This window comes from Triplophysa rosa, linkage group LG8 (assembly GCF_024868665.1).
Source record: "Triplophysa rosa linkage group LG8, Trosa_1v2, whole genome shotgun sequence".
NCBI classification, from domain to species: Eukaryota; Metazoa; Chordata; class Actinopteri; order Cypriniformes; family Nemacheilidae; genus Triplophysa; species Triplophysa rosa.
Genome location: NC_079897.1, coordinates 21,800,134 through 22,084,387, shown reverse-complemented (window position 1 = coordinate 22,084,387; position 284,254 = coordinate 21,800,134). Strand labels below are relative to the sequence as shown.

At 38.6% G+C, this 284,254-nt stretch overlaps 15 protein-coding genes and 2 long non-coding RNA genes across 40 annotated transcripts; 9 read left to right on the top strand and 8 right to left on the bottom strand.

Annotated features, from left to right (window-relative positions):
• Nucleotides 1–2,256: 2,256 nt before the first annotated feature.
• On the bottom strand, nucleotides 2,257–5,631 carry ctsk (cathepsin K). 2 transcript variants are annotated; one of them, XM_057340669.1, is made up of 8 exons: nucleotides 5,478–5,629; nucleotides 4,920–5,060; nucleotides 4,272–4,394; nucleotides 3,826–3,978; nucleotides 3,451–3,669; nucleotides 3,193–3,358; nucleotides 2,934–3,042; nucleotides 2,257–2,855 (listed from the first exon to the last, which is right to left on the bottom strand). In XM_057340669.1, the coding sequence occupies exons 2-8, from the start codon at nucleotides 5,052–5,054 to the stop codon at nucleotides 2,756–2,758; spliced, it is 1,005 nt and encodes a 334-aa protein (XP_057196652.1). In that variant the 5' UTR covers nucleotides 5,055–5,060; nucleotides 5,478–5,629; the 3' UTR covers nucleotides 2,257–2,755. The 2 variants fall into 2 exon arrangements, with proteins under 2 accessions (XP_057196652.1, XP_057196653.1); XM_057340670.1 differs by lacking the exon at nucleotides 4,272–4,394 and having other exon boundaries at nucleotides 5,478–5,631.
• A 10,786-nt stretch (nucleotides 5,632–16,417) lies between these two features.
• On the top strand, nucleotides 16,418–29,321 carry lingo4b (leucine rich repeat and Ig domain containing 4b). Of its 2 annotated transcripts, none has more exons than XM_057339336.1 (3): nucleotides 16,418–16,734; nucleotides 25,453–25,568; nucleotides 25,819–29,321. In XM_057339336.1, the coding sequence occupies exon 3, from the start codon at nucleotides 25,831–25,833 to the stop codon at nucleotides 27,646–27,648; it is 1,818 nt and encodes a 605-aa protein (XP_057195319.1). In that variant the 5' UTR covers nucleotides 16,418–16,734; nucleotides 25,453–25,568; nucleotides 25,819–25,830; the 3' UTR covers nucleotides 27,649–29,321. The 2 variants fall into 2 exon arrangements, with proteins under 2 accessions (XP_057195319.1, XP_057195320.1); XM_057339337.1 differs by lacking the exon at nucleotides 16,418–16,734 and adding an exon at nucleotides 24,176–24,302.
• A 2,902-nt stretch (nucleotides 29,322–32,223) lies between these two features.
• si:ch211-113g11.6 (uncharacterized protein LOC559008 homolog) lies at nucleotides 32,224–44,821 on the top strand. Its single transcript, XM_057339335.1, has 14 exons — nucleotides 32,224–32,456; nucleotides 34,157–34,296; nucleotides 34,567–34,629; nucleotides 35,591–35,686; nucleotides 36,252–36,348; nucleotides 37,211–37,318; nucleotides 37,909–38,048; nucleotides 38,141–38,316; nucleotides 38,450–38,558; nucleotides 40,079–40,280; nucleotides 40,356–40,471; nucleotides 40,748–40,908; nucleotides 41,025–41,080; nucleotides 42,144–44,821. Exons 1-14 carry the CDS (start codon nucleotides 32,378–32,380, stop codon nucleotides 42,488–42,490), a joined length of 1,890 nt encoding a protein of 629 aa, XP_057195318.1. The 5' UTR covers nucleotides 32,224–32,377; the 3' UTR covers nucleotides 42,491–44,821.
• Nucleotides 44,822–46,329: 1,508 nt separating this feature from the next.
• On the top strand, nucleotides 46,330–51,461 carry tlr18 (toll-like receptor 18). The gene is made up of 4 exons (XM_057339334.1): nucleotides 46,330–46,870; nucleotides 48,166–49,139; nucleotides 49,253–50,426; nucleotides 50,603–51,461. Exons 2-4 carry the CDS (start codon nucleotides 48,172–48,174, stop codon nucleotides 50,954–50,956), a joined length of 2,496 nt encoding a protein of 831 aa, XP_057195317.1. The 5' UTR covers nucleotides 46,330–46,870; nucleotides 48,166–48,171; the 3' UTR covers nucleotides 50,957–51,461.
• Nucleotides 51,462–51,531: 70 nt separating this feature from the next.
• Nucleotides 51,532–53,918, top strand: s100a1 (S100 calcium binding protein A1). The gene is made up of 3 exons (XM_057339341.1): nucleotides 51,532–52,627; nucleotides 53,456–53,624; nucleotides 53,703–53,918. The coding sequence occupies exons 2-3, from the start codon at nucleotides 53,484–53,486 to the stop codon at nucleotides 53,850–53,852; spliced, it is 291 nt and encodes a 96-aa protein (XP_057195324.1). The 5' UTR covers nucleotides 51,532–52,627; nucleotides 53,456–53,483; the 3' UTR covers nucleotides 53,853–53,918.
• A 413-nt stretch (nucleotides 53,919–54,331) lies between these two features.
• mettl25b (methyltransferase like 25B) lies at nucleotides 54,332–58,651 on the bottom strand. Of its 2 annotated transcripts, XM_057339338.1 has the most exons (8): nucleotides 58,401–58,651; nucleotides 58,048–58,166; nucleotides 56,725–56,941; nucleotides 56,553–56,615; nucleotides 56,338–56,472; nucleotides 55,233–56,104; nucleotides 54,661–54,845; nucleotides 54,332–54,445 (listed from the first exon to the last, which is right to left on the bottom strand). In XM_057339338.1, the coding sequence occupies exons 1-8, from the start codon at nucleotides 58,500–58,502 to the stop codon at nucleotides 54,351–54,353; spliced, it is 1,788 nt and encodes a 595-aa protein (XP_057195321.1). In that variant the 5' UTR covers nucleotides 58,503–58,651; the 3' UTR covers nucleotides 54,332–54,350. The 2 variants fall into 2 exon arrangements, with proteins under 2 accessions (XP_057195321.1, XP_057195323.1); XM_057339340.1 differs by lacking the exon at nucleotides 58,401–58,651 and having other exon boundaries at nucleotides 58,038–58,121.
• A 445-nt stretch (nucleotides 58,652–59,096) lies between these two features.
• isg20l2 (interferon stimulated exonuclease gene 20-like 2) lies at nucleotides 59,097–64,179 on the top strand. Its single transcript, XM_057339913.1, has 4 exons — nucleotides 59,097–59,181; nucleotides 59,657–60,367; nucleotides 61,216–61,416; nucleotides 62,223–64,179. The coding sequence occupies exons 2-4, from the start codon at nucleotides 59,777–59,779 to the stop codon at nucleotides 62,331–62,333; spliced, it is 903 nt and encodes a 300-aa protein (XP_057195896.1). The 5' UTR covers nucleotides 59,097–59,181; nucleotides 59,657–59,776; the 3' UTR covers nucleotides 62,334–64,179.
• Nucleotides 64,180–65,119: 940 nt separating this feature from the next.
• bcan (brevican) lies at nucleotides 65,120–86,833 on the top strand. Of its 6 annotated transcripts, none has more exons than XM_057340608.1 (14): nucleotides 65,120–65,413; nucleotides 72,361–72,443; nucleotides 72,809–73,189; nucleotides 73,294–73,468; nucleotides 73,581–73,708; nucleotides 75,030–75,323; nucleotides 76,187–77,047; nucleotides 78,514–79,482; nucleotides 80,862–80,969; nucleotides 82,647–82,805; nucleotides 83,291–83,373; nucleotides 83,558–83,702; nucleotides 83,779–83,964; nucleotides 84,518–86,830. In XM_057340608.1, the coding sequence occupies exons 2-14, from the start codon at nucleotides 72,368–72,370 to the stop codon at nucleotides 84,640–84,642; spliced, it is 3,690 nt and encodes a 1,229-aa protein (XP_057196591.1). In that variant the 5' UTR covers nucleotides 65,120–65,413; nucleotides 72,361–72,367; the 3' UTR covers nucleotides 84,643–86,830. The 6 variants fall into 6 exon arrangements, with proteins under 6 accessions (XP_057196591.1, XP_057196590.1, XP_057196588.1 ...); XM_057340607.1 differs by having other exon boundaries at nucleotides 78,511–79,482; nucleotides 83,782–83,964; XM_057340605.1 differs by having other exon boundaries at nucleotides 78,511–79,482.
• Nucleotides 86,834–86,965: 132 nt separating this feature from the next.
• hapln2 (hyaluronan and proteoglycan link protein 2) lies at nucleotides 86,966–89,667 on the bottom strand. 4 transcript variants are annotated; one of them, XM_057340613.1, is made up of 6 exons: nucleotides 89,444–89,667; nucleotides 89,004–89,363; nucleotides 88,644–88,760; nucleotides 88,239–88,421; nucleotides 87,171–87,444; nucleotides 86,966–87,077 (listed from the first exon to the last, which is right to left on the bottom strand). In XM_057340613.1, exons 1-6 carry the CDS (start codon nucleotides 89,532–89,534, stop codon nucleotides 87,071–87,073), a joined length of 1,032 nt encoding a protein of 343 aa, XP_057196596.1. In that variant the 5' UTR covers nucleotides 89,535–89,667; the 3' UTR covers nucleotides 86,966–87,070. The 4 variants fall into 4 exon arrangements, with proteins under 4 accessions (XP_057196596.1, XP_057196595.1, XP_057196598.1 ...); XM_057340612.1 differs by having other exon boundaries at nucleotides 87,171–87,471; nucleotides 89,444–89,551; XM_057340615.1 differs by having other exon boundaries at nucleotides 87,171–87,423; nucleotides 89,444–89,551.
• A 9,675-nt stretch (nucleotides 89,668–99,342) lies between these two features.
• Nucleotides 99,343–104,896, top strand: rhbg (Rh family B glycoprotein). The gene is made up of 10 exons (XM_057340565.1): nucleotides 99,343–99,640; nucleotides 100,741–100,927; nucleotides 101,243–101,393; nucleotides 101,752–101,899; nucleotides 102,025–102,191; nucleotides 102,432–102,569; nucleotides 102,680–102,813; nucleotides 103,043–103,164; nucleotides 103,297–103,370; nucleotides 103,467–104,896. The coding sequence occupies exons 1-10, from the start codon at nucleotides 99,454–99,456 to the stop codon at nucleotides 103,542–103,544; spliced, it is 1,386 nt and encodes a 461-aa protein (XP_057196548.1). The 5' UTR covers nucleotides 99,343–99,453; the 3' UTR covers nucleotides 103,545–104,896.
• Nucleotides 104,897–122,435: 17,539 nt separating this feature from the next.
• Nucleotides 122,436–135,459, bottom strand: LOC130558396 (uncharacterized). 2 transcript variants are annotated; one of them, XR_008963425.1, is made up of 5 exons: nucleotides 135,223–135,459; nucleotides 133,745–133,794; nucleotides 131,203–131,490; nucleotides 125,969–126,187; nucleotides 122,436–123,849 (listed from the first exon to the last, which is right to left on the bottom strand). It is a non-coding gene; the product is annotated as an uncharacterized LOC130558396 (long non-coding RNA). The 2 variants fall into 2 exon arrangements; XR_008963424.1 differs by having other exon boundaries at nucleotides 125,969–126,184; nucleotides 135,223–135,452.
• Nucleotides 135,460–148,119: 12,660 nt separating this feature from the next.
• Nucleotides 148,120–205,435, top strand: mef2d (myocyte enhancer factor 2d). 10 transcript variants are annotated; one of them, XM_057339192.1, is made up of 13 exons: nucleotides 148,120–148,365; nucleotides 171,302–171,717; nucleotides 175,824–176,027; nucleotides 184,260–184,394; nucleotides 187,912–188,113; nucleotides 189,186–189,242; nucleotides 191,693–191,871; nucleotides 192,571–192,600; nucleotides 194,083–194,197; nucleotides 194,480–194,684; nucleotides 197,096–197,164; nucleotides 200,354–200,404; nucleotides 201,235–205,435. In XM_057339192.1, the coding sequence occupies exons 2-13, from the start codon at nucleotides 171,664–171,666 to the stop codon at nucleotides 201,605–201,607; spliced, it is 1,674 nt and encodes a 557-aa protein (XP_057195175.1). In that variant the 5' UTR covers nucleotides 148,120–148,365; nucleotides 171,302–171,663; the 3' UTR covers nucleotides 201,608–205,435. The 10 variants fall into 10 exon arrangements, with proteins under 10 accessions (XP_057195175.1, XP_057195182.1, XP_057195181.1 ...); XM_057339193.1 differs by lacking the exon at nucleotides 184,260–184,394 and adding an exon at nucleotides 184,034–184,168 and having other exon boundaries at nucleotides 148,123–148,365; nucleotides 192,571–192,591; XM_057339190.1 differs by lacking the exon at nucleotides 184,260–184,394 and adding an exon at nucleotides 184,034–184,168 and having other exon boundaries at nucleotides 148,123–148,365.
• Nucleotides 205,436–208,510: 3,075 nt separating this feature from the next.
• On the bottom strand, nucleotides 208,511–217,345 carry nes (nestin). Its single transcript, XM_057341095.1, has 4 exons — nucleotides 216,108–217,345; nucleotides 215,815–215,939; nucleotides 214,145–214,218; nucleotides 208,511–212,957 (listed from the first exon to the last, which is right to left on the bottom strand). Exons 1-4 carry the CDS (start codon nucleotides 216,918–216,920, stop codon nucleotides 208,885–208,887), a joined length of 5,085 nt encoding a protein of 1,694 aa, XP_057197078.1. The 5' UTR covers nucleotides 216,921–217,345; the 3' UTR covers nucleotides 208,511–208,884.
• Nucleotides 217,346–218,736: 1,391 nt separating this feature from the next.
• Nucleotides 218,737–221,230, top strand: LOC130557979 (uncharacterized). Of its 2 annotated transcripts, none has more exons than XR_008963373.1 (6): nucleotides 218,737–219,031; nucleotides 219,294–219,350; nucleotides 219,502–219,606; nucleotides 220,094–220,267; nucleotides 220,363–220,514; nucleotides 221,137–221,230. It is a non-coding gene; the product is annotated as an uncharacterized LOC130557979 (long non-coding RNA). The 2 variants fall into 2 exon arrangements; XR_008963372.1 differs by having other exon boundaries at nucleotides 219,965–220,267.
• Nucleotides 221,231–221,899: 669 nt separating this feature from the next.
• Nucleotides 221,900–224,628, bottom strand: gpatch4 (G patch domain containing 4). The gene is made up of 8 exons (XM_057340150.1): nucleotides 224,538–224,628; nucleotides 224,303–224,403; nucleotides 224,047–224,120; nucleotides 223,880–223,972; nucleotides 223,670–223,780; nucleotides 223,410–223,519; nucleotides 223,184–223,234; nucleotides 221,900–223,040 (listed from the first exon to the last, which is right to left on the bottom strand). Exons 2-8 carry the CDS (start codon nucleotides 224,379–224,381, stop codon nucleotides 222,191–222,193), a joined length of 1,368 nt encoding a protein of 455 aa, XP_057196133.1. The 5' UTR covers nucleotides 224,382–224,403; nucleotides 224,538–224,628; the 3' UTR covers nucleotides 221,900–222,190.
• A 619-nt stretch (nucleotides 224,629–225,247) lies between these two features.
• On the bottom strand, nucleotides 225,248–240,184 carry gon4lb (gon-4 like b). Of its 2 annotated transcripts, none has more exons than XM_057340378.1 (31): nucleotides 240,083–240,184; nucleotides 239,055–239,299; nucleotides 238,869–238,967; nucleotides 238,248–238,477; nucleotides 238,014–238,088; nucleotides 237,787–237,837; nucleotides 237,637–237,687; nucleotides 237,452–237,550; nucleotides 237,249–237,359; nucleotides 236,985–237,161; nucleotides 236,533–236,752; nucleotides 235,782–235,883; nucleotides 235,618–235,658; nucleotides 234,838–234,950; nucleotides 233,172–233,373; nucleotides 232,103–232,189; nucleotides 231,635–231,809; nucleotides 231,397–231,547; nucleotides 230,823–230,970; nucleotides 230,583–230,699; nucleotides 228,723–230,507; nucleotides 228,241–228,535; nucleotides 227,981–228,144; nucleotides 227,707–227,904; nucleotides 227,434–227,577; nucleotides 226,889–227,200; nucleotides 226,689–226,799; nucleotides 226,437–226,611; nucleotides 226,093–226,354; nucleotides 225,882–225,984; nucleotides 225,248–225,790 (listed from the first exon to the last, which is right to left on the bottom strand). In XM_057340378.1, the coding sequence occupies exons 2-31, from the start codon at nucleotides 239,284–239,286 to the stop codon at nucleotides 225,677–225,679; spliced, it is 6,144 nt and encodes a 2,047-aa protein (XP_057196361.1). In that variant the 5' UTR covers nucleotides 239,287–239,299; nucleotides 240,083–240,184; the 3' UTR covers nucleotides 225,248–225,676. The 2 variants fall into 2 exon arrangements, with proteins under 2 accessions (XP_057196361.1, XP_057196362.1); XM_057340379.1 differs by having other exon boundaries at nucleotides 226,689–226,796.
• Nucleotides 240,185–243,128: 2,944 nt separating this feature from the next.
• Nucleotides 243,129–280,552, bottom strand: npr1b (natriuretic peptide receptor 1b). Its single transcript, XM_057341139.1, is given in 22 exon segments — nucleotides 243,129–244,689; nucleotides 245,419–245,517; nucleotides 246,055–246,229; nucleotides 247,023–247,091; nucleotides 247,183–247,306; nucleotides 247,395–247,541; nucleotides 247,866–248,034; nucleotides 251,277–251,432; nucleotides 251,548–251,707; nucleotides 251,844–251,915; nucleotides 252,500–252,604; nucleotides 252,734–252,811; nucleotides 252,920–252,994; nucleotides 253,089–253,209; nucleotides 253,329–253,413; nucleotides 253,498–253,633; nucleotides 254,989–255,083; nucleotides 260,158–260,293; nucleotides 263,110–263,223; nucleotides 265,592–265,779; nucleotides 278,400–279,195; nucleotides 280,354–280,552. Coding segments are annotated over 21 exon segments (3,213 nt in total). The 5' UTR covers nucleotides 279,160–279,195; nucleotides 280,354–280,552; the 3' UTR covers nucleotides 243,129–244,540.
• Nucleotides 280,553–284,254: the final 3,702 nt, after the last annotated feature.

The following is a 284,254-nucleotide window of genomic DNA, read 5'->3' as shown; positions in this document are numbered from 1 at the left end:
AATTAGAATATTACATAAGATCAATAAAAAAAGGATATTTTAAACAGAAATGTCAGGCTTCTGAAAAGTTTGTTCATTTCTATGCACTCAATATTTGGTTTGGCCTCCTTTTGCATGAATTACTGCATCAATGCGGCGTGGCATGGAGGCAATCAGCCTGTGGCACTGCTCAGGTGTAATGGAAGCCCAGGTTGCTTTGATAGCGTGCCTTCAGGTCATCTGCATTGTTGGGTCTGGTGTCTCTCATCTTCCTCTTGATAATAACCCATAGATTCTCTATGGGGTTCAGGTCAGGCGGGTTTGCTGGCCAATCAAGCACAGTAACCCCATGGTCATTGAAGCAGCTTTTGGTACCTTTGGCAATGTGAGCAGGTGCCAAGTCCTGCTAGAAAATGAAATCAGCATCTCCATAAAGCTTGTCAGCAGAAGGAAGCATGAAGTGCTCTAAAATTTCCTAGTAGATGGCTGCGTTGACTGTGGACTTCAGAAAACACACGATGGCCTGACAAGCAAACAATTCATGGTAATAAATCATTTTAAACCCGAAACATTTCTGTACTACACATAAATTGTAAAGTATTGAATCAGTTGCAAAATGTAAACCAATAGCCATTGCTTGGTTTTATTTCTAATGTCTATTATCTTAACAGCAAGCACATATCTTATAACACCTTTGATCTGTAAATGTTGGTAGATGTCTGTCTGGCTTTCAGTGTACAAAGGCAACAGAATGCATTGCCTTAGATGCACATGATGGCATTTTAAAATGACATTTTTCAACACTTAAATGACAAATTGGTTAATGTTACATCCATAGGCAATAGAAAAACCTTTTTCTAAAGTTAATTTCAGCTGAATTAGTTTAAAGTGTTCAGATATGTACACTGTAAAACTTTGCTGTAGTTTTGCAGCAGGGTTGCCAGTAACTTACTGTAGATTTAATTTACAATTCTGTTTTAAACATAAACTTACCTGGTTCTTATATTTTCTTTCATAAAACAAGACTAAATGTCTCAGGTCACTTTTCTTGTTTTGTAAATGTATCGTAATTTAAGAAGTTTGAAATAGTTTTACTAGAAAACAAAACAAAAATGCTTAGGAAGAATGTCATTTTTGCAGTGTAATGCCAGTAATGAGACCAGTCTCTTCTTGCTCATTTTGATTAAAGTAAAGTGTAACTCAAACTAAAAACAGTACTAATAGGAAAATCTTAAGTAGTAATCAAATCTACAGTAAGTTACTGGCAAACCTGCTGCAAAATTACAGCAAAGTTTTACAGTGCTCATAACATTTTTGTAAATTCCGAGAATGTAACAATGTATTGTTGTAACAATGTATGGAATTAGGATAAGCCAAATGTAATTACTGTGTGTCGGAATCATCTGTTGAAAAAGCCCATACTGGCACATCACATTTTGCTCATATAGAGGTAAACTGTGAAATCATCCTGACAGTATACAAACAAGCACATTCTATGCCGAACTGAAAGTGTAATGTTTATCATGAACCATTTATTTTAGCTTGAGAGCATGTTTTTATTTATGGTCAATATCTGCATAGTATTAATTTATGTCCTGGAATGCTTTTTTGAGAGGCTGGTGAACAACCAGTCATTGTTTACAAGTATTAAAACCTCTTTTTTATTATTATAATGAATGTTTTATACGATTTTCAAAACCTCTGTACACAACATGCATGCATCTTACATAGAAACATTTGTCAGTGAGGAAGTGGTTCAGTTTGTCATAAGATTTTTTGTGACATTTGTGGTCATCATTTTTGCTAACACTACACAGGCTTTAGGCGTGTGTGTGCACAAATTAGGCGCAGTATGACACCACAAAAAATCAATCCACCATAACTGGTCCCATTGTGTGGATAGTTGTGGAGACAACTGTGCCTGTGCCTGTGTGTTTTATGAAGCATTTATTATTAAATGAATGCTTGATATGAGAAACTTAAATTAGGAACTATATTATTTTGTGAAATATATAAAACTTTTCTCTACCTTCAGATGTGAAATGAGGCCCTCACACTGAAACATACTTTTCGATGATTCACAACAAAGCAAAGGCTTTCAGAGATACACTTGTGCACGTTTGGCTCTGACAGTCTTTGCGTTGTCTTTGCGAGTTCTTTTCTTGGCTTCTAGTGGTTTTAGCCCTTCCCTAAATAAGGGTGCCGACACAATCTCTGCCATCTCAGCAAACTGCGACCAAAAATGCATAACCAAGAACAAGTTACAACAAAGTTTTATTCAAAAAACTTTATTTTGTATAGTGTTTCTGTACAGAGGATGGTACTGACATGAATGAATGAATTAGGGTGGTCATTACAGAAAGGATTAATGATGTCTTATGACAGTAATTTATAAAAGTTATTGTAAGGTACTATTACTGTATACCCAGGTAAAGTAAACTAATTTAGAAATCAAAACATCATAAACAAGTGTGTCAGAAAACAGATCCCACCAGGGGCATTAGAAAATAATAAAAAGTTTAAACACGGTACAAAAATCAAAACCACTTTAGGGACATCAAATATTGCACAAAAGAGCTGCTACAGCAGTGTTTGATGGGAAAATATGCATTAGAAAAATGAATCAATCATATTTTAAAGAATGTTTAAATTTGACCCAACAATGATGTGATGTTAGAGCGCATTAATAACAGTGTCTGGGTCCCTTGTGGCGTTTCTCGGTAGCAGACAGATTTGGTCCCTTGTGAGTTCCTTACTTCCTGTTGCCATCCATTTTTCACATGATCGGGAAACTCGCCAGGCTGGCAATGCCACAGGCATTGTTACGGTTACGAGCCATCAGGACATAGCCCTTCTTTCCCCACTCCTCACCCCAACTTCAAGAGTAGGAAAACAGATGAGTTAGTAGGCGACTATTGTTGATTTGATTCTATTAAGAACCAGCAAAATCTCACCTGTTCTTTACAATCCAGTACTTTTTGCCTTTTGGTGTGGCTCCGTAACCAACAGCGAGCACTGCATGGTTGACATCAACTTTTTCACAGTTGGGATCATAGTACACACCTACAGAAATCAGTTTTTAGAGAGAGAGTACAACAGTACAACATCATGACTGAGATAACCTATAGGATAACGCACATAAACACAATTTAAACACAATACATTGATATATGTAGAAAAGTAAAACAACAGTTGCTGTAGAGTTGTTAGTACCGCTTTTGTAGTACAGGAAGGTGGACTGCATGGCATCTATGCCCACTGACACAGGTCCCGCCTTTGCCACAGCAGCAGCCAGTGCCCTCTCATTACCCTGAGGAATCTCTTTATATCCCTTACAGTCAGCTGCCTTTCCTGACACGTTGTAGGCACACTGCTGATCCTGCAGGGGGCAGTAGCGAGAGTGAACAATTCTTTCTTTCTTTAGGACTGGACATTTGCCAATGTAAACATAAAGCTGACTTTTATCATTACCATTCCAACGTAAGGATAGCTCTCCTCTGAATCAATGCCGTTGTTGTCTCTGACATATTTGAATGCGTTTGTCATATATCCTCCACCACAGCCATCATTTTCAGTCACACAGTCCACCAGGTTCTGAGGACTAAGGTCCATTAGTTTGCCTTTGGTCTTCTTCAGCTGACCTTCCAAAGCTCCTACAGAGCTAAAGGCCCAACAGGAGCCACATGAACCCTGAAGATGCAAGAAAAAAATACATGTCTTTATTTCACCGCTAGATGGCGCCCGAGTACATATATTGAAGGTAATCGTTACATTAAACCAATATAGGGTTAATATATGGTAGAACATTTTTTTTATAAAATCTTAAACTATGTCTGGTTTGCTCACTTGATTCTTGACAGATGTGACATAGCCCAGTTTACGGTAGTCAATGGATTTGGGCAACCTCTCCACGGTGTCATCAGGCACATATGTGTTTGTGGGGTCCCGGTACATGGGCATTTGCAGTCCCATTACTTTCTCCGCCACTTCCTCTAGTGTCTGTTGAGAGATAAACGTTGGGGAAGTCTTGACTGTTACCCAAAATATATAAACATGCCACTATACAGGTTTATTGTTCATGCTGTCACATGTGTAGCCTGCAAACAGGTTTGTCAAGCAAATATAAAGTCAAAAAAACATAATGCGTAGTTGTGATTTCTGACACCTGCACACGTTTTAAACTGGTCAAACAGCTACAGTTTTTTCTGAAACTCATTATGAACTTTTTCTGTTTTTTAAAGTTGAGCATTTTAAAGCATTCAGATATTAGCAGGTTGAGTTTTAGTACTAACCATATCTCCAAAGTGATTCATGCCCAGATTATAGCTATGAATTCCCAGTTCATATTCTTTGTTATGTGCTTCGATAAATAGCATGTTTTTCTCCCAAATGGATTGACGGATAGACTCTTCATCCTGTCACACACAAACACACACACACACACACACACACACACACACACACACACACACACACACACACACACACACACACATAGTGAGTAATACTGAATGAGGAATGGGATAACTGTAAAGCATACAGTCACATACCCAAGACAGTGCAGTAATTCTGACTGTTTTGGCCGGTGGTCACGCACATTAAACCTTAAGGGCGATCAGAGGTTGAAAGTCCATTAGGCATTAATGGCACAAACAAGGGGCTATCAATACTCATGCTCTGATATAACATAACAAAATGATAAAGAAAGCATTTTTCTCTCATTTTGAATTGGGTTCTGCATGTGAAACACTGCCCATTAGAAAGGGAACCAGTTAATGCACCGAAATGCCAATCAAAATTGTCAGAATAAATAAATAATAAGATCAGATTTTTTCTTTTCAGCAAGAGGCTGGTACAAGAGTTTCACCAATAAGGATCAAAGCATTTACATTTACCAAGGCCTATAAAAACAAAATGGACTTTGTAGGCTGTTAACTTACCAGACCATTGTACTCTCTCCTGTATGTGATTTTCCAGCTCTCCCATGCTTCATCCAATGAAACATCACTCAGAGTGTGAGCTACACCACACAACACCATCACCACCAGCAGAGGTATGCCACCAAATTTATACATTATGCCCTGAAAAACAGACATGCCCCCAGAGGTTTTATACTATACGCCATATAACCACCAGTGGTCGTGCAACATAGTTTTTACTGCAACCCACGCGCAAACGAATAAGTAGCCTATTTTTCAGAGAGACGGAAGAAAGTTTCTCTCCTAGGCTATATTAAAAATATATCATTTTTATACTGTTTAACTTTTTAAGTTTTGTTTACGTTAAACAGAAAGCGAAAGTGATGGCACAGACGACTAAATTTAAAACAATAATCATAGTTTGTTTCATGTCTTAAGAGCGTTGAAATAAAACATTACATCCTGCTACAATGCACATTGATTATAAGCAACACGAACTATTTTGGAAAATAAATCCTATTTTTTTATCTCTGCTTTTTTCTTTCGTCCTTGCTCTAGGACGACGAGGTATGAGGTTACCTGGGTTTGATGGTTTCTAAAAGTTCTGTTGCAAGGGTCCAGATCCAGGTTTGAAACTTCTTCGGATGACGATCCGTTTTATGTGTCCGTTTTAAGGAAGTTCCTCCTAAAAGAAAAAAAAAACGGGAAGAAACGATGCGCATATGGGATTGCTTAAACTCCGAGTGATGATGTCAGGTGTCAGGTTACAACATAATGCATTCTATTTATAATGCAGAATAGCCTATTCTCTCTTATCTGAACTACTGTATGTTATTATCTATATTAGGCCTGACTATAATTTATAACTTGATTTTAGATATTATAACTCTGAAAAGTAAAAGAAAAATAAATGCAGGTTTTATTTTTTATACACAACAACTCGTCGCCTTGAAATCAAAAGGTCATATCTGCATTCTAAGCAGTTTTGAGATACAAGGTTTCAAAGTTTTTGCATTCCATTTGGCTCTGTAGTTAAAACCTTCTAAAAAGATGCCAAAAATGTACACAAGTAAAGAAAAAAATTCAGAGAATAAGAACATGTGAACAACTAAATTTTGTCAAAAAATGACAGATAGTAATTCAAAGGCTACAAAAGACAACTTTCAAAACAAAACAAAAAAAACTTTCCCACTACCTCCAATTTAATGAATCTCTAGGCTGGTTAGTCTGCAATTTCTTTAAAATATGTAGGCTGCATGTAAATCAATACATGAAGTATTATGTATTTTGTTCATTTTCTCTTTATAGGCATTAGAGTCTATGACATTCAGTAAGTAATTTTCCAGTCAGCTCACAATGTATTCAAGTCACGCTTTAAATTGTTGATATAGTAAGTTGGTCACGTTGGTTTTTAGCTAGTCGTAAATTATGCTGATTTGAATAACAGATGGTAAACCAGAGTTTTTTCAGATCAGTAAAAAGTTTTCTTTACACTTTTACACCAAAGCAAACACAAAGCTTTGTATCCTGCAAACATGAGATACTGTCACGAGATGTCTTATCACCTTTTAGTCACAGACTAAACTACAAGTCATTAGATTAAACCTATAGATTTCGCTTGCTGGGAAGAAAATCTTACTTTTTGAGCTGAACATCAGACTCTGTTGGCCTAGTTCATTTTTCATAAAATCTTCCCCTTATTAGTCAACAACTTAAGTTCCATGTGTAATGTATTAGTGTATTGTATGAGGTCTGTAGCATATGCATGCAGTCAGCACTTAAAGGATATAAATGTAGGCCTATGTTAAGAAAAGTCCCCTAGCGTTAGTTGTTCATGCTATGTGCAGATTACTCACAAACATACAAGCATGTCTATAAATATCATAAGCTAAAAGCAGCACAAACAGCTGATATGATGACAAAAGCATGCAGACTATATTTTTTGAGCATATTCACATATTCCGCTTTCAGATTAATCAATCAAATCAAGCCATTAGTTTTAGATTAGTTTAATTTGTGCACTTTGTGAGATACTCATTTGTATATCGTTCAGTTATCCACCAATTATCACCACCAGTGCTAAATAAACACTAAACTACACTAAACACCATAACCACATAAATGATTCTGTAGTGTAGCAGAACAGTTGCGTTGCTTTCTGTCACGACTCTGCTTTATCTTGTCATGGATTTCTTGGTCTGGAGGCAGAGTCGTGGCAAAGCCTTATGTTTTATGTGAGAAAGCCATGTGTTGTTTCTGTTTTTTACTTCTCATGTGTTTTCTCGTGTCTTGTCATTGGCCCCCGCCCCTCTCGTTTCCTGTATTGCTTCCCTGCCGTGTCTTATGTTTCTCACCTGCCCCTCGTTATCTTCCTTTGTTTGTCACCCTTTAAAAAGCCCTCATGTTTCATTGTACTGTGTTTGGTGATTGTATGTACTGGTATCGTTCTTAGTCTCGTGTATGTCCCGAGTTTTGGTGTGTACCGTGAGTTCCGTGTTCCTTGTATTATTCGTGTGCTCCCCTTACCTAGTTGCTTATTTGATTAGCCTGCCTTGACATTGTGTCGTGTTTGTTTTGTTGATTTCTTGCCCCATCGAGGGAAGTGTTTCGTTCTAGTTTTGCATTTCAGTTTGTTCTCATTTTGACACCCCCTTGTGGGTATTTCCTTTGTGTTCATTGTTTAAATAAAGTTTTTGTTTAACCCCTTAATTCCCTGCTGCCTGCAATTGGGTTCTTCTCCGCACAGCCCTCCGTGATTCGTGACAGCTTTCTGGCATTAATTTGTTATCTTAACACATTAACCTGTAAAACCTGCAAGGTATAGGATTGACGAAGTTTCATTAAGCATTTCTAATAATACACAATAGCTTTTTTATGCTTTGGTAAAACTTTGAACTTTTTAGTGGCTCGCAGGCTTTAGTGCCTGGCAGTCTTTTTAATCATTTCATCCAGCGTCCATATCCTTAATGGAATAGAAATAATACAGACAATATACAGATACTTAAATATCTGCAATATCTGTCAGTAACACAATAATAATGTATGACCTATATTTTAAATGACTCAACATTTACTCAACCCCCCCTTACTCAGTCCTGTTAGATTCCAGCTCAACATCTGTTTCCTGTAACTTTACATACCAGTCTAACCACACTGGAGAAACCCAGAATCCTTTGCTACATTCACATGTTTTGATCTCATGACTATCACGAGACTTTTGATTCAAAGTTTTTTTCCTCACAATGTAGTGTTCAGGAGAATCACAGACCCATGTATCAAACTTACCTTTTGATAAACACAATATGGCTTATCAGTTACCAGTCAAAGGTTTATACACACTACTCATTTTAAACATGACTATTTTATACATTTTAAAATAAAATTAAACTCATTAAAATATGAAATAATATAAATAGATTTATGCAGATTGGTCCTGAGAGTCGTGCAATGCATTTGGATAAGGATTGCTTAATAGTTTTAATGAATAATATCGATTATACTGCAGAAAACACAAATGCTACAGCAGAGAGACTCATTCATAAATCCCAGCACAGGCTTGCTGTGTTCCCTGTGCCATCACCATTTGTGAACAGATGTCCTCATGCTGGGGATTAAAGATCATACAAAGGGGCTGGCAGACTATATATTGCTGTATGTGACAAACAGTCTTTGAAGAGTAAGAGGACATTTACGATTTTAAAACTGTGCCATCTGCCACGTGCACAGGGATCTGAGGGTTTGTGAGGGTACATTTTGACCAACACAAATCAGTGTGCAGCGTGTTTCACTATAAGTCAAGATCACTACAACATTTGATGGGCAGGCCCAGGATGATTGTTTTTTATGGATACACAGAAAAACAGAGTAATGTTCTGCTGGCAATGATGTCGAAGATTTGTCTTCATGCAACAAGAGATATAAACATAATTTTACAATCCTTTAACAGCAAACAGCATTATGATTTTGTTTACAACGCAGAAGAAAAACTAAAGCAAATAATCCTAAATCCTGGCTGAACACCAATACAGCTCTGCTGAGTTAATCTTAAAAGGCATAAAATACACAGAATGAGAAATAAGTCATTAATAAATAAATAAATTATATTGATGAATGAGCCAGCCTTTTCTGATCTAAGCAACGGGTAATTGTAAGCAATAGTGGGATTATGTTTGTTACTATATTTACTGTAACATGTTAGATACTTCATGTGATCTAAATCATTTAACGGGATAGTTAACACAAATATGAAAATGCAGTCATCATTTACTCCTTCTCTTGTCATTCCAAACCTGTATGACTTTCTAGCTTCTGCAGAACACAAAAGAAGATATTTTGAAGAACGGTGGTAACCAAATAACATTGGTGGCCAACTGGCCATTGACTTCCATTGTATGGACACAAAACCACCGAGAAATGTCTCAAAACATCTTCGTTTGTGTTTCACAGGGAAAAGAGTCATATACAGGTTTTGACAGGTGGGCAAAGAAATTATGTCCATTTTTTCCCCCCATTTTTAAATGATCCCTTTAAGGTCTATAAATTGCACAAATCAAAGAATGGGGTGATAATGTAGATTACAATATATCCTGATTGATTTACTTTACTTTTTTTTAGAAAAATACTATTCAGAAAATGTGTTATAATACAGGGCTTTGTTTCCCAAAAGCATCGTAACCTTAAATTAATCTTAGAACCATTGTCTTCAATCAATGTATGGCTTACGATACTTTTTTGGAAACGCAGCCCAGTTAACATGATAAGCTTCACGCAGTCGTTGAATAAGCAACAGCACTGTTTATCTAAAACAAAAGTTCTTGAGTAAATTCTTGCAGTTTAAATGAAAGATGTCAATACGCAAGTAGCCTACCACTCACAGTAAATTAGACCCAATAACATAAGAAGACAAAGGGTTTGGGAAAATCACTTTCATGAAGTTTAAAGAACTTGTCACTAAATGAGGATAAATGTGAATGTTTCCTTTATTAGAAACTTTGCGCTCAATTCCTTACTCCATTTGAAATGTTTTCCCTCTAGTGGCCAGATTTAATTAAATTCCTACAGGCAGAGGGTGTCACTGTTCTCCCAAATCACCAATGTATGCCACTTCAATGCACATAATCTCTCTTTTCACTTAACATTCACTTACTCCATCCCTACATCCATGCATTGTAATATAAGTAGGAATCTATTACTGTGTGTAAATACATCTTCTGTACTCATAAGTAAACAGCCAACTGCTTGTGAACAAATGTTTACAGTGTTAATGCTAGGAACAGTCTGATTAATTGCTGTTGTGTGATGTCAGTTGTAAAGCCAAGAATCATAAACAAAATGTCAGAGCTCCAGATTCATGAAAAAATGTTTGCTATACAATCTGTTTGAACAAGAGATGCGTTGACTCTAGTTATATAAAGTTGTTTCTCTACAGATGGTGAACTCATGTGAAGTTCATGTGTTATAACATAAAGGTGAGTGGCCACAATTCCTAACATCTAGGCTATTATAAAACCAAGCTAGTTTAGTTCAGTGATTCCCCAGAGAATCCAGACTCTGGTGGACAGCGTGGAGGTTTCTTGCCTTTCCTGCATCTCTAGGAGTAAAAATGTAAAAATGATTTTCAAAACCAACATTCCAAGTTTTTCCTTTTCCACAAAATATAATCAGTCCGGGGTTTTTGAACTTAAAAAAACAGTCACATCATTAAGGTAATCTTTTTGTATCACAGACAGACCTAATTAAACAGGTGCTTTATGATAGCCTATGTTTTGTAGCACCTACAAACCACTCGTCTCACTATAAGTCAACCATCTGCTGTTTTTCCTAAATCTGCAGATTTGACCAAAGCCTCGCAAATATCTATCATGTGCCCTCACGCCACACTGAGGTGTTGTACTGGACAAACTGCAGCTGCGCTTCTGCTGAATGGGACAGTAAACAACGATGCGCTCTATTAAAAGCTTGCGTCTAACTCGCATCGGAAAGGACATGTGCATCTGAAAGTTAGACGAGTGCCCGAGGACAGCCAACCTAAATTAAGACTGCAATTATCCTACTAGACCCTGGAGGAATGTGTCGTAGACAGAAGGAATTAACGATGGAGCAAAACGATTAAAACATTCGGGTCTTGTCTCAAGACAGGCACGTCGTTTTACTCAGCACCGCGTTTTAGGACGTGTGCATAAGGGAGGAATTTCCAATCGAGATGGACAAAGATTTGGAGTGCTGTGGCATCGCTGGCTTACGGAGATTTTAAGGGAAGAAAAGCGGGTGAGTTCCTCTTTTCGTTGCCGTTATACTTACACAAGTTACTCATCGTGGCGTTTAGATTTCACACTCGTGTCTAAAGTCCAATATTTGACTGTGACGTCAATTTTTTGTTTAAACCTACATTTTGTTTTTACCTCAACAACTGGCATAAAAGTGTGCGACGCGTATATATTTCAATGCTTATTTAAACGAGCCCTTTCCTTTTCTCGCTGTCTTTCGTTATCGGCGCTTTAAATGATCGATTCATGTGTAAGATCTACAATTTAACATTATGTCAAATTAACCGGATAAGGATCAAAAAGTCCTGGTATCATAACTTAATTTCCTTTGTTTGCTTAAGACCGTCTTTTAAGTGGAAGTCATTAATCTGCGCAAGGTCTCCTAATGAAGATTCAAAGAGAGTCCTGCCCCGCAAGTGATGTGCGGCATAGCACATTCTCCTCGCGCTGGGGCCGGTCCAGATGAGCACTTTAATCAGAAGGGTTGTGGTGATGCACAACACGGCTCGATTTATCACAGGTTGATGGGGCGGATCGGTAAAAGCACTTACTTGATCACTGGGTGTGTAGTGCATGGTCACTCTATCAACATTCTCATCGTGCTCTCATATGTGTCTTGTGATTTATGAGTCATATAGTGTCATTTTTAGCAGGGCTTTACAATCACTGAACACGGTGCAAATACCCTGGTGTGATAAGTTTCGCCTTTTTATAAATTGGTCTGAGATGGGACTAAAAAGGATTTGTTACCCTCGTAAGTCTGCCTCACGCTGTGAGCAACATCCTGGTTCTTTGTGTAATCCTCCTGCCCTAAAACAGAACTATTTAGGACTGCCTAGATGCTAAACTATCCAGGGCACCATATGACCCCGCTAATGGGTGTCCTGTAATACAGCACACAGCCTGGGTGTCACTGGTGATGATTTCCCCAAAGATCAGGCCCATCATTTAAAAGCAAGAGACAGACAGCACTGCTCGTGCAAGAATGTTTCATTCAGCGGGATCTCTGACCCTGGATAGAGGGCAATCTGTCTGGGCTAACCTCAATTGATGGATTACAATTCATATTCAGTCCAATAGACATGGGTGTAGAGGGTTGTGTGCGTTTGATAGATGGGCTTAAAGCTTAATGTTCACGTTTGATACGTCTCCACAAACACACTAAACGGTCGATGGATCATTTGACTCACAGCTGATTTATACAATTCCAGTACACATTACTGTACTTGTCTAGTAGTTTGACTGCTAGAATACAGAACTAACAAAACCAAGATCATAGGTTTGGAGATCAAATGTATGCAAATGCATAGGTGTACATTCCCATCACTGGAGTCTGAAAAGGCTTTTTGATTAACTCAATTCCGCCCTCATGTCTATCAAATGTCTGATACGATGTAAATGCAAATAGTCAGTGTTCATAGCCCATTGTCCATGTACCTGCAAGACCTCAAAGTAACAATGAACTTGAGCCCATGTAATGACCCAATTACATTAATGCATTCAGTTTAGCCTGCGGTAACCACACTTCTCTGTCCTTGAAAAGTCACTGTTGAAGTCAGATCAAAGATTAAAACTCTTAAAACTCTTACCTACTGATATGTTATACAGTATGCATATATATAGGCCTACGTGTCTGAATATATATCATACATGAATCTTCCTTTTCCCCCTTTTTGCATCTCATTCTCTGCAGTGCGTACAGTACACAATGTACATGCAGCGACAAAAGTGACAAGCACAAAGCAGAATTATCATAATCTGTCCTTCAGACTGTTGTGATCTAAACCCTGATGTGACCTCTCTCAGCTGCTCCACATAATCACGAGAAACAGAGGCATAAACAATTACAGTTTTTCTGTTTATGCAAAATATACACACAAATCCAAAGTATATACAAATAGACATAAACAATATACATAATCAGCTACAGTACACAAAGAGGAACACTATTTATTATTCAGAAAACACCTGCTACTGACAAACTTGTAAATCTGTGGAATGAATTGAAAAGGATAGTTCACCCAAAAATGAAAATGTGTCCATGATTTACTCACCCTAATGTCATTTCAAACTTTGGATGATTTTCTTCTGTGGAACACAAAAGAAGATATTTTGAGAAATGTCACAGTGGTTTTGTGGAAGTCAATGGGGACCAATGCTGGTTGGTTAACAACATTCTTAAAAATATCTTCTTTTGTTTTCTGCAGAAGATAGAAGGTAATGCCGGTTTGTAACGGCACGAGGGTGTTTAAATGATAAAATAATTTTTAAAGGGGTCATATGGCGCAAATACGTGTTTTTCTGTGTCTTTGGCGTGTTATCAGTTGCCCACGCATGTATTAGACACGTAAAATTGCTAAAATTAAAGTGTCAGAACAGAAGATGCATTCTTAAAAGCGAATGCTCACCCAGACCTGCCTGAAACGCCTCGTGTAACCACACCCCCACAAATCTACGTCAGTTCCTGGTATGATTTGACTAAGACCGCCCAAACGTATACGCAAGTAAGGTGGGCGTACCTGTCAGTACAATTGCTTTGGAACGTATTCGACCAATCACTGCGCACTGATTAACTGGCCAATCACAGCAGACCTTGCTTTTCAGAGCCATGAGCTTTGTTAATAATCTGCGCGTTTCAGAGAGGCGGATCAAAGAGGAGATACAAATATGCACAGTGTGTGGAAAATACATCATTTTTGAACCTTAAATCGTGTATACACACTGCATTACATCTAAAACAAACTATTATATTCATTTTAGCCGTGTCATATGACCCCTTTAAGTGAACTGTCCCTTTAAAAGTGCCAAATGGAATTAAGAGTACTACAATTAACTTACTGTAAACATATTTTTTTTGCACAACAGTGCTTATCCATTTTTGTACAGCCATTCATTTCTTCCATAGGGATTCCGATTTTTACTGCGGGTTCTGCAGATTCCACAGGGCCATACTTATAACCTAAAACTGAAAGTTTCTGTTTATGCCATATAAATATTCAAAAGAAGAAAGCTCATTTTTACCACATATTAAAAATGCAAAAATGTTATCTCTCTTTCTCTACCACAAGGGAACACACAACTACACAAAAACAAAGCAAAAAAAATACACATTTACACAACCCACCACACACTGTATTGCAGCCTGGAGTGTACACTGATGTTTACAATACAAACTGCTCTGGTAATCTTGTTTGTTACAACCCTCCAGCCACCCCTGTCAGACGGAGTCTCTTTATCTTCCTCTCCCAGTCATTTAGACAACAGCAGCTAAATCGGTCACACTTCAACATGGGTTAAGACTATAAATGCAGGTATTATATGCTACACATGCAGGCACACAGCAGATGTATTTGCACTCTGTCCTTACGGCCTGCTGCAAAGACAAATTAGAAAAGAAAAAGGAGAAACGTCTGTTCTTTGCTCGGCATAAACTGTTGTAAATTCACTGTGGACTTCAAGTAAAACAGAATTAAGCTGAGCATCTGTTCTTTGCGATGCAAGTGTGCACTTATTTTTTCTTATTAATTTCTCTCTGACATTCTCTCAATCGCTTGCTTTTTATTGTTCTGTTCCCTTGGCAAGCCCGAAGGAAACAGATACCCCATGTCTTACAGATCCGCCATCTTTCCCTTTGCTAAACAACACCTGTTTTGGAAAGCTTTTGATACTCATTCACATGGTTGCATTCTGTGATGGGGTGGAAGCAGAGCTGAGGCCAAGAGCCATAAACCGCCTTTCCTCACTCTGTTGCAACTGTTGTCGTGAAGAATTAATCCGAAGAATTCTAATTGGGGATTGGAGAGCAACTCTGTGTTGTCACCCCGATAGGACAAGAATAGCACAGAGGAGAAAATCCCAGACAGGTGGGCACATTCCCTGTCCGCACGCAGAAGTCAAAGGTCAGGTTAACTATGCAGGTCAGAGATGTCACCGAAGGGGAGCTGAAACTTTAAACACTGTTAGTGTAAGAAAAGCAATAAAGGATAAAAATAAAATCTGTGGTGAGTTAACAGGCTTTTGTGTGAAATATCCTGTAGCCTAAAGCTAAAGATTAATACACATATTCCAAAAGCTCTATGTATCTGCAGGGCATGTCCCTCCTATGACCTTTACACACTAGAATACATAAAGTTAAAGCTCAATCATTTTTTTCACTGTTATAAACTCATCTCAGGGTGAAGTCAAGTGTAAATTGGAGTCAATCTACAGAGGCTTTAAGTGTTGCGGTTTACTGATGCAGTCAGGGCAACAGCGGCATTGTGTCTGTGAAGCAGAGAAAGGGCTTCAGCTCTGGCAGAGGTCCATGTTATTTACTGTAACCAGGGGCGCAAAAATGGGGTATGCAGTATATGCGGTGCATAGGGGCGCCGCACAAGTGGGGGCGCCATTGTGCCAAAATATTATTTAACATTTTTTTAAATAAAACGTTATAAAAAATATAACGAAAAAGTCATTATCTAAAACGTTTTAGTTTCACTTTTGTCTAGCATTTTAAACGAGTTCAATAAATATATAATTTATTTAATCAAGTTATTATGTCAACCAATCACTCTTTCACAGTCAAATGACCAAATGGATCGAGCAAAGAAACTTCCCAAAGCGCAGAACAGAACATGAAAANAATCATAAACAAAATGTCAGAGCTCCAGATTCATGAAAAAATGTTTGCTATACAATCTGTTTGAACAAGAGATGCGTTGACTCTAGTTATATAAAGTTGTTTCTCTACAGATGGTGAACTCATGTGAAGTTCATGTGTTATAACATAAAGGTGAGTGGCCACAATTCCTAACATCTAGGCTATTATAAAACCAAGCTAGTTTAGTTCAGTGATTCCCCAGAGAATCCAGACTCTGGTGGACAGCGTGGAGGTTTCTTGCCTTTCCTGCATCTCTAGGAGTAAAAATGTAAAAATGATTTTCAAAACCAACATTCCAAGTTTTTCCTTTTCCACAAAATATAATCAGTCCGGGGTTTTTGAACTTAAAAAAACAGTCACATCATTAAGGTAATCTTTTTGTATCACAGACAGACCTAATTAAACAGGTGCTTTATGATAGCCTATGTTTTGTAGCACCTACAAACCACTCGTCTCACTATAAGTCAACCATCTGCTGTTTTTCCTAAATCTGCAGATTTGACCAAAGCCTCGCAAATATCTATCATGTGCCCTCACGCCACACTGAGGTGTTGTACTGGACAAACTGCAGCTGCGCTTCTGCTGAATGGGACAGTAAACAACGATGCGCTCTATTAAAAGCTTGCGTCTAACTCGCATCGGAAAGGACATGTGCATCTGAAAGTTAGACGAGTGCCCGAGGACAGCCAACCTAAATTAAGACTGCAATTATCCTACTAGACCCTGGAGGAATGTGTCGTAGACAGAAGGAATTAACGATGGAGCAAAACGATTAAAACATTCGGGTCTTGTCTCAAGACAGGCACGTCGTTTTACTCAGCACCGCGTTTTAGGACGTGTGCATAAGGGAGGAATTTCCAATCGAGATGGACAAAGATTTGGAGTGCTGTGGCATCGCTGGCTTACGGAGATTTTAAGGGAAGAAAAGCGGGTGAGTTCCTCTTTTCGTTGCCGTTATACTTACACAAGTTACTCATCGTGGCGTTTAGATTTCACACTCGTGTCTAAAGTCCAATATTTGACTGTGACGTCAATTTTTTGTTTAAACCTACATTTTGTTTTTACCTCAACAACTGGCATAAAAGTGTGCGACGCGTATATATTTCAATGCTTATTTAAACGAGCCCTTTCCTTTTCTCGCTGTCTTTCGTTATCGGCGCTTTAAATGATCGATTCATGTGTAAGATCTACAATTTAACATTATGTCAAATTAACCGGATAAGGATCAAAAAGTCCTGGTATCATAACTTAATTTCCTTTGTTTGCTTAAGACCGTCTTTTAAGTGGAAGTCATTAATCTGCGCAAGGTCTCCTAATGAAGATTCAAAGAGAGTCCTGCCCCGCAAGTGATGTGCGGCATAGCACATTCTCCTCGCGCTGGGGCCGGTCCAGATGAGCACTTTAATCAGAAGGGTTGTGGTGATGCACAACACGGCTCGATTTATCACAGGTTGATGGGGCGGATCGGTAAAAGCACTTACTTGATCACTGGGTGTGTAGTGCATGGTCACTCTATCAACATTCTCATCGTGCTCTCATATGTGTCTTGTGATTTATGAGTCATATAGTGTCATTTTTAGCAGGGCTTTACAATCACTGAACACGGTGCAAATACCCTGGTGTGATAAGTTTCGCCTTTTTATAAATTGGTCTGAGATGGGACTAAAAAGGATTTGTTACCCTCGTAAGTCTGCCTCACGCTGTGAGCAACATCCTGGTTCTTTGTGTAATCCTCCTGCCCTAAAACAGAACTATTTAGGACTGCCTAGATGCTAAACTATCCAGGGCACCATATGACCCCGCTAATGGGTGTCCTGTAATACAGCACACAGCCTGGGTGTCACTGGTGATGATTTCCCCAAAGATCAGGCCCATCATTTAAAAGCAAGAGACAGACAGCACTGCTCGTGCAAGAATGTTTCATTCAGCGGGATCTCTGACCCTGGATAGAGGGCAATCTGTCTGGGCTAACCTCAATTGATGGATTACAATTCATATTCAGTCCAATAGACATGGGTGTAGAGGGTTGTGTGCGTTTGATAGATGGGCTTAAAGCTTAATGTTCACGTTTGATACGTCTCCACAAACACACTAAACGGTCGATGGATCATTTGACTCACAGCTGATTTATACAATTCCAGTACACATTACTGTACTTGTCTAGTAGTTTGACTGCTAGAATACAGAACTAACAAAACCAAGATCATAGGTTTGGAGATCAAATGTATGCAAATGCATAGGTGTACATTCCCATCACTGGAGTCTGAAAAGGCTTTTTGATTAACTCAATTCCGCCCTCATGTCTATCAAATGTCTGATACGATGTAAATGCAAATAGTCAGTGTTCATAGCCCATTGTCCATGTACCTGCAAGACCTCAAAGTAACAATGAACTTGAGCCCATGTAATGACCCAATTACATTAATGCATTCAGTTTAGCCTGCGGTAACCACACTTCTCTGTCCTTGAAAAGTCACTGTTGAAGTCAGATCAAAGATTAAAACTCTTAAAACTCTTACCTACTGATATGTTATACAGTATGCATATATATAGGCCTACGTGTCTGAATATATATCATACATGAATCTTCCTTTTCCCCCTTTTTGCATCTCATTCTCTGCAGTGCGTACAGTACACAATGTACATGCAGCGACAAAAGTGACAAGCACAAAGCAGAATTATCATAATCTGTCCTTCAGACTGTTGTGATCTAAACCCTGATGTGACCTCTCTCAGCTGCTCCACATAATCACGAGAAACAGAGGCATAAACAATTACAGTTTTTCTGTTTATGCAAAATATACACACAAATCCAAAGTATATACAAATAGACATAAACAATATACATAATCAGCTACAGTACACAAAGAGGAACACTATTTATTATTCAGAAAACACCTGCTACTGACAAACTTGTAAATCTGTGGAATGAATTGAAAAGGATAGTTCACCCAAAAATGAAAATGTGTCCATGATTTACTCACCCTAATGTCATTTCAAACTTTGGATGATTTTCTTCTGTGGAACACAAAAGAAGATATTTTGAGAAATGTCACAGTGGTTTTGTGGAAGTCAATGGGGACCAATGCTGGTTGGTTAACAACATTCTTAAAAATATCTTCTTTTGTTTTCTGCAGAAGATAGAAGGTAATGCCGGTTTGTAACGGCACGAGGGTGTTTAAATGATAAAATAATTTTTAAAGGGGTCATATGGCGCAAATACGTGTTTTTCTGTGTCTTTGGCGTGTTATCAGTTGCCCACGCATGTATTAGACACGTAAAATTGCTAAAATTAAAGTGTCAGAACAGAAGATGCATTCTTAAAAGCGAATGCTCACCCAGACCTGCCTGAAACGCCTCGTGTAACCACACCCCCACAAATCTACGTCAGTTCCTGGTATGATTTGACTAAGACCGCCCAAACGTATACGCAAGTAAGGTGGGCGTACCTGTCAGTACAATTGCTTTGGAACGTATTCGACCAATCACTGCGCACTGATTAACTGGCCAATCACAGCAGACCTTGCTTTTCAGAGCCATGAGCTTTGTTAATAATCTGCGCGTTTCAGAGAGGCGGATCAAAGAGGAGATACAAATATGCACAGTGTGTGGAAAATACATCATTTTTGAACCTTAAATCGTGTATACACACTGCATTACATCTAAAACAAACTATTATATTCATTTTAGCCGTGTCATATGACCCCTTTAAGTGAACTGTCCCTTTAAAAGTGCCAAATGGAATTAAGAGTACTACAATTAACTTACTGTAAACATATTTTTTTTGCACAACAGTGCTTATCCATTTTTGTACAGCCATTCATTTCTTCCATAGGGATTCCGATTTTTACTGCGGGTTCTGCAGATTCCACAGGGCCATACTTATAACCTAAAACTGAAAGTTTCTGTTTATGCCATATAAATATTCAAAAGAAGAAAGCTCATTTTTACCACATATTAAAAATGCAAAAATGTTATCTCTCTTTCTCTACCACAAGGGAACACACAACTACACAAAAACAAAGCAAAAAAAATACACATTTACACAACCCACCACACACTGTATTGCAGCCTGGAGTGTACACTGATGTTTACAATACAAACTGCTCTGGTAATCTTGTTTGTTACAACCCTCCAGCCACCCCTGTCAGACGGAGTCTCTTTATCTTCCTCTCCCAGTCATTTAGACAACAGCAGCTAAATCGGTCACACTTCAACATGGGTTAAGACTATAAATGCAGGTATTATATGCTACACATGCAGGCACACAGCAGATGTATTTGCACTCTGTCCTTACGGCCTGCTGCAAAGACAAATTAGAAAAGAAAAAGGAGAAACGTCTGTTCTTTGCTCGGCATAAACTGTTGTAAATTCACTGTGGACTTCAAGTAAAACAGAATTAAGCTGAGCATCTGTTCTTTGCGATGCAAGTGTGCACTTATTTTTTCTTATTAATTTCTCTCTGACATTCTCTCAATCGCTTGCTTTTTATTGTTCTGTTCCCTTGGCAAGCCCGAAGGAAACAGATACCCCATGTCTTACAGATCCGCCATCTTTCCCTTTGCTAAACAACACCTGTTTTGGAAAGCTTTTGATACTCATTCACATGGTTGCATTCTGTGATGGGGTGGAAGCAGAGCTGAGGCCAAGAGCCATAAACCGCCTTTCCTCACTCTGTTGCAACTGTTGTCGTGAAGAATTAATCCGAAGAATTCTAATTGGGGATTGGAGAGCAACTCTGTGTTGTCACCCCGATAGGACAAGAATAGCACAGAGGAGAAAATCCCAGACAGGTGGGCACATTCCCTGTCCGCACGCAGAAGTCAAAGGTCAGGTTAACTATGCAGGTCAGAGATGTCACCGAAGGGGAGCTGAAACTTTAAACACTGTTAGTGTAAGAAAAGCAATAAAGGATAAAAATAAAATCTGTGGTGAGTTAACAGGCTTTTGTGTGAAATATCCTGTAGCCTAAAGCTAAAGATTAATACACATATTCCAAAAGCTCTATGTATCTGCAGGGCATGTCCCTCCTATGACCTTTACACACTAGAATACATAAAGTTAAAGCTCAATCATTTTTTTCACTGTTATAAACTCATCTCAGGGTGAAGTCAAGTGTAAATTGGAGTCAATCTACAGAGGCTTTAAGTGTTGCGGTTTACTGATGCAGTCAGGGCAACAGCGGCATTGTGTCTGTGAAGCAGAGAAAGGGCTTCAGCTCTGGCAGAGGTCCATGTTATTTACTGTAACCAGGGGCGCAAAAATGGGGTATGCAGTATATGCGGTGCATAGGGGCGCCGCACAAGTGGGGGCGCCATTGTGCCAAAATATTATTTAACATTTTTTTAAATAAAACGTTATAAAAATATAACGAAAAAGTCATTGTCTTCTGCAAACAGCGCGCAGCACAGAGCGCCGGAGATATTGCGTGTGGACACTGAAACAGCGCAATGATTGACAGGATGACAGAGACAAGAGCGCAAAAGAACGTTAGTTAATAAAAAATAATTTGAGCTTTCAATGTAAGTGAGTTTGTCTTTGTTTTACTTTAATGATGTTTTCATAAAATGTGAACCACTAACTAAAAATGCTTAAAGCAAGGGGAAAATCCAAAGATTTTTTATTTATTTGCCTTATAATATCTGTTATCCATCTTATTTCGTTTTTTCAATAATATTTGAATTATAAATGCACAGTAAAGGTATGTTTAACATAGGCAAATTTTATTGTTGTGTTTTTATTAAATATTAATGAACCACAAACTAAGCATTCGTTTTAAAGTAGGCCTAAGTGGGAAAAGAACAAAAAAATACAACGCGAGTATATCATGTGATACGTCTTATTCGTCTTATTCTGATAATAATAAATAATGTTAATAATACTTTTTGTTGAAGGAAAGGGAATAATCTATATATAACTTTAAAGATCAAAATAAGTTTATTTCCTCATCAGCACATCTCTAATGGGCTACAACTCGATTGTTACTTATATTTGGGATATTTAAAGAAGTTTTATTATTTAAAACTTGACAAGTTTTTTTGTTAAAGGTTTTAAATGTCAAAATTCTAGACTACATAAGTGAAACTCACTTTTCAAAGAATACAATAAATAGCCTTATTTGAAGTCTTAGAGGCTGTGTCCACCGAGGCGTTTACGCCTGCGGCCGGCGTTTTTTCAATTGTTTCCTATGGAAACGCCGCGCTTTAAAAAAAAAAGCCATCAGCTGACGGTTTTTTTCCGCGCTCTGCGCTGGTGCGATGCGTTTTTTTCACGCTCAGCGCCGGCGTTCGACCGATCGCCCTGAGTTGAAAAATGCTCAACTTTGGGCAGAACGCTGCGCCTGCAGCGGGCGTTTTCAGCCGAGCTCCTGCCGTTTTCAGCCGCGTAAATGCTCGGTGGACACAGCCCCTTATTTGGTTATTATAAGCAAAAGATCAATTTAAAAACTGTTTAGCCCGATTAATCAAAAAAACAATCGTCCAATTATACGGTTATTAAAATAATCGTTAGTTTCTGCCCTAATTTATTGTGTATGTCAAGCTTTATGTACTTTTACTACTTTTTGCTCCTTTGTTTCATTATTTTTCAGATTGTTATTTATCTTTTCAGAATTGTGTATCTGTTACATTGTGAAGCAGTTGGAAAAGTGTTTCTGTAAAAGGAAACCTTTATGCTTCTGTTATAGATGCAAATCTGATTGTCACCTTCACATGATGTAAAATAGAATGACTCCAAAGGTAATATACAACTTGTCTGCAGATTTTTTATTTGTTGTGTGTTTTCTATATTGGGGTGGCCGATGGGGGGCGCCAATACTGATCTCGCATACCCCTCAGAAAATGTGCAGTTGCGCCCCTGACTGTAACCTAATGAAGCCTGTCCAACCCTAATGAGTTTTGATTGTTGATGTGAAAGTATGAAAGTGAGGCACAATAACAGTTTGCACTGAATTACTGAGTGTGTGTGTGTGTGCGTGTGTGTGTGTGCGTGTGTGCGTGTGTGTGTGTGTGTGTGTGTGTGTGTTCAGCTTGGTGAGGGTACAGAATGTGATGACATTGCATCAGATCATCAAGGACGTGGACTGTGTTTGGCAGAGTATTGGTTTGTCAGATAAAAGCATTGCCAAAGCTAGTATGTAGACTGGTTGATGGTTATGCAAAAGTTTTACCATGAGGCATCTTTGCTAGGGGCCAAATATTTGCTAGTCAGCAAGCCGACTGTGTCAATAAAAACGTGAGATTTAAAATTGATACTTTTAAATGCATACTGAAAAGATAATATTGAAATATTGAGTTTAAGGATTTGTTTGTCTTTCTTCAAAGCTACAGAAATAAATCTGAATTGAACTTGAATTAAAACTTTCCCTTCCAATCAATGAGCTTAGTTGTCAGATGGCAAGAATGCCTGTAATGTAAAACAACAAACACACACACACACACGCACGCACGCACGCACGCACGCACGCACGCACGCACGCACGCACGCACGCACGCACACACACACACACACACACAGGCTTTGGTTGACTATCCCCGTGGGGACAGTCCATAGGCGTAATGTTTTTATACTGTACAAACTGTATATTCTATCCCCTATCCCCTAACCCTATCCCTAAACCTAAAGATCATAGAACACTTTTTTGCATTTTTAGATTTGTAAAAAATATTGTTCTGTACAATTTATTAGCTTTTTTGCCCCTGGGGACCTCAATTTTGGTCCCCACGGTGACACGAGTCCCCATGTGTTGGTGTGTATTCAGGTTTAGGTCCCCACCGGGATATACAAACATGAACGCAACACACACACACCACCACACACACACAACACACCACACACACGCACACAACACCCAGTTTGTACAGTACAAACTGTATATTCTATCCCTATCCCTAACCCTATCCTAACCTAAAATCATAGAAAACTTTTTTGCATATACAAACATGAACGCAGCAGCACACACACACACACACACACACACACACACACACACACACACACACACACACACACGCGCACACACGCGCACACACGCACACACACACACACACACGCACACACACACGCACACACACACGCGCGCACACACGCACACACACACACACACTCAGTAATTCAGTGCAAACTGTTACACACAGAGAGAGAGAGAGAGAGTGGAAGAGAGCGTGAGCTTTGTCCAGTACACCTGCTGGACTACATCTTTCACAAGTCTGCAGTAAGAGATTAACACCTTTAAATTGTGTAAATCAGGCGCTCTGCTGTGTGGAAAACCAATATGGTGTCAAAACGGCCACCCAAGGATTGATTCAATCTCCTTTTGCTAGGACAGCATTATGAGCCAGCTTATTTGGGCAGTATAAGGCCTTTGTGTGGAGACAGATGACAACACTGCACTTGAAGAAGGGAGTCAACATCTTTTCGAGTGGTTTCAAGTTGAGAGTTTTTAAAAAAGAAGCTTTGTTAAACATTGGAGATGTGAGGAACCAAGACAAGACAGCACAGGTTTGCTATGTTTTGGTAACTTGAATATATATATAGTTTAAAGAAAGTAAACTGTGGTAGAAAGTTTGAAGATTGCAGAGTTGGATATGGTGTAAGTCATAGGATTTTGCCCCCATTTTATTTATCAGTCAGAAATATTTTAATATTTGAAACCAAAATGTAATTAAACAGTGCTTTATTAAGATATGTTTCTTTCACTTTATATATGTTATAGAAAATAGTTTGTGATAGAGATGTGTGGACTAAATAGACAATGAACTAATATACAAGTAATATGTAAATAATCTAATATTTGGTATAGAATATTATCAATGTTAAAGCATTTTGCCTTGTTTGTATCTCAGGTCAAACTAAGGCAAACTATGTGTTATACTTCATGGAAAGCCATTTAAACCTGCATTCTAAAAAATACTGTTTTAGCTGCATGGGTAAAATACGGACAAACCCAACCTCTGGTTTAAATTAATCTAGAAAATGTCCATATTTTACATAACCCAGGGTTGAAACAACCCAGTATTTTTAGAGTGTGTGATTTAAACAAATATATTGTATTTCAAAGTTATTTTATATTTTAAATTATTTAAGGTTTTTTGCTGCATTGCTAGTATTATAGTGCATGTTGAAAATACAGTATATTTCAGAACCAGTTTCTATCTGCTGTGATGTCATTTTGCTCAACTCATAAAACCAAAGCAGAGTCTACGTCTGTTTGTTTGCTGGTTTGGCAAAAATCTGTGTTTTTGACATCTCCACCTGCAATCTGTGACACTTTAGGATTAAGCTTGGCTGTAGTGAAAGTGCTCTGCACACCTTTCCTCTCACATCAGACTCTATAGAGCTGTACATGCAATGGAGTGGAGGGACTGTTTTACTACATTACAGTATGTAGCTGCTACATGTCTCATCATCTTTATTCACCCAATTGAGTGCACATTCAGCCAACATTATGTATTTGAAAATACTTACTTCTGCAGTCTTATACCCCAGCAGTTGCGTGGGAACAGTTGTCTCATCAGTAATGGATGGAAAAACTGTACTTCATTCAGTTGTGTATGGGCCAGTCTGGAGTCATTCTGTGTAAATGTAGATTAAATTAGATTATTAGCACAAATAAAGACTCATCATTTTTCCCTTTTTTCCCTTTTCTCAGGGTATGGGCCTTTGGAAGTATGATGTCTAATTGTGACTTCAGCGAACAATGAGCCCAGCGTAAAACCCAACCTGAAAGTATCTGGTTATGAGAACTGGCAATACAAAAGTCCCTTGGTAAGCTTACAGCGTTTAAACAACTCTTGTTTACTGTTAAAGTAAAAAAATACTGTTGCCATTGTGGTACTTTTATGTATTTTTGGCTCTTGTTTTATAAAATGCTTGCAAAATGATAAATGTGTCTAAATGTGCCAAATATGAACGTTAGTTATATCGATATTATGATATTATTTCTTCTGGCAATAATAATGTTACATTAATATTTTATATTCATATTTCATACTTCATATTTCTGTATTTTTTCCAGGAAGGAGGTAAGATGCTCATGGAACAGTGTGGCATGTGGGGTGGATGGACAGTCCTGCTGTTGTGGTCCTTAAACCTTTCAGCAGCCGACTTCACCTGTCCGCAGAAATGCGTTTGTTACCCTGACACGCTGGAGGTCAATTGCTCCTCAAAACAACTGACAGGTGTTCCCGATGGCCTGCCTAATAACGTAAAACGTCTAGACCTTTCTGGAAACCAACTGAAAACGATAGCCAGGCGGCAGTTCTCCGGCTTGTCAAAGTTGGAGGACCTGAACCTGAGTGAGAACATAATATCTATGATTGAGGTGGAAGCGTTTCAGGGACTAAAGAATCTAAGATACTTGAGAATTAAGAACAACCGTCTCAAGATCCTCCCAGTCGGGGTCTTCTCTGGCCTCACCAACCTTCGCCGTCTAGATATCAGTGAGAATGAGATCCTAGTGTTTTTGGATTTCACCTTCAGGGACATGGTTAACTTACAACAGCTTGATGCTGGAGAGAACGACCTGGTGTTCATCTCACAACGGGCGTTTGTTGGGTTGCAGGCCCTGAAAGAGCTTAACGTGGACCGTAGCAATCTGACCTCTATCCCCACAGAGGCTCTCTCCCAACTGCAGTGCCTGACCAAACTGCGCCTGCGCAAACTGACCATCGGTGTCCTACCTAATAACGCCTTTCGTGGGCTGAACCAGCTTCGTACCCTGCAGATCCTTCACTGGCCTTCTCTCGAGACGCTCAACAGTAACAGCCTGGTGGGCCTCAACCTTACAACTTTAACTTTGACCAACTGCAATCTCAGCGCTGTACCCTATGCTTCCCTTCGCCATCTGGTCTATTTGCAATACCTGGACCTGTCCTACAACCCCATCATCTCCATACAGAGTAACCTGCTGGGGGAGCTTGTCCGACTGCAAGAGTTGCACCTGGTAGGTGGGAACCTTCTACGCATCGAACCAGGTGCCTTCAGGGGTCTGGTCCACTTTCGCCTGCTCAACGTGTCTTCTAACCGTCTGTCTACCCTGGAAGAAAGTGTCTTCCACTCTGTGGGCATCTTGCAAACATTACGGCTTGACCGAAACCCATTGACTTGTGACTGCAGGCTACTCTGGGTGGTGCGCCGTAGGCGGCGGCTGGACTTCGATGGTCGCCAACCCACCTGTTCGGTTCCTAATCAGGTGTACAGGAAGGCAATCAGAGACTTTTCAGAAGCCGAACTCCCGGTTATATTTGTGTGCAGACAGGCACAGATTTTGAACCGACAGCTGCAGGATGCAAGCGTGGTGGAAGGCACGAACGTACAGTTTGAGTGCAAAGCAGATGGCTATCCATCACCTTCGGTAACCTGGCTGTCAGCCCAGCAGACTGTGCTTAGCTCTGTCGGGAGAATACGAGCGCTCGCTAATGGGAGCCTTGAGGTGCGGTACGCTCAAGTACAAGACAGCGGAACGTATCTGTGTACCGCAGCTAATGCAGCCGGTAACGACAGCATCACCGTGAGCCTTCAAGTGGAAGGTCTTCCGCAAAACCGCACGGCGTCGTATTTCTCAGACGTGAGATGGACGGAAACTTCATTACCTCCCTCCACCAACTCCTCCGCGCGAGCATCGAGCCGTTATCCCTTCGATGCGAAAACCCTTATCATCGCCACCACCATGGGCTTTCTGTCTTTTCTCAGCTCCGTGGCAATTTGTTTCGTGTTTATGTTCTTCTGGAGTCAGAGCAAAGGTCAGATCAAACACACTGCCACTATAGACTTTGTGCCACGGTCGTCCATGGCTGGAGGTGGAGATGGTGGAGATACAGGAAGGTTTACAATGAAGCTGATTTGACCTGCAAACAGCAGAAACAATTAAGGCGTCGATACTGGAGGCTAGAACGTGTAACTCTCAAAGTAGGGCAAGTGCTCATTTATGTCACAGCTTTGCCAGCTTATGGGAAAAAAGTGCAATGCCTTATGATACCACATTTTACAAGCTTTATAGATGTGATAAGACATAGTTATGGTACTTCTCTTTATTTTAGAAGTACAGCCAAGTAGCCATTATATCAAAGCAAACGTAAGCAGGTAGTATTGAGCAACGCCACAGCACAGAGTCTGATACACAACAGCAGCCCTGCATAGAGAAGAGCAATAGTTAACAGATGTTGAGTGCTTGTATGCAAGCGTGGCTACATAAAACCTGTATTATCACATATCTTATTAGTTTCTTTAAAAACAGCAGTAGTTTTTATTTTATTTGTTTGAAATATTGGCAAATGTAAATGAAGTGTATGAAGCATAGTTATTTGAATCAAATTTGGCCATTAAATAACTACTGGATGTTACTGTTGTGTGCCCTCTGCTTTTGTCAATGCTTATTTTTTAGGCTCACGGCTCTTAGTATAATGAATAAAATCACTTTCTTTATGAGGGTTCTGGCAAAGTTAGCCTTTTGAGATGCTGTATTTCATTTCTCTGCCAAATTTAACCAGCATGATGCAGCTGATTGCAGTGTCAATGCAGCTATAGCTATTGTTGCATTGCTGTACAACCACAGTTAAAACACAAAATAAATGAATAAATGTATGTTAGCTAAAACATGAACACAGCTTTTACTGAAATTATTTATAACTGTAAATAAATAGCAACGGTAATTTTAAATGTATTATACTGTATTTGGCTGGAGATATTGTACATTACTGCTAAGGTTGTAATTCTTATTGTTTAGATTATAGTTTAGATTATAGATTATAGTATAATGCATTTTTGACTATGTTTTTTTATATATAAATATAACACTAAGTAAGGTTACATGCCAGTGACTCACACGCCGTGTCTCTTTGGCTCTGCACAAATGTCACTAACACAAATTACAACACGTGCATATTTACCTTATATGCTTCGCTATATATGTAATGTACATAAATTATATTTATACATTTTTATGTTTTTGCTAATGCATTTGTATATTCTAACAATTTGCATTGGGTCATTAAAGATCTGTTCAAAAACCCCATCTTACCTGCCTATTTTTATGTAAAGTATGTCATTTGAAACCGTATTAAAAATTCAAGATAATTTTTGGGTCCTGGGTTCGAATTTCTCCTTAAATCAAAGCAAAGGAGGTAGACTGTAATTTCTAAGGACACTGTGATCATACTCCTCTGTTACTCTAGACTCTAGAGTCTAGAGTGTCTGCAGTATAGCCCGTAACCTCCATCTGTTTCATCAATGCAGCACCTACTGTATAACCTTGAGTGGCTGCGGCTTCTCGTCACCTCATCTGCCTGCGAAGAGTAAATGACATGCTGTAAGTAATGATCAGAAATCTTATAGAAGTGTACATCAGTCACTGTCTTGTATGCCTGTTAAACAGAAAAATAAATCATTCTGTCCTGCTGCCTCTCTGATAAGCTTTGTGTATGATTTAACATAATATATGCCATTTTGTCTCATAATAATGTAAGATGGATATGTCTGAGGTATATTTCGTTGTGCTGGCGACTGATTATTATCAGAGACTACAGGAAGAGACAGTAATGTTTTAGGCTGGCTGCAGTTCTGTTGTCAAGCTCTTTTAGCTTAAACTTGTGCACAGAGTGTAGAAGATTTTATACCCAAAAATAATCCCTTATATGTATAAACTTATTCTACCATTATCAGAATCAGAAGGTATTTGAAGTATTTGAATTATTTTCTGGGGAGTTTAAAATCAAATTCAGGCTGTTCCTCTTGTTCTGACATGTGTTTATAACTACAGTAAATTAGGCTGTAAGAGAATAGACCCCTTCTTCCTATGGTAATTAATAATAGTGGCATGTACATGAGAAGACCTGTATTTAAGCTATAGGCTGAATGAAGAGAAGTCAGTTGGTCTGCAGAGAAACTCAGCTTTGTATCTATGATATTAAAGTCTGTCTTTTGGCAATGGAACCCACAGTTTTGAGAGTGATTCTTCAGAGCATTAGAAATAATCACAACAACAAACTCAACCAAATTACAACACAAATGAAACAAAACTATATCACTCACTGGGAAACCCAAACAAAACAACAAAGTAAAATGCAATGTTATTTGGCCCTAAAGAGAGAATACAGTATGGCAGACTATCTGTACAAAGTTACAGATGAAAAACTAAGAGCCTCGTTGACAAGATACAGACTCAGTGGACATAAACTCACTATAGAGACGGGCAGACACAGACCAACATGACTGCCACAGGACCAGATCAGACTGTGTCCACACTGTCATCTCAACAGAATTGAGACGGAACTCCACTTCCTAACAGAATGCACAAAATACACGGATACGGACAATGTTTTATGGAAAAATCAAGTCCATACATCAGACGTTTGAAAGTCTGTCAAAAGATGAGAAACTGCCGTGTCTGTTAGGAGAACACAAGGACTGCTGTGTCATAGCTGCACAATATGTGTCACATCAAAAGAGAAAAAAATGAATCTGTCCTGACCTGATTTTTCCAATATATGTTCATAACATTATATTATTATATCCCTTTATTCTGCTACTTAAATGTATATTTTGCTTTTGTAAATCTTTGTTTAAACTATACTCTATTTCTGTTTTTTATATATTTACATATATTATTAACCACTTTAATGTTGCTCTACATCCATCACACTTTATTTCATTTTATTTTATTACTATATCTTTCTTTTCGTTTGTATGCATACTTGCACTATTTGTACGCAGCCCAGCTGCAAATGCTTTGGCAATACAAATGTAGGCCTACATTTTGTCATGCCAATAAAGCACACTTAAATTGAAATTGAGAGAGAGAAAGAGAGAGAGAGAGAGAGAGAGAGAGAGAGAGAGAGAGAGGGGGAGAAAGAGAGAAAGAGAGAGAGGGAGGGAGGGAGGGAGGGAGGGAGGGAATCCTTTCCACTGTTGCCCAGAATAACCCAGAAAAAGAGATGATAATCACGTGTATGACCAGTGGTTTAAACCCTTCAGGATTACCTCTAGATGTCTCAATCTGTTATATAGGTCTGTCTGGCTACAGACATGCTGTGGCCATGAAAGGAAAATTATATCATTTGAAATCAAATAAAATGGCTTTTATCTCTATAATAAAGAAACATGGCAGACAGCTAAAGTACTGGTAGGTTTTAGGATAAACACTGATCATTCATTTCACACATGACCGAACATATTAGAAAATAATGCAGATACTGTTTACAACTACATTCCCATCACCCAGTTAAGTTGTGATTAAGAACTGTCTATGTCTTTAGATTTCGCTGTTATTTACATGTACGTAGGAATGTTTATGCCGTCACTTTAACCAGAAGAGAGAGTACGCCACAAGGTGGCGCTAAAGGCAAATTGAAGACAATAGCCTGTACCCACATCTCACTGATAAATAAAAATATTGTGGGGTAGCCATGCATCAGTGAAAACATAATTTCAAGATACCACTATAAAATGTACAGCATTCCATAATGCCAAGTCATTTTGAAGAAACAACGAAGAAGCCTTAAATAAAGCATCTTTTCAGACGCACTAAATTGTTTATTGATTACTAGGTCAGTCTACGCTTTTATTTTTTATATTTAAACGATTAATTGTGTCTTATTTCTTTGATAGTCTTATACCACCATTATGGCCAGCAATATAACATCTAATAGTGTGGCGGTGAGTTCTGACAGTTGTTACAAAACCACCCACCTTATCATATTTTTTTCTATTATCTATCTTTAACACAGAATTTAAGAACAAAGGAGGGTTTCATCAGATATTACAAGAAAAGCAGAATCCCCTGACTGAAGTCAGGGAAAAACAGAGATGACACCTGTGGTTTTGCCCACCTTATATGCCAGTATTTCCCAGTCTTGGAGTTCCCCCAGGCCCCAGTCCTGCACATTTTGGATGTCTCCCTATCTAACTCACCTGATTCAATCCATTAACCCGTTAGTGGGGAGTCTATCAGAAATATGTCAGAATGAAGACATCTCAAATGTGCAGTAGGCTATTGGAAGCTTTATGAACACGATGGGAAAACACTGTCAAAAGGAGATAATGTAAATTTGTATAGCAGGTAAGAAAAACACTATGTGGGTAGAAAAGTCAAATTTACAAATGAGTCCAGATAATAACTACCTCATCTGTTCCTAATTTGTAATTTTAAAAAAATGTTAAGATTAGCTCCCTGTCTGCTTGTAAAGGCAAAAGCAATAGGCCTACTGCGTAAAAACAGTGTATTTATAGCGTGTGCGTGTCCACAAACTGAACTCTGTTAGACGAAAACCAATATGCATTGAATAACAACGTATAGGCTACTACAATCCGTAACAGAAAGGCTATATTGCAAACACGACACTTAGCTAAATCTGTGATTGACAGTATGGGAATGCGGTTGTGAGCGCATGTCTGCTTTCCTTTCTCTTTTGGGGGGAGTGACGAAAAAGCAATTACCCCACAGAGTCTCATAGAGGTCTGAGAGACAGGCGGAGCCCGCACTTCTGCAAAACAAGAGCTGTCAGTATTTAAAAAGAAAAGAGTTTTTCAGCGTGAGGGACTAATCAAAGCATTAGGCATTGCAACCATCATTGATCAGCATGAATTTATTAATACTAGCGACTCTTTTTTCAATGGTTTCGGCCGAAAAATCACCTCGGCTGAAATTCGCCGTTGTGGGTAAGACTTTTTTCTTTAATATTACACCAGGCTTGCCATTAGAAGGGCAGAAATAGCTATTATTATTTCTTTCTCGGAAAAAAAACTGCTGCGTAATAAGAATTGCATTTTCTAGGTTAGGCTGTGGAAACAGAAAAAAAGGCATGAAATCAAACAGCATTTTTTTTTAATAGAGGTAGGCCAAGAGGTTCCGTTTATTGTTTTACGTTGTTGCATTTAGACAAGACAAAAACAGAAAACGGCTGAGCCTCATATTCACGTCATGACTTCACATCATGCCGTGTATGTGATATAAATCATAATTTATGGTGCAGTCTCGATGCCTTGATAGTCCTACATGTAAATTAATCTTCATACTGCTATAAAACTACTAAGAAATACTGATATATGGCATCACACGCACGCTTATTAACAACATTGCGTAAAGAAAACGTTGCGTAGAACGCTGGTGTTTCCACAGATGCGAACGCATCTATATTAAATAAACTGAAGGTTTACATGAGGATGCTGAAATGGTTGAGTAGCCATAGTAACAGCTCAAGATGTGTTAGTGCGGTATCGATTAGTAAATGAGAACCTGCGGTGTTCGAACAATGTTGAAATATACAGTAGTAAACAAGCTCATTCAGCGCTCGCTTGTTTTATCGCTGAGTGAGTATATATTCTTTCAATTCCTCTTATCTAAACGTGTGAACGCATTAAATGACAAGTTTGAAGCCGTTGTTTATAAAGCGAATTCGTTTATAAAGCGAATTCGTATAGAATGCGCATCATGTGGTTTCGCTGTAGAAAAAGCATAGAGCGCAATCTACAGAGCTGCAATGCAGGTGCACGAGCTAACTGGAATGATGGCACTGCAGCAACGGATGCATTTCCAAGATACAAGGCAAGGCAGAACACGCGATCCCGAAAAACCCACACACTTTTGCAAAAGCCTGAATGGCCCATGGAAAATTCCACGAAACCCACCACTGCTGTTTATTCCAAGCACGTACACACCTTTCACAGTCTTCTGTTTCAGCCAATGGGGATCATGAAATTCACGACAGAAAGAAATGTTTGAAAACATCAATTTGTTAACACGGTTATACTCTTAGTGACGTGATATGAGAATCATTCGCAAACGGTTGATTGAGTGGGAGCTAAATGTGTGGTTTGGGTGTAATAAAACGCCTTCCAGTCATGAGCGCCTGCTTGAGCACCATGGATAACGACATTTCTGGAATCATCCATTTCGCGCACGTCCTCCCACAATCACGATAGGAGAGGGGAGACCAATCTAACGCACTATGGTCCACTGTGTTATGAAAAGCGACAAGTTGATATGCAAATAGAACCGGATCAAACTAGTCAGAAGGCGTATTTCGACCTCTTTCAAACCGTCCTCCGGAAAACTAAATTACTGATAGAGAGGAAATCTTTGGCGGAGCAAACAAACACCTGTTGCAACGTCTTAGTTTTAAAGAACACTCGCGAAAGTTCTGTTTGAGTGTAAATCGTTTTATTGTTTGTAGAGTGGAGAGCATTACCACTCCACAACCACATTTGAATATTTCAGCAATACAGGTCAGAATGTTAATGCGCACTAATATGGTGGGAGCAAACGCACGCTATCCAAATGAAAAATGTGCGACTTTGTATATAAACGTCAAGTACGTTGTCTATACACTGCATGTTTGTGGATTATTTTATCTTTTTAGAGGCTCCTCGGTTTCGCTTTCTGAAACCGGAGAACTACACGTCGGTTTACCACCAAGAGGGAACCGAAGTTTTGTTTGTGGGGGGCCAAGAGGTCATCTATAAACTCATCTTCAGTGATAAAGGAGTGCATGATACCCAGGTAGGGGGTGACACCGTAACCCAGAGCCAAAGCAGTACTCTCACTGATCTAAGTCCTGACCTAGATAGCTGGTACAGTAACAAAAAGTGTGCTGTTATTTATGGAACAGAAGCATACATTACAAAATCCCTGAAATGATACTGTAGCATTGCAAATAGCCATTACATTAAATGCCCTGTTTTCATAATGAAATAACACTAATAAACAACACTAATGTATTTACTGACATATTAAATAGTGTGCACAACAAGTAATTGTTTCTGCACACAGATCCCCGTGGTGACGGATGAGACTACAAAAAAGACATGTGTTTCAAAATCAGCTGTACGGAAGGTAAGACATAATCCGAATTTAAGTATTCATTACATACCTCAAGGAACATTACATTTTCAAACAGTTCTATTAAAACAATGTAAATAGTAAAACAATATACGTTTTACAGTTCACTGTCTTCATAGTGTAAGTGCTATTTTTAAAGTCCCAGTGAAATAAAAAATTACAATGCCAATTTTTTCATGAAATATTGCAGCGTTTGTTGTAAATAGTTTATCAATGTGGGTCGTTCTCTTTTTAAAAACCGTGTGCCCTCATAATCTTTAGTTAAAATCTTAAAATGCACCTCTGTCCTGTAATGCCTATCCATCTTAGATGACTTAGCCTATGTTAGACGGCTTGGGCCGAGCATCCGTTAACTCCTCCCCTTCAACTTTCAGTCTGCTGCCAGTTCCATTTCAAAATGCAACGGCTGTTTTTATACATCCAATCAAATCGCAGAGAAAGACGAATGCCAGGCCCACTATTTTGCTCATTCAAAATTCCATTTCAATCGGAAATGCGTCAAAATACGGAAGTAAAAACAATCTCAACTTCTGGTTCACGGGGACTTTAAAGGTGTAGAAAAAATCATCTTGCAAACGCACACTGTGAGATTCGATTTACTAACAGATCTACTTTCGATATCGTTTTAGTGAGATTAAAATTAATCCTGAATTTTGTGTGTTTTTTCTCTTCATTTTGTGAGCTAGAGCCTAGCTGTCCTGGTTCTGATTTTACAGAAATAGTCATTCATGATGAGATCATCACTCACACTTGACTGAATGAGGCTATTTTTTAAGGGTAATGCCAAAGACAGAAGTCAACTAATGAGTGATGGGCAAAATAAAGATGGTGGTTGAGTGCTTGCATCATTATAATCCAAAATATAATCAATAGTCATTAAGTCATTTAGTATGGGAACAATACGAAATCTTTTTTTAAGTGTGACCTAATACTTTGTTGCTCCATTTTTCTATAGCACGAGTGTGATAACTTCATCACTGTACTTGAGAAGGTCGGTGACTCTTTTATTGCTTGTGGGACAAGAGCAGGTTCACCTAAATGTTGGCACCTGGTAAGAAGCTTATTTGTAATCATATATGTGTGCATCAGTCCTTATAGAGGTGTTTTACTTTTTAACCCAGTGTAACAAACGTGTAAAAGACACAATGTTGCACACACAGCTTGGTAAATGTAGCAATTGCAGTTTAAATTAAAATCACTTGATACAGAAAGACACAATAGGTGATAGTTATTTCTTCCAAGCAGATTATACATTTTAATGTTTTGTTAATTTGTCTGTTTAAAAAGTGAGAGCTCATCTATATTCAACCACTCCTACTTCACAAATTTTCATAACCTTGTGTGCCTGGAATGGCTGTGATTTATAACCAAACTATACATCTCTTCACCAATGGGATTAGATGCAGGCAGAACTGAAAGCCGTTAAATTAAATTGAGCTTTGATGATGGACACATTAGAGATGGGAACATTTTCAATTGTCTAACAGTTTCAGCACCTCCTATTCAGGTCTGTCTATGTGCTACAAAGTGATGGGCTTTCTAAAGGTGCTGCGTCTGTTGTTTTCTTATAAAACGTCTGAGAAGTACCGAATAATCTCATCATCTCTCTCACCCAGGTAAATGGCAGCGAATTGAAAGATATGCAAGAGGAAATATCAGCACATGATATCTTGGCACCTTTCCCCTCTCAGCGTACCATCAGCCTGTCAGCAGGTAGAGCGAGAGAGAGAATGAAAGATGGAGAAAGAGGGGCTACTTTTATTTAAATTTTCCATCCATTCATTTAGATCTTTTCATTGTTGTATTGCATTTGGCATTTGCCAAGTATAGGCCTATACTTAGTACTGCTATATGATTTATTGAATTCTATTCTCATAATGGCATAAATGCCCTGTCTATGAAAACAGAAATCTTTTGGAGGATAACTATACTGAAATGAGTCTCTGACAGAAAAGTTTAAGGATCTAAATTCAGCTCTAATAATGACCAAAACATTGAAAAACTAAAGTCAGCAAAGAAATAATGTTGCCAAGGTTTCAATCTTAAAAAAGACAAGAACTTTCATAAGACCTTTAGTAAAGTAAGCATTCAAGAGTACATTAGTTTGTGAACATACTTTGTGTCAATGGAAATGTAAAATATATCCAGTATCCAAAATAAACAGCAAGCCCTGTAGAATATAATAAAGAGAGCTTTCGCCTCTTCGTCTTTCTAAATGTCAGATACAAAATTAAGTATTATATGTCACGTGTGGCTAGCATAGCAGAGCTAAAAGGTCAACTCTGATCCTGAGAGAAGTTTTTGTCGAAACAATCTGTCTATCAGTCAGTCAGTGAGAAGTAGAGATCTTTCCATTTCCATTTCCAGATGTAAAGCAGACGGTTTAAATTCTCCTAATTCTCCTTAAGTGCATGTAATTGTTTTTGTTTGTGATTGCAAAAAACGTCAAGCAAACATTCTTTATATTAAATTTGAACCAAAGTTTGTATAAACTCCAATGGAATCTTTGATTGACAGGACAATCGTACAGGTTTGGCTGATAAATAGACTTATCTCGTTCTATCCTATTTTTCAGATGGGAATCTGTACTCTGCTCTGTCAGCAGCCACAGGACAGGCTGGATCAATCCGCCGCACCTATGGATCCAAAAAGCTGCTGAAGACAGAGACTAAATGGTTACAAAGTGAGTGGGCAGAGTCATTATCAATAAAGCACTAATGGTTTCCAAAATTTCCCGCTGGACTGAGCTAATGGAAAATATTGGCAAACAGTAATACATTATTTGTTTGCATTTGAAAATTGAAAACAAGTTGTCAGATTTCTGGCTCTTTTTCTCAGGAGAAATATGTGAGATGCAGGAGACTGCAAAAGTTTCCCTTTGCAGATTCTATCTGTGATTTCTTTCTAGTGGGTAGAGGCAACTTAGTGACCAAAAGTAAAAAAAAAAGTGTATAAATGATTGGCACCAAATGGAATTGGAAAAATAATGGCAGTTTTCCAAAACACTCTACCTGTCTTCAATGGTTTGGTCAACCATATAATTCTACCTAAAGCTCAAAATTCAAACAGACAAGCAACACTGAAAATGCCACAGAGCCACAGTGTTTCCATTTTTTGCTTTGCATGGATTACTTAGCTTGGATAGGAAAGGGTATTTTCACATCAAAACAAAATGACACACACATCAGCTTTACCATTAAGGACCAAAAATGATGCCTTTAAATAATGCACAAATCGATAAAAAAGCAATAAAATGTTCTCTCAATCTCTTAGATCCCCAGTTTGCAGGAGCCGCTGTGATGCCGTACCATGACAAAATCAAAGAGGAGATCTATTTCTTCTTTAGTGAGGTCAACACTCCAGCGAGCCAAGATGAAGAACCATACAGAGCTCGGATAGGACGAGTGTGCATGGTAACAACCTTTTTCTTTTAACAATTCCTGGTTCATAAAAGGTGCCAGAAGGAGTCAAGGTATCTGATAACCCTTTGTGTGTCTCTGATAAGGTGGATGAGGGAGGGCTTACAAATCTGCTGCCCAACTCCTGGACCACGTTCATGAAGGCTCGTGTGATGTGCGGGAAAAAAGGAACTCCTGTACAGTACAACAACATCAAGCAGGCGTTTGTTCTGACCTCTCACCATCGTACTGGAGTGATGTACGGTCTCTTCTCCAATGCCTGGTAGGTCGAAGTCAGACACATTTAACTTCAAGCTGTTGGAAAATAGACGCTCTGCATCTTTATAAAAACATGTTTGTACTAAAGAATGTCAGTTTTCAGTCAAAGTATTTTTCATGTTTTTGTCTTTCTACAGGAACACCACAGTAGTGTGCGCATACTCCATCGAGGACATTGACAAAGCTTTTTCCACATCTAAACTGAAGGGATACAACACATCTTTGGCTTCCCCGCGTCCTGGAACGGTAGAATGAACATCTACAGTATAAAGTATTATCTCACAGTTAAAGCGGATGTAACACACGCAGTTTCTGGCAATATTAATCTTGACATTTACATTTAGTCATTTAGCAGACGCTTTTATCCAAAGCGACTTAAAAGTTGGGTAAACAATGGAAGCAATTGGGTCAACATTAGGAAAACAAAAAGCATAAGTGCAATAAAACATGTCTCACAAAGCCTACTACAGTGTACAGAGCTAAGTTTATTTATTTATTTTATTATTTTTATTTTTTTATATATACTGTAGATAGAGTAGAAAAGATATAGAAGTCAGAAATGATCGGTCAGGTGCTGACTGAAAAGATGTGTTTTCTTGAGTACCTATAGTATTGCATACTTCGTATCTTCGAAGAGTCTTTAGTTTGATCACATTGATAAAAGACAGATACAGCTGTACGATTATTTCCGAAAACAGACGAGCCCTGAACGTGTGCAGGGGGGTGGAACTAAAGCACGAGCACACAATACATCATCCCATTATCCCTGCATAACTGCTGATTCCTCACTGATTCCTTCTTCGCAAACGAAGGAGCACATTGATGGGCGTGCTCTTTCTCTCCCTCTCCATGGTTGACGCCTGGGCGTTCTCTTTCATCTCGCTCTCGCTGATTGACGCGTGGGCGTCCTTTTCCGAGAGAATTGTCCAAAAAGGGACTAAGAAAAGTTGTTACAAAATGGAATTTCATGTTAGAAAAAACTCTCAGAAACCTATACGAACATTGGGGGAGTGTATCCAGCAGAGAAATACTGCGTGATACGTCCGACTCGTTTTTTGACAAGTTGTCAAGCATGAGAAGACAGCACGTTTAACATTGTAAAGAAGTCAGAATGCATGAAACACCGTTGCACAACCCCTTTAAAGGGGTCATAAGGCACGAATACGTGTTTTTCTGTGTCTTTGGTGTGTTGCCCATGCATGTATTAGACACGTAAAATTGCAAAAATGTAAGTGTCGGAACAAAAGACGCATTCTATCAAAAAAAGCGAATGCTCAGCCAGACCTGCCTGAAACGCCTCGTGTAACCACACCCCCACAAATCCACGTCAGTTTGTGGTATGAGTTGACTAAGACCGCCCAAATGTATACGCAAGTAAGGTGGACGTACCTGTCAGTACAACTGCTTTGGAACCTGATATTCCAAATATGGTAAGAGGCGTTACATTTCCGTCACACGCTTGCAGTTTTCGACCAATCGAAACTGGTTAAATGGCCAATCATAGCACACCTCGCTTTTCAGAGCGAGGAGCTTTGTAAAAAATCTGCACGTTTCAGAGAGGCGGGACAAAGAGGAGATACAAACATGCACGGTATGTGGTAAATACAGCGTTTTTTAACCTTAAATTTGTAGACACATTGCATTACATCTAAAACAAACTATTATATTCGTTTTAGCCATGTCATATGACCCCTTTAAAAAGAATAAACCTTTACCTCAATCCTTAATTTTGGTGTCCACCTTTTTGTCCCTTTTATCCTATTTAGTGTGCTTTCAAGAATAACACAGGGGCTCATAACCAGAAGATCCTGACTGTGATCCGGGACCACCCTGAGATTGATGACATGATCAAGCCAGTCGGAGAGGCTCCCCTGGACCTGCCGGTTGAAGACCATTTCACTCATATTGTGGCCGACACAGTCCTGGCTGTCAATGATGAGCACTATAGTGTCATTTATCTGGGCACAGGTAATGTCAAATAAAGGAAAGAGTGCACCAAGATTTCTTTGTCAATACAATATTAATTATTTACCTCTATTACAGAAACTGGTAAAATCCTGAAGGTTTTACATACCATTGAAGGAGCGTTTATCATTGCACAGTACTCATTATTCAACGATGATAGTCCCGTCACCAACATGGCCATTGACTCCCAAAAGGTAAAAACTTTTTTTAAATCCCCACATTAAAGAAGCTAACAGAGAGGAAAAAAGTGCAGTTTGGGCCTGCAGTGGTAGAACACATTCCCCACTGTAATCTCTTTTTGTGCCTTTTATTATATTTAGCTTCGAACCATGTTTACTCTCTCTCACACCACTATTTTTACTCTACTTTGTGGTGAGAGAGAGATTCAAAGATTGTTCACACAGATATATAAAATGACCTCTGATTGGAAACAGATGGGAATCTTTCACCTCTGTTCTGTTTTGTGCCAGGGTCATCTGTATGTTGGCACCGAGCTGGAAGTACAGCGCCTCCCCCTGGCTGACTGTGGTCGATACGGTGTCAGTTGTAGGGAATGCATTCTTTCACGTGACCCGTATTGTGCGTGGGATATGGTGAAGAAAAAGTGTACTGCTATCCCAGCAGAAAGCGGGTACATATTTGATCATAAACATATGAAATAATCAAGAATGCCAGTTGGGCATATTACGGATTAGCCAATCAAATGAATAATGTTCTTATTATTATATCCATCCTTTTTGCAAACAGGAACCTTGTTCAAACTCTTGAACACTCCAATGCCTCAGTTTGTGGAGATGTTAAAGGTAGGTTGCTCAAAAATGCACAAATAGAGTACTTTTTCTTTCCTTCCTTCTTTCTTTCTTTTTTATATCCAAACTATTTATAGAACTTTTTGCAAATAGTTGTTTTCTTCCCACGTAAAGGTCCACTGTGTAATTTTTTGGAATATCTATTGACAGAAATGCAATATAATATGCATAACTACGTGTTCAGAGGTGTATAAAGACCTTACCTTATGTTTTTATTACCTTGGAATGAGCTGTTTCTTTCTACACACACCGTGTGTCCCCTTACATTGAATTCGACATGTTGTTTCTGTTCTGTAGCTCAGTGGTCAGAGCATGGCGTTAGCAACGCCAAGGTCATGGGTGCGATCCCAGGGATTGCACATACTTAGAAACAAATGTATAGTATAATGCAATGCTTTGGATAAAAGCGTCTGCCAAATGCATAAATGTAATGTTTCTACAGTAGCCCTAAACGGACAAACTGCTCTACGGAGAGTGTTTTGTAAATAATTTATCTTCTTTGGCAAAGAAGCGAAAACGTGATGACATCTTGTCCTGTGTCAGCCCCCGCAGTGTTTTGAAAGGGGGGGTGAGCTGTTGGTTACAATACGCAACCTCACCACTAGATGACGCTAAATTTCATACACTGGACCTTTAAAACCCAGACTTGCATTGGATCTACGCATCAATTACTCATTATTTACAATGTCATTTACTCACTGTCATGATGTTCTACGCATGCATGTCTATTCTGCAGAACACAAAAGGAGACATTTGACATATTGATGCTTCTCTGTTGTCATATAGTGAAAGTAAATGGTGACTGAGGCTGTCAGTCACTAACAACTAACTTTGTATTCCATGGTACTAGTACAGCGTGGAACAATGTGAGGGAATAAATGATGACAGAATATTTGTTTGTGGGCGAACTATCCTTTTTAAACTCAAACAAACCAAAATTGAACCAAATCATGCTGTGGCCCTGTAGTAAGCTTATTGCTGAAAATGTCAGAAATACATTTATTTTCACAAGTTTTTTGACTCACACTAAAATATTTCCTCTCACCCTGCTGCACAGCTCCAAAGGCACGTAGCACCGTCCCCAAAGAAGTGTTAGTGGACAAAGACGGACCAGTCTTGCTGCCGTGCCCCGTGCGTTCCTATCATGCCAAATACCGCTGGGAAAAAGACAACTGCATCAAGCAATACCCCTGCACCATCTCTGGCTCTTCCTGCGTGCTGGCACCCACCCCAGACCTGCCCCTGAAGGAGGGTGTGTTCCGCTGCATGGCGGTGGAGAGCGGTCTCCAACAGGAGGTGGTCTCCTACAAGCTGGTGTTCAACGGTGGGTCTCTCTCCACCTCGCTAGCATCCACCCTGGGCTCAACTGTGCTGCTGGCTGCTGCGGCACACTGGCTCCTGTAGTTGGGAAGGAAACCAGATGAGTGGAAGTTTTGTGCTAAGGTCAGCAAAGCATGCACCTAGGCCTGTCTAAACTGCAGGGGAGAAGCTGTTCTCTGTATAAACTGTGTTTCTTATTTGGAGCTACCACACGTTTCTAGTTTTTGTTCGAAAGGCCGAGAAAATGCCTGAAGTTGTCTCATCTTGCAAAATGTTTTATCATACAGTTCCAAACTAAAGTGTTATGTATACATGAACTTACGTAAGTGATATTTCATGCCATCTGCCTGAAAGCAAACACTATATATTCAAATATCTAATACATCTGTACTGCATCGTACATGCTTGCAAAATGTTTGTGCCATCATTCAGATGTTTCAGAGGACCGCACTGCTAACCAGCTCTCAGACATGGATTATCATATCTTTTTTCTGAAACATACTTATTGTGAGTATTCAGAATTGCCAAGTTACTTATATCTGTTAAAAATTGAAGTGTTGTTGAAACGTAAATGTGCCATTCAATATATTTTTCATTGTGTGCCATACGGACAGTTCTAAAGCCTTAAAACAAGGATGAGTCTTTTATAGCTGTAAGAGTCTCATCCTAAGCACAACTCGCAAACTGAGCAGAAGCTTCAGAACCTGCTGAACATTCGGTTTTCTGACCTGACAAACAATGTTATTTCAGCGTGACTTTAGGAGAAAATAGAGCTTTTTAAAGCTTCTATAGCAAGCCTAAAGACAGAAAGATGGTTTGGAATGCATCATAATTATAAATGTAAATTTCGAATTCAATTCCATAACAAAACTGGAGGCAGAAAAACAGATTGAACCCCTTTTGCTTGGTAGGTTGACAAAATGTACAGCATCATCAGAGAGTTTAATGGTCCGTCACTGTGTTTAACAAATAGATATGGACACTATTGCATCCTTGATGTTTGTATTTTTCATGAATCGTTCAGACCAAACGTATACACTATTCATTATGTATTATTTAGTGGTCAAATACTCTTGAATAGATTTGACAGATGTGATTAAGTTGTTTTGTAGTTGCAGTGAAAAGCAGCTTGTGTCTATTGTTATAACGTTCTTTTAATTCTAATGCTCTACATATGCTGTTCTTCACCATTGCTGCCTATTTCTGATGGATCTAAATAATCATCCTGCATTGAGGTGTTCAGACTGTAAATCTGTCCCCGTTTGACTTCACGTCATTCAATTTCATCATCAACGGCTTTCGATAAAACTTCATGATAGTTATCGTACTCGCATTACAATTTCCACACAGACATAATTTATATATACAATATACTCATAAAAGAACTAGCACAGTTCTAATGGTCACCTCTAACACCCCCACCACAAATGTTCTGTTTTTTTCTTCTTCTCTCAAAGCAACTGACCCCAAATGCCAATTCTGTATTTAACCTTGTTCTTTCCTCACAGTATTTTGGGAGAAGAAATGGAATCAGTGCAATGAAAAACCGATCACTAATTAACCAGAAGTGCATTGTGTTTACAGTGGTGACTTTAATTGTTTATTTGTAGTTGTTTATGTAGCCGTGTTTGTTTACTGCAGTTTCATTGCTTTGTACATCTATGTGGATCTCTGGGTCGATGTTTGGACGTTATAATCAAAAGTGTCATAAATGAAAGCCATGTAAATAGTCCAGGGACTGCAACATCGCTGTATCTTGTTACTGCATTAGCTACTGATGCTAGCTCATGCTAACCTTCTGTTTGCATGCTGAATGTCAGCTCTGTCGCCCTCTCTGTGTACTTGTATCTTTGTCTCTTGGCCTAACGTGCTACATTGCACTAAACGCAGGAAAAGTTGTAGTGCCAAACTGATGTTGTCTCATTTTGTTAGAGAGCTTTTCTAACTTTTCAACTGTGCTTCGTTGCCAAACATTTACCTTTTCTGACAAACATACTGTATGTGGAACCTAGATACACAGACACATGCACATACTCCAAATCACTTTTGTTGAGGTAAATGACCTTCGGTATATAACATTAAGTTGTGTAGATCACAAAAGTTTAGTTTCTATTAGTTTATTAGAGTTTTACTCTGTAACTGGTGTTGTAGGCTCATTTAAGATCATTTTAAATAAGTTTGAATTGCTGTCATTAGCTATTTTTTTGCCCAGTGAAGTGTTTTCTGTGTAGATACATGCAGCAGTTTACAGCTCAATGTGTCTAGTGTAGGTCTACACCTAATGATTTATATGGTTACCAAAAATAGAACCCTTTTTTCTAAAGGGATTGATGACCTTGTACAATACAGTAATATACAATTACATGAACTGTTTCCCTGAAAATGTGCATTACAATAAAAGTAAAAATACTCTCCTGTATCTGGTCTTCCTTGTTATTGTGAAGTGTTAAAATGACAGTGTGATCGATTCAGCACCAGTTATTAAACTTAAGCTGAACGCTAGCCATGTGACAGTTGGCCAGTTTCTGCCATCCCTGATCCAGAGAATAATCAGTTAATGTAAATCATTTTCTCTCGGTACCAGTGCCTCTCTTGCTAATGCTAATAAAGCAAATCACTTCAATGCTTGTTTTGAGACCAGCCTTGCCAAAGCCATTAAGTCTTTATATCCTCAAGTTCTCCAACCTCAAGAAATTCCTACTTAAGGAGATCTTAAGCAATACTGCAGAAACATTTTACAATATCTCAGCATCTTTTTCTAGCATCTATTTACAGCATAGCCTATAGCAAATGTCCCATTGCCAAGAAGTTCAATAGTGTCAGTATACAAGATTTTTTAAGGCAAGCCTGAGCCAGCCTTTCTAAAGTATTGCCACCCTTAATCAGCACAGATCTTTAGGATGATTACTGTACAGTTATGTGGAAGTAACACTCCAAATATGTATCAAAATACAAATCAAAGTGTGGCTTTCTAGAAAGTTAAATTAGCTACAATGCAAGCACGTCACATATGTATCGCATTGGGTCCGAACGGCGGAACAATTCATAAACGCAAGAACCATGAAATCTAATGGCCGCTGTTTCGACCTGCTGATAGGTAACAGCAGGAGAAGGCTTGCATGCCTTTTTAAACTTAAGTTGTAAAGAAAATATAAAGTTTAAAAAATAAGTAAAAGTTTATAAACAAAAAAGTATAGGCCTATCACTTGTCTGCAACTTGCAAGTGCTATGGAGGACAGTCCCGAGTAATGTTAAACATACCCACGCACGCATATTGTACACTTATCATCAGTATCATCAACACTTAAGCCATTTCTGTCTTTGTGCTCTAATTCGTGTGCATGCAATTTATTGCTTTTATCAGCTCTGTCTGCAGCCTCACATCAACGCACGTACACCTGGCTCCGCCTTCACACAATGACGCTGTATCGGGGAGGGGGCGTGGCCAGCTCGAAATGCATTCTCAAGTCCACATTGAATTTGCAACACTCGGCGCGCTGTGTAATGAAACTGCAATCCCAAATGTTCAACCCGTGAATGTTAATGCATTTAGGGAAAAAAACATTTGAATGATCATTTTGCAACAGTTTTGCTTGGCTATCTTAAACACATATACTCAATCCGGGGAATGCATTTTAATTTTAATTTTGCAACTTAAAGAGCGTTAAAATATGCATTTCAAAATACATATTAAAAGTAGTGTAGGAACGGACAAATGTCAATTGTGTTATTGAATTTTCATTTGCACCTAATGTTGCACATATGTTATTTTAAATGTATATTTAAAGAAATAAATGCATTGTCATTTTACATACTGCATTGCCATTTTGCAAATTGCATTTCAATTTGATAATTGCTACCAATATGCTTCCACACCCTCGAGCACAGAGCGTCTTGGCTTAAAAGAGTGTCAAAGGACCTGCTGATTCTCGTTCATCGTTCATTTCGTTCGTGAGTGAACGAAAGGACCCGCTGATTCTCGTTCGTGAACGACATGAACGAGACTCACTCGTGTCTCGTTCATGTCTTCTCACTCGTGAACGAAAGATGCAGGTCTCTTGTTCAACAAGTACAGAAACGGACACAATGTAAAGATCCTTACGAAAATAATAAAATAATGCAAGCTGATGGTTAAATCAATGTAACAAAGACAAATTAACAGTATTATTATAGTATTAGTATAGTATTATAGAAATGGTCACTGAACGAATCAGTGAACGAATCTTTTTGGTGAACGAACTGAAAAAGAACGAATCACTCAAATGAATCATAACTCCCGGAGACTTGGAGACTTCAGTAAGAAAATTCCAGGAACCTGATACTATGGAACGTGACTAACGTCTTCAATAAACCGGAATGCACAACTCTCTGAATGTTTTTGTGGACTCTCAGCTAGTATTCTTTGTGGGTATCCCGACCACTCGTTCAACACAGTCTAAAAACTTCTTTATAGTTCGTACAGAGGTAAGCGGACTTTATTACAGTTATCAATAGGCATTGTATCCGTGTTATTTCGGCAAGCAGTATTTATAAAGCAATCTTTTGGTCCTATATTGCAAACGGTAAAAATGGATAGTCTGTCACTAAGATTCACCAATGTTTGTATGTGTGTTTGCCTTGCAGACGTCACACTAAAGTTTAGAGGCTCGCGTGTACTAACACAAATAAAACAACTTTCATAAACACTGCTTTGCTCTCTCGTTTGTGATTTTACAAGGAGGAGGATCGCTGTTGGATGCTGGCCACCTGCCACAATTTTTGCTTTAGTATAATAATATTTATTTTGACTCCACATAACGGCGAATAATAAAATGTTTGCATACACACACAAGAACAGATAATCGTTTACTGCTGAAGGAACATAATGCTTATATCTTGTACTTCTGCAAATACGAATAAAGTTATATTTAAAAAATCTAAAGAGAAACGTAAGGGGGCACATCAAGGATGTTCCTTGTTCCATAAATTCATAAATGACATAAAGAGTGTACTAATAAACGATATCAACAAAATGTTTAAATATGTAATTTACGAGTACTACTTGAAAATCTTGCAGGTTTTGTAGGTACCTTTGTTAGGGCTAGTTAATTATCAGCATGGGTGCATGCTTTTTCAATAAATGTTTTTTATTAAATATATACATTTATTTATTTACTCATATTCAATAAACCTTTTACAGATTTGTATAAAAATTAGCCTACTAATAGTTCCCTTTGAATATGACCGTTTTTATTTGGATTCATAAAAAACAACAGTAGTAATACAGAGCACTTGAAAAAAATGTGAAGCTTTATCACATTCCATTGACATGCTTCGTAGACCCATGGTTAATTATTAATGTTATTTTAAACCTTGTGAATTGAAACTTGATTAGCAAAATATGCTATTGATTTGGAAATAATATTTATTCTGGGGTTATAAAGTAGGATTTGGTCACAATCACCTGTGCCTATAGCAACCAAGCCCGTAAAGGGATAATTGGGGGCAATGTGTTATATTACTTATATATTAGTGTTTGTTACAGGCAAACCACTGAATGACTTACTAAGGAACTACAAACATAACTGTTCTGTTTTACAAGGAAGAACTGTCTGTTCCGGACAAAAAAACTCACAAGACAAAACCTTTTTATGAAACTTTTGTTTATACATTAAATAGAATAGAGTAGAAGCCTCTTAGAGACCTCATTTTACCAATAGAAGAAACTGAGATTAGGGTTTCTAATACTATCAGATTTTTTTTTCTCTGTTTCTCTACAGATTTAAATGAAGCTCATGGGAATGTTTGCTCCGTTTGCTCTGCTTCTGAGTCTCCAGGGCTTTCTGCACATTAAGCCAGTTAAATCCCAACAGTCTTGTATAATAACAGCCAAGGGGCGTGCAGCAGACTGTAAAGGTCTTCGGCTACACGGTGTGCCTGTAACACAACTTCCGGCTTCTCTTGAACAGCTCGACCTCTCTTTCAATACCATACAGGTCATTCGCAAACAAGACTTTTTCAATTTTAGTCAACTGCGAGTCCTCAAGCTTAATTACAATAATATCTCACTGATTGTGGATGATGCCTTTCAGAGAAATCTCCTACTGGAGGATATCAATTTATTTAACAATTCTTTGACACAAATTCCCCTCAAAGCTCTGCAGCCACTCACAAATTTGAAGGTTTTAGAGTTGTCCAATAATATGTACACACAAGTATTTCTAGGTGACGCTTTTTCAAATTTCAGTCAGTTAAAGATTTTGTCGATTGGTGGACCACTGGTTAGTAATTTGGGAAGCCTTGACATTTACATATTGAGAAACCACTCGTTGGACAAGTTTGCCATTAAAACTGGTACTGGTCTTAAAAGTTATGAAATTGGGTTTTTCAAGACCCTCAGCACAAAAAACTTGTGGCTCGATATAGCTATAGACAAAACTCCAGATGTGCTTCCTAAAATATTAAAAGACTTAGCAAACAAAACATTTGACGTTCTACGTTTCCGCAATCTTTTTGAATTTCAGTACTACACTGGCAAACAGGATATTTTTTATGGCCTGCAGTATGTAAATACTGAAACGTTGTTCTTCCATCGAGGTAAATTCAATGAGGAGGTTATGAGAATGGCTCTAGTAAATGTTGCAAAGAGTCCAATCAAAGCTTTAGCGCTTGTGTATATCGACTTTGCTCGTTCGCAAAACATAACACAGGGATCCAGTGTGACAAACCTGACCTTGGAAAAGTTGGTTCTCTCGTAAGTTTTACTAACTTTCTTGATTATGACAAAACCAAATCTTGATATGCATATATCGATATAAACATATTTCAATCTCATCTTAATTGTGATCTTTGTGTTTTGTTCTAAAGGGACATCAGTAATCCAGATATAATTCGCTTCGACTGGCGCTTCACCTGGCTCAATCATATCCGTCAAATCATTATATGGAACGTCAACTTCAACTCTGTGCCTTGTGACTCATGGCAGGAGTTGAAAAGCGTTGAGGTATTCGACATCTCCAACAACCAGGTGAAGGACAGCTATCTTTATTACCCGCTATGTGACAACAGAAACTTGCTTTTACTTCAGACCTTTAACGTCAGTCGTAATCGCCTTATTAGTCTCAGTGACTTGGCATCTCTGACCGAGAACTTTGTCAAGATGACCACGATCGATATGAGCCACAACCAACTGCAATATATAGGGAACCGTGTCTGTAACTGGAGAACGACCGTTACCAGAGTAATCGCTAATCACAACAGCATGACCAGCAACAGTTTTAAGTGCCTCCCCAATTCTGTGTTCTACCTCGATCTGTCGTACAGTAACCTGGACCAGCTCGACATGGACTATTTTAATAAAGCGTCCAACCTGACAGAGCTCCTCCTTAGCGGCAACAAGATCAAGTTCATCCCTTCCGGCTGGAGGAATCCATTTCTGAGGACACTCTCTTTAGATGGGAACTCATTTGGTCTCATTAGCATGACGTCTTTTAAGGACATGCCTTCGCTACAGGTGCTGACCGCAGGGAACAACCCATACCATTGTACCTGTGATCTTCATACGTTTATACAGGAAACCACAAGTAAGGGCAAGGTGAACATTACAGACTGGCCGTATAACTACAAATGTTACCACCCGGAGCGTCTTCTCAATACGATGGTGTCCAGATACTTCCCTGGTAATTTAGCCTGCGATATTAAACTTGTTATCATCATATCTGTGTCGACGACAGCTCTTGTTGTACTTGGTATGGTGCTTGTCTGCTATATATTCCACGTGCCTTGGTACATTAAAGCTACATACCAAATTATCAGAGCTAAGTACAGAGCCCATAAAGCAGGTTATGATCAGGCTATGGACTACACATTTCACGCCTTCATCTCATACAGCCACTCGGATGCAGACTGGGTTAGAGAGCAGCTGCTGCCCTGTCTAGAGAATGCTAGGCCTCCCTATCGACTTTGCATCCATGAAAGAGACTTTATTCCAGGGAGGTGGATCATCGACAACATCATTGAGAACATTGAAAATAGCCGCAAGGTGTGTTTGAAATGATTACTTCTGCTAAGCTGCAGTCCAAACATCGTGGTAGATGTCTTCTTATCTAACTTAAATCTAACATATAAAACATCACATTTTAGAAAAACGAAACATACTGATTGGCAAGACACGCCTTCTGAAGTTTTGTTAAGCATCATCATGTTTTTGTTCTTTAGGTCATCTTTGTGCTGTCGAGGAATTTCGTGAACAGCGATTGGTGCAACTACGAGCTCTACTTCGCCCAACAACGGGCCATCGGCAAGACGTTCAGTGATGTCATCCTGGTTGTCAAGGAACCCATTGATCCCACCTCGCTACCCAGCAAATTTTGCAGACTGAAAAAGATGCTCAGTACCAAAACTTACCTGGAGTGGCCGCAGCAACCCACAGAGCAGAGTTTCTTCTGGATCCAGCTGAGGAGCGTTCTGGGCAAACCAAATGCAATAAGACAGCGCACTTCAAGTCTGTCTTCAGTGAGGTCGATGTCTCTTACTGAGGTGCCACTTGAGAACCAGAGGTCTGTGCACTAAAGGGAAAGATGAAGATGGCAATGTTAACAATACGCTTTCAAATAGAGGTCATGCAGAACATGTAGAAGGACATGTTTAAGGTGGCCAGTAGAGAAGACTTATATTTTATTTTCTCACTTTCAGAAGGAAAAATACATAAAAATACATTATCACATGATTTTTGTGTACACATAGTTACAATGTTTTTGAATCTGACAAACAACCAGACTTATCTAGAAAGGAAACAACTTACCCAATGAACCATAATATGACAACACATATGCTCTGATAATCAATACAGTTCTATTTACATTAGTATGTAAGTACATTTACTAACCACGATTAGGCCAGTCAACATCAAGACTGCCAACCATCTTATGTTTACTGAAACAAGTTGTATTACTGCAATAAAACCATATTCACAACATGCCATTTTTGGCAAATTAAAGGGACAGTTCACCCCAAAATGAAAACTCTTGTTATCATTTACTTACCCTCACGTTGTTCCAAACCTGTCTTTGTTTTGCTGAACACAAAGAAAGATATTTGAAAAATGTCAGTAACCAAACAGATCTCATCCCCCATTTACTGCCATAGTAGGAAAAACAAATACTATGGGAGTCAATGGGGGATTAGATCTGTTTGGTTACTGACATTCTTCCAAATATCTTCCATTGTGTTCAGCAGAACAAATAAATTTATACAGGTTTGAAACAATCTGATTGTGAGTAAATGATGAGTAAACTTTTTTGGGCGAATTTCATTACACTGAGGTATAATAAGAATTTGTTGTTGACATACTGTAGTTAAAAATAGATTTGTATTATTAATGAAAAATCATTTACTGTACATTTATTAATGAAAAAAGTAAAACCGGGCTATAAGAATGTTGTACTATACTATAATTTAAGAATAGAAACTTGACAAACAATCAAGTAGCTGTGATGTATTCATGTTATCTGAAACAGATGATTGAACCTGCATATTTTCAAGGTCACAAGCCTTTTCTTTTTGTTGGAAACATGCACTGACTCATAACGAAGGGAAATTCTTTATTCGTGCCATCACATACCCACCACTTCCACTTCACAACATTGCGCAACCTCATTTTTCCATTTCTCATCACATATCATGTGACCTGAATGCCCTAGACTGAACCAAAAATAATTTTTAGCAAATAGAAGGTGATTACTCAAGTAAAATATGCTCATCGTTCTGTATGTTTTTGTTATCTTTGATTGGTTTCTTCATTACTACCTCATTAGTAGGTTTTAGTCTAGACTATTAGTCAAAACAATGCATGCAATGACACACACCATGCATGCATGCATGCATGCACAGCACACCAGAGTGAGCACAAATCGAAGTTACCCTGTTGCTTCACTTTACTCTGAGGTACTACTGTGTTTGCAATACTATATGCTTCAATGTAATTATTTATTTGGTGTAAAAAGGCCTATAATTATCTTTAAAGAAAATGTGAAGTCATGCAAAGACCATAAGATTAGATTTAATGTTTGAGCACATTATTTTTAAAGGTTAGGTTAATTTGCACGTGACCATATGGGCGGTTTGCTGTTGGAGGAGGCGTCACCTGATTCCCCGCACAGGTGAATCGACGCTATTTAATGCGATGCTTTCAGGCGCATTTAACCGCTTCATCAAGCGTAAGGTGCAGCTTCATTTTACTCGGTAAGTTGAAAGAAGTTACGCTTTTCTGTCTATAAATATTCTGATTATAATAGCGTTTTGAATAGCAACAATGCCGGTTACATAAATATGCATTGCAAGACAAGCTGGTGTTTTAACGTTTGTAATGTTGGTTAGCAGTCTTTTATTCATTGCCAAATTACATAGACCACCATTATAGATTAGGCTACGACGTAATTTATACTAGTACTAGCGAATTAGCAATTCCTGCGTCACATGTAACACTTAATTGTAACACGTTAAACCTTATTCAAAGTAGGCCTACAGTAGTTTTGTAAACTGTTACGATCGACGTTTCTATATGAAACATACACCTAAATTGAGCCTATTAAAAGCACGTCAAAAATCTAGTCCAACATGCTTTGATGCTGAATGGTCAGCCTCGGCGCCTTTAGTTCGTACAAAAGGCTGATTGAATAATTGATGTATACCTGTCTTCCCCATCCATGCAAGTCGTCATCTACCTGCCAAGGCCAAAAGGCCTGGTGGAGCACAGATATTAGATCCGTTAGTGGGGTAGGTTAAGGGCCACTGGGGTCAGCAGTCGTGCATGCGAGTGATGCATGGTGCGCTGGGCAAAAAGTGTTATCTTACAGAATGAACGTCTTGAAGTAGCCAATTACTTAATTTTTTTTAGAAGCAAAATGGGGCAGTACCCTCAAAAGCTGTACATGCTAGTCTATACAGTTACTACTAACTTGATGTGCTCAAGGGTAAAAATGTGTTTACTGAAATTGAAGGACACATGTATGAGAACGCTCCAGTTGACCTAAATTTACCATGAAAAATCCTAATGTAATGTTTTTGCAGGGTAGTGGTCATTTAATTAAAAAGCACCATGGTTTCGCAGCTGGAAAATGCAATGGAAAGCCTGATTAAAGTCTTCCACACATACTCCTCTAAAGAAGGAGACAAGTACAAGCTGAGCAAAGCAGAGCTCAAAAGCTTGCTTCAGGGAGAACTCAACGACTTTTTAACAGTAAGTGTAAAAAATGCACACTGCTTGGGCTACATGCATGTTTGCTGGAACATTGTAAATAACTGTTCTCTCTTGTAGGCGAGTAAAGACCCCATGGTCGTGGAGAAGATCATGTCTGATTTGGACGAGAACCAAGATGGGGAGGTGGACTTCCAGGAGTTTGTTGTGTTGGTTGCTGCCCTCACAGTGGCATGTAATGAATTCTTTGTAGAAAGCATGAAGAATTGAATGTCTTCACATTTGTAAATGCTATTTATGAGAAATAAAGGCTCTGCATGAGAAAATGTGTATAGAAAGTAAGCTGTCTTTTAATGCCTTTGAATAGGTTGATGTGATTGTTGCAAGAGTGCCATCTACAGGTTATTACAGCAACCACAAACCTGGTCCCAAAATGCTCTGGATCTTTCTAAATGTATCCCAAATGCACTACTCCTGTATCATATTTAATCTGTTAACTTTAAGAGAAACATTTGACAAATTCCAAAGAAATGCAGTTACACTGTCACAGGCATTTTTAATAAATACACAGGCTACAACAATCAGAAATTGCAGAGGGAAACAAAAATATTGAACAACAATCCCTCAAGAAAAACATTAAAATCTGTCCAAATAATTTCAGATTTCAAATAAACCATTGTTTCCTGTGGATTATGTGGAGGTGCGTTTTAAACCATGCAATATTTCACTGCAAATCATTGTCTTGTTCTAATAAAAATATCACTCCTTTCAGCTCTGTGCTGCGGTCAGCTTTATGGCCATCAGTACCAGGTTTCTTGGGGAAAAGGCAGCATCAAATAGTGGAATAAGTTTACTTTGAAAACCTGAAAATTAAAACACACAAATATTACCTTGCATATTTCTGTAGACAAAAAATTAAAAATGGAACCATTTCAAATAAACACCTTAACTAATATAACACAGCAGGTCATTCAAAGCTGTCTGAATGCCTCACTCCACCAGAAGCTGGTTTAGCTGCCAGTGAGATGTCTGTTTTTACAGTCCATTTACTCTGAGTGACTTGCTCTGCTCCACTTACCTCTCTCCTGGAGAAATATCATTCTGTCCAGTAACACAAGAGTCTCCACCACAGGTGCAAGCAGCAGAACCAGGCTGAAATACACCACCACCCTGCCCTGCTGTGCTAGCATTGCCTCCACACAGACAGGGTCAAAGTGGAGATCAGCAGGTAAACCCACCCGTGGCAGTGCCATGCGAGCATACCTGTGAGAATGCAGAGATTAATGATTTAGGCCCGGTTTCACAGACAAGGCTTAAGGCTAGTACCAGACTAAAATGAATGTGTGACCTGACTTAACTGAATATAACTTGCACAGAAATATCTTAAAATATAACGGTGCCATTGTTTTGTCTCGAGATGCACACCAGTAATGTATTCTTCTGAGCCATTTTTATAAAAGTGACATAAATATCTTGATTTAACTAAGGCATAGTCCTGGCTTAAGCTAAACCGTGTCTGTGAAACCGGGCCATAATGCTGCATTATATGGCATGAGGGCATTGCATTGACACTTCTCTCCACAGAGATCAATGCATTGATCAGTGCTGACGGGAGAGTGTGAAAGGCAAAAAAAAAGTTATGATGCTTACTCAGAGAATGACAGCATGTGGGCCGCCTTAACCGTTTGAACCCCTGGCCTGCGTAATTCAGGTCTTGCCGCTCTGATGATGGTTTCCAAGACAGCTCTGTAGCAATGTGTCCGCAGTAGCCCGCTCTCCTCTCTCAGCCTGTGGAGATAGTCCTCTATTGCATGACAAGCACCCTCTCGTGCCTTGTAGGACAGCTGGTGCCCTGGTAATCCACGTACCCAGTCACTCATAGGATAACCATATTCTGAATGAGACTCCATTGAGGTGGATGAGAAGTGGGGTTGTATCACCCCTGGAGGGTTTGGGTTATCCCGGGTTGAGATTTTCATATAGCAGCAAGCAACAGAGGTGATAACCTGAACATGAGGGCAGTTGGCAAAATGGCGAAGAAGTGTTGAGCTAAGGTCTCCACAGGCATGAAGCCCCGTAAGGACAAAGTTACTCGATCCTTTGGCATCAACACCAACATCTGGGATTGTCACTTCAGATCCAATAAAGGGTAAAGTGTTAATAGGTGATTCACTGGAAAACTTGCACATGTGTTCTGATGTAGTGTGTGTATGGTTTTTAGATTTCACCCCAGATGGAGAAACCACAGTGTTTATTTGGGAGACAATATCGGAAATGTTTGTGTCAGCTGCACATGTAGTCCGTAACTCCTCTGCATAGGCTTGGTAGGAATTTAGTTCTAGTTTCATCTCTGGTGGCACTGATAGCTGTTTCTTTTCATACAGCCCAGTGATAGGTCCATCACTGTCTATTTTACTTGCCGTCACATCAAGATGCTTGACAAAAACATCCCATGATGCTTTTGGATCAACCCAGCCCACCACATGGCGAGGAGTGGGTCCATGTTCAGAATGCAGACCTGACTGCAACAGAAATACATAAGTTAATTCTCAACCCCCAAAAAACTGGGCCACAGTAGTAGTTAGGTTTAAGAATTAATAAATCAATGGTTATATTTGCTGTGGTCTGCTATGGATTTAAGTAAGAGTAAAAAAATTTCATCGCACATGCATATCTACAAAAACACATCTAATGTCTACATTTAATTACAAAAACGATCATGTAAATATAAATATGCAAAATATCAGGGCCATACCCGTTGACTCTCTTTGTCCAATGTCAGTAGGAGCTGTCTATCAAATTTGGTGGCCATGGAAACCAGGTCAGGATCAGCCTCAATTCCAGTGACATTAAGGCCAAGTCCAAAAGACAGAAAACGCGTCAAATGGCCCTGAACGGATCAAAGTGGGCCAACAGCCAAATGTTTAGCATAATTAACTCATAGCAAAATAAAGCACAATGCAACTGTACCTGTCCGGACCCAACATCAACCACAGAGTTACAGTTAGCCTGGTCACACGACTCCTTAACCAGCTAGGAGAAAGGGTTTTAAAAGAACATATGCAAGTTTAATGGTTTATCTAGTGAATTAACCCATTTCAATTAACAAAATTCAAAGAACTTTCAAATACAATACTCATACCTTTCCAAGTCGACGGATTTCATGCTGCTTCTTGGGTTTAACGTGTTTGCGGAAAATATGTCCTAACAAAGAACTTTGACTCTGGTTAGACTTAAACTCGTCGGGCATCTGTGCACCTGCATCCTGAGGGTGTCCAGCTGGTGCTTTACGTGGAAATGACAGGGCATGTGCTGCCGTCTGCAGCGCCAGCAAGGACAAAGGCCAAACAGATGGGTAACTAAGACAAAAATAAAAAGCCCTGTAAAATATTGTTCCATTATTTTGCTCCATCTGCAGTTCTGTGTGTGGTTCATTTGTTTGTACTGTACATGACTACACGGTGCCAGTAATATAACTGAATGACTGAATACTTGAATTAATGCTCCTTGTGACCCTAACTTTTAACCTGAAGGCTTTGCTCAAATGCATAAGATTAGTTCAGTTTTATTTACATGAGATGGACAGTAATGGAAAAGCAACTAGATGATCAACAGCACACCTAAAAGATGGTACCTCGTGAAGCAGGTGAAGAAAATGTTTAAAGTGTGCATAACTGTAGTAACGTGTCTATTCTTAGAAAAAAGATCAAATATAACATGAATTTGATCTTTTGCTTTAAACTATGGCTGTACTCAGTGTTGGGTTTAATTAGTTACTAAGTAATTAGTTACTGTAATTTAATTACTTTTCCTTTGAAAAAGTAAAGTAAGGGATTACTCTAATTTTTCTGTCATTTAATTACAGTTACTTATGATGTAATTCAACTAAATACTTTGTGTAATATTTGTGTGTGAAATAGTGGAATTGACATCAAAATTCAAAGTCTAACTTTAAAATCCGTGCTTTAATGTATAATTCTCACATTTTAATACTTTGGGCAGTAAATAATACTACTTTATGTAGTTTTATGTTATTTATTCACAGCAAAATCGCCAGTGTTAAAAAGGGTCAAATTAACACTCACAGTGTATAGTGTGGATTATATAAACACTGTGAGAGTTAATTTGACCTTTTTAACACTGGCGATTTTACTGTGATTTGAATAAATTAAAAGAGCCGTTTTATGTCTATCCTTGAATCACTTAACTAATAAAAGTTGATATAGGATATAGAAAGTCATTAGTAATAAGTAATTAAATACTTTTTGGAGAGAGTAATTTGTACAGTAATCTAATTACACTATTGAACATGTAATTAGTAACTAGTAGTTAATTACTTTTTCAGAGTAACTTGCCCAACACTGGCTGTACTCAACGCACTTTACAGAGATAGAACTCTGCACAAATTATCAAGTAGGTATGCACCGATATGAACGTGATTTTCGCTCAACCAACCTTCTCTTACCGTCTGTCTTTTATATCTCTATCGAGCAGTAGGTCAGCGATCTGTGGGGGTGTAAGATCACCGAGGGCTTTCTGCCAGCTCACAGGCAGAGTATCCCACAAACTCTCACTAAAGAACTCCTGTGATGACAGAAACACCGATACACTTTCAGATGTACATGAATATTTTAGCATTCTCTCGTAACAAACATGATGCTAATCCGACAGAAAATAACCCACGTCTTTGGGTTTAAGGTTGAGCAGATTATTCGTTTACTGTTACACTATCGCTACGGATCCAGTTCGGACAGACGTTAAAAGACACGTTAAACACAAAGAGTTTGTGACTGAGATAAAGCACAAAAATCCATTTACTATTATGTAGGAGTCCGATATGGGTCTGTAGTTTGACAGGAGCGTTGTCAACTTCATGGCCAATCCTCTCTGCTCCTGCTCTGATAAAGTCACCACAAACATTTAAAAAACAAAACTACATGTAAACTAAAAAGTGTGGGGTGCTTGTCCTGAGAACGCCTCACTTCCATTCATTTAATGCAGAATAGGAGGTGTGTTTGACTTCATGCGGCGCTGCGCAGACCGATCGGTGGATGGCTTGAAGCAGTGCATGCCGGTTAGAAATTTTGTCCGATTTGAACAGTTTTGGCTAGAAGGGATACAGCTATCTCCACTGGGCATGCGCACTTCAATACCGCATAATTTTTGTCATGCTGACAACAGTTAATTATTTTTTAAAATTATTATAATGTTAGAGTTAGGGTTGGAGTAGATGTAGGCATTAGTGTAGGCAAATTTATTGTAATTTTATGGCGAGATTTTGCATCACTTCTGGATATTGCTGTATCCCTTTAGGAACAGCCGACTTTGACAGGCACGTGGAGAGCGATCAGCGGATGATATCAAAGTATCGCGAGAGATACATTTCAAAACTCTAGCTCTCGCGGTGTTATGAAGTCATACACTGATTGGCCTGCGCATCAACGTTTCCGGGCAGCAAAACAACCACGTGCTCTCAGCTCGCCGCTTTACTTGCCCTTCCACCCGGAAACACACCGCGCACCCCACGTTTGGTCACGTGGATGATTAGAACCATAGTAGCGAGTCATTTGTGACATTTTTGTTCGTTTCCACAAAAATGGTATGTAATTTATAATTTTATGTTTATACATAACACAAATATGCGGGATGTGTTTTGGTAGACAGTGTGGGTAGACAGTTTTGAATCTGTATTAGTTGGTTAACGTAGCCTAAATCAAATCAGGATAACATCCGAGATTATTGGCATGGTTTAGTTTAATATATTTAACGAAAGCTAACGAGTTGTTTTGGGTAATACTCCGACTAAATTATATTGTAAAGTACAGTGGAAATGTTTTGTCCGTATGGGCTGTAAACGTGTGTTTAACGTAACAGTTACCCTCTAGTTGATGTTTATTGTTCATATGCTATGTGGTAAAGAGGAGCTGGATTATTATTATACATTTTAAAATAATGAATTATAAGTCTATTCAAATTTCGACCAATAAAGCTCATGGCCAATAAGAGTTTATGGACAGAATATAAATTTTTCTAAAATATCCTTTTATTGATGTTCTCTCTCTTTACAATTATAGATTGAAAGAACATTGAGGAGTCACCTGTTTTAACACCACAGTCTTGAACGTCATAGTTTTGTGTTTCAAAACCATTTCTGTAGGTATTGATATAATTAAATCGCCTTTGTGGATAAAATCATGTCAGGGATTTCGCTTAACCTGAAATTTGACCCAACACCAAATCCAGGGAAAAAGAGGAAATCCAAAGCCAAATACAAATGTTCTCATAAATGGAAACGTTCCATGGATAAAAATGGTCAATTTACCCAAAACAAAATTAATCATAATGGAAATGACAGAATGCAAAATAACGTGCAGATCAATGGAGAGAGGCAATCGAACCCAGGTGCTATTTTTCCCAAATTTTACACCACTCAGCCTGATAAGACCAACAAGCCTTCCAGTTCTGCACAGGTGCTTTGTCAGAAATCCTCAACTTCAGTTTCATCCACTGCCTGTACATCTCAAGGAAAACCAGCACAGAGACCATTTCCCACCACTATTGGACCTTTTAAATATATAGCATTGGACTGTGAGATGGTAGGAACGGGACCAAAGGGGTCCATTGGTGAGCTTGGGCGGTGTAGTATCGTCTCCTATGATGGCGATGTCATTTATGATAAATTCATCCAACCTACCAGACCTATCACAGATTTTCGGACACGCTGGAGTGGAATCAGGAGGCAGGATCTACGCAATGCCACACCCTTCAGACAGGCGCAGACAGAGGTATGAGAAAGCATCCTTGTTTAAATGTGAAAAGTGTTTTCGAAAAGCCCATGAGTTTGCTAGTTCAGAGCTAAAGGTCCACTGAAGCCCACCCATGTCTTTTATCAAGACTTTATAAAGTTAGGCTTTAATTTTTCTCAGTTAAGCATATTATTTTTTGTGTTTTTTTCTGACATTTGCATTGTCTGCTTAACCAAAATCCTTTTTTTTGACTGAAGAACCTTATATAAGTTACTATACAACAGTGTGTCATTTCTAAAACACTGGTGGCAAAGAAATGAACAGCTGTGTTATGAGTTTAGTTTGGACATGTTTAACTGACCAATGGCAGATGAATGGTTGAAGATAGAAAGGTAGTTTTTGTATGTTTTTTTTTATTGTTTTAGGTTTCTAATTCAATCCGTGTATTTAGTATAAAAATGCTGTAACATCTGAACATTGAAAAAAAATATATTTATTTATTTATTTGTAAGTGGTGAATATACTGTGTGCAGTAGTTTTAACAACATTTTTAACTGTTACCCTTTTTATGCATTGGAAATGGACCTTTTAGGCATACCATTTTAAGCTAATTTTAATCACTATATATATGCTTTCATCCAGTGTAATTGTTTAGTTGTTTTTTTCTGTTTGAGCTATGTAAGTATTTACAAACAATGGTACTTAAATTTAAAATGAGTAATTAGCGTGCAGCCCCCTCTTTTGGTTAAAATAATCACTACGCAACTTCTGTTTGTTGTTGTTGTGCAGGCTTTTTTGCAGTGTATTTTCAGGCTCTTTTGAACATGCAATAAAACGTGGACGTCTTGTTGCCCTAATCTAAGTGCTATTTTATGTTTTGCACACAGATTGTGAAGATAATGACAGGGAAAGTGGTCGTGGGCCATGCCATCCATAATGACTTCAAGGCCTTAAAATATTTCCATCCTGCTGGCCAAACACGAGATACCGCACGGATTCCGCTCCTAAACCAGAAAGCTGGATTTCCCGAGCATGAAACTGCATCTCTGAAGAGGCTCACCATGGCTCTCTTCAACAAGAGCATACAAGTGGGTTTAACACATTCCAACCAAACGTTATAATGTGACTGAGATGTTGCATGAAACTCAGAGTACTGAGTATGAGTATAGTTTGGCTGTTAAATAAAGATAAGGAAAATCTGGAACAACTCATTCCTTTACAGTTCAATACAAGTTAGGATTTGAATTACATTTTCTCTCTCTGTATGTTATAATATAATACAATATAAGATATCGTTGGCCGTCCTTCCAAAACCTTGGATGTCCAAAAACAGTGTTTCAGGAAAGGGAAAAAACACTGTTGTCATAGTTGACAAGCCCTTTTTAATACTTTTCATTGGTTAGATATTTGCAAAACCAAGTGACAATCAAAGGGTGACTAATAATAATGCTTTATGGCAACAAGAAAATCACAAAATATGGAGATACAAGGTTTCAGAAGGACAGCAGCAATGTATTATAATATTTCAAATTAACTTGAATTTGAATGTGAATACATATTACGTTATTTAAATTTGAGAATTTACATCAAGAAATGGTCAGGATTAGCTTTGTGTTTTTTTGCTTTTAGGGCATGAAAAATATTTTTAACACATTTTTCACGTTTCCATTTTTATTTTCCACTTGAGTAGAGATTTGAAGAGGTAACGGTGTACAGAACATTTGTGTTTGTGACCTCTGCATGAAAGGCTTCAAATTGGACTTTAAATGAAACTCTGTTCAGACCATTTGTTGGATTGAGATGTGTAAAACAGAGAGTTTCAGAGCTTTGGACAAGACTGTTTTTAGCATTGCATTCACATGCTTTCCACTAAAAACTCTTGTAATTTTTTCAGGTTGGGAGAAGAGGCCATTCATCAGTAGAAGATGCCAAAGCCACCATGGAACTGTACAAATTAGTGGAGGAGGAATGGGAAAGAACACTGGCCTCTCAGGCTGTTAGTTAAAAAGGAGTAAAGGGTCTCACTTTGTACTGAAAAAAAACAAAAACAATTGTGCTTCAATTTTAAAAAGTAACTTTTATTATGCAATCAGTCTTGTTATTTTCTTATCTTTGACATTTTTGAAAATGACTTTCTTACTTGTATTACCTTTTAAGAACAGTTAAACTTCTCAGCTGCACCGGTTGGCCTTAAACACCACTAGGGGGCTCTTCAGTTTTTGAACAACAGAAGTGATTTTAACTTATTTTATCTGTTAACTGTTGTCTCGTTGCAACGTTTGTTTAGTGGGTAGTTGATGAGTAAATTGTACATGTGTCCTATGGTGTGACGCAGCAAAATTTAGAATTTAGAATTATCACATAAAATAACACAAGATTTTTCTAAATGTTTGTCACATTAAAAGACAAGTTTGCATATTAGTCTGACAACTACCCACATACAGTTCTGTTCAGAAACTCAGACAAAACTTTTTGCAGTAAGTGGCGAGTAACAAGCTGGCATCAGAGCTCCTCTCTCTGCCAGTGTTTCTTTCTCATGTCTGACGAACAGGATGGGTCAGCATTTTTCATCTACTGTGAATCCAACACAACCACATGAATTATAGCCCCTCACGTATTTAACTGTCCATATAAACAAGGCTACTGCTATTCCTAAGATTATAGTTAAAGCTCTTCTTCCTCCAAACCCACTCAATCATCAGTGAGACTGTGTTTAGGATCCAGTTGCACAGCTTTGGTAATGTTTGGGAGGCAGTCAGTTCTTCCTTGCCTACTAGTTTCCCAGCAGTTTAACAAGGCTGCTGTTGACTGATTTGCGGTTTTCAATTTTGATAGGATCAGTAGAATCATAGTTATTGATTTGATGGTTGTGCAAAGAGACAACATAAATATAAAATAAGTTAAAATCACTTCTGTTAGTTATTGGTTTGCTACTTGATATAGTTGGACACAGTGGATTAATTAAAATGTTAACAAACAGTGCAGAGACTTGCTGACATTCTTGGTGTGAAAGCATGTAAAAATGTGACGCACTTGCTATGGGTTTATTTCTGGGTAATGAGATACGTCAAACAAATAGCCATAAGAGTGTCTAAAACTGGGATCAGTAAACTCCTTGATATGAAGTGCAATTTAAATCCAACAGGCTTTTTAGATCCATAACAAACAAAAAAATAGATGATAATGTAGTGATTTAGATCAATTATCCACCTACAGTATACCAACAGTTTGTTAAAATAAATGAATGAATCCAACGTAATGTTTCTAATTCCTACTCGCATATTACCCCTCATGTGCCATTGATGTTGAGCAGGTTCAAAATGTCACTTTAGATATAGCAGGACTATGCTGGAACAGAGAAGACATTCTGTTATCTGGTATTTTGACTTTTATATGTCTTTTAAATTAATCACTCTGGTAAATCGAATTGAACTGTTTAAATCTGATGAAATCTGAGTTAATGAAGTGTGCCATAAAGAGACGACAGTCGGCGTGACTTCATACTTTCCAAGTTGTGGCTTGGATTGCAAGTTAGTAATGTCTGTAAAACGGATCAAGTTTTAAAATCCTTTCAGTGGTTGGCAGGCAAATGTAAGCTTGTGGTAAAGAGAAAGTTACCCTTGCTCATTACTAAAGAAATATCATAATGCAAGATCCAATAAATAATGAACTGTAGCTGTCAGAATGATGCTTCATGGATGAAGACAAATGTTCTTGGGCTCCTAGCTGATGATAATCCACAATCCTATATGTGGAACTTTATTTTTAAGACTGAATCGAATCAATTGTGTCTGATTTGGTGGTTATCCAAAACATTGGAATAGTGTATTCCAAATAAATAGTCCTTTAAAATAACCCAGACAAAGTCGACTTTTTCTTGAAGCCTTGCATTAAAGACTGAGTTTTTACTTTCAGCATCGTTTAAAGATATGTAAGGCACTGCTGTGTTAAAACTTCATATTTCTCTAGTACCTGTATCAAAGAGTATGAGAAGCACAAAGCATAGTATTCATCCTCCGGTCTCTGTCATTTGCTACCAACCATGAAGAAAGACTGTTCACATGCGGTCAACTTCACAGACATGACTCACAAATGGATCAGATTCACATTTACAGTAATGATTAATTTGTCTAAGCCAATGCAAACCAGTAATTTCTTAATAAGCAATTGTCTTATTGCTTAGGTATCTGGTTATTACAGGTTACCAACCTTAGTGCAAATTTATCTTGTTTGGAAAGATTGAGCACAGCGACTGATTTGTAGGCTAAATTTAGCCTTGAGAATGTTTATTATATATATTATTATGTATATGTTACACAACCATTTAATTCACATTTCTAAAATGGTGCGTTTTGTAGCCCAGCAAATGAATGAACCAATATTCATTGTGCCACTTTCTTTGGAAAAGGGAAGTAGTTTTAGACTTTTTTCCTTAACACACACTGCCAGGGCATTTGTGTGTTTTACAATTTTGAAGTTATAATATTCCCCTAACTTCAAGGATAGTTTTTTTTAATTGGCAAAACTAAAAATCTGTATATTATTTTTTCTGGACAAGAGCACAAGCTTTCACTGTTGAAAAACAATATAATTTTTTTTAAATAAAAAATATATATTTTTTTATATTTTTTTCATTACAGAAATGTTAATTTCTGCATTTCTATTCATACTCACTTTAATGGAAAGTGTGGTCTCCGTAAAAGTCTCTCTCTCTCTCTCTCTCTCTCTCTCTCTCTCTCTCTCTCTCTCTCTCTCTCTCTCTCTTGTATTCCACTTTTGGAAGTTTTAACTTCTTCTTCGTCCTATCCCACTGTACACATCGCGCCAAGGGACAAATGAGAAAATGAACCCCGTTGGTTGAAGAGAGTGGGTTGATCAAATATCCTGCACGTTTATTCCTCCACTCTCTTTCGATCTCTCTCTTTACTCTCCTTCCCTGGACAGAGCACAGCATCCATCATCTTCTGCCTTTATGAGACTATCCTACACATCTTCATCAGAGCTGGACTAAAAAAGGAAACACAAAGATCACCCTCGTTAGGTGGTCCATTAATCGAAAATAAAAAAGGAGTCGTGCAACGTAAGGTAAAATCAGCTTGGCAGATAGATTCGTGTTTTTCGTTTCATTCATTTATTGGAGTGATTTTTTACTTTTGGCAACTTTATTTTAGGATAACTAGACGAGTGCTTACGCGGTGCGTTTTTGGTTAGCCTAATTTATTCGCGGTGCAGAGCACGAGCCGCTGTAATGAATGAGGTTACTTGCTGAATATTCATGTTGCATCAGCGCATGTGGACTGCTTGGCCGAGTTTGGTACAGACTTGTAATTATTGAATGTCTTGCTGAGTTAAACGTTTTATACAGATCAGTTCATTCAAACTGTTGTAATGGGGTTTCCATTGATGTTGCCAGAACTATTCGTTACGTGCGTTCAGTTGAGGGATGTGTTTGATAGGTTGTCAGTGTTGGCTAGCGCATAAGTACACTACACAGTCTGAGCCTTCTGTTAAAGACAAGACACCTGTTTCTGACGTTTATAAGCAAAATTGTGTTATACAGCCTAAATCTCCCTGACAATTTTTTTTATTTGCTGAAACATAGCATAAAGAAAATAGTTAAAGTTGTTTGTACCTCATAAAATGGTTAAGTTGTTTAGGCGTAAGGGATAATGTACAGGCAGCGGTTGTTATCACAGAAATACGCCCCGACAGAGTGATCACACTGAAGGGGCTTATTTGGCGATAACAGCCGGCTGCTTGTGCATTATCCCGCTTATTACACGGCTACTTGGCACATGACAAAAAACTGGACATGAAATGTGAATTTGAAATATTTTATTAAGCTCATTTTTACCGACTGCAGACCTTCCGGGAGGAAAAGCCGTTTACTTTCGGTTTTAAGGTAAGAAGCGACGTTTAAATGTCACGAACAGGCCATTTGGTTTGATCATTTCATTTGTAAACATATGTTATTAAAAGACATATTTATATTTAATTTGTCAAAAAGACTGTCAAAATGATTTGCAGCATCCGGGTTACAGTAGGCTATGTTGTTAGTTTTGAGAGGTTGTTATGTGGGAATAACGAACCTGCAAATGTCGCAACTGGCCAATCAGAATGAAGCATTCCATCGAGTTGTGTAATAATATAGATGAATTGATAGTTAATTTAGAGTAATTTAGGGTAAATTTGGGTAAATATGAAAAGCACCTGCATATTTGTTATGGTTATTTATATTTTGTATTGATTTTAGATTTACATATTATAGAAATATATTTGCCCAGTTTATCTGTGTGGTTCTTGGTGTGGGAATGAAGGCAGTACTTGTTTTAATGGTGAGAGTCTGCTGTTTAAAATGCCAGTATGATAGCTTGCTGAGTTTAGACCTCTTTATACATCATATTTCCAGTCTACAACCTTTGTAAGCAACAAATGAAACATGGTTGGGTAAAAGGGTGTCTACAACTGCTAGATGTTTTGCTTTGTGGAACAAACTAAGCATAAATCCAGGTGCCAACTCTAGCGTTCGAGAAAGAGACAGGATTCACGAATCTTGTTTGGTCTTCGTCTGCAGTTATTTATGCTTATGTGAGTCAACTTTTTTCTTTTGAAATTACAACGCTTTATTGGCCGTAGAGTTCCACTTCAGTCAATAAACACTATGGTCATGACAGAAATCACAGTGGCTTGTTTTATGGAGTACATCTTTATATATCTGTCAAGAAGTTGTATTAAGAAACGCTGAAGCTTAAATGAGCTCAAGTTGAATTCTTCTGTGAGGCATCCACGCTTATCCTTGTGCTGCATGTGTTTCTGTTAAAAACTAGACTCATAGACTCATATCTTTTATTACTTTATGTTGTGGTGCAATGTAAATTTCTCTCCAATTAACGGTGTTCTCAGCTTCAAATACCTGTCTAAAAGTCTATAGCTGAAAATCTCACATAAATCCCTGGAGGGCACATCTGACCTAATTTAACTGTGGAGCAGTCATGACAATTCTGAATGACTCCTATGTGAAGAGGAATGAGACAATCGTGGAAACACACAGAGAAAGTATATGTCAGCAGGACAGAAAAAGATCTTTCGACTGTATATGCTTAGCCTCCGTATTTATCTTAATGTTTTTCTTTTAAATCGATAAAGGCTACATGTTATTAAGGTAAGGCATAAATGGACTGCGTGCAGCTGTTTCTACAGTAAAAAAAGACATTTTACCCATATGACTTCATACAAAACAACAACTAAGCGACAGAGCAATATGATTTATAGGATGTTCATGATCTTTAGTTCTTGCTTATTTGGTTTTGAAACTTAGTGCACTTTTCAGATCCCTACTTTCTAGGTCTTTATAGAGCTCAGATAATGGCTTCATACTTGACTTGTTAGTCTTGCTAATCTGTGTTTCTCAAGGCAATGCTGGTTGCCCCAGTGATGGACAATGTCACACTGAGTTATGCAAGGTTAGAAGGGTGGGTGTGGCACTGGGAGAAAAGAAAGAGCAGTGTTAGTGTCTATAGCAGACAACACATAGAAGTGAGAGAAAAACTAAATTACAAGATAGTAAAGGAAGAGCACTTGATACATCTCATCTGCATACCACAGTGAGTGATGTATGTGTGTGTGTGGGAAAGCTTAGTTTGTTTGCTTGTACGCTTTCTTTTACAGTCTCTTGTCTGAGACTGGTGGGATGGATGGGAAATCTGGCTATTCCAAACAGTACATTTCAGTAAACCATTTTAAAATGATTGACCTCTTCTTTTGCATTAGTAATGCTATATAAAAGTTTTATTTTATTTAGGATTTTTACTGTTATTGTATTATTCAAATTTATATTTTTGTAATTTGTGATGTCCCAATATGGTTTGTTGCAGTGATCCAAATCATAAAAACATGCATTATTTAACACCTAGAATAAAAAAATGTAAATGAAAATGACAATGAAAATGACAAATTTACAAAAAATGACATTTATTACATAAATTAATTTAAACTTCTATTTAAATATATCGCAAAAAATATTCATAATCACTGCAAAAGGTTTACCATGGCCCTATTAAATAAGAATTAAATATTTTCCAAAGAGTTGTGAGATTCATATACTGCCTGCAGAATCACCAGGATGATGTCAGTAAAGTAGCCCCGCCTCCCTTTCTTTTATACTCCCCCTGTGGTGACCTCACTTCTCATCTGTTCTCATCTCAGGTGAAGTCATTCTGTATTCCAGACAGCAGGCGTCTGTAGACTTGCATGCATAAGCACTTCTGAGGTTGCTGGGCCTTGTCCTCCATGTTTGCCCTCACGGCAATCTGGCTTCACTCCTGGCTTATTGAAATTTGGTTGCGTCTGTTGGTAATGCACTCAAGAACAGTAGAAAAGATGACACATACAGATCAAACTTCTCTTTGCAGATATACATGGCCCCCGGTAAACTGAGATTGTATGAAGTTGCAAATGGTGTTGCAAAAACTATTACAGTACATAGCGTAGCATATGCAGATAATGCTAACTTCTTACCAGTGTTGAATTTCCCAGCATTTCCTTTCTAGAAGGCTTCCTAAAATGCCACAAAAATGATGATCTGAAACTGAAGAATAAAGTCCAAGAGCACTTTTAGAGGAGCAACTATATGTGAATGTGCACACACAGTGCTTCTGCATGGCAGTAGTATTTAACTTCCATTCATCTGTCCAAATTCAGGTCATCCAGTTCATGTCAGTTTCCCTCCCTCTCTCTCTTTTCTTTTTATTCCAGCCGTGTACCGTTTCCAGAAAATGCACCATAGCATCAGAACTTCCTGCCCTGGTGTGTCTGAGGCTTTTGTGCCCTGAATGCTGCTTTTCTTGGCTTTGTAGTTTCTGTCTTGTACTTACAGTAAACCACTTCTGTGAGATTTCTGGATCAGAAACCTTAATGGGTCATATCTGCAGTACACTTCCTTTTCAATTGAAAACGGATGGTTAAAGGTTGTGTCAAGGATGTGTGCGTTTGTTGTTTATCCTAGTTAACACGGAAATGCTGCTGTGTTTTTAGCTGTTCTTGGAGCTTGTAACTTTAAAGGGACAGTTCACCCAAAAATGAATATTCTGTCATCATTTACTCACCTTCGAGTTACAAACCTGTATACGTTTCTATGTTTGGTTGAACAGAGAGAAATATATTTGGATGAATGCTTGAAGCCCTTTGAGTAGGAAAAATTTCAATGGTAGTCAAAAGTACCCCAGAACTGTTTGCTGTACATTCTTCAAAATATATTCTTTTGTGTTCAACAGAACAATAAAATTATAAAGTAATTTTTCCTACAATGGAAGTCAATGGGGTCCAAGTACTGTTTGGTTACAAGCATTCTTCCAAATATCTTTCTCTGTGTTCATCAGAACAAAGAAATTTATACAGATTCAGAACTCGAAGGTGAGTAAATGATGACAGAATTTGTATTTTTGGGTTAACTGTTCCTTTAATGCAAAAATGTTGATCATGGGACCTTAAAGGTTACACAATGTTTATTTATTATAAACTCCATAATGAACGATGTGGTCTTCCCTACAGAACCCTGAATTTGGCTTTAATCCAAGCTATTCACATGCACTTTTTTGAAAGATAAATTATTCAGAAGAGTTCAAATGTCTTTCTGGTTAAAAATCTCCACTCATTGCCATGTGCTCCATATGATAACAATACACATCAAGAATGGAGTCTTTAATTTTACATCTGGTTGGTTGTAAAGATTTTGTGCAAACAGGAAAGTAACTATTAAATGCTTAAATGACCCCTTAATTTAGACAGACATCCTTGTAAACATCCTGTCCTAAAAGTAACTTGAAGTCAATGATATGTTATCATGTTAAATTGATGTCATCAACTTCCATTTCCTCCTTTTTTATTTAAATGTTGACTGCATTCCTACAGTACCTGAACATTTACTTGTATGGTGTTTTTGAACTTTCCTAGGATTCATTTTTGAGTTTACAATATTCACGCTTTGTCAAAGTTACTGCAAATGTTTATGCACCAGTGTGTTGCCTAGTTCGCTTCTCTCGCTCTTCCTTTGAGCCATGACTATGCAATTCATCCAGTCTTTACAAACGGTATTTCAGTAGATCTAGCAGGTGGTCTTTTATTCATTTATTTCTGCCTGTCTCACACAGAAACCATCTAGCTGCTAAAAAACATTCCCTTTCACTACGGCGTTAAGCTAAACACAGCTTATAATGTGCTCTCTGTGTGGCGTAAAGGGTTTGTGGAGACAGGTGCATAAAGATGACACAAGTGGAGATGGATGTATTGGTAAAGAGATGCTCATGTCTGCGAAGGATAGTTGGTCTTTTCTAAGAATCGTCTGAATTCTGAGCACATACAAGAGGGCCTAAAGACTCCAAGGATCTGAATCGTGCCAGCTGGACTTAGCAAAGGGTTGCCAAATCCCTCTTGTCCAGCAAACCCTCGACTAACCTCGAAATCAAAAAGGCTTGTGAAAAGGCAGAGCCGCACATAAACTACCTTCAAGGATAAATGAAACAAATAAAAATTTTATTTTTCACAAATTATAAGTTTGTGGCGTCGCCGCGTGTGAAGAATAAGCATACCCTCTAAAAAAAGTGCCTGTGAAAATTAGTTTACTGTGGTGTTTGACCATCGTGTTGGGTTTTCTGTACCATTTTATTGACTAGTTCAGTCTTTAAAACTAAGCTTTTAAAACAGAAACTGTAGGGGACACATATAATCTAATCATACAATTTTTGTAAAAATAATCATGCAGTGTGAATTTATAAAATCTGGCATCAGCAAAAGCACAAAGAACTTTCTCTCCCTTTTCCCACTTTCTCACACAAGACAATGTGTCATTTTCTCCCTCTGAATATTAATGAATGTCCAATGAAACTGAAAGCAGTTCAATTTAAAGACATGAATAATTGAAAAAATATTAGTTTCTATTTATATTAAAGGGACAGTTCAGCCAAAAATGAAAATTCTGTCATCATTTACTCACCCTTGGGTTTTTCCAAACCTGTAAAAATGTCTTTGTTCCGCGGAACACAAAGGAAGATATTTGGAAGAATGTCAGTAACCAAACAGATCTCTTTCCTCATTTACTGCAGTAGTAGGGACAATAAATACTATGGGAGTCAATGGGGGATGAGATCTGTTTGGTTACAGACATTCTTCCAAATATCTTCCTTTGTGTAGTTAGTTAGTTAGTTATTAGTTTTAACTTTAGCAAGGCGACGTAAATGAAAAAATCATTATTTAACAACAGAATTAATCTGTTTAACAAACCCAGGTCCAAGAGAACTTAAGCAGATCACCCCTATCATAAAAATTACTTGATCCAAACAATACAACTTCAGTTTTTTCTCATTTAAGGCCCAAAAATTCTGCGAAAGCCATGTTTTCAGATCCCGTAAGCATGATAGCAACGCCTCAATAGAACAAGAATCTTTATGCTTAAGTGGAAGGTACAACTGGGTGTCGTCAGCATATAAATGAAGCAACACTCCATGTTTGGAAAACAAAGATCCCAGTGGCAGCATGTATGAAAAGTGTGGGAGCTAGGATTGATCCCTGTTGAACACCAGAAGAGATGTGTGCTACTGAAGAAGTATGTTTTCCAATGCAAACAGAGAACTTCCTATTAGTTAAATAGGACCTAAACCATTTTAAAACGGTACCCTGAATGCCAACATAACTTTCCAAACGATAAATTAAAATGATCAACCATATCGAATGCTGAGCTGAGATCTAAAAGGACCAAAGCAACAACATTACCATTATCAGTAGACAGCATAATGTCATTTGTGACTTTCAATAATGCGGATTCCGCACTGTCATTTTTTATAACCTGACTGAAAAGTTTTGTATAATGAATTTGAACTCAGAAAAGACTGTAATTGAGAGAAAACAACCTTTAAGAGTAAATGATGACAGAATTTTCACTATCCCTTTAAACACCAAAATCTTATTGCCTGTTTCTGTTTGACTTTACAGTGTTTTACTTTTGTCTCTCTCTCTCACTCTCTCTCTTCTGGTCTCAGATCAGCGATGTTCCTGCATCTACTGCTGCGTGCCATCTGCCTCTTTGTCCTGTCGTCTTCTGCTGTCCTCAGTCTTGCCGCAGGTGTGTCTTATGAGACGGTATTAAAGAAAAATGACACATAAGGTCACAGACTGCTTTTAAGCTCAAATAAAACATTCAGACTTGAGTCCATATTACACATCCTCTCAAACTGCATTAAGAAGGTCAGAGAAAATATGTCTTTACATGACTAGTGTCAGCAAAAAGGCACTAGCAATGCTGCTTTCTAGCAATGCAAAGCCAGTGAATGTACATAGAAATTTCAAAATCTAATTGGAAATCTCACATTAATAGAAAGCCATGAATTGCAATTTCGCAATTAATGAATTCCCCAGAGGTAAGTCCATTTCAAAAGCATTTAACTGTCAAAATAGTAGTATATCCTCAGATTAATATTTCTTCCTCAGATGAGACCACAGTTCTACAAGTGACCATTCCCAATAGCTCCCCTGTGTCTGCCGTTTTGGGGCACTCCTTGACTCTGCCCTGCCTCGTGTCTCTGTCGCAAACGCCCTCTCTGGGACGGCATGCCGTGCTTACCCAGCCACGAGTCAAATGGAGCTTTCTTTCATCAAACAGAGAGACAGAGATCCTAGTGGCCCGTGGGGAGAGGGTAAAGGTGAGTGAGTTATATAAAGGCAGGGCATCGCTGCCTGATTATGCTGCCTCTTCGAATGATCTCACCCTCAGACTGGATGACCTGATTCACAACGACACAGGCTTCTACCAATGTGAAGTCCAGCACGGGTTGGAGGATGCTCAAAGCCTAGCTCAGGTCAAAGTTAAAGGTGATCGCTGCTTACTTTTACCACTGTCATATAATTAATAAAGTTTTATTAGAATTGACGAAAATAAACGAAGCTGTGATATATGACGTGCTGTGTGTTCTCAGGTGTCGTCTTCCTCTATCGCCATACCTCTAGTCGTTATGCCTTTAGGTTTGATGAGGCCAAAGATGCCTGTAAGCACATTGGAGCTCAGATTGCTTCTCCAGATCAGCTGCTGGCTGCGTACCGCAGCGGCTATGAGCAGTGTGATGCCGGCTGGCTCTCAGATCGATCTGTTAGGTAAGTGGACTAACAGCATACGGCTGGTCTAGATGGTTTTTACTACCGACAAGAAATGCATGCATCTACTATAACAATGCATTTGTATTGTTTCTCTGTTATGACTTTTCAGATACCCAATCCAGATGCCTCGGGAAGGCTGTTTTGGAGACATGGATGGATTACCAGGTGTTAGAAACTACGGCACGATGGATGCTGATGAGCTCTTTGACGTGTACTGCTACGTGGAAAACATTCACGGTAAACTGATCTTTTGATTACTGGTGTCATAGCTAATTGCCGTTTTTGGCTGCTAATCCAATGAATATTTATTGGATACATCTTTGATAGTTAACAACTGTATAAAAGGGTTCAAGCCAAGGACATCTTTGGTCAAATTTGACATTGCAAGTACCACCTGTGAACCGCCATAGAAAATCACATGCATACCATATAAAATTAAAAGGGTATTAATTTGTATTATATTTGTTTTATGGCAGTTATTGTTGTGTGAATTTATTGCTGATGTAGCAGAGTTTTGATTAGATGGAATAATATCATGTGAGTGAGTAGCCTGTTCTCGCTCTCGATTGCACATGACCATCCAAAATACATTAAAACAATTATACATATAATAAATATTAAAACTGTGCAAATATCAATTCTGTATTTTTAACATTTGAAATTTCATCTAAAAAGCTTCTTTTATCCATTTAAATAGTTTTTAAGATTTTCTTTTGCTTCACTTACCACCAGGAGGTGCTCACTTACCACCGGTCAGTTCTGGTCCTTGATTCTGATTGGCTGTGCCAAGTTCTAAGCTGTTATAAAATACCCCGATTTATAACGGCTGACCGCATTACATAGCCTAAATATCCTTATGGTAACACTTTACATTAAGGTACCCTTTATAAAGCATTTATAAATGTGTTCATTGATGATTAATAAGTCATTTACAAATGTATTATGAAGCAGTTATACCTGCATGAATAAAAAGAGGGATTCTAACGAAATACCTGCCAAATAGTGAGCCATTTTTAACTCACATGTTATAAATGCTTAATAAATGTACTTATTCATTATTTATTTGACTCGAAAGCAGATTCATTATTATCTTTATGTTGTTTGCAATATAGGCTGTCAGACTGGACACTGTAGGGTGTTATGTTGTTTTTCTTATACCTGCTCACTATTTGGCAGGTATTTCGTTAGAATCCCACTTTTTTACATGCCGTTATAACTGCTTTATAATGCATTTGTAAATTACTTATTAATCTTTAATGAACACATTTATAAATGCTTCATAAAGGGTACCTTAATGTAAAGTATTACCCATTTTATTTACTTTATTTTATGAAACCTTGCTACGGGTATGGAATAACCGTTTTATAAAAGCAATAAGCCCCGCGAAGCAGTGGGTTACAGTGCATTTTATAACAGCTAAGGAGGTTTTAGGTCGTGCCACAACGCCCTTAGCTGTTATAAAATGCACTGCTACCCAGTGCTTCTTGGGGCTTATTGCTTTATTATAGAGCATATCAATCTTTTTGACATGCCTAATTGGTTATTTGATCTGTTTTAGGTGAGGTGTTTCATGGATCGACCCCACAGCGCTTAACCTTGGCAGAAGCTAAAGCATACTGTGAGCTGCAGGGAGCTCAGCTTGCGACCACCGGTCAGCTATATGCTGCTTGGAATGATGGTCTGAACCATTGCAGTCCAGGCTGGCTGGCCGATGGAAGTGTTCGCTACCCTATTGTGACCCCTCGAGAGCGTTGTGGGGGCTCTGAGCCCGGTGTCAAGACGGTCTATCGCTTTAGCAACCAGACAGGCTTCCCTGATCCACACAGTCGCCACGATACCTACTGCTTTAGAGGTATGTGGAGATTTGTTTTGAGCGTATGCCTTTTGTTTAATTAAAGGCACAATATGTACACAATTTGGTTAAACGTTACAATAAGGTTGGATTTTTAACAATTAGTTAATGCATTTGTTAACATGAACTAACAATGAGAAATACTTTTACAGCATTAATCCTGGTTCATGTTAATTTCAGCATTTAATAATATATTTTCAAAATTAAATGTTGAAACTGTTAATGCACCATGAACTAACACGAACAATTATATTGATGCTAACCTACATTATCAAAGTTGAATAAATACTAAACAAAACTATATTTCTCATTGTTAAAGTGAAAATGAAAATGTACTTTTACTCGCCCTCTTGTCATTTCAAACCTTTATGACTTTCTTTCTTCTGCAGAACACAAAAGAAGATATTTTGTAGAAAGTTGGTAACCGAACAGCACTGGCCCCCTTTCACTTCTGTTGTATGGACACAAAACCAATGCAAGTGAATGGGGTCCAGTTAACAAGATTTTTCTAAATATCTTCTTTTGTGTTCTGCGGAAGAAAGTAAGTCATACAGGTTTGAAATGACAAAGGGGTGAGTAAATGATGACAGAATTTTTATTTTGGGGTGTAATTTTTAGTTATGTTTATGTTAACAAATAGATTAAAATATACCAAAACCACTAGCACAGTCCTGTTGTCCATCAACAACTCTTCATAGTGTCATCAACCAAGGCCTTTGTAATTGTTTTGGAACCTCTACTGCAAAAGTTACATATTGTGCCCTAATGTGTTTTAATGTATTAAAACTTTTGAGTTATGCTGTCACAGTGTTCACAATCTGATTGACTGTGTTATGACAAACTGTAACAGTAAAATTCAATAGGTCTGTTTTACTTTTCGTCTGAAGGTAATGGCCACTATCAAACAGTCCCCCCTATAGATTATATGGCCACAGAACCTGAAGACAAAGAGCAGCATATTGTGACTTTAGCTGACCCTCAAGAAGAGTACAGTGTGGATCAGGTCACCCAGCATTCAGAAAATGAAGTCCAGGGGGCTGTTGAGTCCTTTAACATTCACAGCACACACGCTACGAAAGAACCCGAGGAACACAACCATACCTTAAGACCTCAGGATGACTTCAGTGACAGCACCAATGGAGATCTCACCAGCCCACCCAGCACAGACAGAAATCTGGAGTCCCTCGAGGTCATCTGGCAGAAAGTGGATGCCAATCCCATCAATGCAGTACCAGAGACTTACATGGATCATTCCATCATTCCTGAGGGAACAGAGGAACCCTCCTCTGAACCCAAACACTTCCAATCCATGCCTACCAACCTGGATGATGAAGATGAAGATCATATAAACAGGGAGATAACCATAACCACTGAGGGCACTACACTGGAATACGGCACAAGTGTTCACACCACAGCTCAAGAAGTCTCCTCAGGTCTCTCAACTTTTCTTCCTTGGGTAGAGCACAATGGTACACTCGAAGAAAATGTAGGGAATTTCACAGAAGTCCCAGAGACAGATGAAGACCTGGGTTTTTCTTTTACAACTCATTCCACATCAGTAAGCACAACCAGTGATTCTGATAGATTGGAGGGTTCAGGTGTGCCGTTTACAGAACAGACAGATCCTGTGGTCACCCTGAATGAATCTGAGACGCATGGAGCATCCACGTCTGAGACTGTGACAGAGAGCTTCTCATCAATGTATCTTAACAATACTAGCTTGAGTAAGTACAATAAATTCTATTTATTTAATATATGCTACAGTCATTTTTATTTAATTTGTGTAGTGTAATGTTGAATCAGATTAAAGTGCCACAGTAGTGGCTGGGGGGCATATTTGTACAATATATGCTTTTAATGCCTCCTCAGGATAGAAATTCTAGGTGTATGGTACAAAATGGACAAAACACTTAACTTTTAAGCTATTTATTGGACAAAAAGGCAAATTACAGCGTATCCAGTTTTATTCTAATAAAATGAATAGACAAACAAAAAGCTCACAGGAAATTAAACATACTGTAAATTGACTACAATTTTATTTGTTATTTATGTTTGCTAATCCCCTCTTGTGGTAATATTTTGTAGTCATTTTCCTGGGCTATGTCTTTAGTAACTGCACATGTGTTTTGTGTACAGTAATTGTTTGACTTAAAGGGACAGTTCAACCAAAAATTTAAATTCTGTCATCATTTACTCACCCTCAAATTGTTACAAATCTGTATAATTTCTTTGTTCTGATGAACATAGTCTCGCATTATATCTATATTATTATAACTTATCGCCCGCCCAAGAGGCCATATGACTGACAGGTTAAGCAACCAATCACGTTTCGTTTTGTGCCGCGTCATGTTTAGAGGCGTGGAAATGTCCCCGCAGTAACAGACCGGTGTACATTCACAAACATGTCAAAAGTTAACAGCAGCAAAATGATTATAAGTTTATGCCGTGAACCTCGCATACTTTTAAGAATTAAGCGTTTAGTTGATCGTGATGAATTCTTATAGCAACCGTTGTAAACACGACAGCTTACTTCTTAGATCAGACGGCTTTTCGTGTTGTTTCCAGGCGGACCGTTAAAGAACGCGACACGCATGTCTCCCGGAAATCCTGTGAAATTCAACCAATCAGATGACGACTTCGAAAGTGCTGAAGTGTTTCCAGAAAAGTGTGCCTTATGCATCAGACGTTAAGCCAACGGTGCGTGGGCGTGACGTCTGAGGCTGAGACTATGATGAACACAGAGAAAGATATTTGTAAGAATGCTTGTAACCAAACAGTTCTTGGCCATCATTGACTACCATAGTAGGAAAAATTGCTTCATAAATTTTGTTGATCGGTTGAACACAAAATATTATATTTTGAAGAATGTAGGAAAGCAAACCGTTCTGGGGCACTTTTACCATTGTAATTTTTCCTACTATGGTAGTCAATGGTGGCCAATGACTGTTTGGTTACAACCATTCTTCCAAACATCTTTCTATGTGTTCATCAGAACAAAGAAATTTATACAGATTTGGAACAACTCGAGAATGAGTAAAGCATTTAAATTTTTAATAAAATGTTTGAATAAAGTCCAAAGTTAGACGTGACTTTTTCCACTACTATATAGTTACAGTACAAAAATACCTAAATCAAGGTTTTTGAATTATCCCTCAATGCACATTTTTGTGTTTGATGTGTACACTAGTAGGTTTTAAACCCAGACATGAAGACTCTAGTGAAGGACATCAGAACAGTTCTGAAGATGTTGGTGAGGGGACCTCAGTTGTTCCTGTGTCTCTTGGTGCGGATGAGAATGTCAGTCATCACATTACTGAGAGCACAACACTTGTAAGTGTGAATGAACCTGAGTCATCTGAAGGCTCCGGTGATCATGACGATATTCTGCCAGTCACACTGTTGACCACACCTACACCTCACCTGTTGGACACACTGACCACACAAGGGCCTGCACAGGAAGAAATGAATACCCCAAGGGAGATGGAAGGACGTTTCAATGAAAGCAGCACCTTTGCTGTACTTGGGTATGTAGAGGAGGAACTGGAGAAGGTGGAATGGGAAGGACTTGAGGGAGAACCCCATCAGCTTTACACCACATCCACCGAGATCAATAAATCTACTTTTACTATGGATGTGGATGGCCGTCATGAAGATGAGTCTTCAGGAGCAAGGGAGTCTTTAGAAAATTGGTCCTCGGCTACTGAGCATTCACATTTAAATGTGGAAACAATCACACCCTCCAGTTTGACAGATATGGAAGATCTAACGAATGCTGATCATGATGACCGTACTATGAGAACCTTTACAGGTCTGGAGGTTACACTGTTCCCTGCTGTGACCCAGACACCCGACTGGCAGACTTTTACCTCTTCTACAAAACCGGGGGAATTCAGAGCAAATGGGGAATTCAGTGGTGACGGCTCACTTACCACAGAAGACTTCACAACCTTAGGTGGGTCTGACTTTACCGACACCCCCACTGAAGAGCAAACAGAGCAAACTCTAGTCACAACAGAGCAAACTCCAGATTATGACCTGATAACTACAGAAAACTTTAACAACATGGAAGATGAAAATGATGTTAAAACCACATCGGAGCCTATCAATCAACATTCAAGACCAACCCAGAGAGTGTTGGTGAGGACAAGCAATATTTCAGGTAAGCACATCTTATTGTGAGAATGAATAACTGTAGGGATCTCCAATACTTTCTTTAATGCTTAGCTGGACAGAATATTACCTTTTTGCTTGTTCCTGTTGTTTTTTCCCAAATTTTCCTGAATGTATATATTTCATATGTTTTATTATGGATAAATGTTATTCCATATATGTTAATATTGGGTCTTTCACTGCTCTGTAGATTAGTCACAATCAAAAAGGCTCAGACCCCTAAAACATTTGAAATGAGTGCCATCTATTGGGTGTTTCATATGTGGCTACTATATAATCTCAAAAGGGGGCGCCATCTCCTGTCAAGTAGGCAGCTATATCTACATTTAAGGAAACTTTGTGACTGACATGCACTAATCTGTCTAAGCTGATTTGATTTTTATCTGACTACATTGCAGACAGACAGTGATAGAAGGAAAAACGTGTTTTAGAAGTTTGTAGCCCCTATCACAATAAATAGTTTCGGTCATGCATAGCAGGTGTTGGTTTAGTGGGGCCATGATGGCTAGAAACTGATAACACCACAAACACAGAAAAAAGGCAATGTTACATCACAGGCTTTCATTTTACTGCATTCGACCACCATCTTGTGGTATTATCGTGTTTTATTTAATATAGAATACCCCAAATTTTTAATTCTTTCATCATGTACTTACTCTCATGTCATTCCAAACCTGTATGACTTTCTTTCTTCTGCAGAAAACAAAAGGAGATATTTTGAAGATCATTGCTAACCAAAGAACATTGGCCCACATTGGCTTTCATTGTATGGACACAAAATTGCTGAGACATTTCTCAAAATATCCTCTTTTGTGACCTAAGATGAAAGTCATACAGGTTTGACACAATGGGGTAAATAAATGATGACATAATTGTTATGTTTGGGTAAACTATCTCTTAAAGGTCCAGTGTATGAAATTAAGCAGCATCTAGGGATGAGGTTACGAATTGCAACCAACGGCTCACTTCACCCCTCCCTTTCAAAGAAATACGGTGGCTGACACAGAACTAAGATGTCGTCACATTTTCGCTTCCTTGCCGAAGGAGGAAACGTATTTACGAAACGCACTCTGTAGAGCAGTTTGTCCGTTTAGGGCTACTGTAGAAATAACATGGTGAATTCCATGTAAGGGGACCCGCGGTGTATGTAGATAGTAAAAGCTCATTTTAAGGTAATCAAAACATAACACTTTATTATGTAAGGTCTTTAAACACCTCTGAAGACATGTTATGTATATTATATTGCATATTGTCAATAGATCCTCCAAAAAATGACCAATTGGACTTTTAAACAGCACTAGATGGGGATTTAATGAATTTTCACAATTTTTCAAGCAATTTTCAACTTGTTATTGGTCTTGTCATTAGACGCATGTATGGAGAGCCCTTGTAAAAATGGAGGCACTTGTGTGGACAGTGGAACGGGTCCTAAGTGTCTCTGTCTACCCACCTATGGAGGAGACTTCTGCCAGACAGGTGAGTTATGCTACAATAATAGTTCTCATTATATGCCTGGACTATTACTATTTATGTGTATTTTTAATTTAAGACAACATTATTGCTGTGATGTTTGAAAGCTTTGGATTGTAAAAAGATTTATAAAAGTACATTGCCAGGACTTTTCTCTGCTTTTCTGTGGTTGAATAAGCCTCTTCAACCATAAAGAAACGGATGTAAAGAAATCTTTTCTGTCATCACGTTTCTTAACGTTACTGCTTTTTACATCTGCTTCAGCTTCCGTATTGCTCTAGTTTCCTCTTTAAACCTAGCACTGTGATCTTTTGTGTTTTGTTTGCACTGATATACAGTAAAATATTGCTTTATAACGTGTTTCTCATTTTCTTAAAGCAACAACGAGCCGTTTTGGTGTATCGTTCCCCCATGTGGTTGATAAGCGCAATTGTCTGTTATCAATGTCGTAAATACTGTCGCTGTATAAGCTTCCACGTGGGCAGCGCAATACACATGCATTTGTTGACTAAGCAGAAACCGCTGTTACATCATGTCACTTCATAAACTGTGCATGTACTAAAGTACTCCTTTGGCTCCCGCGGGGTATACTACTGGGCTATACTAATAGCTCAAACTAGCGCATAGCGTGCTAGCTCCATAGCAGCTAACTTGCTAACGTTAGCTACATAACACATTTGCAGTCACCCAAAACACAACGCATGGACGTGAATGTGTTTAGTAACCAATGCAAATCATTTTCTGTGGTTATATTTTCGGAAACACACTCGCGACCAGGCGTTGTGCTTTGTGTAATAGGTTCAATCAATAACTTACACTCAACTCGCTATGGGAATATGCCTAGCATAGTAACTATAGATACCAATAACATTAGTCTACGTGCATGAACTAAGGAATCAGCAACTTTTGACCATAAAACATTTATTGTGGTTTAGTAGTCATCGTTTACAAGCATAACACTAAATTCATGACGAGGCACGATCATGCTACGTAAGCTATTGAGACCCGGCAACATTACATTATCTCTAGTCTACCTTACGGTTATAAATTGTGAACCAGTAACCTTAGTGCGCCAATAAACAACCTGAGCACAGCCTAATAACTGATAGATAAAAAGTACAGGACAGTAAGAAAAAAATGTACATATAAGACTTTCAAATCCAGTAGCAGGAAGGCTAACGTTAGGTCTCCATCCGTTTTGCAACTCGTTGCCTCTTGCAGCTCGCCTCACCCAGTGTAAGTCCGTCAAATATTGATTCGTGTTCGGGCTCGTGTCCGATCACTCTCTCTCTTTTCGTCTTAGTTTTTTTTGCTGGCTCTGCCATGGTGATGGTTTGGAGACTTGCATCTGAACTAGATCGTTTCGTCTTATTGTTAGATGTTGGCTAACTACACCCAGGCTATGAGTAAAACGTGACGTATGCTGTAAAGCAGGTGATGGGCGGGGCTTGTGAACCTACCCGCGTACCAAAGTTACAAGTGTGATTTCAGCCGATAGAGGGCTGCTTAGGTAGCAGTGGTAGTAAAATTCGTCAAGTTAAGAGTTGTCCTACCACTAAAATAATTTTAGAGAGATTATTTTAAGGTCGAAAAACCGCTTGTTGTTGCTTTAAAATAAAAAAACAATCTAAACTAAAAAATCACCTCTTATAGCTTTTATGGTTCTTGTTCTTCCCCGCAAAGATCTTGAACACTGTGAACCAGGCTGGGAAAAGTTCCAAGGGTTCTGTTACAAACACTTCTCCAAACGGCAGAAGTGGGAGGTGGCGGAGCAGCACTGCCGCATGTGTGGAGGTCACCTGGTGTCTGTTATGTCACCTGAGGAACAAGAGTTCATCAATGGTACGTCCGGTGACACTGTCAGAATGTGATCTGATCAGCTTGACATGTTATCCAGCTATGGTACAGATTTCAATCTGTCAGGTTGTGAAGTGTGATTACATAATCAGATGATCATGGAATTCGATTTGATCTACACTAGAAATTAATTGAAAATCATTTAAAAGTGGTGAAAGGTACGCCTACTGTTTACGGGAAATTATGTTTGTTGCTTAAGAGTCAAGGACATTTACAGATTACATGACGTAAAGGAATTCAGAAAAGGACAAGCTAGGTTTCTTGACATTTCATTGCGAAGCCATGCATTCTGTAGAATCACTGAAACATTGAAGTGCTTTGAAACTGTCGGCCTATTTATGCGAGTGAATGCGGGCTGTGTGTAAAAGGGCCTTCGCATTTCTGTTGTACACAGTACCCCACATCTGGGTGTTACACCTGAAGCGATATCAATGTTGTGTCTTAGTTTTGCTGTTTTATTCTTTGCTTAGATAAATACAGGGAGTATCAGTGGACGGGTCTTAATGACAAGACCATTGAGGGAGATTTCCGTTGGTCGGACGGAAGCCCATTGGTGAGTCTACTGATGTCTGGTTTTACTTGTCATTTTGCATGTTACAGTATCTGTCCTGTAGTATGCAGTTTGCACTTTGAGACACGGACATCTCCTAGTCAGCATCTGTTAGTATTGGCCACATGTTTCCAAAAATTTTAACGTATGACTTTAAATGGCAATGTTTCCTGTCACGTTCTATCAGCTTTATGAGAATTGGTATCGTGGACAACCAGACAGCTACTTCCTGTCAGGGGAGGACTGCGTTGTCATGGTATGGTATGATAATGGACGTTGGAGCGATATCCCATGTAACTACCAGCTCTCCTATACCTGCAAGAAGGGCATTGGTGAGTACATCACCATCTACAGGGGTACTGGGGACCAGTGGGGTGCAAGCTTCATCATTCATTGTTTTTTCTTTAGCAGCGTTCTGTGGCCAGCCTCCTCTCGTGCTTCATGCTAAGATGTTCGGACAGCGGCAGCTAAGATACAGGACGAGTTCACAGGTGCGCTACTACTGTGAGGCTGGCTTCATCCAGAGACAGAACCCGGTTATTACATGCCAGAACAATGGACAGTGGGACGAACCCCAGATCACATGTACACCAGGTGAGAGATCAATGCCGGGAGACAGATGTCCTGTAACATGACATGATTATTATTTTTAGAAAAATACTGCTGTAAAATGTGCAAATGTTACTATAAAATGGTATAAAATTGGTGTAACTTAACGTAGGTAATTTATTTCATTAAATCATATTCGCTAGTTGTAAACCACATAAAGTATATTTTAAAGTTGCTTAAAGTTAAAGTTAAACCCCAAAATGAAAATTCTGTCATCATTTACTCACCCTCTTGTCATTTCAAACCTGTATGACATTCTTTATACCGCAGAACACAAAAGAAGATATTTTGAAGAAACTTGGTAACTGAACAGTACCGGCACCCATTCACCTCTATTGCATGGACACAAAACCAATGCAAGTAAATGGGGGCTGGTTAACAACATTCTTCAAAATATCTTCCTTTGTGTTCTGGGGAAAAAAGAAAGTCATACAGGTTTGAAATGACAAGAGGGTGAGTAAATGATGACAGAATTGTCATATTTGGAGTCATGATACCATTGAATGGCTCATGTGTGTGTGTTGTGTTCTGCTCACAGTGGGACCTGCATACTCGAATGGAGAAACGGTGACATGGCCCACTGGTCACAAGGAAATAGTCATAGAAGTAACAACAACAGGAAAAACAGTACCAGAGTATCTGGATATAAAATGGATCAAATAGCATTTCACATAGTACCATTTATTTCCTTCATTTTTGTCTATATCATAACATGCCTTCATCCCCACTGCGTTCCTTATATAACAACATTACATTTACATTTATGCATTTGGCAGACGCTTTTATCCAAAGCGACTTACATTGCATTATCCTATACATTTTTTTCTAAGTATGTGCAATCCCCTGGAATAGAACCCACGACCTTGGCGTTGTTAGCGCCACGCTCTTACCACTGAGCTACACTATATATTTTATAAGTAAATATGTCCCACTTAAAGGAATAGTTCACTCCAAATTAATCCAAAATTTACACTCATGCCATCTTAGGTGTATATGACTTCATTTTTTTAGCCGGATACAGTTTTAATAATTTTTAAAGAAGTCCTGGCTCTTCCCAGCTTGGCAATAGCATTAGAGTAACCCACTTTGAAGCTCCAAAAAGCAATCTGGGGTGAACAATTTTTTTATTGCAAATGCTGAATAAGCACAAATTAAAAAGTTTGGCATCAACACTGGTACAGCTAAAACAGGACAAGTGAAGGAAAATAGGACCGAAGAATCATTAACACTCATTATACCCCTCTCAGCTCCTTTCTACTCAATTTCTCTCTGTGTACACATGACACTGAATTACATGTTTTGTAATTCTAAGATGCAATTTACTGTAACCCTCATTTTGCACACAATAAGCACACTTGATATAAAGCAACATTCAAACAAAGCTTGTAACTGTTGGACCAAGCATCCAGCATGTTTCATTTCATCCTGTTCTTTCCTTTCTCTTTTTTTAAATAAATTATGAGACAACAACGAAACAACTCCTGTCTAATCTCAGCTGGTCTGAATCACAATTTTTGTTTGACATTATAGCCCTTTAGTGCATAAATGTAATCATCAGCATTACTTATTCATGTTCTGTGTTTTCCTCACTCAAAATAGTCTGCCAACTGAGACTCAGCTTGAGTTAAAGAACTCATAGACCTAACATGTCCCAACATATGTTTTTTTAAACTATAGTTTTAATTATTCTTAATAAACAGGGATATTCTTATGCATGCTACTGTATATGAAAATGTCATGAAAATGATCTAGTGTGTTTGAAGAAGAACCTTTCTTGCAGCCACAAGCACCTAAGACATTGTAAAGCTTGCCGATCAAGTTAGTTAAGGCACACCAGCCCATCCCTTTTGTTTGTTGATGTGTGTCAGAATGTTGGGTCGATGAAGCGTGCAGGGAAGATACTTTATATTAGCAGACTTCAGATATTCTGCGACTTGGTGCTCAGTTTATCAGGTATGTAGCGTAACTCTGGAGGATGGCCATTTTAGACCCACTACTACGGTTTGTTTCATGCATCACTAACAAAATCATATTTTAGTTTTTGATGGCCTGAAACCAGGGCATACTACACTCTAGAAACATCAGATGAATGCAATCAGAGCAATCACATTAAAAAGTAAAAATGTGCTTACAATTTTTCAGTCAAATGTAGCTTCACTAAATTTAGGAAACTAGTTTAAACAAAGGTGAATAAAAGAGCTTTTAAATATGTGTATTCTTGATGACTGATTATGGATTAAATGAACACATCTGTGGTTAATAACTTAACATAGTGATTTCACTGATTTTGTGAAATGTTTTTTATGAATATGTCTTTTGACTTCACAGCTTTTTGTTGTAGTTGAGAAACACTGTATGTGTAGCAAAGTCTTGTTTTAAAGTCCCAACCGAATATATTAAAATCCACATTCTGTAATGGGTCATTTTATTAACAGCTGGTCCCAGACAAAACAAAATTTAAATTTCCTGGTTTAAAACAAATACTAACATTAATAAAAGTAATAAAAGCCTCCCACTTTTCTTAAAATTAAAATCTTTAAAAATGTTTTCTGTATTGTAGAATTAACAAAGTAACAACAGAAAAGTTTGTATTTATTGTGTATGATATGCATTTGTAGCCTATTGCTCTAAAGTAAAACAGATTGCAAAGGCAGCTGTGTATATTCTGTTAAAAATACATTGAAAAATTGTTAGACTTACGTGTAGTTTACTGTACATACTGTTCTTGCTGCTAATAACTCATGCTGTAAATTTGTCAACTCAAAGAAAATGTATTACCAGAACATCTCTCAGCCATTGTGTGTGATAAACACTGTGACTAATGTTTAGTGCCTGTTGTTTTTGTTCTTAAGAACGCAATTGCAATGCTGCACGTGCACAACGCAGTCAGGACTATAGAGTTAGCAAGTGCATATCAAGCTAACAGTTATTCTAGCAGTAGGTTTTGTATCATTTCTTAACTTCGAAGTGAAATTTTCCAAGAATATTTTCTGCTTATAAAGGCAACTTGCATTCTACAGCTGTAAATGTAGCCAAAGACATACCGAATGCAGTGTAGAAGGGCCGTGTGTCCATAATGTGCCCCATAATGTTATGTTCTGCAGAGATGAAGGATAAATTACAATAAACCTAAAACGTAGCAGTAAGTCAGTATACAGTATCCTGCTGGTGGAAAAGCCTGCAGCAGTTACCTGTAGCAGTAAACCCCATAAAGGCGGGAAGATTTGCTGGGATAGCCAAAGCTGCGAATGCCCAGTTCTGTAACCCCCCCACAACGTTCCCTTGGGTTTATGATGGGAAACCGTACACTGCCATCCTGCAGCCAGCCTCCATCACAGCGGTCCAGCATCTGAAACTTCCAAGAGGAATAGATCTGACCAACCCTCGCTAGACCGGCACCCTCTTTTCTGCATGCATGTTCTGCCTCTACAAAATTCAACGGGCCTGGAATGTAGAACACAGAGCCTGGAAGAGTAAGAAGAAGATGGATTGCTAACAATCAAGGTATTTACACACTGTAAAAATTAACTTAAATTAAGTTACAGTTGCCTTAAAAGTTTTAGTTAATTCAACTTAAAAATATGAGTTAACATCCATGTAATAACTAATATTTTTATGTTAAATAACTCAAAATTTGAAGGCAGATGGGTAACTTAATTTTTTTAGTTGAAACAAATCAATTTATTACAGTGCAGCGTTAAGCAAAAAAAAAAACAATTCAGAAAAATTTCTTGTTTTTAACAAATGTTAGATTAAGTTGTTAATTGTTAGATTTTTCTAAAAACAAGATTTGGTAAATTATAGCCAACTGTTTCAGAGGTAAATGTCATGTTTTACTGCCAAACATGATACTTTTCAAGTAACAGACCACTGTGTCTTTTTACAACAAAAAAACAACAGAACTAACTGAGTGTCTCATAGGGGTGTAAAGAGCAAACCTTTGTTTCTAATGACCCTTTGTTTTAAACATAAACAGTTTTGCAGTTAAGATGCCAGTTGCTTTAAAGTTTTAACTTATGTGTATGTACAGTAAACATCAGAATTGAAGAACAGATTGTGAATTTACACACATTAAAAAACTTGACCCAATTTGTAAATCTATAAGGGTTTAGAATAATATTGTCAGTTTAATGTACTCTGTCCTAAAAACTGTCATCTGTTTTACATCAAACATCAGAAATAAAAATTTTGTTAAAGCCATTAAATGCTTAAACCAAATGAGCTCCATTAAAATCACAACAGAATCCTTGTTCCCTTACCCTTAGTGGTAGAGGTGAAGCAGAAAGCATCAAATTGTTCCTGTGCTCTATGCCGTGGCCCATAACTCCGGATGCCTGGCAGGAGACCACCTCCGCAAGCCGGCCGTGGGTGCAGAATTGGGTAATGAACAGTTCCATCATTCAGCCATCCGGCGTTACACCAATCCAAGCCTTCAGTCCAGGCTGCAGTGCAGGATCAAACATGAGTGTATTACAAAATGAATACAGGAAATTATACAAAGCACCACAAACCCATGTCAAAGACCCAGCCATTGAATACTAAATTAATTTTTGATTAATATTAACTAGGGGTGAAAAGCCTAAAGAAAGGTCACGTAATATAAAATTGGCCGAAATAACTTAAATCAAATGAACAAGGTGTGAATATGAATATAAGATTCTTACCCCGATAAAGCTGCTTGTGTGTGGCAAGAGTTGCATCCTGCTCAGCGCAAGCCTCTTGAGCATTAAAGAAAGTAAATCTGTACCGGCCACGTTGGCTTTGGTAAGGAAATACAACTCCTGAAATGAATTTAAAACATTATTTGGAGTTAATTATGTGGAATTTAAAAAATTAGTTACGTAAGTGGAATAAAGGCAGAAGCTTTTAAGTATATTGACAGTCATAAATCAAGCTGTCAATAAGAAGATGAGAAGATAACAAGAAAACCACAGTTAGCTAGCACGCATAGTGAGCATTTCTGTGTCACTCGTCAACAAACTGTTGTGTGACCACGCACACGTGATAGGTTGTTCTGGCTGTACCTTCGATTCTCAGAGTAATGATGACATTTTCATCCTCGATTCCATTGATTAGTTCGCATCGATAGCTACCGTCATCCTCCAGCTCCAGGTCGGTAAGGCGAAGGGAAACATCTAGGCTGTGTGCACGCAGAAGAGATGCTCGAGGCCCAAGTGAGCCGTACTTTTTATCTTCGTGTCCAGTTGTTATGAGCACTATGTTTTGCACTCCCGTTTTGAGGGGTTCAATCTTGGTCCACTTCACTCTGTAGTGCGCTGGTTTGATCATCATCATACATGGCAAAATGGCCATGTGTCCACGACAAGCAGTGACCTCGGCATATACCGGTGGCTCCAAAAGGTATTTCAGTACTTTGTCTTTTTCTAAAAAAAAAAAACGTAAAAGCATTGTGTAATTTAATTGTAATGTCTTTTTTATAAAATGCACTTGAAAATGACATTACCTTGATTGTGGTGATGGTGTTTTGCACAGATCCAAGAGAAACACCAGACTAATGTCACAAGAACAGCTATACAGTTCATGATGGCATTCATCTATGGATGGTATTTCCAAATGAACAAGATGATGACGCGGAAAGAAAAATCACGGTATAATCATTTTCTCGTTTTAAAATAAGGAAATCCAAAAAATTTGTGACGGTTATTTTCATCTGAAGTTGCAGATGTTCTGGTTGCTACAGTATGCAAGCGTTGGATGTGTGATCGAGTTTTTTCTGCTCTCTGTTCCATATGTTAATGAGATTCACACAGACCTCCATTGTTTATTTCAGCGACTCTCCTCTGCGCGAGATGGATCAAGAACGCCTAAAAACAGAAAACCTGCACTCAGATTATAGATATAGTTTCATATTTTTGTCAGTCAAAATTTTTATTTTGTTACATATTAGGTGAACTTCAGATGTGTCGCCGCTGCCTGTTTATGTCACACATAACCAAGATGTCCCAGGTAGACATTCTGTGGCCGTACTACACGTTGACGCTTTCCGCATAATTAGATTGGACAGAAAATAGAAAAAAGGAAGCAGATTGGGCCACAGTTTGTGCTTTTTTTCTCTTTCTCTCTAACCTGAGAGCACAAAGACAGCTTTGTCACTAAAGTCCCACAACGCCAACCCAAGGACAACAGTGAGCATGCAAACACGAAAAGGAAACAAGCAGTTGGAAGGAAAAGGAGATAATGAAATTCAAGCATTGTCAGTGTACTTTGCATTGTACTGTTCCATCAATGGCACTTTTTGTCATCTTGAATGTCAAATGAATGACATCTTGAAACCCCTCCACACACAGGAACGATCGTACATGATGTACACACATACCCAGTTTCAGGCTTCAACTTCATGTTAACCCAGTCCTTGGGAGAATGGGGTTCAAGACGAGGTTGTGTAGTTCTAATGATGCATGACCATCAGTTACAAGAGACAGTATTTGATAAATGACAGACTCGCCCCAGAGAATAAATTGTTTTGCTTAACTGTCAAGCCCTGGCTTGTTGTACTCTTGTGGCTCAGCACCACCTCTGTCACCCCCTTTAACCGTTCTGTCCCACATAAACAATCAAACAAGTTCGATAAGTATTGCATTGCTGTGTGTTCAAGAAAATGTTCGGTAACACTTTATTTTACTTGTTACACATGTTACATGTATTTACTATAAATTATGCATAATTACATGTAACTAACACTGAACCAAACCTTAACCCTGTAGTAAGTACATGTAGTTAATTTTTATTACTCAGTACTTAAATGTATAATTACACTGTAACACGGGCAATGTAAATTAAAGTCTAACCAAATCTGAAAATTGAAATGCACAGTTCGTGCCTGGGCAGTCGTGGCCTAATGGTTAGAGAGTCGGACTCGTGACCAGAAGGTTGCCGGTTTGATTCCCAGGGCCAGCGGGTAACGACTGAGGTGCCCTTGAGTGGGCCCACCAACCCCTACTTGCTCCCCGGGTTCTGCAGTGATAGCTGCCCACTGCTCCGGGTGTACGTGTGTTCACTACTCTCTGGATGGGTTAAATGCAGAGGTCACATTTTGGGTATGGGTCACCATATCTGACTAATAGGTCACTTTCACTTTTCACTTCACCCAAAAATGAAAATTTTGTCATCATTGACTCATTGTTCTGCTAAACACAAAGGAAGATATTTGGAAGAATGTCAGTATCTAAACAGATCTCATCCCCATTTACTGCCATTGTATTTATTTTCCCTACTATGGCAGTAAATGTGGGGGATCTGTTTGGTTACTGACATTCCTCCAAACATCTTCCTTTGTATTCAGCAGAACAAAGACATTTATACAGGTTTGGAACAATTTAAGGGTAATGATAGAATTTTCATTTTTGGGTGAACTACCCCTTTAACGCACCCTAAATATGTATAAATGTCTTTGTTCTGATGTCCACAGAGAAAGATATTCAGAAGATTGTTTGTAACCAAACAGTTCTTGGCTGCTGAAAATTACAATGGTAGTGCCACAGACCTGTTTGCTTTCCCACATTCTTCAAAATATCCTCTTTTGTGTTCATCAGAGCAATTAAATATATAACGGAAGTGATTTTAGACATATCTGCCTTCCCCTATTCAAGTTGATAGGACTGTGGTCTTGCTATAACTATACTTGCTATATGAAATAGCTGCAAGGAGGCATTGCAAACATGGCCCGCCGAGTGCCATGACTTCCCTAAATGGACTTTGTCAATACCCATCATCAATCAAATATCTACATGAGGATCTGTCCTATCCAAACACATTACAGGTTACCCAACATGAAGTGTGACAATGTGTACATGTGACACACTGTAGAACAGGTTCATTCTATTTGGGGTCAAACTAAAGTCAAACAGATTTAAAAACTTGATAAAAGCTGAATAGGTGCAAAATTGGATTTATTGCGCCTTTTCCATTACATGTATGCAGTGTATATGTTTTACCAGCATTGAACCCATTACCTTTACGCCACTAATGCTCTTCCAACTGGGCTATCTTTTTAAACATTTTTACTAATTGGTGATCCTTACGACTACCTTATGAATTACAAAGGAATCAGGTGTTCTTAGACACTGAAATGTTGCGCGGAATTGCATTTAATGGTATTGTAACCATTCATTTTGCCCAGTGTTTTACCACTCAAGCAGGCGCGTTCCGGCGTGCTCACGTGGGATAGTGACGACACATGCATACCTCTATACTCGCTTCCGGGGTTAGAATACAAAAATACATAATCTCTGAGGTACTCAATAGAATTGGCTATTCCTGCTGAAAGCTGACTGATAAGACAAGTTATCTCCACAGTCCACACATTCCTTATATGAATAGCTGTTTCTTTCTCTTCTGGTCATATGATCATTGTCTGCCAGTAGTCTGAGATTCTGTTAGTAGATTGGCGGTGTGTCTACTGATCAGATAAAGTTCTGTTGCCGTTCATTCGCATGCAAAGTCTTAAGTGTGTGATCACACCTTTTCAGGTTTTACCAGGCCAATATGCTATGAAGGGCCCGTGATATGTTGCCCTGAACATGCTGAACTGTGGCGTTAATGTTGTGCTTGGGCGTAATGCTGCCACAACAGGGATTTCTCAGAAAAGCAGTTTTAGTTCTTGTGTTCACCTGCATGCATTCTAAGATCAAATCACTGACACTGAGAGATCACAGACCATTGGTTAAGACAACGTTATTATGTCTGGCTCAGTCAGCCGCTCAAACAAACATAAAAAAATTGTTTGTTTGCCCACTGAGGACAGTTTTAACATCTTTTGGTTAAGAAGCAGTATTGTAATTTGATCATTTTTATGAAGTGGTTGTTCATCTTTTTTTACCTAAAGATGTTGTAGGTAAAAGCATCTGCCAAATGTCGCCCACTGTCACCCCAACCTCTGTTTGTAAAATTGCCGATGGCTGACATTTTTTTGAGATTTTTTTGAGGCATGTGTGCTTCAACGTGACAGTCACGCAGTGAGAGATATCTCTTGCTCGCATTGTCTCACACATGAATGGAATCTTACACACTCATATATCAACGTTCGTTCACCTATTGCTAGATGCAATGTTGATTTAGAAGGAGTGCACTCACTGACCAAGCCAGAACTGAACATCTGTGTGAAAATGAGAATAAACAATCATCAACAATAAACAAGTCATGTCTATTTTGTCATCTACTGTACATGAACTCTCACTTTGATTTAAATACGGTATGAAATAAACTATCCCTGCAATCACTTCTTCAATTGACCCTTAATGTATTGCAATACTACTAGTATTCTAGTAGGGGGGTTTGTTTATCTGTAAATACGGTATGAAATAAATACGGTATGAAATAAACTCATTGAGGAGGCACCAAGTGCTGTGATGAATTCTAGTGGCAGACATGTACAGTATATGGTGTTAAATAGAAATTGCTCTCTCTGTATTTCTCATTTTCTTCTACCCCTTTCCCTCATTTTGACTTCCTTTCTACCTTGAAGTTATGTATGCAGGTCCTGTCATGCTCTTATCTTATGTGATCTTGCATGGTGTCGCCTGTAGCTGCTTATGCTACCAATGTTTCTCAGTTTATTCCATCCCACCATGTCCCATCAAAGTGATCATTACATTTTTTATCTTACAAAGACGGAATCCTACATTTCACGGCAATTGTTTGCATGCATGTTGAGCAATATTTGAAGAGTTTGGATCCCAAATGAGATAACTCCGTTTTTAAAAAAATTCAAAAATCATGTTTTTTTGTGTTATATTGTGTAAGTTAGCTGTATTCTTTTTAGTTATTTTTTTTAGTTATCTCATTTTAGAACCAAACTCTTTATTTTTTGGAATGGGGGATGAAGATAGTGCAGTTTATGCCTGAAATTTACATTCAATTGCACGGTAGAAAACTAAACAAACTTAAATTTTTTAAAACATTTTTCTTGTCAAATCTTGTCAAGCTGGAAAAATACATAATAATATTACATAAAATATGATTAATACTATTACATAAAATATGTTTTTTTACATTGCGTCACGTTATGTATCTTGTGGTACTGTTATTTTCAAGAACTCTCGATCTGCTCTGGTGTCAACCAACGACGCGCGCCCCTCCCCCATATAAACGCTCACGAGCCCTAATCTCTCTGATCTCTCTGGAAATTCATAACGGATACTTTCTGTCAGTTCAGGTAATGTATAAAACCACGGATTTATAATAAATTCCCTCAGAAATCACGTGTAAGTGGCACATACGGTATACATTTAATTTCATCCTAGAAATGAATCAACATTGAGTTTTTAAATTATTGTAATCTATTGGGGTCACCAAATTACGAAGACGCTGTAAAATAGATAACGTAATAGTTCAAAATGGCGTGGGATCTTCATTAAACACAACTATTACCACAGTAATGATGTAGTTACTGTACATTTGTGTTGTAAAAACGTTGAGGTTTGCTGTTCGTTTTTAATATCTCAGCTAAGTTAATTAATAAAGCGTGTGTGCTAGGTAGTATTTCTGTTCAATTTCTCGGCAGACATCTAAACAAATTACTGAAATAATTTTTCTTGTCAAGTTCCGTCAAGCAGGAGATTCCGTAACGTATCGTTACATGATCAATTTTTACGCTTCACATTGGTTTGGAATGACAAGGATGAGCAGACGAAGCTGATCTCATATGAACTAACGTTAACTTATACCAAATCATCCATCAAGCTAACGTTACACGTAACTTAGTGTGCCCTTGGCTAATTCGCACGTGTTGTGCGCCGTTAGCATAACAACAGAAGTTCTAGCCAGGCTGGCTGTTATAAAATGAGAAAAGGCTATATGCTTTTTTTCTAAAATATGTTGTATCATGTTAAAGTTCGTTTTTATCTTTCCATGGCGCGTCAACGAAGCGCACCCCTCCCTACCGTCAACCTCGTCAGATCCTCACGTCAAGAGGGCAAGGCCTATTTGAAGAAAACACTTAATGGCCCTTTGCTGTCAGTTCAGGTATGTAATATGAAAAACCTCTTATATACTGTAATCAACACCTTCACGTGTAAATGATACATACTGCATAAAATGTAATTTAATTAGATTAAGCATTTACTATATTTAAGTGTCACGCTAATGCATTTACTGTACACTTTAAAGTGGCCCAGAATGGCGTTTCGTCTCTTTCTCAGCACGATTTGTACAAACAAACACAATTGCCATTGCCACAGTAGTGCGATAGTTAGCATACTGTACATTTGTAAAGGTAACATGTTGTAGTTTGCTAAACTCTGAAGCGTTGTGGGGTGGGGTGGGTAATGCTTCCTGTGGGACAAGGGCTTTTCACACTGCGCTTAACCCCGGGTTACCTTCATTCTAAACCCCGCTCTTAACCCCGGGTAAACGAACGTTTCACACTTGTAATTTTGAAGCGGGGTTATCCCCGCATTTTACCCGGGGTTAGCAACACCTTTGCAGGGTTAACCCTGCATTGTGGTGCCAAACGTGTGCAGTGTGAAACGAAGCTGGGGTGGAATGATACGACCGTAGCAACGGACACCCAATCAAAAATTGAACAGAACCTCATTTCACAAGCTGTGTACAGGCACAGAAACTCCATGCACTGTGTAAACAATCCTTTGAGTTTTTTATTTATTTGAATAAGTAACGTCTTAGGAGGCTTAAAACAGCCAAAAAGGATTCGCGAGGCATCATTTTTTCTCGCGTGCAGAACAACAAGGTATTCAGTTATTTAAAAGGACCACCCACTATTTTTATTCAGTCAGTTTGACGCTGCAGTATTTATCCAATCATGACACTGCAAATATGCATATAAGAATGTTAATCCAGGGTTTAGTGATGTACAGTGTGAATTGTCAGGTTATGAATACCCAGGGTTATCTCTTAACCCCTGGTAAATTATAAGCAGTGTGAAACGTGCAACAGATAACCCATAATTTCACATTCAAATCTTAGGAGGTTTTTAATTAAAAAAGTTTGACTTCGAAATTTCAGCAGACTTTGAATGTCTGTTAGTTTGTTAAATGTTTTACTCAAAATGTATTGTGATTGTAATAAAATAAATGTGCAAACATTTCAACTTGTAAAGGCTGGGTTAAAAGGATACTTCACCCAAAAAGGAAAAGTCTGTCATCATTTACTCATCTTCTAGTTGTTCCAAATCTGTATAAATTTCTTTGTTCTGATGAACACAGAGAAAGATATTTGGAAGAATGCCTAGAACTAGACATATTTTGCCTCCCATTGACTCCCATAGTAAGAAAAATACAATATTCCAAATGTCTTCTTTTGTGTACAACAGAACAAAAAAAAAAGATTATGTAATTTTTCCTTCTATGGGAGTCATTGAGGTACACAGCGAGTTCGCCATTATGAACGCACATTGCGATCAGAACGACTCGCAAACAAATGACTAATTTGAGCCAATTCGTTTAAACACAATGTAAGAGATCAGTGAATTATTCAAAGCTCAGTGAACTACAAGAGAATGTAGGATGTGAATGAGCTTTGCTCATTTAGTTAGACTGGTTAATTATGGGCTAAAAGTTAGTTGAAAAGGATAAAAGGCTTCTATTAAAATTTTCAACTTTTCTTTTTGATTGAATAAATGTAATGCTTTATATAACTTATTAGTTGTCATTTTCATAAATATTTTTAGGACTTTAATTTAAGTGTTTTGTTAAGACACTTAAAGGGACGGTAGGCCTACACACGCGTCACACCACCTCCGCCTCATTTTGAGCCAGGAAAAACCCATCATTAATAAATGTCAGTTAAAGGGGTCATATGGCGCGAATACGTGTTTTTCTGTATCTTTGGTGTGTTATAAGTTGCCTATGCATGTATTAGACATGTAAAATTGCAAAAATTGTGTCAGAACAAAAGATATAAGATATAAAAGAATAAAATAATATAGAATAAATAATAATAGAATAAAAGAATATCTCTTATAAATCTTTATAAAGATATAAACATGCATGATATGTGAAAAATACAGCGTTTTTTAACCTTAAATCGTGTATAAACCTTGCATTACATCTAAAACAAACGATAATATTCGTTTTAGCCGTGTCATTTGACCTCTTTAAAGATGCACTACGTGACAAATGATAAGTTAACTGTTTTCACCCCTGTTCAATATAATTGGATGAATGGGGTTTTGCTAGGACCTGTAGCTGCACGTAAAGGAATTTTCAGAAGAATTCTAGTGTACAAGATCTCGAGATCCTTCTAAAGACCCCGCTTGGCAGTAGCTTTGTTAATGATAAGGAGATCTCTTAGAAGTGACTTTATCTCTAATACAGATTTAGCTACTGGCATTTACCACCAAGTTCAGAGACATCTCTTTCAACCCTCATTCTTCCATTTTGTGCAAGCCGTTTGCACCCGAAGCAGTGGCAAGAGTCAGGTTTAACTTGATTTCTCCCGTACCGTGAATTGCCCTGTGGTGTACATTTCACTGGTTCACACAGAGAGTGTTGTACTGTTAAAACTACTCTTTTCATTTTCTTTTAAAATAAATTTGTCTTAAAATTTCTCTTCAAATCCATTGGACTTGATTCAAGGCTGAAACATCTGTATAAACAAATGTATTAGTGCTCAAAATTTCTCAAGTCCTTACCACTATTTGTCAGAAGGGTTCATTATGAAAGAGAAGAGTGATAGAGTTAGCCAGGGTGTTTACGTAGACAGGGCTTATGTACACACAGAAGCAAGCATTTGGAAATCTGGTGCTCTTCCGGTCTTCTTATACAGTAGTTTGAATCTTTTATCAAAGACACACACACACAGATGAAAGCATAGGTGAAAGATCAAAGGTCATGCATTGTTCACCAACGACTGATAGGAATTAGCTTCAGGGTTAGTTCAAAAGCCACTTTCACTGAAAGCTGTGCTTTCAATAGCTCTTTCTAAGTGTTTGTGGGTTTTTTTAGTTCCTCATTGACTTGTTGCATAAGTCAGGTATCTTGTCTGATTAATCACTTTGCACATCTCCATCAGTACATTTCATATTTTACCCTCAGGTTATTGGCAAAGGTTCTTGCCTAACTGTAAGTCATTTGCACAAATTTTTTTGCTTGTTTTTTTTTTTGTCCATATCATGAAGCGTGCACTTCTCATCACCTTGTTATATTTTAAACACAGTGCAAAGAGGGATTAACCTGCTTTCTTTATTCTTTTTTTTCTCTAAATTGCTCTTGTCAGATGAAGAGCCAGATTAGTGGTTTCCTGTTGTGGGATTCCTTTCACTGTAGAAACAAATGAAACCAGCCAATAGATGGTGGATTCAGCAATGTCACTGATTTCTGATGTTTCCAGTCTTCTCTTATCCATGTTTAATGAATTGTTTGTATGAACTTACACAGACACTAGGACTTTATCCGAAATAGCCCCCTATACCCTAATATAGTGCACTATTTGAGGGGACATCCATTTTTGGTGGTGTCCGAATTCATAGTGGACATTATTGAGTGCACTCATTCAATCCCATGATGCGTCATAATAACGAGTGTACAACCGATGTACACTCACGGCTAGCTGCTAGCCATCTATCGTGATGCTCGCGCTGAATGTGCACGGAGTGTCCGTTTTCACCCGCTCCTTAAAGTGAACTAATGTAGGGAATAGTGAATGAAGGTAAAGTGGGAGATTTCGGACACAGCCTAGGTCATCGATTTAAAACTCTATTTATTTACATTTGCTTGCATCATGTGAGGTTTTATGCAAATATATTCGTAATGTTATATTAAACTTCTGAATGAGAAAAGCCTAAACTGGCCATCAATCAACCTGTATAATCTAGCCTGTTTAATTGTGCTTGTTTGTGTGCATTTGTAACAGTTATAACTGTGTATAAAACAAACCACTATCTCCAAGTATGAACAAGACACACCTAATGTCAGAGGCAATCCACCTTCTGCGTTGTGTTTACAGCCCACATCAGCAACTTTAACGGAGCAGTGACCATTATTAGTCCTTAATGCATGTACACACTTACTGTACCCACCTCCTCCTTCTTATATACAAACAAAATCCAGAAAGGATTTATATTAACTGCATTTTCACCTAGCCACAAAATATATCTCTGATAGAAATTCAGAACTGTTGTTAATGTTGTCATTACTGTATTATGAACTTTCCACTTCACTTTACTTTTATCCACTGTCATCTTTTATGTTCACTGCTCAGTTACATTTTGCTAGACAGTTTTGGCTTAAATACTCTTAATGGCCTAAATGTAACAAACATTCTTTGCACACCTCGTTACAAACAAGGTGAGGGCGGAGCCAAGAACTGCTGCGAATCAGTAGACTTGAGAAGGTGGGCGTAACAAGCTCATCAGGTAGATAAACGAACAATATAAAGACTTGTATCAGCTGATGTTCTCTTGCACTCTGCCCCTTCAGACCCATCAGACGCTGTGCCACGCTCCAGAAGAGTGAAGGGGATAGAGGCTGAGCAAAGGAAACTGGAAAAGGAATCACCATGGCTGACTCTTCCACTAACATGAGGCTACGATTGCCTCTGTTGTGCATCATCTTGGAGGTCATTCTCATTATTCTCTTTGGAGTACTGGTGGAGTATAACCATGACACAGATGCCAAGAAGTGGAATAAAAATGGAACCCATAGTGCGCATGAGTATGAGAATGAATTCTACTATCGCTATCCCAGTAAGTAAAACAGAGACTAGTTGTTGAGAGACTATTAAAATATATTTTTTACAAGATTTTAGTTTTTGGGCTACAGAATATGTGATTGTTAAGAAGATATTCTAACGATCTGACATTGCGTGATAATCACAATTCCAATAAATTAGCATGCATTAATCCCTCAATTGTTTAATAAATCTGTGGAGTTTTTCCAGTAGAAACAAAGAGCTGTGCCTTTTAGTTTGATAACTGAGGAATATTGAATTGGCTAAAGTGCAGATGAGCATTGGTTCAAACTTTGTCAATTGAGTTTAAAAGTAGTTGGACTATTAATTTTTTAATTGTTCTATACATTTTAAATGATTGTTTTGTGCCTTCGAGTAAAAAAGGAAGCTGACTTAAATAAACTGTCAAATAGACTCTTCGAAAACTTTATAAAAACAACAACCCTTCTTTAGCAGGAGTTTGATTTGTTGCTAAAGTGAAGATTTATGTTTCAATATTTCTGATCTTCACTTTAGGAAATAGAGAATGAGTTGAAAGAGATGACAGGGAGTGGTTACATTAAGTTTGACGTTTCACTGCTCAATGGACTGCACACATTTTTGAATGCTTTAAGCATACTCAAATACAATAAATAAATAAAATGTTTTAACTGTTTTAAATCAACCTTTATTTCAGTGTCTCAATGGCATAATAAACTTAGAGAAAAACTTGGAGAAACTGTTTAGGAGTTGCCAAAGAAGAGTGTACGAGGTATGTGGGGCAGCATGCCCACTGGGGCTGTGCCATCCTCATTGGTGCCCAGGGCAATGGCCAGTTGCCTGGCAACAGTATAATTGTGTGAAAAGAAGTGAAATAGCTGAATGAATGAGTCTACACAAAGAAGAACACAGGGGTTAATGCCAGGTTCAGTGTGCTCATAGACCGATTTTATTTAGCTGCTGTGATAGCTCCTGTAAACAGTGCAACTAAATACCCTTGTCAAGCTTTTATATGTAATTGCACAGACTCACATCAATGATAAATTACACCTTATGAAATTATTATTAATGATATAAATAAACCTATCGGAATCATAGAGAAGATAATGGGAAAATAACTGAAACTGTTTGTTTTAGGTTTCCAGGATGTGCATGTGATGATCTTTGTGGGCTTCGGTTTTCTGATGACCTTTCTCCAGCGTTATGGATTCAGCAGTGTGGGATTTAACTTCCTCATCGCAGCCTTTTCCCTACAGTGGGCCACTCTTATGCAGGGCTTTTTCCATGGCATGGAACACGGCAAAATCCATGTTGGTGTGGAAAGGTAAAGTCAAATCACTCGAATGCTCTTGTTAAGTTTATTTTACGGTACATTTACATGTGTTGTGTAAACATGAGTAAAAGTGTCCTTAATACACAATAAAATCAGCGTAAGAAAATAACATGAGGCCTTTCATTTTGCTTTAATGTGTAACACTGTAAACAATTAAATATATCCTGCTGTGGCCTTTAATTGGACTACAGCAGAGCAGTACCACTAAGTGGATGCCACGTGCAACAGCTGACTATAGTGTACAGCCTACACAGTATACTGCATTATAATTACACTTACTCACGGCAAAAATGATTTTTTTTGCAGTATGATAAATGCAGACTTCTGCACTGGGTCAGTGCTGATCTCTTTCGGGGCCATTTTGGGAAAGACCAGTCCTGTGCAACTGCTTGTTATGGCCGTTTTCGAGGTGACATTGTTTGCTGTCAATGAGTTCATCCTACTCTCTGTCCTTGGGGTGAGTGTCCTTGGTATCTTATTGGATAGAAAAATTGTTTATTGGAATATTCAAATGTATTTATTCAACACATTACTTTTCCAAACACTGGACAGGTTTGGCACATGCATAAGTCATGACATATGCTGATTAACAGAATGTGCCTTGATAGTATATTTTGTATAACTTGATTCCTTTTCTCCATATTCTCCCAGTCTGTATTTATAAAGCTGTTTAAAGTCAGTCATGATCATCAGTTATGTTAATCTTTTTCTACTAGTTAGATAAATGATATTTGAATATCCACAGAGAAGCAAATTTACTGATTTACATTTAATAGGTGTTGTTATAACATGTAAATGTAAAATGATATCTATAGGCTAATGATGCTGGAGGTTCTATGACCATCCATACATTCGGCGCATACTTCGGCCTAGTGGTGTCCCGTGTTCTGTACAGGCCAACCTTGGACAAGAGCAAACACAGAAACTCATCTGTCTACCACTCTGACCTCTTTGCAATGATCGGTGAGTCACTTAAATGTTTTACTTACATATACAAGTTAAGATTTTGACTTGTGGTTAACCAAACTGTTGCTTTTCATTTGTCAAACTTTGAACAGTCACATTGCACTTTTCTCTATTATGTTCAGGTACCATCTATCTGTGGATGTACTGGCCCAGCTTCAACTCAGCTGTTACACAATATGGGGATCCCCAGCACAGAACTGCCATGAACACTTACTACTCTCTGGCTGCCTGCACACTGGCTACATTCGCTTTCTCTGCCCTCCTCAGCCATGAAGGCAAATTGGACATGGTGAGCACCCCCTTGTGGTTTTGCTTTGAAATTACTTTAAAACCTTATGCACTGTTTGAAGGACAGGTTTCCATTTCCCAAAGCCACTTTTAGCGCATTTAAGGTATACAGTTTATAATTTGTGTGTGTTCTCTGGCAACTGAACCCGTGACTGTACCAGTATAGTTACAGGAACTTTTCCATTCTTTGCTCTCAGGCTTTATAAAATGCTTCAGTTATAGTTGGTCTTGTGTTTTTCAGGTGCACATCCAGAATGCTGCTCTGGCAGGTGGTGTTGCTGTTGGAACAGCTGGCGAGATGATGCTGACTCCAGTTGGCTCCATGATCGTGGGATTCCTGGCTGGAACTATTTCAGTTCTGGGATACAAATACCTCACGGTTAGTTGCCCACAGTTGCGTACCTACAATTCAGACACACAGCTGTGACACACAACTGTAAACATGCATAAGCCTCAGTCTCATGTGTGTGCTGTTTCATACTCTGCCAGCCGGTTTTGGAGAAGAAGCTGAAGATCCAGGACACGTGTGGTGTTCATAACCTGCACGGAATGCCAGGAGTTCTGGGAGCTGTGGTGGGTGCTGTCACAGCTTGCCTTGCATCCAAGGATGTTTATGGAGAGGGGTCAGTACTGTATATCTTTGTGAATATTTAGATAATGGTTTATGATGATGATGATGATAATGTATTATTTCATCGTCCAACAAATCTGTAACACCTAATAGTGTTTGTAATTAAATTAAGTCTAACATGGATAGTGTGATGTAAATGTTATTATAAAAAATGTCTTTTATCATGTAAAGTATTCTTTGTGAGGGCAGACACTTATTGGTTACGCCATCTTCTTACACAGATTCCAAAAAGTGTTTTCTGAAAGTGAATCTGTTAGTTGGAGCGCTTCACATCAGGGTGTTATGCAGGCTCTCTCCCTGGCTGTCACACTCGGAATGGCTCTGTTTGGTGGTCTACTTACAGGTGGGTGTTCAGTTGTGTGTATACTTGTGAGTTTGTGCAGACATGGGTGTATTAGATTGTGTTTGTGTGCAGTGAATTGTGATTTGTGCATTCCAAATACTGTATGTTTAACAATATGTGTGCACTCCTTAGGACTCATTCTCAAGCTGCCAATCTATGGTTCTCCTTCGGATACTCACTGCTTTGAGGATGGTCTTTACTGGGAGGTAAACACTTCAAAACGCTTTCATTTCATTTTTTAGATCTGTATTTAATTAACGCTATGTTTTGGTTTGTGCTGTAATGAAATGAGTCTGTTTCAGTTACCGGGCGAGGAGGAAGATCACACTGAGCTCACCGAGGTAGCCACACCAAACGAAGTTGAAAAACTGAACAGCTAAATTACCAGTTTTCTTGTTCTTTTTGTGTTATTTCATGATATTATACATGTGTTAAAAATTCGGTTACCTGTAATGTTCTCTGCAGGTGCGATTTATTTTACTGATGCTCTTAAAATAAACCCACAAAATTTGTTCCATTATTGTTATTAGCATTATTTGTTGTTATAGAAAATCATTGTCAGAAAGTCCTTTGCAGGCCGAAAACCAGATCAGGGTTTCTGACAGTCTAGCTGCGAGAAACAGCTGGTGAGGGGGCTCAGCAAAAATCATCTGCTGGTAGAAAGAAGTGGCAGTAGGATGTCGGCTGTTGCTGACATAGATGTAGGAAGTGCCTGCCGCTTGTAGTCAGCTGCAGCAAGGCCAAAAATGACAGGAGAACGGTCATGTGAATAACACATATTAATGCATCAACATGACTTTGTTTTCCAATTATTAAATTAATGTATAGTACATTATAGTACTCGTTAATATCTCAATAACGAGGTTCAGTGTCAATCAAATTGGAGCGAGTATTAAAGTTGTCATAAAAATGTGGGAATCACAAAATCTTGTAAATGTTAGCTAAACCTAAAATTAATTGGACACGTTAGATTAGATTATTTGTTTTTATTTACATTTTTACAATTTATTAGTAGTAGGTAGAATTGCCTATGTATTGGTTGTTATGTTGTATTTTCTAAATACATTCAGAGTTAACATTCAGCAAATTATAATTCAATACCTGTCTGAATGATAAAAACATGCTCCCATTGATTCCGTATATCCAAATTCATATTTTTTTTTCTGTTTACCATGCAAGCATAAACCATACATTCCATATAAAAATCCTTTGATTATGTCGGCAAGGGTTCAAAATTATGAAAAATGAATACATTTCGAGAAAATTCAATGTTTTTAAATGTGTATTATTTACTTTTTGATTATGCGATTTTCTCCATTTTAGTCTATGGAGCTTTTCGTTTTTTCTGTTTCTGCTGTATTATACAGCACTGCAGGCAAACTGAACAAAAGAGACAGCTATAACTGTGTTTATGTGTTGGTATAGATGTCAAAGTGTATGTGTGAACTGATTTTTTTTGTGTGTGTGTGTGTCTATGTATACAGTTTGAAAGAAAGACATCATATTTTGCATTATTATTCATTTTTAATCGTTTTTATACTGAGATAAAAGGTGAGCTTGATTTTTATGTAGAAAGGCTTTTGGAGATGAACATTTTTCAGCCAAAGTGTGAGTTTTTTTTTTTTTTTGAAAATCTTACATTGCCTAAAAAATAACAATACATTAAAGATTGACGTTGTTGATTAATAACATATCCAAGACTGTAATAATAAAAAAATCAGCTTCACATTTAGTATATAGAATTATTCATTTTTTAAATGAAAAACAAAAGGGGCAAACTGGTATTTAAAGGGTTAACATTCTGAAAATGAGTGAATGTTTGGTAGTTATGATAAGAACTGATTCTAGTGAAAAAAATTACGTAATTGAAAGTGTGAAAAAATATGGATATATCATATTTTCATGACCGTGTTTGGACATGGACATTTTAGCTTAAGTGTGAATTTTTTTAATTGATGCACAAGGGTTAAAGTCCTGTGTTTTTATCAGCAGTCTCCCAACACGATCCCTTATGAAACCACTAGATGGTGATACAGAGCTACCCACGACCCTACAGTGACGCGAGAGGACGAGAGAAGCTCATTATTCTGATGGTTATCTCTCTAAAATACTTGTAATATAACAGTATATGGTTTCGCAATATTTAATGGTAATTTTTTATTTTATATTAAATATTAGCAAAGATGGGAAAACAATCGTAAGATCTGTTGGGAAAGTTTTTATTTATATGGTTTTAATTCACTGAAGTGCACGTGACATTTGAATTCTAAACAATATTCATTTTTCATCAATATAAAATAGCATGTGAATTCATTGCAAATTATTTTATATTTAGTTTCCTATGAGCAAACCTTTTCTCTGATCTCAGATTGCTTAAATGTCGACCATCTGAATTGTTTCACAGATCAAACTTTTCACAAATGTGGTGAAAAACATATTATTTTTAACCAGAAAATAAAAACAGAAAGAAAAATAGATTTTAAATGTTGAATTTGAAACAGTTGAATTTCAAATTAATTAGTGTTAAAATCGGCTTACCATATAATAATTTAAATAATTATAACAATTATTTAAACAATAATTTAAATAAATAGTTTGAGTATTGCTATTTTATTTTGTTTGTTGTTTATTGTAATAGTTTACATGTGGTGTGAGTGTGTGGTTGAGTGGTCGTGATTGGTGTCTGTGTTTCGGTAAACATCAAATCTCGCTGATGATTCCCAGTGAAAGCGCCGTTTAATTCATGAATGCCAAATGGCGCCGACCATCACGCCGTAAAGGGTTAACGAAACGTCCAGATGGTCTCCGTCGCGTAATTAGCACAGTTTCACTTTCGAGGATCAAACGGAGAAGAAAAAGTGGGGGTCTTATTTTGATAGCACGTTATTAGGAGCGCCGGGAGCTCGCAGGCGATGCGCGGAAGGGCTCTACGCCCCCTTTTCATTCGCTCAGTGCGTGTTTTACAGAGACGTGAACCAGCGCCAAGGTCTTTTCCCAGGCCTCAGACAGGTGGACAGCTGGGATGTGAATAGGCGCTAACGCTGAAGTGCTTAATTGCGCTTTATAATCAGCAAAATGAAGAAGTGCGCGTAATAGGGCATTTACATACTTGATTTGTTTTAAGCATTTTAGAGAATAAAACGTAAAGTCTCCTGGATATTGAAGGAAACGTCATTTATTAGCAAATCTCATTATTTGATAACGTGTGTATTTTAAATTGTTTTGTTGAGAGACGTTTTAAAGAAATGTGTTTTTGCATTAAACTCATTTTTGGATATTTCAATTCATTAAAATTAAGTCTTTTTTCTGGTGTGTGTTTCCCAAAAGTGGAGTAATGAAATGGTCAGAGATTGTCCGAGTATTCACTTTGCGGTTTCTCAGTAGTGGGTCAGTAGGAGTGTATGCTGAGGGGAAAGTCCTGTGTGAGTTTTGAAAGCCAGTCTGTATAGGGAAAGTGCTTGTCTTTAGCTCACATTAACAGGATTACAGGCAGGCTGTGTTCAGGGGCCATGGTCCCTTTCAACAGCAGGCCTCCCTCTGATAAGTCCTCACACAAACAGCACAACGGGAGAAATAGAGAACCAGTGGATTACAATTACAATGACACCTTACAAATGTTTATTTAACATTTTATCCAGGGCAAAGGACTTCTCAGTCTACCCAACTGCAGAGTCTACTTGAAATTTTTATTTGACAGTACACTTCAGAACAATATGACGCTGTATTTCTCTGCTATGGGCTTTACTAAAGACTGATGGAAGATCTGGTTAGGAAGTCTTCTCTTCCTTAGCTAGTGGAGGTGTTTGCGAACTGAATGGGAGAGAAAAACAGCATAATGGTTGCATAGTGGAGCTCACACCTGCTTCCGCCGTGGGCAGCAAAGTTCAAGAGGTTCATTAAGCAGAGAGCAGAGTAAGAACAAAATGAACAACCAAGCCATGAGAAAATGCCAACTAATGGTAAATTATACCGTTAGAAGCAATAACGGAATTCTTGCAAGGAAACTAGAATAAATATCTACTCGTCAATAGCAAATACGTTCAACTGAAATTGTCATATGCTGCAGTGATTAAGGGATTTTTGGTCTTACAAGGCCTCCCTCTGGGACCATTACATTCAATGAAAACAACAAAGGGGGTGACAAGGTCCTTTAGGGAGAGAGGATTGCTGGACACAGAGGGGACAAAAAAGCCCTTTACCGACCCCCTTGCGATCCCCCGGTCAACCGCATCCACTCGCATGCTTGACATTGTGGGAGGCGTGAACCTGGTCAAAGGTCGGTCCGGGTCAAGTGGGGTGAGGCCATCATCGAGTCTTAATTGAGTTGGTGCTGTTGAATGAGGACGTGACAGTGGAGGGGCTGTATATCTTGCTTAACTGATCGAGTGGGTCGCTATTACAAGAAGCATGGGTGTGCGTGGATTTGTCTTTGGCCACATATAGAGCATCTGCAAGATCCTGGAGAGAACATGAATTTGACAAACTAAGAATTTAAAATTATTCATCATAGAAAACATCTTAAATCTAGTTCCAAAGTCTCCAAATCTAGGTTTATTTGTGTATACCTTTTCCAGCTGGTTTCACAATATCAAAACACTGACTTTGTGAAAGATTATACACTTATACCACTTCATAAATTTTAACATTACAGAATCAATGCTGTGTGAGGAGCTTATGATATTATGTAAAATTTTAGGAAATAAAGAAGTGAAGATAGGAAAGATCTGCTTGGATGTGGAAGGCAAATAGAGATGCTGTGTTTTGCAATAAGGACTAAATCTTACCTCTTCACCCCAAAACAAAATTCTGTCATCATTTATTCACCCTCATGTTGTTCAAAACCCGTATGACTTTCTTCTGTGGAACACAAAATAAGATATTTTGAGAAATACCTCACTGGTTTTGTCTCTGTAAGTCAATGGAGTCCAGTGTTGTTTGGCTCCCAAAGTTCTTCAAAATATCTTCTTTCGTATTCTGCAGAAAAAAATAATATCATACATGTTTGGAATAACATGAAGGTGAGTAAATGATAAAAAAAAGCTTTTTTGGGTGAACTATCCCTTCAAGCAAATGTTGTGAATTTCTTCTTATCAAATGCATGATAGCAGAAGCATCACATAAAGGCACATACAGACATCCTTGTGCTCAAACCCTATAGGAACAAAAACAAATTCTTAAAAACATATACACATTAAACACACGTTTCAACATAAAACACAAAAAGCACAAAGTGTGACTTAAACAGACACACACCAGCAAATCAATTCACTGGCTGTCTTTCTCTCTCTCACACACACACACACACGCACGCACGCACGCACGCACGCACACACACACACACACACACACACACTGCGTGATTCGCCCCCCTCTGCACCTTCTCGTAATTAAAACAGGAGGTGTCTCCACAATGCTCTTTTGTCTTAGTGCAGCGTGGTGAGAAAAAGAGTCCAGTGGCTGCATATTAACGAGGCTGGGTGTCCATGGATGGGCTGCATGAGCAGAGGAAATGAAAAACACTGGCACTATTTTCGCTCCTCCTACGCTCGTGGAAGGATACGTCATGTGCCAAATCACTCCGGCCACACAGGGCTGCCAGCGGTGGGGAAATGAGCACCATGCATTGAGGGAAGTGGTCTAACTAGGCTACTGGTGTCTGTGTGTTTGAGATGAGTTAGTATGCAGGGTGAATAATTGTTTGGCCTCCTCTAACCACTAGGTGGCATCACAGAGCTGAAGTTTGCTTTTAGATTCAAGATTCAAAGAAGCTTTATTGGCATGATTAAATAAATGTGACATTGCCAAAGCACAGGAAAAATAAATATAAACATTCTGCACAAATACAGATTAAGATACAAATAAAATATAAGTACATAAGTATCTATATACACATATCGATATAAACAGATAAAGAGCAAAGTATTGATTAAAGTTCTCAGTGAGTGTGACAGGATCCTGTCATATAGTGTCAGTTTGTGTGTGTTGTGTCAGTGTTTTGTTCTGTTGTGCTGGTTGTTCTTTTGTCGTGGCAGGACTTGACTTATCTTGCAGCTAGGTTTGAGCTTATTGAGTTTTCTCCCAGTATGTATGAAATCTTGTCCTTTTGTTGGATCTGGTTAAAGTCTTTGTGGAAGTTTGTAAACTGGGGGAAGAATGTTTTTCTGATGTGTGTATTGGACACGAGATTAAAAAGTACAGCTCTGTTTCCACTTGATTGTGTGTGGACACAGTCGCTCTTGTCTTGGTGTCCATGTCTGTCTGTGTCTGCCCGTCTCTACAGTGAGCTTGTGATCACTGAGTCTACATGGTCAAGACTTTTCTTAGTTTAGGGTCTGATACGGTTTTGAGGGATTCTGCCAGTTTGTATTCTCTATTTCATGACAGATAGCATTCCGATTTACTTTGCTGAGCTGTTGCTTCTGTCCAGATATTTCTCAATTTGTGTTTTATAATTTGGTTTAGTCTGGCTGGGGTTTGGGGTTCAGTTGGGCATGTTTTGGGTTGTAGAGTTAGTTCTGAGATCAGTTCCCCGGGTTCAGCTCTTGATGGTTTAAGGCTTTGTGATGGAGTGTCTCTGTGTTGCTATAAGGTGAGTGTAGAATTGTATAGCTCTTTTTTGTATTTTAATTATTAGAGGATATAGTCCTAATTCTGATCTGCAGGCGTTGTTGGAGGTTTTCGCTGTACCCGTAGAATGTTTTTACAAATTTCTGTTTGCAGAGTCTTTATTGGGTGTTTGTCCCATTTGGTGAACTCTTGGTTGGTGAAAGGGCCCCAAACCTCACATCCATACAGTGCGATTGGTTCTATAATTGATTGAATTTTTTTTAGCCAGATTCCAGTTTGGATGTCAATTTTTATGTTTTTATCTGCAGTACCTGAACGAGACGCACTGCTGGCAGACGCTTTTATCCAAAGCGACTTACAAGTAGGAGAGCATATAAATATTTTGTCAACACACTAAACAGTACCGTTAATTTACAAAGTCATGCTACTAGGAGGATTAAAGCTGGAGTAAGCAAGGGAGAGAATGAACAAGATTTTTTTACACAAGACATAGAAAGTTATTGGTTAGTCAAATAAATGCGGAACAGGTAAGTTTTGAGTTGTTTTTTTGAAAGTTGTGAAGGATGCTGCAGTTCGGGTGGAGGCTGGCAGTTCATTCCACTTCTACAGATTGTGTAGACTAACCTTTGTTTTTATTAAATAATAGGCTATACAAAACAATGATTTTATAAAATGGTAGTACATGCTTGTACTGTGGCCTCAATTCTGGAATGCTTATTTTAGACAATATGGGTGAATTGTACGGTTAATGATTGAGATGATGAAACCTTTCATTGTCCTTTTTTACCACTTAGTCATCCAAAATATATAAAAAACAGGTACGATACCTATACATTTTATTTTATATAGGCCATTAAAAACCCACACATTTCTCTGCTTTGTTTTCAGATGTCCTTTATAATATATGTTTTGAACAAATAGTAAAACTAAATATATAAAGTCTCATAGGTTTGATTTCAACCATTAATTGGATTTCAATTGAATTGAATGATTTCAATCTTTGACATGGCCTTATTAAAGATATCAAGATTGTATTTGTATTATTAACATTGTTCTTTATATTATGTAGAATGATTTTGTGTAGAAAATCACAAAAAATGACTTCAGCAAGGTTTTCACTGGCATGGTCACATACAGTAGTTGTTCACATATAGTATTTTATATCTATGTTCATATATTACATTTACATTTATTCATTAGCTGACACTTTTTTCAAAGCGACAAATAAATGTTTTGTTCTCATGCACACACAAAATCAGGAGACATTTCAGTGCGGTTTTCTGTCAAGCTCAAGCCGCCTTCAAATGTGTTTTGTGAAAAGCTCTGTGCAAATAAAAATGACTCCAACAATGCTGTATAATTAGCAACACTGTCTCACAGACATACAGGACACACACACATGCAAACATCCACAACCCCAGCATCCCACAATGCTGTGAAATTGTTTCTTTCGAGCTTGCGGACACATAAAGAGAAAACATTTGCAAGCATACCTCCAATGTTACCATGCACATCACACACACTCTTTCTCACACCGTCCCTCACACAGCTACTTCCTGAGGAGACATTTGAAGGCTGAGAGGTTGGATGTCTATCTTTGGCTCTCAGTTCTAAGCGCCCTGTGTGAGTGTGTGACGGGCCTGTATATGAGCAAACTGCCGCCTACTCCGGCCATGACCCGCAATCCCTCACAATGTCCCCATTCTCCGGACTGAAAGGCTCCATCAGCCGCAGGGGCCAGCTCTCTATATGACGCCTCCCGGGATGGCATACAGAGAGGGGCATTGCTGCCAGGAAACCGTGGGTCTGGCAGAAAGAGCCAGCAAAGGCGATGGTGAGAGAGGGCTGAAAGAGAGAACGGCGAGATAGAAAGATAAGCTTGCCAAGAGATGCCAAGTGTTTTGTATATGCCAATACTACTCAGAGTACTCAAAGCTCATTAGCCTGACTCTTTGTGCTACGCTGCTCTCTGCCGTGAAGGGACGTCCAACTGCACTTTAGCCCCGACAGCAGCATGACATACACAATGAAACTATTCAGAGAATATATTTATTTTAGTATTTGTTTATTTTATTCATATTTTAATATTACCGTTTTTTTGTAATGTAAATGGTGTTATTTGGTGTTATTCTCATATCTGCACAAAGCTTTATTAAACCAACAATCCTGGTGTTTTGGCATGAGCACACACACACCTCAGAGTGCCCTGGTGAAACCACAACATGAACAGGCACAGGTCAGGGGCCGTTACGGGGGGACATAGGGGGTCCAGGTGGGGCATTAATCTAGTGATCCAATGATGAATCAAACTACAGAGCTTGCTCTGAATCTCTGCAGCTCCAATTAACTCCAAGGGAGGGAGAGGCTGATGGACAAGTCTATTATTGGCATTTGAGAGACACTGTGAAAACCGAAAGAAATCAAAGGAAAAGTGTTCTGGAGAATTACGCCCATGCCGAGTGAATACACAGAACATGCATGACTGGCTCTATTGTGCCCGTTAACATTTTTCTTTAGGATATATCACAAACTATGTGGTTTGTGATGGTGGGATGGGCAGTGGCAGCAGTTTTAATCCTGGGGCGAACAGTGGAGCTTCCATTGCAAATATAGGAAGATTCGGTTTTTACATTTTGAAAAAGTATGAAATTGAATACTGCAATTAATGATGCTGTCTTTAACATCAATTTAGCTTTAGGCACTGATCACAAAATCTTTGTCCCTGATTTTTGCATTCTAAGCACATGGAGTAGAACTGGATTAAATCCAGCTGGGTCTTTATATGAATTTAATGAACAATAATTGTTGGGTTTAACGGGAACTGGCTTAAGAGCAGGATAAACCCATATGGTTTATATTTTAAATTTTCATTAACTAAATATATAAATGCATAAAACTGCAGGCTAATAAATTAAATTGTTATGAAATAAATAATTGTTTCTTAAATCAATGGACCAACTGAACATAATCAGTTTGGGATACATGAGAGTTTATATTGATGATCCAGTCTGTGAAAACCTGTGAATTTTTTTGCGATTTACCGTTTTCTATATAAAATAATAATGTAAAATGTGAAAATATAACCTTGATATCTTCGAGTGGGTAAGGCATGGCAAAGATTAAAATCATAGTGAAATTGATGACTGAAATCAAACTTCGATGATCTCAGAATTATAATCTGAGTCTTCACAGACTGGGTCACATTTGTAAAACTGCTTATATAACATTGTATAACTGACATTGACCTGTTGTTGGAGACTTCGGTGCAGGCCCTCAGCCTCACGACCCATATGTTAGCGGAGAGGACCCTGACCTCTGACCCTCAGCTAATTGGAGGCTTGACCCTGTTAGGCTAGGACAAGCAGGTCACAAGGATAGTGGGGTGTATTAAGGGAGGGATATGCCCTAAGGGGATGCCCCTAGGGACCCCTACTTGTGTTTAACATCCACGTTCTGACTTATTAAGGATCTATCCATCCCACTGTGAGGTTAAACCAACATTCATATATCAGTTCTTTCATCGCTTCCCCAAAGCATTCATGTAAATCAGCTATATAGTATTTAATGAATTATCCTGCTTAAACTAACATCATCGTAAATTGATTATGATCACAAAAATAAGTATTTTAAAAAAGGCTAAGCTCATGTTGTTTTACCAATTACAACAGTAAACAAATTTAAGCAAATCCTTCAACATGAAAAATAACATATAAATCTTATTAGCTCATGAATATTAATTAGGCGACAGAACCTTCGCCCAATTCTTGCTGTAGGCAGGAGTGCAAGGCTTCAGTAAAATTATTGTTTAATGCTTGCTCAGTGGTTCTGCAGCAACCGGTTTGCAGAGGCTTCTGCTGGGTCTTAAAGCCATCCGCAATGGTATTCAAAACTGTTATATAATATACTGATTGTTTCCCAAAAAGTGGGAGGGACATGATGTTTGCTACGCCCCTAGCTTTTTGTTTATGATAATTCCATGCCAATTACTTGTCCCATCATCATTTGCTTGTCGTCTATTATTAGCCTCCCTTTGGCTGACATGAAACCTAAAAATGTATATAGATCAGCCCGTTCACAAGCATACTGGATTATGCAGTTATCCTTCCTTTAACGTCTCTGCGATATCAAAACATGTTGCGGCTTTTAGTATGAGTGTGTTAGCCTTCCATAAGTTTGTGTGCTTCAAAACAATGTAAAAATTCACATTTAGAAGACATAAGCGTTTAAAACTTACAGTCTCCTATTTCTGGTAAAAATCTATTTTTTTTTTATGACATCATTCTGCACTTCAGATTCTCGACAGGTTTCTTGTCCAATCAAATGCTCAAAATCTGAAGCGTCCTGCATTACAAGCGGAGTCTGAAAGCAGCACTTGTTCACACATTATTTCCTATTTAGTGAATGGCAGTGCACTAGTGACTAGATGGTGATGGGGAACGAATCAGAAAGTGTAAATAGGCTGTCAATTCGGGTGCATGTCAAACCTGTCAAATCTGATCCAGACACACAGAGTGGTTCACCTGCACGAATCAGAACAAAAAACAAAAGTTTTTTTATGTAACTGTTATATATTTAATATCTGGAATATATAGACTACAACGATGACAACTATTAAAGCTGTCAAATGCATGCTTTGTTGGGCTGTGACGTAAATTTGATATTTTAAAAGGACTATTTCTTGTCCGCTATGTCTTCCTGTTTCCGTTGAATTTATGCCACACTGAATTATACTAGCTTATAGTAGCCATTGTTGGTAAAGATTGTTTTAGAATATGACCACCAAATTAAGTATTTTTCATTTTTGGGTCTGAAATAATAACTATTCAATTATAACTATTCAATACAGCTTTTGTTGTACAATTTGATTTGATTTAACTAAAATTAAATAAAACATTAGTTTCTTGACCAAAACAAGAGTCAGTGTGTTGATGTGATTAAAACACAATTTAAAGATGCACCTGTGAAGCTGCTTTGCTTGTATGCAGTCTCTTATATTATTATTATTTATCACATAATTATCAATTTTCTTGGATTTTTTCCTTGGAGTTTTTATGAGAAATGTTTCAGTTAACAGTAACATTTTCCAACTAATATCAATATGCCCAAATAATTAAAAATAGTACATAAATATGTCTATTTCATAGATAAACAGTCATTTTATTGTATATTCAAAATAGCTTAAATTAATTTGATTTGGGACCTGAGCATAATATTTATTGCTGACACACCAATTACTTTAGAATTTTTAAACCTGCATCGTAAAATAAGGAAAGTAAAATCACATTTAAGAATGCATAAACAGGCTAACTAAATACCCTGCTTTTAACATAAATAAAAATGTACAAATAGGGCTAGGATCGGATCGCCCAAATGAAACGAATATTATAATGAAAATATACCTTTAAGTGGGTGTTAGCGTTTATAGGCCTACTTGGAAATGAGTCCACATTCCCATCCCAATCAGAATTGTTATTTGCCTTTTGAAAATAGCTCTACTTATTTTGCTTACTTTGATTGGTTGGAACGAATATCAGCAGGACGGTGCATGATCTCATTGCCTTCGTTTAGTATTTTCCGGCTTTTAATTGGGTCCTGCAGTTTATAGAATGCACACAGTTCAGATGAAGAGGTGTATTAAACAAAAGGCACCTCCTTTGATGCGTAGAAAACTGTGAGAACTGGTAGTGTTTTACTCCTGTTGACCTTGCGTGTTGTTAATTGAGGCTGACGTCACATAATTCCATAGAAGAATGAAGATGGGCGCCAACACGCACGCTAACGAGGTCGCCTCTGCCTGAACAAATTCGTGGAGCTTCACACGGTGAACTGTAGGGCTACACATGTGTGTCCAAATTTGGTAATTTAAAAAAATATATATATAAAAAAATATTTGCACCTGAAGTAATTTTAAACGATGCCTTTGAAATCAAAACAGTAGCATGTAAAAATGAAACCAAGAATTAACCAAACAAACTGTTAAAGTTGTAATTGTAATTTTAGTTTTTATTGGGAGTCTACTAGTTCTCACCTCCTGCTCTGAATATGATAGAAATTAAATGCTCTCAATTTGATTTATTATGAAACCTATGCACGACCCATTAAGTACACTTGTACCGAGATTAGTATCCAGTCAAAACTTGTGCGTTAACAGTTAGCCTAAGTAAACCGTTGCTTGTACTTTCACAAAATAATTTTAAAGTTTGTGTTGTGTGCTACAAAAGTAAAGCCACTGGCTTCTGGTGGTCTTTAAAGGGCAGTGTCTGCTAGAGGTCGCTCACTTTTTCGTGTCATGCTATAAATTATTGTGTTGTTGACGCTTTCATTCGCGATATGAAATCAGAGTCGTGCGGGCTTTGTGGATTCCCAGACACGCCCCGCGGCTGCGAGCAGATTCGCTTGATCACAATTTCACGGATTGTCACGTGAAGCGTCTAAACCTCCTAATAAATTGCTCGTGAAGTTACGTGGACCATTGGTTTGAATGTTTCCCGAATATAATTATGCGTTTACAAGCTGTAATTAAGCTTGTGTTGAAACTTTTTTCCACACGTTTAGAGAAAGCACATATGATTCACAAAGGGAATAAGAAAAATGTGAGACATTAGGCAAATGTGGGGTTTACCTTTCCAAACAGTTTCTTAGCTATTAAAGCTTAATTGCCACACAGTTTAAGCTAATGGGTTTGCTTTTTTTCTCAAGTTGGCACCAAGTCAGCAAAAAATGTACATCCACTTTCATTATTAGATAATGATTGGCCTGCAATGACAGATCGGCTCAGGGGCACAGGAAGATGTTTTAGGCTGTGTGTGTGTGTGAGTGTGTTTTGGACACAGGACAGCTGACTGCACGTTACATTTGTAACATCGATAATGCTTGCAGTCCACCTCACAACATCCAAAAGTGTCTCTTCCCCCCCATGCAGCAGTTGGCTTAAACATTAAACATCCTCAGCTGCTGTTTTTTTTGGACTATTTTAATATTGTCTGCAGCGACACATGTGTTGGCCACATTCATTTCACATCTATTTTTTAATTTTTAGTGCATACATGTATCTTTTTAGTGTCTTCACATACTTAAGGTCCTCCACAGCGTTTGCTTGCACACTCTGAAGGGCTTTTGCCACAGCATCTCAACAGAAAAGGCCCAAAAATGGTTTCCGGCTTTTCTGGCATTTACATTGGTCAGACAGTCACTTTCTCTTATGGTTTGTTCTGTAAAAGTGTCTTTGCCCTGATGTGCATAAAAATAAAAAATAGAATAAAGTAAATTAATATTTTTGATATTAATTTACATAAACCTTACATAAACCTCTGAGCCTGTTCTGGGCTGAATGAGCTTGGACAATGTGATGCCACAGCCATCTTGTTTAAAAGAAACAAACAATCAGATTACACAGACTATGGCCACAATAATCTTTCATCCGTGTCTAGACGTCCCTGCTTTTACAAATTCTTTCACGGATGTCTTTCAGCCTGTCATTGTTCCTTTCCCCACGAGGCTGAACAATATTTCACTTTTGTCCATCCTTGAAGCATCACATACCATCAGTCACCACCCACTTCCCAGAATGCTCATGGAGGACAGATCTCAGTGTCATCATGGGAGCCTCAGAACTCTGTGTCAGACAGAACTGGGGGTGTGCGGGTATGGTAATTAGCATGAGAAAGCCACCCTTCCTAGTGCACTTGTTTGACCTTTCACCCCTTCTCTTTGTGCTTCTCAGACAGAAAACTGGTTTGTATACACAAGGCGATGCATAGTCGTGATGTTCGCTGTCTTCGCTGGGTCTGAACAGTCTGAAGCGTTGTACGTTTAAATGAAATTCTACAAATGGCACGACTAATAAAGTGTGTGCGCATAACCAGATTACAGGTAAAGCCAAATCTCAGTCAACGCTGAGACTCAAATCGTTTCGTACATAAATCAGTCCCGATCCCGCCTATTCGGATAACACGTGCACATTTGCACAAGGGGCAACACGCTCCCACACTCTTTCCCAGACAGTCTGGAGGAGTCCATCTCATTTGCTTTTCTTCTGCTCTCCTCAGTGTCTGCGTCCTCTTTTCACGTCTGCACTTTAATTAAGGGTTCCAGCCTCCTAAAAGTGTCATTGTGGAGTGGAGTTAGTGCTCAGGCCTTGTATGTTCCTGTCTCTGTGTTGCGCTTAATCCAGTGACCATATGTGATATATTAGAGGCACTGTTAAGGGCCACTCTCTGACTGATTCACGGGGCCACAGTGGCATCCTGTGAATCATCAAATCATCAAATTTCCCATCAAATGTCACGTCAATCCATGTTAATGAACGTAGCCTGATAGCATTACATCAATCACGGCATTTTGCTGGGATATTTCTGAAGAAATGACAAGGGTAGTCTCCCAGAAGACATTTAACGCTATAGTCTGACTACATTACTTAAATACCTACAGTAATGCCTGTTTCTTGGCAAATATTAATCTTAAAACTGCGATTCTCTGTTCTGTAATCCCTTATTATGATTCCTGATTCCCTCTCAAACATATGAAAATGAAGACCGTTTTTTTACCGTAATAGAAGAACTTAAACTTAAATATAAGCTAATTTCTATTAAGCTAATAAACTAATTTCTATGTTTTTCTTTCTAATAATTTTGGTTCGATTTGTTTAACCATTTGATCATCGTTTACCCAGATGTCCTTTTGAAACCTCGTATCTCCATATTTTGTGATTTGATTTTTTGCCATAAATCATTATTATTAATCAGATAATCACCCTTTATGTTTGTCACTGGGTTTTGCAAATATCTAACCAATAAAAAGTATTACAAAGTGTCAACTTTGACAACACAGTATTTAATCATTTTAAAAAATACAGTGTTTCCTGAATTAGTGTGGATTTGGACATCCGAGGTTAATTCAAGTCCCTAATGGATTATGGCAGTTAGCTTCTCCCAGTTGTTGAAACAAACCAGAACCTTTTTTGCGTAACAAAGTAATAATGGTAATGTTATTATGAAATTATTTATTCAAGTATTGAAGAAAAAATCATGTTGTTTGATATGTAAAGGCTGCACATATTCTGAAGGTGGAGGTAGTAAATGACTGTAGCATGTTGTAAGATCTGATTGAGTATTGTTTCATATTTGATTGACAAAATAAATAGTTCATACTTCATTTGATCCCATGATTTTGGTTTACCTAAAATTAATGTTGAAATTATTCTTGGTTTAGAATCAGAGGAAATATACATAATATGCCACTTCATCTATAACAGTGTTCCATTAGTTACAAAAGCATATAATAATAAATTGCTTTTATTGGTAAACTTCTGAATATACATTTCTGAACATATGAAGACATATGACACGTACAGTATATCACACATACAATCTTTGCTTTTTAGTACTCTGCTAGAAGTGGTAGTATGTGATTGCTATACTTCAATAATATTTAATCCTTATTTTTGGTGATGTAACATAACATAGTCAGGTTAATTTAATCATAATAAATTGCATTTATAATATATATGTTGGTTTAGATTCATGAAGCACACATTCTATCTTCCTTGGTAAAACATGCACACGTATGAGTGGGGACTGAAGTGTCCTCATCTGTATGTTGTATGTTTATTTGTGCGCCAGCATATATTCGCGTTCTTATGCGTGTATGTGATTGCAAGTGTTGTTGTGTGCTGCAGACCTCTCTCCTCTCTGAGTCAGTGCCATCAGTTGCTAAGGCAACCAGGAGGCAGCATGAAAGCTAGAGAGAGATGGCAAAGGGAGAGAGAGAGGTGGAGCATGGCACAAAGCCGACTCACAGCAGCTGTGGAACAGCACTGGGACGCTGTGCACGTTCTTCTGGTGTGTGAGAGGCTGTACCAGTGTGTGGTCCTGTCTGTCAGCACATATATTAAATCATATTGAAAAACAACATTTCCTGTTTTACAATCTTTTGTTGACTGAAAAATGCACCTTACGGTACTACACAAGTGTACATAAATAATGCTTTATAAAGGGATGAATGTTTCTAAGCATGTGCAATGAGCTCTCTATTGTTTCAACAAAATAACAGCCATCCTTCTGACTTTTATTTGCATGTGACAGCCTCTTTGAATCAATGTAAGATGTGATTTGGCATTGTGTGTACGGTTGTGTTTGCTTTTTTTAGTTTGCTAGAAATTCACCATAGAATATTTTTTCTGACACTTATGTCATTCCGTTTTGATTCACAAACAAATAAAAGAATGATTTGAATGAAATTAAAATAATGAATCTGTATCTGTGAAATTGTCTCTGACAGCAAAGATGTGGAATGGAATGTTTATCTTGTTTTTTGATCAATATCATGTTTTTCATCATTAAGCATTATCAATTAGCATAATCATTTTGGATAATATTTATGTTAAAGATGATGTCAAAAGAAAAAATACCATAGGCCTATTTGTCAATAATAACTTTTTTTCTAATTACTGTTGCTAAAATGTCGCATATTCTGTGAAAAATGCAGATTAAATCACAATATCAGATAATTAAACATCAACTAATTTCATTGTATTGAGAATGTCTGTTGTGTGGGCTTCATGCTGGGAAAGTGTGAATGTGTTTATGTGAATGTGTGTGTTTGTCTGCGTTAACCCTCATTTAAATTTCCAGACAGTAAGAATGGCCTTGAACTTGACCTCGGGTCTTTTCTCTTGTTCCTCTACTCCTTCTCACCCTTAGACCCTCATTGTTGAGTTGTCTCCATTGACTCCTCTCTCTGGTTCCTCCTCATTCACACCAGCATGGCGGGCTGAGGTGACCTTGCCCAATTGCACACGCCCACTGGGGCAGTTCGCTTTCCCATGAGGCAAGTCCGGAGGCGAATTCCTTTCCCACATCCTCCATCTTGCATTTACTTTCTTTTGTTTTAGCGAGTGACTTTAGCAGCTTTGTGACTTGAACGTGATTTGCAAAGCAGCCCGACGGCGAGTCAGATGCAGAACGCGACTGAAGTGGATCTGTCAAAGATAGAATGAAATAGTGATTCATGAGGAGTTAAGTTCTGCATGATAAATGATATTAGTAAACATGAACTCTGCTTTCCCAGCTTTCATCACAATGATCGGATTGTTGAGTAACCACTAAAATACAATGTGTAGAATTATGTATTTTAATCCTGAGCCTACCTTTATTAAACTGGCACTATAATTCTTTAATTTTGAGATGCCATTATTGGCAGTCACTATACATTTTTTATGGGCAACAAATTAATACAATAATGTATAAAACAATATCTACATTTATTTTCAGGGTTTTGCTGTAAAATTGTTGATTATCCAGTATTTGGACTGCTATAAGATTTTTGTCATCAGAATCTATATTTTCATTTTTTTATGTTCTGAGCAACATTTTATGTTGTGATATTTGACTTGGTAGTTCTTGACATTAAACATAAGTACAAGTAGTGTAAGAAGTGAATACTAAAAACTTATTCCAAAGCAGACCTCTCTCTCTCTGACCATATACTGTACAGTATAAGAACAAAGGAACCATATTTGTAAATGTAGCCATCCCAGTGTAATCTGGCAGTGAAAAAAATCTGCAACCCATGTCTTTACCACACAATGCTCTGACTCTTAGAATGTTGTCATGCAAATTCAAGTGCATATGTAATTTAATTCAGTGAGTAAGTAAGGAGAAAAACATGTTAACTTAAAGGTCCATTATACAAAATGTAACATCATCTAGTGGTGAGGTTGCGAATTGCAACTAACAGCTCACTCCACCCCTCCCTTTCGAAAGCACTACGGTGGCTGACACAGCACTAAGATGTCATCATTTTTTCGCTTCTTTGCCAAAGGAGATAACATTTACAAAACGTGTTCTGTAGAGCTGTTTGTTGTTTTAGGGCTACTGTAGAAACAACATGGCGAATTGCATGTACGGGGACCCGCGGTGTATGTAGATAGAAATAGCTCATTCTAAGGTAATAAAAACATAACGCTTCATTATGTAAGGTCTTTATACACCTGTGAAGACATAGTTAGCCTATGTATATTGTATTGCATTTCTGTCAATAGATCCCCCCCAAAAATTGGCCCTGTAATTGACTGTATAAAATTCAGTCACAGTCTTCATCACATTTACATTTAGTCATTTAGCAGACGCTTTTATCCAAAGTGACTTACAGAGAGTTCAGCGAGCAATAATCAAAGTTTTAAATGAATCTGTTGGAGTGGTGGAAGGATTTCTTACCTCCTGACCTGCAGATTACCCTTTTATTGCTCTTTTCTAATAGCAATCTTCATTTTGAACTTACTGTTGTCTAACCATGTGTCAGATCAGCATCATTATGGCCTTTAAAAAGTGCTATATAGCAATGCCATAGAAGGGTTCTTTGAGGAATTGTTTGAAGTTTGGACGTAAAACTTTCTTTTAGGAACCATGTAGCCAAAAGTGGTTACATTATGGCATCTCGTAGCACTTTTTCTGCGTCGTATTACCAGACTCTATGTTTCTGTGGGCAGCCAAGAAATGTTGGTGGATTGTATACTGAATGTAGTTTACTGCTATAACTCCTGAGCAAATTAAGATTTTTTATCTTAATATATTTCCATCATCTTGAGGTTTTAATTTAATGTGAAATCTGTGGGGTGGCGGAATGCTTGAATTTGAACAGATATACAACAAAATAGTTTTCCAAGGCATTTCCAAAATGTTTGCAGACAATAACACATGTTTGTTTTCAAAGTAAACATTTATTAATATCCATAACAGGACATCATTACAAAGGCACATGTGGTATTACAGAAAATCACTCAAAAAAGAAAGGCACATTTACATTTATCTGAAAAGTAAAGATAAACATAAAAGAACTACAAATGAAATGAATATATTTTAAATATTGTTAATACAGCACTACACACCACTGGACATAATAACATGATACAAAATTACAAACAAAATAGATAAAATTGCATAGCAAAAAGCTCCGTTTGATCAGTTCATTGTCTTCACATTTGATGTGTCACATTTAAAACATTTAAAATTGTAGATTTGCTACAATTAAAAAATGTTTTCATGGAAAGTGTTTACGAAATAGACTGCACCATACACTTGCACCAACTCTTACATTTATAATAAAATCTTAAAACAATTGCATATCAATATTTGAACTATAAATGATTGTAACAAAAATACAGAGAGACAGAGCATTTAATAGCCTTTAAAATAACTTTACGATCTAAAAAAAAAAACAATTTAAGTGGGATTTAAATATCTGATCACCTTAAACCAGATATAGCATGCTGTGAATGAATGTCTCAAATATAGCAGTTTAAGTCTGATCTGCCTTCTCTTTCTGGTGATTGCAAACCCAACGCAACTGCATAAAAATTAAAGACAACAGCTCTCCGTCCATCAACACACTGAGCTGTCCAATCAAGAGTGCAGTATCGTTCACTGCTGCCGTGGGTCTTCCATTCATACATGCAGAATCTACAGAGCCTCACACATTATTTCTAACAATTCATGTTAAATATCAATTAGTAATCAGTTAGGGGATGTACACACACATTAACAGTTTCTAGAACAGCTACTTTATCTTTAGTGTTGAGAACTATTCAACTAAAAGAAAAATTCTGAAAAAAATATTGTTTGAATTTGTAAAGTGCGCTATGCTAAAGATTGTACTCGGCAATCTAAAACATACTAGATTGTATTGTGTTGGGTTAAATTCAATTGAAAGATTAATATATTTAAGCCCTAGACTTTCCAAGCATGTTTTAAACACAGCATTTGTTAAATTCACAGCAGAACTACTTGAATAAAACCTCAACTCTTTTAGAATTGAAATACAAATGCACAATTTGTTAAGTACATTGATCCATACCCGCACAATAACTTACAAGTTTCTAGCAGTAAAACTAAGAGACAAATGACTTAATTGAAGATACACAAGACCCCTTCAAAAATACACACTACAACTGTTTTCAAAATTGCTGCAGTTAAAGTTATAAAGTGCTGTTTGAATCTGATGTTGGGGCACATGCATAGTAAAGATGTGTGACTCCATCAGCCGCTGCTACTGTACAGCATGTGAACCATCATCCTCTATTTGCTGGATGGATTTCGTGATCTTCAACTCCTCTCTAAAAACCTGTAAATAAACAAAAGAAAATGTGTTTGCTTGAATATTTTTCTTGTACAGATGGATGCAATACAATCGCTCCATAACAAACGGAGAGTTGTTAAAATGTTTGCAGAAAACAAACACCTCAGGCGTGCATGAGTCATGCAGGCTGCAGCAAGCGCCAGGTTAAGAGATTGAGGCCGAAGTTGAGGGTGCATGTGCGCTTGGTACAAAGTGGAACTAAAGCAAAGAGGAGGCATGTGATCCAACTTTAGAGCTTAGACAAACAACTCGAGGTGTGCAGGTGATTACAAACACAAGCAAGCCAGAGCTAGCTGGTCAAACATCCACTGTAGTCCACATTCATTTGTCAGAAGTAGTTTCCATTTAAACTGTCGTGAAATTAGATCACGCAAAGAAGTTTTAGTGAAAGTTTGCTTTTTAAAAGTAAAATAAAGACAGATAGAAATGTAATATAAGTCAGAACGTTCAGTATGTGTTTGTTCTTTAGCACCGTTATCATTAAGCCAAACGTGAAACAATAAACGACTTCTCCACACCACCCTCTCCACTTCTTTCTTTCTTTCATTCTTTCTTTCGTGATTTCCCTCTCTCCCTCCGGTTGTCTTCTATAAATGAATACTCATTGGAGTGTTACTGTGTCTATGTCTCCCTCCTCCTGTCCTGCCTGAATAGACGACTGAATTGAGCAAACAGTCAGGCTGTCAGCTCAATAGGCAGTCTGACCATGAACTCCGAGTCCTTCCCAGGCACCCAGCATCCTCGTCAGGAGGGGGATGGAGAGACGAAGGGGTGGGGGGAGACAGACAGACTCAGACTTGGGGGCCCCCAGTGCCTGTTTTTTGGGGAAGCCTCACCGTGGTGGTTCCCAAGGCTGGTGCCTGCATGGAGAGGCGAGAGCAGCTGCTCAGAAAAGAGGAGCCTTGTGTATGTGTGTGTGTGTGTGCAGACAGGAGATTGTCTGGCCCTTCACCCGAGCCGCAGCCACCTCTGAGCCACACACACACGCTCCCAGACGCAAGCTGCTGCAAATTCCACTTTTTTGTTAATCTGATGTGCTTTGCCTTTGTTTTTACTGTGCATAATTTAATGTGCGGTCTCTTTCAGTCGCATTCGTCTCCAGTTTGCCACCTGTTTACCGTGGCACACTTAGATTACTGCTCTTAAGGCAAATGCAAACAATAACGTGATTCTGAGCCCAGTGTGATTGATTGTATAAATTGGTCTACCAATATTTTTTGTGTGATTGTGACTAGGACAAAAAACCTTCCCTAGCATGTACTCATGTGCTAAGACTCTCCTCATTTCTTGAGTAAAAACTAAGCCCTGAGCAACGCTATTCCTTCACTGTATCAAGGTATCGTCTGGACTTCGGTGATGGGACCTGAACAAAGACGTCCCTCTGAGAGGTTGCGGGACAATGGCCCGTATTGTTTATTTTGCTACCTCACTTAATCACGCACAGCCGCTCTAATCGGTGTTTTGGTTAAGCAGTTTTTAAACTTATAGTTTCCTGGCCTCAATAACAGCGAATCGCAGCAAGCTCACCACGGAGAACAATGCTGGACTTGTCTGAGCTGTGACTCTTTGAAAACCAAGACGTACAAAGCAAGACCATCCCTACCGAGACCCCCCATCACGCTCCCTTGCTATTGCTTAAGGTAGTCACACAAAGTATTCTTTACTTCCACTACTCAAAAGGGGCCGACAACACTCATCCGTTTCGCGCATTCATCCTCGCTTCTCACGACAACTACGGCTGAAAGCGGGAGAGAGGTCTTGCTGTTCCTCTCAATAATGGCAGTGTGCCATCACAGTGGCTGGCATGGTGTGGCGGCGGGGCAGCGGAATCCCCGATGGCCATCTATTCAATGCCGATGCCCGCAGATGCAGCTCTGCCTCCGCCATTGTGCCGGAGAATGATTTAATGCGAACGACTACAAAACATCTCCCAGCCCCCTTCAGCGGCTATCACGACCAGAACGTGTGATATTCACAATTAACAAACGCATCTGCTCCAATAAACAGCGCCTTAGAGCGAGGGGAGCAGGGGACTCGGTGTGCAAAAGAAAATGAGTGAGCGAGAGGCGGGTGCGAGGCGCGGAAGAGTGATGGTAGGTCATACCTGCTTATTTTTCACTTCCATTTAATGCCCGCATGCTCTAAGATGGTGGCTTTGTGCGAACCGCATCTCGTGACGGGAGGAAGGGGGCAGGCGGGCGACGAAGGGGAGGGGAACAGCAACGCCAGCAGGACTCGGAGTGGGAAGACAGCCGCAGAAGCGACCTGCCCTTCTTCATTTCCTTTCCCTGGCATCATGGAGAGCAGGATTGTTGGATTGCTGCTAGAGAGGAAAAATGGAGAGATAAAGGGAAGAAGGCATGAATGAAGTTTGCAGCTACATCAGCATGTGACAGCATAAGCACAATCGGGCATGCATGTGCACGCACGTCGGCGCACGCGCGCAAGCACCTTTTCATGTCTGTTCTCGTGGTAAAGTCTGCCCTGAGCATGCAAATGACTTTCATTATGCAAATGCATGCAAATCAGACCCAACCATCTGAGAATCAAGGCTGGGAAAAAATCTACACCGAGATATTGAATGAAAGAGACAAACAGTGGAGAATAAATCCTTTCAGGTGGCAGGAGGCGACTAACAGAAGTAAACATTTTTGTGGAGGAACAACGGTGTCCCGGAGAGCACAAAAATGGCTCATTTTGACATTTAAGAACACATTGTTTATGAGTGCTTTTATTCTGTGTGCTAACAGTGCTGTATTGTCAAATTTGACATCAACAAACACACAAACCTCAAAAACATATTTGAATGTGTTAACAAAACTGTCCTAACAGTATTGCACCTGATTTTGCTGCTCACCACAGAGAACATTCTAAAAAAAACAAAACACTCATTGGGTCAAAGGACGTACACACCACATTTGAAAAACCTAGCTGTATAACTGATTCAGGTCAAATGTATGGGGTGCACAATCTGAGGGGTTCATCTTAAGGCGGCTCTGCAGCACAGCCGAGGGACGGACTATGAAAATCTGTTAATCATCTCAGAAGCTCACAGAGGCAGAGTCTTTATTGTCCACCAGACTCTCTCACACAGCGCAACAACGTAGCGTAACAAGCCTTTCCTGGGGGAAGTTTCCTCCATTGCTCTGAGGTAGCCGGCTGAGGTGGTCTTTGTTTTAAGGTGCCATGAACGGGTTGTCTGGGCGAGAGCGGGCCGGAGTGTGAGAGAGTCGGCTGGGGAATATAAAGAGTAGGATTGGAGGGGTGGGGATCTGCTGAAAGGCAGCAAACCTTCCCTAATTGGCACTTGACATTTTTTTGCTGTGGCTGGATAAAGTGGACCCCTCTCAAGACCACTCCAAACGCTTGCTGGAAAAGTGCCTTATGCAAATACTGCAAATAGGAACCATTGTATGGCCTCTGACATTAACAGCTGAGGTGACAATGGGACTGTGTGCTTTCATTGGATATGTAGGTGTGTTGAAGAGAGAGCACAACAATGTGGCAGCGACTGGACCGCATGTGAAAAGCCATCCAGATGATGCTTCAATGAAGTGTGAGTGGAGTGAGGACGGGTTTAGCGCGCCAAGCTTTTGACAAAATGGCCCATAAAAAATTGGACAATCAGGCAGATTTTATCATGATTTTACAACGTGTGAATATTAGTTTTCTTTAACTGCTCCACTTAAATAGTTTGATGGGAAACATTTAAATTCAACCTTTATTTGTTTGATACTGAGAGAGTTGTTTAAACTGTTCAGAATCACTAACAAACTATTTTTTATCACTAAGTGACTGAAACTTTATTTTTGAATTTATTCACTTGGAGGAATGCTTTGGAAAAACTCGGTTTTTATTAGGATAAAAATTCTGTCTCAGTGTGGACGGGCAGCAAGAATTTAGAAAAAAAATGAATCTGAATTATTCTGCATATAGCTTTGCTTTTCTAACTGTAATTTATTTAAGGGAAAAAACATCATTTTTGTCTGCATTAAAAGGGATAATTCACCCAAAAATAAAAATTCTGTCATCATTTATTCACCCTCATGACATTTAAAACCTGTTTATGACTCAAAACACAAAAGAAGATATTATGAAAAATGTCTCATTAGTTTTCTGTACCATACAATGGAAGTCAATGGGGGCCAATGTTGTTTGGTTACAAACTTTCTTCAAAATATCTTCTTTTGTGTTCTGCAGATAAAAGAATGCCATACAGGTTTGAAATGACATGATGGTGAGTAAATAATGAAAGTTTTTTTTTTAATTAACTACTATCCCTTAAAACAGTTCTTTTAACCGACTGTTACATCAGTTAAACACAATGTCATATTCCTATTCATTTCTTTGCAGACCCAATAAACACAACCCCATTTTTCAATTACCCATTCATTCCTTTAGACCAAATTTAAATGTCTAAACGATTACGGTGTGGTCTCCTCGTCGCCATAAAGCTTGTGTGATGAATCAGCCTTTCATGTGGCCAGGACGGCGTTTGGCTACACCTGTTACTGCTGAGTGTTTAATCCCCTTTGTGTGTGTGGGCCCATTGACTTTTCTAACAGCCTAAAGGGAATTCGCAATTCTTTGGGGCGACGTTTAAGCAGGAGGGGGTCAAAGAAACCAGCGTCTATTCCTTAGTTTCCTCTCCAACAGTGCAGCCATTTTGGGGCTCGGTTGGTGAGTTCCGTCCAAAGAAAGAGAAGCGTAGCCGGGGCAGAAATCAGAGCGCTGCTCACCAAAAGCAGCCTGGTTGATGTGACTGGAACGCTGTCAAAAGGTTGGTAAAGGAATCCATTGTCTATGTGAAAAGTGGACTGGCTCTATTGACAGTACAGTCGACGGGAGAGGGGAGGATGGTGGTAAAGATAGGTGCACAATGCCTGTTTTTCTAGTTGACACTTTGAGTAGGAATCTGCTTAGTAAGAAACCTGCCATTTTCTCATTTAGTTTCTGTTTCATATGTCCCTACAAACAGAGAACTTGACCTGTCTAACCTAAATTTAAGGTACACCTGCAGGTTTCAGGGTAAATATTTTAACCGTTTGGGTGTTCCCTGGGATCAAACCCATGACCTTGGCATTGGAAGCACCATGCTCAACCAGTTGAGCTACAGAAACACTTTCATGCCTATATAGGACTTTTAGAGACATTTTGTAATTGAACTTTGTTTGCCAACTGGATGCTGTAACCAGGCCAAAATGTGTAGACAGCATATGTTTTTGTCACGGCAAGGGCAGACACTGCTCAGTAGGTGTAAAAGATGCAGTGAGAGACACAGATAATGATGGACTAGCTGTGAAAATTATGTTTAGTATTGGTCTGTTTTTTAAGATTTATTACATACATGTACATTATCATTTGAATATAATAAATTGCTTTTGAGAAATTGCTTTTTTTAAAATAATAAATCTATTAATACTATAAAAGTTGGCAAACACACAAATATAGGAGTTCATTGATTTCTATCTAGTGTTGCTAAACTTACTTTTTCAAGTAGTCATTTGGAAAAAGTAGCTCTGATTTTGTTATTGAATTGTATGAAATTAAGACATGATCAAGCCATTGCTCATGTAACAGCATGTGCATCTTCACTCAATCTGTTTTCATTGATAGGATTTACTCTCTCTTTGTCTTTTGCTTTCAGAGCTTCACTGTTTAATCCCGCACCTGCAATGCAGCAGCCCTGTCTGTGGCTAGTAACATAGAGAGAACGGTAGCACCTCACTACGTGTTTATCATTAAGAACACAAACACTTTCACCTATTTGAGCATTAATATTCACAAATGACTTGTGAATCGGTAAATGTATCAATCATTTAGATTTATGTTAATGGAGAGCACAGATAGCTAACATCTTCAATTCTCTGCCAGTTACAACATCAAGTTGTTCAAAAATATATAATGTTTCTCAAACACTCTAATCTAAAAACTTGAATGTAAAGTTTGAACAGAGTTGTGTAAAGCCTCCACGACCTGTTCTTTCCAAATGAGATAAATTATTGCCTAACATGCCCAAAGGTACGATGATCTGATTGTCTGATGTCCAGCCCCGATCGCAGCCTTAATAGTAAAAGGGATTGTGGCATAGGCTTGCTAATGGCTTTTGTCAGCAACACGGTTCAGGTTCAGTTGCACAGTGAAGAACAGATCTGTATTCAGGACCATCACAACAAGCTTTTCCACCTAGAAGCATCCATCCCAGCGCTGGCTCCAACTGAGCCCATTTATAACACAGCCAACTGTCACATCCAATCAAGCACCTCTCAGCCGAAACTTAACAAATTCTCGTTGAAACAATCGATGTTTTCTTTTCAGCGCCGGCCCGAGGTTCAAATGCATCCGAAGCAGCGGCCAGATTTGCGTGGGAAAGCTTCAGCCCGTTAATTATTCAAATGCATGAGTTGTATCAAATGATGCTGGTTGGTTTTGAAAAGACAATGAGGTCTTAACCTTGCTAAACAAAGGTACAGAATGAATGAGTGTTTGTGGGGTGATCCCTCATGCGATCATCATGTGGCCACTGCATTAAGCCTTGCTTGCACTTTGCGACCAGCATTTTACAGATTAAACATGACCATGCTTGACCAACAAACCATTGCACAACATGCTCTCGAACACTGTCTCTTACCCACACCAAACTATGTCTACACACTGTAATACAACAGAAAACATCCTGTTTTCTCCAGACAGGAAGAGTATTTTATATGCAAGGCTCGTGTACTTATTCCACAAAACAACCTTCAATCAGGTATTGCATACTGCTTATATTTGTTCTGTATAATTCTCGTTCTGTGCATTATTTGTAATGAAAGTTGTTGCCTAGTGACATGAATGTTTATTTTTTCCGTCTACTCTTCATTTTTTGCACGGGTTCTTAGTGGCCATCAATCAAATATTCCATTTAGCTGTCTAATGTTAGCCATATTACAATCTAGTGAACTAGCCAGCTTTTCCAGAGTAATACATTTCATTGTATATTGATGTTGCTTTTATAGACTCTCCAGCTGAGTTTCACAATTCTACATCCAGCCTTACAATTTGGTTGATCTAATTTTTTATAAACCTAAGTATGACAAATATGAACGAACTCTGAAGTAACAGAAGAGAGACTAGAGAGAGCCTTTTTTATACCTACTTTGTAATCCTTTAGTTGAATAAACCACCCTTTACAATCACATTAGCCATATTCCACAGAGGAAACGCTATTTTTACATGCAATATAAGAAGGAATAATTAGAGGAATTGCGCTTTAAGAGGAAAGACGATGCTGCCTAATGCTTTCTATGAGGAATAAAATCACAGCTTGTTTGTTGCACAATAGAACATGCAGCTTACCTTCACTGACAGCACTGATGGAGGCCATTTTGTGGCTTGCTCTTGCAAGATGCAGAGATTGAAGGGGAGAGACAGAGAGAGACTTGGGAAGAAAAGGAGAGAGGGAGTACAGCTTGTGGGGGTGATGCCTTTCAGGTGTGTAATGGGATTCTTGTTACTTTCGGTTATCTAGCTTTATGAAGAATGAATAACACTCATACAGCTAGATAACCAAAGATAACAGCCAACCCCTCCGGCCACCCATCCTCTTCTTCCATATGTAGAACCCAACCAGCGCTGAACTGGGACCTGAAAAAAATGATGCTTTATTAACTTTGTAATTAGAACTGAATTAAAGTCAACTGTATTTAATTCAATACAAGCAGCAATTAAACCTGATGTATTTAAATATGGAATGTGCAAAGCAAAGAAAAAACAGTGCATTGTTAAAATGCGAAGTGATGAACATCACACACTTAAGCGTTCCTAAGGTTGCTATTTATTCTCAAGTGTACTAATGTTTAACTTTTAAATGCTGACTGGTTATGCTCACAATTCATTTGACTTGGTAAAAAAATAATTTCTCTAGTCTTTAAATGCAGTTTAACCAGTCTGAGCTGGTTTTAGAGATGCAAGGATTTATTCATTGCTTGGTATGTCTTGTCTTGCTTTGCAGCCTGATCGGGTTCCATGGGTGAGAGATGCTTTCAGATACATCACGCAAAGGCTGGGATTTACTTTTAAATGAAAAAAGCCCCCGGCTGTGTTCACAGAGAAAAAAGGAAAAAATAGTAACATTGGTTGTTTTAGTTTTTTCACAGATTTACCCTCAAGTCTGTTGTTTGTGTTGCCTTTCAGCACTAGTAAAATCATGAGGTCTCTCGCTCTCAACCTATCTCTCTCTTTCTCATGACTCTCAGTAGATTTTAGGCTGATTTTATGCAAATAAAAGAGGAGCTGGTCCAATTAAAAGCCTTTGTGTGTGAGAAGCCCCTCCCCATACACTCTTAGAGGTGTTGCAATCAAAAAGAAGAAAGGGAGAGGGAGAGAGGGAGAGAAAGTGTCATCACTTATTACAGCCTTTCAAGCTAGTGAGAATGGTGACAGAGGGGCGAGTTCAAACACTTTTATTTACTCTACACATGGCTCATCATCCAATTATTTTCTAAAAGCACTAGAACATTGTTAACAAGACCAAAATGTCCTCAATCTCTCTGTAAGTGGTTGGCAAACCAACCTTTATGACTAAATAAAAACACAGGAATCAACCCAAATGAACAGTTACAGCAGGCCCATATTAATTACACACAGCCTCACTAACACTTGCACAAACACACACAGAGCCACATTTTTTTTTAATTATTTTATGATACAAATTTAACTAAATAGTATCCTAATTGAAGATCACATTTTAGGTTATACACCTAATATACACAATAATACATGTGAATTAGTTTTAATCTAAATGGTATTAATGTAGGCCTATTTATTATTCTAAATATCATTATTATTATTTGTAGATGTATTTACATTTAAATCACTTCGGAAAATAATTATATTAAAAAGTATTCGATGAGTAATTAATTTTTGTTTTAGGGTTTCGTTTATACAACAAATGCAAAAGAGATCTAATCTGATCACTAACATTACTTTATATCTGAACAAATAGAAATAACTGGTCAAAGAGTTTCTTTCAAAGGTGCAATAACTAATCAAAAATGTTAATGTCGTAGCCTATTTGGCATGAATTTAATGAGCGTCATGATTTTTTATATTGGCGTAGGCCTATATCATATATGACCATTTGCGTCTTCCGATAGTTTTGATCCATTATAAGGAATAAAGTGACGATCTAAAGTTGTGGTGTAAAGGCCTAGTGAAATTTGGAAAATTAATGTTTAATCGATTGTTTTACGGCGGTCTTTTCATCTTAATGCATTAGCTAAATGTAATGGCGATCGCGATGTGTAGATGTGTTTGGATTAAAAACTGAATAAATGTTCAGGTGATCTGCTCACATGGGGAAAACAAATTGCTGTGTTCACAACACCTCGATGTAAAAACTATATGTAAACTATGTAAAAATGAAATACTATTAAGAAACGAAAACATAAATTGATATATGGTTTTTAGATTGTAAAAAAAGTAAAAATAACTGTGCGTAATTTTTTTTTTTAATCCATTGCTCTGTATAAATACAGTAAAATCTACATATTTTTGTGGTTATTAGTGGATAGTGCTTTAGAATGTTATGAAGTGATTTGGCCTTTGTCAAGTAGGCTCTTATTAACACGTGGGTTAAGTGTATTGCTACCGACGTCGTACTAGTTTAAGTAGGGTTAAAATAAAAAAGAGAGATAATTTAAACGGCGTCTGTGCCTAAACTGAAGCATAAAGAAAAAAAACTGCAATCCAACGCGCTCTAATTCCAAATAGTTTTTGGAATGTATAGGCTATTATTGCCAGTGTGTATGTGTATGTGTAGTGTTGACAAATATTTCCCTAAATGCAGACCTACTGCCTATATTACAATAAACAGTGAACATTAAAACAAAATGTATACCTGTGTGACGTGTCCCCGCATGCAAAATCTCTTTTCCTCTACTGGACGTCCTGTATGGAAAAACGTGGGGAAAGTGAGGACAACATAAGAACTGGAATGTCATGTTTGTTAGTCTTAAATTTATATTATATTATATGCAAATGAAATATAAATGCAGATATTTAAGGCTGTATACAGAACGTCTGGGTCGTTTGTGTTATATAAACAACTAGCCTGAGTAACAAAGCAAATAGCATGTGAGGCAGACCACACCTTAACATCCACAATGATTTGAAGTGCCCACGAAATTATGTAGCTACTTTATTATTCAAATATTTGTATACTTTGTATCACATAATTTAGACAACTATTTAACAATTCACTCTGCATCAATGAGCAGATACAACAGATACAGAATGACCAGAGTGCAGACTACAGGCTAGTTGATTCTATCTAATCATGGTCTTGCATATAGCTAATATTATGTGTGCATGGGGGATGCACACACACATACCTACGTCTTTAATATATTTTCTAAACCTATAAAACTATACTTTCTAAAATAAATTACGAGATGCTAGTGTCCATCCGATACACATGTGCAAAGTGTATGCTTTCGCATTCGCTGACCAGCGTTAAGAAATGCGCATGTAAGAGGCACGTGGAAAGCAAATATTCGGCCTTGTGATAAATCTGAACGGCGGCCACAAGGATTAGAAGTCATGCGCACAGGCCTCCAACTCATAAACACTGTACAAATTTCAATCATATGTGCCAAGGTTTTTGAAACAATTTGTTTGTGTGTTTAAGATCCCCTCACACACAATAGGGCTACACACAATTAGCTTTTTCCATTACATTGTTAGAATGAGCCAAAGGAATAATGATATTTTCGAAAATTACAGTTAGTCATGTTTTATTCTGTTTGAATTAGAAATGATTCTTTCAATTAAAGAATTGCATTTTTATTGCAGAAAGTGACTGATTTTGTCTGAAAGCAATTCGTTTGAACTAGCACGTTTGTATAACTCTGAAAAAATACATATGGATTTGGGGGTTTATTATAGCTCACAAATTAATCTATAAATCTAATCAATCTAAAAAGACAGAAAAAGGAAAATGGTCCGTATTTGGTTTGTTACAAGCCTTGACTTGTAATCTGCACACATGTTCAAATTAGACTAGAAATTACATTAATATATACACTGATGAATTAAACCTTTGCCTATACCTATCTAACAGATCTATTAGCATCTGATGGAATGATTTACGATATGATACTATAAGAATTAGCCTTTATGCGAGTCTAAAAAGGATGCACACGACTCGAGCGCCCTGACCATCTCTAACATCAGAGCCAAATCCAAGAAGGACCGCTACAAAACGCAACCTGTTCTGCGCTGTTTCTGTCAAATCACCACTAAAACACAGTGACACATTCATACAGTGGTACTGTAAATAGATCTGTAATACAGAGCTAAATGTTATCTCATACTCACTCTTATCCAGGAGCATCGATGATCTTTATAGGACGGATTGCAATGATCACTGTACCCGTGCGAGCTGCGTGCGCTCCCGAATATTGTCTCGCGCTCTGGTCCTCCGCTTCATGGCTGCGGCTCCGCGTGACGTTGCACTGGCCCCATCCATTCAGCATCTCTGTGTCGGGCTGCACGCAGTCTTTTCACCCATATTTCCCATTGAGATGCCCCATCTCCTCCCCTACGGAGAGTGAAATGAGCTGCTCGTCGTCCCCCCTCCTTTCATTCCGCGTTCGAAACGAATTGTGGGCCTCATCCTGCAAGCCAAAAAACATATAGCATCGTTTAAGTCCTCCCCTTATGACACGTTGCAGTTACAATTTGTCCCCACCCTCTCGAATTAGCAATAGATTGTTGCTTAAATTTACACACAAGCAATTCAATTACCACTCTTTGTTAAAAAAATGAATAGCCATAATGCCATTTTTGTTCATGCACTGCACTTTGAATGCCTTAAAAACTAGACAAACCAAACCCAGGGAGCACATGACTGACGTTACAGCAAACAGTCATATTGGGTTTATTAATGTTTCATAGGCTACCTATAATACTGTTATAAAAAGGAGCACTTTGGCCATCCTATTTGACTCTCCAAAAGGCCTCTGGTCTTTTAGGAGAATTAAGAACACGTTGACTTCGAGACTCTTTCAACTGTAACCCACAGTATAAACTCAAGTGCACTCGCTCCCAGCAACCCTTTGTCTTTGCCTTTTTCTCTGTAAGTGTCTAGGAATGTGACCACTGAATCGGCAGGGTGAAACCGTGCAAATCAGCTTTAACCGCCAGGACCGAGAGTAGACCCAGACAAGAGGACAGAAAAGGGTGTCGGTCGGTTGATTATCATAAGAATCAGATCGCTGGGGATAAAAATCTCCTTTGAATAAATTACTGGTAGGAGGCGCGACTGCCAAATAGACAACTCTGTCAGAAGCCGTATGGGTCTTATTTTTTCTCTGTCAGTCGGTTGTGTTGTCTCCGACTTCCGTAAGCTCGCAACATAAATGCACTCTCTGTCACAAAGTCCATCGATTTCCACCGGCTGTTATCCTTTCTTCAAAGCTCGGTAGCACGCGAAAACTCCCAAAGACACCGGGGGCAGCAGGCCTCGAGCTTTTCGTGAAAGCCGACCCGTCGAGAAGTAATGAGTTGAGATAATGCGCCAAGTCGTCGTGTCCGCCAAAGATGCTGTGAGAATCAGACAGAGACTGTTCAGTGATGGCACGTCCCAGGGTCATTGTCAATTATCGAGCGACAAGATGTTTCTGCTATCATATTGCTTTAACTCATCTCAGTCATTTCCCAGGGGATTCTTGAACACGTTTGATCACTACTCTGATAAATAATCACCTGTATGCTGTTATTTAGATCTCCATCATACAGTTATAGAAAGCTGTGAATAATTAAAGCCATGAGCTGCCAAACCAAGAGGACAGAATGGAAAGGACGAGGAACTTCCAAAACGTTGACTTTGTTGCTTCATTATTAAAGTCATTTTAGTTTCATGAACACATATTGCCTCTTCAACGTAGGTCAATGTAATTATGAAGATGCTTTTAAATAGGATTATAAATAATGGTTAAACAAGGGTATATGGTATGGTGTGTGTGTGTGTGTGTGTGTGTGTGCGTGTGTGTGTGCGTGCGTGTGTGTGCGCGCGTGTGTGTGTGTGTGTGTGTGTGCGTGTGTGTGCGTGTGTGTGTGTGTGTGTGTGTGCGTGTGTGTGTGCGTGTGTGTATGTGTGTGTGTGTGTGTGTGTGTTCATGTTTGTATATCCCGGTGGGGACCTAAACCTGAATACACACCAACACCTGGGGACTCGTGTCACCGTGGGGACCAAAATTGAGGTCCTCATGGGCACAAAAGCTTATAAATTGTACAGAACAATATTTTTTAAAAATCTAAAAATGCAAAAAGTGTTCTATGATCTTTAGGTTTAGGGATAGGGTTAGGCATAGGGGATAGAATATACAGTTTGTACAGTATAAAAAACATTACGCCTATGGACTGTCCCCACGGGGATAGTCAACCAAAGTCTGCGTGCGTGCGTGCGTGCGTGCGTGCGTGCGTGCGTGCGTGCGTGCGTGCGTGCGTGCGTGTGTGTGTGTGTGTGTGTGCGTGCGTGTGTGCGTGTGTGTGTGTGCGCGCGTGTGTGTCCGCGTGTGTGCGCGCGTGTGTGTCCGCGTGTGTGCGCGCGCGTGTGTGTGTGTCCGTGTGTGTGCGCGCGTGTGTACAGGTTTGGCTAGTATTGTGAATTGCAAATTGTTATAAATGTCTTCACAACATAATAGGCCTACTAATAAACCAAAGTAGCTGTCCATATTTGAAATGGTAAAATCTATAATATATTTTTGTGATTAGCCTATACTAACGTCCTAATATGGTTTCAGTTTTTGTGTGTACGTGTATGAGTGTGCTTGAGATGCCGGACTGATTTGTATGATTTCATAGACTGTCAGCTTGTACAGCAGAAGTCAGGCCCTCGAGATTTATTTCTGATAAGAACACGTGTTTCCAAACTCAGCACCGCGATTTGCAGTCATGAAAGTGTGTTAATGTCGCTAATGCTCTCAATGCGATTATAGGCAGTAAAACACATGACAAGGATTGCATTGCATGCGCTGCTCTATTCTGTTCACATATTGCCTTACAGTAAAAACTTGGGCTTAGGAACAGAAGGAACGCAATCTGCTTGGTATAGCATCCAAAATAAGTTATAAGTTAAGGCACACTAGTGTCTTTTCTGTATAACTTAAAATTACGATGGTTCTCCTGAAAGTCAATGGCTTAGAAACTAGGGTGTGCAATAGTAAAAAATACAATAGTTTTTTTTAATAAAACGATAAGATTTAATGCTAAAACATTAAAAAAAGATTTTAAAAACATGGGCTGAACCCCCTTCGAGAATTTACTTTTCTTCGAGCGTTCCGTTTTTATATTTTTTAACCATCCATCATTGTCACGTTGATTCGAATTATTTCATCAGGTGTCTTGTCTCTTATGCAGCGATGTATAGCTGTTCAGTTTTGAAATGTGATTAGTATACGCAAAATACATAGGCTACAATAAATGTATGATGTGCAAAAGAAAGCTAATCGTTTTATGCAGTATTAGAAGGGTAGACACTCTTAAAGAAGGGTGCTTAACGATGCCATAGCAGAACAATTTTTGACGGAATGGATTCATAAAGAACATTTAACATCCGAAGAACATCACAAAAGGTTCTTCTTGATGAAATTTTTTTTTTACATTGTAAATAGTAAAAAATAAATGGTTCTTATAAGAAACTTTGTGTAAATGGTTCTTTGTGGAAGCAAAAACTATGGCATGGCTATGGACCTTTTGTAGCATCTTTTTTAGAGTGTAGTTTCTTTTTTTGCCACGAATAGAGTGCAAATACCAATTTATTTTACACACACATGCCTGCATTAGCCTAGGGTAAATATTCACCCATGTGTGTGAGTATACGTGTATACCATCTGATAATCAGCTTGCTGATAGACTGTCTCAGCTCACGTGATATAGGCTTTTATTTAATAGGGTTTTGAATATGGATGGACAGTTCAAATTCCGAGACCTGATTAGCAACTCAAATTTGATCTTTTGTTCCACCAATCCCAACTATATTGTACAAACACCAAAGCGTTTGGAGCAAGCTTTTCAGTCTGGAAGACCATTTATCATAGGCTATCTGTGCACATTCAGTTGAGAAGAAAAAGTAGCACATGCTTTACAGTTAACAATATTTTGACTAAATAAGATTTTGCTTCCTTTAGTGGAGGACACTGATCGTCGCAGTCAAGTAGGCTACTTTACTGATGCATAAGTTTTAAACTGTGAACGAAATAACTTACCATTTACTCGTTTATTCTTCTCCTTATTATAAATCGTAAGATCTGTTTTGTTGGTGACAAAACCCTAAGCCTGGTCTAACTGAAAAATAAAAATGGCGTTCTGACATCTTCCACGCACCGCCAGACAGCAGGGTTTGTAATTAACCCTCATTTGCATATGCAAATATCCTGGAAATTCGTTTGACTACAAAATGGGGTTGAGTGAAGTAGTAGACTTCATCGAGTAAATGCACAAATTTATGAATGATAGTGCACTTTTCGGTTTTTGATGATGAGCAAATCTTTCTTTGAAGCATCAATTAACAATGCACATGCGTCATGCCGCATACCCTATTAATACTAACCTGTCTATTTATTGAAATCTCTTTGTATTTCTCACACTACATCGTATGGGTTTATTCTGCAATGTATAGTTAACTCTTTCTCAGCAACTTTCTGAAACAATGAAACCAAGGCATTTGCTATGCAGCAGTTAGTTGGAGTTAGTTGGGCAAATGATTAATTAATGGCATAATTAAGGAGTTCATGGGAGTTTATAAATTTTGTAATTAAAAATAAGCCACAAAGAAAAAAAATAGATTTTTCTAAATTCTCTCTTAAATAAATTGAGGACTTAAGTATAAGACATTTAGTTAATTATCTTTGTACACGGACAGAATATGAGGAACGTTTAGATATAATCTAAGTTTAGATATAATAAAAATAATTAGTTAATAATAGCATTTGATCTATTTTCAACTACTTGCACTTTGTAGTTAGAGGTCTTGCATTTAAGTCAAACGAGCAATTCGTTAGCAGCAATTTTGCCATTCTCATAAATTAATAAACATATATATTTGATATAGAGACAGTGAACGTAAAGGCTTTTGTTCTCATGGTGAAATTCGTATTAAGTGGTTAAAAATGACAGCACGCTCAAAGCTGCTATCCTAAAATTCAACCGAGTTATAGGGTGTGATATGGAAAAAAATGCTCATAGTCTTTGCAGGCGACCTCTGCCATCACATCAGCTATTTATTAACTTATTTTATGGAACAACGGCTGTATATGCTGCTTTCAAGGATTTCGTTTGTTAATAATACCAACGAACGAAATATCTTCCGCTATTAACGAATTTTTGAAGGTAAATGTAGATTGGATCATCCCACCATTGAATTCTTGCCAGGAAAATACGCCTGTGCATTGGCCGTTGTTATGTGCGTGTCATTGTGTTTGTGTGTGCGCATTTTTAACGATCCTTATATCTAACTTATTGTGTTTTCTCGGGCAATGAGACTAAAATATGCTGTACAAACTTGATAACAGAATATTGCAATGGGCCTAGCTAAAATTCGCAACGTCATAATTATGTATTTTGGTAACGTTTGCTATAGTTAACAGCTGACAGGTCAGACATCATTATAAAGCCTATGAAGACTTTCTTCAGCAAATAATAATTTTTGGCCTAATCAGGTCTAATCATTAATTAATTAATAATAATAATGTTACATAATGACCTATTTTGTTTTTGCAGCAATGTATATATCCAATCAATCAAAGCCATGTCGTTTTTAGAAAAATCCCATTTGGTCTATTTATTTCCAATAGTTTGATCAAATGTTCACCTAGAAGATGACAACACGTTGATTGGCTACACCCTTACCATGTCCTTGCTGAAGTAATGGGAAAGAAATCGGTGTTGTTTGAATAATCCTTTCTTTTATCCGATCAAACAAAAACAAAAACAAAAAAAAAGAAAGCGAGAGAGATCGTTCTAAACAGGGGACAACAAAGGTTATAATATTATTATCTATAGGCTATTACAAGTGTCTGTACATAACCATGCATTCCATTGTACTCCCTAAAATAAGCCTAAAATTAAAGACTACTTGAGTCAACCTATAGGTGCTCCAGTTTCCATTTCACAAGAGTATACCATGGATCATTTTAGTAACCGCTTGCATTCGTGAGTGTAAAGATATTTATTTTACACATTGATTTGTTGTCGTTTTGTTCACAGATATGGAGTCATTTAATTACCCTATTATTAATTTAGCCATGTGTAATGCATTGTATATTCTATTCTGTTCTGTTCTGTTCTGTTCAGATTTAGGATGCAACACAGTGGCTACAGTGAAATATATAGCGCCACCCCACTCTTAGCGTGGCGCTGTCCATAAAACAGTGCTGAAGTCAGTCTGACTTTAACAGACCTAACACTAAACAGTTTTTTGTTGTTGTTGTTGTTGTTATTGTTGTTGGAATAATTAACAAATAATCTGATCCCACCGACGTGAATTGTCTTTAGTTTAAGTAAAGATTCCGTCTCTATATTTTGGATGTATAACGTAAGGGATTTTCATTCTCTACTCAGGATGTGTCTATAGATTCCGAGTTAAGACCAGTTTCCAGAAACTTACCCAATGCTATAATTCCAGTTGGTTGTTCACTTTGGGCATTGTGTAGCGAATGTATTGGTAAAACTAAACATGTTTTATTTTATATTTTACTTCGAAATTCGTATTTATAAATCTGTGCGTTCCCTGCAGGTTGTGATCCCAAATGTGATTTGAATTAACTTTGCCTAAATGAGAACTTTTTGCTCTCAGTTGTTCTCCTCTACATCTCCTTTATTTTACTCCAAGGGCGGGCCCAAATCTACTCCAGACGTCTATGCACAAGAGTGTTGCGCAGCATGTCAACTAGTATTTCACAGTCGGAAATACCTCAATCATCCAGCTGAACGCATCTGAAGCGAAGTGTTCGCCTCTTTATAAAACGCAGATTACCATAGTAAACTACACCATTGTAGCCTTCTATATGTTTTTCTCAGATCTGTGGGTTATTAAATATATCCCATTTAGTCACATTATCGTAAATTCACATTATTCTCTTTTTAACTTTGCAATTTTATCTTTATTTACGAAAATAGAATATGAATATTTAATATTAAATGTTGGTAGCCTACATTATACTTTTCAGTATTTTCTCCAAATGCTGGCAAAAAATTGCCCTCGTTTAGCATTGTTGGCTTAATTGGCATCGACTGCTCCCAGTAGTTTTACGTCTCACATTTACTTGTTAAACAAGCACAACAGGCATTATTTTATTGTTAAATTACGATTCTAAATTATATCAAAGAATCTCCGTCCAAACGCTTCATATCTGCACGTGTTTAGCAATGTATGTAAAGTCACGAACCTTAAAAGCACTTGTAACCATTTATACCTTTAAAACCAATTTAGCTTAAAAGTTATTACACATGTAGAAAAACATGTAAATATAGCCAATCAAATGATCTCTATTCTTTAAGGATAATATATATATAACTTATTANNTATATATATATATATATATATACAGTATGTTATTAAAACATGTAAAGGAGACAAAGAAAAGAGCAATTATTTTAACGTTGTGTCATTTGGCAGAGGGGGAAATCTGATAAAAGTAGCCCAAATTTCTGATCTATCGCCTACTGTAGATTTTGTCTTTTACTATATAAAGAAAAACATCATAACTGCCAAACAATTCCATTGCTGTACTCGATTACAAACCTGTATCTTATTTTACGTGCAAGAATCGAAGAATGTCTTCGTTTGGCTCTATATAGACACTCCATGCTTCTATGAAAAAATGTCAATAGAACAGTTCGTAATTTGTTCCAATTGAGGCGTGTGTGTGTTTACAGGCGTTAACATGCTACCACGAGGGCAATAATTTGACTCTGTCAGTCAGATATAAGCAACTAAATCTAGAAAGAAAAAGAAAAAAAAGAAAGAAAACGTTTATTAACGTTTATTCGAAACAAATGAAAAATAATGGAAAAGTAAAAAATGAATACCCTAAGGAAACGTTTGTTATTTTCAATATTTGTAAAATGACGCTTCCGGTCGATTTTAACTGTAACTTGTTAGGTAGACTTCATGGGAACAGGCCTGGATGCTAGTTTAAATTTCACCCTCCCAAGGGAGATTGTAGCCTACATAAACATAAACTGCTCATTTGCATGCTCTATCCCACGGTGGAAATTACAATGCAGCATAATTAATATGCGCATAAATTAAGATTGGGAGAGGGTTCTGGATTCCTCGCGAAGGCGGTCTTCTTCAAGAAGAAAGAAGGGGGCTCTGTTGGCTCAGGAACAAGCTGACTGTTCACACGCTAAATTTCAGTTAGGAGGGGGCAAGAAACCCGCCTTCCCATGCCGCTGCTAACCGAGCAAGAGAAGGAAAGATTAGTCAAACAGCTTTGAGATGTTTCTTCTTTTATCCACAAAGACCCCATATTAGGCTACTTTCCCGGTTCTCCACCCTCATCGGTGCGACGTAATAGACTTATTATAAAGTTTTCAGTTGTCTACTTCGCCAATAGAGGATCACGATGAGTCTCTCCTTAAATTCATTAATTTATAACCAAATGAAACAAAATGTGGGCTGCCACGTTAGTTCTCAGACTGCGAAATGTAGGAAGCCAGCCTATTTTTTTTATACATGACATATGAGTGTCATCTGTTTTCTCAATTACTGGGCAGCCTCATTCATGGAGATAGGCCGAGTCTGTACCTCTTTTACCCTTGTTTGGTCATTTAGAGAGAATAAGGGGAAGACACTCAAGAGTATACATTTAAACAGACTCAACCTTGAGTCTCTGGTTTTGGATTTTAAAACTGCAACTAGGCCTATATTTAAAAACTATAGCTTTACATTAATAGCATTTTAGCGAGAGATATGATAGACAGGTTAATTTAAAAAAAGTTCATCAATGGTTAATAAAGAAAAACAATAATTTTGAACAAAACTGGTAATTCCATCGCACAAAAACGTTTTTAAAGCTTAATCTATATTCCAAGGCTCTACGAATCCATTTTAGGGCTTTTCTGTTACAAATGATTGAGTCTTGAGCGCCATCTTGTGGTATTTTAAGGGTTGTACACCAAACAGGCAGTTTTGGTCGAAGAAACAAATCAGCATTTTATTGTTGTGATGACAAAAATGTACCATTAAATAAAATACTAAAAATAGAATACTAATTCTAATACTAATACTAAATTCTGTCGTATGAATGTATATGACTACAACTGGAAGTAGTCTTTATGTCCACTGTAAAACAACTTTAAAACCTTAGGTCTTTGCAGCCTTAAATAGTTAAGTTAAATCAAATTGGGTTTATAAGTAATTTGAATTTAAATTATATGAAACCGAAAAACTTTTAAAATTACTTAAAATTCAGATTCTCTTAATAGGACTAGGTGTTATAATCCCACTAATTCAACTGTGCTGAAATAGTGGGATTATAACACCTAGTCCTATTAAGCGAATCTGAATTTTTAAATTCCAAAGCCAGGTTTGTACATTTTAACCTTGTCTATCTTCAAGAAGCTTAGAACATTTAGACACTTTAAGGTTTTTGTGCATTACACAATGACAGGGCCACTGCCATTTTACAGACTAGACCAGTCATTGTTATAAAGCATTAGTTCTGAAATAAATGTTTAAGCATAATAAACCATGGATTTTTTTCTGCAGCAGTCGCTATGTGTGAGGCACATTTGTTTGTTATTGAAGTGGGTTTACCCAACACGTTTAACATGCTTTAATGCTTAAATGTCTTAGAATTGTGCACGTTGTGAGCCTGAAGACTACATAAGAACATTTACAGTAAATACAAATACCTACAACAGCCTACAGTACTGTACAGTTGTTAGCAAAACTTTGTTCTTAGATTTATGTACTGTTTTTACTTATTTGTATTATATATCTAATTAGAGTATTCGTAAATTCTAAGCATTTCTAAAAAAAAATTTTAAGTACTGAACCAAATAAATTAAGAAAATAAAACATGTTTTTATTCCAGTCAAATTGTATACTGCGTAAAGGAAAGGGACAATACACCCCAAAATGTGTTCTTTATTTACTCACAGTCATGTCATTCCAATGACTTTATTTCTTCTGTAGAACACAAAAGAAGATATTTTGATATGTGGCCCCCATTGACTCATTGAATGGACACAAAGCCACTGAGACATTTCTCAAAATATCTTTTATGTGTCATATAAAGGTTTTGAACAACAAAGTAATGCATTACAACAGATTTTATTTTTTGGGTGAACTATCCTTTTAAGTGTACCATCAACTTTTGTCGTTTTGAGACATAACTGCATACGTCTGTCCCTACGATACACAAAGCACTTTTCAATTATTCCAAATCCCTTGTAGATCAATGAGTTTTAATAAGTGCATAAATTAAGATGAATTTGGAACATGAATCAAGATGAATCATACAAACTGAAGTATTAGAAAGCAGATATCGCCGTTGACACAATGTAGCCACTAGAGGGCGGAACGTCATAAGGCTACACGAGTTGAAGAGTATGGTAGGCCTAAATAAAGGATCTTCACTTCCGTTATTTAATTCAACTTTTAGCAGAGATTTAAAAAAGCAAAAATGATTATAAATAAAGAAACATTTTCAAAAATACATACGTTTTTAATATCTGAAATAGTCTGAATTGTGTGTGTTTTAAAAAAAGATCTACAGGTGATGTCTTGATTGTAAATAAGAAAAGTCTATAAAATTGTAAATAAGAAAAGGCTAAAATTCTTGAAAGAAGAAATGTATCTGGCATTAGTACTGAAGCAATCTTGTTTAAAAATGTATATATATATTTAAAAAAATGGTAGACTACAACAAAATACTTTCAATTAACATTTTTTCAAGTATTTTTTGTTACACATCTTTTTGTTACATTACAGTTGTGTTTTGGCCTTGCGAGACATCTAACATTTCAATATCGCCTTTTTTAAATTATGTACCTAAGCTTTTCCACTTACTGAATTCCTGTCTGTTTCTGATTGCCACACTTGCAGCAGCTCATTGTGGGGGTACGTTTGAAAGAGGCAGGAGGGTTTGTTGGCTTTGTTGCCATAGATACAGAGAGTTGCTAGGCAGCAGACAGGATGCTACGGAAGCCAAGTGCAGAAGATCAGCGGGTCACTGCAGAGAGGAAAATTTTCACCCACACACCTTTCATCTGGATTAATACATTCAGAAATGAAGAGAAAGTGATGCGAGTGCTGAAATAGAGGCATATGTAGACCGAAATTAAGAAAGAAACATACAGTCTTTATCCGTGTTTGCACTTGTGTGTCAACGAAGGATGAAGAGCAAAAGAGTGACAAACCAATTGAGAACAAATCTGTTTAATTTAATTTCCAACTCTTCTGAATGGAATCGATTTAAAACACTTTTTCCAGCAAGCAGGTTTTGCAGCCCACCTATGATCTTTCAAATAAATCCAACCAATCTTATAACGTTGTTTACACTGTTCTCAAAATCCAACTAATGACACAAAGTAGACCTAAACTTACATTTCTTTTAGCAGTGTGTCATTGTGCATTACTTGGAGCATGCAGATCAACTATTCTTATATTATGTTAGAAATTGTAAGAATTAAAAACTTTGTCATTGACATCAATAGATTCAGATTATTAAAATGAAAATGCAACAGGCCAGACATTTGTTTACTTTCTCATAACTGTCCACTGTGGTCAGTCTATAACTCATTCCAGATAAGAAGGGTTGTCTTTGTCGTCATGACATCATTGCAGCCCCACTTTCATGATAGTTTTTGTCTGCAGTGAAGGTTTCGTGACTGAATGGCATTCTGTTTATTGCGCAGGCTGAGTGTAGAAAGCAAGTGATCTGAGAGAGGGCAACTGTGTGTCCATCTGTTTGTATAAATGCTCTTCCACAAAACTCCAGTGCACAAGCTCCTCACATAAGGGACAAAACAGAGAGTAATCTCCCCAGCACAGGTATGGCTATACATAGAAGTCTGGACTTCCTTAACTCCTTTATATACTTTAAAGTAAGGTATGGTAAGGTTATAATTAGAATAAAAATTCAACTAAACATTCAATACTTATTTAATGTGCTTCATCAAAGATTGAACTGCCCTGTTGCTTCTTACAAATTTCTAATAAGATATTCTACAATGATCAAGATAATAAAACCTCTCAAAGACAGCATTTAAAAACACAATTTACACTGAATACATTACGGAATGTGGTATTCAAGTTTACAAAAATCTTTCCCCTAGATTAGAAGAACCCGACTGAATGTATTGGATATCAAACTGTATCGAACAAACACAACTGAAGGAGTTTCGAAGAGTCCTGTGACTTTAAGGTGTTCCTCCTCCATAGCGGTGACGCAACCAGCTCTGATCCGAGTGAATGTCGCAAGTGTATTTTCATCATTTAATCCTTTAATAAAGATCGCATTTGGTTTGGTTTGTTCTTGTGTTATTTTACCTGTGAAACTGATTACTTAAATTAGCCAACCGGTCTTTTTTAAGGCTCTATAAACTCTTTTACTGGACGCCGACATTTTCATTTTTGGTCTGCATCACTCCCATTCCCTCTGTAAACACTGTATTCCTCCACGTAACATAGAACTTTCCACGCTTATATTGGATTCTCTCGAAATTTCTCGAGAGCATCCAATTTTCCATTTTCTCTAAATAGCATGGTTACGAACTGTATATAATTATTTATTCAAATAATACTGTTTATAAATGTTTTGTGCTTAAGTTAAATGATGCGAAGATGTATGAATGCACTTCCAGCATGATGTTTCACGTATTACGAGCTTTGGGGAAAAACAACCCATCTGCTGACGTAACCTACTGAACTGTGTAACGATATATCTGATAAATATGTTTTTATTAATGCGTTTAACAACCACACATTATCGCGTTTTATGACATATTTTTGTAAAGAATTTCAAACGTAATATAATCACATTTAAAAGTTGTTATTACACTCCAGTTCTATAATGTAAACACAGAAAGGAATTTTATAGGATTTTATATATGGGAAGGCGGATGAATACATAAACCGCTTCAGCGTGATCTCTTCCTACTTCATCTAAACCCCGCCCACCAGTTCTGCTTCCACATGCAGCAGTCCCACACTTGTAATCCGATTGGGCAAAACTCACAAAGTTCATATCTGATTGGTCACATATCTGTCCATCACAGTGCATTGCCAGTCATGGTGGATAGGACACTTTGTACATGAAGGTTTTTGACTGTACGGGCTAAATAATAATCCCGAACAGGAGTTAAGGATTTCATGTATAATTGCTGACATTTTGTCATCATTTTTTATTTTGTTGCCTGGTTTGGTCTTCGTTGCACTTTTCTCGTGTACGGGCCGCAAGAACCCTGGTGTTAATCGCACAGATGTGGATCTAGTAGCTGCTCCGGGTAAGTCGTTCATCTCGTCCAGTTGAAGCTTTTAAGAGTGCTGAATGATCCGCCGTCGCACCTCAAAATCTGTCTTTTAAAAAGCCCCACATCCTGTTTTTTATATTTCATGCGCACACCGACACCGTCGCATGAGTATTTTTATTGCATCAGTGCGTCTGAAATGGAAGCTGATGATATATAGGCTTCAGACTACGTTAGGCATTTAATAACCAATGCGCTAAACCCCTCACCCAAATCTTGTGCTTTCTCATAAATATTGTTTTTAGTTCATGTTTGGAAACCCCGATATGAGAGGTATTCGTTGTTGTGACGGGCTGTCAGATTTGGTCGCTGTCTGAAATGTCAACGTGATTGTGATGCAGCCGCACGCATTTCATCTTAATGTGCAGTACACTATTATGATATCATGTGTTGTTTCGTGTTACTTATATGTTATTCGTTGTCAATAATAGCGATAATAAATGTTTGTGGACTGAATTTTCCAGTACTGAAGACACTCGCAAATCAAGTTTGGTTGATCCTGCTCACAGACTCTAAACAAAAGTTTGGTTTACGCAGTACGACACCACCCTCTCTCTGTTATGCAATAACATGTTTTTGTTGTGTCTTTAAAACTTTTTTTAATGTATAATGTATATATATATTCTTGTGCTCCTTTCAATGCTTTGAGAGAAGAAACGTCAGTTTACAAGTGAAAGTGTGACCTTATTCTGTAAGCAAATACTGTAGTTTAAAGTTTACAATGACATTGTCCTACAAAGTTAGTCTAGTGTAAGGTGTTTACATATCGGTTTGGATGGTTGCTGCTGTATTACAGTTGTGATTATGGGCTGAATTTTATAATGGGTTGAATGTCGGGGTCATGCAGACAGGTACCCTTGTTGTCGTGATTCCCTGCATGTTGTCATTTCTATGTCCAGATACTCAATGCTGATGTACTCCCATCTGTGGCTTCCATAACAGTCAGAAACAAAAAAGACCCTGTACAGTTATGATGTCAAACAAATCTAACCCCGATGTTTTAATATGCCCCCAAAATTTTTCTGAAATAACAAGCAAAGTTTTTTCTTTTGAGAAAACGTGGCTTGCTTGTTGCATAGAAATGATTAGACAAAATGTTTTTGTTGTGACTGACATGAACACTGAGGCCATTAAAGCAATGCGGGATAATGAAAAACATGATTGAACAAAACTAGCTGTCTGAATAGCGACAACAGGTTTGTGTAATGCAGCTATGTAAAACATATTGCACTTTCTTGATTACCTATTATAGGGATGTGTTCAACACCATGGAGTCAAAATAATGACTACTCATTCTAGTGCTCTGCGTTCCTCATGTATTACAAATGTTTTACCTTATTTTATCTTTTCTTTCTGTAACATCCTGTAAAAGCTGGTTTTAAATTATTTAGTGCACATAGTGTGTTAGTGAAAGGCATTTATAATTGCACATAGTATGCTGTGGTTATGCGTTTTTCATTTTCACTCAGACAGTATCTATCGCCTTCGGTGTCTCTTCAAGCATTTATAAGAAATGTTCATGCATAATGTAGACTTTAGCCAGCTTTCCCTCCGTAGCCACTGTTTTTGCCAAATAACCTTTGTAGAGGTTAATATTCTCTTATTACTGTCATAGCTTACTTTTTGTTCATAAATGTTCATTATGTACGTCTGGAGGATTTGGGGCGAGGGTGCAAGAACCTTTTTTTCACAATGGACTGCTGTCATCTTACATCATATTATTCAAGAGCAAAAGTAGAATTTAAAGACGCTTCAGAATTTAGGATTAGGTTTTTATTCAATCAATAATCCATTTTCCTTAAAGCGATATTTCAGAGGCAAAACAAAATTTCCCCATGTTTTACTCACCCTCAAGGCATCCTGACTGAATATGACTTTCTTCTTTTAGAATAATGCAGACGGAGTAGTACCACGTATCATTTTTCTTCCAAGCGGTAGAATGCTGCCTGTGAACCAGAGGCTTTTTTTCCGGCAAATGATGCAGTAAGTTCCGGTGCTGACTGACGAAAGCGGCATTTTTCGTTTTGTTCCAAATAATAGGATACCGCTACCTCCTCTGTGCGGGAGCTTTCGTCACAATCATTTGCCGGAAAAACAAGCCTCTGGTTCACGCGCTGCAGAGGGAGAACGTAAGCTAGACGTTAACCTTAAGAGCACTGTCAATATGGATATTTCTCTTAAACAAACGCATCAATTCGCTTCAGAAGACCTTTGTTAAGACCACGGAGCTGTGTCGAGCTGTTCTTTGATTGATGGATGCACATTTTGGAGCTTAAAAAAATTGCCCCCCATTCACTCCCATTCTACCGCTTGGAAGAAAAATGATATGTGGTATTATAACTCCGACTGCATTATTCTAAAAGAAGAAAGTCATATTCAGTCAGGATTTCTTGAGGGTAAGTAAAACAAAACATGGGGAATTTTTTTTGCCTCTGAAATATGCTTTAATCTGTGGCATCTGATATTGGCCAACATCTGATTGAAATCAAATCCACTTTAAGGTCAAAGCGTTAGTGATTAAATTAAGTAATGGGGGGAGCACTTCCCTGGCCTTTCCACTTCAAAATGGCTTCAGTGGCTGTGCTGCTGGTGCAGTAGGGTGCAGTGAAGGGCTGAGACTCCACAGAGTGCACACAGACCTCCCTCCCTGTGTTAATCTCTCCTCCAGCAAGCTCTTAATTGAGCCATCTTCAGCCGATCTTGGGGTTAAACATCAATTAAGGTAATGAGCAATGTGAAGTTGAGGGCAGGGATGAGGTCAGGATGAGTTTAGGGGTTTTGACAAGCAATCAGAATTTAACATTTTTAAATGAGATTTTGACAGTTCTGCAGGCATGTCTACTGTCGCTGTGTATTGTTATGTGTGGTCATGGAAGGAAATATGAGTTTATGATTTAAAATCCATGCTCATATTTTGTGCATCAATATTTTCACAACGTCACTCTCCTTCCGAAACCTTGTATGTCCAAATTCGCTGTTTTTCAGGAAATGGAAAAAAACACTGTACTTTTTAAATGATTAAATACTGTGTTTAAAAAGTTGACAAGCACTTTTTAATACTTTTTATTGGTTAGAATTTTACAAAACCCAGTGACAAACATAAAGGGCGAGTAATAATAATGATTTATGTCATAAAGTCACGAAATGTGGACACACACGATTTCAGAAGGAATGCAGCGATATATTATTTAGAACATAACACAATTGTATATTATGTAATAATGATTATTAATATTGTTAAACTTTGTGTTATTTAATACATTTGCTTGTTTTAGGATGAAAGCAATCTGATAAATAAAAAATTGAGCTTAGGAAACACAAACTATGAATCTTTAATCTTCTCAAGACCCCATGCCAGTCTCCATCTCTCACAGACAGTCTGCCAGATTGACTTGGAAGGTGTAGGACTTCTTAACTGGTTTTATCTGTTTAAACAAGGTCTGAAGAATAGAGTGGTTACCTCAATGCTGATGTACTGGTGTCATTTTACTGAGAAGAGAGTTGTTTTTTCAGGCCATTTATTTTATATTCTGATATACAGTAATATCATGTATGTTTGAAACATTGAATGGCCTGGTAACTGAGAAAATGTGTTGTAGGCTCTGCTCTGGTGCTGAAGCGAAATCCTAGGTCTATTTTAATATTTAAAATAAACAACTGATGTAACAACTATGCAAATGTAACAACTGAAATGAATTTATCATTATTTATATGTGATGTCACGTGTCTTTATATTTTTATCTGCTTTTCAGGTGATTGAAGGACCACCATGTAGAGACAGAAACTACATGCCGCCATGTATATAAGATAAATAACATAATACTATTTAGTTTGTTTAATATGAGAACAAGGTATAGACATGTTATATAAGGTAACCTTAAATGACTTCTCTTGTGATCTGGCGCTATATAAAATATTAAATTAACTTGACCTTCAAGGGGGGTGGGAGGTGCCGTTGGAGGGGCGGGGCGCCCCCCTAAGGTATTGGTAGGGGAAACACTGCACGCATTCACACACACTAGTGTAAAAGACCACTAATCTGAGACCGACAGAAGGCGCAATTTTAATGTTTTTTGGGCCTCGTATGTTCTAGCTTTGTTTCACTGCTTTAGGGATAGTTGTAGTTTTAAACGCAATGTAGTACATGTTACAATACAGATAATTAAAGATATTATCTTAGGGCTATGTCATTAATTTTACAAAATGACGTCTGTTATTTGAATAAAAAAAAGTAACATATTGTTCAAAGTATTGTGGTCGTACCTGTGAGCGCAGTATTGTGTATCGTCAATTTGTGAGATGAGTGTATCATTACAGCAGAAAACTGCATGTACAAAGGTGTGAATAATTAATCCTGGTGTGATATCAGGTAAATGTCTTTGAATGATTTTCTTCTGTAGGACGCCACTTGGATGATTAGGCAAATGATGAAATTGCTGCCTTGATGCTGGTTAACACTTGAATACTTAAATAACGGATGCAGGCAGCGTGCAGCACAGCCCAGACATTTGTCATGCTTGGACATTTTTACGTGGTCTCCATGATGCAAATTCTCCAAATCGTGAATCAGAAATATTTAATTGAGCTCGAAAATATCATCAGCGGTACTGAATAGAAATGAAATCCCCTCCAGCTATAATGATATGTGTTGACCTCATTCTGGGTATGCTGTTCAAACAGGAATGGATAAGGAACTGCAAAATAAAATTGTGATTATTTTTAGGTATTTGGGATTAAACTATTGGTAGGACTGTGTTTGAGCATCTTTTCTAAACATGGTAAAAGGTTGCTTTGTTGGTTTTTTAAGGTAAACCACATTTGCAAGGTTACTTGTGTTTTTGGGTCAACATCCTTGTTGAGTTTAGATTCTAACCGATTCTAACTTCATTTCTTTTTCAGGATGATTTTTTAAGACTAACAAAAGTTATTGACCCACAAACATGCTTTACTCAGCAAAATTGGGGCATGCAATATTTTTAATTGGGTTAAACTTGTTTACAGTGTATCTGCTTTCGAATTTATGTGTTAGTGGATAAAATATTAGATTGCATAAAACCCCCATGAATGTGTTGTGGGATCAGAGGTGAGATCAACCATGACCTACATACTGTATGTGCAATTGCGTTTAAGGTGCAATTGCCTGTATAGACTTCACCTGTATAGACTTTACAGGTAAAGTCTATACATTAAATTTAGTTACATTAAAAATAAGTACAGTTGAGGAGTTGCAAATAAAATCAGTAGTTTTTGTCCTAACCAGCCTTATTCCAGCATTATTCCTCTTGTTTAATTACTAAATTAATCATTCTGAAAAAGAGCTGTTTGGTCCCACTCAGCATCATTGTTCAGGGATATATTATAGGTTAATTAACTAATTAGTTAGGTTTGGCTAGAGGTGACTTCATGTAATGGGCAAAATTTGTACTTTGCAGTCACCAGTCATGATTCAGTTTGAAAGGACTGCGTGGAAATAGGCAGATTACCCATCAGCTCTCTGTCAGTGTCTGGTTTTGTGTGCTCCTTATTAAGAACAAAGTAGAGGACTCATCATTTTAGGTCTCGTCTGGTGTAACCTGTGCATACCCAACACAGATATTTCCCTTGGGAACAGTCACGCGAAGCAATTTACTGCAACCTTGTACCTGATTCTGCAGGGTGATGTAGAAGCCAACAGAGAATAAGAGCCTAATGACTTGAATCCTACATTCATGGAAAGACAGAGAACAGGAACTACATTTCTTCCTGCCTGTTACTAGCTTGCTAATGATATAGAGGCTAACGAAGAGATTAGCTCTGCTGTGCGTTCAGAGTTGTTTAGGATACCAGTTAGAAGACCAGCTCACCCCAAAATGAAAATTCTCTCTTTATTTACACACCCTCAAGTTTTTCTTTTCTGATGAACAGAAAAAAAAGATATTTGGAAAAATGCTTGTAATCAAACAGTTCTTGGCCACCATTGACTACCATAGTAGAAAAAATGCTTTATAAATGTCTTTGTTCGGTTGAACTCAAAAGAAGAACATTTAAATTGTTCTACTATGGTAGTCAATGTGTGTGTACATTTTGTTGTTCTGCTGAACACAAAGAAAGATATTTGGAAGAATGTTTGTAACCAAACAGATCTGGGGCACTATAGACTTCCACAGTAGGGAAAAAACTACTATGGTAGTTAATGGTTCCCAAGAACTGTTTAGTTTCCCACATTCTATAAAATACATAACAAAGATTTTTATACAGTTTTGGAACAACTTGAGTAAATCAGGGCTCCAGACTGCGACTAAATGCAGTTTTAGAGACAGCGCGAGCATTTTTTACAAGTACTCGGGCATGTGCGACCTGCAAATTTGGAATTTCGCATGATCGCATTACTACGAGACTGTTAGTTAGACAAACGATTTGATATATGAGACATTTAAAACGAAACTAACCACGGAGGAGTTCAGGAAACGTCATTTAACTGTTGATTACTTGAGACAGCGCTGGATCATTTCAAATCCGTTCACAGCAAGAACGAACGACAGGCGAATGCTCTTGTTAAGTTTTATTTTATTTGACGTAATATTTACATGTGTTGTGTGAACATGAGGAAAAGTGTCCTTAATACACAGTAAAATCATCGTAAGAATGTGACAACACGAGACCTTTCATTTTGCTTTAATGTGTAACGCTGTAAACAATTAAATATATACTTTTTGACAAACACAATTTCTGTTGGTTCAAATGAATTCAGGTTACAGTCTCTCTATGTAGCACCAATCAATAACAAACAGACTCTTTTTAAACAAGCAGAACCAAATCTGCGGTCATCAAGTAATCAGTAATACAGTTATTTTGTGGAAAATAATAGAATAATCGCCCCTAATTTTAGCTTGCGCTCCTAAAAATTTCAGTCAGGGTCTACAGTGCTCCTTGTAAAAAAAGTTAGTCTGGAGCCCTGTAAATGATGACAAAATGTTTCATTTTGGGTGAGAGTTTAACTCACTGAACATGTTTTTAAATCTGCAGAACTATGTTTGTCGCTAATAGACTTGGATTACAGTCCTTTGACATTTCAAGGAAAAATAATCAGACATTGACTGGGGTCAAAAGGAGCGAAGCCATCCAAGTCAGTCATGTTGTTTTACGTCACCTCTGTTGCAGTTACCCTGAGCGGGCGGCACAATGGCACAACCTGGTGTTGCCTGCGTTTGAGAACGAACGGGCTAACGGGGTTACAGTGGCATGAGAGCAAGGGTTGGCCATCGCTCCCGCACAGCTGAAACAGCAAGCGTTGGAGCCAAGTGATGAAACCGTACACCCCTGAATCTCTCATTTAGCTTCTTTTCTCTCGTTATTACTTCGTCTTTTGATCTGATTTATTGCTGATTCTCTGCCCTTTTTCACCCTAACTGCACGTGCAGTTTTCTACTTTATTTATTCTACTGTTTTACCAGCCGCTTTCTCTTTACCCTCTGTCTCGTTCTCTTGGGGCTCCTCGGTTCTATGGCAGTACAGCTGTGGTTCTTGTCTAAGGCCATCTGCACACATTGTCTCATTCGCTCTTGAAGCTGAGTATGGCCGATCTTCACCATGTTTTAATGGAAGATTGCTGGCTGGCCTCTTCTCATCGCAGGAGTTGCAGGCAGCAGTATGGAGAGCTGGGAAATGTGCCAGTGAGGGAGGAGGGATGGGAAAAAAATCCCCTCTTTCTCCTTCCAGTGTGACACACATTGTGTGTCATGTGAGCAGGCATGCTTCCATCAGATAGAGCTCTGAAAGCAATCGTGAACAGCAAGGCCTGCTCGGCCAATCAGATCCGAGCATGGGATATTTGTTTACAGAGGTGTTTATTGAATTGCATCTTGTTAATGTTTAGCTACGCATCTCGGGTTTAATTAATTTAGAAAACGTCTGTTTTTCCTTAGCTTTCTTCCTCAGCTCTTCTTATCCTTTTCACGTGAATGTTTACACATCTTTTCCACGAGTTGCCTCTAGCGAGGATTTTGTGAATCTTAACCACTCCGTGTTTTCTTCAGGGATTTAAGTCAATGTTTATATTATTCAAATTCAACATAAGCAAGCACTCCTACAGTCCATCTTGAGGGCAGCAGGCAGCACTTTGCGCTCGGTTTCTTTATCTTCTACTTTTCTAGTCTTTATCAAGAATGTGTTAGAGAGCTGCTAAAGTGTTTGTTTTCATTTACATTTAGCTGTGAGTACAGGACTTCTTGTAATGTTCATTTATTGCCCAGTCCTTGTAAACTTGTAATGTTCATTTATTGTCCAATTTGTCTTAAGCGACTCTTGAGACGATTTGAGTCGACAGAGCTGTGGCTTATTATTTAGCCCATAGCCCGTCTTCTCCTTTTCTGCTAGACTTAAGCCAGAGTGCAAAAGCAAAATTATGTCACCAATAAATGAGTAAAAAAGCAATGCAAATGCATTTATACAGTGATGTTTCATGGGCAAAACTTTCAACAAAATCTTTGAAAGGGTTAAAGAGCTGAAAGATGGGGAATGTCAGAAGTGTATTTGGGTAGTTGATAAATATACTGTACCATACATGTTGTGTCATAATTTTTTGAAAACAAACTGTTAATAATATATCATATTATATTTATATTATTATATAATATTGTTATATATATTTGCTGTTACACCATAGATCACATTTACAGTTTAACTACCCTTTTACTGTTTTTAAAATAACTAAAATGTAAAATTGTACTAAAAAACGGTTTGAATTTACTAAGAGACACATATAGTTTAGTATGCTTATGTTCTTGCTTAATAAGTTGCTAGATTAACCAAGTAGAAACACGTTTTATTGTTTGTACTAGGGGTATTAATGGGATTGTTCACCTAAAAATGACTGTTCTGTTGTTTTCCACTAGTCCGCATAACATTTAAAATACATTTCCTTTTACCATGGAACACAGAATCAAATCAGTAAAGAATGTTGACACTACAAAGACGCTACAAACTAAAGGAATAGTTCACCCAAAAATGAAAATTCTGTCTTCATTTACTCAACCTTGAGTTGTTTCAAACCTGTATAAATTTCTTTGGAAGATATTTGGAAGAATGTTAGCAATTTTCAGTTCTGGGACATCATCCACTGCTATAGAAGGAAAAAAACTGTGTGTTTTGTTCTGTTGAACACAAAATTAGATATTTTGAAGAATTTAGGAAAACAAACAGTTCTGCGGCACTTTTGACTACCATTTAATTTTTCCTACTATGGTAGAGGTTGTGGATGATGTTCCAGAACTGAAAATTGCTAACATTCTTCCAAATATCTTTCTCTGTGTTCATCAGAACAAAGTCATTTATACAGGTATGAAATTACATGAGGATGAGTAAATAATGACAGAATTTTCATTTTTGGGTGAACTATCCCTTTAATAACGCTGCTCATATTATGCTGAAATTTAGGTTACACTTTCAGATCTGTCTGAAATTGAAGCAAAGCCTGATATTTCAGCCACATGTGACTCCGCTGGCATCAGAACATTTGGCTTGCTGCACATGTAACAGAAGCATTCACGGAGATTATCAAAGACAAAGCCAGAGGAAGATGAGAGAATGAGCGAGGAAAACGGAGAGACTACATCATAAAATAAACCTGGGATGGAGGAAGGGTTTATCACTGTTCCTGTGAGACATTAACAGGTGTGAGTGTCTGTGCGAACAAGAGGTGTGTGTTGTTGAGGGGGTGTATTAGGCAAAAGAGGTTGTGCCCGTCCCACCTGTAGCCTGTCAGCTGTTGACTGTTGAAACGTCAGCTGTTTCTGAGAAGTGTGTGTCAGAGAGAGTTCCAATGAGTGTAACTTTCAGTAGGAAGGCACGGCGAGCTGGGCCGGTTTGCTTTGGTGTGTGTGTGGGCTGCTTTTACCATATTAAATGCCTTTTGAGAATTTGTTTATTTAACACCAGAGGCCCATCGCTCCTCGCCTCCCGCAGCAACAGTTGCTTGGGCCCCGAGGAAGCTGCCAGCCAATCAGAAGGGTTGCGGGGAGGAGACGTCACCTCTCACCGACAGCTGAGGACTTTTTGTCTTATGCGCTAGAGGCCTGGATGTTTAGATCTAATGTCCTTGGCCGGTTCAGACTGTGATCTGCACAGCACGTGCAAAGCTGCGACGATATCATCTTTCAGAACGAAAAATCGAATTCGTTGTCGTTCAGAGCTGGAATAGCCAGTGTGCACACGCCAGGTGCCGGACCTAAATGACAAAAATGAATTGTCGGTAGCAGCGTTACTATTTCTGGTGTTAAACCCAGGTTAGCACAAGATTTTTTTTAAATCCGTAAGCCTAAATATAAACCTTTGGTGTGTAACGTGTCCCACACCACTAGGCAAAATCATGCTGAAAGTTGTGATGTTGCTTTTCTAAGCCTTTGTGCTGGAAAATCCATACAAAAATAGACATCAAAGGAGGTAGAATCAGCCTAGAAACCTCATAGCACTCCCGGGCAATAGGTTTTATAAGCAGGACAATGTAGATGTTTAACTTTGCTTTATGCTCTTAGACTTAAAGTGATAGTTCACCCAAAAATGAAGATTCTGTCATCATTTACTTACCCTCTTGTCATTTCAAACCTGTATGATTTTCTTTCTTCCGCAGACAACGAGAGAAGATATTTTGAAGAGTGTTGTTAACTGGCCCCCATTCACTTGTATTGGTTTTGTGTCCATACACTAGAAGTGAATAGGTGCTTACCAACTTTTTTCAAAATATCTTTGTGTTCTGTGGAGGAAAGAAAGTCATAAGGTTTGAAATGACAAGAGGGTGAGTAAAAGATGACAGAATTTTCATTTTCGAGTGAACTAACAATCCCTTTAAGTGAAGTGAAGTGACCTATTTGTCAGATATGGTGACCCATACCCGAAATGTGACCTCTGCATTTAACCCATCCAGAGAGTAGTGAACACACGCACAGCATGTCGTGAACACACGTACACCCGGAGCAGTGGGCAGCTATCACTGCAGTGTCCGGGGAGCAAGTAGGGGTAAGGTGCCTTGCTCAAGGGCACCTCAGTCGTTACCTGCCGACCCTGAGAATCGAACCGGCACGAGTCCGACTCTCTAACCATTATGCCATGACTGCCCCCATAACTTTAACTGGTGTGATTCAAAATAAATCTGCTTTATAATTAGTTTAGAAATCAAGCTTTAGGATTAAGAGCGTGCGCCGTGCTCTTTGAGACTCCGAGGAAGTGATTTCAGATGGCGGCATGTCTTTTCGAGCGGCAGCTGAAGGGGCTTAAGCAAAGACAAACAGGTTGTATCGTCTGTTAGGACTCATCTAGCTCTTCCTGACCCTTAACCTTTAGCTGTGACAGTCTGTCTTGGCTGAGAGATACTGTACCCGGTTTGTCTGAATTACAGAGTGTTTCGATGACAAAACAGGACATCAGGATAGTAGTCTTTCCTTGGATTTTTTTTTGGATCATTCTGAAATGTTACAATACTTTAGCTCTTTGTTATAGCTTGTAACAGTGATATTTGTTTGCAGTCATTCACTGATGCAGTTCATTTGAATAGGATGCTGTATACTTGTTTGGTTAAAAGGCCACATGCACACAGCTGTTCCTGGTAAGCGAAGCTTTTTTTGACACTGCATTTCTGTGAAAGAGGATATGGAAACATGTGGTGGAGTAACATTGCATTTCCATATCATTTCATCATTCATTCTCCCAATTTTATGCTAATACTGTGTTAGACTTTTTGATGATCCAGAAAGAGGAAACAACATGCTCTTTGCTCATATCCGGTGTTAAACCTACTTTCATTCATATACTACAGAGTTTGAAGTTATTTTATACTGGAGTCTAACTAAAGTTGAACAATTCTCTGTGTGTTAAATGGGTAGTTCATCCAAAAATGAAAAATTCTGTCATCAGAATTTACTCACCCTCTTGTCATTTCAAACTGTATGACTTTTTTTCTACTGCAGAACACAAAAGAAGATATTTTGAACAACGGCGGGACCCACTGACTTGTCAATGGGTACTACCTTATTTACCAACATTCTTCAAAATATCTTCTTTTGTGTTCTGCAGAAGATAGAAAGTCATACAGTTTGAAATGACAAGAAGGGTGAGTAAATTATGATGACAGATTTTTCATTTCTGGGTGAACTACCCATTTAAATAAATATATGATATTATTGTTACTCCTTCATTTCTATACAGGTGCCAACAGACTAGGACGTGGCTAGCGTTTGTCACCCGAAAAATAAACATTGAGCTGTGGATCACGTGCACAACAAAGACACTTTCAGCAGGGCCATAACCACTTTAAACATATACTGTAGGGGTGGCTTCCCGGACAGGGATTAGTTTAAGTCAGGACTAGGCCTTAGTTAAATTAGGACATTTATACAAACATGCCTTACAAAAAACATTACGTTTGTGCATTTTGAGACAAAACAATGGCACTGATGTATTTTGAGCTATGTCACTGCTATGTTTTCAGTTTAGACAGCTCTATCATTTATTTTAGTCTAGGACTAGTTTTAAACCTTGCCCCTGAATATCTAGATTAAAGGTTTGTGTTTATATGTGGTCGTGACTTTGCTTTGTAACCTGAATATGTGGTTTTGTTCTTGCTTTACTAAGAGAAAGAGTCAACAAGGAAACAGGATCTTAGCGGACCAATGACCAGTCAACAGTGTTTGTTGTTTTAGCAATTGTGTCCTCTAGATTTAGGCCTGGTTGTGTTATGTTTAAGATGTTGGTATATTTTTCTCACTACTGGCAGATTTCCTGCACGATATAGCATCGGGAGGGTTGGATCTCCAACTTCCCCTCCCCGTCCACAAGATTTATCCATATAAGTTATTCTTTGCGAGAAACATCCACTGTGGCATCCAAACCCACAACGTTCCGTATGCCAAAATGTAATACGTGCACAAAATGTCCCTCCCATTAGAAACTCATTGACGTTGGTGTATTTCAGACCCATAGCTTGTGCGTTCCCACACCCCCCAAAGCCCTTTAGAGTTTTTCATGTCAGGAAAGGGCAAAGCTTGAGATTTGTTTGTGGGATAGTGATGATTCCGCTACTTTTAATTATAATAAAAGTCTTTCACCATTACATGTAGAGAGATATATGCAAAAAAGGTCTGCGTGGAGGGTGTAGCCTACAGCAGCTTTGGACCCAAAAAGTAGAATTTCCTACAGCTGTGACAGCAGAGACATCACAAGAGGGTGTTGGAACAAAAGGTGTGTAGGCAGCTGCCATTACATTTAACACACACATGTACAAGCTAAAGAACAGAGGACCTGACATGCTGACAAGCGTCCCAATCCTGACACCCATCCACCCTCTCAATTACCTCCAAAGACACTGATGGATTGAAGTCAGTTGCTAAAGGCATATTAGGGCAAAGGGTGAGGGGGGGTCCGAGAGGAGGGCTGTGGGTTTGAGCACTGCATTAGAGCCTCATTGCTGAACTGGTCTCCACTGTAAGCCAAGCTCAGTTCATGGGGCGAGCTATGCTTTGACCTGCTTGGATTTTATTTGACATTTGATTGGGGACTTGGATACGTGAAACCGTGTGAAGTAAAGATCGTATGAGAGGCTTTTTGTTTGTCTTAAGTTATAAACGGTAAGAAAGCCAACTGATTTTATATGGTTGTTTTTTGTTTTGTTTAATGTAATATGTTACATAACAGTGTCACTTTAAAGCGGCCGTATCTCAGACAGTTTCTGCATATCTCGTGTTAATCTTGAGTACTTACAGAATAGTATCGCACCCTTCAAATATCTGTAGAGTCTTTAGTTTGATCAAATTTATAAAAGACATATACAGCTGTACGATTATTTCCGAAAGCATACGACGCGTGTGGGAGGGACATCAGTTTCACTTTTTTCTCCATTTATTCATCATTGGAGTTTGGGTTCCTCGCCACAGCAGTGCAGCAGTGCAGTGTTGGCTTGCTCACCTGGAGACTGCATTTATTTATTTATTCATTTATTTATTAGATATTATTTATTATAATGATCTTGCTTGGTCTATAAACACCATGTACTGTGCTGTGTTTTACCTTTCTATGTTTTTCTTATTTGCTCCTGTAAAGCTGCTTTGGAACAATGCACATTGTGAAAAGCGCTATATAAATAAAATTGAATTGAATTGAACTTACCGCATGCGGTTCATGTCCGGCATCTTTTATCACTGGGACCGCCGTTCCATCTATCAGATTCAAACGATCTCCAAATCCAGCATTATATCCACCGTTTATATAACATTCATCACCCAAATGCAGTGAACAAACAAATACAGCTGAACATTGCGAACGTAGTGCACTCACTCTCTCCTGCACGCAAGTGAAAGTGACTTGTGCGCATGCTCCTTCTCCCGCTGTCCTTGGTTGAAGCGTGCCGCTTGCTTTTCCGGGAGAATTGTCCAATAAGGGACTAAGAAAAGTTGTTACGAAACAGATTTTCATGTTTGAAAAAAACTTTCCGAAACTTGTGTCGTGTCGAGCACAGAAATACTACGCCATACGTCCAACTCTTTTTTTTGACAAGTTGACCATGTCAAACATGAGATGACAACACGTTTAACATGGTAAATAACTCAGAATGCATGAAACACCGTTGCACGGCCGCTTTAAGCCTCTGTGACTTGGCAATTCGGTTTGATTTAGTCAGCTACACATTTAGCTTTACGCATCTGCTTTCTTATTTTCACTTGTTGCGTTTGAACGTGTGACACCAAAATACAGCGACGAAGTCCCGAAATAGTTTTACTAGTTTGTTTTTCAGATTTGTATATTGGGTAAACGTCATGAAGGGATCAGGTTGACATGAACAATGTGTTGCCTTCAGGGTATTTCCGAGCGTTGAAGAGTGGTGTGATGTGACAGGACCATGTGCTGTGCTGCATGACAGCTTCACTTCACACACAGAGCAGAACATCTCTGTCTACCCCTCTCAATCTCTTCTGTGGGCATTTCTGTTGCTTTCAGTCTAGGCTTTGTTTAGTGGCTTCTTATTGTGGCTTTGCTTTTTTAGTGTGTACTGTGTAGTCATTTCCTCTTAATAACCATTACAGTCTTAGCTTGTGTGAACAATTTAAGTAATTTGATAATTTGCCCATTTCATTAGCTAAACTCTTATTTACCATCATATCTGTGTAATTAATGTAGCATTCAGCCATTTTGAATCCATAAGGTCAATAACTAATTGAAAATATTGGGTTTTTGATTGTGCCACTGGTGAATTGACCTGTAGGTCTGAGGGAAGCTGTTGAAACTGTCGGGAGAAATATTGACGTATATCTTATTTTCTGTAAGCTGTGTGCTAAAAGCCTCAGTGAACTGAAGTTGTAGACGTATAAAGAAGATTTGAGATTTGGTTTAAGAAGAGTGGGTTTCCGTTTTTGTCACAATGCTATTTGAAAAAGTACTTCAATATTAGCAGGACATTCCTTTATTTTTTGCAGACACATTTACTGTATATAGAGACTTGAATTCAATTCATGCATATTTTTTCTGTATGTGTTGTGGATATTTGACTTTTTACTGTTGTGAAAGTTTAGCATTTTGCATTTTACTGAGCTGATAATGAAAAGACTAAGGGACGTTTTTTTACCTTCCTTAACTTCAATGTTAGAGTTGTCTTGATTGAAAACAACTTGCACATATCTTAAAATATATCAGGGCGAGTGTTTTGTCTGAAGATGCACAGAGTCATGTTTTTTTGTAAGTTATGGTGTTAAAAATGACTTAAATATCCTAATTTAACTAAGGCCTGGTCCTGGTTTAAACTAATCCCTGTCCGGGATACCACCCCAAAATGTCCAGGAAGAGTAATTAGAGACAGGCTTTGTCAAGTGTAAATTTGTTTTACCAAATACATTTACACAACATTTGTCTATAGCGTTATCATAGGCTTGCACTTTAAATTCGCAAGATTTTATACATCACATTATATAAATGTAAAATATTGAATATATTTACACTAATCACTCAGGAGGTCTAGGTTTGATCTATGCCATCTCTGTCCTTTTCTTCACCTTTGAGCCCGAGACAGATTGTGATTTTGATACATCACTGAACCAACCAGCTTGTCTTTTGTTCAGTTAAAAAAAAATCTGTTGTATTGTTGTGCATCCACCCATTAACAAAACACGGAATGCCTCTCGCAGACACACCCTCCTTTTCACTTGTCTTGTGATGTCATAAACGTTGCACCGCAGGGAAAGGCGTGTGCGTCCGAAGGGGGCCGCGGGCAGCAAGCTGTGTACGAGTCAAGGATTTAGCTGCCCCTAGAACAGCATGTTAGCTTGTAGTGCTGGTATTTGCAGACTCATGCGGTAGAGAATTTCAACGCAGGACGCGCTCGGGTCTATTTGGTCATGCGATGCTGTAAACTGACAAGTATGACCGCACTGTCCACACTGATACTGAAAAAGATAAGCCTACAGTTTTGTGCACACCAGGCAGCTGTCGCTTCTGACCTTAAGTTCTATGTTTGTCAAACGTGCTTTGAACCAAAAGACCGATGAATGTTATAGGCTCGTGTCGAAAAGCGAATTAACAGTGTTTGGGTTAAAGTGGTAAGCCCATCGTTGTAGTTTGCTTGGAGAAGGGATGAAACTGACGGAAGCGGCGTGTTTCACAAGCTGAAGACCATGGATCCATTACACCCCTCCCCCTAAAATGCTGTCCTTGCAGCGCAGAACCCACCACCCTCCCCCAGCTAAGGGATTGGATTACACTTGCGGTTTGGCAGACTTTACGCCACCTAGCTCCCCGCTCCTGGAAGAGGTCCAGTGTCGGCACTCAACCTCTCCATCGTATCATCAGTATATGCTGCGTATTGAACAAACGGCCACTTTGAAAAACAGAAATTGTAGCGCGCTGGGGTCAGCAGCCGAGTAGCCATATTGGACGGGGTGAGTTCCTGCCGTGCGGGGAGGTTGAGTCAACAGGCTGGAAATATCCTGCAGTTGGTGCTGGCAGTACAACCCCAAGGTTGGAGTAAATCGCTGGAGAGTCTCACAGGGCTCGCCAAGCACCATTTTTGCCCTAGTTTAGCCACAGCTAATGTTTTGAACGGCACTCTGCTTTAACAACGGCCAAAAGCGTTAGGGTGTCTCCTCCTTTGTGGCTCCGTGTTGGACCAGCCGAGCTTGTTTTCATTTGTCTTGTTTATGTCTGAGGTGCATCTGATTTAGCGGATGAGCTTGTTTTGATTGAGTCCCAAATTGGTCTTGTGGAAGTGGAATGTGAAGTCAACAGCATTTGACCATGTTTTACCTCCATAATTTGTCATATGAAAGACGTTTAATGAGAACGAAATGTAGGACAGGGCTTGATTTTATCCATTGGATGAAAAGTGGACTCTGTGTGACAGGTGGTTGAAGGGGCGTAGTTGAAAATTAAGCACTTGAAAAACAAATCAAGTCTTGAAATGATAACTTAAATTAGTCAAGTGAAATCGTAACACTTAATCAAGTGTTGATCGTAACAGCCTTTTTTAATTTTTGAGGGTCACCATTCATATCCATTGCTTTTCATTCTTTATTTGACTATTGAGGCGATGCAGGTTGTTGCAGGCTTTGACAGAGTTGTAATTTCGGGTTGCTTTCTAAAGCACCAATATACGGAAACTGTAAATGGTCACATTAAACAGCTCTCTGTCCCAGGCGGTGACCTCCTGCTTTGAGCTGGGAAGGTGATGGATTTCTCAGCATAGCTTTGGCCGTGGTCCAGACTGGCACAGTCTCTTATCTCTGAGCCTCAGGCCACTCTGCCTCCAGTCACAGGCTGGGATAACAAAACTGGACTCTCTCACACACACCCTGCAGGGGAGATATGCTTACACACACACACACACACACACACACACACACGCACACACTCGAGCAGAATGCCATATGCCCACACATGGACGAGGGCAGTGCGAGCTTATCCCAGAGGAACTCTGGTACTTCAGTGTCCTGACTTGAAGTGCTGCGGCCCAACTGTGTGCGTCCGAGCTGCTGTAAGGTAGACGTTGAAAAAAACACGAAAAAAATAACTTTATTTCATCAGTGTTTCAGTAGCACACTAGCAGCGCGAGTCATATGAAGGTGTTTATTTGTCGGTTTGCAGGCCTGTTTGTTTTGCTTGTGTTGCACGCTCTAGCCTTGTTCCGCAGGATTTCCTGAGTGGTATCACCAAAGCCGCAACTCAAAATTATAGCACCTTTTCCCCTGTATGTGTGTGACAGCTGCATCGCACAACAGCTCACCTTTGTGCTCTGAGCTATGAAAATGTGAATGCAAGTGAGTGACCCTTAACATTTAAACGGTCGTACACATTGTATATGCAACATTAAAGTGATAGTTCACCCAAAAAATAAAAATTCTGTCATCATTTACTCACCCTCTTGTCATTTCAACCCTTTATGACTTTTTTCTTCCGCAGAACACAGAAAAAAGATATTTTGATAGGTGAGGTATTTGATAGATTTGAGGTGTGATAAGAGGGTGAGTGAATAATGATTTTTGGATGAGCTATCACTTTAATGCAAGCATCAACCTCTCACTTAACTACAGCATTGTGGTGGCGGGTTTTAGATAAACAAACATCGCTCACATTTAAAAAATGTGAAGATCTTGTTTAGTTATACCATCATGTTAAGAAATATGTGCATTCCCACTGGCTGCCTTATAAACTTGATTTAGCCCACATTGTTAAGCACTGCTCTTGAGATGCATCTTAAGATTGACATGACTCTTAACAGTCAAGTGAAATCATAGATTTGAAGAACAGCATTATCAAGCAGTACTTCAGTATCTTGAGCTTTCTGTGCTCAGAGAGTCTCGCTGTGAAGAACCGCAGTATAAGGACACTTTCCATGTCCCTGGTGAGGCGACTGAGATCAGAGCTGGGAATTGGCCTCTCTCATCGCTCACAGGGTGAAAGGTCACACTCCAACTCTCATTGCAGATAAAGAAGCCTTTTCATGTGTTGGCCCTTTAGACCAAAACACACATGAACTCTGAGTTGCTTTGAACTCAAGCCGGCACTTCTGACCGGCCAGTTGAGGAAACCTTTCGTATCGACACATTCTCTCCAATAGGACAGAGCACACATAAACACACACACATTCACGTGTTGGTGTAAAAGATGTGCTGAAACTTGTGACAGGGGCTGGTTTGTCACACCCAACAGCTCAGACCCTGAATGTTTAAGTTTGTGATATTGGCCTTTTCTGTCTTTATGCACTAGAACAAATAAAATAGGGTCTATTTATAAATTCAAGTTTTGTGGACGTTGCAGAGTTGCTCTGAATGTAAGGTGCTTTAGAAAAAACGTCAGTTCTGCAAACGTTTAATGACTTGTATCCACTGAATTGAATCTACACAGTGCGAGTACAGAAAGATGCCACAAAAATATCATTTATATCACTTCACCTACTACTGCTGCATGTGTATTTACTTTAGCAGGGAGAGATTGTTTGGCAGGAACAAATCGGAAGAGATTTTCCAGTCGTTGAGGATGGAGCAAAAGTATTTTCTTTGAAGTGCCTCTATTCTTCAAATGTTTATGTTTCAGACTTTTTTAAAATAAAGGGTCTAGAACTGATGTTAAAGGGGTCATATGGCTCGAAATTTCTGTGTCTTTGGTGTGTTATAAGTAGCCCATGCATGTATTAGACATGTAAAATTGCAAAAATTAAAGTGTCAGAACAAAAGATGCATTCTATCTAAAAGCTAATGCTCACCCAGACCTGCCTGAAACGCCTCGTGTAACCACACCCCCACAAATCTACTTCAGTTCCTGGTATGATTTGACTAAGACCGCCAAAATGTATACGCAAGTAAGGTGGGCGTACTTGTCAGTACAACTGCTTTGGAACCTGATGTTCCAAATATGGTAAGAGGCGTTACATTTCCGTCACACTCTTGCAGTTTTTGACCAATCACTATGCACTGGTTAACTGGCCAATCATAGCACACCTCGCTTTTCAGAGCGATGAGCTTTGAAAAAAATCTGCTCGTTTCAGAGAGGCGGGGCAAAGAGGAGATACAAACATGCACGGTATGTGGAAAATACAGCGTTTTTGAACCTTAAATCGTGTATACACATTGCATTACATCTGAAACAAACGATACTATTTGTTTTAGCCCTGTCATATCACCCCTTTAACTCTAACAGTACCTTTCGGTTGTTCTGTTTTTTCCTTCTGTCTATCTGTCACGCGTATTCAAATCAGTCAGGACATCCCTGATCAGTAACTCAACAGCCATGTGGGGGTGTGTGTTTGCGCATCCAGTCTGGATGTATATAGATCACTGTTTTAAGGCCCTGGTTGCTTTTCATTCGAAGATGTGGATAATAATAGCATGTTTAAAATTATCCCGGCCCATATGACAATTCTTCGGCAGCACTGAATTCATTCATGCAGATATTCATGTAAACATGAGAACTGCTGTGTAACACTCACATGCATCTGGTCTGTTTTTTATAACACTAAATAACAACCTATAACGTGTATAGTTCTGATTGGATGAGTTCTCTTTGAAGCACATTCTATGTTAATATTGATTCTGTATTAATGCAGAAAGTTGCTCCCTTTCAAACACATGGATTAAAGTTCGGATTTCCATCAATTGCAGAGTTCCAGCCTGTCCTTAATGTCTTAAATTCACTTTTCATAATGTTGTTAACCCTTTGACGCGTATACACCGGTGTGATTAGAACAGTACACGCTTTGGTTGGCACTGAGCCACAGACAGACTCAGTCACATATCACAACTATGCAGTGCTTTCAACCACTTAGGCCCGGTTTCACAGACACAGCTTATTTTAAACCAGGACTATGCCTTAGTTGAATTAAGATATTTATGTCGCTTTTATAAAAATACCTTATAAGAATACATTACTGATGTGCATATCGAGATAAAACAATGGCACTGATATATTTTAAGATATTTCTGAGTTCTGAGTATTTTAAGTTATATTCAGTTAAGACAGGTCACACATTCATTTTAGTCTGGGACTCGCCTTAAACCTTGTCTGTGAAACCGGGCCATAATGTTTAATTTAGGCTTCAGACATATACACGTGCCTACAAGCACAAAATACATTTAGAGATTGTCCATATAGCGGCAATAACAATCTACTCAAATGTAATTTGACGGATGTGTTTTATTCACATCAGACACAGCATCTGCAATGTAAGCAATTGTTAAGATCACTCAATTCTTCTACCAGTTCACCAGGCACTTACGTTTGTGTTTTTTAAGAGAAGTGGATGAATTCACATGATGTAAATCCGACAGATCTCAGACCACGGCAGAAACAAACATGGCGGCGCCCGCTTATAGCTCAACTAACGCGATCCATTATAAAAGTGTTTAAACAACAAAACACATTCACATGCACATATTTTCCAATCGGAATGTCAGATATTTCATGACATAGTTAACAGTTTTAATTTTTTTTGAGTGAAGGAATGTAAAAGCAATGCATCAGTCATACAGCTGCTGTGGCTTTGTGGTGTGTCACATGATAAGCAGTGCCGCGTCGCCATGGAAATGTTAAAGTGATAGGCTACCTTCTTAACGGTCATCTTGGAAAAACTAGTCAAACACTAACTAGTCACTGTAGCTAGTCAAACACTGAAACGGGTGTCAGGTGTAGCCAAGCTTCAGGAATATGGTTTCTGAAGGCAGAAAAGGTGAAACGCACTCTGGAGACAAATACAAACAAAATTTTTGGTCTTAAGTGGTGCTTTTATTTTGTTCTTTTTTCTGTTAATTATTAAGAGTTTCAGAAAACATAGTTTGGTCTTGTAAGATAAATTAAAAAATTCACTGAAAAATTATAGATTGTTGATTATTTGTCTAGGTAAGTATACTTTTTTCATAGATTAAAAATAGCTTTTAAAATACGCAAACTGGCAATACTACGTAAAGGGGTTCAAAACATCTCCCTTTAAAACGCTATTGGTTTTGACTATTTAGATAAAGTCTCTGTTAAAGGAATATGACTTGGCCTGAAAAAAAATCAGTCAGAAGAATTTTTTTCACTTTAATCCATGCGAACACTACAATTATAATAATGAACATTAGTAATGGTCTACCAATATGTTTTTTAATGGCCGATAACGATATTAAGAAAGCAGTGCACTGTGGCCAATTGTCCGATATAACAAAAATGCATTTAAATGAGTAAATGAGAGACATACAGAAAATTGGTGAAACTAAATAAACATATTATTGATACTTTCTATACATGTTTTGTATCTTATCCACCTTACACGACACATTTTACTGTGGTCGTGTTACATTACTAAGTGGAAAATGCTGTTTTACATCTTAGTGGCACTTTTATGAATAAAATGCTAATGTGCTGTATGGGGGCCATTTGTAAAAATATAAAAAATAATAATTAACAACTTCGCTTCAGCTCTGTGTTAAGGGTTTGTTAATGAGAACACACAATCGGTCTCTTGGGCTGGCAGACTGCAAAACCTGGTTCTACATATGTCTATATGATGCTATCTGGGAGGAGAAACCTCAATATGTTCATAACTCACTTTAAAGGAGCAATTCAACCTAAATGGTTATTCTCTCCATCATTTACTCGCCTTTTGTACCATACATGACTTCTGTGGAGTGGAAAATGTAGGTTTGCATGTTTGAATACTGAATGCGTCTAGTTTATTTCTGGGTTTTAATACCCTTCAGGCTTTGGAGGCTAGAATTTGACCTTTTATTGGCGTATAATGAGGATGAGTGACAGGTTGTGGGAGTATTTGACAGGCTCGTCAATAAGCGTTTTGTGATCGTAATTAATTATATCTTTATTCAAGCTTTTATATCTTAAAATGACAGAAGCAGGTAGACAATGTGATTGAAATTCTGTCATTGAAATCTGTTTTGGTTCTGAGTTTGATCTCTCTTTTCTCTCTTTTCAGACTTCATCACCAGACCATCATCATCATCATCACCAGATTTTTTGGGGGGGTGTTTGGATATCACAACAGACACCTATTGGATGACTTGCACCCTGAGCGGACCATGATCTGACGGCCCTACCAGGAGGCCATAGTGTTTCTTTCTTCCTTTCCTCCTCCTTTTCTTATCAGTGGAGGAAGACAGGTGAGCCCAGCTGCCTAAGACAGGTGGCATACGGAGAGAGAGAGAGACTCTCTCACACACAACTTTATACTCAGAGGCGACAAGTTGCCGTTCGTGGTCCTGTCAGTCTAGATTTTGACCTCTGACCTCACCACAATCCCAACCCTGCCCCCACCCCGCTCGGCCAATCACAGCAGCCATGGGAAGGAAAAAGATTCAGATTCAGCGAATTACAGATGAGCGCAACAGACAGGTGAGTATGCAGGCAGTCTTGTTGGAAAATTCCTTTTTGGAATACGTTTCTTTTTTTAAGCTTTCTGTAGATTTAAATCTTGCTAATCGTACCCTAGAGATTGGAATAGTTTAGTAGCATTTAAGTTAATTTTACTCGTTGCTTATGACTCAAGTTGCGTCAATTCGCATCTGTGATTTAGAAAATAAGTAAATAATATGATGCATATCTAATACATCCAAATCTTTTTTTAAGACTGTTTAAGTGTTCAGCCAATGACGTGACAGTACAGTTCTGTCATCATCAACATTAAACACTCCACCTTTGACCAAGCAATTGGCACACCTAAGTGGGTATTACCAAATTACTCTCTATGGTTTATTTGAACTGTCCTCTGCTCGCCCCTTGCTGTAAGTGTGCCAATGGGGAAACCTGTTCCAGCTGTTTGTAATCTTTTCATCCATGTTTAAGACATTAGGAGAGCAAATGCGGGCTGTGTGAGATGTTTTTGTGGTCACCACAGCAGTCTTGAGTTGTGCTGATAGGTGTACTCGCTCTTTAAATTGACCAGGTGTCCGTACTCAGCCGTAGCTTGCCTCGCTGCATCAGCTCTTTCTCCCTCAGGTGCGCCTGAGTAACCATATTTGGAGCTAAGTTACAAAAAGTATTTTGTGTAGTTCGTCTGACCTAGATTTGACCTAATCTTGCGCTAAGTATCATTTTTATTAGCCATTTAACTCCAATAACAATCTGGCTCTGCGCGTCTTGTCCATCTGAACTTCCTGCGATTTGATAGAGGTGTTTCGGTAATTAAAGAATTCCACCGTGTGAGAAGGTGACGTGAACTGCGATGAAAAGAACGAGACAGGCAGCAATGAAATGTGCCTTTAGTAACAAAACTCTAGTTGCATCAGAGCCGGTGTAAAGACGAGGTGCTAAAAAAACACTGACGAATCCAGAACTCCCATAGAGAGACGGCAGCAGGTGAGAGAGAGCGGCTGAGTCTGTGTATGCAGTAAAGGTCAGTAGGTAAGCATTGGGCTCTCAGGTTAATTGGATCGAGAGAGGAGCGGAGAGAAGTCAGGTCGCCGCATCTACCTCCTGCCTCTCAGCATTCTTCGTTGCCATTGGTTACCTGCCTTTTCTATTTTTGTTGGCAATTATGTTGCTGGTGTTTATCCTGGTGCTGAAGCGAGGACGAACATCATCTCACCGATTGTTGAGGTGGACAATATTCTTTCACCTAATGGAATAGGGCTTTTATATACAAAGATGCGGTCACTGTCTGCCAACATTAGAGGTCTTGGGTTCAAAAAGAAAACTTTCTTGCTGTCTGTGATCTCAGGCTGACTTTAGGCAGCACTTGTGGTAGCAGGGAGCAGAAGGAAGAAGATCTTGCCCTGATCTCAAGTCAGCGTGAATGCACAGCAACAGTTAGATAAAAATTTTTTATAAAATAAGTCTGCAGTAAATTGAAATATTGTGTATGTGGATATCAGATTATGCATATTGAAATGGTTTGCTATAACATTTCAAAAAGTTATGTAGGGTCAAAGTTTTAGGTTGATGCAAAGAGACTAGCACGCAAATGTGAGACTACATGCACATATTCTGATGTGTGAAAGACGATTAGACATCAGAGAGAATGTGAAACATTTTCAGTTTTCAGATATATTTTTGCCAGAAACCGCATTATTTAGCCAGATATTGCATATTGCATTTGTCATATTGCACAGGCCTGTTATAAAATTAATATATTAATAATTAATTAATATATACGATTTTTTTCATTCTCATTACCGGTATTTTCAGCGTTAAAAAAGGTTACATGTCTAATTTTCTATTAAAATATAATTCATTAATGTCTTATTATGTATTTTTGTCAAAATTGTGTTAAACTGTCAGCAAAAATGAATATTCGGTCATCATTTACTCACCCTCGAGTTGTTCCAAATCTGTATAAATTTCTTTGTTCTGATGAACGTAGAGAAATATATTTGGACGAATGCTTGTAACCAAACAGTTCTTGGCCACCATTGACTTCCATAGTAGGAAAAATGACAATGGTAGTCAGAAGTGCCCCAGAACTGTTTTTGCTGTCCTACATTCTTCAAAATATCTTCTCTTGTGTTCAAGAACTGTTTGGTTACACTGTAAGCCCATACACGTTGATTCAACTTAAAAAAGTTATGGAAACTCGTTCCCCTAAAAAAGTTAATTTTGTCTTGTTGAACAAACAAGATATTTTACGTTCAAAGTACTTCACCTTTATATGTATTTATATTGGAATGTTTTAGTTATTTGAACTAACATAATCTTTTACAATAACTAAAATTTATCAGTGTAGGTAACTCAAAATACTAAATTGCACAAACTTGCTTTAGTAGTCAAAATTAGTTGGTATTTTTAAATGTACTCAATGCACAATAAGCCACAACAAAATATATATCTTACAAGGATTTATTTGAATTCACAAATTCAACATTTCCAACAGTAACATGCATGAAATATCAAGTTTCCTATTCAGTATCCTGACATGGTTCAAGAAAATCACAAAACTGGCAGCGAAGCTTAACTTGAAACTGTCTTACAGATTGTTGTTGCTGTCTTACTGTATGAAAACGAGATACGTGTATTTTAAGGCCGTTAAAAGACTTAAAAGTACATAAACATTCCTGGTACAGGCATGGAAAAGGTTGGCTTCTTGCATAGCTCCCATGTTTAAGTCTGTAATGTTTTAACAAGTGTCCCCTTTTGTCACAAGCAAACACACAGTACTTACATTTCCACATTTTGCTTAATTTTGATTGGATTTTCTTGGAACCTGCAAAATATTAAAAAAAAACACATTAGATTGATTATACCAGGTTAAACACAAGGCAAACTATATTGAAACCGTATGATCTTTTGTTTTTTATAAACATCTCGTAATGTTGTCAAGCATGACATGGCAGAGCAGACTTAGTGTTAAAATAAATTAAGTAACTAACTAGCTTGGCTAACACCAAGTTGATGAGCATGAGGTTGCATTTTGTCAATATCTAACTTGGAATATTATCCATCACGTGCATGAAAAAGATCGATTTGTAAACATACACTAGTTAATACTTAACATACAAAAGTAATGTGAAAGGTTGTACAAAAAGCCTTAATGAACGACACCGATCTGGTGTGGTCAAAAATAACATCTTGTAAAGTTATCAAGCATGACATGGCAGAACAGACTTAGTGTTAAAATATGAAGTAACGTTAACTAGCTTGGCTAACACCACGTTGATGACCACGAGGTTGCACTTTTTCTTATATCTAACTTGGAATATTATCCATCATGTGCATGAAAAAAGATCGATTTGTAAACGTGAGCTAGTTTGTGAAATACGTTAACTTGCATACAAAAGTAATGTGAAACTTGATGAAACTGCGCTGAATTTATTATATGAACAAAACCGAACTGGTTAAATATTGTCTCTGTGGTCACTCACAAATGTTTAGCACGAACACCATCAAACTTTTTTTTTATGTCCGAGTGCTTTTTGACCCAAAAAATGCAGAAAAAAAGTATTTGTTAAAAACAAATTCACCCACGCGTTACTAAAAAATTCAAGTTGGTAACGTTACCGCCGAATTCTAAAAGTCTGTTGCCTCTCATCAACAGATATTTATCGTTGAGTAAAACGTGAAGTAATTAAACTCACCATGCGGCAAACGTTGATGGAAATGCGCCAAAGTCAACCATGTTGTGATCCAGTGTTCTGACTGATGTCTCGTGTCCCGGACCGGTTCTGCCCCGTGTTCAGCCTGTTGCTATGACAACTGACTAAAATACGCTTTCTTACATTAAATGAACTTAAAACAATCGGTAGACTTACAAAACATAGGCAAATCGTGCACTTAACTCAAAAAAGTGAATAATACAGCAAAAGTGTTAGGATTTATGTTTATTGTACTAAATCATTTTGGGTTGAAACAACTTCAGGGATAACAGTGTACAAGCATTCTTCCAAATATATTTCTCTGTGTTCATCAGAACAAAGAAATTTGTACAGATTTGGAACAACTCGAGGGTGAGTAAATGAAGACTCACCCTGTTTCTCTTGTCCAAACCCATCTTTTTCCTCTCTCCACAGGTGACCTTCACCAAACGAAAGTTTGGTCTGATGAAGAAAGCATATGAGCTCAGTGTGTTGTGTGACTGCGAGATCGCCCTCATTATTTTCAATCACTCAAACAAGCTCTTCCAGTATGCCAGCACTGACATGGACAAGGTGCTGCTCAAATACACAGAGTACAATGAGCCGCATGAAAGCAGGACCAACGCAGACATCATTGAGGTAACAGACACATCAGCCCACAACACATCACGAGACAACATATGAGAGGATTTAATTTTGTTTGTTGGTTTTGTTACTTTTTTGTTTTTCTTCATCTCTTCCTTCCGTTGGTAAAGTGTGTTAATTTGGTTTCACACTTACAGAAAGGTATTGTTGCTTGGTACAATAATGATAATAGCATGATACTTTCAAACTAGGGTAGGGAGTTTTGTAGAGCTCTGTTTAAAACCTATAAAATGACCAAATAAAAATGTACTTTAAAGAGTTACTGCTGTACCACCTCTAAGAAGCTTTAGGCATACCATGGTACCTTTTTAGTGTAAGTCTGCTATATTGCAAACTGTTCAGGAAATGGCAAGGCTACGCATAGCTGAACACAGAGAGAGGGAGAAAGTGTGTGTCTGCAGAGCAACCTGAGGGTGGTTCAGAGGCTCATGGGTCTCTATACGCTACTGGCTAACTGCCTGGACTATGGTGGGACGGAAGAGGTAGGGACAGCTGTACCCTCTACCTCCTCCCGCCTTTGGCCAGAGAGAGAAAGTGCTTTACTCACAGGCACACACACGGTGCCCATCCGGTGTCCGTCCCGTCCAGCACAAGATGGCGATTGTGTGTGAAGTCTTGTTCTGGGGAGCAGGGGCATAATGTTGGTTCTTTTGAAAAAATGTGCTGTTACTGTTAGATTATAGGAATAATTTGCCAAAATCTAAAAATTATTTCTTAATTTACTCAATTTACCCTCATGCCATCCTAAGTGTATATAACTTCATTTCTTCAGCCGAACATCACATTAAATTACTTTACATTAAAGGGATACTCCACCCAAAAATGAAAATTCTGTCATAATCTCACCCTCAAATTGTACCTAACCTATATAAATGTATTTGTTCTGTTAAACACAAAGAAAGATATTTGGGAGAATGTTAGCCACTGACATTTCTGGGACATCATTGATTACCATAGCAGGAAATAAATTTGTACTTTTTTTGTTCTGTTGAACACAAAATAAGATATTTTGAAGAATTTAGGAAACAAACAGTTATAGGGCAACTTTTACTACTATTTCAATTTTTCTGCTATGGTAGTCAATGGTGCCATTCTTCCAAATATCGTTCTTTGTGTTCAACAAAACAAAGAAATGTATACAGATTTTGGAACAACTTGTAGAGGGGGTGGGGGCTGGGTAATTCATGACAGAATTTTCATTTTTGGGTGGAGTATCCCTTTAAATTATATTCTGGCTCTTCTTAAAAAAGCTCATCCATCATAAAAGTAATCCTTATGACTCCAGGGGGTTAATAATTGTTTCTAAAATGAAACTATACGTTTGTGAGAGAAAACAATCAATATTTTGAACTTATCTTTTAGTATTTTTGTTTTAAAAAAAATCTTATGAATTTTATACTTCATAGAAGATATACTTCTACTCGAAGCGTAACTGTATATTATATTAAGACTTGCTTTTAGAATAAATGTATTGATTTTTTTTCTACCCGGTGGCCAAATTATTATCTTTTTAATCAAATTTAGTAAGGTTTATATACAAAAAAAAGAAAATCAATTTGCCAGTGGGGTAAAATTTTTAAAGATATTATTTTCTTACACAGTTGTGCTTATCAGCTAGATTTATCTTGTTTTCAGGATGTTTATGTATTTCAGAAAGTACAGTATAGCTAGCAGCACAAGAGCATTTGTTTAGGTTAGATGGTAATTTCCAAGCAGTTTGAAATGTCATCAGAGGGTGAACGCTTGCGTGGTGTCAGAGGAGTGTGTGACAGGGACAAGTGTAAGTGTGTGTTTTGCAGAAGCCCCCAGTGTATATGCGCATGTTTCCTGTTGTGTGCAGCTGCAGAAATCTCTTAAGAGAATGTGTGTGTGTGTGTGTTTGCCTGCACGTGTGTGTGTGTGTGTGTGCGTGCATGCAGTGTGGCTGCTGTGGGCCACATCAACTCAGGCCTGTCTGGGCTGATTTGTGTGCATGCGTGTGTGTATGGGCTAAAGGCGCTCATGTAATATTGAAAGGCAGCGTGAGCAGAGGCAAACCTGCTGCTTGGTTCCCAGCATTTGGCCTGATAAGAGATCAAGTCTTTAGGGGCAGTACCAATTTCAATTGACTTGTACTTTATACCAATGAAAAACCCATCCTCTCACCTCCACCCCTCAGCGCAGGTCAGGAAGTACAGGTGCAGGAAATTATTCATTTGCTGCTTTGGCTTTTTGTGTCTCCCTAGCAGAGACAAAATGCTTAATTTCAGATCTAGTGAGTTGCTTACGGAGGCAGCATTTTTTTTCGTAGGCTCTCCCAGACACCAAGTCTGTTCCTAAAAGTAGACAACTTAATTAGGCTGCCTCCTAAGAAATATTATCCAACGTCTGAGGCGGAATCTCATGTATCCTTTGTAGCGAAGACAATGAATCCCAGAATGCATTGCGACAAGCTCTTACATTACATTGTATTTACAATTGCATTACAATTTTTAAAGAAATTACATTTAGGATTGTAATAAAAATAGTGTACGTATAGTGTAAAGACATTGGTTATTTTACACCTTTTATTGTGTTATGAATTCGAATGCAAATGAGAATAACACATTGTTGGAGCGTGCCATATTTAAATCAGTTATCAGTTCAGTCGCCTGTGTGTGTCACATGAGAAGCGTAATTTGTGTAGCGTACAGAGTTGCTCCCTGTAGTGTTAAAGGGATAGTTCACCTAAAAATTTTAATTCTGTCATCATTTACTCGCCCTCAGATTGTTCCAAATCTCTATAAATTTCTTTGTTCTGCTAAAGACAGACGATGATATTTGGAAGAATGTCTGTAACCAAACAGATCTCATCCCCCATTGACTCCCATAGTATTTATTTTCCCTACTATGGCAGTAAATGGGGTATGAGATCTGTTTAGTTACTGACATTCTTCCAAATATCTTCGTCTGTCTTTAGCAGAACAAAGAAATTTATAGAGATTTGGAACAGCCTGAGGGTGAGTAAATGATGACAATGATTTCATTTTTGGGTGAACTACCCTTTAAGAGATATCATGATTATTAGGATGTGCCCTATGTAGGCATCGAGGCAGCTCTCTAGGTTTTAGAGCAGAGGTATCTCCATCAGAGAGACAAACAAGAAAAAAGATAAAAGTGAGAGAGATTCACCGTGTATAAATCATGAAGTGCCAGCGTGCACATTCACCCAGAGAAAAACCCTCATACGCCATACAGCTCGCTGTATGCACACACACACACACACACACACACACATATTCAGGCAGGCATGCTTTCACACTAATGCATGACTGAACAGACGCATATGTAGGCACACAGCCTCTCTTCCTCTCTTGCTGTATCTCTCTTTGCTCTCATCTCCGCTCTTCCCTCGTGTTGCACGTGCCTAGCGTGTGTGTGTGTGTGTGTGTGTGTGTGTGTGTGTGTGTGTGTGTGTGTGTATTTGTGTGCGAGTGTATGGGGGCTGCCTGCTTCTTCTGCCAGAGCTTGTTAATCTGCTTGACTGCAGATCCCAATCGCAAGAGAGACACGGAGAGAGAAAGAGAGACGTAGAGAGGGAGGGGAGATTGAAAGAGAGACGAAGAGTGGGTGATGAAGATCCGGTAGATATGGGAGGAGAGAAGTTGGGATTGACAGGATGGTCTGAGAGGAGACAGATGTTATTTGACCCTTTTAGGATGAGCAACCCTATCTGATGTATAGGTAGATTACATACATTATTCCCACCAATTTTTCTGTTTCACAGACTAATAATAATGATTTATGGCCAAAAATAAAAACCACGAAATCTGGAGATACAAGGTTTCAGAAGGACAGCAGTGTTGTTTATAAAAGTATAGAAATCCTATTTGTTGCCTTTAATGGACCATCTTTTCCCCTAACTAACAGTATGGAGTCATGACCCCATCCACTTCCCTCTGTGTGCTCCACATCAGCCAGATTCCTCCGATTCCCTTAAGACCTGCCATATCCATGTGTAATCTAAACTCTTTTGACCCCCCCCCCACAACGTACATGGAGACCAGCAAAATGATGCTGTCCCACCATGAGAGCCCAGATTAAAACCTCTGGGAATGCTTTTAATAAGGATGTATCCATACACCACAGACGTTTCGCTTCTGAAGGCCCTGTTCACACTGACAGCAAATTTATAGCTGGAGGTCCGCAGGTCACTGTATACTGTGTGGTGATATTTGACATTCTTGCCACTGAATACAGCTGCGGAAAAATTAAGAGACGATTCCAAATTTTCATTTAATCAGCATTTCTGGATGTATTGTGGCCATTCCGGTCCAGTGTCTGTTGAATTTCAACCTCAGGAGTGACATAAAGTCATCCAACAGCAATGTTGTCAACCAACTGTCAACTGTATTGTTGAATATGAACTTGTTTTCTTTGCAATATTTAAGGTCTGAAAAAAAACAGACCTGTTTCTCCAGTTTTCATTTTCTGCAAATAGAAACAATATTTTTATTTGGGAGCAATATTGTTAGTAGTTCACAGAATGAAACAAAAATGATTATTTTACCGAAACGCATACTTATTATTAGTAAATTCAGAAAACCTTTTTTTTTTAAATGGTCTCATAATTTCTTCAGAGGCCGTACACTAACACCAGTGGTGGGCTGCATAGCCGCTCATAGCTTTTGAAAATCGTATCACGAATTAGATGTATTGGTGGTCAAAGTAAAATATTATTCTGTTTTGACAAGGTATCAGTTGTTGTGCTGGGGAAAAAAGCATCTGGGTATAAATCTCAGCAGTGCGTGATACATCAAACTACAAGCAAGATGAATAACTACCGTATTAATACTCACTCAGAATGCTGACAATTTCTGACATTGTTTTTCCTCTGATATTTTATTATATTCTGGCATGCTGGTAGAGAGAAATATTAAACATAAACATTAACTTCCTGCCTCCACTCAACTTCATGATCTCGCAGGAGACGGCTTACATTACCTCCATCATCTTTACTCCCATTGGCCGTTTCCACATCAAATCATTCTTCATTTGCATGAAGTTAAAAAGCTTTTCTCAACTTCGCCCAATCGCTGTCATTATTATCAGTGTGAACGGGGCACAAAACGCATTACTTTTAAATGCCATAGCGAGCCATTTAAACGTAAGCACTAATAATATCAGCAGTTTATTTCAAGAGGATCCATTGCTGTTAGATTTTCACGATCGAATAAGCGTGAACTTTTAACCTTTCTTTATAAGAGATGAGAAAGCTGTGTGTGCTGGACACCAGCTAAACCCTCCTCAATATTGAGTTGATGTGCTCCAGCTTATTCTCTCAGATCCGCCTCTTCACTGTGGGCTGAGCCGTGGGCTATCTGCTCAGATCAGCTGCTGAAGTGACTCCATTAGCCTCATGTATGAGTTATAGTCAGGCTGGCCTGATACTGGCAGACATGCGGCATTTAAAGGAGGAAAGAGGATGTAGGGAGGAGGAGTTGAGGGTTCAGAGGGGCCACTAATCTGTCAGATGAGTGTATCTGGACGCTATTGTGTGTGCAAGCGGGCAGGCTGCAGCCGAGCCGAGGCTTTAAGCGTGTTCTCAAGGGATGGCCAGAGGGGGTAGCAGCCATCTACGCTTTGCGCGCTACAAATGGGAGGTGACGTTACGTTTTGGCCGCGTGGACAACACACACTTGAGCTTCCTGCGACAGTCTAGAGAGAAGCGTTCTTGCACCGATATTCAGATTAGTAGTTGATCAATATGCATTTGGTTTACCTTTCACTTGAGCCCCCAATATTTAACTTACGTGGCTGTGGGAGTTTGGAAGAAAGATATGGGACGTAAAGTAAAAGAGAAATCGAGGACACAAATGAGTCAAATGAATAAATTGCGGAAGAATGAGAGTATTAGTGGATTAGAAAACGAGAACGAGAATGAGAAAGGAGCCTCGAGGTACATTAGAAACAACAGAAAATGAGATGAGATAAAGAAATTGAAGGTCGAGGGGAAAAGCGATGACATAATGTGAAGACAGGAAAGGGAAGCTAGAGAGGAGGTCATGCAGGAGGAGGAAAGGCGGTAGAAGGGGAGGGGCCGTACAGAACGAGCTTAGCCAGTCAGAGGCAGCCGAGCTCTGCAGGGGAATCTTCCCTTGGCAACAAAAACAAGCACCCGCCCATAAAGGAGAGACAGCAGAGAGAAATACAGGGACCGGTGAACAGATGGAGCAGACTCGGAGACAAGCTGATCAGCTGACTTTCTCCTCACTGTGAATGTGTGCAAAGAGAGTGTCTGACTATCAGGGGAGCTGGTTCAAATGCTTAGATGTCTTTTTTGTGTGTGTGTTTTATCAAATCATGATCTATCTAAATATATATTTTTATCTAAATCTGGTGCTTGCTTAGGCAGGAATCACTACTTCCGTTGTTCACTAACCCTAAGGAATAGTGATGATTCTTTCATCATTTACTCACCCTCAAACATGTATGACATACTTCTGCAGAACACAAGAGAAGATATTTTGAAGAATGTTGGTAACCAGACAACAGTGGTACTTGCATTGGTTTTGTGTCCATACAATAGAAGGGAATGGGTAGCGCCAATGTCTGGTTACCAACATTCTTGAAAATATCTTGATGAGAGAATTTCCCCCTTAAAGGTCCAGTGTATGAAATTTAGCGGCAGTTTGAGTAGAGCAGTTTGTCCGTTTAGGGCTACTGTAGAAACAACATGACGAATTCTATATAAGGGGACCCGCTGTGTATGTACATAGAAATAGCTCATTCTAAGGTAATAGAAACATAACGCTTCATTACGTAAGATACACCTCTGAAGACCTAGGGCGCTTTCTCACCTTTAGTTCGGTTCATTTGGTCCGGACCAATGGCAAAAAATGATACATTGTAGCATTTTTCAGCGGTGTTGGTTCCTTTTCACACCACACTGATTGCTTTGTTCCGAACCAGTTGAAACGAACCAAAATGCAGTCACGAGACAACATCCACATCACTCGTTGGTGAGAGAATGTATTTCCTAAACTGCTTTTTTAAACGAAATAAACTCAACTTCAACATCGCAGCTGGTTTAGTCCAAAAAAGTGCAGTACTTTTTGCATTTGGGTCTGTTCAAGGTCGGATCACGTTCTCACCACAAACGAACCGCTCCAGGGTTCGTTTGAAAGCGTACCGAGACCACCTCTTCAAGGTGGTCTCGGTACGCTTATTTGGTCCGCTTTTGGTGCGCACTCGAGTGCGATTGCTGCATTCACACCTGCCCAAACGAACCGCACCAAGAAGAAAAACGAACTCTAGTGCGATTCAACCGTACTAAATGAGTCAGGTGTGAAAGCACTCATAGTTATGTATATTATATTGCATCTCTGTCAATAGATCCTCCAAAAAATTACACATTGGACCTTTAAGAAGCTTGTTAATAAGAGCTCTGCTATTTTTTCCTCTTACTCAACAGACTTGCAGTTTTTGCTTTGGATGATAAAAGAGTGTAAAATCCTGTAACGTCACTAGGAAAGTTTTGCAAAGGATTTTGCAGCACTCGCATTTTCTTCAAAGAAAAGGAAAACATTTTGTTAAATCAGACAAACCAATTAGACGGTGTTAAACTTGGTCGCTGCAGATCAGTTTGCTTCCTGCTATGTTTCATTTGCAGATCTCTAATGTCAGTGTGACCTCTACGAGGAGGGCGACAGCAGCGTGAAAAACAGTTTTCTGTTCAGCCTCGATACTCCCAACAAAGCTACTTTGAGAATAGCAGAAAATCTTCTCAAAAGACTCGAGCTGTTTTCAAGCTGAAACAGATGGATTGAGATTCAAACCCCAAACTCTCAACTTATTTCCAACCCACCCATGTCTGTAGGCTGTTTCACGGTGTATATTGGAATCTATCCTCATCACACCCATATGAAATGTTTAGCTGTACATTTAATAAAGTCCACTGTTTATTTGCTTAATAAATCAGTGATTGACATTTGTTTCTAAGTGTGAAATGTCTCCTTTTCTTCTGTTCTGAATGCTTTAAGACATTGAGAAAGAAAGGCTTTAACGGTTGCAACAGCCCTGAGCCAGACGGGGACGATTCGATCGACCAAAGTCCGTTGCAAGAGGACAAATACCGCAAGAGCGAAGAGCTAGACATCCTCTTCAAACGCTACGGAGTGAGTATTCAATTTTACCTTGTCATTCTAACCTCCCTCCTCTTTCTTCCCTCTGTTTTTCTCTCTCATTCTGTGTTGGAAATAAACAAAGGCTCTGAACAAGAAAGAGCACCGGGATTCAGAGAGTCCGGACCCCGAAGAGCCGTTCTCCCTCACGCCTCGCACAGAGGAGAAGTACAAAAAGATAGACGAAGAGTTTGATAAAATGATGCAGAGCTATAGACTCGTGAGTACCCGTGTGAAGAGGCCTGCTGTCGGCCCCGGCAACCAACTCACACAGCCTGCTGTCGGCCCGGCAACCAACTCACAGAGCACCCAGCAACCATCTCTCACCCCCTTTCTGTTCCCACCACCCCTAAATCCCCTCTGAATGTGTGTGCTTAGGCAAGGCGAGGGCAGTTAGAGGTGGTGACATGCAGGCGGTGTTGCTGTTTTGATCCTCAGAATCCGGTTTTCGTAACGACGCTGAAGCGCTGTGCCTGGTTTGTAGTGGTTTTCATCCTGCGAGTCGTTGTTTTCCATGACGACTGACGCTTGTATCGCGTTTGCCAGGAATAGACTTCTGACTCATCTGGGTCCCGTTTCAGGCGTCGATGAAGATGATTTTCATTAAAGCGCTGTCAAGAATGCTTTATGCATGAGGCCTGCATAAGGAATCTCATCTCTGGGGGTAGAGAAACAGGAACACGTTGCTCACTATCTCTGCGTATCGTGGGCCTGAGTTTGATATAGCCTTAACATCGTTTCGCTTCTGTGTGAACATGATTCAACGTGATGTGGGCAGCAAAGATTGGTTACGTTTATGCGTTTGGCAGACGCTTTAATGCATAGTGACTTGCAGTGGGTGCATCCAAGCTACATTTTATAATATAGGTGTTGCCAGGGATTTGAACCTGTGACTTTGGCGTTGATAGCGCCATGTGATTAGTAAAGTAAGCGTTCTTCGAAATTATAATTGGAATAGAAATTCATAGTTTACAGCATCTTGTAGAGATGTCAAAAGTCAAGCTCTTTATTATTCTCTCAATTACTGACTGTTTACTTTGAAGAAAAAAAAAAGTACTTCTGTATACATATTTAATTGCGAAATACACAAAGATAACATGCCACAGTTTTATTGAATTAGTTAATATTTGTAGTACCCTAAACTGTTACTAAGGAAACGTTTTAAATAGTGAGGTGTGTTCTGTATCATATTGGTTTTTTTTTATTCGTTTTCATAATTTTGTATCATGACAACCTGCACAGAATGATTTGGAAAGATCCTAAAATTGTAATTTGACAAAAAGTCTGTTTTTCTACACACCTTCAACCTAACTGTCCGTTCATGGATCCAGAGCCCAGAGACATATAGCATCTCTCGTTCTCTGCCCCATAATCCCAATATAAGTGCCTGAGGAAGCTAGGCTAAAACCTTAATCCCTCTCACTGGGGACACCCGGCACCATGTGCACCACGAGCTCTACTTAACAGACCAGAAAATGATCAGTTTGTAATGAGTTTTTAGATATTCCCCACTAACTGTCTGACTTCACTGTTGTAGAGAGAACTTTTATATTTTATTTATTTTATTTCAAAGTAATATTAAAGGAATGTACTGAATTACGTTATATTTACATCTTTCAAACATTATAATTGAGAAGTAGCTTGAAATAGTGACTCAATAGACTGGTACAGAGATTACATATTTTTGTACGCCAACACGGAAGTTAGCGCGGCACTGGTTCCTTCGACCGAAAGGCTTTTCCACAAACCTTTGGAAGATTGCAAAAAATAAGCTCTGATTATGGTTTGTGATGTTTATACATTTTGTCTTTGAAAATAATATTTACAGATTAACACAATATTTGTTATTTATGAAGGCTAAATACAATCGGCAGAAGTAAAAAGCTAACATGAGGCTCTGAACAGACTATACTACGGTCGATATCAACATCACCACCACTAAACCTCCGACAAATTTTTCAAACTTTATTAAAAACGTGTTCCCTGGTAATTACTCCGTGAATGAATCTCCATCCACGTTTTTAGAGATTTGTGCCCATGTTGCATTATTTGTGAGATTTATATGCGCCATGATGTCTAACGTCCCCGCCAAAGGATGTAGTCGCTTTTAGCATCTTGTTAGCAACCGCCGTTTTTAAGACACGATGAAGCTTTGAAAAAAGGCAAGGAGAGTGTTATAACAGGTGTGTTTTATGTCATAGAATAACACGCCATTGAGGTACATCAAAAACCCATTGACTTTAGGGCGATGGAACCGGAAGTGCTAAAATGCTAACTCACTTCCGGGTTTTGCATACAAAAATACATCATCTCTGCACTACTCTTTTTAGCCCACATGACAGTTCATCACTGTTGAACACCTCCCCCCAACATTAGCCAATCAGAATCACTCAGAAAGATGAACTGCCCAATAGAGATCTGCGTTGCATTTTCCAGTCACACTCTTCCTCAACACAACACAATCTCTTTTAGTACCAAGTGTGTCAGCCTTGTCAAAGTCTATTTGCATGTGTCTAGACTGAGATTATCTTCGATCATTTGCATTCATCTCGAATTGTTGATTCAAACTTCCACACTAGATTTGAAGAATAGCACGCTAGATTTCTTTTGCCCGTGTAAATGGATTCTTGGTGCTCCATATTTAAAACTAGCTGCTCACCTTGCACTAAACCGTCCCCCATACCCCCACCCCCTCACCTTGCCTGGCCTGGCCTGAGTGCAGTGCTGGAACCTAGTTGCTGGCTCAGCCAATAGTATGCTTTGCTACATGGATTACTAATGGACCGTTGCTTGAGTTCACGATTTACAATACAGTCAGATTAGTAAAGCCTGCCCTTCCAATCTATTTAAATCAGTTCCCTTGTAATACATCAATATAGAGTTTAACTTGTATTTAACCCAGACTATTGCTTTCGAAGGGCCCCTAGTGAAGTATCGCTGTTTGGTTTCTCAAATTTTTGTATAGCAACACTGTAGGAGGCTAAACCCCACAGACGGCTCTGAGCGAGTTAAGGGACCATAATCAACGCACTTCAAATGAAGTTTTTCTACTGCAGCTCAGAAAGAGAAAAGGACAGAGGTACAGCCAGACTAACTCTATCAAACTGGGTCCCCCAGAACACTGGAGGCCTAGTGCGGCCCACATTCTAATTTTAGAGGCCCTGGTTTTGCTGAGGATCATGGGAAAATGGGTCTCCGTCAGAGCATCTGGACAGTTTGAGTCCACTGACTGCAGAAGCTGCCTAATTGTGTTTCTGAAAGCATAAGAACAACGATCGGCTGACTCAAGAGTTGTCACAGCCACATGGCCCTTGTTTAAAAGTCTTCTCTACGCTGTGGGTTATTACCTAGGGCCATATATGCAACTATCACACACCACTGTTTATTATTGTATTATTAGGATCATTTCGACCTATGAAAAACACACCTATTGCTATAGTTTTTTATTTTTTCAAATCTAGAACGTATTTGATTTCCTGTTTGTTCCTTTATTTCCAGCCTGGATTATTCACACCTTTAAATGCATTTTTTGCAATATTGACCCATTCCTTAAGAAAATAACTCTACTCCTTACGTGCCTCACGTGCTCTGCTTTGGAGATGTATGCACAGGTCACTGCATGCTATTAAAACAGTGTGTTTCCAGTTGCACTGGCGTTTGCGTGAGCAGATGTCGTCTCAATGTGCACACGTGCAGTGACATCGCTAACCCATTTCGCTCTGTCTGTGCTTTATCAGTCCACAGTGCCGGCGCCCACCTTTTCCATGCCAGTCACAGTTCCGGTGTCCAATCAGAGCCCTTTCAGCAATCCCGGCAGCCTCGTCACCACTTCTTTCATCACCTCCACACTCACAGACCCGCGTCTGCTGTCGCCACAGCAACCGCAGCACCAGAGGAACACGGTGTCTCCAGGCCTGCCACAGAGACCTGCTAGTGCAGGTGAGAGTGAAAATTTGTGAGCAAGTCAGTGGGGCTGGGTACCAGTAAGCACAACATGAAAGAGGAGGTAGTAAATCGTGTTGTGTATTTGCAGTTATAATGTCGCCCTGCGGGTGTTGGATTACCCAGAGCAGCTGTCTCTGAGACACGCCGCTGATTTATGCATAGCTGTGAATCAGTGTCGCTGTCATACCTTTATGCTCTGGAGTGGTCGCATAGTGTACCGATAATTGTCTTACTGCATGTCAGCTGATTTTTGGCCTTATTTGCTTATTTTAAATTGTTGAAAACGTTGATGATTGACAGAAGGTGATCAAAGACCTGGTATTAGTCTCCGGTCTCTCGATCACAGGTGGGCGATGCCTAATTTAGATTTCTCAGCGATGGAAATGATGCTTGCTTGTGCAACGCATCATTCCTGTATAATAGTTTTATAACAACTGCCCAAAAATGAAAATTCGGTCATCATTTACTCACCCGTCATTTCAAACCTGTATTCTTTTTTCTGCAGAGCACAAAAGAAGATATTTTAAATAATGTTTGTAACCGAACAACAGCGATATCCATTGACTTGCGTTGGTTTTGTGTCCATATAAAAGAAGTGCCATTGTTCAGCTACCAACATTCTTCAAAATATCCTCTTTTGTGTTCTGCAGAAGACATTAAGTCATACAGGTTTGAAATGACAAGAGGGTAAGTAAATGATGAGAGACTTTTCATTTTTGGGTGAACTTTTTGAATTAATAAAATAAAGCCCACATGATTTTACTAGATATCTTCGCTACACTTTGAAACGTATCGCTGACATTAAGTTACGTGTTTAGTCGTGAAATCGGAGACCCTCCCCAACAAAATCTCAGACAACACAAGTGCTCACTGGAGACGCTTTGAGACACATGTTCATAGCAGGTGTGAACGGCAATCTGAGTGGCCGACCACCTAAAATACCCGTTCTAAATATGGCATATAAACGAATTATATTTGCTCCAGAATTTTATCTTTAGAAGATTATTTTTGACTTTAGGTCTTGATTTAGAGTCTGTTATCTATACTTATTCTGTCCTGTGTCCAGGTGCTCTGCTGGGAGGTGACCTCAACAATTCAAATGGCGCGTGCCCGAGCCCTGTGGGTAAGTCTTTTTTCCTCACCATCTAGACGGCCTCAGTAACACCTCTTGATTTTCACCAAACATCCTGAATAATGCATTAGTCTGAGTCAAACTGGCTAAAATCGAAGAGCACACAAAAGAGGTGCAAGGTTATTTCAGTCTCGTCCGATAAGATTTGATCTTGCTGTGATTTTGAGCACCGTGAAGGTCTTCCAGACACAGTGAGTGAGCTTTCGGACATCCACCGTACACTTACACACCTGTTCGTTTGTGACAGCTGAGGCTCACGCTGTCCTCTCCAAGCATGCCTGTAAACACTCTCATGGGACCATGGGCATGAGTGACATAAATGCTATGGGTCAACAGCAGCCATGTCAATTTTCCTACTCTCTACTTCCATTTCCTCATCTTTCCCTTTTTGTTTCTTCTATTCCATTTCTGAGCCATGCATATTTATGCTCTTTTAATGTTTCACTCATGACATTCTGGATATCCAGTGTAAACCAGCATAGCCCTCTCTCCTCTTCTGTCACACCGCCCTCTCTCCTTCCTGTCAATCTTGACAGTTCCTGACAGCTGAAACTTCTTCGGCCTCTGATCCTTACAAACACATGAGCATTTTAAAGGAATAGTTTGGCTAAAATTGAACATTTCATTATGTCCCATGTCTTATTGTGAAACAAAATGAAATGTTAAGCAGTTCTTTTCTTTGCTTTGAAAGTGGATGGTGATTTACAAGGGCGTATTTGCACAAAGCATTGTACAGCTTTAGAAGTGTAACTCAAGTTGTATAAACAGGTGAATTATTTCTTTTTTTGGTGCTTCGTATTATGAATCACTACAGATTCCACTGCAAAAAAGAGAATAATATGGATTTGAAACAAGTGGCCTCCGGAAAGCACCTGTTGTGTTTTCTTGCGAATCTATTTATATATAAAGTGAATAAAAGTTTTCCCAGGAAACTTTTACCAAACTCTTTTCCCTGTCTGTTTCTCATTCTCTCCGTCCATTGCCCCTCCCTTCCCTCCATTCTCAGCTGTTGCTCAGGGAATGTCAGTATTGACGTCACGTAGCATTCCTACCATTCCCATGAGAGAAAGCGAGCATTGGACAGAGATGGAAAGAAAAAAGCAGTCAGGCCTTTGAAGTAAAGATAAATAGAGACCAGAGTCATACAACCAACACTTGTACGCATTTTTACAAACACAACATAAACAAAACTTTCTCTTATATACATATACTCATGTCCACTGTATTATCTAGCATGTTCTCAGACGCAAGCGTGTAGAACATAAACAAGCATGTTTCTACACATGTTTCCACCCCCGTCCAGAAATCAGACAGAAGTTAAATCTGTGTTTCCTGGGGCAGAGAACAGCTGAGCATGTGTCTTGTCTCCTGCCAGAGAATTGCAGCTCCCCTTGCAATCTCTTTCCATTCAGAGCTGCTGACGCGGTCGCTGCGTGCGCACGGTCGGTACACAGTTGTTGTTGCCCTGTAACAGGAGCTCAGATGGGGTAAAATATTTAACTGAAGCAAATGTCTCTCTCTGGTTTGAAGCTCATAAATGATTCATTAGGAGAGCATGTTACGTTTGATAGAATTTGGTTTTAATTCAGTTAAGCATGCAGATACTTTTCGGAAGCAGTACAGCAGTATAAAAGTAAAAATAGCATTTCTAAAAATATTAGGGATATTTCTGTTCAGCCTGAGACATCAGCGCGTTGCCATAGCAGTAGCGAGTGACGTGCTGTGTTTTGCTGAGAGAAGAGTGATATTCAATTCCAGAATGTGGGAAAACATTGGGAATGTCCCCTTCTGTCCCGCTCTCTCTTTGGCTCTTTCTGGTGGTCATTCGCTGAGATTTTGTACACGAAACACAGATCGTCTTCCTTTGAAAACACTACTGCGTACTTTGATTCGAGCAGGCAGATCAGGCATTACGAGTACTGCGACATCATACGCAAAATGGAACGCAAATATTTTGATAACAAAGCTGGGAAAAGAGCCGTGGAACAGGATGAACTAGTGTCATACATACTGATCCCTACCTTGTGTGCGTGCGCTGCGTGCTTGCATGCGTACGCACGAATTAGGTTTACAGGAATGCGGTTCTCCAAGACTCGAAACCAGTCGCTATTAATCCTCCAATTACAACATAATAGAGTTGTAATCCGAAAAAACACAGGATTTGGTTTATGACACAAAGTGTTAGAAAACACATCTGCCAGCGTGAGGGAGACGTTAATAGGATTATTTTCCCTGGTGGGCAATTATTGTGTTTTTCCCATCAACACCAATTATGGAAAACAGAAAATACGATGGTGTTTCTGCATCTGAATATGTGATCGTGTGTGCAGCATACAGTTTTTGTATGGTATATCTGATAAAAACAGCAAATGAGGTTTTTCTTGCGTGTACCAGTGCTCTGTTGACATCTCTCTTTTTGCCTCTCCTCCTCCCCTCTGTAGCCAATGGTTACATCAGTGCCAGGGCCTCCCCAGGACTCCTTTCAGTCTCCAACGGCAACAGCATGGGGAAAGTAGTTCCGACCAAGTCTCCCCCTCCGCCCAGCACTCAGATGGTGAACAGTCGTAAGCCGGACCTTCGGGTCATCACCTCCCAGAGCGGCAAAGGCCTCATGCAGCTGGTGAGCACTTTCACATTGCACTACGGTAACACGACTGGGCCAAAAAACACTATTCAATTTGTGCCATACTATAGCATAATGACAACGAGGTTTGATAGGTGCTCCTTTGGTGAAGCCCTGAAGCGATGCGTTTGTTCATATTTGGACTGTGACTGAGAGTCCTGTCAGTGTGATTCTACACAGAAGCTTCGCACAAGAAACATGAGATACTTATGAGAGGGAAGCGAATAAAGCTGTCAGATAAACTGATTCATACACTTCAGATTGTGTGTGGCCTCATTTACACCTTGTATTGAGATCCATCTCTGGAGTCTGTGAACAGTGCTAAATGAAGTTGTAAAAGGTGTGTGTAAAAGTGTTCTGTGACCACAATCACATTCGAGGTGTAAATTCTAATCCATCCTGATCCTAGGTGAAAGTCCACCTACTCAACTGTCAATCATCCACTGCATTAAAATAGTAAAATACCGTGTGTTCAACATGATGTAGTAAGCAATATGTGCAGTCATGAAATGAGTGACCCTACCTTCGGAATCCGATCACAAGTTAGTCAATGTCATAGGAGACATGTGTCACTAGCAGGCGTCAGGGGCTGAGTGTCGCCTGACCACTTGTGATCGGATCAGCCGGAACAGATGTTAAAACAGGTGTAAACGGGGTCTGTGTGTAATCTCTGTTTTCTCGTTTCTGGCCTCGCAGACAGATGAAGAACTGGAGTTGGTGAGTGAGGTGAATACAGCTCAGTTCTTTTGGCTGTTGTGCTGTGAACGTTTTGACAACATTTGGTGAACATTTATAATGGATGATGTGCAGTGAATGTCACATCGTGTTTTATTGGAGGTCAATGTTTTGCTTGATACACTTTCATTTACAGCGTGTGCCACAATTATAAACTATTTTGGTGATTATTATTCAACCAAACACACACTTACACACATTGATTTCTTTATTGGATTGAAGTGCAGAATTATGCTTTGTTTTTGATAAGATTAATAATAAGTGGTCTGTGAATGAGTTAAAGGTGTGCTGTTTGTTTCTGCTTGATTATTGTGCGTACTGCGCAGTATTAAATGAATGCACAGGCATTTCAAGGCAGAACAAACAAACACGCGCACACACATTCTCAAGGCAAGATGCACACATGCATGGGTTGATCTAATATGAGTCAGACACACTGGATTGAAGAGAAAGCATTGAAGCAGAAGCTCTCACTCCACAGATCAATTCACCTGTCTGTCTCTTTCTTCCTGTCTCACTTCTTTCTATCTTCACTAATGATTGTCATCCAATGACACATTAAGTGTAGTGCATGCACATTTAGATTTGAGGTTGAAGATGCTTCACCCATCTCTGCATCTGCATGCATGCGCAGAGCCATCCAGGGTTTTACTACTGATGAATCATGGGAGTCAGTTGACTGATGCTACTGTAGTGTTTTTATAAACCATTTTTACAGTCATCAGGACGTCTGAATAGTAATGTTTGACACTGGTTTGCCCTGCGGACACATTACATGTTTTTTACAGTGTGTCATGTAGTTCAAGCATCTGTAAAACTAGAATAATTGACTTGAGAAGCATTTCTTACTGCATAAGATAATACTTGTTTTTCAGGGGATGTACCTTAAGGGAACGGTCGTTCATTCAAAAATGTTTTAAAGTCATACAGCAAAGTCATATAGGTTTGAGAAGACATGAGTATGAGTAGTTATTGTATTTCAATGAACGATCCCATTATTTTTCGTGAACTCACCCATTGGCATTTTAAAGCATATTTTTTACTTTTGTAAATTTAAATCTAATGAAATTAATGAGGTTTATATTCAGATCAGGGGAAAAATGCCAGTGGATTAGGAATAGCTTTATAGTCTTTTTAAATGTTGCTTCTTGGGCAAATTGATCTTGTTTTTACAATGTTTACATATTTGCTGGAAAACAGAAAAAATCTGAAATATTTAGAGTATTAGAAAAAAGATTTTAATTTGATTAGAGCTCTTGAGAGATGTTGTTAATATAGAGTGATAGAACTAAGATCTAACTGTTTCATCCTCAGGAATATCTAGAATTTGAAGAATTTGTTGATAAGATTATATAAAAGAATTTTAAAAGATGTAAAATTATCGGGCTTGTGATGCTGTGTTGGTGCCTATTGTTCCCTTGTAAGGACAGTTAACTCATGCACTTCTCACCCTTTCTCTCTCTAAATTTCCAGAATGCTCAGCGGATAGGCACCTCTCAAGTGACCCAGCCTCTTACCACACCGGTGGTTTCCGTGGCAACGCCGAGCCTCCTGACTCCATTCTCCATGCCTACCGCCTACAACACAGGTGAAAATGACATCATAGTCAGAAGCCGAGACATTCGTCACTCCACAGTCTGGCGCACACTTGAGAGATTATTTGTTTTTATGTATATATACATATATATGAACATGTTGACAGTTCCAGTTTTTGAATCGAATGGAGGTTTGGAGGACCCTTTTTAAATTTTTTCACAAATTTCTCTTTTATTTCACATCTTTTTTTATTTCAAAGCTAGATTTATGACATTTAATTTGAATATGAAAGGAAACTATATATTAGGAAACATTCTGCTTTGTTTTCATACAGAGTACCAGCTAACAAGTGCAGATCTCACAGCCCTCCAGGCCTTTACGCCGTCGGGTGCACTGTTGCCAAGCAACATGACCACTTGGCAGCAGCAGCCATCAGTATCCCAGCAACCACAGCAGCAGCCATCTGTTTCCCAGCAACAGTCTCAGCAGCAGCAACAACAACCACAGCAGCTAACTCTGGCCTCCCTAAGTAACCTTGTGTACGTATAATATATTTCACAAACCCTCTCTCTCTTTCTCTCTTTCTCTCTCTCACTCTTTCACTCTCACACATACTCACACCTGCACATGATTTTTCACTAACCACATGTCCATGGTGTGAGCCCACATGCACCACATCTACTTCCTGTTTCTGTATGCAGTGTAGAGACAAGGTTTAATTTAATAAGCCTCAGTAGTTTTTTAAGACAGATGCTGGAATGTGTAATCTTGGTCTTCAATAAAGTTAAAGGTGATCTCATTTTTTTTAAGGTTAAATCTCCCCTGCAAGCGTATACAGCCATGGGTAAAATTAAGAGACCATTCAAAATGTTCATGTAATCTGCATTTCTAGATGTAATGTGGCCATTCCAGTTCAGCGTCTGTTGAATTTCAGCAAAATCAAACCTCAGGGGTAACGTAAAGTCATCCAACAGCAATGGAAAAGACACAAAACTGTGATCAAAATAACGAGGTTATCACATTAAAAAGATATTTTTTAAAATATTACTGTTGTACTGCTTAAAAGTGAATATGAACTTGTTTTCTTTGCAGTATTTGAGGTCTGAAAAAATACAGAGCATCTTTTCTGTTATTTTAACTAGGGTTGCACCGATACCATTTTTTAAAGACCGAGTACGAGTACCGATATTTTTTTTCTTGTACTCTTCGATACCGATACCTATAACCGATGCCTGTATAATGTACAATAATGTTAATAAACCAGTATCTTACTGGTACATTTTCTTTTGTTTTTAGGTCTACTTAAATTGAAGTACTATTTTTTAATCAAGTTCTATTTTCTAGTTCTAAGTAGCACAATTTACTAGCTCATTTACTTCAGTTTACTAAAGTAAACAATATACTCTGTGGTCAAATTATTAAAAAAATTAAGGGGGGTGGTGTGGTAAAATATGAGTGTATTATAACTTGTTCAAGTCAACCGGACTTTTATTTTGACGGGACGCCGCAAAGAGCGTTTGTTTAAGTTAACCGGACTTTTATTTTGACGGATCGCCGCAAATGGTGTTTGTTTGTGTGCTCGTGTCCTCGTGCAGTGAAACGCTGGCGCTGAAAGCTCCACAAGCACAATGCGTTCAGTACACGCAACCGCACCGCTCTTTCACACATGGTAACGCAAAACAAGCAGAATACATATTTAAACAGTATCTGAATATTTCGTTAACTGTTACGTTAGCTGTTCAGCGCTAATTTCTTGTTAGGAAATGCCTGGATTCCTCGATGTCACGTGAGGTATCGGCGTGTCAGTACGAGTACATGAGCTTGGTATCGGCCGATACCGATACTGGTATCGGTGCATCGCTAATTTTAACCTGTTTCTCCAGTTTTCATTTTCTGCAGATGAATGCAAACATAAACATAATTTTTGTTTGAAATTTGGGAGAAATGTTGTTGGTAGTTCACAGAATAAAACAAAAATTATTATTTGACCTAAACTCAAATCTATAAATGGTAAATTCAGAAAAACTGAAAATGGTCTTTGAATGTAGTCTTAAAATATTTATTAAATTATGTATAGATACATTTGAGCATTAAACTGACAATCATTTTAGACTCTGGCAGCTGCCTATTTAGTCCCCTTCTTAGACAGTATCTTTGGACGTTGTAGGTAGACAACTGTAAGAGACTCACTAGGTGGTAAATTATGGTGTTTTTAATCATGAATTTTACCTCACAAGTGTCTAACCTTATTAGCACCTTCCTAATCTTGTTGCGTTTAGTGTCGCTCTGCAGTGTTTTAACAGCTTTGTGAATCAATCTAGACCTCCTGATTTTAGCGTTTCATTTTCAGGTCTTAATTTAATGTTCCGGGCGCAACAGAACATCTGAATGCCTTCCCTGCCCCTTTCTTTCTTTACATTAGCCTTAGGCTAAGTGCCGCTACGTCACATTATTAGCACAACGTGTCCATGTAGTGAGAATTATTTTACTTTTTTTCACAGTTCTTCATTGCCTTCAGTGAACATTCAATATAGCAGGTGGCGTGATCTCGTATTAGCTCTTGCGTCAACATTTTTAAATAGAAGTAATGACCGTAGAGGCCAGCGATCATCTGTAGCACGAAACCTAGCGCCTGCGTGTTCTCCCTCAGAGATTGACCTAAATAACTCTCTCACGGGTCGCGCGCACAGACGTTTTCCTCTCTCTATCTCTCTCCTCTCTGTCTCTTTTTCATCTCTGCCCTCCCCTTTGCTCCCTATGGGGCACGAACATTGAGATGTACTAGTCTGGCTTTAATGCCTGCTAACAGCAGGGTGAGCACTGTGCTACGCTCTCATTTGCATGACTGTTGGAGGGGGGCTCTTCTGTTAATGCCGAGTAGAGATGTGTTGATTTCTGGCGCAGGTCTAACCTGCCGTGTGTATGTTTGCTTTCTCTCGTTTGTTTACAGCATGTGGGGCTCAGACAAACAGAACGGAGAGATGGCTCACTGCATCTCTGGTCTGGCTGCTAATCTCAGGTGAATAGAGCCCTGTGGGCGTTCCGTATCAGCCAATCAATCTGTGGCCTCTCTGTGTTAGCCAGTCATATTTTGTGGGTGCTCTGTGTCAGCCTATTATGTGCTGGTGTCCTGTCTATCCCCTGCCACAGCCCTAGTCGTCATGGTTACCTCCTCGGACCGGGCACAGAAGTGTGCGCGCATCCGATCTGTCGCATCACAGTTGACCATCTCATCAGTCTATTTGTTCGTTCCAAATATAGCATCAGTGCGTGGTTCTATGTGTCTATATATATATATATATATATATATATATATATATTCCTTTCTTGTTTTTCGTCCGGTGTCCTGTGGTTGACGTAAACAGATTTATAGAAGCTTTCGATTGTTTTGTAATGAATATAGAGCATTAGCGACACAGAAATGAAGCAGGTAGAAATTGGAAGTCAAAAGTAGGACAGACATCTCAGTCATGTCCTCCCAAGTGGGTCAGGACTCTCCGGGTTTCATCCATCCGTGTGTAACCTTCTGCCTGGCCACACGTTCATCACACCAGCCCGTCCTGCCCTGAATAACCTCTAGCATCACACCTGTTATATAATTTAGCCCGTTTTTTGAAGCAGAAGGTCACAATATGATGTTTTTCGATAAACTGTACTGACAGCAAAGCCTATAAATTAACAGTTTTAGAGTACTACAATATAATACATTAGCAATATGTTACTGTTAAAGGGACAGTTCACCCAAAAAGGAAAATGCTGTCATCATTTACTCACCCCCAAGTTGTTCCAAACCTGTATAGATTTCTTTGTTCTGATGGACACATTGAAAAATATTTGGAAGAATGCTTGTAACCAAACAGTTCTTGGCCACCATTGACTACAATAGTAGGAACACTGACAATGGTAGTTAAAAGTGCCTCAGAACTGTTTGCTTTGCTACATTCTTTAAAATATGTTCTTTTTTGTTTAAAAGAACAATGTTTAAAGCAATTTTTCCTACTATGGTAGAACTGTGGCGATAAACTCAATTTTGAGGTCCGTCAATAAAACCGCAGTTTCTCTCTTGCACCACAAGGGGGCATAAGCACAGTTTAAATATCATTCCATATTTGATAGACTCTTCACTCTCAGTTTTAAGACAATATTAATGCTGTTAAAGTATAGACACGGTTTCTGTGTTTACAGCACATGCTACATCCTCAGCATCTGCCAGCGAGATGATTTCATTGATCAGTAATGCTGACACCTCATATCTTTGCACTTTATCAGTATGCCCCTCTCCCTTTGCACCAGCTGCCGCGTTCTCCACACATATACAGTCAAATGAATTTCCTTCTCATTATGCCCGAGGAACCTGTCATTATGTCTCACTTGGCTTGGCTCCCTGTTACTTCTAATATAAATGCTAATGGTGCAGTGAGAGCTCCCCGCTGTCTTCTGTTCCCATGTCATCAAGTCATGTTCTTTTGCGTCGTGCCTCTGTGAGCATTATGGCCAATGCGGTCAGGCTTCTTCTGACCGGTGCTGTAGAGACAGTAAAGATTCACTCTGCTATGCATGAAGGTTGAATAATTATTTTGGATTCAACGTGTGCATAGATTTCTCTAGTGGGTTCACTAACCGGTTTGTATACAGTAGGCTTGAAAAGTCTTAGACCACTAGTGCTTCTCTTTTGCATTTTTTTAATTGAATGCATAATTTGACATTAATTTGAGTGAAGGGTTAAAGGGATACTTCACCCAAAAATGAAAATTCTCTCATCATTTACTCACCTTCGAGTTGTTCCAAATCTGTATACATTTCTTTGTTCTGATGAACACAGAGAAAGATATTTGGAAGAATGATTCTAACCAGACAGATTTTGCCCCCCATTGACTACCATAGTAGGAAAAAATGCAATTGTAGTCAAAAGTGCCCCAGAACCGTTTCCTGTCCTACATTCTTCAAAATGTCTTCTTTTGCGTTCAACAGAACAAAATAAAATGATAAAGTAATTTTTCCTACTATGGGAGTCAATGGGGGGAAAGATCTGTTTGGTTATAAGCATTCTTCCAAATATCTTTCTCTGTGTTCATCAGAACAAATACATTTATACAGATTTGGAACAACTTTAAGGTGAGTAAATGATGACAGAATTTTCATTTTTGGGTGAAGTATCCCTTTAAATTGAATTCAAAATTTATTAAATTGGTGTGTTACCCTGCTGATGTAATGATCCCATGCATTCAAGCGGGCATGGACTCAATACGTTTGTCCAAAACCTGATGATCCATGTTATCCCAGCATGATTTGAGAATGTTCCAAAGAGCATCTCGTGTGCCTCAAAGAAGTTAAGAGGGATGATTCACCCCAAAATGAAAATTGTGTCATCATTACTCCCCCTCATTTCATTCCAAACCTGTATGACTTTCATTTTTCTGCAGAAAACAAAGAGAAGATATTTTGAAAAAAGTTGGTTTCTAAACTATACTGGCCCCCACTGACATTTCTTAAAATATCTTCTTTTGTGTTACACAGAAGAAAGGGTCATATACAGGTTTTGAATGATGCAACGATGGTGAATAAATTACAGAATTTTTATTTTGGGGTGAACTTTCCCCTTAACTTGGTCAGGGTCACAAATCTTATCAAATTAAAACTATTTGTAAGTAAATATTTCTTCAGTTTACTTTTCGATAACTTATGTAAACATTTCAATAATATTTTCATATAAACCTGTCCTATGGTGTGAAAAAGGTAGAAAAAAGCTGCTATTTTATATTATGAAAAGAAATATGAATCATATAAAATAATAAATTATTAATAGTTTTTCTAAAGTTTTGCTGTTACACCATTGGACACATGGTACGGTTTATTGTCAACTACCCCAACATGTCCACAGTATAAACTGCAATTTACAAATATATGTATTGGCGAGATGATTTGCGTTTTCAAAATAATGTAGATTGTGTGTAGCAATAGTAGCTCCAAACTTTTAAACCCAACTCGATGTACATTTTATATATTTTAAAAAAATATATATATTTCTAATACTCTTAAGTGCTTTCGCATATCTACTAAAGAGTCCATGTCAACAGTCTTTGAATATATGTCTGTCTTTGTCAGTCAAACTGTTGTAGATGATTAGATGTAGTCGTGTGTGTGTGTTTGAGATATGATGTTTATTACTGTAGATGCTAGAGTGGGATGCCTGTCTCTCTCTCTGCAGTGTGACCTCTCAGGGCAGCTTACTCTTGGGCAGGGAGGAAGGGTTCAGCTGGTACTGTATCTGGCTTCTCCTCTCTCTGTCTGTCCCTCTCTGTTTGTTGTTTTTACAGTATATGCACTAATGGCGCTTATACCTCGCTCGCTCGCTCGCTCGCTCCCTCTCTCTCTTTCTCGCTCTCTTGTCTGTTCTTCCTCTAGCTCTCTCTATCAGTCTTTGGCTGTTTGGCTGTAAGAAGCTGGGCTTTGTCTTTGTCAGTGATTTTGCTGAGTTGGCCTTTCTTACTGTTTTGCATTAGAACACACTGAAACAGTACCTGCACCTCCATCAATCAACCTGCACAAGTTCACAAGACCAAACTCTTCGTCTTTTATTACCCACTCACTTTGTCCTTTCTCTCTTTCAATGTCTTTTCTGTCCTTTCCATTTCCTTGCCCTTAATCGTTCTTTACCTGTACTCTTCCATTTTCTGTTTTCTTTTCTTGTCCTCGTTCTTGAAAATCATTGGAGTTGTATACTATACGACATAAGACCACACTAAATAACACAGTAACACACACACACACACACACACACACACACACACACTGCAACTGAGGGTATGTGGCATGTTGTGTTGTGTTAAAGGGAGCTAGTCAGGTTTTGACTGCATGGCTAACAAGATGATAGTAAAGTGATGTTAAACCTTTTATGTCCGGCTGCTGTGTATTTTATAGCCGCTTTGTTGTACTGTTGAGATGTGGCTTTTCAAAACGGGTCAAAAACAAGCTGTTGCACACTGTAACTTTTTGTTTTATTCTATTTGTTGCGTATCAGGTGTCCTCAGTAGTAATGCTGAAGTCTATGGTGTTAACTCTCTCTTGCCTTCCCTCTCCCCGCTGTAGGCCGGTAGGAACGATCCCTCACGGAGCGACTCTGACGGTTAACACTAACCCCAACATCAGCATCAAATCCGAGCCGGTGTCTCCTAACCGGGATCGCAGCACCCCCAGTTCCACCGTGACGGGCCTCACCGTGACCCAGTACCCGGCGACGCTGCGTATGGAGCCCACTGGCCGCTCTCCGGTCGACAGCATCAGCAGTAACGGCAGCTCTTACGAGGGCAGCGATCGGGACGACGGCGGTCAGCCGCGCCCGCCCGATTTCAACTTGAGCGCTATGGGTCACCTCCGAGCTTCTGGAGATCAACCTGCCCAGTCGGAGCAGCAGGAGTCAGCCAACGTCAAACGCATGAGACTGGACGCCTGGGTGACATAAACGCTGACGAAGAAAGAGAGAGAGAGCGACCGTCTCTCACACATGTACACACACACTCACAAACACACCCCTAGTGGCTCTGCATTCAGCAGCGAATCTCAGTCCGCACTTAGACACATGCATGCGCCTGTATTTCTCTCTGTCTCTCTCTCTTCCTGTCTTTCTTTCTGTCTCACTCTCAGACACGCTCATATTTACCGGTGTGTGTAGATGTTTATATAAAATATGCATATGTGCTCACACACACACACACACACACACACACACACACACACACACACACTAGATCTTGCCAATCCAGGTGTACACATGTATACGAGACTGAAGTAATGGACCAGACAGAAGGGCTTCTGGTCGTGTCTCTGATCTTCTCTCCCTGCTCGGTTCAGAATTACAGCACACGAAGGCAATCTGGATTGGAAATTTTACAGGCCTTACCGCCAACCCACCTCGCCAACCCAAGGTTCAGCAGCATTGCTTTGTTGAAACAATACGAATGCTTGTTATTTTGTACAGACAAGCCTGTCAATCTGTTTTTCCTTTTTTTTAGATCTTGTTTTTGTAACGATTTGTTTTTGTGGGAAGTATCGCCATTTGTCTCGCTTTTCCTTTTTACGTTTTTTCATCCTTGCTCGAGCAGCTGTCTTTAGAAACGTTCCTTTGGCAATGGAGTTATAGTAGAATTTACTTCGTCTTTCAAATCTTGCAAAAACTCAGCGTTGTGTGTGTCGGCTGCGAGACACAACTCAGTCAAAACTCCACTCATATTCTCAATATTTGTTTTATATCACAGTCTCGCACTGGTCCTATCGTGTGTGTGTCTGAGTTTCTGATGAGAACGCCGCTTCTTATCCTCAAAGATGCATGGACCGTAGATGTGGAAATGAATCTCTATCTGTCCTGCAGGAAACGCGTTTGCGTGTTCTCGGGCTGCTGTGTGTTTTGGAGCGCGTGGTTGTTATCCTTCAATTCTGCTTGTTTACGACGACAGCGGTCTGGCACATTATGCTGTATTTATTATTTGTCTGGATAATTCAGAGAATAATTAGTGAACCGTCTGGCTCAGTTATGCTTATGATTAATTTAAGATTCTAGAAAAAGTAAAAAAGTTGTGGATAAAGCCTGAGTTGTTTGGAACTCAGGGTAACGTGTTTTTAGACGTTAGAGGACGTGTATATACAACATTTTTCTCAGTGTTTCAGTAAAAGTTTATGTATAGCAAAACGGTTGATGTCAAACACAGAACCCGGCAGAAAGCAAGGATATTTAAGTTCTAGATAACTCAGCTGGGTCATTTTTGTAGATCTCTAGAGCTCAGAGAGATCTGGAAAGAGTCTGTCTGGAGCCCTTGTAGCGCTGTGTGTGCTGAGAGAGTAGAGGAGATGAGATTGTACATAGCTATGTATGTTCCCATATACTCTGCCGGGTCTTTCTGAAGCAGCGCTGTAATCTCAGTGGAACCGTCTCTACCTGTAAATAAACTGTAACGTGTTGTGAGTTAGAAAGGTGGAGAGGCAGAAGAAGGGAGGATTTGACTGTTTTTAGCGTGACTCTTTTCTGTCATTTTTATTCTGATGGCGCGCACTTTAAAACGCCCCCCCCCCTTCTCCGCACACCTTCAAACACACAATTTTCCAGAGAGGAATTTCAGGACTGCTCCTGGATGATTGACACATCTCCTCCCTCATGTTATCATTTACACCATCAGTCCCTCACATCCCCAGCATGAATTTTCTAGAGAGGTTCCTGGACAGCTCGGAAGGGAATACATGCCTCCCTGTACAGTATATAAGATGTTTATGTTATAGCATTCAGGGAAGGACGTTACGTTTTGTGAGATCATGGCTTATATTGCACTTCACGCGTTTAACCGTAAACAGTAATAAAAGAAGTCACGTTTTGTAAAAAAATGGAAAAATATGACGAACAAAAAGAATGTTGTACTGAAATCTAGATTAGGCTTTACACGTGTTGCAAATGTGACAATGATGTACACAAATTGTTTTCTGTGCATTAGTGTATTCTCTAAGTGACTAAGATGAAGGGTGTTTCCGTGACGATTTTTTAAATTTCAAGCTAGTGGTCACAGACCAATTCTGTTAGGAAAGTCTTAGATACCGCAGAAGGGAGATGGGTTTAAAATGATTTGAAATATGTTGTATTTGTCCCTCAAGAAAAAAGACTTTTAAGTGTTTTAAAATTACGTTTGTTTTAGCTGTAGTAAGAGAATCTTTCTCAACACCAAGGTGAGACGTAACTATCATTGGCTTCTCTACCTCACCACCACCTCTCCTTCAGTATCTTTCTCTCCTTTTTCCACTCCCTCACTCACAGAGGAAGACAGCAGCCATTTCATTTCACCTCAACAGGTGACCCACCTTTAATCCAGATTACGCACGCACACACACACACACACACACACACACACACATGGAAACAGTACCAATATGGGAGTTTGTAAATCTTGGAGAGTCCACTTTTAATGGCTGCACTCATGTTTGCTTTAGATCTGGACACCACAGAATTTTTATCCACCTGGCTGAGGTTCTAGAGCTACTGGGCATATGTTTTCTAGATTTTAATCATCTGGAGACCCTCTGTTGACTTAAAGACTGTTGTGTCCTGAGCTTTGAACAAATGCAGTAATTTAAGACAAGTACATTCAAGGAAACAGCCTTATACTTGAAGCTGTTGACTGTAAAGCAATGCGCCTGAGACGCTCTAACTGATATATTAGACCAGGCTGGTGCATCAGAGTGGCCAGTTGTGTTGATTTAAGGGTAAGACAACGTTCAAAACGCTTTCCCAAGGACCTCACGATAACAGTAGGAATCTGAGTAATCGAAGAAAAGACAATCGTCCAGTGAATGGTTAACTTTGGCCCTTGTATTCCCTTTGTATGATGTCTAGAAATTCTCACATACTTTTTCTCGTGTTAATTTGTGCTGGTGACAGTTTTAATGTCTGTTTTTATTATCATTTTTATGATAATTATCATTACCATTATGGGTATCATCGCAAATGGTAATTATGATAATAAATTTAGAGAGACGGTTTTTATTTTCTGCGGTTTTTGTGTAGGTTAGGCATCCTATTTTTATTTTATTTTATTATATGAATATTATATAAATATATTATATTTTTTGTTTTCCTTTTTTTGTTGTTTGTTTCAGGTTTTTTTGTTTTCCTTCAAAGGGGTGTTACTAATATTGCACGATTTATTAAGTAAAACAAAACCGTTGTAGTAATATTAGTACTTCTTGCTAATTGAGGGAAGCGATAAAACAGGTTTGATAGAACGACCAGTTCAATGCTGCAATTTTTAGTCAATTGTACAATAGTATCTACACATAGTTAAGGTGGGACATCCACACATTTAATTTATTCTGATCAGACACAATGCATGGGCCTCAGACAAGCAAAGAATGAGTCATATTATAAATAAACTGAAATGTAATTTCAATAAGAATATACAACACACAAAACTAGAATAGACATTGAAGAAAAAAAGTTTTAAAAAATATAGCTAATATATTGTGTTCGGCTAGTCTGCTTTGAGTTTTGTTGTAAAAAAAATAAAAAGACAAAAAAATAAAAAAAAGATTCTGTTGTTTTCGGAGAATGATATACAATTTGTGTATATTTTCATAAACAAAGTATGCACTGATATGTTATTACAAATTCTATACTGCTTTTACAAAAGAGTGTTTGTTATTGTACCAAAGTATCCATTGTCCTTTATGACCCTCCCCTTTTGCGTATGTTTTATTGTATTTTATATATTAAATAGACAAGTTGACCTACACAGAAGTACGAGTCCGTCTGTTATTATGTGCTTTAAGAGGATGAATGTGTAATCATAATGCAAAACTTAAAGAATAATATTGTACCGTTTTAACACCAGAGTTTTTTTATCATAAAATTTTTACATGAAGCCTTTTAGCTTACATCTGGTTATTTTTGCAAAAGCTAAGCGTGAGATTGCCGTTTTTCTTTGAACCTTGACAATCTTGTCTGAACTTCAGTCATTTTTTATCTTGCCACTAGATGTCAGCATCGTTCAACTTTAGTCCTTCCATTATCTTGTCAGCATTCAAAATTCAAAAAGTTATTTTACATTTTATTTGACTCTTTTTGTTTGTTTTATAAAGTCATATATTTTTTCAGCAGAAAAGTTTAAACTCAATTTTCTTGACATTAAACAATGAGAACTCGTTTTAGACACAAGGGTTGTTGCTAAAAAACAAATAGTTTTGCAACAGCTCGTGGTGACTCAGGCACTTTGAAATCGTGAGTGTGTGTGCCCTCCTGTACATGTGCTTTTAGATGGTGGGGGTTGAAACCGATCCCCTTTTGTTCATCTGCCCACAGCGTCAGCTGAGTTTGTCAGTTGCCCTGTCTAGTGCAATCATTGAGCTTCTGTCTGTAACAGGTCCCCACTTAATGTTTGTCTGAATGAAAAATTTCACCTATTTTCTTAACACACTCAGACACATTGACCATTTCAACCCATTTAGTTGTATGGGCCACACCTGTGGCTGCATCCCACTGCACCTTACGGTTTCTGATACCCATACACGTTTAGGGCATAAGGAAAAGGAATAATAAACAAGAAAATCCTCAGAAATACTTAGTGCTTGGACCAGTAATAATAGTGATACTAACTAAGATATTGCTGTAAGCTACATTATTTCATTCAAATTATTACAGTACAGCTCTAAACCCTTCATGGTCAAGGAGAATTGACCATGGTTTTATTATAAGATAAATTTTGTTTAAACAATAGTAATAATTTATTGACAGATTTGTAACCATTTTGTAGTAGTTTTACGATACAAATACTGTGGCTAAACTATGGTTATTGTGATGAAACCAAAGTGAATTTGTGGTTTCAGTGGTTTAACTACAAATAAAACGAATAATGTAAAAAAAAAACAGTAGTTACTATATAAGTTATTTTTCGCATGGGAGATACAGTAACAACAGAATTACATGGGCATTAAAATCTGTAAGTTACAAAGATTGATGGTAAATGCATCGGGTCCTGTGTCCTTCCTGATTTTACGAGCATCCGTCGCTGTCTGATATTGTAAATCAATAGGAAATCAATAATAGAGACAGATGGTATTAGACTCTGAACATCACTCATCCTCTGAACACTTTTAAGTCTTATTAGGATTTTTTCGTAGGGTGTCATGGGGGATTCTGTCATTCCACTCAAATAGCCCTTTACATTCACACTTGTGAATGTGGTTAAGATTGAAATAGTGTCTGTCATTCCACAAGCTTTACTTCAATCAGCTGTTAATAAAACAAAGTTGCGAGCCGTTGCATCAGGAGCGATCATGTGCGTCCTCGTGCTCAGGAAACAGGTGTTGAAGCATCTGACTGCTCCAGCTATTGCCCTGCCTCACTTTTGTTTTAGCTGTAAATAGACACGTGTAAATCCTGATTCTTTCAGTATTGCTGTGTGTAAGTTGGAACACTTTTAGAAAAAAACCTGTGACGCATGACTTATATTTCATCTGTCGTTCACATATACGCTCAAAAAAATATTTGGGCCTAATACATAAGATTTATGTATTTTGATTGCATATAACCAAGCCATATAGTTTACTTTGCTACCTAATATATTTAAGTAAAATTTAACTGGTTTGCATGGGTAGTATTTACTACCCTCAAGAATCATTTTTTTCTTAACAGTTGTTAACTATCAATAAATTTGTGAAAAAATGTGAAACCATGTGGTCTAACTGTTCTTTTTATCTTCAGGAATAAATTAATACAAATTGATGAATAAATTAAAAAAAAAACATTTGATTTATTAATGAAAATTACTTAAATGTGATGCATATTAATTAAGTTGGGTTTAATATGTAAGAATATGTGATCATGTTTCTTATCAATTTAAAACACGTTTTATTTATTAATATTATTACATAAAACTTATTCTTACCCGTTTCATTTTCATATGTCTTACAAATTTGTATCACATTAACTTTATTACTTTGTTTAGGTAAAAAATTTGTAATCTAAATGGATGTAAATTCTATATGCAATCAAAATACATAAATCTTATGTATTAGGCCCAAATATTTTTTTGAGTGACTTTGTTCCATTTTTTTGTTTGTTTGGTTATAGTGTGGATGTGTTCGTCCAATATAGCTGCCATTGTCCCCTAACAGTCCCACCAGTGACACCAGAGGAGCAGCATGCATACAGAGGGAAATGAGGAGGTGATGTCATCTATTATTTATTGTTCCTTATTCCTTCTTTCCTCCAGTGTGGCCTCTTTCTTTCAGATCTGTATTGTGTGGTTAAGCTATTAATCCTGCAGGAATTCTATGATCCACTGTCATACAGAGAAATTCTGACTGTTCAGCCAGAGTTGAAGATTTGAGATTGGAAAGCAAAATGAACTATAAAATGTCTTAAAATAATTGCTTTGGTTAATTATGCATTCATGAATTACTGATAAAAAATTATGGAGGCAGCTCAAAAATATATATAAAATATTATTATTATTGTTGTTATTGATTTTAGTCTGGTTATAGAAACGGACAAATTCTCTGAGTGTTCAACCAGAGTTTTTATTTATTATAAACTAAAATGATTGAATAATCGAGATTTAAAATGACTGGAAAGCAAAGTAAAAGTTCTATATAATGTAAATAATGTCTTAAAATATTTGCTTTGTTCTATATAATGTGTATATATAACTATATAGTGTTCTACTGTATGTTCTATATAATATCTTAAAATATTTGCTTTGTTAAATTATACATTTTTGACTTCTTAAAAATTATGGGCACAAGAAAACAGCAAAAAAATAATTAAAATATGTATGTATGTACAGTATTATTATTATTGTTATTATTGTTTTTATTCTTCTTCTCATAGCAACATCAATGCACATACACAATTATTTTGTTCGTTTTTTATTTTTTTTAAATTGATAGATGAAGATCAACAGGAAGCTTGTCTTATTATCTCATAAAAAACAACAAACAAGTGAATCTTCATAATAAAGCACTATTGGCACAACTGTTTGTTAAAAAGTGAAAAGAAACGACATCACACAATGACCACACTCTTCCTCTTGTCTTCATTTCATTATGTAATCGTGTTTTGGTTCACTTGTGTTTAACTTGGCTGCGTTTTTTAACCACACACTTCTATTGTGGCTCAATAATATATGGCTTTCTGTCTTTTTATTTAACATTACTTTTGGATTTTAGGTTCAGTCTTAAATAGTTGTTGGACAGAGCAAACAATTGTTACTCATCACCAGAGGACCAGGAATCTCCATCATCCACGGACTCATCCGACAGGATCATCTCTGCTTGCCTTGATTCTAATTTTTTATCGTTTAGCTTCTCATCCTGTGACTGGATCGTTCTCTCTTCTTTAAGGTTTTCATTAGCTGTTTGCATGACCCCCACGTCTCCCCACTCCTCTCCAAAGGCCACATCCTGGTTTAAGTGAATAGGGTCATGCGAGTGTTCAGTCATGGCTGGGTCATACGTAGCTGCCATCTCCATTTTTCCTGCACTCCATAAATCTTCCTTCAAGCTAGCGCTAAAAAAACGGTGAATCTCACTTTTCTTTTCTGTAGACAGGAATACCTCCTCTTTACTGTATTCTTTTGTGGAAAAGCTCTCCATTGTATTTTTAAGATGGGCATCAAAATCTCCAAAGATGTTTTCGGTCACACCTGGCATTCGGTTTGGACTATCCAAGTTCACATGCTCAGAGGAATCTTTCTGGTCTTCAGTGCTCTTCTCCGTAAAGTCTTTATTGAGTAGTTCTTCAGACTCAGCTTTGGAGACTCCACCATTTCTGAACTGTTCATTGGCACTTGCTGAATAGGTTGAATTCTGGAAGTACTGACTGGCGTTTGGAGACTCATCCTCTGAACTATTGCACTCCTCATGGTCAGAGTTGGGCATCTGGCTGTCTGGCTGACTATTTATCTCACTCTCCATAGACGGAATGTCCATGAAATCCACGTTGGTGAGCATGGAAATGTTCTGGACCTCTTCTTGAAAGGTTTGCTCTTCGATTGTATTGCTGTTTTGGAAGACGGCTGATGAAACTTCATGAGAATTCTGAAACTGTACTTCTTGCGATGTATCAGGCATTGGTGCATCTGCGAATGAGGATGGATTAACACATTTTAAGATGGCACTTTCTGAATTCTCAACAATTTCCTCATGCTCGGTGTGAGAAAGTTGTGGATTCTCCTTTTCCTCATAAACATTGAGAAAATGCACCTCATCTCTGATGTCATCATTTGCTTTCACACTTTCTCTCTCCACCACCGTATCTTCATGGTCTCCATGTTCACTCTGAAGAATTATCTGCTCTCTTTCATCATCCAGTTCTTCTTCTTTCTGAACGATCTCTTCTGCTATCATCTCTCCAATGACATCTATGTCGGGTTCTTCAGACAGATCCTCCATGGTGTTGAAGCGTTTAGAGGCGCTCTGACCCCACCGACCTCCGTCCATTCTTTCCTTCTCATCCTCACCGTCACTGATCTCACCGACACCAAACTGTGACACTTGTGGGTTCATGTCTGTTTCCTCATCGCTTTTATAGCGAATCAAGGGGCGGGTGTCTGCTATTGTGTTCTCTTGACTGTAACTGTCACACTCTCCGGGATCAGTTCTGCATGAGGCGGATATGTTTGGGGAGTCATCTTCATCATCTTGGTCGTCTTCTCTTGCACCTTCTTCAGGGAAAGGATGATCTTCATTTGAGGTGTGATAAAAGGTTTCAGTTGGTGGTACAAGTTCTTCTGAACTCACCTCATGATGAAGGTCAATGGGGGAGTGAATGGTTTGTCTTTCTGTTTGAAGAAGACTTTCATCAATGTCTTTTTTGATCACTTCTATCTCTTCGTTTTTTGTTTCACTCACGCTCTCATCCTCTGTTTCATTCTTTTCTTGTATGCCGTTGTCAAACCCTATTTCACCCTGTTTCTCAGCGTCAGTGCTCATCACATTCATCTCATTTTGTTCCTCAACCTCAGCGTCAATGCTCATCACTTTCATCTCATTTTGTTCCTCAACCTCAGCGTCAATGCTCATCACTTTCATCTCATTTTGTTCCTCAGCATCAGCGTCAGTGCTCATCACTTTCATCTCATTTTGTTCCTCAGCATCAGCGTCAGTGCTCATCACTTTCATCTCATTTTGTTCCTCAGCATCAGCGTCAGTGCTCATCACTTTCATCTCATTTTGTTCCTCAGCATCAGCGTCAGTGCTCATCACTTTCATCTCATTTTGTTCCTCAGCATCAGCGTCAGTGCTCATCACTTTCATCTCATTTTGTTCCTCAGCATCAGCGTCAGTGCTCATCACTTTCATCTCATTTTGTTCCTCAGCATCAGCGTCAGTGCTCATCACTTTCATCTCATTTTGTTCCTCAGCATCAGCGTCAGTGCTCATCACTTTCATCTCATTTTGTTCCTCAGCATCAGCGTCAGTGCTCATCACTTTCATCTCATTTTGTTCCTCAGCATCAGCGTCAGTGCTCATCACTTTCATCTCATTTTGTTCCTCAGCATCAGCGTCAGTGCTCATCACTTTCATCTCATTTTGTTCCTCAGCATCAGCGTCAGTGCTCATCACTTTCATCTCATTTTGTTCCTCAGCATCAGCGTCAGTGCTCATCACTTTCATCTCATTTTGTTCCTCAGCATCAGCGTCAGTGCTCATCACTTTCATCTCATTTTGTTCCTCAGCATCAGCGTCAGTGCTCATCACTTTCATCTCATTTTGTTCCTCAGCATCAGCGTCAGTGCTCATCACTTTCATCTCATTTTGTTCCTCAGCATCAGCGTCAGTGCTCATCACTTTCATCTCATTTTGTTCCTCAGCATCAGCGTCAGTGCTCATCACTTTCATCTCATTTTGTTCCTCAGCATCAGCGTCAGTGCTCATCACTTTCATCTCATTTTGTTCCTCAGCATCAGCGTCAGTGCTCATCACTTTCATCTCATTTTGTTCCTCAGCATCAGCGTCAGTGCTCATCACTTTCATCTCATTTTGTTCCTCAACCTCAGCGTCAGTGCTCATCACATTCATCTCATTGTGTTCCTCAGCATCAGCATCTGGGATCATCACTTTCATCTCATTTTGTTCCTCAGCATCAGCGTCAGTGCTCATCACTTTCATCTCATTTTGTTCCTCAGCATCAGCGTCAGTGCTCATCACTTTCATCTCATTTTGTTCCTCAGCATCAGCGTCAGTGCTCATCACTTTCATCTCATCTTGTTCCTCAGCATCAGCGTCAGTGCACATCACATTCATCTCTTTTTGTTCCTCAATCTCAGCATCAGGGATCATCACTTTCATCTCATTTTGCTCCTCAACCTCAGCATCTGGGATCATCACTTTCATCTCATTTTGTTTCTCAGCATCAGTGCTCATCACTTTCATCTCATTCTGTTCCTCTTTGTCTTCTTCTCTGTCCCGCTCTATAATCAAATCCATTGCTGCTTCTGTTTCACTGTTCATCAGCTCTGTGATGTCCTCACTAATATTGCTCACATTGTCCTGTTCATCTACCCTCATTAGATCTTCATCCCCCGAGTATAATGATCCATTCTCTTGCACTGAAGAAGCCAGCATATTTGTGTTTTCGCTGACTTGATTTATATGATCACTTTCTGCAACTCCAGACCCAATAACGTGACTTTCACTAATAATCTCTGATTTGACATCCATCTCAGAGGCATCCTCTTTTTCATCCTCTGTTAGCGTTTTATTTTCTTCCCAGGCCACCGTGGGTGCGTGCGAGATCCGAGCCATCTCCACAGACACATCGGTTTCTTCATCTTTACCTTCTTCTGAAACCCCAGCAGGTTCTGTGAATGGACCAGACCAGCTCTCTCTTTCAGGAGTCTGGGAGAGGCAGCTTGGTTGGACGCTCATCAATACAGATTCACTGGTTCTAGATTCAATCATTTGAGCCATCTGAATCTGAGGGTGTTCTGACTCGCTCTCTTTCTGAACCTCAATATCTTCTGGTTTGGGTGCTGGTTTTGCTGTGACACTGTCTGGCACTGTTTGGGAAGGAGTTGCTGTGAGGGCATTGTCTTGAAGGTCATTCTCTGACCGCGAATGATGTTCTGCAGCTTTGTCTTTCTTGTCTGTTATTGGCATTCTGGATGGTGGTTTTTGTGGAGTCCCTCGAGCCGGGGGCCATGTCGGAGCTGCATTGGTCAGCAGATTGCGCGATGAGGTGATTGATCTGTGACTTGTAGACACAATACTGCTGAAATGGCTGGAAGCAGCAGTGGTCTTTGAAGCTGGGTGGGTCCCGGTGGACTTTGAGAGTGGATCTGTAACAAAAAGACAGGCTTTGTCACACACAAAGGAAAAGACTTGCTTGATCAACCTTACCTTTAACAATCTGTCTTACCATTGACAAATAATATTGAAAAGTTCTAAGTTTCTTAAAGGGATAATCCAATATAAATTGATTTATATAAAATAAATAAGGGATAACCCAAAAATATTCACTCTCATTCCATACCTGAATTACTTTCGTTCTTCTACAAAAGAAGATATTTTGAAGAATGTTGGTGACCAAACAGCATTGGTCCCCATTGACTTCATTGTATAGACACAAAACCACCAAGACATTTCTTAAAATATCATATTTTGTCGTTCACAGAAAAAAAGTAAGATACAGATTTTAAATGATATGATGGTGAATAAATGGTGACTTTTTATTTATGGGTGAACTATCCTTTTAAACCACAATTTTTTCCTATTTATCAATATTTGAACACAAATGACTCCTTTTAAATCTTATTAAAACAAATTGCTTTGTCAGCAAGAATCTTACAGAAATGTAACAAGAATATACTGTAACAGGGATTTCCTACATACAGTACTTTAATTTCCTAGAATAGCTCCACAAATGAATTTATAGTAATTCCCTGTACAAAAAAATATGCTTCATCCTACTGCCATCCATAAAATTAGTATGCTGTTGGAGCTATGATGTTACTGACTCTAAAAGATAAGACCACAGGCTGAAGACATTTATGGAGGAGATACTATGAAATAAACATGGCCAAAGACCCTTGATCTGCCTCCCGGGGGAGTTATCACAATACATGCTTGTCCTGAACTGTGAGTCAGTCGAAATGGAGATGTACTGTATTGATCTTCATTAAGCTGCATTACTGGAAAGTGCAGCCATCTGCTACAGTGACCTAAGGGACTAGCACAGGAAGCTACTGTATCTTTACAGGCTTAGACAGATACCTTACCATGCACTCAGCACAACTCTAAGCATTTAATAACTAGCCCAGACGAGTGATAAAAGGGAACTATGTTCAAATAGTATACGATATAAATTTGGATCTCTATGTACAGGCTCATTTAAAAAAATATGATCACTTTAGTAAATATTTTGGGGAAATATGTCAAGAATTTACTACTACCAACAATGTATTGGAAAGCAATTGATGTTTTACATAAAAAAAAGAAAGTATCACCATGTGCCTTTTCATTTTACCTAAAAGAACAGTAGAATTAGTCTTGTTTGTTGCTGGTCTGTTGCTTCTCATGCCCTCACTGTCCAGCAGGGCTCTGGAATAAAACAACAGAACAGCTGTTAGTGTTACAGTGCATTCTTGAGCATGAGGGGTGGGCCGATGAAGCTGAGCGCCAGTCCTGTTCCTGCTTCTGTTGTTATGCAAATTGTATGTCAGATTTGTCATTGTTAGCCCATCTGCAGCATTCAGTCTGGTGTCAAATACTCTTACACACAGCATTCAGGAACCGCAAGAGTTGGACAAACACATGTTGGCTTTCCATGTTTTATGGGGACTTTGCATAGACATAATGAACTCTGTATATTGTTTCTGTATATTCTATATATTCTGTATATTCTATCCGCTTACCCTCACCCTACCCCAAACACACACAAACATTTCTTGCATTTTCAAATAGACATCATTTAGTTTGATTTATAAGCTCTTTCCTCATGGGGACCAAAATATGTCCCCACAAGGTCAAAAATGACAGGTATTAATATCTTTGATGGGACATTTGGTACACACACATAGGGTTTACCAGGACAACACACAAAACACACTATGAGTGTAACAGGTATCCAGAAACATGTGTTTCAAGCATGTAAAGCATCAGTAACAATTCATTTTTGTTTAAATCACATTATATATTTGTTATACATCTATATTAAACAGGCATGTTTGTTCTCAGTTAATTCAAGTTGTGAAAAACACACAACAAACAGTAACAAAAAATTTGAATACATTTTTATGTACTAATAACTACATATATTTAAAATTCAACCACGATTCTCCGTAAGCATTTGTGTATGTGTTTTGAAAAAAGTACAGTATAATGTGCAAGAGTATCATAGTTTACTCGAAATTTCCAAAGGCCTGTTCTTAACAGGAATTAAATGCTATGGATCTGAATGTTTTAAAGGGATACTTCACCCAAAAATTCTCTCATCATTTACTCACCTTCTAGTTGTTACAAATCTGTATCAATTTCTTTGTTCTGATGAACACAGAGAAAGATATTTGGAAGAATGCTTATAACCAGACAGATCTTGCCCACCATTGACTACCATAGTAGGAAAAAATACAATGGTAGTCAAAAGTGCCCCAGAACTGTTTGCTGTCCTACATTCTTCAAAATGTCTTCTTTTGTGTTTAACAGTACAAAAAAATGATAAAGTAATTTTTCCTACTGTGGGAGTCAATGGGGGGCAAGATCTGTTTGGTTATAAGCATTCTTCCAAATATCTTTCTCTGTGTTCAACAGAACAAAGAAATGTATACAGATTTGGAACAACTCGAAGGAGAGTAAATGATGACAGAATTTTCATTTTTGGGTGAAGTATCCCTTTAAGTGAATGAATTACCCACCCCCACTGTTTCACTGGCCCTGCCTCAGCAGATGGATTGGGGTCAGTGCCGGGTGGCAAATGGAAAGAGTCTATTCTGACTGACTGATCTAAGTTACCCCTCTCAGGGTGGCTGAAAGGCTTTAATGTCACTGATGCATAATGATATTAGTTGTGCCTTCCAAAACTACAAACGCCGCAGTCTATTCTCATTAGCGGGGGAGCCACAGAACAAATAACCTGGTTCTGATCAATGTAAAATAAAGTGTGTTTGTTGTAATGTTACTGAAGACATTAACAGATACCTGTACGTGGCCACTTCCAGTCCAAGAGACATCTTCACCTGCAGCAGGTTCTGTCTGTCCATCATCAGACTGTCTATCTCTTGTCCCAGACTGTCCTTCTCCACCTCCAGAGCGTCTACTTTTGCCTGAACAGACGTGTGAGACATGCTTTCTTATGAGCTTAGATTTAGATTTCTTTTGAGATTGTTTGCTACAAACTAATCACGCCATTGCTCTGATTCTGTGAATGTGTTAATAAACAATCACCATTTATATTGAAAGAAAGCTAGGAATCTGAAGAGCGTGTTTCATACCTGAAAATGTTGAAGGTCCTGTCTATGTTCCTCCCTCTGTTGCACCATGTGCTTCTCCAGCATCTCTCTCTTCATCGTCGTGCTCTCCAGCTCCTTAGCCACGTATTGAAGCTGATACTGGTTTTCTCTTTTCTCCTGATCAATCTTTGCCATGTTGCTCTTGGCCTGATTCAAGCTTTCCTCCAGACATCCAACCTGTCTCTGATAGTTGCTGGTTGCCTCCTTCCAGACCTGAGCTGCTCTGTGGCTATACTCCTGTCCTATGTCTGGAATACTCTTAGTTTGAATGGTCTGAGGAGCCATCAGGACTTGCTTTGTCTGTTTCAGAGAGGCCTGCAAAGTTTGCGTGTTCTCCTGGTGGACTTGCATCTGTAGCATGAGGTCTTTCTCCAGTTGGGCGACCTTCTCCCGGAGCCAAATCTGAGCTCGGCGCTCCTCCTCGAGCTCCTTGCGGCTGTCTGCGAGTCTTCTCTGCGCCTCAGCCTGCGCCGTTTTCTCTTTCTGCCTCTGAACGTTCACCATCTCGATATCTTCTATCAGGTTCTCCACCACCATCTCCACATGATCTTTCTCTCTCCATGCTTTTTTCTTTATTTTCCTGGTTTGGTTGAGCACCTCCTCCTGAGCTTTGCGTTGGCCTGGTGGGTCTCTGTTCTTCTTGAGTGTGTGGATCTCTTCTCGCAGTAGCTTGTTCTCCTCCTCCAGGAGCTTCACGCGGCCCAGGTATGACTCCAGACGCTGGTTTAGCTCCAGCATCTGATACTTTTCCTCTTGAAATAGAGTGATGGGCTGTCTGACACCCAAAAGCTCCATCGTGGTGTAAATTGTTATGTATGGAACACTAGACTTGTGCACAGAGAGGCTGTGGGTCTTCGCACTGGTCTCTGTGGCTGAAAAGGGATTATAATGGATGGCTGGAGGGTGAGGTCTGGACCACACTCCCAGTGCCCAGTGGCTGAATGGACCGGCGAAAGAAAGACACTCCTTTCATAGACAATGACAAGGGGGAGGGCGAAAGAGTGTAGAAGGAGGGGTGGACGGACAGAATGGGAAAGCAGTGATGTAATTTGGAAAGTTAACTCTGCAACTGCTGGATTCACATTTAAAATGTGAGCGTTTGAGGTAATGAAGAAAAACAACGATACAAGTGTGATAAAATAAATGTTGCTTTTATGTTAAAGGGTGAAAACCTCAAAAATGTGTTATTTTTATATTTCTGTTGCTTGTAATTCTCCTTCCATTTTTGTAATTTTCTGTCCCTTCTGCTCCCTCTTGTGGCACGTTGCACACATTACATAAAGCCAAAAGCAGTTTTCAAAGCCTTGAATTTGCTTATTAAGAAATATTTGAGTACTGAGTACATTTTGTAAAATGTAAGCTGAATTTAATTCCGATTCTTTGAAAATATTTGAAACTTTCTCTTCCATTCTTCAGAAAATTACAAAAACAAGAGAGATGTTTGATTATAAAGAAGGTTGTTAAGACGTTAGGCCTATATAATAAAGCGTTGTGTTTTTATTACCTTAGATTGAGCTTTTTCTATTTTTCTATCCCTTTTTACAGTAGCCTATCCCTACGAACAAACTGCTCTACAGAGCGTTTCATAAATACGTTATCTTTTTTTCTGCAGAACACTTACTGTATAACAATACATATTCTATAACATGTACATCCAAGAACAAAGTCCAATTTCAATTTTCAGATATTAGATATTCATAAAAAATATTAAAAGTCTTCATTGCTTTTTTATTAACAATGTTTTCCAAACTGGTGCAGTAGTTCTTAATCTCCTGACGAAAATTTGTGAAATTCGGCTTGGATCCTGTCTATTTTTTCTTATGTATGTGAAGTGAATATTTCCTTCGGGAAAGAAGCGAAAACATGACGACATCTTCCCTTGTCAGCTGCCGCTGTGCTTCGAAAGGGTGTGGGGACTGGGGAGGGGTGGAGTGAGCCGTTGGTAGCAATTTGGAACCTCACCGCTAGATGCTGATGAAGCGCTGTACACTGGACCTTTTATAAACTAAACATTTATCCCACAAAACTGACTCACAAAACTCACTAATCGCACAGAAAATCACACTTTGCCGGTTTAACTTTGTAAATTTAAAAAAGTAATAAATATACTGTGGATTTTACAATAAGTAGGTTGTGGGGACATACAGTACAGTTGGGAGTTATGGCTACCCAAGACATTGTCTGATGTATTCAGGATTAATAAATTATAAAAATTATGATGGAGTTGACACAAAGTTGAGGACACAACTGACATTGACATTTTTAGGGGATCATTTAATTTAATAGTTTTCTTAAGTATTGTTTAATATCACAGATCTTTAAACTTTGAAACTTTGTTTTGTTTTTTCCTGCTTTTCATAAAGCATGCATTTAAAAGAATTATAATGGAATTGTTAAAAAATATTAACAACCAAATGCCTGATTATACAGATATTCTTCAGATTTAACTTTTTTATTTTTTTTATTTTATTATTTTATTTTAAACATAAAGGTGGCTTTTGCATTTGTGACGTGTTTGGTCTCTTATCTCTGGAGTTACAGAACTTCCTCTGACAAAGGACAAACACTAACCACAAAACAAAATGTAACAACTCTTGTGTCATAGGTCAGGACTCAATTTAAGCGTAAAACACCTGCACTTTAGCATTTTTTCGTCTTCCTCTTTCACTGATAATTGCAGAAACAAAGTGATAATGTGTTCTGTAAAATGCAAGAATTGCTCTGCCTTCTGACCAATTTCTGGTATTTCCAAATTCTGAACGCAAACTTCTCTAAATACTGCCTGTTTTAAACATCGTTCTGCTCTTCTCTATCTAATGACACTGTGGCTTGTGCTGTTAGAATGGAAGGTGAGGGGTGTTATTCAACAGTCATCTTTAAAGCTTTTGACAATGACACATCTAAAGGTAAGTTCAGATGTCTTTATTTGCTTAATGGTAAAGAAAATCTCAATCAATCCCAAATCACGTTTTACACAACCGTAATAGCCAGTAACCACTACTATTTTAATCTGTTTTGTGACAAAAGACTGAGACCAGGTTTTCTTTTTGTGGATGTTTGTGATTAAATGAATGTTTGTTTGTCTGTCGTGTGTCTGGTTTGTGTTATTATTCCCATGAATCATTATACCCATGAAACATGTTTTGACATCTTTTTTTTATTATGCAGCTCAACAACTTCCAGGAAAAGAATCTGGTTTACCACCGCAAGATCATCAGTCTGAAGGTACAGAAAGCATTATACCCATTTCATCCTACAGAACATGATTCTGAAAATCATAATCTCCAGCTCTACCAAGTCTTCATTTGTCAAATGTTACAATGTTTTAGTTGCTTTGTACTAGAATCATTTCAATCATAGACTTATTCTTCTTCAGAAAAAGTGACCACCTCGACCTCTCCAACATACAGACGAGCTACAGTGTGTTTGGGTGTGCTCTGTATTCTTCTAATCTTGGCTTTAACCGCAGTCAGCATCCTCAGTAAGGACATTTCTAAAGTTTGGTTCCAACACATGAACTTGGTTTATCAAAAATCTGTTTTATGTGTATTGCGTTAGATCTCATAGTATCTGTGGGGAATGGGGACATCCAGAAACAGGATTGAGTATTTTCACAACAACCCAGACATTAAATAAATAGAGTGGCATGAACAGTAAAATGTTATTGTTTATAATTGCCTGTAAGAAGACAGTTGCATAATTTTATTTAAGGTCAAAACGGTCCAGTTGTGTAATTTACTGTATGATGCTGCAAAGAAGTGTTAAAATAGCTATTAAATAACATCACTACATGCTGGCAGACTAATATACCCCATAGTTCTCTTTATTTTTTACTGCAGAGTCATATGACAGATAACAAAAAAATTCTGGTAGAGCTCAACACACTCAGAAATATCCTCATGTCTAATAGACAATAAAAACCTGAGAGCTCAGAGCATCACTTACCTGCTGGAAACCACTTTACACAGACCCTATACACTGAAGAGAGAACAGTCAACCAGCAATTACTGACACACAAGGAGCTACTGGAGAGAGAGAGATAAAAGGGCTTACGACACAGAATGAAGAGCTTAACAGCACCCTGAACTTCATATTGAAACAAAGTACCCTTTCTATAGAGGACTACTGTCAATCAGAGAATGGTAAGACTACTGATGGATCTGTTCATATTCCATTATGACTGATCTCTGAGACAAGAATGTTCTTTTTCTAGTAAAATTAAGTATTCTCCCTGCAGGGGTCCGGTGTAAACCCTGTCTAAAAACTGGATTCAGAATGGCTCCAGCTGTTACTATTTCCATGTAGAAAATGCCTGGAAAACATGGATAGACAAACAAGAGTCCTGCAAGACGTTTGGAGCTCATCTGGCTAGACAATGTGGAGGAACAGGTCTGCATTTAAAGGGACAGTTCACCCAAAAATGAAAATTCTGTCATGAATTACACACTCTCTAGTTGTTCCAAACCTGTAAATGTCTTTGTTCTAATGAACACAGAGAAAGATATTTGGAAGAATGCTTTTAACCAGACAGTTCTAGGACCCCATTGACTACCAGGAAAAATTACAATAGTAGTAAAAAGTACCGCAGAACTGTTTGCTTTCCTACATTCTTAAAAATATCTTCTTTCGTTTTTAACAGAACAAAACATATATAAAGTAATTTTTCCTACTATGGTAGTCAATGGGGTCCAAGAACTGTTTGGTTATGAGCGTTCTTCCAAATAACTTTCTCTGTGTTCATCAGAACAAAGAAATGTGTACAGATTTAGAACAACTCGAAGGTGAGTAAATGATGACAGAATTTTTATTTTTGGGTGAAATGTTCCTTTAAGACTATCAGTGAGATACGAAATATAAGAATGTTTTTATATGGATTAAAGGAGAATTAAAGATCTATAATATACACTTTGTCGACTAGGACCCCATAAAAATAACTGTCAATATTAACTTTTTAAAGTCTCAAATGTTTGGGAATATGGCAATGTAAATCTTGTTTTTTATACAAATTCAGGAATTTGTTAATAAGCACGTTGAATTCTATTATGACAAACATCATGGGTACTGGATCGGACCTTGGGTTTGGACCAGTGAAGCAGAGCTTAAGGAAGGGTAAGAATAAAACAAATTACTTCTACTAAAGTAGTTTAGTAGTACTAAAATTATTGATTACATTTAATATTAGTCATGTATTTTTTATTATTTGTATATAATTATTTTATAGCAATACTTTAAGGCAGCATTTAAAAACAACCTGTTTTGCAATCGTGTACTATGAAAACTATGAAAGCAACATAACTTTGTTTATGCTACAGTTACTACACACAGACTTCAGGTCAGTTATTTAATGAGCCTTAAAAAGTTAATATTGTCCTTTTAGATTCTGGATTAACACACCCACAGACACAACCATTAACTGTGTTCTCTCAAAAAGCAGCAACAACTCCAAGAAAAGCTGGCATGTTGAACAGGTGGATCTGCAAAATGACCAGTTTAACATGGCCACAATTCCACAACATTTCAACTAGAATAAACCACTACTCTCGTAAAAGAGAGTTTATGTGAACATTTATTGTTTCCATTTGTTTTTTGCTTGATTTACTCAAGCAAAAGTCACACAGCTGGACTTTAAGGGAAAAGTCAGTAAATTTAAAGTGTTCCAACGTTACAGTTTGGCACTGTTGAAGAAATAACCTGACATCTCAGTGTGGGACATGAAGATGTATTTTAAAGTAAAGTATTTAAGTTATGACATCAAATCAATCAAAAAAATTACATTTCATAAAGTTAGAGAATAAACTGACTCCATTATGTTCTTAATATCTAGTTAATATTTCATTGTGATTTGTAAAACTTTGTAAATGTACTTTAACACATTACAAAATATTTATTTTACCAATAAAAAACATCCCTACACAATTTAAGGACACATGAATTCATTTGTGAGGAACAAGCTTAAAAGATCAGCCATTTGTCAGAATAAATAATGTCGCATTAGACAAACATCTGATCTCATCTAGTTTAATACTAAACAGTCATTCAAAAAGTTTTAGCACTCTAGTTTCTTCTCACGGACTACCATCAATTTTTGGCCTTTTTTTCTTTTTCTTTGGCACAGAGTCCTCCACTGTCACTTTTTCTTCCACCTCCTGCTCCTCAATTTCTCTTACTTTCTTTTTCTTATTCTTTCTCTTTTTCTCTTGTCCACCCGTTTCCATGTACACATTCTGCTCTTCTGTGTTAGTGTCCTCTGTTATCATCATCATCACAGAGGAGTCATAGTGGTCCATGGAGGATTTCTTTTTCCTCTTTTGCTTGGAGACATTGTCAGATGCTTCTTGAAGCTCCTGTGGTTTATTTTCTGTGGAATCCTCACTGGTCACATCTGCGACCAATCGTTTCTTTTTCTCCTTCTTGGGGATGTCTTCTTTCATTGTTGGTAGGCATGAAGCTGTTTCATTTGATTCTAATTGTGGTTCTTCCGATGCGTGTGAGGCCGAGCTGCAGTCCCCATTAAAACTCTCTTCAGGTGTGGTTTTGACTTTGCTATTTCTCTTTTTCTTTTTCTTTTTCCTGGGCTCAGCATCAGTCATTGAAGCATCGTTCACAAAATCATTAGTGTCTTTATTCTTTTTCATGTCCTCAACATCACTACCTTCATTAATATCTGTTGTTGTTTCACCGTCATAGATGTCATTCTCAGATGGCTCCTTTCTTTTCGCTTTCTTGCGTTTTGTTTTCTCTGTAGCATCTGGATTGTCGTCATGGATCAGGCTGGTGTCATTATTACAAACGTGGCTGCCATTATTACATGTTCCTGCAGGCTGATTCTTTTTACCGTACTTGTTCATGAACTCTTGCTCCTGTTGCTGCAGACGGGCCAGTTTGGCACTCATAGTAAGACCATGTCTGGCTCCCCTGTTAATTAACAAAATAGTTCAACCATGGTTCATTTTTGTGAGAGCAAATTAAGCATTGCTATTACTACTTTACATCCATCACCACGAAAAAAGATGTGCTGGTGTGGATTGTGATGTAAACTTTAAGAGACCAGTGCTTACTTGTGCGCAGTTCTTCCTCCACAAGCTTTGATCAAGTCTGCATCTGATAACCTGGAATGAGGAAGACAGAACTAGTATTATTATTTTAATTTTAAACCTTCTACTGCCTTTGCGTACCATTCACTGAAAGATTTAAAAGTGCATTTTTATTGCAGAATATTGCAAAATGATAAAGGAAAAAGGTATTCATGTTTTTAAGGAAATTTGGGATGTTGGCAGCTCATACTTGGTAGTGCTGGAGAGGTCCAGTTTTTGGTCCTCATCTTCAGAATTACTGCTATCATCTGAATCAGAGGTCTTTTCTGTGTGCTCCTGACCCGAGAGCAGAGTTGCTGACTAAGAGAAGAGAAAGAACTCTTTAACACAACTGCGCAAGTGCCATAACAAATCCAGATATCAACAACAATCTAAAAGCTATATTACGATGGACAAAAACTGAAGAACCTGTTATTTTTGTTTTCATTGTTTCATTTGTAAGTTTTGTACCTTGACAAAAGATCCATACAGCATGGATTTGGCTTGCTGAGCTTTGCGTGGCTTCTTGTTGGAGATCAAACCATTACTGCTGTTGTCTGCCGCCTTCACCATCACACCATCCTAAACCACAATTGCACAATGCAACTTTAGTCAGAACTCATGGCTGTAAATGTCATCGATCAAGAGAGTCAAAACATGTATGGCAGCCTTAAAGTTTACCTGTCCTGTTTCCACCACCAGGCTAGAGGAGGCCTTGTTAAAAACATGATCCCACCAGTGGAAAGTGAACTGCTCTCCTTCTTTATGGCCCATCTGAGGACAAACAGTATAATGCGCTTATGAAGGTTTTAACTGCATGCTACCTATAGCTCATAAGGTCCACTCACCCCTCCTTTATCACGTTTAATTTGGACTTTAATAGCCTCTGAGATGCCATTCTCTCTCCTGCCCAGACCTTTACCTTTAATACAACAGTACAAACACACACACACGCGCGCGCACGCACACGCACACGCACACACACACACGTGTTAGACCATTACTTGAGAATAAAATGTACTGAATTAAATAGTTGTTTGAATGACTAAGGTAAACTTTGACATGACAGACAGTGTTTGTGATGTGTAGAATCTAAAAATGAACCTTTTTCCCATCCGTGTCGCAGTAGTTGCTGCTCCGCGAACTCCAGTCCGGTTGCTTTTTCTTGGGTTGTCTCTGCCATGAGAAAATAGCTTCTACAGAATCTATTGAAGGCATACAACTCGGATTAAATTATTTTAAATATATATCATATATACCCAGAGTTCTGTCACGGGTTACTTCAGAGCAATCTGTCAAGTTTGCAACCAAAACACAAGCAAAAACGTCAGATTCTTACCGGACTGAACAGGGGAAATAACGAGCAGTGTTACCACGCGCTCAGCACAGGAGCAGACATGACACCATCCGGTATTTACCTACGGGAGGCGAAAGGGGACCACATCTCTATTAACGAAACGCGTTTTACAATCTGTACTGTACAGCAGTAGAAGGTGATGTCCAGCTTTGGAAAATCAAATATATTATTAAAGATGTGTTTATAAGATTGTTTGCATGGCGTTTAGTTGTGCTTAACGTGTAAACTGAAGCTCAGCTTTGAGAAGAATTTAAGAAGGATTCTTGTGAGCTTTTTGTTTTTTAAGCATTTGCTTATTACAATAAATAACGTTACATATTCTGTTTTGCTGTAGTTTGATTTCTCGCAAAACAATTTTGTTCAACAAGTACCATAAAGGTAAATTTGTTTCTCTATTTTGTACCATACACACCTCATATTGTCATGGTTGAATCTTACCTGAGGGGTCATTAAAAGCAAACGTACAAATATGCCAATCCTGACATCACATTTGGCCAAAATTTAATTTAATTGATCTATAAGATAATTGAGGCAAATAATTGAGTCAAATCTGCAATATAGATCATCAAATATTATCTAACTAACATTTCACAATGGTACTGGAGAAACAACTCAATGTGAAATTGCCATCAGTTGCACTTTCTTTGGAAAAATGCTGATATCTATGTAAGAATTCAGTCCGACACTTAAGTCTGTATAAATAATCATTTTAATCGTCCTCCAGATTCCCCACAACAGTGCCTTGTTTACAGAACTAACATCTGCAGCAAAATAAAAACAACAAAATCACCCGGATATAAAAATACTATACAAAACCTCTGTTCATATATTCACAGAATATACAATCAATGTCAGTAAGAATGTTGATGAGAATCTGCAGGCTGGTGCTTTCCAATAAAAATGTTTTGCTTCATTTTTTTTTGATAAATAAAAGGCTTCATTATGTTTAATTAATTTACGCATTATAAGAGACCTCAGACCCCATGTGTAAAATACTTCTTTAGCAGGTGTCAGCGGAAAAAGTGGGGCTTTATATGCAACTGTAGCCTCCAACCAAAAGAATTACACCCATTTATAACAGACAATGAAAAAGTTTATAAGAAGGTAAAAAGACTGATTCTCTAGTCCTGCTCTTCATCAGTGGCTGACTGCTGTTCTGTGGCTTCATCCTCGGAGCTCGCCTGACAAGCTGACGTATGGAACAAACGCATGAGGTCTCGAAATCTGGTTGATACCTGTGGAAACAGAGCTATGTTTAAAAAAATGCTAAATTCAATATAGAAATATTTTGCTTGTCATTGATCAGTAGCTGTATAATTCAGGTACCTCACTGGCTGTTTTGTTGCCAAGTTGCTCTGACACAGCCTGGAAAGTACTGTGATTGGCTCCTTGCTGTTGACAGGCAGTCAGGATGACACGATCAGCCTCCCTAGACACCAGGCAACAAATAATGTTAAATAAGTAAGGTCAAATCCAACATACAGATTGAGGGCATAACATGCAAGTGTTTAGATGGCCGAGTAATATTTGATCTAACCTGGTCCAGAGGATGACCCTCTCTCCACTGGCAGTGAGGGAGATGTTTTTGGCACAGACAGGTGTGTCTATGGCAGGGCTGAGTGTGCTCAAATCTCTCTCTCCTGTTTCAGCGGAAACATCTTCCTCATTTCTCTGTCTCTGTGAAGTCTGTATATGATGCTCTTCTTGTTTCTCGTCATCTTCCTCATTTTGTTTTTCCTGTTCCTTTGGGATGGGAGAAGGGAATCTCTCACCTTCTTCCCACACAGTCCCATCACCATCTGCACAACATGTACGTCAAAGAACTACAACAGGTGTTGCTTTTACATAAACAAAAACGAGATTTCACGGAAAAGGCTTTACCGTGACATGGACTGTTTGCTCCACTACCAGCCTCATCTTTAACTTCCTTCTCTGCTTCTCCATCATCTTCTGGTCCTCGTTCTTCTTCCTTTTCTTCCCCTCCTCTCTCAGCCTGTGGATCAGCGGACAGAAACGCTGAATCACGGCTTTTCAACACCTTTGAGCTGTTGGTTGCCTGTAGAAGCAAAAAACAACTTTCATGTACAGGCCTGTCATTTGCGCACCTCAAACAATCACTGAACAAACAGGCACCTTGTTGCTATGGCAACGCAAGCATCCCTTTCTTTTATGTCTGCGATGTTTGGTGTGGCTAGAGTCGTGACAGGGACACAGACAATCTTTCTCTGGCCAATCACAGTCCTGCTGAAGACATACTGTCAGCTTTAGTATGTTTCATTACAGTCAACAGATAAGAAACTTTTACACTAAAAGTTATTCTGCATAAACATCACCTTGTAGTTGCCATGTGTGAGCATTTCTTTCCTTCTCTTGCTCCTACCACTGATCTGTCGAATTTTGTGTGACTCGTCGTCCTCTTCCAGATCAGGAAGCGTGACCTCCTCAAACCCTCCCCATACTCCTCCTCCAGATCCCACAACCAAGCATCCTTCTCCATCTATCCCAGTTCCCACTTCATCTAGCCAAACAGCCTCTTCAAACTGGCCTGGACGTGCTGGAGGTGTACGCATCTCATCAAAAAACATCCAGAATTCTCCTTGCAGGTGAGTATGGCCCTTAAGAAGGGTGGCCATCTGGGCTTTGAGCTGAGTTACAGGAGCAGAAATATCTCAGTGTAAACGTGAGGAACTCATTTCTTGCACTTGATTTTAGATATGCACCAATATATCGGCCAATAATCGGCATCGGTTGATAAAAGCAATATTTCTCTGATATATCCTGTCAATATAACCACCAAACTATCGGCTTCGGCAGATATCACTCTGAATAATCAGCGTATCGGTATTGGTGCATCTCTACTTAATTTATTTACTCATGCCTCATCAATGCCAGCAGGACTGAGAGCAGTTCCACTCTGCAGCGCTCTCACAATCTTCTGGTAATGAGATGGATTCTCCCCGAAACTGATCTCCAACTGACGCAGAAACCGCCGACTCCTGTCAAAGGCCTGCTGCTCTTCAAACTGGGTGTGGAAGAGACAGAAAGACAGAGGAGAAAAAAAGCATTTGGTGTTATGTAACATAGGTTGGTTTGGGTAATGACCTGGCAGCAAAACCATCTCCTTTATTGTCTACTAAATGATTATAGGTACCAAACCACACTCCAGCGCTTGTTCAGGAAGAAGGAATGCAGCAAAGTCCTTGAGAAGGTCGGGCCAGTCTCTGAGCAAAGGTTTTAGCTGGGAGAAGAGCTCTAAAACGCTTTGGCTGTCTCCCGCCTGGTCAAACTCATACAGCAGCCCCAAAAACTCCTCCACCTTACCGGGAACATCCTGCAAGGCCTCACGGACCTAAAAAGAAAGCGAGAGTCTGCATCACAGTATCACATCAGGCATACAATGAGCAGAGGTAAGTTAAGAGTCTAACCCTATTGAGATAAGACTGGGCAAAGGCCATGTCTTTGCTCTCTCTCATTGGATCGTTGTCCAGGATGTGGTCATCATACAGTAGTAGAAGCTTCGAGGCATCTTTACTGCCTCGTTCCTGACGCCGACCACGCTTGAGGCTACGAGGGGGAGGTCGGCCACGCCCTACAGAAAAAGAATGAAAATATTTCACATTCATCAATCAGGCATTACCAATTGGATATCACTGAAAAGATGACAAAGTGGGAACCGGTTGCTGACCTCTGCCACGCCCCCCTCCTCTCCCGCTGGCCTGTGGAGGGTCATCGCCTGGTGGTGCATCTCCCTCAGGAAGCTTTCCACCTTCACCTTCCCCGGATTCCATCTCATCACCCTTCATCACTCCATCCTCTTCATCCTCCGAGTTCTCCTCCTGTGAATTCTGGGACGCAGGGGAGTTCTGGGAGTTTGGGGAGGTGGGAGATGTTGGAGACATGGGGGAATTGTCCTCCTCGGAGTCTCCCTCTTGGCACAGTCTCCTCTCTGATGCCAACCAGGTCAACTTCTCCATTGTCTCCTGCAAAAAAAGGACACATAACATAAGTCATGCGAGTCCAAGTAAATACACAACCAGTTAAGTTTAAACACACCTACTCATTCTTTATTATTCTACAATGCAAAGAGTGAAAATAAAGTCAACCAAACTATGAAACAACACAAACTGAAGAGTTAAAATTCTTAAATGCATCCCTTTTCACACAAACCTGAAGTTCCGGAACTGAAAGCACAGATTCCTCCGACGCCGATGACATCACTTCCTCCTCATCTTCATCCTGTGTGAGGTCGTCAAAATCTTCCTCCTCCTCATCACGCTCGCCATCTCCATCTTTTTCTCCGTCTCCATCCCTCTCCTCTGGTCCTTTATCTCCACCTCCATCTCCATCTCTCTTCTCACCGCTTTCTCCGTCTCCACTGTTTTCTCCATCTTTATCTTCATCACGCTCTCCACCTCCACCACTTTCCCTCCCCTCTCCCCGTCCTTCTTCCCTATTGCCCTCATTCTCTCCCCCTTTGGACTGTTTGTCCTTCCCATCCCCTGTGCTGTGTTTGAGCACTCCGGGTGGTTCCCAGCTGTCAGACTCATCACTCTCCTGTTTCTCACTATCAGAAAGACGTTTCGTGTCCATCTCTTCCCTCACCGAAGCTTCGGCACCACTGTCCACACTAGCATCTGTGCTGGTTAGACTAGAGTCGGGGCTACAGGAGGATTCGGAGAGCGCCAGGAGAGGACTGCCGAAGAGAGCACCCGCCATTTCTTCTTCCCATCGATCACCGGTCATTTTTGCTTCTACCTCCTCCTTACTCACTTCCTTCCCATCATCCTCCACACTTACTGGCACAGGTGTTACAATATTCAAAGGCTGCTCAGCTCTCTTTGTGTTATTGAGCACAGGACCAGAAGAAATCTCAAAAGAAACATGGTGATGTGGCACAACTGGTGCACATTCAGCAGAAATTGCGGCAGGTTGGTTTACAACCAATGAGTCTTTGGGCAGGAGTAAAAACTGTGGCACTCCTGTTTGTGTAACAGTCGGAACCAGCACATACTGAGAACTGTCTGCTGGTGATGCCATCAGAGGTGAGGAGCTCTGTGAGCTGGCTGGTGGAACACGACTTTGAAGACTCATTTGACCCTTTTCAACAGTATTCTGAATGGGGGTGGTATGTAAAATGTTACATTCTGATAACTGAATGATTATGTCTTGAGATGTGACCAATCTCTGTGCGGCAGTCACAAGACAGGCATTTTCATTAGTCTGAGCGGCAATATTCTGTGTGACATTCAAAGGTATTGCCTGTTCCATAACAACAACAGAGTTGCGTGCATTGTTCATGGTTGTGGAGGGCAGCGGCATTATTTTGGGCAGTTGGGGGGCTGGTTTCAAAGGTGCAAATTTTCTAGGTATTGTCTGTTTTTTGAGCTTATCTGACATGTTTCGTCCCCGTTGCACACCACTTGTCCTAACCATCATGGCAGTATGCAGAGAACTGTCGACAGATGGGGGTATCGGCACTAAAGTGGGGGGCACGTTGGCAGGTGGGTGCATTGGAATAGCAGACCCCAATTCTGGGGTGATATACTGGAAGTTAATAGGAAAAGAAGTGCTCTGCGGCACCATCCCATGGGCAGGTGTTGAAGGAGGATGGACCAATGGGAGGACTCCATTCATGGATGTGCTAGGTGCTTGGGCCAATAAAAATACACTGTGAGTTGGTGTGGAGACATTGGGTAATAAATTACCTGTGGGACATGGAGGGGCTTTAGCTAATGGTACGAGAGTAGGGCAGGAAAAACCACCCAGAGGCCGGGGTTTGGGCAGCTGTGGGCGAGATGTGTTCCATGCGGGGTGCAGGCGCAGATGAACGCCTTTAGGGAGGAATTGTGGGTATTTTGATCCTTTAGGAAAGACAAGGTCGGAAGTTTTGGTGGTTGAGGTCACCTTCGAACAGGACTGAAAAACTGCCCTATGGATGCTCGGTAAACTTTTCTGTAAAGATAGAATTTAAGTCATCATGATCATATTGGAATTCAGGATTAAGTGAAAAAAGGTTTTGGTTTTTACCCTCAGCCAGGTGGGCATGATGCTCTGTTCTCTCTCCACAGGAGGGCGCTCTTCTCCAGGCGAAACAGGGCTGCACATCACCGGCAGAGGAGGAACCACGCGGTTCTGACAATAAAACTAGGAAATACAAAATTATATTACATTACATACAATACACGCATCACTACAACCTGAGATAACTGAGTCAACTGAGTGTTTATCAGGATGGACCGCCGAACAAACAGATTTTCTGCGAATCACCTTGATAATGTTGTGTCCACGTCTGGATGCCAAGTCCTTCACACGTACACGGAGCTGATCCTGACGTATGGTCCTGATGAGATACCGGCTCATCAGGTGATAAGGAAACTCTGTCTGAGCAAAGTGCTTTAAACCTAAGACTATGAGACTAGAGAGAGAGAGAGAGAGAGAGAGAGAGAGGTCAGCTGTAAGTATGCTTCACTGCTTCATCAAGTGTTTTCAATGTGAAAGTCAGTCGTATTGAAAAGTGGTTCCTTTCATACACGGCCGTGAGTCAGCGAAAAGTCCAAAGCACATATAATCACATGGTTTCTAAAGGTCATCTTTCACTGTCTTTCACTAAATTCAATTCCAAAGTGAAAACCACTGTGTACCACTTACTCTGAAGGGCAAACGTCTCATTTGCATGTGTATGGAACACCTTACACAAGGCTGTAAGGTCAGTGCCACATTATGAAAGGTTATTTCTTACCTTAATACAACCTGTTACCATTTATCCCACAGTGAAATTTTTGAAATTGCTGTCGGATGTTTGTGTAATGTTGAATTCTAGTGATTCATGGGTAATATGTACCTGTCCTCTGCTTTGGTGTGATAATATTTGCCGCGGGGAGGGTGCAGGGCCGGATCCAGACTGCAGTTCGGCAGAAGTTCTGGGTACAGAAACGCAGAGCGTGTGGCGAACAGCCACGCCAGACCAGCGGGGAGAAACGGGTACGAGTGGGCTGCAGAAGCACAGAGAACATCAGACATACGTGCATCCACGCTTGTGCTTGTTCTGGTTGATGTGAATTATTTGTGATGTGCCTCACCTGCGTTATGGCATGTGGGTTTGGGAGGGAGGTGGGCAGGAAAAGGACATTGGTTCAACTTCTCCAGCAGCTTAAGGGATGGTTCTAAGTTACACACTCGGAACACGCTTCTGAAACCTGGATTAATCGTAGTCCTCCCCTCCTCGGCTCTCTCCGCAAATGACAGCAACTCCCCCTGTCAACCCAGGACAAGAACAAATTACAGTGCAGTCAGAATGACGACTCGTAGAGCATCTCTTAAAAAGACAATTTATTGAGAATTTTCCTCTTCATGGGTTATTGGTCATTTTTGCGATGCTACATCTGGTCTTAAAACAGCCGTCTAGCTCAAGCATGAAACGTCATGTATCTTTTATCTGAATTCGTTTTTTATTAAAATTTTGGGTAAAGTTGCTCTAAGAGCCCACTGACACATGCAATAGTAAACAGCTGACGCATTATCCTATGTCCTCTGCAACGTCATCTTACCAGAAAATGTTTGGTGGTTTGAGCTTCGCTCTGTAGCGCTTCCACTGGGCTGCAAAGCATATTGGCCTGTGTCAATAACTGGACGTGCTGTAAACAAACACAAGAGATAAACTTTAAAATACAATACTAATACATCCCGGTGGCAATTTTTGGCACCCCTAGAAATTCTTATGAGTAAAATACCTTATGAGTAATATGAGTATATTCCCATTTATATTAACATTTTCTGAGCACACCAAGGTGACTAGAAACATGATGTTGTCCAGTCATGACTTCTTGTTGCACAGGAGAATAATATTAAGTAACACAAAGCCCAAACCCCCTTAATCATTCATCATCACAATGGGTAAAACCAAATAATATAGTTCTGATGTGCAGCAAAAGATTGTTGAGCTACACAAAATAGAAAGTGGATTTAAAAGGAAATGGTTCAAACAATAAAAATTCCCATTTCCAACATCAGGGCAATAAATAAGAAGTTTGAATGGACTGGAGATGTTGCAAATCTGCCTGAAAGAGAATGTGTGTCTATATTGTTATAATGCACAGCAAAGATAATATTTTGTGTGGCCAAAGACTTTCCAAATATCATAGATGGAGAATTGCAGAAATTAGTTGAATTTTAGTGTCAGGAAAATAACAACAGTCAACATAAATGACTCACTAAGCACAAAATCAAGATCATGCCATAGCCATCCCAGTTCCCTGACCTGAACCCTATAGAAAATTATTATTTTTTTCTTTGAGATCGTATCGTAAACTGAGGCCAATAATTGTGGCCAACATGTATGGGAGACATTTTTTTTTACAGTGTGATATTCGCCCTACTTCAAATTGTTTTCCTTCCATGAAATTTTGGAATTTTGTAAATAAAAGATCAAAATGAGAAACAATGCAGATTTATTTTTACAGCCTTCTTTGCTCATATTTACCAAGGGTGCCAATATTAGTGGAGGGCACTGTATATATTTATATATATGTGTGTGTGTGTATTTGTGTTGCCGTGTATCTAAAAGCCCTTAATCCATCCTTTCTTGTGTTTTGTGTATGAAACCATCTTTTGGTTTACTTGTTGTATTTGCTGCTGCAGCTGTTTTCTTTGAGTCTGGGCGACCACCAGAGGACAGCTGGGCTGCACGAGAACCACACCAGGCCCAGGTGCATGCTGGGTAGCGCGAGCCTGGTTTTCCCTCCTCTGCTGCAGGGCGTCCATCTGCTCTCTGACCGTCCGCCTGCATGCTGTCAACATATGAGCCAGTGGCTCCTCAAACCTAACAGACACATTAAGAACCACGGAAAATGAGTAGTTCATATTTACTAGAACGTTAATATCTTACTACAGCAAAATAGTCTTGTTTTTTTGTCCCATTATTGACAACTTATATCCCACAGTGTGACATGGCTTATAGCTAGATGTTCATAGAGTAAATAGAAATGGAAAAAACACCCAACCTCAGTTTACTATACGATCTCAAAGCCATTTTATGAATGAGAGCAGTTAATTAAACAGACCGTGTCTCTCATGCTCTCTGTACCCTACTAAATGACCATTAAAGAGATCTGTCTATAGTGCACGCACGCACACTTTCCACTTCCTGTATGGAAAAAAAAATCAAACAGACGTCAATGTCCCTCGTTAACATTTAGAAACTCCCATCAGCCACATCTCTGCCTGTACCCACAACGCACTGACACAGATGGGTCACGTATACAAACTGTGAGTTGCAGTTAAATAATAATCCATAACAATCTGTCAGCCCGGTGTTGACTAACACAATTCTGTTCAAAATGTCAATAACCTGTTACCTGTTAAAAAAGGTCTTAAAAAGGCTTCAGGGAGAGACTGGTGGGCAGGTGGTTTAACGGAATAGTTCACCTTCAAAATGTAAATTCTGTCATCATTTACTCACCCTCTTGTCATTTTAAACCTGTATGAAATGAATTTTCATTTTGAAGGTGAACTATCACTTTAAGGGCCCATTCTGTAGGTCTCGGAGGTTTGTGTGTGTGTGTGTGTGTGTGTGTGTGTGTGTGTGTGCGCGTGCATGTAGCTGTTATCTATCCCTGTAAGCGAGCTCTATTTCAAGCCTGTGCACCTGGCTTCTGCACGTAGCACAAGAACACTGTATGATCTTTTCAGCTGTCACAGTAACGTAAAGACCTGCACGATTTGTGTGCTCACTCACAAGTGAACGTGTGTAATGTAGCTCTGTAGTGTGTCCATATTGAGTTCTTGTACTGCAGAGATACAATCGAACACATTAGAGCATTTCTCTGCCTCCCTACCCAAACAGACACAGCACCCCTCTGCTGCTCTGTCCCTAAGGGAGGACGCATGTGTGCTATATGTGTAACATAGCTTTGTATTACTCTATATGTTAAAACCCAAATGTGTGTGGATGTATGTTTATCTTTTTAACAGACACAGATGTTGAAGTGGATGTCCTGTAATGATCACATCTTAAGTATTTTATGAACGAGATACAAGAGATCTTGAGCATGTTGCCAAGAACACTCGGTGTGTACAGTAGTTCAAGCACATTTAAGGCAAACACACACAACAGGAGATGACAGGCTTTCTGTTGACCGACGGCTTATCTGACGATGGCCTAACAAGAGTGTGTACTGGGAGACAGGTGTGTAGGTACAGAAATATGTTTATATATACAAAAAAAGAAAGATGTGTGCATGAGCATACGAGGTGTTTAAATATAGGCCTGGTGTGTGCGTGTTACCTGATGGCTTGAGGAACATTGAATTGTGGGGTGTTATTGGCCTCCTCATCACGTTCCTCATCTTCCTCATGACCTTCCTCATCTTGTTCATTGACTGCCAACTCATCGTGAAACTGCAGGAAAAAACAGTGAGGCGTGACACAGTTTCACTTTTTCGCTTTAGTTTGTTTCTGTTGGTGTTAAATCATCTTCAATGCATTGTTCTGCTAAACACAGATGTGAAATAATTTGGTACAGTAACCATTTATTTGACTTTTGTCTGTGGCAACATAATGGTGCAATTGAGTACTTGGCGAAAACTAAAAGTAATAAGGTCCAGTGCATGAAATTTACCGACATCTAGTGGTGAGGTTGCGAACTGCAACCAACGGCTCACTCTACCCCTCCTCTTCGAAGCACTATGGTGGCTGACACAGGGTTAAGATGTCGTCACATTTTTGCTTCTTTGCAGAGGGGATAACGTATTTACAAAATGTGCTCTGTAGAGCAGTTTGTCCGTTTAGGGCTACTGTAGAAACAACAAGGCGAATTCCATGTACCAGCGGTGTGTGTAGATAGAAATAGCTCATTCTAAGATAATAAAAACATAACGCTTCATTATGTAAGGTCTTTATACACCTCTGAAGACATAGTTATACACATTGGACTTTTAAATCGATGTTTTATGTCTAAGTAGCATAATGCGGGTCAGATTACGACAGTTATTACGGCATAATAGTCACCTTGTACAGGTTTATTTTGCCATAATGGCCGGATGACTGTGCCTTATCTCTTACTCACCATCTCCAACAGCTCCTCCATGAGCTCATTGACTTCCCTCTCTGCAAGAGATATCGAGACATGACACATTTACTAAAAGCAAACACTTCAACTCAACCGGATGACGGTGTACAATCCACATATCATATGAATGTATGATTATACAGAGCTCAAATTGCACACACTTGTGATGCGAACGGCCCGGTCATTTCGATAATCTTCCAAATCTGGTTCGTCTAAATCTTCTAAAAAGTTATATTCGGGGTCGTCGTCTTCATCGCCTTCTTCTAAAAGACAAAAGATCATCTTTAGACATCAATTAATTCCTGTGAAAACACACTCACATTTATAATGACGATGAGAGTAAACTAGGGAAAAGGTCAGGGGAGAAAAAACACAAGTGAAAAAACTGCTGATGCGCACACACAATCTACTGATGTGGTACACGGAGGAAACCATTAAGACATTTGAGAGAAGTGCTGCTCTCAGACAGCATCTGTCTGAGAGCAGCGGCAGTGCGTGATAGACCCGTGGGCATTGATTTGTTTAAAGGACACCCACCGTGCCAACGGTTTCACTTTCAGGTAAACAGGAGGTTTGCATGAAGGGGTTTTTAACAGTCTAAATGTGAATTTCGCTTGGTCTTGCGGACAATGAACTTGTCATCATTTTCGTCATCAACACTGTCCACTGATATCCGTTCACGTGCAACCAGATTTTTCTAGCTGTGTGGAAAACACAGTGATAGATTGCACAAACAGAGGTGTCCACTAGGCGGCGACACTTGTGTTGTACCTGCAATGTAGTGCTTCTGGTTCTGTGCGAGACCAACTTAAAACGTATGCTATGTTTTACGTATATCATATACGTATGTTTATAAATGCTTTTAAATATCCAGCAAAGATGGCCAAAACATTATGCACTAAAGCTGCTGACCTTCATTATCCAGGTGAGACGACATGAGTCCCTGCAGCCACTGAGACCATTCACGATCCTCTGGTGTGAAGACGTTATCGTACATATCTGGCGTGATGTCTGGTGCGTGGAGCTTTGCCTCCAGCTGATCCAGAGGAACGTCCCTCAGCGGCCGCTTTGATCGGGTCCGAAAAGCTACCAGACCCTGATCCGGCTCTCCTCCGCTGCTGTTGCTCAGAGCCTAGAGTAGACATACATTTATTTTAGAGATGGGGTTGTTAATAATAGTTAATTATTGGTTAACAGAATTTGCAGTCCTTAAAATTATGCATAATGCAATTGTTGTTTGCAAGATTTGAGATTGTATTTTTCACATTCAAGAAATCATGGGTCACATATTATTGGGCACTCTCACAAAAGAGAGAGACAAATATATCAGGAATAGAGATTTTTTTGTGTTTGAGAGTCTGTACCTGGTAAGGCTCCATGCAGAGAGGACTCAGATCAAGCTCTTTATCCACAGCATGGAGTTTCTCAATGAAGGGATCAGGAGCCCTGAGGGTTCGCGAGGGGCCGCATGACTGAGGTGGAGGGGCAGGGGGACCCATAGGTACTGCCTCGACTCTCAGGTGCCTGAAAGGCTTGGGCTTCTAGAGAGACAAAAAAAAAACAGATAAAGAAAAATGGGATATGGGGTGTTAAAGCATTTTACAATGAGCGGCGTCTGTGTAAAGTACCACTCTGGGGCTGTTGTTGGCATCGTCTCGTTCAGATGGCTTATGAGAGGGAGTATGTCTGCTGCCACGTGGAGAGGAGGCTGTGCTCTCCACATCACTCTCCAAAAATGTCTAAGAAAATTTGACATACAATATATTGACAAACATTCTTAACTTAATTATTTTTATTTTCAGGTCAATGAAATTTAACGTGTGATCTTTACCTCCTCAGCGGTTTCATCCTCCTCGTCTTCATCAGGACAATACTCTTCATCAGATGAGTCTTCCTCCTCCTGCAGAGGAATGTCTACAAACTGGGGCAGCTAATGAGAAATCGCAATTCAACACTTAGCAGCTGAGATTAATTTAAAAACAATACACAAAATTGTATCAAAACACAATCTGATACCTTTGTCTCATTTGGCTTTTTTATTGGTGAGATGTTCCAGTTGCCCATTCCCTTAAAAAACAAACAATGTGATAATTATAGAGCACAATACTGTTACCCTACGTATAGGAGTTGAAAATGCTAAAATCTTTCTGATAAGACAGAACTCACCACCCCTTTCTGAACAACTTCCTTGAGCTTTGAACGGGTCATCTTAGGCTCCTAGATTCAAACAGGCAACACAAATATTTCAAAACTGAAAACATGGAAAACCTAGTTATCAAATCACACACATTTTGGTCTTTTATTAAATATATATTCTGCTATTAAGCATGCCATTGTGTTGAATTGGCACTTTACAACACTATAATTTGTTAAAATAAAGAAGGAGAACATACAAACATAGGCATGTCCTGTGTGTCTCTTATCGCAGCTTTCATCATGGCCACAACATGCTCATTGGTTACCACTTCCTGAAAATAAAAACAGAAAAATTATATGTCGTTAAATGTGTTTTTATATTTTTTGTTCCAAATTTTCCAAAGCTAATTTGCTTTGCAGCATTTATGGTACAGTGTGATTTTGACTCAAATTCTGAAATGAACATAGTAGTTTGTTAAAACCAGGCTCACATGGATAATGTTTCGAACGTTGACAGCGGAGAGCTTGAGTTTTTGTGATTTGAAGGTTAAGTCTCTGTCCAACTTCCTCAACTCCTCCTCACTCTCATCCTCTTGCTCAAGCCTTTCTGCCATCTTCTCTGTCTCTTCATTCACCTTAAGAATCTCTCCTTCCCTTTGAGTCATTACATTCTTTACATTCACACCATTCAACGATTCCTCCAGCTCACACCGGTCTTCATCTAAAGACAAACATACGCAATAAAGATCTTAATTATTGAAACACTATAAAAATATGAATCTGACTAATATGTAATACAACAATATATTTTATATATTTTTATTTTAGCAGAGCCTTCTATCCAAAGCAACTGACAAATGAGGAAGCTTTTCACCTTACAATAAGGACAGTATACAAAGCTATGTTAACAAGAACGAACGCATATTATTAAGTTTGTTTGATAGAAAGGCTGAAATAAACTTCCATAGACTAACAAGAGGCAAGCTCAGTGGTAAGAGCATTGCGTTAACAATGCAAGGTTGTGGGTTCGATCCCAGGGGATTGCACATACCTATGTATAAATGTATAGGATAATGCAATGTAAATGTAACCAACTCAATTCTGTGACTCACCCACAGTGATTACCAGACCCAGTTCTGCATCCTCCTCTGACTGAAGAGGAGATGAAACTGGGGAGGACTGGACACCATCACTCTCATCCTCAACATGGTCTACACACACACACACACACACAGAAAAACAAACATCAAGCTCTGATATAAAGGTCACTTGGGTCATTAAATTTGTTTCTCCACTACCTTCACTGGATTTCTGCTCCTGGCATTTGAATCGATGAGCTTGTCTGCCTGGAGACGGTGCGTGGATTGATGTCCAGCTCTTTCTCTTAGTAGGAGTAGACACCTTCCTTCTCCAAGAACTTGTGAGTAGTTTGTGAGAAAAGTGAGATGTGTTGACACATTCCCTTTTAGGTATTTTGACATGTTCTAGTTGTGGATCAGGAGATGCCTTGCGTTTCCACCCCATTTTCATTCTTCTTATCAGCCTTTAAAAAACATAATAGCTAATAAACCGTTGTCATTTTTCTTTATTGGGGTTGCACAATATATCGCACGATATAAATGGGTTGCAATAACTTTTAATACATCAAAGTCATACGGCAAAATGCATACGAATGTTAGTACCTGTGTGTGTATGATGATGACGAGTGGAAGATGATGAGCGATCAAAATGTGAACCATGTATGTATTGGTAACTTTCAGTTTTTAAATGTATTTTAAAGTACAGTTCTAATTGACTTGTACAAGCATTGTCGTGATCTTATTTTACGTATACCGTATTTGTATCGTGCAGCCCTAGACTAATTCACGGTCTTATTTGCTGAAGCGTCAACATCTGGACTACGTACACAACAGCCAATTATAGTCTGGTAAACAAACAGAAAACATGACAAAAATAACGCAAGATTTAACATAATTGACAAAAATGTGTTTATGTAGGCAGCCCGTTGTTTTTAATAAAGCTAATAAATTAGAAACAACATTGGTTTTGTTGCTTTAACCGAAGCTCTGTCTGACACACTCAAAACTGTACAAAGTAAAAAAAATATGTGTATTATAATTTTTAATACACTAATGGTAATGGTACAGATGGAGATGTTTGTTATTAATCTGTAGGTTGGCATCATCTTCTAGCGTATTGGCTAACGTTAACTGAAAATATAATTAAGCACAAAAACAATACAGGGCAGCTAAAAACCGTTTATATTTTTACACGCAAGTGTGATATTTCTCTGTTCGTCCTTTGTTTACGTATAAATCACTCTTACCCACACACAAGTGTTTGCAGCCATCGGTAACTTAGCTCTCTAACATTCACTAGCCCGCCGCTTCACAACAAACGGCGGGTGTTGCAGTCATTTCCTTCCCCCATAAACACAAGTGCAGACTATCGGTTCCTAGGGCCATTCAGCAGACTGTCTTCGGATAGTCAGTGGCATACTAAGTGCATACTTTAGAAAAACGGCGGATTTTATGTTTAATATTTTAAATACAACCTAAATTAAATTAAAAATAACATTTAGTGGAAAATTGTATGAAATGTTTTAAGAATCCGTTTTAACAATGATCGAATCGATGTTTGGTCACGTTGTACTTGTAAAGAAAGAAAAGACAAAGCCGGTGATGCTGCTTTGTGATTGGTCCCTATCTCTAAATCCCGCCCCCACACCTAATCCTAACTCTATGTAGGGGAAAACAGGGGAGTCGTAATCTCACGGGGAGTAGGATTTTGCTACAACACCTGTTTATTTACACAGCGTCGTTCACATACAAAGATAATGAAATATAACTTGCATAGAAATGATTAGCAAAAAACGGCAGAGAGATACCAAAACATAAAAAAGAAAAATTGAAAGAGCTGAAAATTGAATATTAAAAGTCATAATAAAGTAGAAATAAAAAAAAGAAAATAGACCTTTAAAGACTTTAAAGTTAAGCAGTCCCGCATGAGAGCAAGACCAAGGATGTCCAGACGGTCCAGGTGGGCTGGCCCCCACGTAGAACCCACCTGCTCACAGACTGGGTGGAGTCTGTTCATGATGGGAATGTATATTTGTCTAGCTCTTGTTCAGCATGGGAACAGAAGCAGAGAAGATGCCCATCATCAACAAGAGGACAAAACCAGTTTTTAATCATTAAACTCTCACATCGGGAAAATTTACACTGAAGATCATTACACTACAATTATATGTCAGATTTAAACGTGCATGGATCTACCATCTGACGTTGGACCCTCTAAGCGAGAAAAGTTTCTCCCATCAAGTGTCCTGGATATTCAACCATCAAGACATGTGTCATTTAGGAATATGGTACTGACACCTGCAAGCGTGCCTGAATTTACAATCCCGTCACTGTGCCCTGGGAGACAGCAGACACTAGCAGTCTGGAATGCACGTCGACACACTATGCCACGGTCGACACATCCATCGTTATTAGTCCGAACACTGACCCGCTGCTGTCCGTTCTCAGATATGGATGATCTCGAGAATCACGCTGTTTCGGACCCAACGACACGAGCTGCAATGTCCTTACCTCACCTTAGCAAAATCACTACTCCATATGGATTTGTCACACTTGGGGAAAGCCCATGCGTGCGTAGGAGAGAATCATTGTTTTTCGAGGAAAATAAACATGCAACTTATTTAACTACACATGGACCTCTGGACTCACAGAACAAGTCTTTCGCAGATGTTGAAAAAGTGGTAAAAACGGCATCTGGCGAAGATTCTGTCTCCCATCTGCAAGATTCTTGTAATTATTCGGAATCTGAGAGGTCCACTCATTTTCCCAAAAGATCCGAACGAAAAAGATGGCTAAAATGTTTACTTATCCCTGGCATCGGTAAAGTCATTTTATCTTATATAGAGGCTATATGAGAAATAAATACGTCCTTATGTTTGCACCTAAACCTGACATTTCAACACATGCTGTCTGGTTTTGACATTGTACTGTAAAACCCATATAATGTTTCTGATATATGCAAATAAATGATATTTCGAGGCACTAATATTATGTAATTTGATAAAGGGACATCATCACACATAAGTCTTGGAGGAGACACCTTTTAAACTGAACTCATGGGACTGGAACAATATTTTAATATTGGGCCCTAGCCACATTATACATGTAATCTGAATAAATACTGTATTTTTACTGGGTCCCACATTTCACATGGCATTGGACTCTCAATGCTGTAAAAATATACATTTGTTTCTCATCAATGCATATTAATACTGTGTTGTATGATGAATGCACTGAACATTCAAAATGATAATATTACGCGAAAATGACAGACTGCACTAAATCATCTTTTAATTGTTTACCAATGTGCCACATGGATGTTTTTGATGTAAATATCAAACACTGGTGACTTAAAAGAAGTTTCAACTATTTTAGGTATTTTTAGAGTAATGCCTGACCTGAATTATTAAAAGTGATACATATATACTATATACAGTATATATAGCAACTGTTCACTCAGGGATAAAATTCAGACAAAGTTGTCTGTAGATGCACATGACAGGTTTGGCAACTCTTTTCTCTTTAAAGGAATTGATAGTCAATGATCTAAACTTAAAATGGGCTGTGCATGTAATTGATCTTTAGGCAGGTGCTGTTTATTTGTATGTCTCAGTATTATGTCATGTTATGTGTCCTGCTGTCATAGGTCTGTGGGGTTCACTAAAGATATTTTTTGTTAAACCTTGAGCCAGGCAGCCATTCAGCAGGGTAGATTAACCAGAGAGAAATGCGTCTAAATGGCTTGAGGAAAAATGCATGTGTGTGCAAGACTCTGATCAGCCAGAACAGAATCTGGGTCCAAACAGTACAATACAATAGTACAATGCAATACAAATTTATATTGTTATTGAAGTAAAATAATTTTAAATTGACGGCATATTGTCTTCAACATATGAATTATGAAAGCTAGGTGATTTTTAAATCCCAGTAATAAATTACATTACATACAGTATGTCGTTAAAGTAATCATATTAATCTAGAATTTTTAAGCCTAGCATATAATACACAAATAAAAAACATGAAATGCAACTTGTCCACCAGGGGGTGATAATATAACGCCCATACGCTCAGCTCCATTTACATTTGCAATAACAGCAAAGCTTGTGGCGATAACATAATACAAAACATATTTGACTACATACAGTGCTGTGAAAAAGTATTTTCCCCTTCCTGATTTTTTGCCACCCTTGGCGGCAACAACTGCAATCAAGCGTTTGCGACAGCTCGCAATGAGTCTTTCACATCGCTGTGGAGGAATTTTGGCCCACTCTTCTTTGCAGAATTGTTTTAATTCAGCCACATTGGAGGGTCTTCGAGCATGAACAGCCTTTTTAAGGTCATGCCACAGCATTTCTATTGGATTTAAGTAAGGATTTTGACTAGGCCACTCCAAAACCTTTATTTGTTTTTTTTTAGCCATTCAGAGGTGGACTTGCTGGTGTGTTTTGGATCATTGTCCTGCTGCATAACCCAAGTGCGTTTAAGCTGAGGTCACAAACCGATGGCTGGACATTCTCTTTTAGGATTTTCTGGTAGAGAGCAGAATTCATGGTTCCATCAATTATGGCCAGTCGTCCAGGTCCTGAAGCTGCAAAGCAGCGCCAGACCATCACACTACCTCCACCATGTTTGACTGTTGGTATGATGTTCTTTTTATGAAATTCTGTCAGTTTTACGCCAGATGTAACGGGACACACACCTTCCAAAAAGTTCAACCTTTGTCTCATCAGTCCACAGAATATTTGCCCAAAAGTTTTGGGGATCATCAAGATGTCTTTTAGCAAATGTGAGACGAGCCTTTGTGTTCTTTGTGGTCAGCAGTGGTTTTCGCCTTGGAACTCTCCCATGGATGCCATTTGTGCACAGTCTCATTCTTATTGTAGATTCATGAACACTGACCTTAACTGAAGCAAGAGAGGCCTGCAGTTCTTTATATGTAGTTCTGGGATCTTTTATGACCTCCTGGACGAGTCGTCGTTGTGCTCTTGGAGTAATTTTGGTAGGCCGGCCACTCCTGGGACGGTTTACCACTGTTCCATGCTTTCTCCATTTGTAGATAATGGCTCTCACTGTGGTTCGCTGGAGTCCCAAAGCCTTAGAAATGGCTTTGTAACCCTTTCTAGACTGATACATTTCAATTACTTTGTTTCTCATCTGTTCTTGAATTTCTTTAGATCGCGGCATGATGTGTTGCTATTTGAGATCTTTTAGACTATCTTCAGTTTGTCAGACAGGTTCTACTTAAGTGATTTCTTGATTCAACAGGTCTGGCAGTAATTAAGCTTGAGCATGGCTAGTGAAATTTACCCCAGTTATTAAATTCATTACAGTTAAGTCATGATTTACCAAGGGGGGCAATTACGTTTTCTCATAGGGTCAGAAATGTTTGGATTGTTTTTTCCCTTAATAAATAAAACCATCATTTAAAAACTGCATTTTGTATTTACTCTGGTTTTCTTTGAGTAATATTAAAATTTGTTTGATGATCTGAATCATTTAAGCATGACAAATATGCAAAAATACAAAAATAGGCAAATACTTTTTCACAGCACTGTATATACAAAATTCAGACTTTGACATCTACAACAGTGCTGTACACAGTTATGTAATTGTGTATTTGGGCAAAGGAACTGTCCAGAAAGCTCGGCAAGAGTCATTAGGTCTCTGCTGATCCAGTGGAGTGTTTCTCTCTCATTTTTACAATGTCAATCGCTCTTCTTGATCTCTCCCAGAAGCCAGTAGGTCCTCATCTTTCCCTTTCCCTTCATCTCAACATCTCCTCTCAGCTCCAGCTGGAAGCAGTTGAACTCCTCCAGCACATCTCGAGTGGCCGACGACATGTGGATCTTCAGAGCTGCGGGATAACAGTGTAAGAATAATTACAATGATATACTAGAACAACCCGATTGGTCGAATTCACTAAGAAAGTAACTGAACCTCATTTTCTTAGACACCCACACAATTTAATAAACTCTAGACACAACAAAATTTATAATGGATATAAGGGACACACTGCCTGTACAGCCCTTATGTACCACTAGGACGGCCTTGGCAGAGGATGCATGTTAATCTTCTCCTGCAGGGAATAAATTAGCAACTGTCAAAATAAATCTCTTTCCTGATTGCAATTTGCTGTGCCTTTGTTGTCTGTTATCTAAACCAGGCTAATATTTCTTGGCCCGGTTTCAAAGATAGGGCTTAGCTTAAGCCCGGACTAACCCTTAGTTAAATTAGGATAAATAAGCTATTTTTATAAAAATCTTTGATCAACTTTGTTTAGTTTTTGTGAATTATTATTGATAACTGGTGTGTTGATTAAACAAACCCAGCCTAAGGGCCACTGTTCAGATATCTAATAATTCTAAATGAAAAAGGCTAAAATAAAACAATCCACCAGAAAAACATATGGCAGCTGCAGAGCAAATGGTAAGTAAATTGAATTGTCTTTAAAAAAAGGTACTTCTGTACAAATCTACATCTTAATTGTAATGTTTAAAGTTTGTGTCTTCCGTTCCTGTCTCACACCTCCATTTCTAAAACCATACATTTTTTATGGGTTTGGATCAGTATATGAAACCCTTACGTTCTCCATTAGATTCCATACGTGATGATGTGTTCACTGTATCTCCAAACAGACAGTAGCGAGGCATCTTCAGTCCAACTACACCTGCACAAACAGGGCCTGAAACACAAACATGCATATACACATAAGAAAATAATTCCGTTACGTTAAAACCATGCATGCTAGTCAGATACAATACAAAGTTTGTCTATAATGATAGAGTTAATTGATTAATAGTAGTAGGAAAATAGTAGAAAAAAAATCTTTGTAAATGTCTTTGTACTGTTGAACACATCAGAAGATATTTTGAAGAATGTAGGAAAGCAAACAGTTCTGGGGCACTTTTGATTTCCATTGTCATTTTTCCTCTTATGGTAGTCAATGGTGGCCAAGAACTGTTTGGTTAAACATTCTTCCAAATATCTTTCTCTGTGTTCATCAGAACAAAGAAATTTATACAGATTTAAAACAACTTGAGGGTGACTAAATGAAGACAGAACTTTTATTTTTGGGTGAACTGTTCCTTTAATGCAGCGCATTACAACCAGATGAGAGATTCAAACTGAAGTATAACAATAGTGAAACATGTAATGGGACAGTTCATTAAAAAAAATGAAAATTCTGTTATCATTTATTCACCAGTAGTATCACTCTTACCACTGTGGATGCCAATTCGTAATTTGAGCTGCTCATCGGGTCGGTGACGGATCTTAAATGTTTTGACAGCCTCCAGCAGAGCAAGAGACATGTGTGCGATCTCGCGACCGTGCAGTTTCCCATTTCGTACCGGCAATCCTGAAACCACCATGTAGGCATCACCTATTGTCTCCACCTATGAGCCGATTAAAACAAAACCACCGGAGGAGGAAGATGTTTTAAAGGAAGGTACTACAGATGAAAAACAATGTATTGTATTTATTTGACAGAAACTTTGCAATATGAAACACAGACACCAAAAAAAAAACTGGAACTATGCAACACCTCAATAAAGCCCATGTAATTTTGATAAAAGATTACAAAAACTTTTTTTTTTTTGACTTGCATGGATGAATTTGCCACAAAACTAAGTAAATAGGGTCAGTTTTGAATTCTTGGAAACTTTAAAACAAAAAGTACCATACAGTTCTAATGAAAACCCCTCTGATAATGACCAGCAGTATTTTTTAAGAAAAAAGTTGAATTAGGTGCTATACCTATTACGAAACATAAGACCTCGTCTATAGACCACTTTGCAAGATGTAAACACTAGCCCAGAAGCCCTTTCGGTTTCAGTATTTATTTATTATTTAAATCTTACATATATTGTTAAATCTTAAACATATATGTTTAACACTTTAAATTTATAATATAATAATATTCGTTTGGTTGTATTTTGTTAAAACATTTGTTTAGTGAATCAGGAAGTTCTTCTGGACCAGCATTAAACCAATGTTGATTACGTCATCCCAAGTGGTCTATCTGATAAGTAAAATTTGACAAATATAAAAGTTCTGTCAGTTGCACAATTCTGCAGAAACTCAACAAAATGAATTGATCAAACGACACATTTCATTTGGAGTAAACCTATACAGAGCATATAGCCTGATATATGGTGATAATGTCATTGTAAAGAGAAGCTGCAATACCTTGTAAACGTCAAAGTTGTCTATAATGGCATCAAAGCAGGTGTAGAGATCATTGAGGAGTGTGACGACCTGCAAAAGACACAAATAAACACTTAAGAGTTTGAGGATCAAGCACAGAAACATCATAATTGTTCTCTGGTCCAGGTGCGGGTTGTTGTACCTGCATAGGTGTGCTCTCTGCTGACAGAGCCGTGAAACCCACAATGTCACTGAAGTAGATGGTGACAGAGTCAAAAGCTTCTGCCTGCACCGTCTCGCCCCTCTTTAACTGCTCTGCCACTGAACTAACACACACAAAAGAATTACAGTAAGACACCTATGTTTTACAGTGTATTTATTTGCTGTGTATACTGTGGGGTAATTCTGACTGACTGAGGGAGGATCTGGTACAGTAAAGCTTCCGCCTTGCGTTTCTCCTCCAGGTATGCTTGAGTTCTTTCCTCTACCAGCTCCTCCAAGTTATTAGCATATTGCTCCATACGAGACAAAAGATTGTCCAAGATGTTACTTCTGTGCTCTCTGAAACGGAGAGAGATAGGGAATAATGAACAAAGAGAAGGAGGAAAAGTGTTTTTGAACTATGAACGTCAGGTCCTCTTTTGAGGAAAAGGACCTTAGATTTACATAAAGGACAAAATGTTGAAGTGTCGGAAACTGTCTGAAGCAAGCAATGGATGGAATAATGTGGTATAGTGATATAAAAAATTCTGCACTGGCAACACAAAGGTTGTAAGTTTGCCACCTAACTTAAAAGAGATTTTCCATGTGATAAGTGAACAGTTACATGATTTTTACTGTGAGAGAACACAATGTGACAGAAACAGAGAGTGAGAAAAGACAGACCTGTTTTGTTTGCGTAATAACAGACTAACATGATTGAACTCTGGTCTGTCTGATGGTTCTTCGGCCCAACAGCGCTGCATCAGCAGGCCCAGCTCCTCGCTGTGAGACTGTGTGTTCACCGACGGTCGTAGGTACGGCCATTCACCCAGAGCTACGCGGTCCACAATCTCTACACACCAAAAGAGAAACAACAGTTATTATTACCACAAACAATCATAACGTTTTTCCCAATAGCCAGATCTATTTCAGCTCAATTCTACGTAAACTGTCTGCTGGCCTTATTTTACCTGTCCTTCTGTGAAACAAAACCCCCTGACAGCTCTTCAGATTTCAGGCCATCATTACAACAACACAATATGTGTGTGTTCGCATGTGTGCCACTGCTGCCAGGTTGATTGGATGACCAAAGGCTGTCGTTTCATTGGTCGACCAGACCATCATTTTTGCAATCTCATTACCAGGGTGGTCAAATGTAAGTGTGCCGCTGGAGATTGATATGATCTCTTCAGTTGTGTAATAGAGCAGGATGGCGTCAACGCTTAACACACAACCCCTGTGAGGGACCAAACATCTGTTACACACGTATAGTTTATCACAGCGTGTACACAGAATGTTGAATTTTAACTAAATCAATTCTCAGTAGTGACAAAGTCATCCAACAGCAATGTGAAAGACTGACAGCATGACAAAACACATGAAATCTGTGATAAAAATCGAGGTTATCCCGTGCTTAATTAGTTAATTCCGAGGTGCCGGAACAAGGGGGTGTGTCATATCAGTGTGCCAGATTAGGGTTAGGATTAGGTGTGGGGAGGGATTAGAATTAGCCAATCAGACTCCCGTGTTATTGAAGGGGGTGCATAATCTGGCAGGGGTGAAATTTTCGGCACAACACCGGAAAGTTAGTGGGGTGGGGACAAGTAACGGAATGTGCAATCTCTGATGGGTTTTCTATCTAACTATTGATTATTAGATGTTTTGAAAATGTGCAATCCTAAATGGAAGATAATATCAGAATTATCAAAGAAATGTAACGTGATGGAAACAGTTTATTGTCATAATGATGATGTTGTGAATATCTGTGCATGTAAACAAATAAAACACGGCCCTCAACATTTGTGTAAAATTCCGAAGTTTTTACAGTAAACTTAAATTACACCTGAGGGTGCAGGTGGAGGCTGCCGTGTATAACGTTAGGCATATTAAGCATTTAATCATCCGTTAACCGTATTTCAAAAATTCACAAATATCTCTCTTTGAAGTGTCCATCATGACAAGTTCCATTCAATATAGTCTTGGATCTTTGAGTTCAGCTCATGAAAAATGGGGGCAAAAACAAAAGTGTTGCGTTTATAATTTTGTTCAGTGTATAATGCAAAGCATGCGACGCAAATAAATATACACGGAATATTTGACAATTAACAGATTAACTAAACGAAAGGGAAAAAACGGTGACAATATGCTACTGAGTTTGGTTCAGTTTGTGAGGCATGCGCTCCACAAATAAGTTAAAGGAAAGGAGATGACATATCGCAAGTTTTCTTTATTTTTCAAAAGCACAATGTTCTGTTTTTAGTGCAAGTGTGTACACGACTAAAAGTAGCTAACTTTGCAGTATCTAATGACATACTCATAATCAGTTTGACCATAAATCATCACAGTTTTTTAATTTGGTTTTGTCGTTATAACAGCTCAAGCGATTACTTGCACGCACACACAATATTCCAGCATCTCAAACTTGACAGACTGTTTATTATCAAAATAAAATAGTTATTGCCATTATAGTTATTTATTATACATGCTTTTAAATTAAATTTATGCACGCAACAGTTCAGCACAAACGTTTCCCATTAGCGCTTGAGGAGCGGGATCTGCCAAATTGAGGTGCCGGATCGGATTTCGGCACAAATTAAGCCATGAGGTTATGGCAAAATTTTTTAGAACTTTTCCTAAATACATGCACAAATATTACTTGTTTTCTTTGCAGTTTTTGAGGTGTGAAAAAATAAAGAGCATCTTTTCTGTTATTTTGACCTGTTTCTCCAGTTTTCATTTTCTGCAATATAGAAACAACATTTTTATTTCAAATTTGGGAGAAATATTGTCAGTCATTTACAGAATAAAAAAAAAAGATCATTTTACCTAAACACATAGCCTACCTATAAATAGTAAATAAATAAAAAAATTGGTCTTTGAAATGGTCTCTCAATTTTTTTCTGCAGCTGTATTTTTTTGGCTTTAATATTTGTATTGTGTGGTAACCGCTTTATAAAAGTGATTTTATATAAATCACAGTTGAAGGAGTTGCAGTGGTTGATTTATCTAAAATGTATTCACGATAAAGCATAGCCTCTCCTGCTGCTCATGTACACGTGTTTATGTGAGAAAAAGTCAGCCATTTAGTGTCTCTGAATTTGACATGAAGTGACAGTGATTTATACAGCTTTTCTTTCCCTGCATTTAGTCGCAAATTATAGATTCAGTAACCGGCTGCATCAGGAGCAGGAGTGGAAATGTTTTAGCATCTGACTGTGTCATGATTCTCACATTTTATGCTAATTGGAAACCAAGTAAAACCAAAAGTAATTGAATTGCAAAACTGTGACATGCAAGTATGTTTAGGAAGACACAAAATAACTCAAAATCAGGATGTTATGAGCAAAATATGAGCTCTTCACCCTGTAAGGGTTGTTCTCCACAACCAAGAGTGTTATAAAGAGGGTGTGTAATAGATGTGTGTACAGTATGTGTCAGGCAAGAAAATGTCAAGTGTGTTCCACTCACTGCCAAGTGACATTTATGGTGGATTGGCAAATTAAGAGTGTAAACATGGCCTGAGTGTGTTGTATGTAGTTTTATGTATCTTAAAAGGATCATTCATGTGACTATAGGACAATATGGATGTGAATGTGCGAGGGATGTAAATGTACGTATATGTTTGCGCAAGACGTATTTGAATGTTGACTGTTTGTGTAAGTGTATTTGTTGACCTCTCTCAAGAACCCGGTTCATTAGTGTCTGTCGTTCTCTGACACTGCGAAGGCTCTTGAGGATAATTTGTGTGAGAGCTTCGAGATTTACCGAAGGCAGGGTCATGCTTCAATATCTCAGAGAGTCAATATTTAATAGTGTACTGGAAATAGATAGAAAAACAAGTTTTCCAGTCTCCTCAAGCTCTGACGGAACAGAACGTTCCAGACCCCAAATCAAACATGGAAGATCATTCAAATTGGTAAGCACACGAACACACCTTTTCCTTAGCCATCAGGCTAACCAGATGTATTTTTATTAATCAGGAGAGATAACAAAATCTGACTAAGCTTTGGAGCTGAAGGTCAAAAACATGATCAAGATGAAGAGGATTTAGGTCGAAAGTTTAGGTTAACGCACATAGATCTCATGACCCCTAACCTTTGGGGCTGATTGAGTCTCCCTCCAGATAAAAGACTCCTCTGCGCAGTGCCACCTCCTGAAGGATGATCCCGAAACTGTAGACGTCACCCTTCTGCGTGCCTCCTGGAGGAAAGCACTCCATCCTTAGCAACTCTGGAGCCATCCATAGCTTACCTGCACATACACACAGACAGCTGACTGACAGTAAACAACAGAGATGGTGACTGAGGTTTGTATCTATGTGACAGGCATGTTCATGTGAAGCCGTTTCAAAGGTCACTTGACTGACGTGCATAATAAGAGTGGGCGTCCTCCGTGTCCGACTCGGTCCTGATGCTGGACAGTCCGTAGTCTGTGATCTTTAGCACAAAGCGATTGTCCACCACACAGTTTGATGACTTCAGGCTGCCATGGGATACAATCACACTGTTATGGAGGAAAGCCATACCCTGCGGGGAGAAGCAAATAAGAAATAATTGAAAGCAAGAAAGAGAGTGGGAGACATATATGCAAGAAAATATGAATGAAAAACAGCGAGGGAAAAATGATGGATAAAATCACATTACAATAAAAAGCAATGTATACCTTCACTATGTCACTAAGAAGTGAATATTTGAACATCCACTCTAGTGTGATGCTTTCGTTCTCCAAAATGTCCTGTACACAAAATAAATGCAATAATTTTTTTTTTTCCTAAAAGGTAAATGCAAATGTCAAACAGTTTAAGTTTTAAATAATAGAACAATACATTTACAATTATAAAAAGTGCTTTAAACATCTAGTATACATTGTTTGCAGATTGATTTGATATTTTGTATTTATTCCAATGAAATTCATTTACACTTTTTAAGTTTTAAAAGTCTCCAAAAAAGTGTATTTTGGGGTCTACTGTACAAACAGATTTCCTGCATGTTTTCTTGAGGCTGTGTGCATGCCGTTGCTGTCCTTCTGAAACCTTGTATCTCCATATTTTGTGATTTTTTTTGTTTGTTGCATAAATCATTATTATTAGTCACCGTACGTATATATTTATCACTGGGTTTTGCAAATATCTAACAAATAAACGTATTAAAAATTGCTTGTCAACTTTGACAACACAGTATTTAATCGTTTTAAAAGTACAGTGTTTTTTCCATTTCCAAAAAAACTATTTTGGACATCCAAGGTTTCAGAAGGACAGTGACGACATATGACATATAGGATTAATTATGAGACTGTAAATTCATGAGTGTGTTTTGTACCTGCAGGCTGCCACGAGGACAATATTCAGTGACAATACAGATATTGGGCGGGTCAATGCAGGCACCAATAAAACGGGTCAGATGCTCATTCTGCACATCTCTCATCTGAAAAGACACATTATGATTTTATCATAACACTTAAACCTCAAATACATTTGCATAAAATACACTTTTAAGTAGTTTATTTTTATAAGGGTCATATGTTGAGTAAACAAAACATCATCACACACTCACATGTTTCAGTTCAAACAACACTTTCCTGGTCAACTCGATGCGCTTTCTGTTGATGTATTTAATAGCCACAATGTTTCCCTGGGGACTTAACAGGCATACAATCATGTTACATTGGCTCTGGGGCATCATATGTACATTTTGGAGAAGGGTTTAATATGCAAGTAACAGGTTAACCAAAGCAAATACCTTAAAGTAGCCAGTCTTAGCAAACACCTGCAAATTACCATCAGCTGTCAGCAGGGATCCGTAGTTTGAACCTCTCTGTAAAGAGTCAAATTAGTTTAGATTGACTGTAATAAAACAAAATTAAAAGTAAAGAAAAGAAAAGACATTTGAAAGTATGTGTGTGTGCTACCAGAGAAAGTGTTAGTTTGCTGCCAGTGCTCCTCATGGCTTTCTCCAGATTGCTCATATGAACGTCCTCCCAAGCGATTCTCCATAACTGAGCCACCAGCTCCTTCTCTAGTTTCAACTTTCTGTGTGTATATGCATGTGTGTGTGTTTAGATTTGTAATCAAGTGACGTCCCAAACACAACAGAAGTTTCTCAAAGATGTTTAAAAATGAGCAAGTATTAATCAAGTTCTTCTTCTCACCTGTATATAAACACGGTCACAGTGAAGATGATGACAAGGATGAAGAAGATCACAATGGAAATCATCTGGTGCATTGCGATGGTTCCTACAAAGAGAAAGTGTAAATGAGTTATAAATGGCTATAAGCTGCTGGACCTGGATCACTACAGGAAGACTGTTCGATACGCACGTGTTAGACAAGCTGGATTGTCCTTCTTAAACCCGCAGAGGGGTACGTCCAGTGGAATCTCACCACCGGGCCACTGGACGGTTTTCTCAGGCAGAATCTCCATCTGTTTCTGAGAACCATTATACACAGCTACAATCTGTTCCACAATAAAAAATAAACAAACATTCTCAATCAGTCAAATTTGATGCATGATTGGTTTTTATTAAGGTCTGTTACTGATATGTGCTGTTACTACACCGATATCTGACAAAAAGCATTGTTCTCTTTTGACAGTCATTCAAAAGTTGACATGTATTTAAAATATATATGCATGTATATATATGTATATATATGTGTTAACAGATTTTAAGAGGTCCTTTTAAAGTACTGCTATTGATATGAACAGAGAGCTCCAGGTAGCAGACCATGGTTTCATTCTTTTTTTATAATATGATGAATTAAATGTAAAAGAAAACCAGTGATAAATGTTAGACCTGATGGATGATTTTAACAGACAGAACACAGCAAAAGGAAAAGACAGAAAATATGTAAGTGTTAAGATGCACTTGAAACTGAACTGAAACAGACACAAAAGTTCAAGCTGACAGACTTCAGGAAGAAAATTACAAAGACAAGCCTCAGTCAGACACCAGCTGAGATCTTTCATATCTATTCAGCATCTATCCGGTGCACACGCACAAATAAAACATACTCTTGAGTCTCCGACTGAATGAATATCCTACAATTAACATTACTACAGCTGTGTCTTCTAATTACCAATCAAGTGTCTTTCAAAATGTGTGTGTTTTCTGATTTAAAATAACACCACCGATCTGCCACTTGTTTGCAAGATTCAGGTGTTATATTCTGATTCATTAGCCTGTAACAAAGGAAAAACAGTTTGGTTGACACACACACATATTTTCAGCAACAGAAAGATGAGATTGCATTTCATCACTTTATTGTCCATTCAAACGGAAAGGGCACATGCAACCTCAGACCAAACAAATAAAAATATCAAAAATAGTTTGCCTATATGGTAAATCAGTTTACTGTGTGTTGAAATTATCCAATTATATTAAAGGTAAACGTGTTTGTCTTAAATACTGCTGCAGAAATAATGCATGTCTAAATTTGGCCATTTCAAAGAGTACCACTTTCTGCAGATCATTTTTGCTTGAAACAAAAAAAATATATTACTCCAAAATCAAAAATTTCTCCCATAAAACACAAAAGGAGTTATTATCAAAATGTCAAAGTTATTCCTCTTTCTACATGGTGTTCCCAATTCCCAGTTCCCAAGTTCAGCTGCAATTTTGCTTTAGTTATTTTTGAAAAGATCAAATCGGGTTTTGAATGACAAATAACACTAGACTTGCAGTTATAAGCAGAATGTATTATTATGTACTAACCTTGAAAACCCTCCAAAGTGTTGCATGACGCCCTATTAAGAAACTGACAACTGAGGTGTGAAACAGGTGAGAAAGGTGAGCGTGTGTGAACATCACTGACCTGGAAGTTGCCGCTCTTGGTGTCAGTCATGTCCCACAGGGCAAAATCAGTCTCTCTGTCTCCATTCTCATCAATTTGCACCAGACCAGTGACACCTGGGCAAAGGAAAACGTGTGTGAGCTCATGTGTGCTAGGGTGACAATGTGGGACACCATTGAAAGGTGGCGCGAAACTGTGATATAATAACGGAATTAAAACATTTTGATATAATTTTATATACAATTTGTTATTCAGTCCATTCCAATTACAACATAATTAAGGCATACAGTAGATAAAATGTTATATAACATAAAACAATTTTAATGACGATTTCAATGAAAGGGTCACTGTCTCTTTAAATAACGTGTTTCTTAATGTGACAACTAAAAACCAATTGACTGATGAAAATGCAGGACCTTTTCTCAATATGCGACGTGCGTGACAAGGGGTGAAAATGCTGTGCGGTACAATGCAAAGCATGACGGGTGGTCACCCTAATCTAATGTGTGCGTGTAAGCTCACTACATCAAATTCACACCATACCCCTGACAGAAACATTACCTGCGATAAAGTGCTTCAAAGACCTTGACCTGCTCCAGGTTTAATGAGCTTTTACAGAGTAATTTAGGGTTTTTACCAGAGTTTTGGTCATATGTGTAGAGTAAAGTAAGACAAGACAATCAGCAAAACATCAGCTGTAAACATGCGTTAACACTGAACACGTGTGTGGGTAATAATTCTGATATTCATTAAATGTGATTGTGTCTTTACACATATTAACACTACTGGGTATCACCCACTTTGCCGCATTATGAGTAATCATAATGATTATAATCACACATGACAAATCAATGCATTCACTGTAAACTGTATGTGAGTGTTTGATCAAATCTGATTGAGACTCTTGAAAGCTTCACATTCTGCCCGATGGTGGTCAGATGCGTTCTGTAATTTCCTGTGAAGGCCAATCACCTCTTTAAATGGGCTACAGATAAAGGCTGAGCCCAGCTTAAAGGAAACACACAATGACATTTAGACTGATATGAAAAGCTTAACCGTTATCAGAATGGAAATGTCAACGCTGTACTGAAGAAAGAGAGAGCAAATGAGAGAGAGCGAGAGAGAGAGAGAGAGAGAGAGAGAGAGAGAGAGAGAGAGAGAGAGAGTTATGACCTGAACTTGATAATGGTTTAATTCATGAGTTCACTGTTACGAAAGATAACATAACATACACACCAACACAATTAGGTCTATTGATTATTAGCATTGTTAAGGTTGTGTAAAGATCTCTACACATCAAAATGCAAGGCAAGAAAGACCCGACTATTTAGGAATTAAAGGAGCAATGTGGAGATTTTAGCGGTGAGGTTGTGAATTGCAACATATGGCTCACTCCACCCCTCCCTTTTGAAGCACTATGGTGGCTGACACAGAACTAAGATCTCGTCACGTTTTCTCTTCTTTGCTGAAGGATATAATGTATTTACAAAACGTGCTCTGTAGAGCAGTTTGTCCGTTTAAGGCTGATGTAGAAACAAACATGGTGAATTCCATGTTAGGGGACCAGCGGTGTATGTATGTAGAGTTTCAGGATATAAATGCCTGAATGAGCTTCATTTTTACAAGCTCCAAATCAATACATGCTGGTAAAGATGAAAAAAATCTTGAACACTTATTACTTCACATACAGCCAAACACAAACACACACACACACGCACACACACACACACACACACACACACGCACACACACACACACGTGAACACTCATGTACACACTGAATAAACATCTTGGGAGAAAGATGACTATTCAATCTTTTTAAAATACAAATAATCTCAACTCCAGAAAAAAAAAGATATTAAATACAGAAATATAAATGCATGCTATTGAGTGAAGTGAACTGATGTATCAGTGTAACAAATCTTATTCCATTACACTTAACTAAAAAATCTACTGTTCGATTGCGATTTCTAGTCTAGTCTGAGCAAAAATGTTCAAGAAAAGCTGAGATGGAAGAAGTCTGGCCCTGCTTGATGCGTCTCAGTCAGACCTCTAGTTTAGTTCAGGTCTCTGTAGAAACGCACCTGTCTGTGTGTGCAGCTGGGCAAACAGACTATAGATATAAGTTATAACAGTATTACTGAAAGCAGATCCCATGGCAGGGACATCTGCTGACTGGGATCATATTAAGACACTTGAGATCATATCACCCGAGATTAATATTGATGGGGATAAAAACAAAGCCTGCAAAATACTTATTTGTGAAAAATGAACAGTGGATTTCCATGTACTTCGGTCACCACATCACCCTTGACAGGGAAAGAGCTCGGGAAGAGAGAGAGATGAAAAGAAGCAGTGGCTGAGGGAAAAGAGGGAGTGGAGATAAACAGGTAGATGGACAGAAATAGAACAGATGTGGGAATGAAAGGACCAATATGGAGAGAGAGTGAAAACGTATTAAAAAGGAATCTACATGAATGAGCAACAGTGTGACTATATTGTGTAACATGTTGTGTGTAATTGGATGTAATTGTCTCATCTGTGTAATTCATTTCTGCTTGATCACAAGATGGACAAGAACAGATGATGACACTACCATACATTTAAGGTGAACTATTCTAAAGAATTAAAGAATGAATAATGCATGAACAAAAATGACGTAGGATCGAGTAGAGCGCATCTTTTTTCATTCATTAGACCTTGCACATAAACACACAAACTCAAACACAATCACGCACGTGCACACACACACTCTCTTTCAAACAAAGACCTAAAGACACATCTTATATAAACTGTATACTCAAACATACGGGGGCACACTTGTACGAAGAACATATACTGTAAACACAATACAATATAAGGTCACACGGTGTGCACATGCAACAGATTTATAAAAAGTTACACAACACCACACTACAGTCTCTTTGTAGTATTTCAGCTCAGCAGCTGTAGGATATCATGTGAAGACCGTTCAGCTTGTGCATGAACCTTGATGTTAAGTTTGTGATTTATTATGCATTTTTAAACATGTGACTGAGACGTCATCTGCGCAGCGTGTGTAAACATACTTTTCTTTCAACATAAACTTGACAGAAGTCACATTATATTTCTGGGAAGTGCGTCATCGGATTAGTCTCTGTGGGGAGCTTCTCTCTGTAAAAAGACTGTAATGTTAGACTTTGTTCCGCAGGACCTATTTATACATTCTTTGATACTGCGGGAGTGACCGGGGCTAGTTGTCACACAAAGGAAATGAAATGTTGCTGTAATTTCCTGTACAAAAAGTATGACATCTACAAGTCCTATTCTGTTGGAATAGCACAAACCAAACAACATCTCAAAGACAAAAGAAATTATTTTTCTTTTCTCTCCACTATTCGCGGACAGATTTCTAAGGTCTGCGACAAAACCTCCGGATCGCGACCAAATCGGTGCTCCTTTTGGTCGCTGAAGCTCGTTCAGTATAAGCAGGTGTGCAACGTGATCTGGACCTGTCTCGAGCTACGATATTTTCAAACCTGTTTGATATTATCGCCAAGTGATCTCGTTGTGTCTGACAGTGTGGAACTAATCCAGCCAATCACAACGCAGAAGGTTTGCATCAAATTATTGCGTGGAGGAATTAAAAACTGCTGGCATGTATTAATTAACACAGAGTGTGTTAAATGGCTAGTACAACAGACATAAAGCTATTTTAAACTATCCTAAAGCAACAAGTCTGTATAATGGAATTTAGAAAACACTTCAATGTTTCACGCTCCATTCCAGTGGAACGCACCAACAACTCATTTGCCATCCACCATCAAACTAGAAGTGTTCACGATGTGGGAGGTGTTTTCGCTGTTGGTCCTTGACCAAAGTCTTGTTGTTAGCGCGCTTTGTCTGCGTTGTGTTGTGTAGTGTGCGTGCTGCTACAACAAGAAGATGAAGGATGACAAGAAACCTTGTTTTGTAGTGTAAGCCCCATAGCAATTCAAGTAGTCTCAAAATCCCGTAGTGTCAGCTCAGCTTAAAGTAACTGAGAGAAACGGCTGAACACACATGTAGCCTAGAAGACACACACATACACAAAGCAATTAACTTGCATCAAGTATCCAGCTTAAAGGGATACTTCACCCAAAAATGAAAATTCTGTCATCATTTCCTCACCCTTGAGTTGTTCCAAATCTGTATACATACAGAAAGATATTTGGAAGAATGCTTATAACCAAACAGATCTTGCCCCCCATTGACTCCCATAGTAGGAAAAATTACTTTATCATTTTTTTGTACTGTTGAACACAAAAGAAGACATTTTGAAGAATCTAGGACAGCAAACAGTCCTGGGGCACTTTTGACTACCATTGTATTTTTTCCTACTATGGGAGGCAATGGGGGCAAAATCTGTCTGGTTATAAGCATTCTTCCAAATATCTTTCTCCGTGTTTATCAGAACAAAGACATTCATGCAGATTTGGAACAACTCGAAGGCGAGTAAATAATGACAGAATTTTCTTTTTTGGATGAAGTATCTCTCTAATACACACAGCGCCCAACACACCAAAGCCAGAAACTGATCCCAACGCATACTCATCCTAACACACAAAGCAATGCAGCGCAACACAGCTGGTATGAGAAGATAAAAAGGAGTCAATTTATGACACATTGAACAATATTCCTTTTCAAATTGTCTGACCTTTAACCATCTGACTTTCTCAACCTCCCGAGAGTTGCAAAGCAAGATTAGTATAACTGTTTCCTCAGTAACAGAGTGTTAGACCACAGAGACCTTTGTGCAGCGTGTGACCTCTACAGAAGTGAAGAGACTTCTGTCATTGATGTTCATTAATTGAGAAGTTCTCACTTTCTCGGATCTGAGAGCTTATCGAGCCTTTTCAAAGACGAATCAACATCACATGAAACATTGTATTAAAGCTTAGATACGTGGAAGAAAGACACATTCCTGCCAATGATATCTGATCATCATCATCATGGCGTGACAGCTCCTCACATAAACAGATTTGCAGGATTATTCAGTTTAATTTAATTTAATTTAGCATGCCAATGAATACATTTTTTAATTCAAAATTTAATTATAATTTGATTAGCCAAAAAGCATGTATGGAAGCACATTTAAAAAAATCTAAGTTGCCTTGTTTAACTTCAGTGATGAGACATGGGTGGATTTTACGGTTTCAACTGCATGCTTACCATGATAGGTTCGGTTCCACATTCTTTTTGTGACAGACTCTCCTGAGGGTCGGCCGTGTCCTTCTGAAAGACTCTCATTTAAAGCGTGGCAGTACAACATCAGACCGTCGTAGAAACCACCTGCGATGATGTTCATCTGAAATGATAATGAAAATATACAAAACAAATCCATTAGCGCATGAAACCTTACACTCTAAAAACAACACATTTTGTGTTCACAAAACAATATGTTAAAATTAACACACCCATTTTAAGAGTGTTTAACCATGACCATTAAGTCTCTTCAAAGATTACATAAATGGGCAAGTCCAGTGTTGATGTGACATCTTCAGTCAAAACTTGAAATATAAGTCTAGAGAATGTATTTATTACCAATATATTGAACCATCTGTTTATATTTGACTATCCCCCAACAATAGACAACCTATTTTTGCAAATAAAATGTACATACCACAAGCAATAATGCATTTTTTATGTGCCTATTTATGAGGAATGTACCATTATGAATGTGACAATTCACCTACCTGACTATAGAAACAAACAAAAAAATGCTGTAAAAACTTAAAAAATAAGTTTTTAAGAGAGACTTCACATGGGTTTTTAAACAACCAAATATTGACAACTGAACTATCAGTACGATGAAAATCTCTGGTAAAAACTAGATTTTCTTCATTTTAAGCATGAATTTGGCCAAATGTATAGCTATAACAGAGGTACAGGAGAAATGTCTAAGACTGAATGATTTGCCATTACTGATATTTAGGCATTCTTATCCTGTTATCGGAGCAGATGTGGAAAACTGTCTGGATTCTTCACAAAAGCGTGAACAGGGAGACAGATAAACACTTGAGAGTGGTTAGACTAAGACAATCTCAGATTCAATCAGAAACAATGGCGAGGGGAAAATCCACAAAGCCTCAGACAAATTAAGACAATCAGACGCACTCATACTGGCCGTTCTGCCGAGAGAGAGCCGTGATAAACCCCACAGTGTTCCTCTGCAGGGGTCTCTCAGAAACATACCCCATAGCAATCAGAGTGATTTAGAATACGGGTAAAGACAGGAATCGTGTTTTTCAAATGTAAAGCATCTCACAGTCAGACTGAATCGATGCAACCTCATGCATCACAGAGCAAGAGATTAGAAAGAACTGTCAGAAGAACTTTTAAGGGATGTTTAATAAACATGTATGAAGTTCTACCATTAAATGTCATGCTACATGGCATATCTACACTACAAAGCAAAAGTTTGGAAATACATATTCTTTCTTTATTTATATTCTAGAGAAATAGAAATATAAGAAATAGAAATAGAAAGAAATATAGAAGTGGAGAAATATAAGTCAATTTATCAAAACTATAGAGTAGCACAAATGTAAATGTCAGGATTATGTAACAAATAAAAGCATCTAAAGTCAGATCTAATATATATTTTAGGATCTTCAAACTTGCCACCCTTCTTGGTATAAGAATCTTGGTATTTTTGCATTCAGCTTCTTGAGCTTTTTAAAGAGAATTTTAGCATCGGCTGCTTTTTCTTCATTATTTGGTCATCCATTTAAAAACTTTTTTTTTATAATTTAAGAAATTGATATGTTGGCACAATTATATTTTTATCTACAAAAGTAATTTCAAATATTTAAGCATTAATTTTTTTAAGATTATTAGAAACATTTCAGTCAAACGTTTCCAAATGATTTTTTGTTGTTGTTTACCTAGTTCCTTTGACACAATACTGAGCAAATATTAAAGTAACAAGTGCATGTGAATTTAAATCTGATATATTTCTTTTGGGGAGGGGGCTTTTTTATGCCTTTAATGATAGAGTACAGTGGAGAGGAGACAGGAAGGCATTGGGAGGAGACATGGGAGCAGGGCCGTCAAAGGACCACTGAGAATGGGAATCGAACCCGGGTCACCGTGAGCACATTGGCGCTATGTGTCGGCGCCCTAACGACAAGGCTGTCGATGTAGACAAATCTTAAATATTAATAAATATAGAGATTTCTACTCATAACTCACTAATATATTTACAATTATTATTATTTATATACCATTTGATATCTGAAGCGCAACATTTAAAAAAGCACATACATGAGGAATCGTTTAAATAAACTCATGGATTCCTGTTTGAATTTGCTGGCAGGTTGGGTTAGTTTTGACTGTCAATTTGACTGTCAATCTGTGACTGCAGTGAGTCTGCAGTGGTTGATTCAGATCAACCTGTTATTACACTGAAAGCCTCAAGTTTGATTGATGGAGAGCTTGAGTTCAGCGAAAAACAGTTTCTGCCTACATGGCTGATTTTGTGTGTACAGTATGTTATTTTGACAGATGAAAGTAAATGGTGAGGTTTTCTGAAAAGACATAAATTACCTCTCTGACCCTCTAAACTCCCATAAAAAGCATAATATGCCGCACACATGTGAAATCGCGCACTGTACAGTACTGTACATCCTCCACACATAGAAACCTTAAAGCGTGTTTAATAAATGCCCTACTGTATAATCTTCAGATGGATGCTGCCATTAAACACTGGTAAACACTGCATTAAATTCATATTCGGAGCCTCACGCACACAGACAGATATGTCATTTTTTATGACCTTTACCAAGGTAGTACATACAGTATGGAGAAAGAGAGAAAGCAACAGTGCCTCAGTTGCCTGTCTGGACCTACTTTATTCTCAGTGTGTTTCCCGTTGATGAATAGATGACTATGATAGAAAAGGCTGTAAACACATAATGCACATTGGCAGAAAAACATTCATTTGAGGCAGGTGAGTATCTTTAAGCTCCTAATAAGACGATCTGGCTGCAATACAGGCGCAAGTTTTTAATTATTTTAAAAATAAAAGGAAAGAGACGAAGGATTTAAGCATAATATGCCCAAAGCATAAAAGTGTGCAATTTATGAATCAGACACACACACAAAAGTGAAGATTTCTCTTACCAGCGAATCCCCCACTGTGAAGTTAAACATCCTTTTGGCATCTGATTTCAGATCAGCAACAAATTCCTGGTACTCTTGATTCTGGGGCTCCAGGTAGGTCAGAATTTTCACACTCTAAGAGGCAAACATACAATTCTGATCACACAAAATATTCAAAAGAGTTACATGTGAAATACAGATACAGTTACATTATCAATGTATTAAATGTAAAAACAAAAACTAAAGTGTTATGTATGTATTAAAGGGATAAAAACATTCTGTGATCATTTACTCACCCAGAAGAAGTCCAAACCTATATAAATTGTTTTGTTGTGCTGAACACAAAGAAAGATATTTGGAATAATGTTTGTAACCAAACAGTTCTGGGGCACTATTGACTACCTTAGTAGGAAGAAAAACTACTATGGTAGTCAATGGTGCCCCAGAACTGATTGGTTCGGAATTATTCCTTTAATTAATGTACTACTATTTCCCAAATGGTTTGGTATTTTGTTTATCTTGGTGAACAATAGACTTGTTTCGATAGTCGGTGTCACAGGTGTTACACGGTGTCCACCCTTCTACCAATTACATCACTTGTCCACTGCCGCACCGACCCCCACCGTCATTTTGAATTTTTATAGTAATAAATCACTTAGTTAAGTTAAAGGGGTCATATGGCTCGAATACCTGTTTTTCTGTGTCTTTGGTGCGTTATAAGTTGCCCATACATATATTAGCAAAAATTAAAATGTCGGAACAGAAGATGCATTCTATCTAAAAGCGAATGCTCACCCAGACCTGACTGAAACGCCTCGTGTAACCACACCCTCACAAATCTACGTCAGTTCGTGGTATGATTTGACTAAGACCGCCCCAAATGTATACGCAAGTAAGGTGGGCATACCTGTCAGTACAATTTCATTGGAACCTGATGTTCCAAATATGGTAAGAGGCGTTACATTTCCACCACACGCTTGCAGTATTCGACCAATCACTACGCATTGGTTAACTGGCCAATCATAGCACACCTGTGTCGCAGCAAAGATCAGCAGCAGGAGTCAGATTTTATTCGTCATGTGAGGAGAGTGAAATGCTGACTGACAAGATGATGGCGGAGGCTTTTCTGTCAAAGAACATGCAGTAGAATATGCAGTAAGCAGTAAGCACTGTCATCAAGGGCCAGTTAAGTTTTCATTTTACTTTTGTTCTAATTTTCAAAAGCCGGTGCTTTGCCATTTATTTAACATAAACGTTTTTTATTTTGTATTCCTTTCTTATTCATTTATTTATTTAACATAAACGTTTTTCGTTTCGTGTTCCCTTCTTATTTGTTTTTTATTTATTTATTTGCTGCACACATTGTGCCGTGATTACTCATTTTGTTAATATAGGCAACTTATCTTACGCACCAAAATATTTTCACATGCAATATAAGGGGAAGAATACAATTTTTTTCTCTTTTAGCAGCAGGGCGGACTGACCGGTAGTACATTCTGTCAAAGTCCAGAACGGCCACCGACGGCCTACGGCCGTGACCAGGGTCGGACTGGCCATCTGGAGTACCGGAACTTTTCCCGGTGGGCCGCTAACGTATGGGGCCGGAATGGATGCTTGGGCCAGACAGACGGACGCATTATAAACGTGAATGCACGCAACGCGAAGGCATTAGCGAGTCGGACACGTATGCATGTAACGCAATGACACATTACATACAACACCCCCCTCCCCGTCGACAGAAATGGTGGAGGGCCGATGCCATCAAACACCCCCCACCCACCGTCTACAGAAATGGTGGAGTGCCGATGTGGGCCGAATAATCCAGGGCCGATTTTGCTTCCCAGACCGCCTCTATTTAGCAGAGAATGTCTTTTATTTTCCTTATCATTGCATACATTTAATTGCGACAACAAAATATCTTATTGTAAGATAGGCTATTTAACGTTAATGTTTATCTAATATTCATTTCGTATTTATTTTTTGCTTGATGTGTGCTGTGATTATTCGTTTTGTAAGGTCTGTGTTTATTATAAGCAAATTGTCATCGTACTTCTTTGTAGTTTTGTGGGTTTTTTAAACATATTGAACCCACCATTAATTCAAGTAAATTCCGTTTCCGAAGTGCCGCTAATTCAAAAATGAAAGTAAAATGCGCCATGCGCATGGCTGCATCTTCGACCACCCCATCAAACCCCCCCACCCCCGGTGTCACTGGTACGACCGGTGGGAAAATTTCACTACCGCCAAACCATGCCCAATTTTCTGCCTGCCCTGACCATTGCCTGTATCGTTTGTGGATTAAAGCTGCATTTAGATCTTCAACCCCTTCAAGTCTCGGAGCAGTTTGTGACATATTAATTGTATGTGCTTTAAATTTTGAGTCATCTTAAAAAAGGGAAAGTGATAAATGATACTAGAACATCAATAATAAGCTAATAGACAGACTGACAGATATAAACTGACACATCTACCACTCTCTCACGTTTCCAGAAGGTTTAATCACCTGGAAAGCCTCTTTTGCCTCTTCATCATCATCATCACCTCTGGACCATGGATGAGATGGTTGGGAGTCCAAACTGCGTCCGAAGATGTCAATGTAAAAGAAGACAAACTCCTCCTTAGGCAGACCTGCCCTGTGGAAGTTTACCATTAGCTGACGGAAAATATCTGGAGAACAGCATACAAACACCACTGTAATGAAAGAGAGAGAGAGATATTTTAACCTCATTCTACAAATTTTGAAAACAATTACTGATCAAACACTATGGCCAGGTTTCACAGACAAAGGCTTAGCTTAAGCCAGGACTATGCCTTAGTAAAATTTTGATATTTAAGTCGCTTTTATTAAAATTCCTTAGATAAAAATATTACTGGTGTGCATCTTGACACAAAACAATGGCAATGACATATTTTAAGATATGTCAGGGCGATTTATTTTCAGTTAAGACAGCTCAAACTTTCATTTTAGTCTGGGACTAGTCTTAATCCTTGTCTGTGAAATATTGTATATACAGTATATACAGCATAAAATGAATGAAAAAAAACTATGTAAGTTTCGCAAAAAAAACAGATATCCTCCATAAACAGAACAAATTTTCCCATTATTTATTATTAATTGGTGACTCACAAAACATAAAAACGACTTAAAAAAAGAAATAGAAATAGAAATATAACAGAATATGGAGCAGTCTGAATATAGCAGCATTGTACTGCCTTGAGCTCTTTTACCAGAACTGACTATAATCAATGCCATAATGATATTTCCTCAGCATTACTTGTCAATATAACACATCCAGACAGGAACTAGCAAACATTCATTTTTGTTTATCTGTCTAAGTGTGTCTGCATGGGAGCTAAATTGATTTACTGCCATCAAATGTACCTATCAAATGTAAATGTACTTTTACCTGATAACTGGTTACTCACAATTGCTATAAATTTGAAAAGCAGACACACTCTTTATTTTCCATTATTCATTTGTTATTGACCAAAGCAGAGCTTCTTTTCAATGTTTTTAATAATCAAAAATAGACAGACGAGAGAAGGAACCATAAACAGGGGAAGAAAGAGACTCGGACAAGAAAACAAAATGCTTCATTAGCTCTGATCAAATCAGAGAGGTTATCACAGAGACAGAGAGAAAGCGACAGAACTTGACTCCAAACCAGACTGCCACTGAGTGTGTGTGAGTGTGTGTGTGTGTGTGTGTGTGTGCGTGTGCGTGTCGTGTGTGTGTGTGTGTGTGTGCGTGTGTGTGTGTGCGTGTGTGTGTGTGTTCTGTTTGTATATCCCGGTGGGACCTAAACTGAATACACACCAACACATGGGATCGTGTCACCGTGGGGACAAAATTGGGTCCCACGGGCAAAAAAAGCTAATAAATTGTACAGAACAATATTTTTACAAATCTAAAAATGCAAAAGTGTTCTATGATTTTAGGTTTAGGATAGGGTTAGGGATAATATACAGTTTGTAACAGTATAAAAACATTGTGTGTGTGTGTGTGTGTGTGTGTGTGTGTGTGTGTGTGTGTGTGTGTGTGTGTGTGTGTGCGTGTGTGCGTGTGTGCGTGTGTGTGTGTGCGTGCGTGCTGTGCGTGTGTGTGCGTGCATGTGTGCGTGCGTGCGTGTGCATACATTACACAAATTCAGTTTACATTTACATTTGGAAGACACTTTTATCCAAAGCGACTTACATTGCATTGTTCTAAACATGTATTTCTAACTATGTTCCATCCCCTGGGATCGAATCCATGACCTTGGCGTTGCTAGCGCCATGCTCTAACCACTGAGCCACAGGAAAGCTTAAGTTTAAATGGATAGTCCACCCAGAAATAAAATTTCTGTCATTATTTATTAACTTATTTATTAATTTATTAAGTTATTCTGAGAAATGTTAAATTAAAAGATTTTACTAGGCTATATCTATACAGTGGGATTCAATTATGGGGGGCAATGTCATTTGATTACCAATGTTCTTCAAAATATGTTTTGTGTTTGGCATAAGAAAGTCATACAGGTTTGGAATGACATAAGGGCAAACTAGCCTTTTAAAACACTTATGAGGCATTCAGTAACTCCGTCTAGTTGTTTTTTTATGCAGGAATATGCCCTGAACTGTGTTTTATCTGCAATTGACAGCAAGAGAGAGAGAGACCAGGCAATCTCTCTCTGTAAATAGCAGATCTTGGTAGAGAGAGGGGTCTAATAACAGCTCAGGCTTGTTTGGTTTGTATCGGACTGGAAGGAATATGCATCCTGTATAATTTAGGACCAATTGACCCTTCGCAAAACCCCACCCCCCTTCGTTCCTGTTGCTATGTCCAACAAGCTATCGGTATCAGCCATGCACTCCCAGTATAAATGTGTGCACTCCCTGGGGAAATAGTGAAGAATTTCTGGAAAAATGACACGCTGATTTCAGACAGAAAGGTCTGCAATACGCATTCGAGGGACACATTCAGGATTTGAGATAACTGTAAAAATAATTATACCTAGATATATTTGCTTCCACACCAGCAGACGATAACGTTAAGTTAATTCTTACTCGCACGATGCAGTAGGCTACTACTGTCACACAAATGGATGTATAGCTAACCTTAATGTGTTACATTAATTGTTTATATTTACTCCGAAATTTGTAGTAATGACAATTTTAGAGAGAGAGTAACTTCGGGCAGTTTTTTGTGTGGCCGTGAGCCTTCTTTGTGAAAACGAAAGTAAACTTTTAAATATTAGTTCAGTACAGAAACGAATAACAGTCCATTAGTGTCTTAATCTTTATTTGTGTATAATACAACAAACACAGTACAGCTGTTGCTTTACGACTTCATTGCTGAAAACGTCTTTCCTTTAAAATGTCACTGCAAATGCTGCTCTCTGAAGGCTGAAGGTGCACTCATCACATCACAGGGACACAAAGCATCTTTCAAGCTTGCTCATACATGTAATATGTATATCAATAAGTATTATATTCCGCCTTAAAACACCACTTCCCGAACGCTTCCTGTCTGTAATTCGTACATTAATGATTCCAACAATGTCGTGTCTCGTATCTGTATTGGTATAGTTGTGATGTGAACTCTGCTATTCTCCTTCATTAGAATGATTTTAATGACTTAGTTATCCTTTATCGTTATAGTGTCAACATCCATTAAAGCTGGGTATATATCTCTCTGTTTACTAATACAATAATTAAAAAGCTATTTTTTCATATTAATCACCACAGCTCTACTACTACACGTTTGTCGGACTGGTTTGTTTGTCGTACAAAATGGCTGTCAGTCACGGGGGGGCACATAATATCGGCGTTATGATTGGTTTGATTGCCTGTCAATCAAACTGCTTGCGAAGGGTCAATTGTGAAAGTCTTGGACACAACATGATGTAAATACAAATCCAAAGTTTACAATGGTGGGTTTGAACTAAAATAACGCAGAATTCTGCTTAGAATTGATGGTTTTCATATTGTACAGAATCTATATTTTATCTTCTCAAACAAACCTTTCTGCATTTTTACATTTTCAAATAAACATTATTTAGATTTTTAAGCTGTTTTCCTCATGGAGACCAAAATGTGTCCCCACATTGTCAAAGGTTTCTGGTATTACTATCAATGTGGGGTCATTTGGTCCCAAAACTGTGGTGTTTACCAGGACCACACACACAGGAGGTCAGCAGGCTACAACACTATCACATGCATGTGAAACTAAATGAAGAATAGGGATCCAGGATACAAAGGGTGCCGTACACTGTGAGTCAGAGGTTCTGTTCTGTCTGGTGCTCTCAGAACAGCCCACACGTCTACAGAAAAAAATAACTAACCAGAGCAAGACCTTTACATGATCTGCCCACATACCTGTTGCCATGACAAAAACAGCTGTATATCTCTCTGTAAGGTGTGGAAAAAGCAAGAGAAAGAAGAAGAGAAGGAAAGAGACAGAGAACACAGTGTCCACAAGAACAGCAACCTACATCAAAAAACAAATTGCACCATTTGTGCGCACAGCCAATGCCACCAATGCAAATGCAATCAGGACGTTTTGATTTCCCCGTTCATGATGGATCACGGCCTCCTAGAGTGATGCACACACTTCATTTAATTATCAAAGCAAGTCCATATGAAAAATGCCAATCTGTTTTGGAAAGGAGTGTGTCAGGTGTAAGAAACAGACTGTCACAGAGATAAAACAACCCATTACTCAGTCAAATGCACATCAGTATGAGATAAAGACCTGGAGAGGGACTGCTGGCTGATAATTAACCTAACAGAGTAAAACACTATTTTCGGAACGGTTAAACATTGACCAGCACTCAGCATGCAGACACTTCACATTTCTCAGACTCTTATCTAAACATTGGTTTTCCTTTGACTGGAGGGACAGTAAATTATTGGATGGTTTTGTGGTTCAGGTTACATTTCACACATCCTATTCAGTTCACTATAATTAAACATTTGTAAGTCGCTTTGGTAAGAAAGAATCTGCTACCTCAAATAGGTAGTTGACATGACAATTTCAGTGCCACGTGCCCTCACTGCCTGCTCATATTATTCAAATGTATTTATACTAATATTTCTAGTTTTTTAAAACATGTAGATGAAAAATGTTACATTACATTACATTTATTAAATTTAACAAGATAATCTGATGAATAGCAGTTCTGTCATTTAACAGTCAGTAACATATAGCAAATCAAATTCTAAACGACACAAAATTTCCTTTTCTCACCTTAAAAATGTTTCTTCTGTAAATCTATTATGTTTTACAGAGATGTTTTATAACTATTCTACCTAGTTGTCAGAATGTTTCAATTGAAAATGTAAAAGGAAAAGTACTGTAAATAAGTCTTATCTTAAGCCAGTTCTATGCTTTAGTCAAATTAGAATATTTAAAGTGATAGTTTACCCAAAAATGAAAATTCTGAATCATTTACTCACCATCTTGTCATTTCAAACCTGTATGACTTTTTCTTCTGCAGAACACAAAATTCACTTATATTGTATAGATACAAAACCAATGCAAGTCAATATATCTTCAAAATATCTTCTTTTGTGTTCTGCAGAAGAAACAAAGTCATACATGTTTGAGTAAATATGACATAATGACAGAATTTTCATTTTTGGGTGAATTATCCCTTGTTGCTTTGATAAAAACGGCTTGGAAAAAAAACATTACTGTTGTGCATCTTGAGACAAAACAATGGCACAGATATATTTTAAGATATGTCAGAGCATGATATTTTCAGTTAGGATGGCTCTACCATTTATTGTATGTTTGGAGAAACATCTATACATTCAAAACCATGCACACCATCATATCACCACACAACCTCGTCCATGAGAAAAAGTGAGTCAGCCTTCTAAACAAGTGCTAATCACAGCCTGCTTTATGGAATCAGATGAGGAGGTACGTTGTAATTGCAATCGAGCAAAACGGATGCACATTGTGCCTGTTCGATATTGACTTGTTCATAAAATGCGAAGCCGTTCTCTATGCGCTACAATTAGGCTGAGAGCAGAGCACAAGAAAGTTTACATTTGCTTTCCTGTAATATCCAATTCTCTGAAAGCAAAAAAATCATTAGGAAACAATTTGATGTTAACATGCACATCAATTTTTTCGGTTTTCTGTTCCTTCATTTAATAATATTTGTATATAACAGAGACCATATCACCCATTTGTAAAAAGCTTCAACACCTCAAGTAAATGTATTACATAAATAATAATTATTATTTATACAAATAATTTAATTTTATAATTTTATACCTAGAATTCTGATAATCTAATTTCACCAAAAGCAAGGTTTAATCAGTTCCGTGTCCATGAAGCAGAAGTCATAAAATACAAATTCTGCCCAAAGTCTCCAGAGTAAATAAACTCTTATACATGAAATATACATACAAACACACATTCACACAGTGTGTGTGTAGCTAAAAAATTGTGAAGTACAAAGAAACAACTTCTGTCTGATCTGAGAACTAATGAATCCGAGGTAGATGAGATTGTTACAGCTTCGTGCACAGACTCAAATCCAACAAATTAAAATCAGGAACAAGAATAAAACAGCTGCTTTGCATTATTTATTCCTTTTGACTGTTATGTTTTAGCTCTGTTACACTTCCTTTTAAAAGCCTGATTAAGCCTTAGCCGTAAATTTTTCTAAAGGATATCGACACTACAGTTACAGGCACAACACTCCAGCAGCTACACTGAACGATCAGAGCAATTACAGCAAGAAATAGAAGCAGATCTATTGATCAGGATGGAATCCTTGAAGCCTCGTTCTTATGTGCCTGCCAGCGAGAGCCGATGAGATGTGCAAAGAGGCACGCAGACGCGCTAACTTATTCAGCTATTTCTTCACGAGATCTTCAGCGATGTGACAGAAACAGAAAGTAATCATTATGGTGTGTTTAACCTCACTCTATTATCGGGTGGGACGATACATATGGCAGCTCTCTGTGAGAGGAAAAACGTCAATTATGAAAGTGATGTCAATTCTACAGCATCAGATAGTGCAGAGGAAGTGAAGCCGACTCACATGAGAACAAAAGACAAAAAAGGCATTCAATTGGCATCTATAGTGACCGCATCAGCATTTTTTCTGTTACATTAGGGGTCATAAATGATGTTTATACTGTACTGTATTATTATTTATTCATATGAAATGCAACACCAGTGCAGCTTATGATCCAGATGTTCATCTTGCTATAGTTTAAAGTCGGCATTGGTCTGTTGATCTAAACAACTTTCCACCCTTTAGTGGTTTTAAAGGGATTTGCTTGACACAAATCTGACATTTGAATGTGGAAAGACCACTTGCAGGATGGAAGCGTAAATTCTGGCCTCTGGCACGCATACGTCCTTAAAAAAACTCGGCTAATTTGTGAAAATACCCATTCAGACTCACGTGTGTCACGTCTGTCCTCTAATGCCGTTTAACACAAGCCAGTATGGTTGCAAATGATATTAGCGCAGGAATCAGTGTGTGATGTACGGGAGACCTGCTTAATATTACCTCATGAAGAGGAAGTGAGGTCATTGTGTTAAAGTGATACTTCAACCAAATATGAAAGTTCTGTCATCATTTACCCACCCTTTTGTCATTTCAAACCTGTATGACTGTCTTATTTCTGCAGAACGCAAAAGAAGATATTTTGAATAATGTTGGTAACCGGCACCCATTCCCTTACATTGGTTTTGTGTAGAGATGCACCGATTGCAATTTTCTTTGGCGATTCCGATTTCCGATTTTATTACAAGTGAAACCTGCCGATTCTGATTTTTATATATATAAATATGCCGATTTTTGTATATAAAACCATATTAACTTTTCTTCAATACACATTTTTTTTATTTTCATTGAATAAATGATTGAACATTACAATTTCCTCAAATTTCCCTAAATGCAGTTCTTCAATTTGCATTAAATTACAGAATCTTCTCTTTCCCAAACAACTCTTAAATTGAATAACTCTGTGACTGAAAAGAAGTACAAATAATAAAATATAACTAAACATGTCACTTAATTTACCTTTTTCATTTTTGTACTCATCTCACAAAAGTCTAAGATAACAATAAAATACTTCAACTTTATTCTCGTCTGTTTCCGTTTATGAAACTAACATTGCTTTATTTCATTTTTTCTGAAATGTAAAATAAATTGTCTTTATCTTGTGTCTGTAGGATTAAAAGAAGTGGGTTGATTTTTGCTGCAACTTCAATAAAAAAGTTATAAAATCTTATGAGTGAATTCTACTCTAAAGATGTATATGTATTTGCAGTTTTTTGTGTTAGTAAAGAACTCAATCCGATATATATCACATATATTGGTTGATTTATTCATTGTTTTATATTTGGGATTTTTAAAAACAAGTAGAAGTCGTGTTGAATGTCATTTTACCTAGGTGAAATGACCACAGTTTTAACGTAAGACAAGGAATCAGGTTGAATGGAATTTACGTTTGTTTTACACAGAGTGAACGACTTCAACATAAGTTTAGCATGATGCTAATAGCATCACTGTTAGCATACATACCCCATGTAGACGGAGCAGCGAGAGATGAACTACAGTGCACCTTTTTGTCTGTACAGTACATGATGCGCGTGCACACGCGTGCAGTCAGCGGATATGAGAGATGCGCGTCAGTCAGCAGAGACTCGCGGTCCGGTGGACCCACATGCGAGTATAAACGAGCCGTGAAAGACAGGCTGTGCGCGCGAACGTTTACATGTTTACTTGCGGCTTTGAGTGTACTGACGGCTGTGACGTTCTTGCCCGCATCACGGGAAACAGAAGATCGGCTTGGAATCGGCGAGACGTGAGACTGACCGGCCGGTCACCGGTCGGGCCGATCATACGAAAAACCGGCCGATTCCGATCTCTTGCCGGTCAATCGGTGCACCTCTAGTTTTGTGCCCGTACAATAGAAGTGAATGGGTGCAGGCGCTGTTCAGTTACCAACTTTGGGTAACACTTTATTTTACGGTGCCCTTGTTACACGTTACATGTATTTACTATAGTATTTACTATACATTATGCATAATTACAACCAAACCCTGACCCAAACCCTATAGTAAGTACATGTAGTTAATTTATATTACTCAGTACTTAAATGTATAATTACACTGTAACACGGAAACTGTAAAATAAAGTGTAACCCAACTTTGTTTAACATATCTTCTTTTGTGTGCTAAAGAAGAAAGATGGTCATACGGGTTAAAGAGGGTAAGTAATTGATAACAGACTTCTCATTTTTGGGTGATCGCTTTAAATTGCCTAAAGATAGGTGTAGTTGAATCCTAAGGTCAGAAACGATAGGAAACATTGGCAAAAAAAATTCACACAAATTAGTGTGTAGTTGTCTATTCCTTTATGTTCTTCACCCTGTGTAGTACAGATTAATACCTAAATTGATCCAGATGGATAAAAATCTAGGGAGAAGAACAGCATAGAGATTTAGGTAGGCTAGAGTTCAGTTCAGCATGACCGCTGTTGCGCTCTGCAACCATGGTGACGAGAGGGCAAGAAGCTCACACGGTGTCACGAACGAGGTGTGAGACACGGAGAGAGGACCCAAGTGCAGACAGGGTAAGGGGTAAACTAGACTTTATTAAATAATAACAAGACGAAAAACAAAAACCCACAATGGGGCAAAACCAAAACACGGGTATACACAAAACCAGGTAAGGGGAAACACGAAATACCTGGTCACATTACAAAGCTACACATAACATATACATGGGGATACAAAAAACTAACTATACTAGCAAAGACACAGACTCACCACACCGTCACACACGAGTGACAACAGAACTATGATCAGCCCAGGACAGAAAACACAGGGACCTTATAAAGGGGGACAAAACAAGAGGGAACAGGTGTGGGGCATGAACTAATTAACAATCAAAACGAGGAGACGAAAGGGCTGGAACAGAGACGCAACACCGGAGAGTGGAAGGCCAACAGGGTCAAAACGCTTCTCTTCACATAAAACAAGAGGTTCTGTCATGGTTCTGCCACTAGGTCAAGAAAAGCAAGACAAGATGGGGCAGAACCAGGACACACGGATTGACATTTTAGTTAAAAAGAAGACCATTCTTCATCAGAACATTCTTTCAGTTCCTCCTCAAAATGTCCTAAAATGAACTTTTATTAAATAAAAACTCATTCATGTCCTAGTCCTGTTTGCCTGGAATCAGTTAGAAATGTTGCTTAGTTGGTTTGTGAGTTGGTTTGTTCAGAATTTAAGAAGTTTAGATCTCAACAGACGTTTCTTCAAACACATCCAAAATGACAGATGCAGGGGACCAATAAACAGCATCTTCCTCTTGGCACTTTGGAGCTGAGGTCCACTTTGATACTGGTTTCCACCATGTGCCGAATCAGGTGTGATTGAGGTAATGGGGTACATGGAAGGTTTAACCAGAGAAGCACAGCCCTCATCCACAGAGCAGTTTTGAAGTGTGTGCGTGTGTGGGATCTGCACGTTATTAGCTGAAGCTCTTTAAGTGCATCATCTCAAGGATTTACAATGGCCAGCGAAGAATTAAAGACCACTCTCGTCGCTGTTTACAAGCTGGCTGTTTTGTCCTGTCCAAATATAATAGAGATTCCCAAATAAAATGCAGCTGATGTTCTCTTCCGTGTAGCTTTATCAATTCAAGGATATGCAGTAAAAGCCGGTCACAGATGGTACTTATCTCAATGAGCTATTTCTACATGACCTAACCCTTAAAAATGACACCCAATGTATTTGGGCTGTTTCATACATAATATTTTGGACTAAAGCTAGTAATCTTTTTGTGTTTGACTGTAACCTGATTTCTTCAAGTGCAGCTATAATCTCAAATGGAAAACAATACATTATCTCCATACAGGAAAGACTGCAGTGTTGCCTATATCAGAACGGTGGACTATATTAGAGATTCCGATCTCGCGGGAGGTTTGTGTCTCCATGTGTTGTCTGCCTGCAGCTGATGTTGTGAGGATGTTCTATGAGGGGAAAGTGGCAGGTGGTGTGGAAGAGCATTTCCGCTCTTCTGAGAACTCTGGAAAAAGTTACGACTCCACAGGTAATCACCACACAGGTGCTGATCAGTCAGAGAGACTCCAAAACATTCCTGCATCAACAAAATAATTTCGTCCGACTTCTGTCCCATTCCCTCTGCCTCCCAGGTTATGTGTGGTCGGGTCAATAGGTGAGTTCTTGAACTTGGATGATGCAGTGGTACTAAAACTGACCCTGGACTTGTTCTTAATCCATTGCCAGGGCTTTCATTTACACTCCAGACAGGGCCAAGACTCTTTTAGCTTTTTAAAAGCAGAACATTTTAGATTACAAAGCATTCTTTATGGAGGATCATTAAAAGGAATACCGCTGATATCATCTCCTTAAACAAAAGCAAACTCATGTCCGCCAACAGGGTCCTGTATCTTCAAAGGGTTGTTTGAAATTCACACGGTCCTTATCTTTAAAACCAGTCATCAGACTATTTTTATTTTACAAGTAATAAAACTTGTTTTTATAGCAAGATTCAATTCTGAGCTCTAATACAATTTTCATCATTCAGTGACTCAGCGGAAGATCCAGTGACTTAAAATGAAGAGTAAATGCTTAATAGTTGCAAAGATTGCATGACAAATCCAAACTTTGCAGGAAATGCCAAGAGATCCGATAGTGTGCTTAAAAATTGTTTTGGACGGTCGCAGGGGTTTTGACCTCCGTTAATAAATGTTTTCTGTTGACATTTTAATGCCCCCGTGGGAACTGAATAGAAGGCTTAAAGCACAAGTTACCCAATATAACTTCTGCTGGACACAGGTTTCCTGAGTATTTTCTTTCCTGTACCATAAATCTAAAAATTCTGAGAACAGATATCGAAGATTCATGCTAAATTTGATAGTCATGCATGCATTGCACCCTCCTCAAAAAAAAAAAAAAAAAATATATACATACATATACATATACATACACACACATATACTGTATATATACACACACACACATACACACATGTCTGGTTTACTATCTCCGTGGGGACAGTCCATAGGCGTAATGTTTTTATACTGTACAAACTGTACATTTTATCCCTAACCCTACCCCTAAACCTAAAGATCATAGAAAGCTTTTTGCATTTTTAGATTTTTAAAAAATATTGTTCTGTACAATTTATAAGCTTTTTTGCCCATGGAGACCTCAATTTTGGTCCCCACGGTGACACAAGTCCCCATGTGTTGGTGTGCATTCAGGTTTAGGTCCCCGCCGGGGTATAAAAACATGTCCACACACACACCCACACATATATATATAAAAGTATATACATATATATACACACACATACAGTATATATATATATATATATATATATATACTGTATATACACACACACACACATTATATATACACACACATATACTGTATATGGGGGGAATCAAGAGGATGCGATTGCACAGGAAAGATCTATGAATTTTGGATGTTCATGATGTTATGTTTTATAAAATGTCATTCAATCAGAATCAGAAAAAAAAACATTTCCAGCAGCCCTCCAACACTCTACCATTTTCAGTCTCATCCACCTTTATCTCATGAATGCTATATCTTTCAGCCTGTAAGCCATTAAACTTGTTATAGGTCTTGGGCAGGTCATCTTTTGCAGCATTTAAATCTGAATCACAGAGTGCAGCACAAATCAAGCTCAGCAGGCAAAGAAACAAGGCTACCATCACAGCCAGTTATCTTTAGACTCACTGTCCCTGGCAGTAAAAGGAGCGTCCAAGCTCTACCAGATTTGCTGAGACCATCACTCTTTCAAAATGATAGCTAATCTATAACTATAAACAAAGGCAGTTTCTATTATCACAAAAATGTTGTTCCTCCAGTTCAACTAGAAGAGTATGGCACTAGCAACGCCAAGGTCACAGTTTCAAATCCCAGGGAACACACAATTGATAATCATATACAATAGAGATGCTGAAAGTCGCTTTGGATTAAGTGAGTGCCTAAATGTAAATTACACTTTATACACTTTGCACAAAATATACTGCTTCACCACTGGCCTTTAAAGTGATAGTTCACCCCAAAATATCATTTATTCAAATTTATGTCTGTCAAAACCTGTATGTGACCCTTTCTTCTGCAGAACACAAAATAAGATATTTGGAGAACTGTCTCAGTGGTTTTGTGTCCGTACAATGGAAGTCAATGGGGCCACTGTTGTTTGGATGTTCTTCAAAAAATAAAAAAAACTGATTACATCAAATACATCAGACATTCAGACAGTTCCAGAAAAGCAAAAGATGTTTGCTCACCTCTGCCATCTTCCTGGATCTTGTGCAGGAGGTCGGAATAGTTCACAGGCCCTGTATTCTCCTCAAACACCAGGTCCACGTTGGTTATGTTGTTCTCCTGTATCTCAGTGTACAGCCCCTCCAGTGCGAAGTAGCACGCCCTCTCGCCCATTTTAGTGTCACTGAACATCAGCAGGGTGTGTTGGTGCCACCCAAAATGCCTATATAGGTGTAGGGCTTACTCGCCCAATTTTTTGTGCGTGGGGCCAGTGTTAGTAATAGACGTGTACATTGCCATGTGCAGGAATGCTACAGCAGGTGCCCCTGCTGTGACCATGGGGAGACCCCAGTGAGTGGTGAACAACCCAACTGGAGAGGAAGTATAGTCACAGCCGGGCCCTATGAAAGCCCAAGGGTTGTGTTCAAACTTCAGATCCACAGCCATGAGTGGGGCGATGGATTCGGAACAGATACCGTCTCTGTCCTCACTGTTGGCAAAGATGTGCCGGAGGTGATGCCGGGGCAGCAGGGTGGGGTCGGCATTGACGCGGGCGATGGCGCGGTCCAAAGCGGGTCCCACGCGAGGCCATGCCCAGGGGTAGGAAGTGTTATACTGAGGGAGTATTACAGCCAGTATGATGTCATCTGTGCTGTTGTGTGTGGGTCCGTGGGGCCCTTGGCGCCTGCTGGTCTTGGTTGAGATTGGCAGAGTCAAAAAGCACATCAAGAGCGAAAGCAGCAGAGACGATCTGCCTCCCGCAAAGTGGAGCAACAGACTCATATCACATCAGCTCACGCTTCCGACAGCTCAAGAACACTGCACACTCACACACACACACTCACACTCACACACAGTATTAAATGAGGTTCTAGTGACCGAATGGTAAAAAAAACACCTAAATAAACAGACAAAATTACACTTGAATCCTACACTGACAAAATAAAAATAATGTCTTTTCTACATGGACACATTATCATAATGAGACATGGTTAAAAAAGATGCTGTGTAAAAATAGAACATTTTCAGTTTTACCATTTTAATTCTATAGAAAAATAAACTGCTTACTTTTGAGAACTCTGTTCTGTGTTACAAACTAGTGTTGAAATAGTTAGCACAATAATATGTATAAAAATTATATGTTTAATATTTAAAGGGATACTTCACTCAAAAATGAAATTTCAGTTATCATTTGTTTGGAAATGTTTGGAAGAATGCTTATAACCAAACAGATCTTGCCCCCCATTGACTCCCATAGTAGGAAAGATTACTTATTTTTTTTGTACTGTTGAACACAAAAGAAGACATTTTGATGACTGTAGAACAGTTTGGGGGCACTTTTGACTACCATTGTATTTTTTCCTACTATGGGAGTCAATAGGGGGCAAAATCTGTCTGGTTATAAGCATTCTTCCAAATATCTTTCTCGGTGTTTATCAGACCAAAAAGACATTTATACAGATTTGGAACAAGTCGAAGTTGAGTGAATGATGACAGAATTTTCGTTTTTGAGTGAAGCATCCCTTTAAACACATAAAAGAAAAACTTGAACTGCATTTATGGGAATTTTTTATGGGAAAGGAATACTAAAAAGCATTTTTAATTTGGTAAAAATGAACCTGATCTAACTAGAAAATTACTTTATGATAGTAATTTCATTCAATTACTTTTCATTCAAGCCAGAATATAGCACCACCCCTAAACCTCACCATCACCCGGGTGAAAGCAGATCGTACTAAAATATGCAAATAAGATTCCTTTAAAATATCCAAATCAAAAAACAGTTACAAAGGTGCTGTGAGATTGCACACCTCTTGCTATTTTGTTCAGAACTAAAAAATGAACAAAAAACTGAATACACCGAAATAGCTGAATGCAAAAGCTGAAAGTAATGTGCGCAAAAAATGAATCAACCATTAAATTAAATAATGACAGTGATCTATCATCACAAATAATCATGTTTTCTTTCTAAAATACCTTTTACACATGATGTCTTCTGGTCTCAGCATCAGCACAAGTATAACAGTTCTGAATGGAAAACATCCCTGCCTCTGAGGAACTCATCTCCGCGGGCTGATCGTGTGTCACTCAAGAGAGTGCCAACAGCAGCAGTGATTTACTCAAATCACATTACCTAACGTGAAGCTCCGCCTCATCTTCATGCCGAGCTGCATTCACTCCGGGCTTCTGAGGGTATTAATGCCTCTCAGCTGCAGTTAATGCTGGAGAGAGAGAGCGAGAGAGAGAGAGAGAGAGAGAGGAGGGAGGACCTACCCTAGTGTACTGTATCTTCAGGCTGTCAGACAGATCAGGAAAAAGGTTGCCCACTGGTCAGAGCAGCACTTCAGAATGTTCTCAGTTATATACATTCACAAACTGAATGCACTTCTCACAGTTCCAGTCGCTGCAAACCAATGCCATTCAAATCGATGAGATCACCACTGAATCATACCTATAAAATAAACGGCTTTAATAGAGCTAAAGGTGGTGGCGCATGAGAACAGAGCAAGAGGTCACAAAGGTTTAAACGCTGCTGTGATATGATAGCCTGACACCGTCATTTGTTGAAGAGGTACCCAATGACCCTTAGAGAGGAGGTTATAAGCTGCCCAGTAGGATACGTCACCCATGGTTCACGACAAGCTTTATCTGCCGACCACACTCTGTTTTAGTTCTCAGCTTTTCCTGTACTGACCTTCCTGGGTGTGTGCTTGTGGCTGTATGATGCAAAAATGCATGTCTGCTTGGTTTCTGTAATGGTTCTTTGGTTGAGCTTTCAGCAACCATAATGTTCCAGGATGATTCTGACATTTATATCCAGTCATTATTTTTTTTCACAGCTTCATAAGCACATCTGATATGTATATTGCGCCCCACAAAATATATTTTATTCTTGAAGACCTTTCCAAGGAATTATATTTCCAATTTTATTCCATGTACAAATGTTTTTCATCTCTTTCTTTCATTCCAATTTATTTTATTACAGATTTTGAAGTTTTATAAGTTTTGAAATTACATTTAAATAACTCATTATTGCAGACTTTCTAGCGTTTTATGAACAGAAAATAAATCTGTGCAAACACTTAAAGGAACAGTACACTGTGTGATGTTTTATAAACAAAGATCGGGAGAAACACGTCAAATAATCAGCCTAATTACATGGGAGGAGCACAGCATTTAATCATCCTCTCAAGAGGTATAAATATATATCCCTTACCTCTGTTCCTCGACAGCTTTCTAGCATCCCTACTCCACCCCTTCTTCAAACTTCTAACAATTTCTATTTAGGGGGTAAATAGACCCCCCCCCCTCCGAGGTTATTTTGGGGTGAACTATCCCTTTAACTAACCAAGATCTAAGATCTGCCCTTACCCCTATTCCTCCTCCTGCTGATGTAGAATCAGCCCGTGTGCTCAATCTCTGCTAGTAAAAAAAGACAAAGCTGAGCTCGGATCAGTGTTTAAACAGTTCACGATTTGTCCTATCCTCCCCTTAGAAAGCCCCGGGATGGTCAGATGGATAGAGTTACCAAAACAGGATGCAACACAATAGCGTCTCCCTCTCTCCCAACAATTCCCTTTCCATCCTCTCTCTTTTTCTCCATACACGTATTTCATTCCTTTTCCCATAAAAAAAGAGAGAGAAAAACAAAGAAAGATTATTAAATCCATGAGATGAATCAGAATTCCTTAACTGTAAGACAAACATTTTGTTCTTTTTCTATTATGTGAATCTCAGCTAAACAACAGTTTGATTCTAAACCAGGAGACCAGCAGGGCACGTATCGTCTAGATGTGCTTGTTTGACCTAAGTCCCTGTATCTGAAAAAATGTGTGGTAAGAAATTCACCATCACGAAAGACAACAGATATCTGCATCACATAGATAGTTATGCAAAGTGCTTTCAGATAAATGAACATATGAAATCGTGCTGGCTTGTTCTTGAACTTTTCTCAAAGAATTACTGACATCTCTCTATCACAGATATCTAAACATCCACACACTCGTATACATATGTGTGGGTGGGTGTGTAGGAGGACACAGGAACTATTCAACCCTATTGCTGATTACTAATAAACTATAGAGCACTGAGAAAAAAAAATCTTAAAGCTGAATCATCTTTGTCCAACAAACTCATATTGCGTCACCTCATATTTTACCGCCAACAAGTCAATTTAAATTCTGCTTGTTTGAAATAAGGATAATAAAAAGGATAATGCAATCATTATGATCCGTTGAATGTGAATGTGCTAATAAGTAAAACACCATTTTTAGCACCAATATCTGAAAATGACCCCAAAGACTATCATTGAACTGAAAGTACCATTTAATTATAGTCTTTTCTGTGTAACCCTGGCATTAAAATCCTAGCTCTGTTCCAAAGAGGTCTTTATCACAAATTGCCATCCGAGAACTGTATGTTCAGAGTGAAAAATGCACAGGAAAATAAAAATAGTCATTTTGTTGAATTAAATTACAGTATGCCATCTGAAGAAGCATGAAGATAAAGAGATAAAGAGACAGAGATTAAAAGAATTAAACTGGTCTTGCATTAACTTAAAGGAATAGTTCCCCCCTAAAATTTAAATTCTGTCATGAATTACTCACTCTCTGATTATTCCAAACCTGTATACATTTCCTTGTTTGGTTGAACACAGACAAAGATATTTGGACGGATGCTTGTTACTAAACAGTTCTTGGACCTCATTGACTACCATAGTAGGAAAATTTACAATGGCAGTCAAACGTGCCCCAGAACTGTTTGCTTTCCTACATTCAACAGAACAAAAAAATTATAAAGTATTTTTTCCTACTATGTGAAGTCCAAGAACTTTTTGGTTAAACATTCTTCCAAATATCATCAGAGATGGGATGTTGTTTAGGCCGCTGCTGACATCATCAGGGATCATCTTATGGCCACTCTGTAAGTGACACACCATGTCATACTGATGCACACACCTTTAACACTGTAAAATGGGGGCAAAGGGTAGACAGCCCGCGTCACTCTATCAAGCCGCTGTCATTTCTGACATCATCATCATTTTGCTAAATGCTACACTGCTGGCAGGAATGCCATGGAAACCCTTCTCTGGTCCTCAGATAGTGGCACATTACAGAGCCATCTTTCAACATAAGAGAATATGAAGAGTGGCATCTCATCAGCCAAAATGGCTCCTGCAAGGTGCCAAAGCTCATCTAGAATTCCTCTCTCAGCACATCATACGGGTATGACGTAATGGCTTTTGAGTTACCTGCTTCCATCTGAAATCTTTGTTCAAACTGAGAAACAGAAGCTGTGTTGTAGAAAACAAAGTCACATGTTTCCATCGCAAATTGGGAGGCCAAAAAGCCAACTTTGGCGAAGATGATCACAAAGGGGTTGAACTCTGATCTTGTCTGTCAGTCTTTCATCAAAATGCAGAAACTCTAGCAACATTAAACCAACGTTCAGATTTCAGCAACAAACTCCAAACACCTAACGAATACAACTAGTGCCCCCTGCTGGTGTTTGCTATGACGTTCTTATTTTTACGAAGCACCAATTAGGCCTACACTGTTTATGTTTTTTCTTACATCTTCCTGATGTGATGCATCTACCTCTCATGCTCCAGCTGTAAACGGGCGCGTGTTTAATTGCGAGCCTAGCTGATAAGGTGAAAAGTTGTTGTAAATATATCCTGGTTACATGACCCTGCCCTTGAAAACCCAGATAGGCATTTTTTGTTGCTGTTTTCTACATAAAATCATCCAACATAATGTAAAGAACATTGCTTTAAAATATAACCTTGATATCTTTAATATTTACTAAGATTTAAATCATATAGGGAAATTATTGGTTGAAATCAAAACTTTGATGCTCCTTATCTCGTCATTAGATA

Bases quoted from the DNA above. Each gene is read 5' to 3' on its own strand.
- ctsk (XM_057340669.1), bottom strand. From the start codon at position 5,054: ATGTATAAATTTGGTGGCATACCTCTGCTGGTGGTGATGGTGTTGTGT. The intron at 3,670-3,825 runs GTGAGCAAACCA...TTGCATCTTCAG, and splicing joins TCACATCTGTCAAGAATCAA to GGTTCATGTGGCTCCTGTTG. The intron at 3,359-3,450 runs GTAATGATAAAA...TGCCCCCTGCAG, and splicing joins GCTATCCTTACGTTGGAATG to GATCAGCAGTGTGCCTACAA.
- lingo4b (XM_057339336.1), top strand. From the start codon at position 25,831: ATGCTCATGGAACAGTGTGGCATGTGGGGTGGATGGACAGTCCTGCTG.
- si:ch211-113g11.6 (XM_057339335.1), top strand. From the start codon at position 32,378: ATGAATTTATTAATACTAGCGACTCTTTTTTCAATGGTTTCGGCCGAA. The intron at 37,319-37,908 runs GTGAGTGGGCAG...TCAATCTCTTAG, and splicing joins AGAGACTAAATGGTTACAAA to ATCCCCAGTTTGCAGGAGCC. The intron at 40,909-41,024 runs GTACATATTTGA...TTTTGCAAACAG, and splicing joins GCTATCCCAGCAGAAAGCGG to GAACCTTGTTCAAACTCTTG.
- tlr18 (XM_057339334.1), top strand. From the start codon at position 48,172: ATGAAGCTCATGGGAATGTTTGCTCCGTTTGCTCTGCTTCTGAGTCTC. The intron at 49,140-49,252 runs GTAAGTTTTACT...TTTGTTCTAAAG, and splicing joins TTGGAAAAGTTGGTTCTCTC to GGACATCAGTAATCCAGATA. The intron at 50,427-50,602 runs GTGTGTTTGAAA...TTTGTTCTTTAG, and splicing joins ACATTGAAAATAGCCGCAAG to GTCATCTTTGTGCTGTCGAG.
- s100a1 (XM_057339341.1), top strand. From the start codon at position 53,484: ATGGTTTCGCAGCTGGAAAATGCAATGGAAAGCCTGATTAAAGTCTTC. The intron at 53,625-53,702 runs GTAAGTGTAAAA...TCTCTCTTGTAG, and splicing joins AACTCAACGACTTTTTAACA to GCGAGTAAAGACCCCATGGT.
- mettl25b (XM_057339338.1), bottom strand. From the start codon at position 58,502: ATGTTTGTGGTGACTTTATCAGAGCAGGAGCAGAGAGGATTGGCCATG. The intron at 56,105-56,337 runs GTATGGCCCTGA...TTTCTGTTGCAG, and splicing joins TGGACAAAGAGAGTCAACGG to TCAGGTCTGCATTCTGAACA. The intron at 54,446-54,660 runs GTAAGTGGAGCA...TTTAATTTTCAG, and splicing joins GATATTTCTCCAGGAGAGAG to GTTTTCAAAGTAAACTTATT.
- isg20l2 (XM_057339913.1), top strand. From the start codon at position 59,777: ATGTCAGGGATTTCGCTTAACCTGAAATTTGACCCAACACCAAATCCA. The intron at 60,368-61,215 runs GTATGAGAAAGC...TTTTGCACACAG, and splicing joins TCAGACAGGCGCAGACAGAG to ATTGTGAAGATAATGACAGG. The intron at 61,417-62,222 runs GTGGGTTTAACA...TAATTTTTTCAG, and splicing joins TCTTCAACAAGAGCATACAA to GTTGGGAGAAGAGGCCATTC.
- bcan (XM_057340606.1), top strand. From the start codon at position 72,368: ATGTTCCTGCATCTACTGCTGCGTGCCATCTGCCTCTTTGTCCTGTCG. The intron at 73,469-73,580 runs GTAAGTGGACTA...ATGACTTTTCAG, and splicing joins CTCTCAGATCGATCTGTTAG to ATACCCAATCCAGATGCCTC. The intron at 73,709-75,029 runs GTAAACTGATCT...GATCTGTTTTAG, and splicing joins CTACGTGGAAAACATTCACG to GTGAGGTGTTTCATGGATCG.
- hapln2 (XM_057340612.1), bottom strand. From the start codon at position 89,534: ATGAATGCCATCATGAACTGTATAGCTGTTCTTGTGACATTAGTCTGG. The intron at 88,761-89,003 runs GTACAGCCAGAA...AATTCATTTCAG, and splicing joins CATTACTCTGAGAATCGAAG to GAGTTGTATTTCCTTACCAA. The intron at 88,422-88,643 runs GTAAGAATCTTA...CCTGCACTGCAG, and splicing joins ACACAAGCAGCTTTATCGGG to CCTGGACTGAAGGCTTGGAT.
- rhbg (XM_057340565.1), top strand. From the start codon at position 99,454: ATGGCTGACTCTTCCACTAACATGAGGCTACGATTGCCTCTGTTGTGC. The intron at 102,192-102,431 runs GTGAGCACCCCC...TGTGTTTTTCAG, and splicing joins ATGAAGGCAAATTGGACATG to GTGCACATCCAGAATGCTGC. The intron at 103,165-103,296 runs GTGGGTGTTCAG...TGCACTCCTTAG, and splicing joins GTTTGGTGGTCTACTTACAG to GACTCATTCTCAAGCTGCCA.
- mef2d (XM_057339192.1), top strand. From the start codon at position 171,664: ATGGGAAGGAAAAAGATTCAGATTCAGCGAATTACAGATGAGCGCAAC. The intron at 171,718-175,823 runs GTGAGTATGCAG...CTCTCTCCACAG, and splicing joins CAGATGAGCGCAACAGACAG to GTGACCTTCACCAAACGAAA. The intron at 194,198-194,479 runs GTGAAAATGACA...GTTTTCATACAG, and splicing joins GCCTACCGCCTACAACACAG to AGTACCAGCTAACAAGTGCA.
- nes (XM_057341095.1), bottom strand. From the start codon at position 216,920: ATGGAGCTTTTGGGTGTCAGACAGCCCATCACTCTATTTCAAGAGGAA. The intron at 214,219-215,814 runs GTATCTGTTAAT...GTTTTATTCCAG, and splicing joins CTGGAAGTGGCCACGTACAG to AGCCCTGCTGGACAGTGAGG. The intron at 212,958-214,144 runs GTAAAATGAAAA...TTTTTGTTACAG, and splicing joins TAATTCTACTGTTCTTTTAG to ATCCACTCTCAAAGTCCACC.
- gpatch4 (XM_057340150.1), bottom strand. From the start codon at position 224,381: ATGGCAGAGACAACCCAAGAAAAAGCAACCGGACTGGAGTTCGCGGAG. The intron at 223,781-223,879 runs GTAAACTTTAAG...ATTGTGGTTTAG, and splicing joins TGGTGGTGGAAACAGGACAG to GATGGTGTGATGGTGAAGGC. The intron at 223,520-223,669 runs GTACAAAACTTA...CTCTTCTCTTAG, and splicing joins TGTATGGATCTTTTGTCAAG to TCAGCAACTCTGCTCTCGGG.
- gon4lb (XM_057340378.1), bottom strand. From the start codon at position 239,286: ATGAAAATGGGGTGGAAACGCAAGGCATCTCCTGATCCACAACTAGAA. The intron at 231,548-231,634 runs GTGAGGCACATC...GTGCTTCTGCAG, and splicing joins ACCCACATGCCATAACGCAG to CCCACTCGTACCCGTTTCTC. The intron at 230,508-230,582 runs GTAAAAACCAAA...CTATCTTTACAG, and splicing joins TCATGCCCACCTGGCTGAGG to AAAAGTTTACCGAGCATCCA.